The sequence below is a fragment of the Bufo bufo genome, chromosome 1 (assembly GCF_905171765.1).
Source record: "Bufo bufo chromosome 1, aBufBuf1.1, whole genome shotgun sequence".
Taxonomy (NCBI): domain Eukaryota; kingdom Metazoa; phylum Chordata; class Amphibia; order Anura; family Bufonidae; genus Bufo; species Bufo bufo.
In genome coordinates this window covers 318801496-319069966 of record NC_053389.1, presented here as the reverse complement: position 1 = coordinate 319069966, position 268471 = coordinate 318801496, and the positions used below count along the sequence as shown (strand labels likewise).

General features: G+C 43.6%; 2 protein-coding genes across 3 annotated transcripts; one reads left to right on the top strand and one right to left on the bottom strand.

The window, feature by feature from the left end:
* Positions 1-57789: 57789 nt before the first annotated feature.
* LOC121008936 (histidine--tRNA ligase, cytoplasmic-like) lies at positions 57790-173001 on the bottom strand. 2 transcript variants are annotated; one of them, XM_040441765.1, is made up of 14 exons: positions 172882-173001; positions 171840-172046; positions 163333-163422; positions 163096-163215; positions 123851-123946; positions 122064-122183; positions 119550-119657; positions 111190-111288; positions 82225-82318; positions 65025-65152; positions 64723-64950; positions 63854-63970; positions 63108-63254; positions 57790-58000 (listed from the first exon to the last, which is right to left on the bottom strand). In XM_040441765.1, exons 2-14 carry the CDS (start codon positions 171948-171950, stop codon positions 57947-57949), a joined length of 1512 nt encoding a protein of 503 aa, XP_040297699.1. In that variant the 5' UTR covers positions 171951-172046; positions 172882-173001; the 3' UTR covers positions 57790-57946. The 2 variants fall into 2 exon arrangements, with proteins under 2 accessions (XP_040297699.1, XP_040297709.1); XM_040441775.1 differs by lacking the exon at positions 119550-119657.
* Positions 173002-173427: 426 nt separating this feature from the next.
* ZMAT2 (zinc finger matrin-type 2) lies at positions 173428-225524 on the top strand. The gene is made up of 7 exons (XM_040441753.1): positions 173428-173475; positions 177662-177755; positions 180740-180866; positions 199074-199147; positions 217799-217944; positions 223888-225321; positions 225358-225524. The coding sequence occupies exons 1-6, from the start codon at positions 173458-173460 to the stop codon at positions 224029-224031; spliced, it is 603 nt and encodes a 200-aa protein (XP_040297687.1). The 5' UTR covers positions 173428-173457; the 3' UTR covers positions 224032-225321; positions 225358-225524.
* Positions 225525-268471: the final 42947 nt, after the last annotated feature.

The following is a 268471-nucleotide window of genomic DNA, read 5'->3' as shown; positions in this document are numbered from 1 at the left end:
AGGAAATATCTTCTATTCCATAATATGCTAGACATTCTGTTAATCAACATTGGTATAAATCGAGTATTTCTTCTTATTAGGGTAAAATATTCACTCTCTATTTATCTATACCACATACCCCTCTTATACAATATTCAATTCTTTTCCCATGTATACTCTAAAAAAATCAAAAGGTGTTCTTTTTTCTACTTTTTTTATTTTATTTTTTTGTTATTTATTTTTTAATTTTTTAATTTTCATTTTTATTATTTTAATAGTTTTTAATGTGTTTTTTATAATGTTTTATTTTATAATCTATTATCAATCAAAAACGTATTTTATTTATTTATTACTTTATTAACTGTACTAGTGCTCGTTTCTGTGTTATTTCCACTTACTTATTTCTATCTAATCATGATATGGACGAACTCCACCTCTGAATGGTGATACTCGATTTATATTTTAGTTGATTAGTTTATTATTTTAATTTTACACTCTTTTGCATCTGATCTTTTTTTACTAAATGCTTTAAAAAAAATTTTGGAAAAATATATTCATTATTAATTATTTTTATATCCCAGGAGGTTAGAATTTTTTATTATATTTTTCTTCTAAAAAACTAATCTCTGTTTATTTTCTATTTTTTTGTTTTTTATATTCTTTTTTCATATTGATTTACTCTCTATTTATTTTTATCATCTACTTGTATCTATTTTATTCCTGAAAGTGTGTTTTATTCTACCATTTTCTGGTTATTTATGGTGCTATGTTTTTTTATTTTTTCTCACCGATATTATATTTCCCTCTTTGCCTATCCTGGTCCAGAAGGATTCTCCCTGAATGTGTTTATAAGTTCTTCTGATTTTAGATGTTGTTTATTTTATTTTATTTCTTCTGATATCCGACTTCTTATTCATTTTATCCTATTCCTCTTTGGATTTTGGTAGATTTCGCTGCTAGTCCATGATTTATATATTTATTTTATCTATTCATCCTAATAAATTTATTTTTTATTTTTTATTTTATTTCTTATTTATTTTGTATTTTATTTTTCAGCTTTTTTGGACTAGCTAGTTCCCCTTCTTGTATTATTCATTTTATTTTATTTTATTTTATATTTCTATTTTATTTTTATTTCCTGAAATTACTTCATGCATTTTTTTCTTCTTCTTTTTTCAGGTATCTTCACTTCTGTGCCCGCTCTATACGGTAAGTCGTATTTTCTTCAAAGGGATCCCTCCTAAGATTTTTTTCTTTTAGAGTATTACTATTCATCCTTATTTTTTATTTTTCTTTTTCATTTAATTATTCACTTCTTCTATGCCTTTTATTTTCTTGATTATAAGAAGGACGCGAACGTGAATCCTTCATTGAGACCATTCGGTGCTAATGACTTTAGACGGTGTATCCACCTGGTCTCTTCTTGCTGTAACTTTTTATCAATACTTCCTTGTCTAGGATTACCTTTCAATTTTTGTATTCCCCAAATTTTGAGGCCAGTTGTTTGTCCCCTGTGAAATCTTTTTAGATGTCTCGAAAGGGGTGTTTCTTCGTCTGTATTTAGGACGCTAAAGTGCTTCGATATTCGTCTCCTAAATTCCTGAATCGTTTTCCCAATGTATAGCAGGTCACATTCACATTGTATTGCATATATGAGACCCATACTTTTGCAATTGATGTATTCCCTGATTTTGTATTTTTTGCCATCCACTGGGTTAATGAACTCTTTTTTAACCGGCATATATTTGCAGAAACTGCATGCACCACAGGGGTACGATCCTTTAGTTTTTAGCCAAGTTTCCTTTTTCTGTATGTTCTTTTGAAAGTGGCTTCTCACTACCATCTCCTTTAGGTTCGTACCACGCCTGTATGTGATGCTCGGGTTCCTAGGGAGTATCAATCCCAGATCCCTGTCTGCTCTCAAAATATGGCAATATTTTTTCAGGATATTGTACACTTGTTTGTTTTGGATGTTGAATGTCCCTATGCACCTAATCGTTTTTTCATTTCCTCTCTGTTTTTCAACAAGGAGATCTTCTCTGTTCGTGCTTTTAGCCCTATTATAGGCTTGATGTAATACCTTTTTCGGATATCCCCTCTTCCGGAATCTAGAATATAGTGTTTGGCACTCTCTGTTAAATGCATCGAGGTTGGTGCAATTCCGTCTAGCCCTCAAATACTGTCCAATGGGGATTCCTTTCTTTAAAGGCTGAGGGTGATAGCTTTGCCAATGTAGAAAGCTATTGCTAGATGTCGGTTTTCTATATATTTCTGTTAGAACCCTCCCACTACCATCCAGGATGATTCTCAAATCCAGGAAGTGGAAGTGACGCATGTAAATGGGAGTGTCTGAGAATACGTCACCAGGTGACGTGGGAAAATGATAACGGAAGTAAATACGATTGGCGTATAGTTACGCCATTCATTGAAAGTATAGCCCGGATTGGCCGCATCCACCCGACCCCCATAAAACCGAACTCTTAAAATCTAGGGACCGCCCCCTCCATTGCAAACCTGCATATCCCCTGAGGACGCCGAAGGTTCGGCGAAACATGTAGGGAAGCAGGAGCACTTTACATTTTAGAGTCAGATGAGCGTAAAGAGTCTCCATAGCAGAGACACACATGCAACTAAACATAAAGTTGCTGTAAAGGTTTAGGAATCTGGGCAAGCCCTGAGAGGCTATCAGGAGCTATCCCATCCAGTGATGTATACTGAGTAGAGGTATACATAATTTATACACCAGCTCTCACCGCTCATCTTGAGGATTTTTAAATATCAATTTAGAGTGTTAACTTTTAAATAGAAATAATAAAAGTATAAGTTTTATGTATTAAAAATAAAAAGTCAGTCAGTAGGTGATTCAAGCCACTCTTTGGTCGCATGACCCTTGAAAAATTCTACTACGTGTGTGTGGGCACTGCTTAAAAGCACTTTTTGTCTTAAACAATTGTATTGTGCGGTATTGTATGACTTTGTATTAATGTATCTGCAAAATCCCTGTTACCAGGCAGATTAGGTGTAATTTATACATCCCACCACTAGATGGGGATAAAACTTAGGTTCTATATATACCTAGGTCAGGCTTAGTTAGTCAGTTGAGATTAGGAGTTGAGGAGGAGAGGAGTTTAGTGGAGTTCAGGGTTGAGAATGGATGCAGATCTGAGGAGATCAGATTAGATTAGTGGAAGAAAATGTAAAGTGAAGACTCCATGACACAGATTAGTGAGTGGAGCCAACTTCGCTATGAGGTGATATTAAGATGTGAGGCGCAGAAGAGCGTTTTCCTTCTGTGGCCGGACTATATACTTGCATCCCTGACCAGTAGGAGAGAGTTTGCCTCCCTGGAATAGAAACAAGCTTCCTAAGGAATCATCGGTGATAAGAGCCATTATTGAGGGCCACAGACACCTTTGCGCATGGTGGAGGACTTATAGCTTCTGGCAGCCACACCATACTTCTGAGAGACAGATGAGTTTTCCTGTCCAAATGTTCAGCTTGTAGGGAAAAGACAAGGAATAGGACTGATCACATCAATAGGAACAAGGTACACCTTACCCACAGCTCCAAGTCAAGCCTAAAAAGCCTAGAAACAGTGGATTTGCAGAATCAACTCTGTAACATCAAGAGACTGCATTTTTGTACTGCTGCAACCAAAGTCATCAACAGTAAAAGTTGTGAGTTGTATCTTACCACTGTCTACCTCATTATTACTACTAATGGTTGTACCACCATTAACGGTACTGGCGTCACGACAAAAACCATCAAGGGAGTCAGCCGCAACAAGCACCCTAAGCACCCCTAACATCAAGGGCACCTCAACCACCATCTTGGCTGATGCTTCCCTACCACAGAGCGTGCCCCGGAGGATTTCGTGCTGTCCACCTCAACACTGTGCTGCCAGCCCAGGGAGGCTTTCTGCTAACCGTGAGTAAACTGATGAACTGTGTGTTATAATTTGGCCCCTCATCGGTCCACCGTGCACCTCACGTGTTGCCCCTGCGCTACTGGCTGGCTGCATCAACAACAACACAATCCTCACCCTGATCATCCTTCCTCCCACCATGTAGAGTCTGGCCAAACAAGCGATCCGGTACTCGGATGTTCCGAGGAGCTATTTTCACCCCCATCACTTAATTTGGCCCTCTCCCCAAGCACTCTTGAAGAGGGACATGAGATCTTGTGCCCTGATTCTCAACCTCTAGAGCCTTTACACTCACAAGATGATGTGTTTAAGGAGGTTGATGATGACGAGACACAGTTGCCATCAAGTCAACCACAATTACTGTCCGCAGAGGTTGATGAAGAGGATGATATACCGTTATCAATCACTGAAATTGTGTTGGGGTCAGCAAATGAGGAGGATGATCGGAGCGGGGAAGTTGAAGAGGACTTGGTGGACGATGAGATCACTGACCCAACATGGGAAGGCAGAAACGCGAGCGAGGACAGCAGTCCCGAGGGGGAGCAATCTGCAGCACCGCAACAGGCTGGAAGAGGCATTGGGGTGGCAACAGGGAGAAGGCAGGCCACGCCAAACAGGCGCGCAAATGTTCCACGGAGCACCCCCTTGCGGAAATCTCCCTTGCCAAGGGGTAGGTGTTCCGTGGTATGGCGCTTTTTTGTGGAAAGTGCAGGCGACAAAAGAATAGTAGTTTGAAACATAGAAACATAGAATGTGTCGGCAGATAAGAACCATTTGGCCCATCTAGTCTGCCCAATATACTAAATACTATGGATAGCCCCTGGCCCTATCTTATATGAAGGATGGCCTTATGCCTATCCCATGCATGCTTAAACTCCTCCACTGTATTTGCAGCTACCACTTCTGCAGGAAGGCTATTCCATGCATCCACTACTCTCTCAGTAAAGTAATACTTCCTGATATTACTTCTAAACCTTTGCCCCTCTAATTTAAAACTATGTCCTCTTGTAGCAGTTTTTCTTCTTTTAAATATTCTCTCCTCTTTTACCTTGTTGATTCCCTTTATGTATTTAAAAGTTTCTATCATATCCCCTCTGTCTCGTCTTTCTTCCAAGCTATACATGTTAAGGTCCTTTAATCTTTCCTGGTAAGTTTTATCCTGCAATCCATGTACCAGTTTAGTAGCTCTTCTCTGAACTCTCTCCAAAGTACTCCAAATGAGGTCTCACTAGTGCTCTGTAGAGCGGCATGAGCACCTCCCTCTTTCTACTGGTAATTCCTCTCCCTATACACCCAAGCATTCTGCTAGCATTTCCTGCTGCTCTATGACATTGTCTGCCTACCTTTTAAGTCTTCTGAAATAATGACCCCTAAATCCCTTTCCTCAGATACTGAGGTTCGGACTGTATCACTGATTTTATAATTTGCTCTTGGGTTTTTACGTCCCAGGTGCATTATCTTGCACTTATCAACATTAAATTTTAGTTGCCATATTTTTGACCATTCCTCTAGTTTTCCTAAGTCCTTTTCCATTTGGTGTATCCCTCCAGGAATATCAACCCTGTTACAAATCTTTGTGTCATCAGCAAAAAGACACACCTTACCATCGAGGCCTTCTGCAATTTCGCTGATAAAGATATTAAACAATATGGGTCCCAGAACAGATCCCTGAGGTACCCCACTGATAACAAGACCTTGGTCTGAATATACTCCATTGACTACAACCCTCTGTTGCCTGTCCCTCAGCCACTGCCTAATCCATTCAACAATATGGGAGTCCAAGCCCAAAGACTGCACTTTATTGATAAGCTTTCTATGTGGGACAGTATCAAAAGCCTTACTAAAGTCTAGATAAGCAACGTCTACTGCACCTCCTCCATCTATTATTTTAGTCACCCAATCAAAAAAATCAATAAGATTAGTTTGACATGATCTCCCTGAAGTAAACCCATGCTGTTTTTCATCTTTCAATCCATGGGATTTTAGATGTTCCACAATCCTCTCCTTAAGTATGGTTTCCATTAATTTCCCCACTATTGATGTCAGGCTTACTGGCCTATAGTTGCCCGATTCCTCCCTACTACCTTTCTTGTGAATGGGCACAACATTTGCTAATTTCCAATCTTCTGGGACGACTCCTGTTGCCAGTGATTGGTTAAATAAATCTGTTAATGGTTTTGCTAGTTCACCGCTGAGCTCTTTTTATAGCTTTGGGTGTATCCCATCAGGCCCCTGTGACTTATTTGTATTAATTTTAGACAGCTGACTTAGAACCTCTCCCTCTGTAAAGACACATGCATCAAAAGATTCATTAGTCTTCTTTCCTAACTGAGGTCCTTCTCCTTCATTTTCCTTTGTAAAAACGGAACAGAAATATTCATTGAGGCAGTCAGCTAGTTCTTTATCTTCTTCCATATACCTTCCTTCTTTTGTTTTTAATTTGGTAATTCCTTGTTTTAGTTTCCTTTTTTCATTTATGTATCTGAAGAATGCCTTCTCGCCTTTTTTCCCTGACTGAGCTAATTTCTCTTCTGCCTGTGCTTTGGAAGCTCTTATAACTTGTTTGGCCTCTCTGCCTAATCTTATAAATTTGTCTGTCATCCTCGTTTTTTTTTTTTTTTAATAATTCCTAAATGCTATCTTTTTGTTTTTAATGATTTTGGCCACTTCTGCTGAATACCACAGTGGTCTCTTCCTTTTTTTTGCTTTTACTGACAAGCCTAATGCAATTTTCTGTTGCCTTCAATAGTGCCACTTTTAAGTAGTCCCATTTCTCCTGGACTCCAATGAAACTGTTCCAGTCTGATAGGGACTTGTATACCACTAATCTAATTTTAGAAAAGTCTGTTTTTCTAAAATCTAAAACTTTTGTTTTTGTGTGGTGTGACTCAGTCACTGTACTTATAGTAAACCACACTGACTGGTGATAACTAGATCCCAAGCTTTCCCCTACAGATTGACAACCTGTGTCACACCAAAATGAGCCGAGATGTGAACAGTAGCAACCTCACCACCACCAGCATGATCCGCCACATGGCAGCCAAGCACCGCAATAAGTGGGAGGAACGCCTGGGTCCACAATCTGTGTCCGCGGGTCACACCACTGCCTCCTCTTCCCCTATGTTGGGTGACGACCAATCGCCTGTCAAAGGCGCAGGCCCGGATGCCTCCCGCACTGCACCTGTACCGTTGCAAGCACCATCAGCGACCACATCCACTTCCCTGTCCCAGCGCAACATCCAAATGTCTTTACCCCAGGCATTTGAACGCAAGCGCAAATACCCAGCCACCCACCCACAGGCCATGGCACTAACCGCCCAACTTTCAAAGTTACTGGCGGTTGAAATGTTGCCATTTAGGCTTGTGGACACAGAGTCCTTTCGCGGCCTGATTTCGGCGGCCATCCCTCGGTACTCAGTCCCCAGCCGCCACTATTTTTCCCGGTGTGCCGTCCCCGCCTTACACCAGCATGTGTCTGCTAACATCACCCGTGCCCTGACCAACGCAGTTACTGCTAAGGTCCACCTAACGACTGACACATGGACAAGTGCTTGTGGCCAGGGACGCTACATTTCCCTGACGGAACACTGGGTGAACGTAGTGGAGGCTGGGAGCGACTTGTACCCTGGGATGGCACAGGTGCTACCAACGCCCAGGATTGCGGGCCCTACTTCTATCAGGGTTACCGCCAGCACCTATTTAAGTGGCTCCTCCTCCTCCACCACTTCCACCTCCGAATTCTCAGCGTGCAGCACCAGTCAGCCATCAGCTGGTAGCTGGAAGCAGTGTAGCACTGCTGTGGGGATGCTTAGGAGATAAACAGCACACCGCCGCAGAGCTGTGGCAGGGTATAAGAGATCAGACTGAGCTGTGGTTCTCCCCACTCAACCTGCAACCAGGCATGGTTGTGTGTGATAATGGGCGTAACTTGGTGGAGGCTTTGGAGCTCGGCAAGCTCACACACATCCCATGCCTAGCCACGTCTTTAACTTAGTGGTTCAGCGGTTTCTGAAAACCTACCCCAATTTGCCCGAGCTACTGGCGAAGGTGCGCCGCAAGTCATCAACAGCTGCAGCACGGTCGTCGCCTTTCCAGTCAGCTTCCGCTCTTCACAAGCGAGGAATGGGCATGGATGTCTGACCTCTATGAGGTGTTAAGAAACTTTGAGGAATTGACACAGATGGTGAGCGGTGATAACGCTATTGTCAGTGTAACCATCCCACTTCTGTGTCTACTCAAACGCTCGCTGCTCACAATTAAGGCCAACGCTGTTCGTGGGGAAGAGTTGGAAATGGGGGAAGAAGACATGACTCTGGGTGATAGCCAGAACACCCTCAGTTTGTCTTCTCAGCGAGTATTAGAGGAGGAGGAGGAGCAGGGGACGGTTGCCTCCGCTACACAGGGTAGTAGCCATGGAATTTTAATTCCATCTGTTCATGATGGGTGGACAGATGAGGAGGAAGAGGATGAGGAGATAGACAGTCATCCTCCTGATGACGACAGCGAAGTCATGCCCACTGGTACTCTGGCACACATGGCTGACTTCATGTTAGGCTGCCTTTCCCATGACCCCCGTGTTATACGCATTTTAGATAACAGGGATTACTGGGCGTTCACCCTTCTGGACCCCCGCTACAAAGAGAACTTCTCATCTCTCATTCCTCCGGTGGAGAGGACGAGCAAAATGGTGCTATACCAGAAGTTCCTTGTTGACAGATTACTGCAAAAATTTCCATCTGACACCGCTGGCAGCAGAGTCCGTACTTCCTTGGGCAACCGAGTGCTGCTGGTGGCATTATAACAGATAACCGTATCCGGCTGTCAACTGAAAATGCTGGCAGGTTGACTCTTATAAAAATGAACAAGGCCTGGATTGCCCCTGACTTCTCCACTCCACCAGAGGAAAGCCACGACTGAACATAAAGGCACTTTAAATGTGTTATTTAGAATGTACTGAATACTCTGTATTCCCATGCACCCCTTCCGCCACAAAAAAGGGTATATGGTTGAATCTTCCTTTTCTCATTCTCCTCCTCGTCCATCACGTATATGCCTTCTCATATAATTTTTCGGATGGTCAGCTCACCAGCCGGCCCTCACCCATAATGTTTTAGATGGTCAGCTCACCAGCAGGCCCTCGCCCATAATGTTTTAGATGGTCAGCTCACCAGCAGGCCCTCACCCATAATGTTTTAGATGGTCAGCTCACCAGCAGGCCCTCACCCATAATGTTTTAGATAGTCAGCTCAGCTGAAGACCCTTACCCCTAATGTTTTAGTGGGTCAGCTCACCAGCAGGCCCTCACCCATAATGTTTTAGATGGTCAGCTCAGCTGAAGACCACCACCCCTAATGTTTTAGTGGGTCACCAGCAGGCCAATCATACTTTACCTCTCCTGTATAACGTTTCCTCATCCTAAATACCTATGACATTCCCTGTAATTTTTTTGTACTCGTTCCAATGACAGGCTCTCTTAAGAGTCCTGTATTGTTATTTATCGTCACTACCTCCCTGAGTCGGTACTGGGAAATTTGCGTGCCCCCGGCTGCCTTTCTTGGAAGTGGTAGCCGTGGCCATCCCTCAGGCTCCCTCTCCGGAAGCGAACCCTAATTCCCCATTACCCGTGGTCACCATGGTAGGCGCAAAAAAGAACATTGAAAGTTGATAGAGCAGACATCCGAATAGATTGTCAACATCACGGGGACGTGCGATCAGCTTAGAAGTTATCTAGAGTTAACAAAGCGGCAGCAGGCCCTCACCTACAATTTTTTACACGGTCAGCTCAACGTCCGTTCCTCTTCCAAGTTCATTATCATCAGATGATAGTCTGGTCAACACAATCGTAATCACCGGGGGTCACGTAACTAATTAGCACGGAGGAGTGTCTTTGGTTATCGGAATGAACCACACAAATCGACTCGATCCACACGCTCAAAACGGCCATGCACCACCACCCACAGAATCGCGAAATAGGTATCAATCTGTCAATCCCTTCTGTGTCCGGGCCGGGTGAGGCTTCCTGTGCGTAGTCAAATTAAGCCGCAGGCTCCACTCCTGGTGGTGCCCTTCCATCAATTAGTTTAAGTTTCAGCTTTGCAACCATACTCCCCCCGGAACCCAAAGACTTTAGTTTCCCAGAAAATGCTCTGCGGGAAATCGGAATAACACTGCCGGGGATCGTCTTCGAACCTCCAACTTAAGTTGTTGATTAATGAAAACGTTTGTGGCAACAAAGGTTTCTGCTGTGGTTCGGCTTTGCGCCGGTACAATAATTTCACCTCTACAGGTACAATACGGATGCCACCGGCCGTTCCTCTTCCAATTAGTTTAGTTTGATCGTCCAAGAGTCCGGTCAACACAATCAAAACCACCGGCCGTCCCTCTTAGTCATGGCCCCAGTTCCGAAAATCACAAACATTTTTGTCTGAACTTGCTCTTTATATAAAAGTAAATATACAGGAAAGAATGTTTCCTAACAATTTTTCATCTAAAATCGCTTTTATCTTCGGCTTTGTGAGTTTTATGGTCAGTCTGTAAAAGTGGCGTACAACTCGGGCAACATCATTACCAGCAGCGACATTGTAGTCCAAGATGCATCCAGACATCCTCCCCATGCTGTCCCCGACCCATTTTGGTGGTGTTTCCATCAATTTCTGACCTTTTCGTATGAACCAGGCACCCTCCCCTCTTCAGAGCAGGGGGTGCCTGGTTTAACCACCTCAGCCCCCAGTGCTTAAACACCCTGAAAGACCAGGCCACTTTTTACACTTCTGACCTACACTACTTTCACCGTTTATTGCTCGGTCATGCAACTTACCACCCAAATGAATTTTACCTCCTTTTCTTCTCACTAATAGAGCTTTCATTTGGTGGTATTTCATTGCTGCTGACATTTTTACTTTTTTTGTTATTAATCGAAATTTAACGATTTTTTTGCAAAAAAATGACATTTTTCACTTTCAGTTGTAAAATTTTGCAAAAAAAACGAGATCCATATAGAAATTTTGCTCTAAATTTATTGTTCTACATGTCTTTGATAAAAAAAAAATGTTTGGGTAAAAAAAAAATGGTTTGGGTAAAAGTTATAGCGTTTACAAACTATGGTACAAAAATGTGAATTTCCGCTTTTTGAAGCAGCTCTGACTTTCTGAGCACCTGTCATGTTTCCTGAGGTTCTACAATGCCCAGACAGTACAAACACCCCACAAATGACCCCATTTTGGAAAGTACACACCCTAAGGTATTCGCTGATGGGCATAGTGAGTTCATAGAACTTTTTATTTTTTGTCACAAGTTAGCGGAAAATGATGATTTTTTTATTTTATTTTTTTCTTACAAAGTCTCATATTCCACTAACTTGTGACAAAAAATAAAAAGTTCTATGAACTCACTATGCCCATCACGAAATACCTTGGGGTCTCTTCTTTCCAAAATGGGGTCACTTGTGGGGTAGTTATACTGCCCTGGCATTCTAGGGGCCCAAATGTGTGGTAAGGAGTTTGAAATCAAATTCTGTAAAAAATGACCTGTGAAATCCGAAAGGTGCTCTTTGGAATATGGGCCCCTTTGCCCACCTAGGCTGCAAAAAAGTGTCACACATCTGGTATCTCCGTACTCAGGAGAAGTTGGGGAATGTGTTTTGGGGTGTCATTTTACATATACCCATGCTGGGTGAGAGAAATATCTTGGCAAAAGACAACTTTTCCCATTTTTTTTATACAAAGTTGGCTTTTGACCAAGATATTTATCTCACCCAGCATGGGTATATGTAAAATGACACCCCAAAACACATTCCCCACCTTCTCCTGAGTACGGAGATACCAGATGTGTGACACTTTTTTGCAGCCTAGGTGGGCAAAGGGGCCCATATTCCAAAGAGCACCTTTAGGATTTCACAGGTCATTTTTTACAGAATTTGATTTCAAACTCCTTACCACACATTTGGGCCCCTAGAATGCCAGGGCAGTATAACTACCCCACAAGTGACCCCATTTTGGAAAGAAGACACCCCAAGGTATTCCGTGAGGGGCATGGTGAGTTCCTAGAATTTTTTATTTTTTGTCACAAGTTAGTGGAAAATGATGATTTTTTTTTTTATTTTTTTTTTCATACAAAGTCTCATATTCCACTAACTTGTGACAAAAAATAAAAACTTCCATGAACTCACTATGCCCATCAGCGAATACCTTGGGGTCTCTTCTTTCCAAAATGGGGTCACTTGTGGGGTAGTTATACTGCCCTGGCATTCTAGGGGCCCAAATGTGTGGTAAGGAGTTTGAAATCAAATTCTGTAAAAAATGACCTGTGAAATCCGAAAGGTACTCTTTGGAATATGGGCCCCTTTGCCCACCTAGGCTGCAAAAAAGTGTCACACATCTGGTATTGCCGTACTCAGGAGAAGGTGGGGAATGTGTTTTGGGGTGTCTTTTTACATATACCCATGCTGGGTGAGAGAAATATCTTGGCAAAAGACAACTTTTCCCATTTTTTTATACAAAGTTGGCATTTGACCAAGATATTTATCTCACCCAGCATGGGTATATGTAAAAAGACACCCCAAAACACATTCCTCAACTTCTCCTGAATACAGAGATACCAGATGTGTGACACTGTTTTGCAGCCTAGGTGGGCAAAGGGGCCCATATTCCAAAGAGCACCTTTCGGATTTCACTCGTCATTTTTTACAGAATTTGATTTCAAACTCCTTACCACACATTTGGGCCCCTAGAATGCCAGGGCAGTATAACTACCCCACAAGTGACCCCATTTTGGAAAGAAGAGACCCCAAGGTATTTCGTGATGGGCATAGTGAGTTCATAGAAGTTTTTATTTTTTGTCACAAGTTAGTGGAATATGAGACTTTGTAAGAAAAAAAAAAAAAATATATAATTTTCCGCTAACTTGTGACAAAAAATAAAAAATTCTAGGAACTCGCCATGCCCCTCACGGAATACCTTGGGGTGTCTTCTTTCCAAAATGGGGTCACTTGTGGGGTAGTTATACTGCCCTGGCATTTTCCAGGGGCCCTAATGTGTGGTAAGTAGGTACAGTCATGTGAAAAAATTAGGACACCCTTTGAAAGCATGTGGTTTTTTGTAACATTTTTAATAAATGGTTATTTCATCTCCGTTTCAACAATACAGAGAGATTAAAGTAATCCAACTAAACAAAGAAAACTGAAGAAAAGTCTTTTCAAGATCTTCTGTAAATGTCATTCTACAAAAATGCCTATTCTAACTGAGGAAAAAGATAGGACACCCTCACATGTATTCCCTCTTAAATTGGCTCAGATCTCACACCAGGTGCACATAATTAGTAGATCGTTACTCTGCATGTTGAATGAGGCTTGCCCTATTTAAACCTCAGACATTTAGTTTGGTGTGCTCCTGACTGTTGAAGTGAGAGTGAGCACCATGGTGAGAGCAAAAGAGCTGTCAGAGGACTTCAGAAAAAAGATTGTAGCAGCCTATGAGTCTGGGAAGGGATTTAAAAAGATCTCAAAAGATTTTGAAATCAGCCATTCCACTGTCCGGAAGATAGTCTACAAGTGGAGGGCTTTCAAAACAACTGCCAACATGCCCAGGACTGGTCGCCCCAGCAAGTTCACCCCAAGAGCAGACCGCAAGATGCTAAAAGAGGTCTCCAAAAACCCTAAAGTGTCATCTCGAGAACTACAGCAGGCTCTGGCTACTGTTGATGTAGAAGTACATGCCCCTACAATCAGAAAGAGACTGTACAAGTTTAACTTGCATGGGAGGTGTGCAAGGAGGAAACCTTTGCTTTCCAAGAGAAACATCGAGGCCAGACTGACATTTGCCAGAGATAAAGTTGACAAAGACCAGGACTTCTGGAATAATGTTCTTTGGACAGATGAGTCCAAAATTGAATTATTTGGACACAACAGCAGAGGACATGTTTGGCGTAAACCAAACACAGCATTCCAAGAAAAGAACCTCATACCAACTGTGAAGCATGGAGGTGGAAGTGTCATGGTTTGGGGCTGCTTTGCTGCAGCAGGACCTGGTCAGCTCACCATCATAGAATCCACGATGAATTCTACTGTGTATCAGAAGGTGCTTGAAGAACATGTGAGACCATTAGTTAGAAAATTAAAGCTGAAGCGGAACTGGACCATGCAACATGACAATGACCCAAAACATACTAGTAAATCAACCAAAGATTGGCTGAAAAAGAAGAAATGGAGAGTCCTGGAATGGCCAAGTCAAAGTCCAGATTTGAATCCCATTGAGATGCTGTGGGGTGACTTGAAAAGGGCTGTACGTGCAAGAAACCCCTCAAACATCTCACAGCTGAAAAAGTTCTGCATTGAGGAGTGGGGTAAAATTTCCTCAGACCGATGTCGAAGACTGGTAGATGGCTACAAGAACCGTCTCACTGCAGTTATTTCAGCCAAAGGAGGTAACACTCGCTATTAGGGGCAAGGGTGTCCTATCTTTTTCCTCAGTTAGAATAGGCATTTTTGTAGAATGACATTTACAGAAGATCTTGAAAAGACTTTTCTTCAGTTTTCTTTGTTTAGTCGGATTACTTTAATCTCTCTGTATTGTTGAAACGGAGATGAAATAACCATTTATTAAAAATGTTACAAAAAACCACATGCTTTCAAAGGGTGTCCTAATTTTTTCACATGACTGTAAATGACCTGTGAAATCCTAAAGGTGCTCTTTGGAATGTGGGCCCCTTTGCCCACCTAGGCTGCAAAAAAGTGTCACACATGTGGTATCGCCGTACTCAGGAGAAGTTGGGCAATGTGTTTTGGGGTGTATTTTTACATATACCCATGCTGGGTGAAAGAAATATCTCGGCAAAAGACAACTTTTCCCATTTTTTTATACAAAGTTGGCATTTGACCAAGATATTTATCTCACCCAGCATGGGTATATGTAAAATGACACCCCAAAACACATTCCCCACCTTCTCCTGAGTACGGCAATACCAGATGTGTGACACTTTTTTGCAGCCTAGGTGGGCAAAGGGGCCCATATTCCAAAGAGCACCTTTCGGATTTCACAGGTCATTTTTTACAGAATTTGATTTCAAACTCCTTACCACACATTTGGGCCCCTAGAATGCCAGGGCAGTATAACTACCCCACAAGTGACCCCATTTTGGAAAGAAGAGAACCCAAGGTATTCGCTGATGGGCATAGTGAGTTCATGGAAGTTTTTATTTTTTGTCACAAGTTAGTGGAATATGAGACTTTGTATGAAAAAAAAAATAAAAAATCATCATTTTCCACTAACTTGTGACAAAAAATAAAAAATTCTAGGAACTCGCCATGCCCCTCACGGAATACCTTGGGGTGTCTTCTTTCCAAAATGGGGTCACTTGTGGGGTAGTTATACTGCCCTGGCATTTTCCAGGGGCCCTAATGTGTGGTAAGTAGGTAAATGACCTGTGAAATCCTAAAGGTGCTCTTTGGAATGTGGGCCCCTTTGCCCACCTAGGCTGCAAAAAAGTGTCACACATGTGGTATCGCCGTACTCGGGAGAAGTTGGGCAATGTGTTTTGGGGTGTCTTTTTACATATACCCATGCTGGGTGAAAGAAATATCTCGGCAAAAGACAACTTTTCCCATTTTTTTTATACAAAGTTGGCATTTGACCAAGATATTTATCTCACCCAGCATGGGTATATGTAAAATGACACCCCAAAACACATTCCCCAACTTCTCCTGAGTACGGCGATACCACATGTGTGACACTTTTTTGCAGCCTAGATGCGCAAAGGGGCCCACATTCATTTTATGAGGGCATTTTTAGACATTTGGATCCCAGACTTCTTCTCACGCTTTAGGACCCCTAGAATGCCAGGGCAGTATAAATACCCCACATGTGACCCCATTTTGGAAAGAAGACACCCCAAGGTATTCAATGAGGGGCATGACGAGTTTATAGAATTTTTTTTTTTTTGGCACAAGTTAGCAGAAATTGATATTTTTTTTTTTTTTCTCACAAAGTCTCCCGTTCCGCTAACTTGGGACAAAAATTTCAATCTTTCATAGACTCAATATGCCCCTCACGGAATACCTTGGGGTGTCTTCTTTCCGAAATGGGGTCACATGTGGGGTATTTATACTGCCCTGGCATTCTAGGGGCCCTAAAGCGTGAGAAGAAGTCTGGAATATAAATGTCTAAAAAAATTTACGCATTTGGATTCCGTGAGGGGTATGGTGAGTTCATGTGAGATTTTGTTTTTTGACACAAGTTAGTGGAATATGAGACTTTGTAAGAAAAAAATATATAATTTCCGCTAACTTGGGCCAAAAAAATGTCTGAATGGAGCCTTACAGAGGGGTGATCAATGACAGGGGGGTGATCAGAGAGTCTATATGGGGTGATCACCCCCCTGTCATTGATCACGCCCCTGTAAGGCTCCATTCAGATGTCCGTATGTGTTTTGCGGATCCGATCCATGTATCCGTGGATCCGTAAAAATCATACGGACATCTGAATGCAGCATGACAGGGGGGGGCGATCAATGACAGGGGGATGATCAGGGAGTCTATATGGGGTGATCACCCCCCCTGGAAGGCTCCAGGGAGACGCCTGTATGTGTTTTGCGGATCCGATCCATCTATCAGTGGATCTGTAAAAATCATGCGGACATCTGAATGGAGCTTTACAGGGGGTTGATCAATGACAGGGGTGTAATCAATGACAGGGGGGTGATCAGGGAGTCTATATGGGGTGATAACCACAGTCATTGATCACGCCCCTGTAAGGCTTCATTCAGACGTCCGTATGCGTTTTGCGGATCCGATCCATTTATCAGTGGATCCGTAAAAATCATGCGGACATCTGAATGGAGCTTTACAGGGGGTTGATCAATGACAGGGGTGTAATCAATGACAGGGGGGTGATCAGGGAGTCTATATGGGGTGATAACCACAGTCATTGATCACGCCCCTGTAAGGCTTCATTCAGACGTCCATATGCGTTTTGCGGATCCGATCCATTTATCAGTGGATCCGTAAAAATCATGCGGACATCTGAATGGAGCTTTACAGGGGGTTGATCAATGACAGGGGTGTAATCAATGACAGGGGGGTGATCAGGGAGTCTATATGGGGTGATCACCACAGTCATTGATCACGTCCCTGTAAGGCTTCATTCAGACGTCCGTATGCGTTTTGCGGATCCGATCCATCTATCAGTGGATCCGTAAAAATCATGCGGACATCTGAATGGAGCTTTACAGGGGGTTGATCAATGACAGGGGTGTAATCAATGACAGGGGGGTGATCAGGGAGTCTATATGGGGTGATAACCACAGTCATTGATCACGCCCCTGTAAGGCTTCATTCAGACGTCCGTATGCGTTTTGCGGATCCGATCCATCTATCAGTGGATCCGTAAAAATCATGCGGACATCTGAATGGAGCTTTACAGGGGGTTGATCAATGACAGGGGGGTAATCAATGACAGGGGGGTGATCAGGGAGTCTATATGGGGTGATCAGGGGTGATCAAGGGTGAATAAGGGGTTAATAAGTGACAGGGGGGGGGTGTAGTGGTGCTTGGTGCAACATATTTACTGAGCTACCTGTGTCCTCTGGTGGTCGATCCAAACAAAGGGGACCACCAGAGGACCAGGTAGCAGGTATATTAGACGCTGTTATCAAAACAGCGTCTAATATACCTGTTAGGGGTTAAAAAAAACACATCTCCAGCCTGCCAGCGAACGATCGCCGCTGGCAGGCTGGAGATCAACTCTCTTACCTTCCGTTCCTGTGAGCGCGCGCGCCTGTGTGCGCGCGTTCACAGGAAATCTCGCGTCTCGCGAGAGGACGCGCCGGCGCGTCCACCCAGAAGAGCGGGGCCGCCGCAAAGACGCAATCCTGCGTACGGCGGTCCTGAGGAGGTTAATGCTCGGGTCCTCCCATTGACTTCTATAGGGCTCAGGTGCTCGGTAGAGCACCCGAGCTTCCCGGTGTGCTCGGACAGAGCACCCGAGCATCGGGGTGCTCAATCATCACTATCTATTACATTATCTGTATTCAGAGAGTTATTACTGTTATCTGTGGTGTTACATAAGACTGTAGGTGACATCTACTACATTATCTGTACTCAGAGCGTTATCACTGTTATCTGTGGTGTTACATAGGACTGTAGGTGACATCTACTACATTATCTGTACTCAGAGTGGTATCACTGTGTTATCTGAGGTGTTACATAGGACTGCAGGGAACATCTATTACATTATCTGTATTCAGAGAGTTAGTACTGTTATATGTGGTGTTACATAGGACTGCGTGTTATCTGAGGCGTTACATAGGACTGCAGGGAACATTTACTACATTATCTGTACTCAGAGAGTTATCACTGTGTTATCTGTGGTGTTACATAGGACTGCAGGGCACATCTACTACATTATCTGTACTCGGAGAGGTATCACTGTGTTATCTGTGGTGTTACATAGGACTGCAGGTAACATCTACTACATTATCTGTACACAGAGAGGTATCACTGTGTTATCTGTGGTGTTACATAGGACTGTAGGTGACATCTACTACATTATCTGTACACGGAGAGTTATCACTGTTATCTGTGGTGTTACATAGGACTGCTAGTGATCTACTACAGTATCTGTTAAAAGGGGCGTGCCCGGGGTAGGGGCGCAATTTTTGGCTTGCCCCGGGTGCTGGCAACCCACGCTACGCCACTGCGGACAAGAATAGGCATTTCTATAATAGGCATCCTGTTCTGTAAATTGCGGAAGGCACACGGGCATTATCTGTTTTTTGCGGATCCGCAATTTGCGTTCCGTATACGGGCCGTATTTTGATTCCGTATACGGAACCATTCATTTCAATGGGTCCGCAAAATATGCGGACAGCACTCTGTGTGCTATCCGCATCCGTTGCTCCGTTCCATGGCCCCGCAAAAATTATGAGGGATGTCCTATTCTTGTCTGTTTTGGGGACAAGAATAGGCATTTCTATAATGGGCCTCCTTTTCCATTTCACAAATTGCGGAAGGCACACGGACGGCATTCGTTTTTTGCGGATCCGCAATTTGCGGATCCCAAAAAAAGGCACGGTCGTGTGCATGATCCCTTATTAGAAGGCCCATAGCGGTTAATAGATAGCTAGCCTACAAATGTGGCCGCCTCTCTGCTCTAGGACTGGCAGAAATAGCCAAACTGTCTCTCGGCTATTTTGGAACTCCTATAGCGGTGAATGGAGGGTGACAACCCATTAGCGGTGGCTTTCACTTCAAGTGCCCTGCTCTGGACTCCCACCCATCTGACATTTGTGGCATATCCTAACGATTTGCCCCAAATGTTGAGATAGGAATACCAGTTTCAGATGAGCGTGAATTCCCATAGTGAATTCTGCTCCTTTGACCAGACCGCATGGCATTATAATGATTTATAAAGGTGTATGTCTCTGCCCGACTTCCACTGTAACGATTTGTACTGACAGCATTATAAACCATTATTAGGGTGCATTAACACAACTGAAAGTATTTTGGAGTCCGCAAAACACAGATCCACACAATATGGATTATATCCATGTTACGACCATGTTGCATTTTTTTTGCCAAGCCATTGACTTCCGTGGGTCTGTGGTCCACATATGCAGTCAAGAATAGGGTATGTTCTACCCTTTGCGGAATGGGCATACAGATGCGGACAATCTGCCTCAAAACCTTCTCCAAAAACCTCTATTTGAACATACTCTTAGGGCTTGTTCACACGACCATGGGCTGCCCGTGCTGTGGATCGCAAATTGCGGTCCACAATGCACAGGCCTCGGCCGTGGGGCTGCCGCATGTGGATCGCGACCCCACTCACTTTAATGGGATCCGCGATCCGTCCGTTCTGCAAAAAGATAGAGCAAGTTCTATCTTTTTGCGGTGCGGAGGCACGGAACGGAACCACGGAAGCACTCTGTAGTGCTTCCGTAGGGTTCCGTTCCGTTCCACACTGCATCTCTGCATTTGCATACCCGTGTATTGCAGACCCGCCATATGCGGGCCGCAATACGGCAACGGAGGGGCAACGGCCGTGTGAATGAGCCCTGAGTAGGATTTCAGATTAGAACACTGTTAACTCATTTATGATGTGCGACTTTTTAGAAAGTCGCAAAAAAAATAAAATAAATTGCCACATCTCTACATCAGGCAATCCTCTGGTGTACTTTAGCAGAAATAGACATACTGTAGAGGATTTTTTTCTCCGCTAAAAAAATGTTCTACTGAACGTAAACCTAACAGATTGCATTATCGTCAATGGGTTCCGTTAGGCTCCATTTGCTTCAGAGCACAACAGAGATACACAGCGCATGCTGCTGCCAATAGCAATAATTCTCTCCCACAGTGCCCTTATTAGTAATAGAGACCCCAACAATGCTCCCAATAATGATACTGCTCCCAAAGAATGCCCCTGTTAGTGATAGTGCCCTCTATTTTGTGCCCAATAATAATGGCCACCATGGTGCACCCAGCATTGATTAGGCTCTCTATAGTATTAATTAGGCCCCCCTGTAGTGCCTCCAGTAGTATGTATTCATCTTTATAGTGCCCCCAGTAGTTTGATAGGACTCCCAGTGGTTACTGTCTAATGCCCCCCCTATTGTGCCCCTGTAGTTATAATGCCCCTTAGGGTATCTTTCACATGAGCGTGACGGATTGGCTCCGGATGCGTTCAGTGAAACTCGCACCATTTTGCAAGTCAGTTCAGTCAGTTTTGTCTGCGATTGCGTTCAGTTGTTCAGTTATTTCTGCGCGAGTGCAATGCGTTTTTCGCACGAGTGATAAAAACCTGAAGGTTTACAAACAACATCTCTTAGCAACCATCAGTGAAAAACACATCGCACCCGCACTGCGTGAAAAATATAGAACATGCTGCTATTTTCAGGCAACGCAGAAGTGATGCTTGAAAAACAACGCTCATGTAGACAGACCCTTTGAAATTAATGGGTCAGGATTCAGTGTGGGTGCAAGGCGTTCACGTCACGCATTGCACCCGCGCTGAAAACTCGCTAGTGTGAAAAGGGCCTAATAATGTCCTAGTTAACGGTCCTCTTATAGTGGTCCCAGTAGTTAAAATATCCTCTATAGTGCCCCACCAGATTTATTGACCCATTATAGTGCCTCAGTAGTTTAATGCCCCCAATAGTGACCAATAGTTATAATGCTCCCCTGTAGTGCCCCAAGTAGTTTAATGCCCTCCTGTGGTTCCCCAATAGGTATAATGCCCTTGTGTAGTGCCCTAGTAGTAATAAGGCCCTGCTGTGGTACCTGCAATATATAATGCCTTCCTGTAGTGCCCCAGTTGGTATAATGCACATGTAGTTCCACCAGTTCTTATAGTGCCCCCTATACATTATAATAGCCCCCACATACTGCCCCTAGTAGCTAGCCAGTGGCTGTAACATCCGGGGCTCAAGCCCCTTGTTTGGTCAAAGGAGCAGTGTTCACTATAGCAACTGGCTAAAGAGAAGATCTCCAGATCATCTGAGAAAAAAGGTGAAAGTGACACCAGGCAGGAGTGTTTTTTTATGTGTGTGCATTGATGTAGTTAAAATAACAGTGTCCACTACTGTCATTCCTGGGCACACGATCTCAGGACCGCCTGAGCCTTCTGGCCATGCCGGGCACAGAAAGGCCCAGATTTACTAATTCTATAGATGGTGTCTAGATCTGCATTAGTTTATCACTGGGGCTCAGGCTGGAGGATAAATGTGGTGCATGGATGGACACTTTTCTCTGACTCTATACCAAGTATTCTATACCAGAATTGCCCTAAATTTTTTGTTTCAGAATGGGGCATATTACCTCTGCTCCGTCCTTCATAGTCCCCTCTACCTTGTGTAGAAACCCTAGATACACCAATTTTCTCCATTTTTTGCCACTTTTGTAGGCAGATTTTTGGGGCAGACAAATTAGTAAATCTAGGCCAATATCTGATAGCGTCTGGAAGAAAAAGGACTGTGGAGAACAGCAGACAGCTATAATGAAGTGTGTTGGAGTGGCCCAGTGTGCCATCCAACCCATCTGGTGGATCCACCCTTTGTGGATTGTCTACAGTGATCCAGAGCTTCATAGGTAAAAAGCCTTGCTTATCATCTTGGACTGTTTGGAGAGCAGGATGGCTACTTTTAAATATAGGCAGGGCTCTGTAGTTGGCACACCGCAAAAGCACGCACACTGTGTTTTCATACTAAACCCCATCCCTAAGTCCACCCAAAGGCTGCCTATGCATGCCCAATCCCACCCAGCCTCCCTTGTGCCCCCTTAAAAATAGTTATGACCCTTTAGTGCCCACACAGTAGTTATTTCACCTTTGTGCCCCTTCACAGTAGAATGCTTTAGAGGGAAGTGGTAAATGTATGCATACATATGTATATATGTCTCCAGTAAGATATATATACATATATATTTGCCCTTGAATGGCCAGGGGGGTAATATATATATATATATATATATATATATATATCCCCTTTAATATAATTATATGGGCCCAGTATGCAGGTATGTGTATGTATTGTAAGCATGCAGTGGGTGACATCATAGATGGTAGGTATGTGTCACTGAGGCTGCTACGCTCAGTGATGTAAATCCCGGAGGTAAGTAGTGACCAGTGGTGGTAGATCACTGAGTTGGTGGTAGCTGGAATTTGGGTCCGGGATTTAGGAGTGACTGAAGAGCTTGGGTGGGAAGGTCACTCCCATACTCCATCTCGGGTGTTACCGCCACACACACAGGTGCGAGGGTGATTTAAAAAAGACACTCTGCCAGAGAGCAGTGTGTGTGGATGGTGGTCTGAGAGGAAGACTACTGAACCAAACCCCTTGGCAGTGAGGATTTGCTGGGAGAAAACTGCAGCTGGGGAGAAGCCTGTATCACTGTGTTTTGTTATTTCATTTGGACTGTTCTGTTATTTGAAGAAAGCAAGCCTGTACTGTACTGTGTCCCTAATAAACCCTGAAAAGAGACTGTTTGAGTGGTCCCGTCTCACATATGGTGGAGGATGCGGGCAATTGGTTGCTAGGAGCAACGACATGAAAACCTGTCAGTGGTGAATGTCGTGGGTTAAGGCAGCAGCAGGATTGCAACAAGAATCTGTTGAAATGGAGGAGCTCCTCAAGCAGATGGTGCAGAGCAATCTGCAGCAGCGGCAGGCACTGGAGCAGCAGCAAAGAGCCCATGCAGAGGCTTTACAGGCTCAACGGCAGGCTAATGCGCAGCAACACAAAACTAACCGTCTATTGACTGAGCAAATTGCGGCCCTCAGAGATGCTGTGACAGCACCACAAGTGGTGCATATGGCTGGACAAGCTTCAGGTGGTGTGCGGAAAACTGTGCAGTCTGCTTTACAGAGAATGACAAATGAGGACGACGTGGAGGCTTATTTAACTGTCTTTGAACGTATTGCAGACAGAGAGAAACTGCCTGTAGATCAGTGGGCTGAGGTGCTGGCTCCATATTTGACTGGGGAGCCGCAGAAAGCATACTATGACCTGACCTTGCAGGATTCGAGAGACTACCGCAAATTAAAAGCGGAAATACTGGCTCGCATGGGAGTCAGTCCTGCACTCCAGGCCCAGCGGGTACAACAGTGGATCTTTTTCCAAGACAAACCACCGAGGTCACAGATGTTTGATCTGTTCCACTTGGTACGGAAGTGGTTGCAACCAGAGTCGTCGTCCCCAGAGCAGATGGTGGAAAAAGTGGTAATGGATCGTTACCTGCACTCTCTTCCCGGGCCAGTACAACGCTGGGTTGCCCAGGGAGATCCCCAGAATGCTGACCAGCTGATAAACCTGGTTGAGAGGTACACTGCAGCGGAGAACCTCCTTGCAGGAGCTGAGAAAATAAAAATAACTCCCGGTAACCCCAAGGTTTATGCGGAACCCAGTAAGAGGGGGTTTAAACCCAGGGGAGAACGGGGACAAGTGCCCGTGGAAACGAAAAAAGAATCACCAGAAACTGGTTCTAGACCTCCACCCCGCCGTCTTGTTTGTTGGAGGTGTCATAACCTGGGGCACATTGCAGCTCACTGTCCCATGACAAATGAACATATGGATTGTGATATGGCACGACGGTGCTCCCTGTTTGCCCATCCCGCCTGCAGTGCCATCCAGTACCAGGCAACCGGGCCTCATATGTGCCAGGTGACTGTCAATGCTAGCCCTGTGACTGCACTACTAGACTCAGGAAGCCTGGTTACACTTGTTAGAGAAAATCTTGTTCCCGTATTGCCGGCACCTGGACAGGGCATGGGGGTGATGTGTGTGCATGGGGATGTTAAGAACTATCCAGTTGCTCAGGTCACCATAGCCACTGAATGTGGGACTGTATTGCATACGGTGGGCATGGTGAAGAACTTATTGCATACCATGATAATAGGGCGGGATCTTCCGTTGTTTTGGGAACTGTGTGGTAAAATGTCACCCAAACAAGTAAAATTTGCACCTGCTTATGATGTGTCTCATGTTGAGGAAATCACAAACCAGGCTATGCCTAGTGAACCAGCTGAGATAGTTGAGGGATTTCCGCTATCTGTCTTGGTGGGAGACGAGAGTGAGACCGTAGAATCTGAGCAGACCATACCCGTTCTGGATATCCCGCAAGGGAATTTTGGGACGGCCCAGGCGCAAGACCCCACTCTAAAAGGGGCTTTAGCAAATGTGACTGTTCTAAATGGTGTTCCCCAAGAGCCGGGTGCTGACCACAGGTATCCGTATTTTGAAATGCACAATGACCTCTTATATCGGGTTACCAAAGCTCACAATGAGGTGATAGAACAGTTAGTGGTTCCCGGGCCCTATAGAATAATGGTCCTAGAAATGGCTCATACTCATGTGTTAGGGGGTCACCTAGGTACAGATAAAACCCGCGAACGAATATTTCAGAGGTTCTATTGGCTGGGGTGTTATAAAGAAATAGACGAATACTGCAAATCCTGCCCTACATGCCAATTAAAGGCCCCGCTGTCTCATTTTAAAAGTCCGTTGGTGCAACTTCCTATTATTGAGATACTGTTTGAAAGGATCGCCATGGACTTAGTGGGACCATTAGACAGATCAGCTAGGGGACACCAGTATATTCTAGTAGTGCTGGATTATGCTACCCGGTATCCAGAGGCCGTGCCGTTACGAAACTCCTCCGCTAAAACTATTGCTCGGGAGTTGTTTCATATCTGCACGAGAGTGGGACTCCCCAAAGAAATCTTGACTGACCAAGGGACCCCATTTATGTCCAGGGTCATGGTCGAGCTGTGTAAACTACTGAAAATTAAACAGTTAAAAACTTCAGTGTACCATCCCCAAACTGATGGCCTTGTAGAAAGGTTCAATAAAACCTTGAAAGCCATGTTGAAAAAGGCCATTGAGAAAAATGGCAAGGATTGGGATTGTTTATTGCCATATCTGTTGTTTTCAATCCGGGAAGTTCCTCAAGCTTCTACAGGGTTCTCACCTTTTGAATTGCTTTATGGTAGACACCCTCGGGGTTTGCTTGATATAGCTAAGGAGACATGGGAGACTGAAGTTACTCCATACAGAAGTGTCATTGATCATGTGGTACAAATGCAAGAGAGAATTGCCAAGGTGATGCCCATAGTGAAGGAACATCTCCAGAGGGCTCAAGAAGCTCAGAGAAGTGTGTACAACCGTTCTGCCAGAATTAGAGAGTTCAAGCCAGGGGATCGGGTATTAATTCTGGTACCTACGGTTGAGAGCAAGTTATTAGCTAAATGGCAGGGACCTTTTGAGGTGATGGAAAAAGTTGGGGAAGTAAATTATAGAGTCCATCAGCCAGGGAAAAGGAAACCAGTGCAGGTCTATCATGTAAACTTAATGAAACTTTGGAGAGAACGGGAGTCCTTGTCAGCTACGCTCTTATCTCCCACTGTTTCCGGTCCTGAGTTTGGAAAGGTGACAATTGCTAGTTCCTTATCAAGTCCCCAAAGACAGGAAACTAAAGAGTTGTTGCAACGTAATACGGACATATTCTCTAGCTTACCAGGTTGCATTAATGTGGTGGAACATGATGTCATCACTGAACCCCACATAAGGGTTAAAGTAAAACCTTATCGCATCCCAGAAGCCCGTAGACAAGCAGTCTCAGAAGAGGTTCAGAGGATGTTACAATTAGGGGTAATTGAAAGGTCCAAAAGTGAATGGTCCAGCCCAATTGTGTTGGTCCCAAAACCAAATGGAAGCTGGCGCTTTTGTAATGACTTTCGGAAACTTAATGAGGTTTCCAAGATGGATGCTTACCCTATGCCTAGGGTGGATGAACTGGTTGAAAGGTTGGGTCCCGCCAGGTATATAACCACATTAGACCTCACCAAAGGGTATTGGCAAATACCCTTAGCAAAAGAGGCCCGAGAGAAAACAGCCTTTTCTACGTCAGAGGGATGTTTCCACTATGTGAGGATGCCATTTGGGTTGAAAGGGGCCCCTGCTACATTTCAAAGGGCAATGGATGACATTTTGCTTCCCCACAGGGAATATGCAGCAGCCTACTTAGATGACATTGTTATCTACAGCCTGGATTGGAAAAGCCATTTAAGTAAAGTCCAGGCCGTTCTAGACTCACTCAGAGAAGCAGGATTTACAGCCAACCCAGAGAAGTGTGCCATAGGTATGGAGCAGGCCAAATACTTGGGTTATGTTGTGGGAAAAGGCATGATTAAACCCCAGGCCAACAAGGTAGAAGCCATACAGAGTTGGCCCCGGCCTCTTACAAAAAAACAAGTGCAGGCGTTCTTAGGGATAGTCGGGTATTACCGACGATTTGTCCCCAACTTTGCCAGTATTGCTGCTCCTTTGTCTGACCTCACGAAAGGGAAAAAGTCAGTTATGGTTCAGTGGTCCCCGGAGGCAGAAAAGGCATTTGTAGAACTAAAGTCCGTTCTTTGTAGGCAACTAGTGCTAATAGCACCAGATTTCTCCAAGGAATTTATAATACAGACAGATGCATCAGAGGTGGGTCTAGGGGCTGTTATGTCCCAGGAGGTTAACAGAGAAGAGCATCCTGTCATGTATCTAAGTAGGAAATCGAACCCCTGTGAGAGGAATTACTCGATTGTGGAACGGGAATGTCTGGCAATAAAATGGGCCCTAGAGTCCCTAAGGTATTACCTGCTAGGCAGAAAGTTCAGACTCGTCTCAGACCATGCCCCACTGAAGTGGATGAGTCAAAACAAGGGAAATAATGCTAGGGTAACAAGGTGGTTCCTGGCATTACAGGATTTTGACTATGTGGTGGAACACAGGCCAGGTAAATTGCACATCAATGCAGATGCCCTGTCAAGAGTCCATTGTTTGGTTATGGAAGGTGCCAAGCCCCCCGGCTTTAGGCAGAGGGGGGGGGGGGATATGTAAGCATGCAGTGGGTGACATCATAGATGGTAGGTATGTGTCACTGAGGCTGCTACACTCAGTGATGTAAATCCCGGAGGTAAGTAGTGACCAGTGGTGGTAGATCACTGAGTTGGTGGTAGCTGGAATTTGGGTCCGGGATTTAGGAGTGACTGAAGAGCTTGGGTGGGAAGGTCACTCCCATACTCCATCTCGGGTGTTACCGCCACACACACAGGTGCGAGGGTGATTTAAAAAAGACACTCTGCCAGAGAGCAGTGTGTGTGGATGGTGGTCTGAGAGGAAGACTACTGAACCAAACCCCTTGGCAGTGAGGATTTGCTGGGAGAAAACTGCAGCTGGTGAGAAGCCTGTATCACTGTGTTTTGTTATTTCATTTGGACTGTTCTGTTATTTGAAGAAAGCAAGCCTGTACTGTACTGTGTCCCTAATAAACCCTGAAAAGAGACTGTTTGAGTGGTCCCGTCTCACAGTATATATATATAGATATGCATATATGCCCTTGTAATTTATATGCATATCTATATATGCTATATCGGGAGCGAGTGCCACCGGATTTAAATAGTCCGGCAGCGGACCGCTTATGAGTTGAGCCGTGCAGCCCCATCCACCAGCAGGAATCATTCCCTGGGAAAACGAACCAAGCAAGTGAGAATTAACCCCTGGAGCGAACCAAGCAAGTGAGCATTAACCGCTGGAAACAAGCATCTGGCTGAGTAACCCTTTCCCTACCCCCCTAGACCAACGAGCATTATTATTAACCCTATTATTCCCTAAATCCCACTGCCACCAATATTGTTAACACCTAACTTGCACACCCCTAATCCCTTTAATACACCCTAAGCCCTGCATTATATAATTTACCCGTACCTTGCCATATCCCTGTATTACCCTATACCACCAACGCAGTTGCCCTTTCCTTATATCCCATTTATCCCTGCAGTGCCTTGATCACTGCATTTAACCCCTGCTTTGCCTCCATAAGCCTATACCCCTGTATCCCACCTTAACCCCTGTATTGCCATATTATTGTAATTAACCCCCTTTACCCTGTAGGGATCGTTTATAGCCAGGTGGGAGGGTGCTGCTGTGTTTACGTGTGTGTGTGTGAGTGTATGTATAGATAGATTTTGGGGTGGAATTATAGTTGGGATTGTATAGTGTCAGTGTAGTTAGGTTTATTATCGTGCTGTTAGTGTATTACCGCATGCGTATAAATGCATATATATTTATATAACCATTGATATAAATATATATAGATATAGCAGAAATAACCGACTGTAGACTTGTAATTGTTTAATAAATACTTTATTGTTCAAATACAGCATATAGTCCTTTATAGCCGCCATAATTTAACGCACGCAGTTCAGGAAAAGTTAGAGCAACAGGGAGAAGAAGGAAATAGACGGAGCTAGCAATTGATGGTTACACCTATTTATTAATACTAATTATTGATATTCATCCAAAATATTAATAATTAATATTCCCTTTAACAAATGCCTACTTAGTCCCACCTTACCGTGGTATTGCCCCCTTCACAATAGTTATTCCCCCCTTACTGTCCACACAGTAGTTTTGCCCTTACACAGTAGAATGCCCCCTTAGTCCCCCTGCAGTAGTGCTGCCTCTGTAGTGTTAATAAAGTAAAAAAGAACTACTCACCTAGCCCATTTTCCCGATGAACGGAGCATGTTCTGCACAGCAGCAGGTGCAATGATGTCACTGAGCTAAGTAGTAGAGTGCACAAGTCGATTTCCCAGCAGGGGATAAGCTCTCCTCCACAGCCCAGCATGATGTCACATGGCATTGTGCCTGCTGTTATGTACAGAGCAGGCCAGTAAATGGTGAAGAAAAGAAGCTGACGGCTCCCTGCTTAACCATTGAAATTAAAATGTATCTGTGCCTTCAGATACAGATGAAATCGAAACATAACACACATTCTGGGATTTCGGGACAGCCGCAGAAATCCAAGACTGTCTCACTGGATGTGGGAAGGTTGGATGGTATTGTAGTCGGAGTTCACAGGAAAGGGAGTGGGGAGAGTGACAATGCAAGACAATACAGGAGGAAGATAACAGAGTCTTCTGATTGTTCTCAGCCACTCCCCCCCCCCTCAGCTGCCCACCTTTATTCTGCTCTCCCATCTAGCTTCTGATTTACTGAATGACCCCCACACACACCTGTCACAGATCTCCTGGCACCCTGACTGGGTACCTCTGTCGACTGGGTACCTCTGTTGAACGATGCTCCTAGTGCTTCCCGAGGACTCCAAGCACTCCACTTGACACCGTAAGCACTGCTGTTGTAGAAATTTGCTTGCATCAAGCACATGTATCAAGCTCTTTTGTGTGAGAAAAGGTAAACCTCCTCAAGAGTCAGACAAGGTGCTTCATTGTAGACTTCTGCTGAGCACTGCCTCCCTCCTGCCCAGTCTCTTCACTTTTATTTCTTAGCCCCAAGTGGGTGTAACAATAGAAAGGGGCAGGCCCATCACCCGACCACTTCCTTCATGTAACAAACATACAGGAAGTGATGATATACTGAAAGTGATGAAACAGGAAGATGAGAAACCACCATCATTTAAAATAACATAGCCAGCTAACAAAACACTTGTATACAATAATCTCCCATTACCACTGGAGTGAACTATATCCAGCCTTGCTCAGTGATCAATGCCCAATAAAGTTACTATGATCCTCATGCATGTTTATTTACAGGACAACGTCATTATCTCCAGCGGTTGATCAGGCGCACTAGAGACAACAAACACACGTTCCTTTCATATGAGCTGTTCTCTTAACAAATGCATCCACCCCAAACCAATTAATCTGCGTCTTGCGTGGGGACCTAGCCGGCGTCCATACATTCACCAAGAAAACACTGTTCCGCTGAACACATCAATCTCCCCCGGCCCACAGCCCAGCGCATAGCACATGGACCGTTCGCCAACGGAGACCTCTGCCTCCGGCAGCTGTGTCTTCACATCCACAGGAAGATATCCACTCCAATGGTTTACCCTGACACTGAGAGACATGATGACAATACACAATATATTAAAAACACAGCCTAATAAAATGTCCACAACACTGCCGACCCCACGAACCGCCGCAGCTTGGTTGGGATCTCTCCATCTTCTACCCACCCTGGACCTACAACAAGGCTTCCAGGTTCCAGTATGTGACCCTCTCTTCCTTCAGAGAGCGATGCAGGAACAAGCTCTTACAAGAGCTAGGGATTATACTCTGGAGAGTATAATGATTATAGCAATCCCCAGAGTGTAGTTCTCCAATACCCCAAACATGAGCCCAGACTTCATGAAGGGTAGAACAGGACACTGTTTGTCAGAGGTCTAGACATTAGCTATCTGCAGAAAAGGTAAGTGGCTGTGTTTACACATGTACATGTATACATGTGTAGTGTGTATATATTTGTGTAATGCATACATATGTGTATTAGTGTACAGTGCATTCAGAAAGTCTTCAGACCCTTTAACTTTTTCACATTTTGCTAAAAGGGTTATCCGGGAAATAATATTGATGACCTATCATAGGATGGGTCATCAATAACGCATTGGCAGGGATCTGAGTCCCGGTAGCTCGACGATCAGATATTTCAGGGAGCTGTGGCGCATTTGATTTGAATGGGGTGTAGCTGCAACTAGGAAAAAGTAAAATTTTGCATAGATATAAGTATTCAGATCCTTTGCTATGACACTTGAAATTTGATTGGAGTCCACCCTGTCTATATAAGTTTTCACAGAGAAATAAACTGCCTAATCTAAGCATCATGTCTGGAGGAAACCAGGCACTGCTCATTACCTGCCCAATAGCATTGCTACAGTGAAGCATGGTTGTGGCAACATCATGTTGTGGGGATGTTTTTCAGTGGATGTGACAGGGAGACTGGTCAGGGTTGAATGACAGCTGAATGGGGCAAAGTACAGAGATATTCTTAATAAAAACCTAATCCAGTGTGCTCTGGAACTCAGATTGAGTTGAAGGTTTGCCTTCCAACAAGACAATGATCCTAAGCACACAGCCAAGACAACATAGGAGTGGCTTAGGGACACTGAGTGCCCTTGCCAGTGCCCCGACCTGAACATCTCTGGAAAGACCTGAAAATTGACGTCCACCGATGGTTCCATCCAATAGGACAAAGCTTCATTGGATCTGCAGAGAAGAATGGCAGAAAATCTACAAGTTCAGGTGTGCAAACCTTGTAGTATCATACCCAAGAAGACTGGAGGCTGTATTTACTGCCAAAAGTGCTCCAACTAAGCAATGAGTAAAGGGTCTGAATACTTGCAATGTAATATTTTAGTTGTCCCTTTTCAATAAATTAGCAAAAATGTCAAGCATTCTGTTTTCATTTTTCATTATTTTCATTCTGTTTTCCAAATTTTTTATTATGGGCTATTGCGTGCAGATTGATGGGGAACATATGAACTTTATTTTATTTTAGCAGAACACTACAATGTAAAATGTGAAAAAGTCTGAAAACTGTCTGAATGCACCGTATGTAATGAGTGTATATATATGTGTGTATGTGTGAGGCTGGGTACACATATTGTGGAGCTGGAGGCAACTGATAGATGTGTATGTGCACTTAGTGTACAGGTCCAGTGCCTATAGTAAAAGCACTGAACAGAAAAACGTACAGCGATATTCTGTCCGACGTTATTTAATATTCGGCATCATTAACCCCTTCTACCCCAGCCCAGTTTTCACCTTTCTGCCCAGTTTTCACCTTCCGCCCATTTTTTGCAAATCTGACATGTGTTACTGTGGCAACAACTTTGGAACACTTTTACTCATCCAAACCATTCTGAGATTGTTTGCTCATGACTAGAGATGAGCTAATTTCATATTTTGAAATTCGTTCACACTTTGTTTGGTGGTAAAAGGTGAATTGCGTTATGGATTCTGTTACCACGGACTCCTCTGCTGCATAGCGGAAATAGGAACGGATCCGTTTTGCAGCCAATAGACTTCTATTATGCCGTTATGCATTCAGTCATAGAATTGCGTTATGGTCTGTGGTAAGGAAATCCATAACGCAATTCACCTTTTACCACCAAACGAAGTGTTAACGGATTTCATAAGCGGAAATTCGCTCATCTCATGACACATTGTACTTCATGACAGTGGTAAATTTGAATCAATATAATTCACCTTTATTTATAAAAAAAAAATCCCAAATTTCTAAATTTGAATTAGTCTACTTTTAAGACAGATAGTAATGCCTCATGAAATAGTTATCATTCCCCATATGTATATTTTATGATGGAATAATTTTGTAAAGGTCATTTTATTTTTTTAGGAAGTTAGAAGGTTTAGAATTTTAGAAGCAATTTTTCAAATTTTCAAGAAAATTTCCCAAACCATTTTTTTAAAGCACCAATTCAGTTATAAAGTGATTTTGAGGACCTTACGTAATGGAAACCAACCATAAATTACCCAATTTTAGAAACTACACTCCTCAAATTATTCAAAACTGATGTTACAAACTTTGTCAACCCTTTAGGTTCATTGTTTTTGCAGATTTTTCATGTTAATCAATTTTCTCTTGCAACACAGCAAGGGTTAACAGCAGAATAAACCTCAATATGGATTACTCTGTTTCTGCAGTTTACAGAAATACCCGATAAGTGGTGGTAAACTGCTGTAGGGGCACAAGGCAGTGGTCAGAATGAAAGGAGCGCCATATGATTTTTGGAGGCAGATTCTGCTAGAATGTTTTTTGGGGCACCATTCTGTATTTAAAGAGACGCTCTAAAGTGACCCTATTTTGGAAACTACACCCCTCAAAGAATATATTAAGCGGTGTATTGAGCACTTTTACCCCATAAGTATTTAATGGAATTCAGAAACACTTGGCTGTGGAAATGAAAAGTTTCATTTCTTCCAATAAAATGTTGCTTTAGCCCCAAATTTTCACAAGGGGTAACAGGAGAATACTTTGATACCCATTTTCTCCTGAATATGGCAACACCCCATTGTAACAGATCTCCTAGCACCCCGACCGGGTACCTCCATCGAATGATGCTCCTAGTGCTTCCCGAGGACTCCAAGCACTCCACTTGACACCGTAAGCGCTGCAGACCCCACGAACCGCCGAAGCTTGGTTTAGGTCTCATCGTCTCCTACCCACCCTGGACCTACGACAAGGCTCCAGGCTCCAGTGGGTGAACCTCTCCTAAATCCAGAGAGCAGGAACAGCTCTTAAAAGAGCTAGTAGTTATGCCAGGGGAGTATAGCAAATCTTCAGCATATAGCAATCCCCCAGTGTCGATCAGTTACCCAAACACCAGCCTCAACTTGGTAAAGGGTAAAAACAGGAACTCTTTATTTGGACACACAAGCATTGATTTATACACATTTTCCAACAAGGTTACCACCCACAGGGTTTTGTAAAAACAGCCAATAACCACGTACAATACACTCAGACACTCCCACACAAAATCCTCCCCTCTGCCTGTGATACAATTACCTCACACTGGGTTGATGTAATCATCACAGGCAGGAGAATACACAATGTCTTCTGTCCTGGAGACAACCGAGAAGTAATTCAATTATCTCTCAGGACAAAGGAAATACACACAGAGACAATGGAACAGACCTCACTACTCAACGTATACAATGTCCCACCCTTTACAATACACATAGACATTTAACATCCCAAAATGGCACGAATTAGACCAGGGGTTCAAGTTAGTACAAGTCCTTTGTGAACAAAGGAAGCCTGGCTGATGAGAGGGCCCATAATCCTGGGGCAAGAGGCTGGTATCCAGGCCCCTCCAAAACCCAGTCGCGAGGTTGGTAAACCGCTGTAGGGGCACATGGCAGGAAAGGAAGCAGGGTCATATGGCTTTTGCAGCGCAGATTTTGATAGATTGGTTTACGGGCACCATTGTTTTTTATTTTTTGAGCGATTGTCTTATGTTGGGGTTAATTTTTTGCGGGATGAGGTAATGTTTTTATTGGTATCATTTTGGGGTATGTATGACTTTGATAACTCGATATTACCCATTTTGTAAGGTAAGGTGACAAAAAAATTACTGTTCTGGCACAGTTTTAATATTTTTTTATTTTACAACGTTCACCTTAAAGGTTAGATCATGTGATTTTTTATAGAGCAGGTTTTTACGGACGTTGCGATACCTAACGTGTATTATTTACACAGTAACAGCATTTTTGACAAGAAAAATATCTTGTTTTTGTCTTGCCATTTTTTGAGCGATTGTCTTAAGTAGGGTCTCATTTTTTGCAGGATGAGATGAGAATTTTATTGGTACCATTTTGGGGTACATACAACTTTTTGATTGCTTGGTATTAAACTTTTTGTGAGGCAAGGCGACCAGAAAATGGCTGTTTTGGCACAGTTTTTATTTTTATTTTCTTACAGCATCAACCTGACAGGGTATATCATGTGATATTTTTATAAAGACGGTCGATATCCTTGTGGGACTTCCACTTTTGGGGGTCTGATCTCCTGTACAATGCATTACAATACATCTGTATTGTAATGCATTGGCTGTAAGTGCATTACACAGTGTAATACACTTATGGCCTGCTTGCCTGTGAGACCCAGGGTTCTGGTTCTCACAGGCTTCCATGGGAGGCATCGGGCTGCTGTCCTAGCCATCGGGTCCCCGAAACTGCAGCGGTGGGACCCTCTACACACATCGAACATGCCGTGGTCAGTGCAAACCGTGGCACATCTAGGGTTAATGCGTCGGTATCTGTGTTTTCATCGATGCTGGCACATACAGCAGTGGCATGGCTAACAGGAACAGCCAGAATCCTGCTGCTGATCGGGCAGGCACAGCTCCTGCACCTACCCGATCAGCTGTATGGCGCTGGGCGGCAGGTCACTTCCCGCAGCACAGTACTACAATATTGTGGCGCTGGTCGGGAAGGGGTTAAGGAGGACCTGTCACCACTCTTTACATGTCTGTTTTACTAAGTAATTGTATTGCATATGAAATTACAATGCTGTAACAATTCTTCTACTATTCTTGCTAGAAGTTTATGGATAGGTACAGGTGGAAGTTACCAATTGAGGTTGTTTCTAGGCGCAGTGTAGCAAGTGTTGCCAGACACAAGTAACTATTAGCCTTTATATTTTTTGTGGTTTGTTTTTTTGTGTGTGCGCCAAATTTGGGGGGCAGAGAAGGACATATTACTACAGGGACAATGGGGGCAAATTACTAAAGTGGGGGCAAATTACTTAACCACCTCAGCCCCCAGTGCTTAAACACCCTGAAAGACCAGGCCACTTTTTACACTTCTGACCTACACTACTTTCACCGTTTATTGCTCGGTCATGCAACTTACCACCCAAATGAATTTTACCTCCTTTTCTTCTCACTAATAGAGCTTTCATTTGGTGGTATTTCATTGCTGCTGACATTTTTACTTTTTTTGTTATTAATCGAAATTTAACGATTTTTTTGCAAAAAAATGACATTTTTCACTTTCAGTTGTAAAATTTTGCAAAAAAAAACGACATCCATATAGAAATTTTGCTCTAAATTTATAGTTCTACATGTCTTTGATAAAAAAAAAATGTTTGGGTAGAAAAAAAATGGTTTGGGTAAAAGTTATAGCGTTTACAAACTATGGTACAAAAATGTGAATTTCCGCTTTTTGAAGCAGCTCTGACTTTCTGAGCACCTGTCATGTTTCCTGAGGTTCTACAATGGCCAGACAGTACAAACACCCCACAAATGACCCCATTTCGGAAAGTACACACCCTAAGGTATTCGCTGATGGGCATAGTGAGTTCATAGAACTTTTTATTTTTTGTCACAAGTTAGCGGAAAATGATGATTTTTTTTTTTTTTTTTTTTTTTCTTACAAAGTCTCATATTCCACTAACTTGTGACAAAAAATAAAAAATTCTAGGAACTCGCCATGCCCCTCACGGAATACCTTTGGGTCTCTTCTTTCCAAAATGGGGTCACTTGTGGGGTAGTTATACTGCCCTGGCATTCTAGGGGCCCAAATGTGTGGTAAGGAGTTTGAAATCAAATTCTGAAAAAAATGACCTGTCAAATCCGAAAGGTGCTCTTTGGAATATGGGCCCCTTTGCCCACCTAGGCTGCAAAAAAGTGTCACACATCTGGTATCTCCGTACTCAGGAGAAGGTGGGGAATGTGTTTTGGGGTGTCATTTTACATATACCCTTGCTGGGTGAGAGAAATATCTTGGCAAAAGACAACTTTTCCCATTTTTTTATACAAAGTTGGCATTTGACCAAGATATTTATCTCACCCAGCATGGGTATATAAAAAATGACACCCCAAAACACATTCCCCACCTTCTCCTGAGTACGGAGATACCAGATGTGTGACACTTTTTTGCAGCCTAGGTGGGCAAAGGGGCCCATATTCCAAAGAGCACCTTTCGGATTTGACAGGTCATTTTTTTCAGAATTTGATTTCAAACTCCTTACCACACATTTGGGCCCCTAGAATGCCAGGGCAGTATAACTACCCCACAAGTGACCCCATTTTGGAAAGAAGAGACCCAAAGGTATTCCGTGAGGGGCATGGCGAGTTCCTAGAATTTTTTATTTTTTGTCACAAGTTAGTGGAAAATGATGATTTTTTTTTTTTTTTTTTTTTTCATACAAAGTCTCATATTCCACTAACTTGTGACAAAAAATAAAAACTTCCATGAACTCACTATGCCCATCAGCGAATACCTTGGGGTCTCTTCTTTCCAAAATGGGGTCACTTGTGGGGTAGTTATACTGCCCTGGCATTCTAGGGGCCCAAATGTGTGGTAAGGAGTTTGAAATCAAATTCTGTAAAAAATGACGAGTGAAATCCGAAAGGTGCTCTTTGGAATGTGGGCCCCTTTGCCCACCTAGGCTGCAAAAAAGTGTCACACATCTGGTATCCCCGTACTCAGGAGAAGTTGAGGAATGTGTTTTGGGGTGTCTTTTTACATATACCCATGCTGGGTGAGATAAATATCTTGGTCAAATGCCAACTTTGTATAAAAAAATGGGAAAAGTTGTCTTTTGCCAAGATATTTCTCTCACCCAGCATGGGTATATGTAAAATGACACCCCAAAACACATTCCCCAACTTCTCCCGATTACGGAGATACCAGATGTGTGACACTTTTTTGCAGCCTAGGTGGGCAAAGGGGCCCATATTCCAAAGAGCACCTTTCGGATTTCACTCGTCATTTTTTACAGAATTTGATTTCAAACTCCTTACCACACATTTGGGCCCCTAGAATGCCAGGGCAGTATAACTACCCCACAAGTGACCCCATTTTGGAAAGAAGAGACCCCAAGGTATTCGCTGATGGGCATAGTGAGTTCATGAAAATTTTTATTTTTTGTCACAAGTTAGTGGAATATGAGACTTTGTATGAAAAAAAAAAAAAAAAAAAAAATCATCATTTTCCACTAACTTGTGACAAAAAATAAAAAATTCTAGGAACTTGCCATGCCCCTCACGGAATACCTTGGGGTGTCTTCTTTCCAAAATGGGGTCACTTGTGGGGTAGTTATACTGCCCTGGCATTTTCCAGGGGCCCTAATGTGTGGTAAGTAGGTAAATGACCTGTGAAATCCTAAAGGTACTCTTTGGAATATGGGCCCCTTTGCCCACCTAGGCTGCAAAAAAGTGTCACACATCTGGTATCCCCGTACTCAGGAGAAGTTGAGGAATGTGTTTTGGGGTGTCTTTTTACATATACCCATGCTGGGTGAGATAAATATCTTGGTCAAATGCCAACTTTGTATAAAAAAATGGGAAAAGTTGTCTTTTGCCAAGATATTTCTCTCACCCAGCATGGGTATATGTAAAATGACACCCCAAAACACATTCCCCAACTTCTCCCGATTACGGAGATACCAGATGTGTGACACTTTTTTGCAGCCTAGGTGGGCAAAGGGGCCCATATTCCAAAGAGCACCTTTCGGATTTCACTCGTCATTTTTTACAGAATTTGATTTCAAACTCCTTACCACACATTTGGGCCCCTAGAATGCCAGGGCAGTATAACTACCCCACAAGTGACCCCATTTTGGAAAGAAGAGACCCCAAGGTATTCGCTGATGGGCATAGTGAGTTCATGAAAATTTTTATTTTTTGTCACAAGTTAGTGGAATATGAGACTTTGTATGAAAAAAAAAAAAAAAAAAAAATCATCATTTTCCACTAACTTGTGACAAAAAATAAAAAATTCTAGGAACTTGCCATGCCCCTCACGGAATACCTTGGGGTGTCTTCTTTCCAAAATGGGGTCACTTGTGGGGTAGTTATACTGCCCTGGCATTTTCCAGGGGCCCTAATGTGTGGTAAGTAGGTAAATGACCTGTGAAATCCTAAAGGTACTCTTTGGAATATGGGCCCCTTTGCCCACCTAGGCTGCAAAAAAGTGTCACACATGTGGTATCGCCGTACTCAGGAGAAGGTGGGGAATGTGTTTTGGGGTGTCATTTTACATATACCCTTGCTGGGTGAGAGAAATATCTTGGCAAAAGACAACTTTTCCCATTTTTTTATACAAAGTTGGCATTTGACCAAGATATTTCTCTCACCCAGCATGGGTATATGTAAAATGACACCCCAAAACACATTCCCCACCTTCTCCTGAGTACGGCGATACCAGATGTGTGACACTTTTTTGCAGCCTAGATGCGCAAAGGTGCCCAAATTCCTTTTAGGAGGGCATTTTTAGACATTTGGATACCAGACTTCTTCTCACGCTTTGGGGCCCCTAGAATGCCAGGGCAGTATAAATACCCCACATGTGACCCCATTTTGGAAAGAAGACACCCCAAGGTATTCAATGAGGGGCATGGCGAGTTCATAGAAATTTTTTTTTTTTGGCACAAGTTAGCGGAAATTGATATTTTTAATTTTTTTCTCACAAAGTCTCCCGTTCCGCTAACTTGGGACAAAAATTTCAATCTTTCATGGACTCAATATGCCCCTCACGGAATACCTGGGGGTGTCTTCTTTCCGAAATGGGGTCACATGTGGGGTATTTATACTGCCCTGGCATTCTAGGGGCCCTAAAGCGTGAGAAGAAGTCTGGAATATAAATGTCTAAAAAATTTTACGCATTTGGTTTCCGTGAGGGGTATGGTGAGTTCATGTGAGATTTTATTTTTTGACACAAGTTAGTGGAATATGAGACTTTGTAAGAAAAAAATAAAAAAATTCCGCTAACTTGGGCCAAAAAAATGTCTGAATGGAGCCTTACAGAGGGGTGATCAATGACAGGGGGGGTGATCAATGACAGGGGTGTGATCAATGACAGGGGTGTGATCAATGACAGGGGTGTGATCAATGACAGGGGTGTGATCAATGACAGGGGGGTGATCAGGGAGTCTATATGGGGTGATAACCACAGTCATTGATCACGCCCGTGTAAGGCTTCATTCAGACGTCCGTATGCGTTTTGCGGATCCGATCCATCTATCAGTGGATCCGTAAAAATCATGCGGACGTCTGAATGGAGCTTTACAGGGGGGTAATCAATGACAGGGGGGTAATCAATGACAGGGGGGTGATCAGGGAGTCTACATGCGGTGATCACCACAGTCATTGATCATGCCCCTGTAAGGCTTCATTCAGACGTCCGTATGCGTTTTGCGGATCCGATCCATCTATCAGTGCATCCGTAAAAATCATGCGGACATCTGAATGGAGCTTTACAGGGGGGTAATCAATGACAGGGGGGTAATCAATGACAGGGGGGTGATCAGGGAGTCTATATGGGTTGATCACCACAGTCATTGATCACACCCCTGTAAGGCTTCATTCAGACGTCCGGATGCGTTTTGCGGATCCGATCCATCTATCAGTGCATCCGTAAAAATCATGCGGACATCTGAATGGAGCTTTACAGGGGGGTGATCAGGGAGTCTATATGGGGTGATCACCACAGTCATTGATCATGCCCCTGTAAGGCTTCATTCAGACGTCCGGATGCGTTTTGCGGATCGGATCCATCTATCAGTGCATCCGTACAAATCATGCGGACATCTGAATGGAGCTTTACAGGGGGGTAATCAATGACAGGGGGGTAATCAATGACAGGGGGGTGATCAGGGAGTCTATATGGGTTGATCACCACAGTCATTGATCACGCCCCTGTAAGGCTTCATTCAGACGTCCGGATGCGTTTTGCGGATCCGATCCATCTATCAGTGCATCTGTAAAAATCATGCGGACATCTGAATGGAGCTTTACAGGGGGGTGATCAGGGAGTCTATATGGGGTGATCACCACAGTCATTGATCATGCCCCTGTAAGGCTTCATTCAGACGTCCGGATGCGTTTTGCGGATCGGATCCATCTATCAGTGCATCCGTACAAATCATGCGGACATCTGAATGGAGCTTTACAGGGGGGTGATCAGGGAGTCTATATGGGGTGATCACCACAGTCATTGATCATGCCCCTGTAAGGCTTCATTCAGACGTCCCGGATGCGTTTTGCGGATCGGATCCATCTATCAGTGCATCCGTAAAAATCATGCGGACATCTGAATGGAGCTTTACAGGGGGGTGATCAGGGAGTCTATATGGGGTGATCACCACAGTCATTGATCATGCCCCTGTAAGGCTTCATTCAGACGTCCGGATGCGTTTTGCGGATCCGATCCATCTATCAGTGGATCCGTAAAAATCATGCGGACGTCTGAATGGAGCTTTACAGGGGGGTAATCAATGACAGGGGGGTAATCAATGACAGGGGGGTGATCAGGGAGTCTATATGGGGTGATAACCACAGTCATTGATCATGCCCCTGTAAGGCTTCATTCAGACGTCCGTATGCGTTTTGCGGATCCGATCCATCTATCAGTGGATCCGTAAAAATCATGCGGACATCTGAATGGAGCTTTACAGGGGGGTGATCAATGACAGGGGGGTAATCAATGACAGGGGGGTGATCAGGGAGTCTATATGGGGTGATCAGGGGCTAATAAGGGGTTAATAAGTGACGGGGGGGGGGGTGTAGTGTAGTGTAGTGGTGCTTGGTGGTACTTTACTGAGCTACCTGTGTCCTCTGGTGGTCGATCCAAACAAAGGGGACCACCAGAGGAGCAGGTAGCAGGTATATTAGACGCTGTTATCAAAACAGCGTCTAATATACCTGTTAGGGGTTAAAAAAAACACATCTCCAGCCTGCCAGCGAACGATCGCCGCTGGCAGGCTGGAGATCAACTCTCTTACCTTCCGTTCCTGTGAGCGCGCGCGCCTGTGTGCGCGCGTTCACAGGAAATCTCGGCCATCGCGAGATGACGCATATATGCGTGACTCTGCGCAGGGCTGCCACCTCCGGAACGCGATCCTGCGTTAGGCGGTCCGGAGGTGGTTAATGAAGGGCAGTGTGGGGGCAAATTACTTAATGAAGGGCAGTGTGGGGGCAAATTACTTAATGGGGGCAAATTACTTAATGGATGGCAGTGTTGGGGCAAATTACTTAATGGATGGCAGTGTCGGGGCAAATTACTTAATGGGGGGCAGTTATTACTTGATGGGGCAGTGTGGGGGGCAAACTACTACATGGGGAACAGTGTGGGGGTAATTACTACATGGGAGGCAGCATGGAAGAAATTACTGTATGGAGCAGTGGGGGGAAATTACTGTATGGAGCAGTGTGGGGGAAATGACTATATGGGGCAGTGCGGGGGAAATTACTATATGGGGTAGTGTGGGGGAAATTACTATATGGGGGTAGTGTGGGGGCATTGCTATTAGGGGACATTATTTTTGGGGACACTATATAGGCAATATTACCTATAGCACAATATAGGGTGTTATTATTACTGGGGGCACTCTAGGGGAGATTATAATTGCTGTAGACACTATCGGGACCTTTGGAGTAATTTATTAAACTGGTATAAAGTAGAACTGGGTTAGTTACCCATAGCAACAGATTCCACCTTTCATTTTTGACAGCTCCTTTGGAAAATGAAAGGTGGGATCTGATTGGTTGCTATGGGCACCTAAGCCAGTTCTACTTTACACCAGTTTAATAAATGACCCCAATTATGAGAAATCTAACGTGTCTGTGCAACAAACTCTGTAGAGACGAGATGTGGCTGAAAGAATTTGTCATGGCGTTCTGGGTCAAACGGAGGAGAAGAGGAAAGAGAAGATCTACATGACAGGAGATGTCACTGGATGTATGTGGTGCTGTATTCCCCTATATGGAGAGCTGGCTCACTACTGTGGCCTGCGTCTCATCTTCTCCAAGTCTTTTTTTATAACAGCCCAGATAACAGTGATAACTTTCTGTGTGCAGATAATGCAGTAGATGTTCCATGCAGTCCTATGTAACACCCCACATAACACAATTGTTCACTGTGTTATGTGGGGTGTTACATAGGACTGCAGGTAACATCTATGACATCTGTATTCAGAGAGTTATGAGATGGTGGGGGTCAGACTCCTGGCACCCCCACCAATCAGCTGTTTGAGGAGAGCGCGATGTCCCAGTGAGCGCCGCAGCCTCTTTGCACCTTACCAAGCACAGCGCTGTCCATTTGATAGCACTGTGCTTGGTATTGCAGATCAGCCCCAATCACTCATATGGGACAGAGCTGCACCTAGACCATGTGAACGATGTCATACGGCCTAGGAAGAGACTGTGGCGCTTACAAAGCACGCAGCCTCTTCATATAGAAAAAAAACTAAAACTAAAATGGAGGGGGGTGGGGGCCCGAGTTGGGTAGACAGCCCCGGGCCTATCATGCACTTAATCCGCCCCTGACTGGTAACACCAATCTGTGCCTTTATCCATAAACTACAGGGGGGGCCATTTATATGGATACACCTTAATAAAATGGGAATGGTTGGTGATATTAACTTCCTGTTTGTGGCACATTAGTATATGTGAGGGGGGAAACTTTTCAAGATGGGTGGTGACCATGGCGGCCATTTTGAAGTCGGCCATTTTGAATCCAACTTTTGTTTTTTCAATAGGAAGAGGGTCATGTGACACATCAAACTTATTAGGAATTTCACAAGAAAAACAATGGTGTGCTTGGTTTTAACGTAACTTTATTATTTCATGAGTTATTTACAAGTTTCTGACCACTTATAAAATGTGTTCAATGTGCTGCCCATTGTGTTGGATTGTCAATGCAACCCTCTTCTCCCACTCTTCACACACTGATAGCAACACCGCAGGAGAAATGCTAGCACAGGCTTCCAGTATCCGTAGTTTCAGGTGCTTCACATCTCGTATCTTCACAGCATAGACGATTGCCTTCAGATGATACAAGATGTGCAGCACCTGAAACTACGGATACTGGAAGCCTGTGCTAGCATTTCTCCTGCGGTGTTGTTATCAGTGTGTGAAGAGTGGGAGAAGAGGGTTGCATTGACAATCCAACACAATGGGCAGCACATTGAACACATTTTATAAGTGGTCAGAAACTTGTAAATAACTCATGAAAGAATAAGGTTACGTTAAAACCAAGCACACCATTGTTTTTCTTGTGAAATTCCCAATAAGTTTGATGTGTCACATGACCCTCTTCCTATTGAAAAAACAAAAGTTGGATTCAAAATGGCCGCCATGGTCACCACCCATCTTGAAAAGTTTCCCCCCTCACATATACTAATGTTCCACAAACAGGAAGTTAATATCACCAACCATTCCCATTTTATTAAGGTGTATCCATATAAGTGGCCCACCCTGTAGTAATAAAATAGTCATAGAAGACAATTCTCCAGAATTGTTATTGCATGGAGAATGCAAGTCAGGAGAGGTGACAGGTCAACTTTAAGTGCTGCACTGGATCATGATGATCCCATCTATGATGTATAAATATCATATAGATGTCAATATCATATCACATCGATAGAAAACTATTGGATCAGTTGTCATTGAGCAGGATCACCTCATATGTACTGTTTATGTGTGTACTGTACAGACAATATTTACATGTATGTGAATGTGCATATGTATATATACATTGTGGTAATGTGGACAGTGCGGGAAGGCGTGTTTATCCCACCTAGATAACTCAGCTGGGTGAGATAACTAAAATCTGGAAAGCTACTTGGATACTTTACTTGGATTGGCGGATAGGTTTGGTAGTGGGATCTGCCCGTCCACAACCTTCCGGCACAGGCATTCCCTTTCACCTGAGGTGATCGCAGGTGAGGCCTTCTCTAATCAAGGAGGCATCAAACCAACCCTCTGTGTGTTACTCAGGGGGAAAGAAAGGCTGAGGAGGCCCGAGAGTGAGAAAGGCTAAGGAAGCCTGAGTTTGGGGGACCTATCGACGCCTGCGGAGAGAGGGTCGCACGGCCAGTCAGGCGAACTTCTGGGCCACAATCCCCCAAAGGTACTGATGTTTTTGTAGTCACAGCCTGGAGGCTGATGGACTGCTTGGGCTGAGAAAGCCGCATCTGATCAAGTGTGTGAACTGTGTTCTTTAGAGGTGTCAGGGAATGAATTATGTATTAGGTAGTGCCTAGACGGGGAGGAGCTATTTTGGCTGCTGTATTGTGCTAAAGTGCTAGAAAATAAAGCATCGTTTGGAATTCAATTTGGTTGTCTGCGAGAAATCTGTGATTGAGACCCCCTGAGAGAGAGCGATCCCTTACAACATACATACAAACACATGGTGCATGACACTTTTAGTTTTCATTTCATTGTGGTAATGTGGACAGTGCGGGAAGGCGTGTGTATCCCACCCAGATACCTCAGCTGGGTGAGATAACTAAAATCTGGAAAGCTACAGTGGTCTCAGCAAAGTATAGTATATTGAGACCATTTTGTATAAATTTTCTTCTGCGCTGGATTTTACTTGGATTGGCGGATAGGTTTGGTAGTGGGATCTGCCAGTCCACACACTTCCGGCACAGGTATTCCCTTTCACCTGAGATGATCGCAGGTGAGACCTGCTCTAATCAAGGAGACATAAAACCAACCCTCTGTGTGTTACTCAGGGGGAAGGAAACGCTCAGGAGGCCAGAGAGTGAGAAAGGCTAAGGAAGCCTGAGTTTGGGGGACCTAGAGACGCCTGCGGAGAGAGGGTCGCACGGCCAGAGTCAGGTGGACTTCTGGGCCACAATCCCCCAAAAGTACTAATGTTGCTGTAGTCAGAGCCTGGAGGCTGATGGACTGCTTGGGCTGAGAAAGCCACATCTGATCAGGTGTGTGAACTGTGTTCTTTAGAGGTGAGTCAGGGAATTAATTATGTATTAGGTAGTGCCTAGACAGGCAGGAGTTATTTTGGTTGCTGTATTGTGATAAAGTACTAGAAAATAAAGCATTGTTTGGACTTCAATTTGGTTGTCTGCGAGAAATCTGTGATTGAGACCCCCTGAGAGAGAGCGATCCCTTACAACATGCATACAAACACATGCTGCAGGACACTTTTAGTTTTCATTTTTACAGTGTATGGCTCTACTAGTTTTGCACCATGTCAATTTCTCTTTCACCATGGGTATTTACCAATTGTGGTGCATGGAGATGATAAATCTCCCCCATTGTTTCTGGGCAGCAGAGTGCCATTCACACAGCACAATCAGCTGCCCAGAAACGATTACATAATTTCCTCAGATGAAAGAGCGTATTGCTTGTTTATAGGGTGATCTGTGAAACTTTTACATAGGGAATTTATTGGGAATGAATACTCGTTCCCGATGATCTGCCCAACAAATGGACAGCTTCAAGACTGAAAAACAGCCTTGGTACTTTACAAAAGTCGCCCCATTCCCTCTTCTCTTTTTTGTCACCATGGTGACCCCTCCCTTTCCTAGTTCATCCCTTTCCTAGTTCATGCAGGCCCCATATTTTTTTTTTTACCATAACATGCTGGCTACCTATAGCCACCACTAGGTGGAGCCTTCTAGTACACTTCCTAGCAGGTTATTATTGAGTTCAATATATATATATATATATATATATATATATACATACAGTACAGACCAAAAGTTTGGACACACCTTCTCATTCAAAGAGTTTTCTTTCTTTTCATGACTATGAAGGCATCAAAACTATGAATTAACACATGTGGAATTATATACATAACAAACAAGTGTGAAACAACTGAAAATATGTCATATTCTAGGTTCTTCAAAGTAGCCACCTTTTGCTTTGATTACTGCTTTGCACACTCTTGATGAGCTTCAAGAGGTAGTCCCCTGAAATGGTCTTCCAACAGTCTTGAAGGAGTTCCCAGAGATGCTTAGCACTTGTTGGCCCTTTTGCCTTCACTCTGTGGTCCAGCTCACCCCAAACCATCTCGATTGGGTTCAGGTCCGGTGACTGTGGAGGCAAGGTCATCTGGCGCAGCACCCCATCACTCTCCTTCATGGTCAAATAGCCCTTACTTTCAAAGTTTTCCCAATTTTTCGGCTGACTGACTTTGATTTCTTAAAGTAATGATGGCCACTCGTTTTTCTTTACTTAGCTGCTTTTTTCTTGCCATAATACAAATTCTAACAGTCTATTCAGTAGGACTATCAGCTGTGTATCCACCTGACTTCTCCTCAACGCCACTGATGGTCCCAACCCCATTTATAAGGCAAGAAATCCCACTTATTAAACCTGACAGGGCACACCTGTGAAGTGAAAACCATTTCAGGGGACTACCTCTTGAAGCTCATCAAGAGAATGCCAAGAGTGTGCAAAGCAGTAATCAAAGCAAAAGGTGGCTACTTTGAAGAACCTAGAATATGACATATTTTCAGTTGTTTCACACTTGTTTGTTATGTATATAATTCCACATGTGTTAATTCATAGTTTTGATGCCTTCAGTGTGAATCTACAATTTTCATAGTCATGAAAATAAAGAAAACTCTTTGAATGAGAAGGTGCGTCCAAACTTTTGGTCTGTACTGTATATATATATATACACATACACACATTACTGTATATCAGTATGAAGTATGCTCCTTCTGGCTTCCAACATGTTTTTCTTAATCTATTTAGGTATTTAGAGCTCTCTGACCACTATAAAAATATCTTAAGAAATTAAAGGGGTTGTCCAAGTGTTTAATACTGATGACCTTGGTCATCAGTGTTGAAAAATGGAAGTCACAGCAGCATATCCAGTGCGTCTTTTATTGGAAGCCTTGAGTGTGCACGCAGTAGCCGAAACGTCGTACTTTGTTTGTGTGTGCACTCAAGGCTTCCAATAAAAGACGCACTGGATATGCTACTGTGACTTCCATTTTTCATCGTTGTTCCTGGACTGCTGTGGATCTGCGGTCCCATCGCGGCTGTTGCATTCCGGTTTTGGGTCTAAAGGTCCTGTTGTGCTGCTCTTCCACTTTTGTTTGTGCTTGGTCATCAGTGTGTGATCAGTCGAGGTCCAACGCCTGCCAACCCAGCAATCAGCTGTTTGAATAAGGTTGGGGCACTCTGGTGAGCTCTGCGGTATTCTTCCAACTTACCAAGCACAGTGCTGTCCTTTAGATAGCAACGTTGTTTGGTATTACATCTCTGGCCTATTTACTTGAGTGGGACTGAGCTGCACCCAGGTCATGTGATGGAAGAACGTGACATCACTGGCCTAGGAAGAGGCTGTGGCTCTGACGTAGTACCGTGGTCTCTTGACGGGGGCGCTGGGACCGATGACCTATCCTGAGGATAAGGCATCAGTATTAAACGCTCGAACAACCCTTTTAATCAGTACAGAATATGACATTTATTTAAAACATAATGGTTTCTAGGATATGCACTGGAAGCTGGTCTTCCCTATCTCTATGGAAATTGAGGCTGAATATGTAAGTTGTTGGGATGGGTTTTTAGCTTGGTGGCACATTTTGAACACAATGAATTCCCTTTTTTTTTATTCTTATGAGTGTGGAAGCTGTAATAACTGAAATATGCCAGCACTTTAAATAGGACATTTGCTAGTTCAATCGGTTTACCAATTCTGCTTCTGAGAGTCAATCAGATGAACGGTTGCCTTTTATGAGGATGAGACAAAACCATTCATTACTCTGTGGTGTCTCTCATCTGAAGCCATTTGTTACAATAAGTCAGGGTGACTTTTACGGCAAGCTCTGACATTTGTTGCGCTGGTTATTTATGCTTTATAACAACAGAGACATTTTGCAAGATAAAAGAATCTGTTATTTTAAGAATAAAAGTTCTTTTAGTCAATAATTCATGAACGGAGTCCCTCCATCAAATGGGATGTATTTTTCAATGTGTAATTCTTGACTTGGAGTAATTCCACTCGAACGAAAACCACAAGTGTGAGGATCAGAGGGGAGAAATAAGGATATAGGTGGCAGATATCACGCAGAAATTTTGGAGACTGAAAATCTGTCCCATTCATTGTTTTGGTGGCAAGAATGCTTAAAAATCTAATAGATCATATAACTGGTACCAATCCCCATAGTTTCATAGAACAGGAACCATTTGAACAAGTCTGCGCTTCATGGGTTCTCGTTGAAACAACATTGCACATATACCTTAAGGGATTGACCAACACTGACAAAAAATAAGGGGTGTTAGCAGTGTGTAAAGGGAAAAAAAAATCCCATTTGTCTTGTTTCCAGCACCACGGCTCACATCGACCAGAAGTAGTGACTTGCTGTATAATGCGTATGACTGCTGCCGGCCAATCTATGGCCTCAGCAGGCCTGAAAATTTCATTGATGCAGGAGGACTTCACTTACATGTCTCAGGCAGCCATTATAATTACAAATCTGTAAATCTGTACAGGACATAACTGACGTTGCATTAAGAGGATTGCTTTTTGTGTTAACATGTGGTGTTCAGGCTCCAGGACAGGATATGACCACACTAATAGGCTGCAGGATCATCAGCGAGAAGACACCCCAATGGTTTGGCAGGGCCAAGGTTATTGAAACACACTCATTTTAAATGGGCATTCTCATCTTATAATACTGATGGTATATTCCTAGGACATGATCACTGGGGTTCTAACCTCCAAACCCCCACCAATCCTGAAAATTATTGGCCCGCAACTATAATTTACCCACCTCAGCCCCCCTAGCTTAAACCCCCTTTAATGTCCAGACCACTTTTTACAATTCTGCACTACACTACTTTCACGGTTTATTGCTCGGTCATACAACTTACCACCCAAATGAATTTTACCTCATTTTCTTCTCACTAATAGAGCTTTCATTTGGTGGTATTTCATTGCTGCTGACATTTTTACTTTTTTTGATATTAATCAAAAATGTCCGAAATTTTTGCAAAAAAAATGAAATTTTTCACTTTCTGTTGTAAAATTTTTCAAATAAGGCTACTTTCACACTTGCGTTCGGGGTTCCGCTTGTGAGTTCCGTTTGAAGCTTCTCACAAGCGGCCCCGAACGGATCCGTACAGCCCCAATGCATTCTGAGTGGATGCGGATCCGCTGAGAATGCATCAGTATGGCTCCGTTTCGCCTCCGTTCCGCTCAGCAGGCGGACACCCGAACGCAGCTAGCAGCGTTTTGGTGTCCGCCTGGCCGTGCGGAGCCAAACGGATCCGTCCAGACTTACAATGCAAGTCAATAGGGACGGATCTGTTTGACGTTGACACAATATGGTGCAATTGCAAACGGATCCGTCCCCCAATGATTTTCAATGTAAAGTCAGGAGTCCCTATTAATATACCATCGGATCAGAGTTTTCTCCAATTCGATGGTATATTTTAACTTGAAGCGTCCCCATCACCATGGGAACGCCTCTATGTTAGAATATACCATCGGATTTGAGTTAGATCGTGAAAACTCAGATCCGACAGTATATTCTAACACAGAGGCGTTCCCATAGTAATGGGGACGCTTCAAGTTAGAATATACTAAGAACTGTGTACATAACTGCCCCCTGCTGCCTGGCAGCACCCGATCTCTTACAGGGGGCTGTGATCCGTACAATTAACCCCTCAGGTGCCGCACCTGAGGGGTTAATTGTGCGGATCTCAGCCCCCTGATCGGGTGCTGCCAGGAAGCAGGGGCCAGACGCCCCTCCCTCCCCAGTTTTAAATTAATTGGTGGCCAGTGCGGCCCCCCTCCCTCCCCAGTATTAAATTCATTGGTGGCTAGTGCGGCCCCCCCTCCCTCCCCAGTATTAAATTCATTGGTGGCCAGTGCGGCCCCCCCTCCCTCCCAGTATTAAATTCATTGGTGGCCAGTGCGGCCCCCCCTCCCCAGTATTAAATTCATTGGTGGCCAGTGCGGCCCCCCCCTCCCTCCCCAGTATTAAATTAATTGGTGGCCAGTGCGGCCCCCCCCTCCCCAGTATTAAATTCATTGGTGGCCAGTGCGGGCCCCCCCTCCCCAGTATTAAATTCATTGGTTGCCAGTGCGGCCCCCCCTCCCTCCCCAATATTAAATTCATTGGTTGCCAGTGCGGCCCCCCCTCCCTCCCCAGTATTAAATTCATTGGTGGCCAGTGCGGCCCCCCTCCCACCCCAGCATTAAATTCATTGGTGGCCAGTGCGGCCCCCCCTCCCTCCCCAGTATTAAATTCATTGGTGGCCAGTGCGGCCCCCCCCCTCCGTCCCCAGTATTAAATTCATTGGTGGCCAGCATGGGTATATGTAAAAATACACCCCAAAACACATTGCCCTACTTCTCCTGAGTACGGCGATACCACATGAGTGACACTTTTTTGCAGCCAAGATGCGCAAAGGGGCCCAAATTCCAATGAGTACCTTTAGGATTTCACAGGGCATTTTTACGCATTTGGATTCCAAACTACTTCTCACGCTTTAGGGCCCCTAAAATGCCAGGGCAGTATAAATACCTCACAAGTGACCCATTTTAGAAAGAAGACACCCCAAGGTATTACGTGAGGGGTATGGTGAGTTCATGTAAAAAAAAAAAATTTTGTCACAAGTTAGTGGAATATGAGACTTTGTAAAAAAAAAAAACGAAAAAAAAAAAATGTCCGCTAACTTGTGCCAAAAAAAATATATCTTCTATGAGCTCGCCATGCCGCTCACGGAATACCTTGGGGTGTCTTATTTCTAAAATGTGGTCACTTGTGGGGTATTTATACTGCCCTGGCCCAAATTCCAATGAGTACCTTTTAGGAGGGCATTTTTAGGCATTTGGATTCCAGACTTCTTCTCACGCTTTAGGGCCCCTAAAATGCCAGGGCAGTATAAATACCCCACATGTGACCCCATTTTGGAAAGAAGACACCCCAAGGTATTCCGTGAGGGGCATGGCGAGTTCATAGAAGTTTTTTTTTTTTTGGCACAAGTTAGCGGAAATTGATTTTAATTTTTTCTCACAAAGTCTCCCTTTCCGCTAACTTGTGACAAAAAGTTCAATCTTTCATGGACTCAATATGCCCCTCAGCGAATACCTTGGGGTGTCTTCTTTCCAAAATGGGGTAATTTGTGGGGTGTTTGTACTGCCCTGGCATTTGAGGGTCTCCGCAATCATTACATGTATGGCCAGAATTAGGAGTTTCTGCTATTCTCCTTATATTGAGCATACGGGTAATGAGATTTTTTTTCCCGTTCAGCCTCTAGGCTGAAAGAAAAAATGAAAGGCACAGATTTCTTCATTCGCATCGATCAGTGTGGATGAAAAAAATCTCTGCCAAAAAAAGAGGGGAAAGGCGTCTGCCAGGACATAAGAGCTCCACCCAACATCCAATCCCACTCAGCCCATATGCCCTGGCAAACCCGATTTCTCCATTCACAACAATCCGACAGCGCCATCCCCACTCTGCTGCCCTTGAAGCGGATCCTGTGCAACCTGTAGTCTAGCAACACGGGGCCGGGTACGCCTGGTGGTATCAGGGACCTCAACCACATCGTCCGAACTTTGGGTCAGACTGCCACTGCTTTCTACAGGTTCATATTCTGACCTGCTGGATTCGTCAGATGAGGGTTCCCATTCCTCATCCGACTGGGTCAAAAGCCTGTAGGCCTCTTCAGAAGAATACCCCTTATTTGCCATTTGGTCAACTAAATTTAGAGAGTATTCCCTGAGACTACCCAAGAAAAAAAGCAAGCCTGTCTTACAAATGGGAGGCTAGCGAAGTACAGGAAGCCGCTGCGATTGATAAAAAAATATCAAAACTGATTTTTTTTATCGCCGCAGTGCTTGTGTAGTGATTGTGCAGTGATAAATAAAAATACAAATTTTTGTCACTGCGGCGGGGCGGGCGTGGGTGAACGCACGTGTGGGCAACGGATCAGGCCTGATCGGGCAAACACTGCGTTTTGGGTGGAGGGCGAGCTAAGGTGACACTAATACTATTATAGATCTGACTGTGATCAGTTCTGATCACTTACAGATACTATAAAGTACCAATGCTGATTAGCGATACGCTAATCAGCGAATCAGTGACTGCGGTGCGGTGGGCTGGGCGCTAACTGAAGCTAACTACCTACCAAAGGGGCCTAAACTAACCTAAACCTAAGAGTCAATACTGGTGGAAAAAAAAAAGTGACAGTTTACACTGATCACTTTTTTCCCTCTTACTAGTGATTGACAGGGGTTAATTGGGGTGATGGGGGGGGTGATCTGGGGCTAAACGTGTAGTGCTTGGTGTACTCACTGTGATCTGTGCTCTCTGCTGGGACCAACCGACGAAAAGGACCCAGCAGAGAGCACAGAAGCCATTTAACACATTATATTTATAAATATAATGTGTTATATGGCTGGTGGTTCGTTATTTTAAAAGTCACCAACCTGCCAGCGCTGATCATTGGCTGGCAGGCTGGTGACCAACTCCTTGTGCGCCTTTTGCCGACTCGCACTGCGCATGTGTCCAGGAGGAATAACCCGGCCGCCCGCAGGACGCATCCCTGCGTTAGGGGGTCGGGAGGTGGTTAAATAGCGTCTGTCAGCAGATTTGTACCTATGAAACTGGCTGACCTGTTACATGTGCACTTGGCAGATGAAGACATCTGTGTTGGTCCCATGTTCATAGGTGCCCGCATTGCTGAGAAACATTGGGGGAAATGTATCAAAACTGGTGTAAAAGAAAACTGGCTTAGTTGCCCATAGCAACCAATTAGATTACACCTTTCATTTTTCAAAGCTCTTTTGGAAAATGAAATATGATTGGTTGCCAGGGGCAACTAAGCCAGTTTTCCTTTACACCAATTTTTATATATCTTCCGCATTATGTTTTAATATATGCAAATGAGCCTCTAGGAGCAATGGGTAACTGCTGCGCCCCTGCACTTTGATTGACGTGGCCAGACAGCATAAGCATCATTGCGCCTGGCCTTGTCAATCAAAGTGGAGAGGGCGTGGCAGTGGCAGAGCATCTAGGGGTAATGGCAACGCCCCCATTGCTCCTAGAGGCTCATTTACATATATTAAAACATAATTTTTCTCAGCAATGTGGAGACATGAACATGGGGCCAACACAAATGCCTTTAGCTGCCGTGCCCCTTACACTTTGATTGACAGGGCCAGGTATGATCATGTTTACACTGCCTGACCCTGTCAATCAAAGTGAAGGGGGCACAGCAGTAGCATGGAGAAGGGAGCCTTTAGGAGTAACGGCAATGCCCCCATTGCTCCTAGAAACTCATTTGCATATATTGAAAGTTCAGTTTTCTCAGATATAAAGTCACAGATGGGGATGGGACCGAACTGCTAGCTTCTGCTGACCTGCGTAAATGTGGCAAGTCAACCTGTTTCATAACAATGATTCTGGTGACAGAATTTAACCCTGGCAAGCATCAGGGCTGTACTGCGCACATGCGAGAACACAGCGCCAGGCAATATCACATCTCTCCTGCCTGAACCTGTCACTCAAAGCTAGGGGGTGGGGCTGGACACAATAAGAAGTGGAGCTTTTGGTGCAACAATGATAACATCCTAGATCTGAGTTAATTAAATATTCTTCTGAAATACTTTGTTCTTTACATAGTTGAATGTGCTGACAACAAAATCACACAAAAAAAAAAAAATGGAAATCAAATTTTTCAACCCATGGAGGTCTGGATTTGGAGTCACACTCAAAATTAAAGTGGAAAAACACACTACAGGCTGATCCAACTTTGATGTAATGTCCTTAAAACAAGTCAAAATGAGGCTCAGTAGTGTGTGTGGCCTCCACGTGCCTGTATGACCTCCCTACAACGCCTGTGCATGCTCCTGATGAGGTGGCGGACGGTCTCCTGAGGGATCTCCTCCCAGACCTGGACTAAAGCATCTCCCAACTCCTGGACAGTCTGTGGTGCAACGTGACATTGGTGGATAGAGCGAGACATGATGTCCCAGATGTGCTCAATTGGATTCAGGTCTGGGGAACGGGCGGGCCTGTCCATAGCATCAATGCCTTCGTCTTGCAGGAACTGCTGACACACTCCAGCCACATGAGGTCTAGCATTGTCTTGCATTAGGAGGAACCCAGGGCCAACCGCACCAGCATATGGTCTCACAAGGGGTCTGAGGATCTCATCTCGGTACCTAATGGCAGTCAGTCTACCTCTGGCGAGCACATGGAGGGCTGTGCGGCCCTCCAAAGAAATGCCACCCCACACCATTACTGACCCAATGCCAAACCGGTCATGCTGGAGGATGTTGCAGGCAGCAGAACGTTCTCCACGGCGTCTCCAGACTCTGTCACATGTGCTCAGTGTGAACCTGCTTTCATCTGTGAAGAGCACAGGGCGCCAGTGGCGAATTTGCCAATCTTGGTGTTCTCTGGCAAATGCCAAACGTCCTGCACGGTGTTGGGCTGTGGATGTCGGGCCCTCATATCACCCTCATGGAGTCTGTTTCTGACCGTTTGAGCAGACACATGCACATTTGTGGCCTGCTGGAGGTCATTTTGCAGGGCTCTGGCAGTGCTCCTTCTGTTCCTCCTTGCACAAAGGCGGAGGTAGCGGTCCTGCTGCTGGGTTGTTGCCCTCCTACGGCCTCCTCCACATCTCCTGATGTACTGGCCTGTCTCCTGGTAGCGCCTCCATGCTCTGGACACTACGCTGACAGACACAGCAAACCTTCTTGCCACAGCTCGCACTGATGTGCCATCCTGGATAAGCTGCACTACCTGAGCCACTTGTGTGGGTTGTAGACTCAGTCTCATGCTACCACTAGAGTGAAAGCACCGCCAGCATTCAAAAGTGACCAAAACCTCAGCCAGGAAGCATAGGAACTGAGAAGTGGTCTGTGGTCACCACCTGCAGAACCACTCCTTTATTGGGGGTGTCTTGCTAATTGCCTATAATTTCCACCTGTTGTCTATCCCATTTGCACAACAGCATGTGAAATTGATTGTCACTCAGTGTTGCTTCCTAAGTGGACAGTTTGATTTCACAGAAGTGTGATTGACTTGGAGTTACATTGTGTTGTTTAAGTATTCCCTTTATTTTTTTGAGCAGTGTATATATAATATATATATATATATATATATATATATATATATATATATATATATAAAATAAAATTCTCAGGAATTAAAGCACCGATCGGAATAGGGGAAAAGCATAGGAATCAGGAGACCAGAGCACATCTGAAACTTGACTTGGATTACTATGGAGATATGTGGTGACAGATTCCCTTTAAGTAATAGTTATGTATGCTCAGGAGATGTTAAAAGTGTCCTCCAGTTCCTTGTCTGCCGTCACCAACATGGACAAAGTGAAACCACTTGCTCTCTATGTCACTACCATGTTCCTATATTTTGCGGTGCTAGTATGGAGATATCAGAATCCACACATATATTAGGGACACCAGGTGGTTTAGGTTCTATCATGGAGCTGGAAGCATCCAAGTAATTCACTTCTAATGTCTGAAAGGAGGTGAAGTTCTTTAGGCAGACAGGGTCCATTTCTGCCCCATGGTACACTGATGATGATGTCCTGGGGAGAGTAATTATCAACCTTACGGCAGTTGCTCCTTTTTTCAGATGGCACTTTCAGTATGCACTTGCCATACATCACCTAGTCAGGTCAAGAAGGGACTATATGAATGAAAAAGAAAAGCTGAGGAAATAAGCAGAGAAGGAGACAAAAGAACCACCGTTTCTAATCTAGAATTTCAGTATGAGGCAGAGTAGGACACCCTGACAGCAAAACTTCAAGTGCCCAGGAGGCAGTCCCTTCTTGTTTATTACCTGGGCTCTTTGTACTAAATGCTTCCCACCCCATCCCCTCATCTCTTAGTGATAGCCTCAGGCTATTTTCACACTCGCGTTTGGTGCGGACCCGTACAGATGGATCAGTTCTGATAACACAAACGTCTGCATCCGTTCAAAACAGATCCATTTGTATTATCTTTAACATAGCCAAGACGGATCTGTCTTGAACACCATTGAAAGTCAGTTTTCTATTGTGCCAGATTGAGTGATAGAAAACGGATCCGTCCCCATTGACTTACATTGTGTGTCAAAACGGATCCGTTTGGCTCAGTTTCGTCAGACGGACACCAAAACACTGCAAGCAACGTTTTGGTGTCCGCCTCCAAAGCGGAATGGAGGTGGAACAGAGCCAAACTGATGCATTTTGAGTGGATCCTTTTCCATTCAGAACGCATTAGGGCCAAACTGATCCGTTTTGGACCGCTTGTGAGAGCCCTGAACGGATCTCACAAACGGAAAGTCAAAACGCCAGTGTAAAAGTAGCCTTAGCTCCAATCAGGAGACTGCTAGAGCTGTCACTCAAAAAAGAGAGGGGGACCAGGAGGCATTCAATGCTGAGAGTCCAGGCCACTGAACACGTAGGGACCATTTCCTGAGCACTTGCAGTTGTGGCGCCGGAGTCTAGAAACTCGTCTCCCTAGGTATGTGTGCAGCTATCCCTGTTAGCCTATGGGCTCAATACTGCTGACAGATTGCCTTAAAAACTGGATGCAGCAGGATGCCTCTCAGGTTATCTGGGTACAGTTCTCCAACAGGACAGAAAACCGTGTCATTCTTCTAACCAGTGGTGTCTTTTTTTTAATAACATTGTTATCAGGTTAATAGAAAATTATGCGAATAACGCAAATTATATTCCTAAATTACAATATAAGAAAAATAGAAAATTCCAGCATAGACAAGTTCAGATAAAGAACCTTTATAAAAAAAAAAGGGGAAGTTACATCCTGTTTTAACAATACATTCAACCAAAAGGAGAAATAGCATCTTACTTCCTCCATGCTGAGAGGATTATTAACAGACACATAGAATATGTGTAAATATGACTGTAATATCGTAACCAAAAGATCACGTTCACAAGGCAGATTTTGACGCATATCAAATTCAAATGGGGCCAATCAGTGTGAAGATCAGCAGTACTTGTTAAATCTAAATTTGTGTCAGAAGTCCGTGGTCAAATATGCTGCATGCAATACCTTTGTGGACACCTTTACAATTGTGGTTGTAATTATAAAAGCTCAAAAAGAGGATAAGAAGAATAAAAAAAAGAACACTCATGACACATAACCCTATAAACAGTGTCAAAAAACTTTAGACGCCAGTCTTAATACTCCTTTGTGCTGGCGGTGGCTGCACCGGCCTCTACATAACTTTGTATATCCACCGCCTGTCTAAATGTACGCCAGCTCCCTTGCTGGTGTAGATTTAGACCATTCTCCCCTTTTTTTTTTAGACCTGGCGTGAGCAGGGAAAAAAAATCACAGACTGCGCCGCAATTAACCTTTGCGCCACAATGTGCGCCAGATATACGCCAAAAATTGGGGTATATCTGATAATAAATGACCCCCTCTGTTTGAGCGTACATGTTGACTTTTTTATTTTATGACTAGTAAATCCTGTGGATGAGAATCTTTCAGTGAACTGCTGTTAACTTGTCCGTTTCTGGATTTCTTCTACTAAATACTCCCTGGGAATGTTGACCTGTTATAAAAGAAAAGGACATTGTAAGATTCTGGTTCTCTGTTGGGTTAAAGGGAACCTATCACATTGAACAAGCATTTTACCAGCAGTATGCTATAGAGCAGGAGAAGCTGAACAGGTAGATATACAGTTTTATGGGGAAAATGCAATGTAATTTGTCATTTATTTCCACTCTGGAGCTGAAGATGATATGCCGGTCGGTACTTACATGGGATGATTACCAGCTATTTATTTCACTGGTTTTTACCTTAGCTCCATTAGAACAGGAATCTGTGACTACAGTGCCTACAAGGAGTATGAAGTACTGTAGTCAGAGAGACGCACCCTGTCCCGTCATTGGTCTCTCCCTCCTCCGATTGGCTGCTGTGTATTACAGACTCACCAGGAAGTCAGGGCAGCAAGGGGAGACTATGTCTGAATCAGTAATGGGGGACAACCCGCAGAGATCATTTAATTCTCTGATTATTCTGGGCTTAGGAGTCCAGTGGGTGGTCCTACTTACTGACTTACCCTTATCGCTGTATATATGCTGGACTCGTAAGCATAAAAAGAGCAGGGATTTCAATCAATACACAAACTTGTATATCATTCTGCTCAGCTCTTGTTCTGTAGCATGATGCTAGTAGATTAGACATTCTTATTATGTTAACAGCAGTGATGGCCAGTTCGCAGTGTTCGCCAACGAGGGCGAAGGGTAAGGGCTTACCTGTGCATCGCAGGACTTGTGAGTTAAGATGGCAGCCCGCATGTGTTCGTTGGCGAACACTGTGAACTGGCCATCACTGGTTAACAGGTTCCCTTTCATATAGGGTTCCAATTCCTCTTTCCCTGAGTACTCTAAGCAATTAATCAGTCAAGAAAATAAATGATGGGAGTGATGGTACAACACATGGTGCACATCGGCTGTCCACCTTATAAAATTAAACAGCGTCTGTCACCATAATCAACCCTATTAAAGCAGGCATCGTGCCTGGTAAGGTTGGTCATGATGACAATTTCTGAAATATATTTTATTTTTAATCTTTAGTCATATTAGGTGCTCAGAGCACAGAGGGGTTGGTGTAGCCCCTAGGAGCACCACTTCAACTCCACCTCTCCCCATTGCCAATCCCTTCTAATGCAGTCATCCTAGCTCTGAGATCTTAACTGCACATGCACTGATAGTATTGCTGCCTGCACATGCATGCGATTTTAGAGCCAAGCATTGGTGCATTGAGGATGCCTGGCTCGGTCAAAGTCACTGGTAGGGGGACAACGGGGAGAGATGGAGGTGAAGAAGTACTCTGAGGGGCTAGGCCAGTGCCTCAGTGCTCCAAGCACCTCATTTGCATATAACTAACAATAAGAATTTGAATCCAACTGTAATAACAATCGCAGAGAGACAGGGCTCATTTTAGTCACCATGATCAACCCAACTCCAGGCAGTACTGTACGCCTGGCTTAATGGGTTGACTATGGAGACAGATGCCATTTAACATATAATCTCCAGGCTAGCGAGTTGCAGGGTGCTCACCACTGAATGCATGGTCATGCGTTTCATACGTAAAGAGAATCAGTCACCTTAAAAATGCAGTGCAATCTGTAGGCAGCATGGATCAGGAGTAGCTGAGCAAACTGATATTTGTGGGAAAAAGATTCAGTATATCTTTAAATATATACATTTAAACCTCTGTTCTTTCACCGCTGAGGAGTCATGTGGGCATTCCTACTTGCTGATTGACAGCTAACTCCCTATGCTTTGTCATGGAGAGTTACCGTAGCTGTCAATCACTAAGTAGGACAGTCCACATATCTCTAAGCATAGAAAAGGGCAGAGGTTTAAAGGGAACCTGTCACCTCAAAGATGCATCTGCACCCACCAGCAGTAGTTCATAGTAGCCTGTTAATAATCATATGTTTCATCCTGTTGTCCGATGCTGCGTAAGTTAAAAAAACCGCAGTTTTATTCTCCATCAGCGCTATAGTGCCGGCCAGCTTGAAGTCAAGGGGGCAGCGGCCTCCTTGCTTCAAGTAAAGATAACCACGCACCCTAACCGTCCCCTCTTGCCTGAAAGTGACAGCCTGCAGTGCGGCCACAATTCCCCAAGTCTCGTGCATGCGCATTGCGCCACAGAAACCCAGCTAACAGCGGCCGCAGGAGATGGGATAGCGCATTAATACAGAGCGCACAGCGCATGCGCGAGACTTGGGGAATCGTGGCCGCACTGCAGGCTATCACTCTCAAGTAAGAGGGGACAGTTACGGGGCGTGGTTGCCTTGACTTGAAGCAAGGAGGCCGCTGCCCCCTTGACTTCAAGCTGGCCGGCACTATAGCGCTGATGGAGAATAAATCTGTGTTTTTTGAACTTACGCAGCATTGGACAACAGGATGAAACATATGATTATTAACATTCTGCGGGCTACTATGAGCTAGTGCTGGCAGGTGTAGATGCATTTTTGAGGTGACAGGTTCCCTTTAAATGTATACAGCAAATTGCATGTTTTGATTAATCTTTTCCCACAACACTACATATCAATCAGCTTAGATCCTCCTACTCTATAACATGGTGCCGGCAGAATGCACTAAATTATAGGGGCTCACCCCCAGAACTTCTTTGTCAGCAATCAAGTAGTGGAGAACTGTCTCATGTGTCCTACAAAGGAAGTGAAGGGGGAAACAAAAAGAAAAAAAGCCCTTCGGTCCTAGGTGGCCCACAGTGATCTTAGCTATGCGGTCTTCTCTTTTCTGTGTACACCACTGTTAATGAAGAAATAAGTAAGTGAATGTACAAAGAAGCAGCTGCTGGAAAGGCCTAATGCATCTGCCTATTTACTTCAAACCACGGCAATGGAATAAATGTGCTGTTAAGTGGGAAACCTGTTGTTCACACAGCATCTGTTCTGGAATTTTGGCTGTGGAATCCAGACTTCTACAGGGCGGCCCACGAAAATGTAGCCCACCTCCAGCAATAGTATGACAAGATGAATGAGCAAGTGGATAATTTTTTTTTTAATATTATTTTTTTTTTATTATTACCCACAAGTCAGAAAAGATGCTAAATGTGGTCCCCATTCACTCCTCTGCATCTTTGGGCACGTGGGATTATGTTGTCTGATACTGCTTGTGATGCTGCGGATGGTGTTTGTCATGTTTTCCTTGAGTTCATGGATTGTTAGCGGACACTTTCTGTTTTAAATTTCCCCACAGATAAAAATCACATGTTGACAAGTCTGGGGAACGTGGTGGCCATAACCCCTTGCTCATAATTCGCTCCTCTGTAAAAAGTTCATGAACCCGTGCATGTTGCCCCATTTTGTTGGAAAAAGCAGGACATTTTTTCTTCTGATGTTGATTGTAAAACTGTTCAAAGATGTCCAGGTAAATTGCGGCATTCACAGTTGATTTGAAGAACATTGGGCCCACTATTTTTGTTCGGGCACTGCACACCAAACGCCAATTTTCTGGTTGTGAAGTGTCGTTTCATGAGTCAAATGGAGATTTTCAGCGGACCAGTACCTCGTATTCTGGGAATTTACGTGACCTGATAAATGTAACCAAGCTTCGTCAATCATGCAGTACAGCAGTGGGTCCAAATGTCTGTCAGTAATCATAGTAAGTAAGCAACCAAGTCCAGTAATTTATGCGTTGAGCTTTGTCAGACTTTCAGTTCCTGCACACGTTATTCGGTACAGTTTCAGGTTGAGAGATTTCAGCACTCGCTGACATGTCGTCCGTGATACACCAACTTGCTGACTTGATTGTTGGGGGCTTCTTGCTCTCCGCTGCTGAACTTCATGCGCAACTTCAGCCGTCCTGATCGATGGAGGTCTTGGTTTCTTCATGTTTGCAACAGAGCCAGTTTGATGCCAGTTCCCAAGCAGATTCTGAATACAATGTTTACCTGGCGGTTTTGTTCCTGGGTACTTGTCGGCAAAGGTCTCTTGCGTTTCCTTAATCGATCTTCTTTGTATATAGCCTCCACAATCACTATTCACTGTTCGAGGGTGAACACCATCTTTCTGACACAATAGGCCTCTTTTATCTAACTGAATAATCAGTCTTAATTAACAATAGAATAGAGGATGCTCAACAGTTAAACTGGAGCCCAGGCAACTGACCACCACTCTGATATACTGATACTGAGATAAGTAGACATAAAAAATTCTGAAAGATGGCTGGCTTACAGTAATTTGCATATAACTTTTCTAATTCATATAAATATATAATACAACACACTAAAAAATAGTACATAAGTATAAATAAAAACAAACAAAATTCATACACCCTATCATATGATCACGGTCCCTTTAGATGCGGAGCTCTCGCATATATAATTTCCTTGTAGTGCAGTTTGTAGTGTAAGTTAATATTTGACGATAGTATCTCTCTTCAGTGTCAACTAAATTGCAAGGTTTTCTTAATTGGTAACAAACTTATAGATCATCATAACAGTCTGCTCCAATGTTCCCTTGTGATTGAGTGGCTTATTATAATGCTTGCCAGTCAACTCGTAGGTAATGCGCATATATTATATAATATATTTATAAAGTGCTTTCTTTGATCCGTAGTTCTTTTCAGTAACACTTCGTAGGTTTGTTACTCACGGATCCTAATACAATGAGCTCTCGTCTCCCATAGACAGACCTCCGTTACATGCCGGCTTGAATATGTCGCGTCTCCTCTCGCGCTTCCCCGCGCATGCGTACTGGGATCTTCAAGACGGCAAGAGCCGGCTGGGGCTCTGCTGTACCGCAACACTGGTAGATATCAATGCACACCTTCAACTTGGAAACCACCACCAGACGTGTTTGGGAACTTACTGTTCCTTCCTTAGTGGTAAAAGAATAATCAGTCTTAGTTGCCCATAGCAACCAGAGATCAGCTTTCAGTTTGTACAGGGCTCTGAAAAAAATGGTTGCTATAGACAGCTAAGACAGATTTACTATGAGGCAGTTTCATTTGGAGATATTGGAGGTGGGTGACTTTTTCATGGGCCACCCTGTATATTGTAGAACAGGATTTTTAACAAACTCCATTTACTCACAGTGTATAAAATCTGCTGCAGTCTTCATTCACACCAGTTCCAATTGACTATATATGAAATTACAAGTTAACATAGATGTGTACCTCCTCTCGTGTTGCAACATCTCTCAACTTTACTACTCCGTCTTTAAGCTCTTGCTCACCAATAATGGCCACCAGTGGAATGCCTGTCCTCTCACAGTATTGCAGCTGGGACAGTAGTTTAGGGTTTTTCTTGTGAAGCATCTCTGCCTAAATTGAAGACAACAAAAACATCAAATTTAGTAAATAAAAGTCACAAAAATGTACTGCAGCCAATCACTATCCTCAGCGGTCTCGTGCTGCATACCACTGAGGACAGAAACTGGCTGCAGTAGTCATGTGCCATATACCTCTACGTCACTGTTGCAGCCTTCTATACAGCGGAAGGAGGATGCAGCCTGTTGCAGCCTTCTATACAGTTGAGAATGGCAAAGGAGAAACGGGAGAATACAGGATTTTTTAAAATATTTTAAAGGTATTAAGTGGCACTGGGGTTGTTTTAAGTACATAGCTTTCAGCTTTGCGCACAGTCTGCTTTGATCACACCCCTCACGGATTATGTGCACACCTAGCTCAACATGGTGGTCTTTTTTAGTGGTTCTTCAGGGTTCTTTTTTGTGTATATATGAATTAATACCCGATAACTTCATCTATGGAGAATGAGAAACAATTCCCCACTCTCCTCCAAATGAAAATGTCAATAAATATCATTGTGATTGCTAAGGAAACACGTGAAGGCCATCAATAATGCGTACTGCAGACATATTACATGTATAGTACACAGCAAACACGGCACAGTGTAAACTCACTTTGATACCACAGTTCCAGAGCATAGTAATAAGTTTCATCCTCTCCTCTACGTAATGTGGCTGTGCTGAAGCCACCAGAACTTGAGTTTCTGTGGTTCGCATATTCTTAAAAGATTCCTACAAAAAAAGTTGTAGTAACAGTTTTATAACTTCGTTTCACAGCGTTTTTTCTTTTGTGGCTTTGGACAGTGGAATTTTTAAGAAGATTCCACAGCAAAATAGCCGCTGACGGACACTCGGAATCCGCCTCCCATTATTTTCAATGGGAGGTCGCGCTGCCGTTCACGTGGCCGTAATGGGCCTGCACCAAGAAAGGTTGTCCATTCTTGGCACAATAGCAACTGTAAACCATGGTCTCTAATTGAGAACAATAGGTGACCGATTTTGCCTTACTGCCATTGGCTTTTTTTGGTGCAGAATCCACACTAAATTCCGCTGTCAAAAGCTCCCGTGCAAACATCCACTTAAACCTTCTTAGAATAATCTGACAAGTTACCAATGACATATGGAAAGTCAGTGTTTGCAGGCTCAGACCACCAGTAATTTTGAAATAAATAGCTAGCACAAACCCCTTCTGGTAAGCGATCTCACACAGTGTTTGCCCTGCTTTACCATTATTTGCACTGAAATACATTAAGAATTAGATAAATATGGCTGATTCTTAAAAAAATAGTCCTCAGGTACGGTACTGAAGCTTAGCCCCATTAACCTAACACAAACTATAGACAGGTGTGGTGCTTCTTACACAGTAAAATGCTCCTCCATATGTTGTCTGTGTAGCAAGCTAAAGATGACTGAGGTTCTTCAGCAAATCTACAAGTTATTTTAACGTTCAAACAATAAAAAATTTGTTTCTGCTTTACTCTTACCTCGGCTTTCTTCTCTGCCATAGATAGTATTCTCTCAATTCCAATGCTGATCCCCACACATGGTACTTTTCTGCCCTTGGCATCAAACATCCCCACCAGGTCATCATAACGCCCCCCTGCAGCTATGCTGCCAAATTCAGTTATCCTGTCAGTATCAACCAGCACAGCTTCATAGATCACTCCGGTGTAGTAATCCAAACCACGGGCCAGGCCTAGGTCAAAAGAGACCTGACAGAGAAATGACACTGGAGGCTAGACTGTTATCTTGAGTCACAGAAATGTAATACATTTTATGTTCATACCTTATCTGCCACTCCAAAGATTTCCAAGTAGTTGTGAAGTAATTTAAGATCCTTCAGTGCTTCCATTGCCACTGAGTTTTGAGAAACTACTGAATCGTCCCATAGGTGTTCTAGCAGTGCCAAGCCACCTAAGAAGAAAGCATTTCATATTACACTGTACAATTCACTGTCTATGCAGTAGGGTTCATGTAGATCATGACAAAGGGACAACTATAGGGTATGCACTGGTGCCCGAGAGAGCCAAAAGTACCCTCTGCCACATAACAAGACCAGTATTATCAATTAATGGTAGGCAGGGTCCCTGTTACAGATGTTATGGTGCCACCCAGGAGCTTCTAGTTGTACCTCTAACCATGATTGTATATGAAAAGGTATGTTTTGTTTGACTGACAGACTATCCTTCCTACCAGAATGACGGACATCATGATGAAGCAAAATGGCCTCCATTACATGGCAATAATGTTCATTAGGAGCTCTTGGGTAACGGATCAAGCAATGTGTTGTGGTTTCCATTATGAACAAAAACTACAAAGTAGACATGAACAAAGTCTACCAGGCCTAAATACTGAGACATATAAACATTATCTGTATTGAATGACATTAAAAGATGTATTTATTGCTAAAAACCCAAGCAAGAAAGAACAACAAAAATCACTTGGGAGCCTTTGGTGCCTAAATGTAAAAGTTTAATGACAAGTTTTGGTCGCATTGTTGACCATTTTCGTTGCCATCTAGAGCCCGCACTCATAGGGTGCTCTCTCTTGTGGAAGATTTTACCTTTTACTGTACAATGTGTACATATGTTTTTCTGCTGTACAATATGCATTTACTAACCGTTTTTCTTTCACTGATTGTATTTTTTTTTTGCATATACTGAATAATCCTTTGGATATTGGTGTGGTCTCAACAATACAGAACTGCATAAAATGTACTGTAAAATAATGTACAGTGCAATAACTTGTCTATACACAGGGCCATATAGCATCCCGCTAAATAGTTTTAAAAAGAATCCAAGTCTAGCAGAGTGAAAAATACTGTCTACACCCCTGGTGGTTTATGACAGTGAATGGGTTTATGTTAATATTTATGGAGGAAGTGAATGAAGCGTTTAACCCCTTCACTACCAAGCCACTTTTCACCTTAAATCCCAGGCAAATTTTTTCAAATCGGACATGCGTCACTTTATGTGCTAATAACTTTTTAAGGCTACTTTCACACTTGCGGCAGTGTGATCCGGCAAGCAGTTCTGTATGCCAACTGATGGCATTTGTAAGACTGATCAGGATCCTGATCAGTCTTAAAAATGCCTGATCAGTCAGAAAAATGCATTGAAATGCCGGATCAGTCTTTCGGGGGTCATCCGGCAAAAAAGGATCAGGCATTTATTTTTTTCACCTTTTTTTCGGTCTAAGCATGCGCACACCGGAAGATCGGATCAGGCATGCCGGTATTTTGAATGCTGGATCCGGCACTAATACATTCCTATGGAAAAAAATGCCGGATCCGGCATTCGGGCAAGTCTTCAGCTTTTTTGGTCGGAGATAAAACCGTAGCATGCTGCAGTTTTTTATCTTTTGCCTGATCAGTCAAAAAGACTGAACTGAAGACATCCTGAACGGATTGCTCTCCATTCAGAATGCATGGGGATATACCTGATCAGTTCTTTTCCGGTATAGAGCCCCTAGTACGGAAAAATTCACAATTTTCTATATTCGAATTTCTCTACTTGTAAGGGCTCATGCACACAAACATATTTTCTTTCTATGTCCGTTCCGTTTTTTTTTGCGGACCTTATGCGGAACCATTCATTGTGGTTTCACAAAACGGAACCATTCATTGTGGTTTCACAAAAACCCGAGGGTACTCCGTGTGTATTCCGTTTCCGTATGTATGTATGTAATTCCGTTCCGCAAAAAAAATAAAAAAATACTATTATTGTTCGCATTACGGACAAGGATAGTACTGTTCTATTAGGGGCCAGCTGTTCCGTTCCGCAAAATACGGAATGCACACGGACATCATTCCTATTTTTTTTTGCGGACCGCAAAATACATACAGTCGTGTGCATGAGGCCTAAGACAGATAGTAATACCTCATAAAATAGTTATCAATATTCCACATATGTCTGCCTTATGTTGGCATAATTTTATAAATGTCATTTTATTTTTTTAGGACATTAGAAGGTTTAGAATTTTAGAAGCAATTTTTTAACTACATTTTCCAAACCATTTTTAAGCACCAATTCAGTTATAAAGTGATTTTGAGGGGCTTACGTAATGGAAACCACCCATAAATTACCCCATTTTAGAAACTACACCCCTCAAAACTGATGTTACAAACTTTGTTAACCCTTGAGGTGTTCCACAAGAATTAAAGGAAAATGGAGGTGAAATTTCAAAATGTTATTTTTTGGTATATTTTTTATGTTAATCAATTTTTTTTGCAACACAGCAAGGGTTAATAGCAAAATAAACCTTAATATGCATTAGTCTGATTTCGCAGTTTACAGAAATACCCCATATGTGGTGATAAACTGCTCTATGGGCACGTGGCAGTGGTCAGAAGGAAAGGAGCGCCATATGGATTTAGGTAGAATGGTTTTTAGGCACCATTTTGTATTTGAACAGACCCTGATGTACCCCTGCAGTGGAAACCCTCAAAAAGTGACCCCATTTTGAAAACTACTGAGGTACTGAGCACTTTGACCCCCTAAGCGTTTTACGGAATTTGGAAATACTTGGCAGTAAAAAAAAGTTTCATTTCTTCCAATAAAATGTTGCTTTAGCCCCAAATCTGTCATTTTCACAAGGGTTAACAGGAGAAAAAGCACCGCATAATTTGTTACCCATTTTCTCCTGAATGCGGCAACACCCCATATGTAGTGGTAAACTGCTGTGGGGGCACATGGCAGGACTCAGAAGGGAAGGAGCTCCATATGACTTTTGCAGCGCAGATTTTGATGGATTGGTTTAAAGGTGCCATTGGTTTTTATTTTTTGAGTGATTGTCTTATGTGGGGGTTCATTTTTTGCAGGATGAGGTGACGTTTTCATTGGTACCATTTTGGGGTACATAAGACTTTTTGATCGCTTGGTATTACACTTTTTGTGAGGCAAGGTGATAAAAAATGGCTGTTTTTTTTTTGACAGCATTCACCTGAGGGGGCATATCATGTGATATTTTTATAGAGCAGGTTGTTACGGATGCGGCAATACAGGATATGTCTAATTTTTATTTGTTACGTTTTACACAGTGAAAGCATTTTTGAACAGAATAAAATCTTGTTTTTGTGTTGCCATTTTCATCACTTTAAAAAAGGATAAATATGGACAGAGTACTCAAAGAAATCCGGGACCATGTGTTTACACAAAGAATATAGGTTTTATTTAATTATGCTATTGGGTCCGCAAACAATAAAATCAATAAATGAATGGCAGCCTAAGATGTAGATAAATATTGGCTCTATATATAATAGATAACAGTGGCATACGAATATCGACAATACTATATACTGCAGCTAAACAGAAATAAAGTTGTTAAGTGGAGACAGTACATATGCTCAAAATTACAGATACAATAATCGATAAAATATTCGATAAATTATTCGACCCAATGTCTATAGAAGGGATATATTTCCCCTAAAAAATCGATGGTAAATAAAAATCGATTCTATACATGAACACACACGACTTCAAGATATGTAATAAACATAATGTGATGATTATGACATAATAGACTGCGTGCAGAATTATTAGGCAAATGAGTATTTTGACCACATCATCCTCTTTATGCATGTTGTCTTACTCCAAGCTGTATAGGCTCGAAAGCCTACTACTAATTAAGCATATTAGGTGATGTGCATCTCTGTAATGAGAAGGGGTGTGGTCTAATGACATCAACACCCTATATTAGGTGTGCATAATTATTAGGCAACTTCCTTTCCTTTGGCAAAATGGGTCAAAAGAAGGACTTGACAGGCTCAGAAAAGTCAAAAATAGTGAGATATCTTGCAGAGGGATGCAGCACTCTTAAAATTGCAAAGCTTCTGAAGCGTGATCATCGAACAATCAAGCGTTTCATTCAAAATAGTCAACAGGGTCGCAAGAAGTGTGTGGAAAAACCAAGGCGCAAAAAAACTGCTCATGAACTGAGAAAAGTCAAGCGTGCAGCTGCCAAGATGCCACTTGCCACCAGTTTGGCCATATTTCAGAGCTGCAACATCACTGGAGTGCCCAAAAGCACAAGGTGTGCAATACTCAGAGACATGGCCAAGGTAAGAAAGGCTGAAAGACGACCACCACTGAACAAGACACACAAGCTGAAACGTCAAGACTGGGCCAAGAAATATCTCAAGACTGATTTTTCTAAGGTTTTATGGACTGATGAAATGAGAGTGAGTCTTGATGGGCCAGATGGATGGGCCCGTGGCTGGATTGGTAAAGGGCAGAGAGCTCCAGTCCGACTCAGACGCCAGCAAGGTGGAGGTGGAGTACTGGTTTGGGCTGGTATCATCAAAGATGAGCTTGTGGGGCCTTTTCGGGTTGAGGATGGAGTCAAGCTCAACTCCCAGTCCTACTGCCAGTTTCTGGAAGACACCTTCTTCAAGCAGTGGTACAGGAAGAAGTCTGCATCCTTCAAGAAAAACATGATTTTCATGCAGGACAATGCTCCATCACACGCGTCCAAGTACTCCACAGCGTGGCTGGCAAGAAAGGGTATAAAAGAAAAAAATCTAATGACATGGCCTCCTTGTTCACCTGATCTGAACCCCATTGAGAACCTGTGGTCCATCATCAAGTGTGAGATTTACAAGGAGGGAAAACAGTACACCTCTCTGAACAGTGTCTGGGAGGCTGTGGTTGCTGCTGCACGCAATGTTGATGGTGAACAGATCAAAACACTGACAGAATCCATGGATGGCAGGCTTTTGAGTGTCCTTGCAAAGAAAGGTGGCTATATTGGTCACTGATTTGTTTTGTTTTGTTTTTGAATGTCAGAAATGTATATTTGTGAATGTTGAGATGTTATATTGGTTTCACTGGTAAAAATAAATAATTGAAATGGGTATATATTTGTTTTTTGTTAAGTTGCCTAATAATTATGCACAGTAATAGTCACCTGCACACACAGATATCCCCCTAAAATAGCTAAAACTAAAAACAAACTAAAAACTACTTCCAAAAATATTCAGCTTTGATATTAATGAGTTTTTTGGGTTCATTGAGAACATGGTTGTTGTTCAATAATAAAATTAATCCTCAAAAATACAACTTGCCTAATAATTCTGCACTCCCTGTATGTATAATGCTGCACTGATGTCGCTGTAACCGTGTATATGATATGATATCATAAGGATGTAATTGGATATGACTTATCTATCTCAATAAAAATGATATTCGAAAAAAAAAAAAATCGATTCTATGCAATGTCCTGCAGAAAGACGATCGATAGTATCCAATGAATTTTCGAGACCAAGCAACAATGTTCATAACTTTACTTCCCCCAAAAAATTGAATAAAAAGTGATCAAAAAGTCATACATACTTCCAAATGATATTAGCAAAAACTACAGATCGTCTCGCAAAAAAATTGCCCTCACATAGCTCCGTAGACTTAACTATAAAAAAGTTATGGGGGTCAGAATAGGCAAACACTTCCCATTTCCTTCCTGCAGTGATCATAGAGATGTGGGCAGAAAGGTTATGAAAAGAGCTGTGCATGTGGCTACTTTCACACCTGCGTTTGGAATTCCGTTTGTGAGATCCGTTTCAGGGATCTCACAAACAGTTCAAAACGGATCAGTTCAGCCCCAATGCATTCTGAATGGATAAGGATCCGTTCAGAATGCATCAGTTTGGCTGCGCTTGGTCTCCATTCCGCTTTTGAGGTGGACACCAAAATGCTGCTTGCAGCGTTTTGGTGTCCACCTGACGATGCAGAGCCAAACGGATCTGTCCGGAATCACAATTGAAGTCAATGGGGGACGGATCAGTTTGTCCTGGCTCCGCTTTGACACGGATCCGTTAGAAACCGCACATCTCTGCGCATGCCCAGTAACTTCCTGTCCCTCCCCTCATCGTCGGCCATTTTGGATTATCGACTTGATGAAGACTGGTAAGTATATGAAGTTTTTTTTCTATCTATCTATCTATCTATCTCTGGGGGGGGGGGCTGCTGGCACTTGGGAAGGGGTGTGTGTGTCTGGAACAGTGGGGGCTGCCTTTATGGGGGGCTATTGGCTCTGGGGATGGCTGCTGGCACTGGGTTGGGGGGCTGCTGGCACTGGGGTGTGGAGGCTGCTGGCACGGGTGGGGGGTGGCTGTAACTGTGGGAGCTCCTGGCACTGCGGGGATGTGTGTGGCTGGAATTGGGGGGTCTGCTGGCACTGCGGGGGTGTTTGTGGCTGGAACTGTGTGGTGCTTCTGGCACTGCAGGAGTTTTTGTAGCTGTAACTGTGGTTGCTGCTGGCACTGCGGGGGTGTTTGTGGCTGGAACTGTGCGGTGCTTCTGGCACTGCAGGGTTTTTTGTGGCTGGAACTGTGGGGTCTGCTGGCATTGGGGGGGGCTGAGGGCACTGTGGGAAGGTTGTTTGGAACTGGGGGGCTGATGTCACTGTGGGGGACTGCTGGCACTATGGGGGGCTGCAGGCACTATGCGGGGCTGCTGTCTCTGGGGGGGATTATGGCTCCTGTTGGGTTAATTTTTTTAATCATTTTATTATTAGGGTCGTCCCCCAAAAAAAAAAAAAGAATTTCTAGAAAGTTCTGCGGTGGGCAAGCACCAATCTATATTTTAAAAAGTAAGTATTAAAAATTAAAAAAAATGTTGTGGATATATGAGGAAATAGTGCTCTAAACAAGTTCCTTTAAAGGGTTTCTACCACCACATTTTGACCTAATTAGCTGTCTGACACTAGCGATCTGCTGTACCTAACCATGCTATTGTAATACTTTTCTCTGCAACGGTTACCCTAAAAAACGAACTTTTATTGCTATGCAAATGAGCCTCTAGGTGCTATGGGGGAGTCTTTTCAGCACCTAGAGGCTCCGTCTACTCACCATGTCTGCCGCCCAGCTCGTCCCTCCAGCCTGCCCATCTCCTCTAGATTGACAGCCTCCATTGCATCCATATTCTCGCGCCTGCGCCGTGTGCATCTGTATTCGGCGCAGGCGCAGTGACTGTTGGACCGCACCCTGGGCCGGCATCTCCACTGCGCCTGCGCCGATGACGTCAGAGTGCTCCCAGGAACAGACGACGCCCGGCCTCAAGCAGTGGAGATGCGCAGGCACAGTAGAGATGCCGGCGCAGGGAGCGGTCTGACAGTCACTGCGCCTGCGCCGAATACAGACGCACATGGCGCAGGCGCGAGAATTCGGCCGCAATGGAGGCTGTCAATCTAGAGGAGATGGGCGGGCTGGAGGGTAACCGTTGCAGAGAAAAGTATTACAATAGCATGGTTAGGTACAGCAGACACTAGCAGATCGCTAGTGTCAGACAGCTAATTAGGTCAAAATGTGGTGGTAGAAACCCTTTAACGTTATCTGCATTTTGTCTGGTATTCTGTTGCGTACAGATGTCATCAAAGAAGACAAGCATCGATTGGAAAAACCCACCCAGAAGGTGCAGGCGTATTCAGTGGCCAGTAAGTATAAAATCAACACTTGGAGTTTGTACTGTTTGATTTGTTGCATTACTCAGTATGTGCTCTTATTATAGATTTTATCATCATCATCAGCCGAGGGCTCTCCAGCTGTGGCCGGCTCACCTGCCGGAGCTCCAGTGCTGGAATCGCCAGCGTCCAGGGGAGGTGGACCAAGCCTGGACCGGGGCTGTCAAGAAGTAAATCTATATACACAGTTGCAAGAAAAAGTATGTGAACCCTTTGGAATTATATGGATTTCTGCACAAATTGGTCATAAAATGTGATCTGATCTTCATCTAAGTCACAACAATAGACAATCACAGTCTGCTTAAACTAATAACACACAAAAAATTAAATGATACCATGTTTTTATTGAACACAGCATGTAAACATTCACAGTGCAGGTGGAAAAAGTATGTGAACCCCTAGACTAATGACATCTCCAAGAGTTAATTGGAGTGAGGTATCAGCCAACTGGAGTCCAATCAGATGAGATTGGAGGTGTTGGTTACAGCTGCCCTGCCCTATAAAAAACACACACCAGTTCTGAGTTTGCTTTTCACAAAAAGCATTGCCTGATGTGAATGATGCCTCGCACAAAAGAGCTCTCAGAAGACCTACGATTAAGAATTGTTGACTTGCATAAAGCTGGAAAGGGTTATAAAAATATCTCCAAAAGCCTTGCTGTGTATCAGTCCATGGTAAGACAAATTGTCTATAAATCGAGAAAGTTCAGCACTGCTGCTACTCTCCCTAGGAGTGGGCATACTTTAAAGATGACTGCAAGAGCACAGCGCAGACTGCTCAATGAGGTGAAGAAGAATCCTAGAGTGTCAGCTAAAGACTCACAAAAGTCTCTGGCATATGCTAACATCCCTGTTAGCGAATCTACGATACATAAAACACTAAACAAGAATGGATTTCATGGGAGGATACCACAGAAGAAGCCACTGCTGTCCAAAAAAAACATTGTTGCACGTGTACAGTTTGCACAAGAGCACCTGGATGTTCCACAGCAGTACTGGCAAAATATTCTGTGGACAGATGAAACCAAAGTTGAGTTGTTTGGAAGAAACACACAACACTGTGTGGAGAAAAAGAGGCACAGCACACCAACATCAAAACCTCATCCCAACTGTGAAGTATGGTGGTGGGGGCATCATGGTTTGAGGCTGCTTTGCTGCGTCAGGGCCTGGACGGATTGCTATCATCGAAGGAAAAATGAATTCCCATGTTTATCAAGACATTTTGCAGGAGAACTTAAGGCCATCTGTCCACCAGCTGAAGCTCAATAGAAGATGAGTGTTGCAACAGGACAACAGCCCAAAGCATAGAAGTAAATAAACAACAGAATGGCTTAAACAGAAGAAAATACGACTTCTGGAGTGGCCCAGTCAGAGTCCTAACCTCAACCCGATTGAGATGCTGTGGCATGACCTCAAGAAAGCGACATCACACCAGACATCCCAAGAATATTGCTGAACTGAAACAATTCTGTAAAGAGGAATGGTCAAGAATTACTCCTGACCATTCTACACGTCTGATCTGCAACTACAGGAAAAGTTTGGTTGAAGTTATTGCTGCCAAAAGAGGTTCAACCAGTTATTAAATCCAAGGGTTCACATACTTTTTCCACCTGCACTGTGAATATTCACGTGGTGTGTTCAATAAAAACATGGTAACATTTAATTATTTGTGTGTTATTAGTTTAAGCAGACTGTGATTGTCTATTGTTGTGACTTAGATGAAGATCAGATCACATTTTATGACCAATTTGTGTAAAAATCCATATAATTACAAAGGGTTCACATACTTTTTCTTGCAACTGTATATATATAATTTTTTTTATTTAAATACATTCTGTTTAAAACATTTTTTGTTTTTGTTTCAGCAATCTGCACCTAGAGCCGCCAGCGAGCATCCCCCAGTCGCCTCCAGAGTCTACGGGAATAAGCGTGGCGGTCGTAGACGTGCAAGTCTTGATTAAGTAGTCTTAATTTGCATTTTGTATTAGGATTTACATTTAATTTTGTATTTCCTTTTTTTCAGGGTTCCAGAGCTAAAACCGGATGATCTTTAAATTTCAACAAGATAGCCCTGGAGAAATTTTAGGAGCATGACAACCTTGGGGATCTGAATACATGAAGAGGGGGGAACCTAATTGCTACTCATTCCAAAATGGATCCGCTAAACAGATGCAAAAACGGAAACGAACGTGACAAACGGATCCGCAATACAGACGGATCCGTTTGAACGGATCCGTCTGAATGGCGTCCGTTTGTCTCCGTTTAGACATTTTATTGACGGATCCGTTTCCATTGAGTTTCACACGGATCTGTGAAAACACCAGTGTGAAAGTAGCCTAACAGTACAGCTGCACAGTTCTCTCTATAATCGCGCACAGAAATTCAGAGCACTGTGTAGAAACATTAAAGGTGGAGCTCAGGGAGTGTGTGCAGGAGCACATTTTCCATGGGCAAGAGTATATGAGCTGTTGGGCTGTGGAGCTTAGATGGAGCAGTATTGAGAATCAGCATTCTCTCCTGTATACCATATTTTTCTTTAATTTGGAACTTGGAGCTGTGGGCTATAATGAACTACTTTAAAGGGTTTCTATCACTTCCTATCACATATTTAGGTGTCAGACACTAGCGATCCGCTAGTGTCTGCTCTAACAAACCATCCTAATATGATAGGCTTTGGGGCAGCCGTTTTGCTAAAATAACAACTTATATCTATATGCTTATGAGCCTCTAGGTGCTATGGGGGAGTCATTAGCACCTAGAGGCTCCGTCTACCTTCATAAACTGTCGCCGCCCAGCGCGTCCCTCCAGCCCGCCCATCTCCTGCTGAATGCGATCCTCTCCGTGCGCGTCTCTGTTCTGCGCATGCGCAGTGAATGTCTGACCGCTTCCCTGCTCAGACATCTCCACTGCGCCTGCGCCGATGACATCATAGTGCTCCGAGGAACAGGCGCAGTGGAGATGTCTGAGCAGGGAAGCGGTCAGACATTCACTGCGCATGCGCAGAACAGAGACGCGCACGGAGAGGATCGCATTCAGCAGGAGATGGGCGGGCTGGAGGGACGCGCTGGGCGGCGACAGTTTATGAAGGTAGACGGAGCCTCTAGGTGCTAATGACGCCCCCATAGCACCTAGAGGCTCATTAGCATATAGATATAAGTTGTTATTTTAGCAAAACGGCTGCCCCAAAGCCTATCATATTAGGATGGTTTGTTAGAGCAGACACTAGCGGATCGCTAGTGTCTGACACCTAAATATGTCATACGAAGTGATAGAAACCCTTTAACAGCCGTGAATATGCTTTAAGGCAGTGATGGCTAACCTCTGGCACTCCAACTGTGGTAACACTACGACTCCCAGCATGCTCCATTCATTTCTATGGAGTTCTGAGAACAGCCAAGCAAGTATGCATCTTGGGAGTTGTAGTTTTACGTCTGGAGTGCCGGAGGTTAGCCATCACTGCTTTAGGGTAACTGCACACAATGCGGATTACATGCGGTTTTTCCATGCAAATTTTTAAAAGGAAAAAACTGATCGTAATACAGTATCAGCAAAGTGAATGAGATTTGACAAAGCTTTTTTCTTCTGTGCAGAAATTGACTTGTTGAGAAGATTTTAAAATCAACAGCCTGTTTGTGTGATTCCACACGTTCTATATAGTGGTTTTTCCCATAGACTTCAATGGGGTTATTAATATAAACAAAAACTCCACAACAAAAACATAAAAACGTACCAAACCCATGACAAATAGTGAGGCTTTACTGTATGTGTGTTGTTTTATATGGTTTTGCTGTGGATTTCTTGAGGATTTTCTGCATACAAATCTGTACAGGTACCCTTAAAGGGCTTCTCTACAACTATCCTTCGGTCAGGCTACCAATGTTTGATTGTGTGGGTCCAACATGCAGGGCTCCTGCTGATCAGCACAATGAAGGGGCCACGGCGAACCTGTAAGGGAGGACTAAATGTGACTCTAATTAGCCAGCAAGTCTTTGGCCCCTTTCAGACGAGCGAGTTCCACGCATCAGACTCGCAGTGTGTGTATGCAGCAGCTCCCAACCTGACCTCCCAGCACTGCTGGGGTCACATAGCATTATATTGATTTATGGTGCTATGTAACCAGGGGCGGACTGACCGGTCGGTTACTTCGGACACGGTCCGAGGGCCCGGAAGGGATGGGGGCCCGCCGCAGAATAACATTATGTGTTAATGTTATGCCCCAGGGCTCTAGTCTTGTCGCCATTTGCGACTAGAGCCGCGCCGCAGCTCTGAATACAGCGGCGGGCACAGAAGCTGAACTATCATGTTCACTTCTTATCAGCAGCGCAGAGTGGAAGAGTCTCTCCCTCCCCTGTGCTGCTGCTGCCGCGGCCAATAAGAAGAGGGACAGGGGGAGGGGCTGTGGCTACTGCGCCACCAATGAAGATAACTGAGCTGTTAATACAAATACAGGAGGCGGGTGCTGGAATCAAATAGCGGCACCCGACCTCTATGACTGGGAGCGGCACCTAAGGGGTTAACTGCCGCTGATCGCAGCTCCCTGTCATAAAGGTCGGGTGCCGGCTATTTGATTCCAGCACCCGCCTCCTGTATTTGTATTAACAGCTCAGTTATCTTCATTGGTGGCGCCCCCCCCCCCCCCGTATAATAAACATTGAGTGCGCCCCCCCCAGTATAATAAACATTGAGTGCGCCCCCCCCAGTATAATAAACATTGAGTGCGGCCCCCCCCAGTATAATAAACATGGAGTGCGGGCCCCCCCCCAGTATAATAAAGATTGAGTGCGGCCCCCCCCAGTTTAATAAACATTGGTGGCGCAGTGGGCAGTGCCAATGAGGGTTAAAAAAATAATAATTAACTCACCTCCTCCAATTGATCGCGTAGCAGCCGGTCTCCTGTACTTTCTTCAGGACCTGTGGTGACGTCACTGAGCTCCATCACATGGTCCATTACCATGGTGATGGATCATGTGATGTATCATGTGATGAGCACAGTGATGTCACCACAGGTCCTGAAGAAAGTACAGGAGACTGGCTGCTACGTGATCAATTGGAGGAGATGAGTTAATTTTTATTTATTTTTTTAACCCTCATTGGCACTGCCCAACAATGTTTATATATTTATTATACTAGGGAGGGGGGGGAAGCACTGCCCACCGATGTTTATATATTTATTATACTAGGGAGGGGGGGGAAAGCACTGCCCACCAATGTTTAAATATTTATTATACTAGGGAGGGGGGGGGGGCGCACTGCCCACCAATGTTTATATATTTATTATACTAGGGAGGGGGGGCGCACTGCGCCACCAATGTTTATTATACTGGGGTGTTGGGGGGGCGCACTGCGCCACCAATGTTTATTATACTGGGGTGTTGGGGGGGGGGGCGCACTGCGCCACCAATGTTTATTATACTAGGGAGGGGGGGCGCACTGCGCCACCAATGTTTATTATACTGGGGTGTTGGGGGGGCGCACTGCGCCACCAATGTTTATATGTTTATTATACTAGGGAGGGGGGGCGCACTGCGCCACCAATGTTTATTATACTGGGGTGTTGGGGGGGGGGGCGCACTGCACCACCAATGTTTATATGTTTATTATACTAGGGAGGGGGGGCGCACTGCGCCACCAATGTTTATTATGTTGGGGGGGACGCACTGCGCCACCAATGTTTATTATGTTGGGGGGGACGCACTGCGCCACCAATGTTTATTATACTGGGGTGTTGGGGGGGGCGCACTGCGCCACCAATGTTTATTATATTGACCTTCTACTACGCATTCTGCATTAAAGAATGCTATTATTTTCCCTTATAACCATGTTGTTATAAGGGAAAGTAATACAGTGAATAGACTTTCATCCTAGCAACCATGCGTGAAAATCGCACGGTTCAACCGGAAGGATGGATCCGGCATTCCGGTATTTTGAATGCCGGATACGGCACTAATACATTCCTATGGGGAAAAATGCTGAATCCGGCATTCAGGCAAATCTTCAGTTTTTTTCGCCAGAGATAAAACCGTAGAATGCTGCTGTTTTATCTTTTGCCTGATCAGTCAAAAAGACTGACCTGAAGACATCTTTTCCGGTATAGAGCCCCTGTGCCGGAACTCTATGCCGGAAATGAAAAACGCTAGTGTGAAAGTACCCTAAAATATTAAGTTTAAATCCCCCCTTTCCCAATTTTACATATAAAATATATAAACAATAAATAAACATATTACATAGCGCTGTGTCCGAAAAGTCCAAACTATTAAATTATTAAAAAATATCTCCTATGCGGTGAGCATTCACCATTTTTAGTCACCTTGTCACCCCAAAAAATAGGATAGGACTGTTCTATTATGGGCCGAACGTTTTTATAAAATGCGAAATGTACGCGGCTTTTTTTGGTGTTTTTTTTTTTTTGCACGGTATTGAGTATCGCAATACTTTTTTATGGTGACGAAAGCGAATCAAAACTTTGGTATCGAAACAACCCTACGCCAATCTGATCGGCGTAGCGTTGTCACGATACCAAAATTTTGATTCAGTTTTGATTTGGCAACTAAAAATGTAATTTGGCTCCTAAATTTTTCAGTCCAGGAGCCAATGGCTACTAGGTATTTTTTTTAGTCTGGAGCACTGTGCCCAGCACCCCGATTCCGAATGTTATGCTGGCCTGGTAATGGCAGCGGGGCCCGGTGCAGTCACTGTATTCTATTACACCGGGCCCCGCTCACTGTAATACTAATATTCATATGTGAACAACTTGAAATCCTCTGCGATCCTCTCCCTCTCTGTACTCACAAACTCAGTAGCAGGCCGGGCGGCAGCGCAACTCACTGACGTCACGCGCCTGCTCCTCCCACTTTATGAATGAAGCAGGCGGAGCCAGTGGCGTTGCTAGGGCTGGTGTCACCCGGTGCGGTAGAAAATGGTGTCACCCCCCCACCACCCAAAGCAATAATTTTTTAGCCATATATGGGGGCTATGGTGGTGCTGCTGCCATAGGGGGCATCCGTTAGCTCAGCAGACCCCCCCTAGCAGTCAGAGCCTGGTCTCGGGAGGGGCACTTCCAGATTATTTTCTGTCCACCACCACAAAACAATGGTGCTAATAGAACAGACTACACAGTGTAGCGGTATACTGTATATTGTGTGACGTCAGTGAGTTGCGCTGCCGCCCGGCCTGCTACTGAATTTGTGAGTACAGAGAGGGAGAGGATCGCAGAGGATTTCAAGTTGTTCACATATGAATATTAGTATTACAGTGAGCGGGGCCCGGTGTAATAGAATACAGTGACTGCACCGGGCCCCGCTGCCATTACAACACCAGATGCCGGCCCCCAGACCCTGTATTGGGGATCATTCACTCACAGGGGCACTGTTATGGGGAGGATCTGTGGATGACACATATATAGCATATGGTGCTATATATGTGTCACCCACAGAAATCCCCCCCACAACAGTGCCACCCACAGAGCCTCCACAACAGTGCCATCCACAGAGCCCCCACAACAGTGCCATCCACAGAGCCCCCACAACAGTGCCATCCACAGAGCCCCCACAACAGTGCCATCCACAGAGCCCCCACAACAGTGCCATCCACAGAGCCCCCATAACAGTGCCATCCACAGAGCCCCCATAACAGTGCCATCCACAGAGCCCCCATAACACCTTTTGGTTCAAAATATTTTTTAATTTGGCTATTCCCCACCCCTCTTGTAATTGTTCCGCTACTTGTGGGCTGCACGGGAATGAGTTCAGTCACTTCGGTGCGCAATCCCGTCCTGCCACGCGTGATCCCGCAAGACCCGCCGCTGTAGGTCACGGGTCTCGCGGGATCACGCGCCGCAGGATGGGATTGCGCACCGAAGTGACTGAACTCATGCCCATGTAGCCCGCAAGTAGCGGATCAGTGGAACAAGTACAAGGTGGGTGGGGGGATGATCTGTGGGGTTGCCCAGACAGCTAGGCCCTTCACAGTAGTTATTAACCCCTTTCAGCAGTCCCCCATTCACTGAAGGGGGGACTGCTGAAAGGGATTAATAACTACTGTGAAGGGCCTCCCCCCCCTTTCACAGTAGTTATGCCCAGATATGTGCCCCCTTCACAGTAGTTATGCCCACACTGCTTCTAACAGAGGCTCACTAATATGCCGTGAGATTAGATCACCCCATATGAGTGCATTGAATCAATTCTTTCCTATGGGGAAAAATCTGACACTGGAGGTCATCATGCAGAGTGTGAGGACGTCCAGCGTCAGATACCGGACCAAGGGTCTGTTTTACGCCAGGAAGCCCTCAGCCACTAGAGGCTGACTTATTGCTGGAACTTAAACAATGCAGTTTCTCTAGAACATTGCAGCTCGATTTGCAAAAGGGACACTGTACCCAGACCACTTCAATGAGCTGAAGGGGTCTGGGTGCCTTTTGTGTCACTTTAACTTTGAAATCTTATTAAAGATTGTGTAGGGTGTGGCTGGAGGCGGGGCATGGAGGCGGGACAAGGGTGGGGCTTGCAGCAGAACATGGGTGGGGCCTGTAAGGGGGCCCTTGATTTATTTTGCCCGGGGGCCCTGAGGGTTCTCAGTCCGCCCCTGTATGTAACCCTTACAGTTCTGGAATGTATTGTATAACAGTGACATATAATGCTGTCAGTGTTATCCAATACATTCCAGAACTGTAAGGGTTACATGGCATCATAAATCAATATAATGCTTTACGACCATGGCAGTGCTGGGAGGTCAGGACGGGAACTGCCGCATACTCTCACTGCGAGTCCGATGCCTGGAACTCGCTAGTCCGAAAGGGGCCTTTCTGAAATATCCTAAAATGACCAATCTTGATAGGTCCTTTCTATCTTTGGCTAGAGAACAGAGAGGAGAGCCGGAGATAAACTTGCCTGTCATCCATATTCTATGGAGTAGTAGATTATATTTGCTACAACAAGATGCCTTTAGTCACATACAAATCAGCATAAGCCATGCTCCCCAAGAGGAGGATGTCCTTGTACTTGCCTTTTGTTCATTTTTTTTGTATCACTCAAAAGGCAGAAAAAAGGATGAAATGCATAAATAATAAGCCTATATTACATAAATTATAGGCCTATATTACAAATTAGTTGCATTATTTACAATGCATGGAAGGGGACACATATTTCAAGAGAAGCCCATCACACGGCAATTTTGCTAATTTTCTCAAATGAACTGGAACTTTTATATGCATTGTATTTTACAATCTATGTGATTGTGTTTTGCCAGTCTATAATATATTTCCCCCGACCAGGCTGAAGCTTTTCCTTATTGGATCTATAATTTATGTCTGCTTCAATATGCTGGGACTCTACATTTTTCTGATGTATTTCCACAGGCATAACTACACTTTAATTAGCTTCCACCAGATAAAATCTTTCTGCCAGCCCGAGACTCAATTATTCTGGGTTGCAACGTATGCAAAAAAAAAAAGCCACTGAAAATACACAAAATGCTCTTTGGTCTCCAAGCATACCATTTATCACGGGCATCTTTAAGAACAGCACCCATGCTTCATACCGTTAAGTCTGATGTATTCACCCACTCGGTCTACAGTCTCTGGACTTAAACCCTTGTCCTCGATCATCTCACTCTTGACCTTGTCCCAAGGAACCTGAAAGACATCTGAAATACATAAGTTACTTGTCCTGAACAGTCTCCATTATAGATACCACTGAAAATCCATTCTCTCATCATAAAACCAAGCAAGAAATGAATGAGAAAAATGTCACCCAAACTGTGTGACATCAGAACGTTATAAATAGACGATTACAGCTCCTGTATCCAGTCACGTGCTAATGTCTGGCTTTTTCTAAATCAACTTCAGACCTTAAGTGCCAGCACAAGGCCAGATTTAAATGATATTCCTGCTCGGTCACAGATACATTTATCAAAGTAGGGGGGAGCAGTTTTGAATCCTTGTATATGTCTTCCATGTCCTGAAATGCGTAATATTATTATACTGCAATGTTGCCTGATATTGACGTATAAGCCATTAGAGAACATTTACTCTCAATAAAATTACCAGTACTACCTGGAAACAGAAGTCCCTGAGTTGTCCTCTCGTGTGAAGGCTTTGCATATTCTATTCAGTCACTGTTCGGTTATCAAGGACTAACAGATTCAAGTAAGAAAAGACAGATAGAGGTTGTCTCCCAGGTAGGGCTGCAGTAAACGATTATTTTAGAAATTGAGTAATCTAATAAGAAAACATTAATTAATAGACTGTTTTCCTTTATAAAAACTCATCAGACCCCCTACCATCAGTCCCCAACACCCTTCGTTCCCCCCTGTGCGATCAGCCCAAGTGCATCAGTTCCCTCTGGTGCCATCAGCTCCACTATCCCCCAGTGCCATCAGTCCCCCCCGTGCCATCAGCTCTCCCCCACCCCAGTGCCATCAGCTCTCCCCCACTTCTGCCAGAAGTTCCCCCCCAACCCCGCTCCTCCTGACACCCGGGGTGCACAGCATCACTGGTTGCTATGACGCTGTGCACTCCGGGCGCCCGGCCTTAGTCGCACCAACTTACCTTTCCAGCAGGAGCGCCGCCGACACTCCATCGTTCCTAGCTGCTCTGTGCCTGACGTCACACAGCGCGTCAGGTCACGGCGTGCGTACGTCAGGAGGTCAGTGTAGCGCGGGACCATAGACGTGCTGTGGAGTGACTGGAGGCCCCCTGCTGGAAAGGTGAGTATTCCAAGCGCAGCGGGAGACCACGGAGCGGGAGTAATAGCTAGCGCTTCACTCCCGCTCCGTGGTCACGTGACACAAACGAACCCTCGATGCAAAAAATTTACATTGAGGATTTTTTTTGTGTCGAATTACTCGATTTAGTCGAGTATTCGTTGTAGCCCTACTCCCAGGTTTCCACACACTATGTGCAGCACAGAAATATGTTAGGGGTTCCACTCTGGTTTACTTTTACACTCCAAAAATCTTAACTGCTTGCCTACAGAGAGGTTGTGAGCCCTAGAGACTGATGTGACTTATTGTAATCTACGTACAATACTGCAGAAAGTTTAACCCTATAGAGCAGGCATCCTCAAACTGCGGCCCTCCAGCTGTTGCAAAACTACAACTCCCAGCATGCCCGAACAGCCTACAGGTATCAGCCTACAGCAGGTCATTGTGGGAGTTGTAGTTTTACAACAGCTGGAGGGCCGCAGTTTGAGGATGCCTGCTATAGAGGCCTCCTGCACATGACTGTGTCCGTATTGTGGTCTGCAAATCACGAATCTGCAAAATACAGAAACCTTCCATGTGCACTCTGCATTTTTCTCACTCCCATAGCAAGAAATGACTATTGTCATCTGCAATAAGGAAAAGAATAGAACATGTTCTATAATTTGCAAAACAAACATACAGATGCGGACAGGACATGGATGACATCTGTGTGCTGTCTGTTTATTTATTTTTTGTGGACCCATAAAGATGAATGGGTCCGTGTGCAATCCGCAAAAAATGGAGATTGGACACGGATGCAAGATAAGGTCGTGTGCATGATCCCTTAACTGGCGATAAGTTATATCCTCCTGACCCCATTGTGCTGCATGTGTTAAAGGTTTTTCCAGGTTCTTATTATTGATGGCATACCCTAAGGATAGGCCATTAATATCTATAACGAAAGACAAGTCAGCACACAAATATAAAAATGATGAAACTACACGGAACTCATCCATGTTTTCCGCATCCATATGTCTATAGAACATGTCCTATACTTGTCCACAAAATGCAGACTGCAGACCCATTGAAGTCAATGGGCCCGCAAAAACATGGGGACGGTACATGGACCACTTCCATATTTTGCAGATCCAAGGTTTGCGGAGCAGAAAATGGTTACGGTCATGTGCATAAGGCCTAACTTTTTTGTTTTGTTTTTGCAGGATGTATTTGGAGGTGTGGCTGCCTCCATCTTGGTCGTGCACTCCTAGGTAACCCTTCCTTTCCATAGGCTGGTTTTAATTAGTGCAGTGTATATAGCTGTAGTCTGCTCTCCCCGAATAAACTGGAGGCCTGCTGGCACAGAGGGAGGAAACAAATCGAGCAGACACAGTATACATGTGGAGCCTGCTCTCCCTAAATTAATTTGAGGCTGGCAGGCAGGGAGAGCTATCATATAGAGTAGGTTCCCATCCAGAGAGCGGTCACTTGGTCATGGTGGATTGGCACAAATGATTTTGATCAAAAATCATATATTTGCTAAGTACCTCATATTCATTTACATAGTGCATACAGTATTAGGGCTTATTCACATGACCGTTGCCATATTGTGGCCCGCATACGGCGGGTCCGCAATACACGGGGCACCGGCCGTTTGCATTCCGCATCACGGATGCAGACCCATTCACTTGAATGGGTCCGCAAATCCGGAGATGCGGTGCAGAACGGAAGCACGGAACGGAACCCCACGGAAGCACTACGGAGTGCTTCCTGGGGTTCCGTGCCTCCGCACCACAAAAAGATAGAGCAAGTTCTATCTTTTTGCGGAACGGACGGATCGCGTACCCATTCAAGTGAATGGGTCCGTGATCTACATGCGGACTGGCCACAGTCGGTGCCCATGCATTGCGGACCGCAATTTGCCATCCACAGCACGGGCACGGAGGGGCAATGGTCGTGTGAACAAGCCCTTAATCTGACATGTTTCACTTTATTGTGGTAATAACTCTGAAACGCTTTTACTTATATAAGCGATTCTCCGATTGTTTTCTCGTAACATATTGTACTTCATGTTGGTGGTAAATTTTAATCAATATGTTTCACCTTTATTTATAAAACAAAAAATTCAAATTTGAACGTCTCTGCTTTTAAGGCCTCATGCACACGACCGTTGTTGTGTTCCGTTCCGCAAAATGGGGTTCCGTTGTTCCGTGATCCGTGTGTCTTCCTTTATTTTTGGAGGATCACCAGATCCAGGAAAGTAAAAGAAAATCTAAGACAGGTTTGCCATGCAAATGATAGGAAAAAAACGGACGCGGATGACAATCTTGTGTGCCTCCGTGTTTTTTAGCAGTCCCATTGACTTGAATGGGTCCGCAAACCGTTTTCCATGAAAATAATAGGACAGGTTATATTTTTTTGACGGACTGGAACCACGGATCACGGACGCGGATGACAAACGGTGCATTAGCCGAGTTTTCCACGGACCCACTGAAAGTCAATGGGTCCGCAGAAAATCACGAAAAACGGCACAACGGACACGGAATAAAACAACGGCCGTGTGCATGAGGCCTAAAGCAGATTGTAATACCTCATAAAATAGTTATTACCGTATTTTTCGCCCTATAAGCTGCACCTAGGTTTTTGAGGAGGAAAATAAGAAGATTTTTTTTTTTTTTTTAACCAAAAGGTGTGCTTTTGGTGGGTTTTGAACTAATGGTGGTCTGTGGATGACACTATTATGGGGGATCTGTGGATGATGCACTGTTATGGGGGTCCGTGGATGGCACTGTTATGGGGGCATCTGTGGATGACACTGTTATAGGGGCATCTGTGGATGACACTGTTATAGGGGCTTCTGTGGATGACACTGTTATAGGGGCATCTGTGGATGACACTGTTATGGGGGCATCTGGGGATGGCACTGTTATGGAGGCATTTGGGGATGGCACTGTTATGGAGGCATTTGGGAATGGCACTGTTATGGAGGCATCTGGGGATAGCACTATTATGGGGGCATCTGGGGATGGCATGACACTGCTATGGGGGGGGGGATCTGTGGATGACACAGCAATATTATGCTATGTGTCATCCACAGATCCCCCCCATTACAGTGTCCCTGTGTAGTGAATGACCCCCAATACAGGGGGTGGGGGTCGGCATCTTGTTTTGTAATGGCAGCGGGGCCCAGGGCAGTCACTGTATTCTACTACACTGGGCCCCGCTCAATGTTGTAATCATATAGGCAATGTTAAACTGTAAATTCATTCATCCAGGCTGTAGTACGGTATTTACTACTAACTGCCATAGCAGGCAGGAGGCCGGGCGGGCGGCGGCAGCGTAACTCACTACGTCACGCGCCATTTTTATTGGTACCATTTTTGGGTACATATGATTTTTTGATGATTCATTATGGCACTTTTTTGGGGCAAGGTGACCAAAAAATTGCTATTTTGGCACAGGTTCTTTTTCATTACGGACGTAGCAATACCCAATATGTATTTTTTTATTTATTTTTTCAGTTTTATACAATAAAAGCATTTGTGAAAAAAAATGTTTCTTTTCTGAAAGCTATTTTTTTAAATTTTTCTGCTGATCGTCTTGTGTAGGGGCTAATTTTTTGCGGAAAGAGTTGACATTTTTATAGGTAGCATTTTTGAGTACATATGATTCTTTTGATCACTCAACTTATTAAATTTTTTATGGAATTCACCTTAGGGGTTAGATCATGTGATATTTTCATAGAGCAGGTTGTTACGGACGTGACGATACCCAATATGTCTACTTTTTTCATGTATTTTAGTTTTACACAATAAAAGCATTTAAAAAATAATAAAAATCATGTTTTAGCATCTCCATTTTCTGAAAGCCATATTTTTCATATATTTTTTGGGCAATTGTCTTATGTAGGGGCTCATTTTTTGAAGGAAGAGATGATGGTTTGATTGGTACTATTTTGGGTTGCATAAGACTTTTTGATCGCTTGGTATTACACTTTTTGTGATGAAAGGTGACAAAAAATTGAATTTTTTGCACAGTTTTTATTTTATTTTTACAGACCTGGAGATACTGAACATGTCTACTTTAAAAAAAATTATTGCAGTTTTACACTATAAAAGCATTTTTGAAGGAAAAAAAAAATCATGTTTTAGTGTCTCCATTTTCTGAAAGCCATATGTTTTTTACCTTTTGGGCGATTGTCTTATGTAGTGGCTCATTTTTTGTGGGAAGAGATGACGGTTTGATTGGTACCATTTTGGTGTGTGTATGACTTTTTGATCACTTGGAATTACATTTTTATAGAGCAGGTCATATCAGGTTTTATTTTAAATACAATTTTATGGTGAGGGGGCTTTTTTTTTCTTTACTTGAAACTTAAATTTTCCTTTTATTATTAAAAAAAAAAAAAAAACACAGTTTTTTTACTTTTTATTTTTGTCCCACTGTGGGACTTCACCTTTTCAGAGTTTGATCCCTGTTTCAATTCAGTACAATACATTCTATATTATACTGAATTGAACTGTCAGCATCTTACACAGTAAGATGGATCTCCTGAGCTTCCGTAGCTGGCAGGCTCTGATGCCTGTGTAAGGCATCGGAGCTGCCATGGCAACCATCGGCCCCCTGCCTCTGCAGCGCAGGGGGAGATGGAGTCAGAGGGAGCCTCCTCCCTCTGCAAACCCCACACGTGCCGCGGTCAGCGCTGACTGTGATATGTGAAAGGGTTAATCTGCTGGCATCACCGCATACAGCAGGGGCCCGGCTATCATTAACAGCTGGGCCCCTGCTGTTGATCGGGCAGATGCAGCTCCTGCACCCGCCCAATCACATCACGTACATGCACATGAGGATGTGGCAAGAAGCCGCATTCCCTCACGTACATGTACGTGAGAATGCGTAAAGGGGTTTTCTGGGATTTCAATCCTCAGGATAGATCATTAATATCGAATCAGTGGGGGTCCTAGACCCCACCGATCAGCTGTTTTGGCCCGCTGCTGGCATTGTAAATTATACAAAGGATGGATCCAGAGGCAGAAGGCTCTGCCCACTGTAGTGGCTCCAGGATACCGTGTAGTGTTCCAGGGTACTTCATCATTTAAGTGAATGGGAGCTGAGCTGCTGTATACCAACACTGGAAACTATAAAGTAGATGGAGCTTTCCATCGAATGTATAGTTTACAGCGCTGGTAGCTGGCCAAAACAGCTGATCAGATACCCACTAGATTTTGATGACCTATCCTGAGAACAGGTCATCAGTATATAAGTCCCGTAAACCCCCTTTAACAAACTACCCAGTTTATTATTATAGAGAGCATCGGGCGGCTGAAATGACTTCTAGGCACAGAGGCAGGCCAGCCAGTATCCTCTTTAACCTGTGACTCGCTTTCTTGATTTTGCTGCAGGAATCCCCATAATCAATCATCTTGCTGCTGCTGTATGACTGTGTTCCTGGCTCACAGTCCAAGAGAGCCCTAGTCCAAGGCCTGTGCCAGTCAGCAGGAAACTCAGTGTCTCCAGCAAAAACTGTCTGAGGCACACACTGGGCAACTGGCTACTACTGAAAAAAAGTCTGTTGCTGGAGTTTCAGGGATTTGCAAACAGGTGTCTGGTAATATTTTCATGTAGCTGTAAAATGAATTTTACTGGTGGGCTCAGACACTGTGCTGCCCTGTGGTATTTAGTTTTGCTGGAGCAGTATATTGTGCTGCACTGTGGTATTTAGTTATATTGGGGCACTATTTTGTCCTACACTGTGGTATTTGTTTCTGTTGGGGCAGTATATTGTGCAGCACTGTGGTGTTTGGTTCTGCTGGGGCAGTATATTGTGCAGCACTGTGGTGTTTGGTTCTGCTGGGGCAGTATATTGTACTGCACTGTGGTTCTTGGTTCTGCTGGGGAAGTATATTGTACTGCACTGTGGTTCTTGGTTCTTCTGGGGCCGTATATTGTACTGTACTGTGACGTTTGGTTCTGCTGGGGCAGTATATTGTGCTGTACTGTATCGCTGGTTTCTGCTGGGGCAGTACATTGTGCTGGACTGTGACGTTTGGTTCTACTGGGGCAGAATATTGTGCTGGACTGTGTCGTTTGGTTCTGCTGGGGCAGTATATTGTGCTGTAATGTAGTGCTGGTTTCTGCTGGGGCAGTATATTGTGCTGGACTGTGACGTTTGGTTCTACTGGGGCAGAATATTGTGCTGGACTGTGTCGTTTGGTTCTGCTGGGGCAGTATATTGTGCTGTACTGTAGCGCTGGTTTCTGCTGGGGCAGTATATTGTGCTGTACTGTAGCGCTGGTTTCTGCTGGGGCAGTATATTGTGCTGGACTGTGACGTTTGGTTCTACTGGGGCAGAATATTGTGCTGGACTGTGTCGTTTGGTTCTGCTGGGGAAGTATATTGTGGTGTACTGTGACGTTTGGTTCTGATGGGCAGTATATTGTGCTGGACTGTGTCGTTTGGTTCTGCTGGGGAAGTATATTGTGGTGTACTGTGACGTTTGGTTCTGATGGGCAGTATATTGTGCTGGACTGTGTCGTTTGGTTCTGCTGGGGCAGTATATTGTGCTGTACTGTAGAGCTGGTTTCTGCTGGGGCAGTATATTGTGCTGTACTGTAGCGCTGGTTTCTGCTGGGGCAGTATATTGTGCTGGACTGTGACGTTTGGTTCTACTGGGGCAGAATATTGTGCTGGACTGTGTCGTTTGGTTCTGCTGGGGCAGTATATTGTGCTGCACTGTGGTATTTGATTCTCCTAGGGTACTTTTTTGAGCTACATTGTGGTATTTGGTTTTGCTGGGACGGTATATTGTGTTGTACTGTAAAGTCTGGTACTGCAGGGAAAGTACATTGTGCTGCTCCTCTGGATAGATCATCAGTATCTGATCAGTGGGTGTCCGACACCCGGGACCCCTGGCGATAAGCTATTTGAGAAGGCAGCACCGCTTACAGTGGTGCCGCGGCCTTCTTGCAGCTTTTTCTAGGCTAGTGACAATATGTTCATGTGTCACGTGGTCTAGGACCAGCTGAGCCCCTTAGACATCCTACACCTTCATGGTCAGAGGCCTGAGAAAGTGAAGCTAGCGCGAAATGGCCATTTACTCGTTGTATACTGCATCCTTGTGATGACTTTAATTTTTAAGAGAACTATGAAAGTCGTGCAGTCACTGGTTGCTACGGGAAACACATACAGCTTTTCTTTTAGACAGTTTTATACTTTCTGACAGAGTAGAAAGACTGGATGCACAGGTGAAGCAGGTAAAAGCATGGAGATGTGGCCATCTCATGTAGGTGGTGTTTGACCTGCGTCAGTTGTTCTGTGTATTCTTCCACTTGTGTGTCAACTCATCTCAACTCAGACACACTATACCCCCCCCCAAAAAATGCGTCTTATAGTCTGAATGCTAATTACTTATTTTTAGAGTCTGATCTGAGGTGTGATGAAAAATATTTTTTCCTTATTTTCCTACTCTAATTTTTGGGTGCGTCTTATAGTCCGGTAATACGGTAATTCCATCACAGTTACTAGTATTTGTATGTACAAAACTAAATAAGTCACATCACATTTTAGACCTATTTAAGAAGTAAATGGACCAAAAAGAATAATTCACTGTGGCTAGCTGTGTCAGGATTCCAGCTCAACGAAGACGTGTGGCTTATGAAGTGGCCTAAGCAGCGACAACATTTTGGTACAAACAGTAGTTGGTGAAGGGCTAGATAAGTGTCTAGCCATGTACCAAATTTAATATACTTTACAGCGTGTACCACTATTGAAAATTTTGTGTTCTTTAGACTGTCTAGTTTATGCTGTCAGCATTTTAAATAAGAATACTAAACCTGCAGGAATGAATTCCTGTGTTGGAATGGCAAAATCATAATACCAGATATGACCACAAGATGGCAATCTAACTGCTTGTAAAATAAAAACAAATAGGATGGTTGTGATGAGATACAATTTTCTAATTAGTACACAGCAACTCTTTTATTTATTATGCATTATTTATCTAAGACTTCACATTCTAAAATCTGCCTCGTCCCATAATCTTACGTCCTTATGTACCATCACACAACTAAAGCAAATTTCAACAACAAGGCGACTAACGTTTTCAGTATGTTTCTTTGTTTCACATTCAGGCTATATTCTTATAGGCAAAAGTGGTCACAGATTTAACATGGAAAAATATGCTTTTTCTGCAGCATAATCCACATTGAATATGCAATGAACAGTTACATGTAAGAAACAGTGGACGTGGATCCACTGTTTTATCAACTAAACCAGGGATGCTCAACCTGTGGCCCTCCAGCTGTTGCAAAACTACAACTCCCAGCATTCCCAGACAGCCTACAGCTATCAGCATACGGCAGGGCATGATGGGAGTTATAGTTTTACAACAGCTGGAGGGCCGTAGGTTGAGCATGCCTGAACTAAACGATTTGGCTTTGGGCTTGACTTAGAGAGTGTTATCCTGCCACTCCCCTGGTTTCCACACTTTAACACCTGTACAGGAATCTGGCCGTTACTGCAGGGGAGACACTAGGCAGCTACCTCTTGAAATAGTCCCAGTGCAGTTTGACCCATGGGGGTTAGAGACTCTGGCACAAAGCACCAAGGGATCAGACAATACTCATAGTCAGGAAACAGTGCAAGGTCAAAGCAGGCAGAGTTCATGCGAATATGTAAAACAAGTCCAAGGTCAAGGCTGGCAATGGAGGGTCAATACAGTAAACAGGTAGAAATCAGGACAGGTAGCAGAAGGTCACAGTAGGTAAAAAGAAAGTTCAATACATGAGCAAGCAGACTGAAAAGCACAACTTCACAAGGACTAGCAAGCTAGAATACCTAATTGCTTAGGCAAGGAAGTGAGGTCAGAACCACAGAGTTATATCAGAAACTGATAAGCAGTTAGAGGCAGCCGTGCAGCAGCACACAGAGAAAGGAAATATTACAGGCTATAGCTACTAGGGATCTAACGATTATCAGTTTTACCGATATTATCGGCCGATATTCAGGATTTTGACAGTTATCGGTATCGGCATCTATTTTGCAGATATAGCGATAACGTATTGGGAACACAGTTCGCGCTGCTCTCAGCGCTCTCCGTGTTCCCTCAGCAGCACAGGGGAGAAGGAAGCAGTGTCTCCCTCCCCCTGTGCTGCTGCTGCCGCCAATTAGAGGAGAGAGGACAAAAGAAGGGGAGGGGCTGTGGCCACCGCTCCACCAATGAAGATAAGTCTTTCATTAATTCATATACAGGAGGCGGGAGCTGGCTGCAGAATCATATGGCCGGCTCCCGACCTCTATGAGCTGTAGCTGCGATCTGCGGTAGTTAACCCCTTAGGTGCCGCGGATCGCAGCTACCGCTCATAGAGGTCGGGAGACGGCTATGTGATTCTGCAGCCAGCTCCCGCCTCCTGTATATGAATTAATGAAAGACTTCTCTTCATTGGTGGCGCAGTGCGCCCCCCCAAGCCCCCCAGTATTAATCATTGGTGGCGCAGTGCGCCCCCCACCCCCATCCCAGTATTAAAAACGTTGGTGGCGCAGTGCGCCCCCCCCACCCAAGCCCCCCCCCCCCCAGTATTAATCATTGGTGGCAGTGGTCACAGGATCCCCTCTCTCCTGCTCCTCCGATCGGAGCCCCAGCAGTGTAAGCCTGGGGCTCCGATCGGTTACCATGGCAGCCAGGACGCTATTGAAGCCCTGGCTGCCATGTTCAGCTCCATGCTGCTGTGTGCACAAAGCACAGAGCAGCAGGGACAGTGTGAGATCCTATTCACCCTGATAGATCTCTATCAGGGTGAATAGGACAAGGGCTCTAGTCCCTAAGGGGGCTAAAAGTTAGTAAAAAATAAAAATAAAAATATTAAGTATAAATGAAAAAGAAAGATTTACAAAAAAAAAAAAAAAAATACACGTTAACAATAAACATACATTTTCAACAGATTTGTGTAGGATTTTTTTTTTTCAAAAATGAAAATTCCCAGAATATCGGTATAAATTATCGCCTATCGGCCTGAAAGTTCACAAATTATCGGTATCGGCCCTAAAAAATCAATATCGGTCGATCCCTAATAGCTACTAGAGATGGGTTGTTGATCCAGGGAGTTATTCTGATTGCCTGATTGGAGTCGGGAAGGAATTTTTTTTCCCCTAAAGTATGGAAAATTGGCTTCTACCTCACAGGTTTTTTTTGTTGCCTTCCTCTGGATCAACTTGCAGGATATCAGGCTGAACTGGATGTATTTTTTCAGCCTTATAAACTATGTTACTATGGTAGTGAATGCAAAAATGGGAGTAGTAGTTTTACAATGAGCAAATTTCCTAATAATAAACATAACAGGGATGGAAATGGGAGGACGAAGTAACATTTCCATTGATTTCAATGAGAAAAAATATGCAACCTGTGTATACATGGCTGTGTCTTTTTCTGAAGCTTGAGAAGTAGCATGTTACTTCTTTCAAGGGTATTAGCAGCGTTCTCTATTGGTCAATAGGGAACGCACAAGGGTACAGCAACTGCAGCGAGAACAGAGCCTCTAAGCGTAACAACAACACCCCCATTGCTCCTAGATGCTTATTTGCATATATTAACCCCTTCTACCCCAGGCCAGTTTTCACCCTTCTGCCCAGGTCATTTTTTGCAAATCTGACATGTGTCACTTTATGTGGTAATAACTTTGGAACACTTTTATTTATCCAAGCCATTCTGAGAATGTTTTCTCGTGGCACATTGTACTTCATGATAGTCATAAATTTGAGTCAATATATATCACCTTTATTTATGAAAAAATCCAAATCCCAAAAATTTAGAAAAATTTGCAATTTTGTAAATTTCTATTTTTCTGCTTTTAAAACAGAAAGGGATACCTCATAAAATATTTATTACTTAACATTCCTCATATGTCTTCTTTATGTTGGCATCATTTTGGAAATGTCATTTTATTTTTTTAGGACGTTAGAAGGCTTAGAAGTTTAGAAGCAATTCTTAAAATTTTTTATCAAATTTCCAAAACCCACTTTTTAAGGACCATTTCAGGTCTGAAGTCACTTTGTGAGGCTTATATAGTAGAAACCCCCCATAAATGACCCCATTGTAGAAACTACACCCCTCAAGTTACTCAAAACTGATTTTATAAACTTTGTTAACCCTAGGTGTTCCACAAGAATTAAAGGAAAATGGAGATGTAATTTCAAAATTTTACTTTTTTAGCAGATTTTCTATTTTAATCCATTTTTTTCTTTAACACATCAAGGGTTAAAAGCCAAACAAAACTCAATATTTATTACCCTGATTCTGCGGTTTACAGAAACACCTCACATGTGGTCGTAAACTGATGTAAGGGCACACGGCAGGGTGCAGAAGAAAAGGAACGCCATATGGTTTTTGGAAGGCAGATTTTGCTGGACTGGTTTTTAGATGTCATGTCCCATTTGAAGCCCTCCTGATGCACCCTTACAGTAAAAACTCCCAAAAAGTGACCCCATTTTGGAAACTAGGGGATAAGGTGCCAGTTTTATCGGTACCATTTTTGGGTACATATGATTTTTTTGATCATTCAATAATTTTTGCACAGTTTTTATTTATTTATTTTTACAGCGTTCACCTGAGGGGTTAGGTCATGTGCTATGTTTATAGAGCAGATCGCTACGGACGTGGCAACACCTAATATGTATACTTTTTCTTATTTATTTAAGTTTTACACAATAATAGCATTTTTGAAACCAAAAAAATATGTTTTAGTATCTCCATAGTGTGAGACCCATAGCTTTTTTACATTTTTGACTGATTGTCTTAGGTAGGATCAAATTTTTTTGCGGGGTGAGGTGATGGTTTTATTGGTACCATTTTGTGGGACATACGCCTTTTTGATCGCTTGGTGTTGCACTTTTTGTGATGTAAGGTGACAAAAATTGCTTTTTTTGACAGTTTTTATGATTTTTTTTTATGTTGTTCATCTGAGGGGTTAGGTCAAGTGATATTTTTATAGAGCTGGTTATTACGGATGCGGAGATACATAATATGTATACTTTTTATTTGTTTCACATTAACACAATTAATTTGAAAGAAAAAAATGATGTTTTAGTGTCTCCATGTTCTGAGAGCTATTTTTTTTGAGCAATTTTCTTATGTAGGGTCAAATTTTTTGCAGGATAAGGCGACGGTTTTATTGGTACCATTTTGTTCGTCATGCGCCTTTTTGATCGCTTGGTGTTGCATTTTTTGTGATGTAAGGTGACAAAAATGGCCTTTTTTTGACACAGTTTTTATTTTTTTATGCTGCTTATCAGAAGGGGTGGATCATGTGATATATTTATATAGCCGGTCGTTACGGACGCGGCGATACCTCATGTGTGTTTTTCCTTTTTTTTTCTATTTTTTATTATGAAATCTGGGGAAAGTGGTGTTTTTTTTTTTTTTTTTTACTTGAAACTTTATTTTATTTTTTATTAAAAACACTTTTTTTTTTTAAACTTTATTCCTGTCCCACTCTGGGACGTCAACATTTGGGGGTCTGATCCCCTCTGCAATGGATTACAATACATCTGTATTGCAATGCATTGCCTGTTAGTGTATTACACAGAGTAATACACTAACAGGTTGCCTAGGAGACCCAGCCTGAGGCTGGATCTCCTCGGCTCCCGTAGAAGGCAGGTCCTGATGCCGTGCAAGGCATTGGGAAGCCTCTGCTTGGCATTGGGCTGCCTTGCCACCCATCGGGTCCCTGCCACAGCAGTGCGGGGACTCGATGGGCTCCCTCAACTGCAGCAAACCCCTTTTATGTCGCGGTCAGCGATGACCGCAGCATAGAAGGGGTTAATCCGCTGGCATCGCTGTAAACAGCGATGCCGGAGGATACAGCAGGGGCCCGGCTATCAGGGACTGCCGGACCCCTGCAGTGATCGGTGCTCACCACTCTGGTGCCCGCCCGATCACCATGATGTACTATTATGTCAAAATGCGGGAAGTCACTGACTTCCATGACGTAATAGTACGTCACATGTCGGGAAGGGGGTTAAACTTAATTTTCTCAATAATGTGGCATGGGACCAACACAGATGCCTTCAGCTGCCAAGTGCACATGCAACAGGTCAGCCAGTTTCATAGGTACAAATCTGCTGACAGATGTCCTTTAACAAGTCTACTCCACACACTGCTGAAAAACTGATCACAGATTTGTTGAAGATATCCTCCACCGAGTTCAATGGGGAAGTCAGAATCTGCAACAAGACCGAGGGGTTCATTTGTTAAGACCGCATTTCAGACGCCATCTCCTACATAACGTTGGTGTATTCATTTAGGCCATTTTCTATGCCTAAAACAGGCATCAATCCTTTGATGCTCCCATTGTGAAATTTTTCCACCAATTTTTGTCTTTAGGTGTCCAACAATTATGTGTCAAGATATGATCTTAGCAGTCACAATAGTCACATCATTAACATGTCATGGCTGAAGACCAGGAAACAGAAGCAGAGACCATGGGAACATTACAATAAGAGGTAAGTGAGCAGTTTTTTTTTCTTCTGATTTTACACATGAGAAAAATCCACATGATTAGACAATGAATAGAGCAGTAGGGCACACTGTAGTTCATGGAAAGTTGGGCAAGGACTATGCACACTGCCACTAGTGGTTCTCCTCTTTTTTTTAACAAAGCATGTGTAAAGCCCCTATCACACAAGCCAGTTTTTCATACAGGTGCAATTCGTGAATTGAATGCATTGTACTCGCACTGAATCCTGACCCATTCATTTCTATGGGTCTGTGTACATAAGCATTGTTTTTCATCCATCTCTGCGTGACGCGAAAATGGCAGCATGTTATAAATATACATATGGGAAGTTATCGCTGGAGCTGGCAGGGCAAGATGGTCTCTAGACTCCAGCAGCCATGGCAGCAATGAAGCAGGAGGTCACAAGGTAACAAGAGCTTGCAGGTTCTTGCCCCCTCCTACTTCTGCTGCTACAGACTCACAGGCACCTCCACCACCATGAGCAACAGTAATAGGGTGTTTTGTGTTAGCTTATGCCAAGATAGGGGACGGAGACTGAAAAGGTGACATATCTCACTGTGTCCCTATGCAGTGGGATAAGTTGTAGCCTTCTTTGGGAAAACTCATGACATATACCTCCAATGGAAGGCTCCAAACTTGATGTGACTCGAGCAGTGATGGCTAATCTCCGGCACTCCAGCTGTGGTCAAACTACGACTCCCAGCATGCTCCATTCATTTCTATGGAGTTCTGAGAACAGCCAAGCAAGTGTACATCTGGGGAGTTGAAGTTTTACCACAGCTAGAGTGCCGGATATTAGCCATCACAGGACTAGAGCCTAAGTTCATTAACTTTTCTGAGTGGATAATTATATTTTTAACAGGCAGATAAATTACCTGAAACTAAATGTCATGAATAGGTGACGTGGCTGTATGTCACTGGTGATAAAAAAGGGCTAATTTCTGTAGGAAAGGCCACTTTTATAGATAACACACCTAGATGTGGGTTCTGGACTACGTGGCCGGAGCAATAGGGGTACATCTCTTGGCCAGTGCAAAGTGTGAGATTTAACACCCAAGCCTGGATTTGTATTGCCTTCAAAGAACATCTTAGGCAGGTTGCTGGCTCTTATAGAGACCAGCTATGTATGGAGATATATTTTTATCCCATGGAGCATTGCCAATTAATCTCCATACACAGCTGGTCTCTATAAGGAGAGCCAGTATCTTGCCTAAGCTAAATCCAAGGCATCAAACTCAGCAAACCAGAATCCTGGTCTGTACTGGTGAGGAGCAACACCCCAAAACAGCTGTCTATGGATGGATATTTGGCTTGGTTATTTACCTTGTCATGTGCCGAGGTTTGTTAAAAAGTCTTTAGCTCATTGGAAGCGACTTCCAAAAGTTGGCGCTAGTGAGATGGTTCTCTTTCCCTGGGAGATACAAAAAGTGAATGTCCTCCATGCACTAGAGTGGGGGAGTTGCAGGACGATCAGCTATTTAATGTTCCTCGCCCCCTCCCATTACCTACTGTCCGGTAGTAACACACACTTGGATTTGCAGACTGAATTGGCAGGTGCGTTTAAAATGGAGTAAATGGAGATAGATCATCCCCTTGCAGATTGTCACGGCTGTATGTGAGCAACAAGAGCATACACTGTAAATAGAGCTACTGACCGGACCCAAACTAGGGAGGATAAAGGGTGACCCCTGTCAGACGCTCAAAGCTCTCCCTATGCTGCTAAAGCACATGCCCGGATCCGAATGGTGGAGCGAGGCATGCCCGCGTACCTAAGACTGATGACCACTGTAACCCCTACACTAGTGGAAGGGGCACGGCCACCGGTGCCCTGCTCAGTATATGGAGGGAACCGTGGTCGCCTCAGATCCAGTCAGGAAATAAACAGATACACAATAATGTCTGCACACTTAGCTGAAGGAGCTGCAGCAGCAGAGAAGACGGATCCAAGGACAGCTGGCAATATCCGGAGTACTTGCTGCAGCAGAACACAGGTCCAGTGAAGTGATAGCTTACAAGTGAAGATACTCAAGCAAGAGCTACAACTCAAATGAGAAATATAATCCACACCCTACAATAGGAGGAGGGGTGATTTAAAGGTAGGGAAATCAAACGCAGGAGGAACAGCTGGGAGGAAGGAAACAGAAAGTAAAGACCTAATCACAGGGGCGGAGAAACAGAGCAGTGAGAACTCCTCCCAGCTCTAGTAGTGACATCATCACAGGGGTGGGGAAACAGAGCTGTGAGAACGTCCCAAAGCTCTGGTAGTGACACAGATGTACGTACCCATGTCATGATCTAGGACAGCGTGTACATGACACTGGCGCCGATCAGCTCTGTAGTAAACCAATCAAGGCTTGTTTAAAAGGTCTTTTACAGTAGGTGAATGAACATCCATACGAACAATCATTCACAACTTGCCGTATTCGACATTATGTCAAGTTCATACGTTTCCATTACATCCCCTTCACATGATGGAATGTGCCGCCCACAAACGATAAATTTTAATTATCGTTCCACTGCTCGAAATGCTTACACTGGACTATTACTGGATCATTTGACCATAATCACCCAGTGCCAAATCCCCTAATACCCAGAGCATGATGGAAACTGTCGTTTTTAACAGCAGCAAGAGAGGTACAGCCTGCAGACCTCTGGTTCACATGCATGGAGGAGCAGAAAGTTGGGTGACGTGCTGAATGATATCATTCATATCCCTGGGTTGATGGGTTATTCATATAACACCAGATTCTTATCCCTCACAAGCTAATATCACTTTCTGCTGTGCTAGTCTGTGGGGTTGGTTCAGCAACCAGAAAAGCTTCTCGTGACACTTGATGTATCAGCTCTCACAAAAAGCGAGCAGCGGGTGTTATCTCATGGGAGACGATATCAAGAGATTGATGAATACACCGCTTGGATTAAGAAAAAAAATAAGGTAGAGACTTTGTAGCACAGATCAATGTGTACTTTATCACAATGCAGCTGATGGAATATTATGCATCTCTTGCATCATTACAAGTGCGCTCAATCATTACACACTTCAGCCGGCCCGCGCCGAAGATTAATACCTGCCCTGCACAACTTAATCTATAGCAGGCAGATCTGACATTAATTTGTGGCATGCCCACGTTGTACTGAGTAATAGTTATACCTTATAATGATGAATTTCTGATGGCTGCCTTGTTATCAGAAAAGGTCTCTGCATTCACCGGAGGTGATTTATTCCCCTACTCGGAGATACACTGCAGGGTACTGTGAATGCAGCCGAAGAGAAATATGAAGAGATTATAATGCATGCACGTAGTGCTATTGGCTGGTCTCATGCATATTCTGATGGCCTCCTTCACCTAAACCATCAAAGTCTTCCTGCATCAGTGACAGATATATTGTGTATACATGAAAAACACAATAGCTGTGGTCATCTGCAGACATCCATTGAATCACAATGAGCTACCAGTGAAACTAACATGATGTAAAAAGGTGGAGCCCTGTTACCGTGCACAGGTACTAAGAATAGAAAATGACCCTCATTCAAGAGTCAGCAATCCCGACTAGTCAATTTAACCCCCCCCCCATTAACACAGCTATTCTGGAGCATCTCTTCTTAACTCCTTAAGGACACAGCCTTATTTCACCTTAACCGCCTCCGGACCGCCTAACGCAGGATTGCGTTCCGGAGGCAGTCGATTCATTCCTCCTAGACGCGCCGGCGCGTCATCTCGCGAGACGCGAGATTTCCTGTGAACGCGCGCACACAGGAGCGCGCGTTCACAGGAACTGCAGGTAAACAAGCTCATCTACAGCCTGCCAGCGGTGATCATTGTAGACTGTAGATCCGATTTTTTTTAACCCCTGAAAGGTATATTAGACGCTGTTTTGTTAACAGCGTCTAATATACCTGCTACCTGGTCCTCTGGTGGTCCCTTTTGCTTGGATCGACCACCAGAGGACACAGGCAGCTCTGTAAAGTAGCACCAAACACCACTACACTACACCCCCCTCCTGGTCACTTATTAACCCCTGATCACCCCATATTAGACTCCCTGATCACCCCCCTGTCATTGATCACCCCCCTGTAAGGCTCCATTCAGACGTCCGTATGTGTTTTGCGGATCCACGGATCGGATCCGCAAAACACATACGGACGTCTGAATGGAGCCTTACAGGGGGGTGATCAATGACAGTGGGGTGATCACCCCATATAGACTCCCTGATCACCCCCCTGTCATTGATCACCCCCCTGTAAGGCTCCATTCAGAAGTCCGTATGTGTTTTGCGGATCCACGGATCGGATCCGCAAAACACATACGGACGTCTGAATGGAGCCTTACAGGGGGGTGATCAATGACAGTGGGGTGATCACCCCATATAGACTCCCTGATCACCCCCCTGTCATTGATCACCCCCTGTCAGGCTCCATTCAGACGCCCGTATGTGTTTTGCGGATTCACGGATCCGCAAAACACGGACACCGCCAATGTGCTTTCCGCATTTTGCGGATCCGCACATTGCCAGAACTATATAGAAAATGCCTTTTCTTGTCCGCAATTGCGGACAAGAATAGGACATGTTCTATAGGCTCTACAAAAAACGCAGTGTTTGCCCGATCAGGCCTGATCTTGTGCGCACACTTGAGTTCAGTCCGCCCCACCGCAGTGACAGAAATTTTCTTTTTCTGATCACTGCAAAAACACCGTAAAATCGCTGCGGCGCTATAAAAAGATCACTTTTGAGGGGCATGGCGAGTTCATAGAAGATTTTAATTTTTTTTGTCACAAGTTAGCGGAAATAGATTTTTTTTTTTATTGTTTTTTATTACAAAGTCTCATATTCCACTAACTTGTGACAAAAAATTAAATCTCACATGAACTCACCATACCGCTCACGAAATCCAAATGCATAAAATATTTTAGACATTTATATTCCAGACTTCTTCTCACGGTTTAAGGCCCCTAAAATGCCAGGGCAGTATAAATACCCCACATGTGACCCCATTTTGGAAAGAAGACACCCCAAGGTATTTCGTGAGGGGCATGGCGAGTTCATGTAAAATTGTATTTTTTGTCACAAGTTAGTGGAATATGAGACTTTGTAAGAGAAAAAAAAAACAATTTAAAAAAAAAAAAAAAACATTTTCCGCTAACTTGCGCCAAAAAAATAATATTCTAGGAACTCGCCATGCCCCTCACGGAATACCTTAGGGTGTCTTCTTTCCAAAATGGGGTCACTTGTGGGGTATTTATACTGCCCTGGCACTTTAGGGGACCTAAAGCGTGAGAAGTAGTTTGGAATCCAAATGCGTAAAAAATGCCCTGTGAAATCGTAAAGATTCTCATTGGAATTTGGGCCCCTTTGCGCACCTAGGCTGCAAAAAAGTGTCACACATGTGGTATCGCCGTACTCAGGAGTAGGGCAATGTGTTTTGGGGTGTATTTTTACATATACCCATGCTGGGTGAAAGAAATATTTCTGTAAATGACAACTTTTTAAAAATCTTTATACAAGTTGTCAATTTACAGAGATATTTCTCTCACCCAGCATGGGTATATGTAAAAATACACCCCAAAACACATTGCCCTACTTCACCTGAGTACGGCGATACCACATGTGACACTTTTTTGCATCCTAGGTGCGTAAAGGGGCCGAAAGTCCAACGAGTACCTTTAGGCTTTACAGGGTTGCTCACAATTTAGCCCCGCCCAAAATGCCAGAACAGTAAACACGCCCCACAAATGACCCCATTTCGGAAAGTAGACACCCCAAGGTATTAGCTGAGGGGCATATTGAGTCCATGAAAGATTTAACTTTTTGTCACAAGTTAGCGGAAAGGGAGACTTTGTGAGAGAAAAAAATAAAAAAAAAATTTCCGCTAACTTGTGCCAAAAAAAAAAAAACTTCTATGAACTCGCCATGCCCCTCACGGAATACCTTGGGGTGTCTTCTTTCCAAAATGTGGTCACTTGTGGGGTATTTATACTGCCCTGGCATTTTAGGGGCCCTAAAGCGTGAGAAGAAGTCTGGAATCCAAATGCCTAAAAATGCCCTCCTAAAAGGTACTCATTGGAATTTGGGCCCCTTTGCGCACCTAGGCTGCAAAAAAGTGTCACACATGTGGTATCGCCGTACTCAGGAGAAGTTGGGCAATGGGTTTTGGGGTGTCTTTTTACATATACCCATGCTGGGTGAGAGAAATATCTCTCTAAAATGACAACTTTGCATAAAAAAAAATGGGAAAAGTTGACTTTTACAGAGATATTTCTCTCACCCAGCATGGGTATATGTAAAAATACACCCCAAAACACATTGCCCTACTTTTCCTGAGTACGGTGATACCACATGTGTGACACTTTTTTGTAGCCTAGGTGCACAAAGGAGCCCAAATTCCAAAGAGTATCTTTACGATTTCACAGGGCATTTTTTACGCATTTGGATTCCAGACTTCTCACGCTTTAGGGCCCCTAAAATGCCAGGGCAGTATAAATACCCCACAAGTGACCCCATTTTGGAAAGAAGACACCCCAAGGTATTCCGTGAGGGGTATGGTGAGTTCATGTAAAAAAAAAATTTTTGTCACAAGTTAGTGGAATATAAGACTTTGTAAGAAAAAAAAGAAAAAAAAAGAAAAAAATCATCATTATCCGCTAACTTGTGCCAAAAAAAATAATAATTCTAGGAACTCGCCATGCCCCTCACGGAATATCTTGGGGTGTCTTCTTTCCAAAATGGGGTCACTTGTGGGGCATTTTTACTGCCCTGGCATTTTAGGGGACCTAAAGCGTGAGAAGAAGTCTGGAATCCAAATGCCTAAAAAATGCCCTGTGAAATCCTAAGGCCCCTTTCACACGGGCGAGTATTCCGCGCGGATGCGATGCGTGAGGTGAACGCCTTGCACCCGCACTGAATACCAACCCATTCATTTCTATGGGGCTGTTCACATGAGCGGTGATTTTCATGCATCGCTTGTGCGTTGCATGAAAATCGCAGCATGCTCTATATTCTGCGTTTTTCACGCAACGCAGGCCCCATAGAAGTGTATGGGGCTGCTTGAAAATCACAAGCATCCGCAAGCAAGTGCGGATGCGTTGCGATTTTCACGCACGGTTGCTAGGAGACCCGATCATTATTATTTTCCCCTATAACATGGTTATAAGGGAAAATAATAGCATTCTGAATACAGAATGCATAGTAAAACAACGCTGGAGGGGTTAAAAAAAAATTAAAAAAATATTTAACTCACCTTAGTCCACTTGATCGTGATGCCGGCATCTCCTTCTGTCTCCTTTACTGAACAGGACCTGTGGTGAGCATTCATTATAGGTCAAGGACCTTTGGTGACGTCACTCCGGTCATCACATGGTACGTCACATGATCTTTTACCATGGTGATGGATCATGTGATGACCGGAGTGACATCATCAAAGGTCCTTTACCCAGGTCCTGAAGAAAGAATACAGAAGGAGATGCCGGCTGCGCTATCAAGTGGACTAAGGTGAGTTAAATTATTTTTTATTTTTATTTAACCCCTCCAGCGCTATTTTACTTGCATTCTGTATTCAGAATGCTATTATTTTCCCTTATAACCATGTTATAAGGGAAAATAATACAATCTACAGAACACCGATCCCAAGCCCGAACTTCTGTGAAGAAGTTCGGGTACCAAACATGCGTGATTTTTCTCACGCGAGTGCAAAACGCATTACAATGTTTTACACTCGCGCGGAAAAATCGCGGGTGTTACCGCAACGCACCCGCACATTTTTCCGCAACGCCCGTGTGAAAGAGGCCTAAAGGTGCTCTTTAGAATTTGGGCCCCTTTGCGAACCTAGGCTGCAAAAAAGTGTCACACATGTGGTGTCGCCGTACTCAGGAGAAGTTGGGCAATGTGTTTTGGGGTGTCTTTTTACATATACCCATGCTGGGTGAGAGAAATATCTCTCTAAAATGACAACTTTGTATAAAAAAAAATGGGAAAAGTTGACTTTTAGAGAGATATTTCTCTCACCCAGCATGGGTATATGTAAAAATACACCCCAAAACACATTGCCCAACTTCTTCTGAGTACGGCGATATCACATGTGTGACACTTTTTTGCAGCCTAGGTGCTCAAAGGGGCCCAAATTCTAAAGAGCACCTTTAGGATTTCACAGGGCATTTTTTAGGCATTTGGATTCCAGACTTCTTCTCACGCTTTAGGTCCCCTAAAATGCCAGGGCAGTATAAATACCCCACAAATGACCCCATTTTGGAAAGAAGACACCCCAAGGTATTTCGTGATGGGCATAGTGAGTTCATGGAAGTTTTTATTTTTTGTCACAAGTCAGTGGAATATGAGACTTTGTAAAAAAAAAAAAAAAAAAAAAAAAAAAAAAATTATCATTTTCCGCTAACTTGTGACAAAAAATAAAAACTTCTATGAACTCACTATGCCCATCATCGAATACCTTAGGGTGTCTACTTTCCGAAATGGGGTCATTTGTGGGGTGTTTTTACTGTCTGGGCATTGTAGAACCTCAGGAAACATGACAGGTGCTCAGAAAGTCAGAGTTGGTTCAAAATGCGGAAATTCACATTTTTGTACCATAGTTTGTGAACGCTATAACTTTTGCGCAAACCAATAAATATACACTTATTGCATTTTTTTTTATCAAAGACATGTAGAACAATAAATTTAGAGAAAATTTTATATAGAAATGTAGTTTTAAAAAAAAAAAATTTACAACAGAAATTTCGATTAATAACAAAAAAAAGTAAAAATGTCAGCAGCAATGAAATACCACCAAATGAAAGCTCTATTAGTGAGAAGAAAAGGAGGTAAAATTCATTTGGGTGGTAAGATGTATGACCGCGCAATAAACCGTGAAAGTAGTGTAGTGCAGAATTGTAAAAAGTGGTCTGCTCATTAAGGGGGTTTAGGCTAGGGGAGCTTTGGTGGTTAAGGACCAGGCCATTTTTTGCTAATCTGACCAGTGTCACTTTAAGTGGTGATAACTTTAAACCGCTTTGACTTATCCAGGCCATTCTGAAATAGTTTTTTTGTCACATATTTTACTTCATGACAGTAGTAAAATGGAGTAAAAAATAATAATTTTTATTTATAAAAAAATACAAAATTTGCCCAAAATGTAGAAAAATTTGCAAATTTCCAAGTTTCAATTTCTCTACTTCTATAATACATAGTAATACCTACAAAATTGTTATTACTTTACATTCCCCATATGTCTACTTTATGTTAGGATAATTTTGGGAATGACATTTTATTTTTGGGGGACGTTACAAGGCTTAGAAGTTTAGAAGTAAATCTTGAAATTTCTCAGAAATTTTCAAAAACCAACTTTTTAAGGATCAGTTCAGATCTGAAGTCACTTTGTGAGGCTTACACCCAAAAATGACCCCATTCTAGAAACTACACCCCTCAAGGTATTCAAAACTGATTTTACAAACGTTGTTAACCCTTTAGGTGTTCCACAAGAATTAATGGAAAATAGAGATACAATTTCAAAATTTCACTTTCTTGGCAGATTTTCCATTTTAATATTTTTTTTCCAGTTACAAAGCAAGGGTTAACAGCCAAACAAAACTCATTATTTATGGCCCTGATTCTGTAGCTTACAGAAACACCCCATATGTGGTCGTAAACTGCTGTAAGGGCACACGGCAGGGCGCAGAAGGAAAGGAATGCCATACAGTTTTTGGAAGGCAGATTTTGCTGGACTGGTTTTTTTGACACCATGTCCCATTTGAATCCCCCCGATGCACCCCTAGAGTAGAAACTCCATAAAAGTGACCCCATCTAAGAAACTACACCCCTCAAGGTATTCAAAACTGATTTTAAATGTCGTTAACCCTTTAGGTTTTCCCACAAGAATTAATGGAAAATAGAGATCCAATTTCACTTTCTTGGCAGATTTTCCATTTTAATATTTTTTTTCCAGTTACAAAGCAAGGGTTAACAGCCAAACAAAACTCATTATTTATGGCCCTGATTCTGTAGCTTACAGAAACACCCCATATGTGGTTGTAAACTGCTGTACGGGCACACGGCAGGGCGCAGAAGGAAGGGAATGCCATACAGTTTTTGGAAGGCAGATTTTGCTGGACTGTTTTTTTTGATACCATGTCCCATTTGAAGCCCCCCTGATGCACCCCTAGAGTATAAACTCCAAAAAAGTGACCCCTGTTTAGAAACTACGGGATAGGGTGGAAGTTTTGTTGGTACTAGTTTAGGGTACATATGATTTTTGGTTGCTCTATATTACACTTTTTGTGAGGCAAGGTAACAAGAAATAGCTGTTTTGGCACCGTTTTTTTTTTTTGTTATTTACAACATTCATCTGACAGGTTAGATCATGTGGTATTTTTATAGAGCAGGTTGTCACGGACACGGCGATACCTAATATGTATACAATTTTTTTTTATTTATGTACGTTTTACACAATGATTTCATTTTTGAAACAAAAAAAAACATGTTTTAGTGTCTCCATAGCCTGAGAGCCATAGTTTTTTCAGTTTTTGGGCGATTATCTTTAGGTAGGGTCTCATTTTTTACGGGTTGAGATGACGGTTTGATTGGCACTATTTTGGGGTGCATATGACTTTTTGATCGCTTGCTATTACACTTTTTGTGATGTAAGGTGACAAAAAATGGTTTATTTAGCACAGTTTTTATTTTTTATGGTGTTCATCTGAGGGGTTAGGTCATGTGATATTTTTATAGAGCCGGTCGATACGGACGCGGCGATACCTAATATGTATACTTTTTTTTTATTTATGTAAGTTTTACACAATAACAGCTTTTTTAAAACAAAAAAAAAATTATGTTTTAGTGTCTCTATATTCTGAGCCATAGTTTTTTTTTATTTTTTGGGTGATTGTCTCAGGTAGGGGCTCATTTTTTGTGGGATGAGGTGACTGTTAGATTGGTACTATTTTGGTGGGCATACGCCTTTTTGATCGCTTGCTATTTTACTTTTTGTGATGTAAGGTGACAAAAAAATGGTTTATTTAGCACAGTTTTTATTTTTTACGGTTTTCATCTGAGGGGTTAGGTCATGTGATATGTTTATAGAGTCGGTCGATACGCACATGGCGATACCTAATATGTCTATTTTTTCCCTTTTTTTACTTTATTCGGGGAAAATGACGTTTTTGTTTATTTTTACTTGAAACTTTTAATTTTTGGGGGGGGGGGACTTTATTTTTTCAACTTTTTTTTTCACTTTATTTTTTGTCCTACTTTGGGACTTGAACTTTTGGGGGTCTGATCCTTTACAATACATTCCAATACTTCTGTATTGGAATGCATTGGCTGTATGAGTAATACTGTGTGTATTACTTATACAGCTTCCGGCCTGTGAGATCCAGGGGGATGGATCTCACAGGCTCGTCACCGGAAGGCAGCGCAGATGCCTCAGGAAGGCATCGCGCTGCCTTCCATGCCATCGGGTCCCCCCTACAGCCCCACGGGGACCCGATGGCACCACCGCCGCCCGCACAATAAAAAGCCGCAAACCGCAGGTCTGAATAGACCTGCGGTTTGCGGCGATCGCCGACATGGGTGGGGTCACGGGACCCCTCCGCGCATTTAGCCAAGGTGCCTGCTCAATGATTTGAGCAGGCACCGGCTTCCGATCATCGCCCGCCGCGCGGCGGTGATCGGAAATACACAGGGCGTTCAGGAACGCTCTGTGTCCCTAAACCCTCTATGCCTTTTGCAGTTCCTCTGTTATTCTTCCTACACATTTATGAATAAATTGACAACTGGGTCAGAGGAATGTGTCTCTACATATAATGAGTTTGTCAGCACTGAATGGACAGTGCCAGACTGTGCAGAGATACAACTCATAATAACCAGCTGTTAGTTTCTTAATGCATTTCTAAGAGGAATAAGTGAGGAACCCCAGAGTTCTAAGAAAACATATTCCAGAATAGTTATATTCTAAGGCAGGGATGGGCAAACTGCTGCTCTCCAGCTGTTGCAAAACTACAAATCCCATCATGCCCTGCTGTAGGCTAATAGCTGTTGGCAGACTGGTAATACTGGGAGTTGTAGTCTTACAACAGCTGTAGAGCCGCAGTTTGCCCATCCCTGTTCTAAGGAATACAATTATATAGCAGGGCTAGCTTTAGGTGGAGTCAGAGTTAGTAGAAATGTACCGATGCTAGCATTTAAAAATATGCACCATTAGTTATATGTAATTCATTTATTAACTTTCAGATAAATTTAGAAAAGTTTTGAAATGTTAATCGGAAATATATTTTATGTTCTATCAATCTAAGGCTCTTATTTATCAAAAAGTGATAAGAAGTGTTCTAGTGGGGATAGATACACAATTCTCACCTCTCCTGTATTCTCTCCTGTCCTTATACTATAAACAGTGATAAACAGGGTGTTCTAGTGGTGATAGAGAATCAGTTCTCACCTCTCCTGTGTTTTCTCCTTTCCTTATACTATAAACAGTGATAAACAGGGTGTTCTAGTGGTGATAGAGAATCAGTTCTCACCTCTCCTGTGTTCTCTCCTTTCCTTATACTATAAACAGTGATAAACAGGGTGTTCTAGTGGTGATAGAAAATCAGTTCTCACCTCTCCAGTATTCTCCCCCTGGCCCTTATACCAAGTATATTCATGCTGGTCCAAGGCACTTAGTTACAATGCCTGAAACTGTGCTGTACATGCTCAGTAGTAAGCTCCTCCTCTAAAGACCAGAGAAGGAAATTCACTATTGGGCCTGTTGTCAACTCAGAACTGCCAGACAGAATGGGAAGACAGCGTTAAAGGTACTGTACGGGAATAAGTAACTTTTCACAGGTGCTCACCATAGCAGAGGCAGGCTGAGGGCATGTGTGAAAAAGATACTTATTCCCAGACAACCCTTTCATGGCAAGCAGTTAATATAGTACTTTTCACATGTTTCTTTTATTCTTACTTAGACTTGTACACAATTCACTGCATTTCCAGGACATATAGTACAGACCAAAAGTTTGGACACACCTTCTCATTCAAAGAGTTTTCTTTATTTTCATGACTATGAAAAGTGTAGATTCACACTGAAGGCATCAAAACTATGAATTGACACATGTGGAATTATATACATAACAAACAAGTGTGAAACAACTGAAAATATGTCATATTCTAGGTTCTTCAAAGTAGCCACCTTTTGCTTTGATTACTGCTTTGCACACTCTTGGCATTCTCTTGATGAGCTTCAAGAGGTAGTCCCCTGAAATGGTTTTCACTTCACAGGTGTGCCCTGTCAGGTTTAATAAGTGGGATTTCTTGCCTTATAAATGGGGTTGGGACCATCAGTGGCGTTGAGGAGAAGTCAGGTGGATACACAGCTGATAGTCCTACTGAATAGACTGTTAGAATTTGTATTATGGCAAGAAAAAAGCAGCTAAGTAAAGAAAAACGAGTGGCCCACATTACTTTAAGAAATTAAGGTCAGTCAGTCAGCCGAAAAATTGGGAAAACTTTGAAAGTAAGGGCTATTTGACCATGAAGTTGAGTGACGAGGTGCTGCGCCACATGACCTGGCCTCTACAGTCACCGGACCTGAACCCAATCGAGATGGTTTGGGGTGAGCTGGACCGCAGAGTGAAGGCAAAAGGGCCAACAAGTGCTAAGCATCTCTGGGAACTCCTTCAAGACTGTTGGAAGACCATTTCAGGGGACTACCTCTTGAAGCTCATCAAGAGAATGCCAAGAGTGTGCAAAGCAGTAATCAAAGCAAAAGGTGGCTACTTTGAAGAACCTAGAATATGACATATTTTCAGTTGTTTCACACTTGTTTGTTATGTATATAATTCCACATGTGTTAATTCATAGTTTTGATGCCTTCATAGTCATGAAAAGAAAGAAAACTCTTTGAATGAGAAGGTGTGTCCAAACTTTTGGTCTGTACTGTACATATAGAGCTTTTCTAACTTTTTCTTTTTTGGAGGACAAATTCATAGATTTCTTACAATTATTTAGTGTATGGCAATGTTTCCCAGTTATTAAGTGCATAGTGCATTGCAAATTTACTTACATGAATTTAGAAAATGTCAGGAGTTTCAGAAATTCCAATAAACATGGTTTAAGTTCCATCTAAGTATCCTGATTACATGATAGTAAGGAAAAGTCTGATGTTTTCATTTTACTACAATAAATTTGTTACAACTAAATTATTGGCCATTTATGATGGAGTCGGAACTTTGGCTTACCGACTCTACATCCCTGTTATTTAGAATAGAGATGACTCGGGAGAGTTGACAAGTACTCTTCAAGTAGTATCATCCTTTAAAGTAGATAAATGTCACGATCATGAGTATACATTTACCTTGCCCAGCTTGTCAATGGAGGTGCACACCGTTCTGAATTTGGCATCTGGAACACCACATGTTAGGAGAATTCCATAGAGAAGTCTTCTGTCATTTACCTTTTGGAATCCAGAACATCTATTATAAGTACGGCAGAGTAAATCATGTATATGTGCAATAAATCATAGCAACAAATCAGCAAATAGAATTCCATCAACCTATTTCCTGAGGTTTGCCACTAAATATAATACTTCCCCCACATCAAGCAGTGGTGATATGTCCCTTGATTTTCTATCTAAGCTTTTTGGATGTTGAAGTCTGTTTGTGGACATTTCAATTAATTGCAAAAAGACCGTAATGAAAAGCAAAAAGTTTCTTCATTTTTTCGGCATGCTTTTGTAATCTCTCCGAACCTAAGTAGTTTGACAACGTTACTATTGTTTTTAACTAACACAGTAACACAACTGTTCACAGGTTGTTTATGGTATTGCAGCTCAGCCCAATTCAATTGAACAGAGCTGGACTCCAATACCTGACAACCCATGGACAGGTGTGGCATACTTGTGAAAGAAAGCAGCCATGTTTTTCTTATGCTGTACAACCCTGTTTAACCTGTTACCGACCGCCCATTGACTATACATGTCTGGGTGGTCAGCACGTCTGCACATATGTTTTAAAAATGTCTGTGCTGCAGATGCGTCCTAATTATAAAAATGACATAAAAATAAAACCCCATGTATAACTGAAAAAAGGCGCCAAAACTATTTACATAACCAAATGAAAAAAAAGTTATGGCTACTACAACTGTCCCTATATACAGTAGAACAGCTTCCCCTGCCTCCCTGCATTGCCAATAGCGAGCGCTTACTGCTCGCTCAGACATCTCTCCCGGCGGCTGGAATACAACAGAAGCAATCCCTGACTGTGCTGGCCGCGCTGATCAGTGAGAAAGGAATATAAATATATATTTGATCTACAGATATTAATGCTACTGTCCCCGCTAGATGAAGGAGCAGTGAGGGCAGCAGCCCAGCACGTCTTCCTGGTCAGTACAGCACTGCACTGTATTAGAAAGACGGATGTGCCTTAGCAACGCTTATTTAGAGAACTGCTAAGGGACATTTGTCGGCAAGTGTTCTAGTATAAATATACGATTTCTCTAAATAAACTAAATCACAAAGATGTTCCCTATCTCTGTTCCTACACATTAGCAAAAAACAAACAAAAACACTGGAAGAAAAGGAGAACAGTTTAAGATGAGCTGGAAGAAATATGACAGAATCACTATAGTGTGAAGATGGAGTCTCTGATCATTTGGAGTTGGACTGCATTGAGTCTAATACAATTATCCTGATATGTTTGTGCGAGACCTTGTCCATTTTTGTCTGATGGAATGAACAAAGAAACTTGTCTGAAATGTTTGTGGAAGACTTTGTACATGTTAACTGATAAACTGAAGAAAGAAGACTTGTCTGAAATTTGTTGTACAAGGTAATGTCACACTTATTTCAGAGAATCCTTAGGACTTGAAAATGAACAAAGAGACTTGCTTGAAATGTTTGGGCAAGAGAGTTAGGGCTCATTCAGACGGCCGTATGCTGTCCGCAAAAATACTGAATGCTATCCGTTTTTTTGCGGATCCGCAAAAAAACGGATCTGCAAAAAAACGGATAGCATTCAGTATTTTTGCGGACCCATAGACTTCAATGGGGCCATGTCCTGATTTTCACGGACAAGTATAGGACATGTTTCATTTTTTTTGCGGATCCGCAAAAAAACGGATAGCATTCAGTATTTTTGCGGACAGCATACGGCCGTCTGAATGAGCCCTTAAAGGGGTTTTCTCATCACAAAAATCTATGGTAAATCATATCAACATCTTCAACTTTGCAAATACTTTGTTTTGTAGATTTTATTTCTCTGTCTAGTTCTTTTGAAAATCCTGACCCCCTTATTTATTCCCGTTGCTACTCTCACACTAACTGCGGTGGCTGCGCAGGCGCGGTGCCCCCTCTTCTTGCTGCTTATACCTTCAGTCGAGCTGTTGGAAGCAAGCACGCATTGCTACCTGCACATGCGCCCTAGCTCCCGGCCGCAGAGCAAGTGAAATTAAGGAGGGCGAGGCGCGCATGCGCGGCCGCCCTCCATTCATTCATTCATATGAGAGTGCACTCCCCATTCATTCTTATGGATCACCAGCGCTCCCTCGCCATCATCATTCTATGGTTCTTCAGCTTGGATGCAGCGCTGGCAGGAGATGCTGTAACAACGCCTGCAGCGCTAGTCACAGATAGAACAGTGAAGAGCAGATCTTCACTGTGTGCAGGGCTATCGGTGTCTAGCGCAGCAGGTGTAATTACAGCATCAAATCTCGTCTGCCAGCGCAGAATTAGCAGAAAGAGCACAGCAAACTTAGTTTTTATATTTGTGAGGGTGATGATGAGTGGAGAGAACAAACAGATTGTGACAAACCACTTCCATGGCTTCTCCCAATCTGTGGCAGGGACACTCCAAGACTCCCTTAATATACAGTCTGACAATGATTTCTTGTTGGGAGCATGCACGTACAGAGGAAGGGGGGTCAGAGGGCCGCCTCTCATTGGGTTAAATACACTGTGATGAAATTGCCCACATCAAGCCTGAAAATGCACACTATACTGACTGAGAAATGCTGCAAATGGCTTGGTGAGGAAACCCCTTTAACTATTGTCTGTCAAGGTTATCTTGGGTTTCTAATTTATTGCAGATTTGGGAATTGGCTACTGCAAGGTTCGAAATAATAAAAAGATAAACAAGATATACTAAGTGACCCTTATTGATTGTATAAGCTGGCTACATTCCACCAGGGGGTGAAGCTCTTTGGTTAAGGCTCCATTCACACGTCCGCAATTTCGTTCTGCATTTTGCGGAACGGAATTGCGGACCCATTCATTCCTATGGGATGTGCTGCCCGGACACGGAATTGCGGATCCGCACTTCCGGGTCCGCACTTCCGTTCCACAAAAAAATTGAAAATGTCCTATTCTTGTCCGGACAAGAACAGGCATATTCTATTAGTGAGGTAAAGGGAGGAAAAAAAAGGGTTAATCCTGTACTCCTGTGAAGGGAGATATGGGATAAACACACAGGGCGCCAGAGGTGAGGACCAAAGTGGAGGAGAGGGTAAAATATGAAGATATTTTGAGTTCAGGAAATACTGAACAGTGAGGTGATAGACCCAAAGCAGGGCAGCCTAGGTGATGGACTATAAGCAAGAATGCAATATAGTAGTACTGGGGTGAATCAAAAGGGAAAAAAATCACCAAGTGGCGCCTGACTGCTAATACAATATTGTGTATAATTCGATAAAATGTACACCAATAGTAGGAGTTATAGATGAATAAATATATAACGCGTTTCGGGGATAGACAAACCCCTTCCTGGGCCAAATGGTTCTTATCTGCTGACACATTCTATGTTTCTATGTTTCCTCAGGAGCAGAGCAAGTAATAGGCTTATACCCGTTGAGCCCACCAGACCTATTTACCTATTAAAGGATTATACCAGAAGTTCCTAGTTGTGGACTGCCGTATCTTCCAGCCACTCTACAAGCGAGCCAGGCGAGGGAGGTGGTTTATCCCTTTACACCCCTCTCTGGTGAAGTGAGTTTCGGTGTTTATCACCTTTTATATGTTTTTACGTGTTTCATCTGATATTATACACCAGCTGTTTATGGTTTTATCATATGATCACTGAACACTGCAGCGCCCCCCTCCTTTTTATTGGTAAGGGGCTCCTATTTATATTTCTATTTATTTTTATATCTAATTTTACATATATATTTATTCATCTATAACTTCTACTATTGGTGTACATTTTATCAAATTATACACAATATTCTATTAGCAGTCAGGCGCCACTTGGTGATTTTTTTCCCTTTTGATTCACCCCATATTCTATGCATGCCGGCAATGTGCGGTCCGCAAAATCCGGAACGCACATTGCCGCTTTCCGTGTTTTGCGGATCCGCGGCTCCGTGTATCCGCAAAACACGTTGCGGACGTGTGAATGGAGCCTAAATAGTATAAAAGTTTGAACTTTTCAGCTAGTCTTTGAGGTTCATTTACGGAAGGACGTAGAAATGTTTTCCCGATTGAGACTCTGACTACTTTTTGCTGAAACTTACTTCCCAGCTGATGTGTCCTAGTCAGATAATGTTAACCCAATTGGTGATGTGAGTTTTCTATTCTTTATATATACTTAACTTGCAAAAAGAAGGACATCATATCTTTATATCTATATATTTAGGGTTGATTCAGATGACCATATATTTGTTACCGCATTGTTCCGCAATTTTGTGGAAAGGATGCGGACCCATTCATTTCAATGGGGCTGCAAAAGATGCGGACAGCACACTGTGTTGAAATGAACATGGCGTATAGTCTGTATGTGAATTAAGCCACTATTGCAATATTTATTGAGGGTCTGGACAAGCATAAAACCTTTTTCTTCCTGTTTCTGTGTGTAAGGGAAGAGTGAAATGACATGGGGACAGTGACTGAGGGGGTGATACGGTAACATTTCTTCAAATTATCACCACCTTCATCAGAGAGGATATGTGCTCTCTGACACATATGTGGGGTCATTTATTAAGACTTAATATTTTTTTTATTTTTATTAAGTCTTAATATCCCTTGCGCTGGCGCATGATGCACCTAAGTTATGCCAGCTCCCTTGCTGACGTCGATTTAGATCATGTACTACGCCTAAAACAGGAGTAGAACATTATAAATGAGATGGGCCCCCATGTCCGCCCAGGCCATGCTCCTTTTTTAGACCTGGAGTGAGCGGGAAAATTTTTTAAATTAGTCGACTGAATCTGTGACAGATATATGCCAAAAACTGGCGTATATCTAATAATAAATGACCCCCATAGTTTTTTTGTTTTAAATAAAGGAGTAAAAAGAGGAGCAGTTGCATATGTAATCACCCCCTGCCCTAATTAACTCCGTAATGGCTTATTCACACAGTCTATGTTTGCTCAGTGATTTTCATCAGTGATTTTGAGCCAAAACCAGGTGCAGCTCTAAACACAGAACAGGAGCAGATCTTTCCCTTATATCTGTGTAGCCGCCACTCAGAATCACCAATGGAAATCACTGACCACACACTGAATTAAGTGAAATAAAGGCTTACTTGGTAGTTTGCTGGCATATGGATCACAGACACCCTTAGTCTATTCAGCATTGGTGGGGATATGTGCATGTAGACACATGGCATAAGTGACACATATGAACTTTTATTTTAAGGAAGTGTTGTCCATCCAATGCTCTGCTTGAGTCACACTTTTGGCTAAAAACATGTTTTTTAGATGCTTATTTTAGTAGTCAGAGACTTGACTGCTGCAGGGATGACACCTCTGAGTATCCCTTGTGACCGTGAAGACTAGTAATTGGCTATTGCAATGTGAACAAGCCAGTCCCTGCAGATAGTAGGAATCTATAATCGCCCTTTTTACCCATCTGGCCAATGTTGTTTTGGAAGCTTTCCTGCCTTCATTTCAGCCAGCAAACTGTATGAACAGATTTGTATCCTTCCTAAATCTGCTAGTAACCTCCAAATATTCCACAAGAGTCCGCCTGACATCTAGCATGTGGAAGCACTTTTCCGTGTCATTTTTCGGATCTGCACAAAAGGAAGGTAATACTATTTCCTGATTTAGATGAAACGTAGGGACTACTTCTGGTAAAAAGATAGGATCCAGCTTTAGAATGACCCTGTCATCTAGAATCTGAGGGTAAGGTTCCCGGGTGGTTAAGGCTTGTATCTCACCTATCCTTCGAGCCGATGTTATTGCCACTAGAAAAACAGTCTTCAGAGAGAGAGGTTTTAAAGAGCAATTCTGTATTGGTTCAAAGGGTTCTTTAATTAAGCCATTGAGAACTGTTGATAAATCCCAAGGAGGAACAGTTGATTTCAGAGTTGGTCTAATTCTTGTTGCTGCTTTTATGAATCTGCTTACCCATCTATTCTCTGCCATGGAATAATCTAAGAACCAGCTCAAGGCTGCAATATGATCCGTTACCTTCAGGGTGCTGTGTTTAAGACCCTTATCAAACCCTTTCTGTACAAAATCCAATATTTCCAATATTTTTTTTTTACCACCCAGGAGTAAAATTTCTTCCATATTTTGTTGTAGATAGCTGAGGTTACCTGTTTATGGCTCTTTTAAAGAGTTGATATAACCCTGTCTGATAAACCTTGTAATCTTTTGTTCACTCCGTCCTGATTATCCTGAGGACTGCCGGTATTAGGGGAAATGGAGGGAACACATATGCCAGCTTCGTATCCCATTTTTGAGATAGGGCATTTACCCCATCTGGATCATTTCTCGGATTTAGTAAGAAAAAGGAATCTACTTGCGCATTACCTTTTGTAGCGAAAAGGTCTATTTCAGGATATCCCCATACCTTCGTTAACTCCTTGAACACTTATTTGTTCAGAGAGCATTCGCTCGGGCCCAGGTAGTGTCTGCTAAGACAATCTGCTGATTTTGTGATCCTTTGAGATAGACTGCCGAGATTGATAAGACATTCTTTTCCGCCCAGGAAAAGATCTCGTGGGAAAGAGCTTGAAGAAGAAGGAATCTCGCTCCCCCTTGATGCCTGAGGAAAGCTACTGTTGTCATGCTGTCGGATAAAATTCTTATGTGGTGAACACACAAAATATCCTGGCTCTGCCTTAGCGTTTCCCAAACAGCTTGGAGCTCCCGAAAGTTTGAGGATTTTTCTTTCGTTTCTTGATTCCAAATCCCTTGGAAGTAATGTTGTCCTATTTTGGCTCCTCTTCCATGCTGACTGGCATCTGTTGTTTCCACGATATAGGGACTTAGGTTCCAGGGAGTCCCTCTTGAGAGATTCTCCATATTTTCCCACCATTTCAGAGATTCTTGAGTTTTGTCTTTAATGTGAATTTTTTGATTCAGTGATTGTTGGCTTCCATTCCAGACCAAGAGAATCATCTTTTGTAACGTTCTCGAGTGGAACTGACTCCATGGGACTGTCATGATACAGGCTGTCATCAAACCAAGGATGCTCATCTCTTCCCTTATTGTACATACAGATTTGTTTTAAAAGGCCTCAACTTTTTCTAATACGCTCATCCGTCTGTTTCCTGGAAGGAAGGATTTCTGCAGCCTGGAATCTAGTACGTTTCCTAAAAAGATCTTCCTGGTGTCTGGATCTAGGTTTGATTTTTCTAGGTTAAGGATCCAACCTAAACTCTGTAGGAGGGAAATAGCACTCCGGGTCTGGTCGACCAGAGTTTGAATTGAATCTGCAATCAGAAGAAAGTCGTCCAGATATGGCACAATTTATCTCTCTTTCCTCCTTAAGAAGGCAACAATTTCTATTATCAACTTTGTGAATACCCGTGGGACTGAGGATATCCCAAACGGAAGGCATTGGAACTGATAATGACTTACTCCCCTATTCTCCCTGATTGCAAATCTTAAATATTTTTGGTAGTCTAGGTCAGTGTTTCCCAACCAGCGCGCCTCCAGCTGTTGCAAAACTACAACTCCCAGCATGCCCGGACTGCATTTGGCTGTGCGGGCATGCTGGGAGGTGTAGTTTTGCAACAGCTGGAGGCACACTGGTTGGGAAACACTGGTCTAGGTGGATCGGCACATGATAATATGCATCCTTCAGGACCAGGGTGTATATTACCTCTCCTGGAGAAATTAGGGGTATAGTAGATCTGAGCGATTCCATCTTGATGTGTCTGTATTTTATTGATTTGTTCAAGAGTTTCAAATTTATTATTTGAATTCATAACAGCACTTATTTAAGATATATTCTTATCAGTAAGACAAGAAATGAGCTATAATGAGTGTTTATGAGCTGTCGGAAGATCAGAAATGAGCTGCCTGATACAGAGCCTGGTACTAGAAAATCTCAGGGCTGTAGAGAGAATGGGGATGAAGCTTTTTAATAAAGTACAACTGAAAAAAATATTTGTAGGTAAAAATTTAGGTCAAAAGTGTCCATCCCAAGCCGCCAGCAGTACCTGCGTGTAGCCAGCAGTGTGTTTCTGATGATGCCTTTCTTCCTGAATGTCCCAATATGTTTATCAGCCCGTGCCCATAAAAAGAGTTTGTCACATGTATAGAAGTTGGGAGCATTATCACAGTTGCCTATAATAACTCTCGCAGTGCACAGCAAAAGAAGGTGCTGTGTCAGAACGCTGCAAGAAAATTCCATCTATTATCAATTACACAATCTCCAGAAACAGCAGAAGCGGAAGAAAACTACCAGAATGCATTGTACAAAAAAAAAACAACATATGTATTTAGCTTCATTCCATTAAGTGTGATTTTTATTTGTTTCAGATCAGCACTTACCTTAATGAGAAACCCTCCCAGTTCCAGCTCACTGAGTATCTCATACATAATCTTCAGACACTCGGCGTCCGGGAGCAGAGGGTCGTAGTGCCCAGCAATGTCAAAATCCTGGCATGAATATGCATGGTGGGATCAATAGAGACAGGCCAAGCGATACATGATAGATGGGGTCAGATTATAAAACTCATACATTTTAAAGTAGGTAAAGAGTATTACAAACATTGTTTTTATAATGCCAACTGGTTATAAAGCACATTATCTGCAATATATTTTCTTCTAAAGTGACTCCGTATGCAGTCTAAAGGGGAATATCATCCCGTCCAATACATGCAGTCAACATGTTCTATAACTGTACAGGTGAAACTCGAAAAATTAGAATATCGCGCAAAGTTCATTTATTTCAGTAATGCAACTTAAAAGGTGAAACTAACATATGAGATAGACTCATTACATGCAAAGCGAGATATTTCAAGCCTTTATTTGTTATAATTTGGATGAAAACTCCAAAGTCACAATTTTGAGGTAACCTTTGCTCAGGGGGTATGGATTAATTTGCTGACTAGAGTGTGACACTTTGAGCCTAGAATATTGAACCTTTTCACAAAATTCTAATTTTAAGCTGCATTAATACAATTCCTTTTAATTTGCGGTACTGAAATAAATGAACTTTTGCAGGATATTAAAATTTTTCGAGTTTCACCTGTAACATGTACGTTTGACACAGTATTTCATGTTTTATGATAATTAAATTATATTACGGAAAGGGCTCCCCTTTACTTCAAATGGGTTTTATTAACAAAAAAGTTTCAAACAAATGTGATATATTTGGCTGTAAGAGCTTGACATGGTTTAGTTTTCGCTCTGCCAAGTCTCCTTGCCCTTTCTTTGCCATCAGATCATTGCCAATTTGGCCCTGAGCTGAAGACATCAAACGCGAGCGACGTTTATCAGATTGGTTGCTAGTTATGTGCAGCACAATAACCCTTTTTAAATGGATGTAGTTAGTTATCACCTGCAACCAGGCAACCTCAAATGACGCATTCAAGGGATTGTCCCAGAAGACAACTTATTACTAGGGATGAACGAACTTCTGTTTTCAAGTTCGGCGTACAAGGTTCGGGTTTGTGTCATAAGTTAAGTTATGGTCCGTGGTAGCGGAATCCATAATGGAATTCTTAGATATCCCGAACCTTGTACGCCGAACTTGAAAACAGAAGTTTGCTCAACACTACTTATCACCTATACACAGTATAAATGATGTGTCCGATATGTAGGTGCTAGACAAATGGGAATGCCACAGATAAAAAGAATGGGGGTCTAGTGACCTGAGTAATGGAGTGGCGGTGAGCATGCACACTGACAATCCATTCAGTCTACGGAACTGCCGAAGATAGGCTAGTACAGCATTCTACTATATCTGGTAATCCCATAGAAGTTGAGTGGGAAGGCAGCGGGATTCCTTAACTGTACATTCAATTGGAGGACTGTGGATCAGATATAACACCTATCCTGCGGATAGAACATAATTTGTTATTCTGGGACTAGATGACTCCAAAACCTGTTTTCATGTGGTCAGACCCCAGCAATAAGACACTTCTCTCCCCATTACTATTTAGGCTCTCAGTACTTTCTCGGGCAGTCTATTAGAAGTAAATGGGTGGTGGTCATGAATGTGCACTACCGCTCCATTTTCGGATGGGATTCTGAAACTTCCATTTTCATGATAGCTGGGTGTCCCAGTGGTCAGACCCTCCCCATCAATAATCAGACACATCTCTAATCCTGTGGGTGGGGATAAGTGCTCCTAGTGAGAAAACCCCTTAAAAGGCATCTGTCAGCCAATTTGTACCTATGAAACTGGCTGACCTGTTACATGTGCACTTGGCAGCTGAAGACATCTGGGTTGGTCCCATATTCATATGTGCTCACATTGTTGAAGAAAATGATGTTTTAATATATGCAAATGAGCCTCTAGAAGCAATGGTGGAGTTCCAGTTACACTTAGAGCCTCAGCTCTCTCTGCAAATGCCGTGCCCTCTGCACTTTGAATGACGGGGCCAGGTAGTGAAAACATCTCATCTCCGAGCCCTGTCAATCAGAGTGGAGAGAGCGCAGAAGTTGCAGAGAAAGCTGCATCTGTAGGTGTAATGGCAAAGCCTCCATTGCTCCTAAAAATTAATTTGCATATATTAAAACTAAATTTTTCTCAGCAATGCGGGCACATATGAACATGGGGCCAACACAGATTTCTTCAGCTGCCAAGTGCACCTGTAACATGTCAGCCAGTTTCATAGCTACAAATCTGCTGCTGACAGATGCCCTTTAAGTGCTAACACCGATAAATATTAATAATCACAAGAATACCTCTGGTAGTGCAGTGTGGCTTAGTAGTTAATACATTTTGTATTCAGGGGGTCTATATGGCCAGAGTTAATGGCAATAACCATGGTGAACTCAAGGTAGAAAATCAAAGGTTAATACATATTATAAATGACTAGTTATGTAAATACTCACGCATTGATAAAATTCTCTGTAGCGCCCACTGCCTGGATTGTCTCGTCTGTAAACTTTAGAAATCTGGTAACGTTTTATGTGGCTGATTTTATTCATGGCCAAATATCGTGCAAAAGGGACCTTGTTTAACGGAGTCAAGGAAAGGACATGCATATATTTCTAGAAGCACTTATGCTCGCGGGACAATCATCACTGCTGTGATTAACTGTGCCCATACAGAATCACTTTCTGGGAGGTAGAATACCGTTTACACAGCATGATCTGCTGCCCAGAAACTATGATTTTGGTGTCCTTGAGTCCTAATCATCGTCCTATATAGGTCCTTTAAATCCAGCAGTGCACCTGGAGAGCTCGTTCAACAGGTAATAGGATCATGTGTTTGTACACCTAAATAATCATTTGCTGGCAGATCATGCTGTCTAATCAAGCTCTGCTGCCAGCAAACAATGATTCTGTATGGGGATAAGTGATAGCATTAGTGATCGTTCCTCCCCATATCGAGAGCAGATTGCTGTGTGTAAATGCAGCTTTCTTCTCCACTGACAAGCAGGTAATTCATGACAATCAATTGCTACATCAGGCCATGTAAATGGGCCTGGAGTAAGATGAGAGCCTGGAGAACTTCTTTAAAGGACTGGGATTCCATTTGCACATAGGGTTTGCTTTATTAAACATCTCCGACACAATTGACACTTAGGGTGGTGCCACATACAGCTTTTGGCTGCGTTTTTTTGGTGTATTTTTTTAGCCAAAGCAAGAAGTGGACCCAGCAGAAAGAGACATAAGCTCTTTCTTTATATGCCTCATTCACACCCAACCCACTTCTGGATTTGTTCAAAAAACTGCCACTAAAAATTGTGTATGACACCACCCTTAAGGTGCATATTTAATGGATATAACTAAACTCTCTAGGTTAACTATTTACTTTTTCTCCTAAAACAGTTTGTTAATGGGACACTACCATCTGGATACCATTTTCTGAAGTCACTCCATGTGCTGTATTTCCTGTCCTGGCTCTTTAACTTCCTCTTTTGTTTAGACTTTTAGCACAGCAGGAAACCTCACTTGACTTTCTCCGTCAGACCATCGACGGTGACCAGAGAAGGAAGGGGGTCGAATGACTCAAAGATTCACATATTACACTGTGAGCATCTTTATCTAGGCCTATCAGGAGAACAATAAAGATGTCACAGTTATCAAAATTCTACGATCCACTGACAGATAATTTATTCCCTTCACTGCAACAGTAAACTAATTAATGGATTACATACATGTGTAGGAATTATCTCCCTGCGCTGACTGCTACACAAGAACAACGTCTTGTATTTAATTTTCAATGGTACAGTATCTCACAAGGGAATGAGGCTTAATGGAAAAGGGGTGTAGGTTAGCTGCAGAGGGGACATGGCCTAAGTAGGACAAGTCATCAACATACCAGCACTGCACAAACCCCTTTAACCAATTGTGTTACAAAATGTCTAATCTTACACCATATGTCCCTTTTCCAGCTAATGCACACCCCTTTTCCATTAAGCAATACCACCTTGAGAGATTAACACTATTGATTGTTCGAAAACCAGAAGTGTCAAACTGCATCAATTTGCAACAAATTTTGGTACAATTATCTCAAGTTCTAGGGCCACTCACATTAGTACATGTGGCCGCTATTTTTAATGAACTTCTAGTGAGAAACCTTTAACTTATTAAATAAAACAGTAAATTCTTCTCTTTTTAGTTGACTTAACCACAACCTATTGACAAAGGTTCATATAAATCTAAAAGGATACAGTCAGATCATAGCGCAAGGACAGCTGCTCCCCTCCTTGATCCTTCAGGTCATAGATAAGTTTGGAATCTTCTCCATATTTTCCAATAAGAGTTTCCTGCAACAGTATAGTCAAGTAGTGACAGCAACAAGCTAAACAAACCATAATCATATTACTGGAAAAACAAAGTAAGGGCCCCATTCACAGTTGCGTTTGAATTCTGGTAGCCTGATTCGGCAGAGGATGAGGCTACTAGAGCATACCGTATCAGGCACTGGCATATACAAACGTGTACCGCCGGGTTCCCATTGACTATGGGATCCGGCGGAGATCCAACCATACCCCAGCAAATATACCAGGATTCGGCCTGACAAAAAAATGCTGCACGCAAAGCAATGCCAGATACAGTGTGCCCAGGATCAGGCTACTGGATTCCAAATGCAACTGTGAACGAGGCCTCAGAAATATAAAACAAAGTAAAAAAATAATAGCTTGAAGCACAGAAGTTTGACAACTCTTTATTTTGAAACAAATTACAAAGCTCTTGGCAGAAGACTACAATTTACTGGATACAAGTGATTTGTAAGAAAACCTTCATTACCTTGCACTTCTAACATATATTAGATATAGGATAATCATCCAGACAGCGACACACAGACAGGACAAGTGACCTGTGCCTTGTATACAAAGGAGAGCTAAAAGTATTGCAAGATATGAATACACTATAAAGCTGCTGCACTAATCTATTGTCTATTCAATAAGAAGCGGTCACTGATAATGCTCCAAACAAAGAGAGAACGTCCTTTGGGTCATTTTTATGGGTCCGCAAAAATGCAGACAGCCCACAGATGTCATCCACGTGCTGTCCACATCCGAATAACCATTCCACGAATTATAGAACATGTCCTATGCTTGTCTGTTTTGCGGACAAGTAGGGTTGGGCGATTATGGCAAAAAAATAATAATCCTGATTATGTCAAATTTATGGACAATTATGTGTTATAATTAGGGATGAGCGAATCGACTTTGGATGAAACATCCGAAGTCGATTCGCATCCAATACTGTACGGAGCTTCGCGTAATACCTTTATAGATCAATTTTTACTGTAAAAAAAACGTTTCCCGAACTAAAGGTACCACTTGAGCCAATACATTCTAATACTGTACGGAGCGATTGCTCCGTACAGTATTGGACTGAAGTTTTATGCAAATCGACTTCGGATGTGTCATCTGAAGTCGATTCGCTCATCCCTAGTTATAATCTTGATTTTGTTTCTGGAAAAAACTTTATTTTTCTATTGAGGTGCACTGTATATAGAAGGGGTGCCCATTCACATTAGAGGGAGGACTGGAGAAGGGTATATAATGTAGATAGAGGGAAGACTGGAGGAGGGTATATAAAAGGGAGGAGTGTATATAATGTATATAGAGGGAGGACTGGAGAAGGGTATATAAAATGTATATAGAGGGAGGACTGGAGGAGGATATATAATGTAGATAGAGGGAGGACTGGAAGAAGGTATATAATGTATATAGAGGGAGGACTGGTGGAGGGTATATAGTGTATATAGAGGGAGGAGTGGAGGAGGATATATAGTGTATATAGAGTGAGGACTGGTGGAGGGTATATAATGTATATAGAGGGAGGACTGGTGAAGGGTATATAGAGGGAGGAGGAAATATAATGTATATAGAGGGAGGACTGGAGAAGGGTATATAGAGGGAGGAGTGGAGGAGGAAATATAATGTATATAGAGGGAGGACTGGAGAAGGGTATATAATGTATATAGAGGGAGGACTGGAGAACAATATATAATGTATATAGAGGGAGGACTGGAAGAAGGTATATAATGTATATAGATAGAGGACTGGTGGAGGGTATATAGTGTATATAGAGGGAGGAGTGGAGGAGGATATATAGTGTCCTCCAGTCCTACCTACAGGTCAGTAGAGCAAGTTGCAGCTAAACAGACCTGGTGTCACTATTACAGGTAAATAGACCGGGTATCAGTATGGCAGGTAAGTACACACCTACAGGTGCCCTCACGATCTGCGTTTACAGCCTAGCAGTGATGCAATACATGACGGAGAGGTGGGACAGCTTTCACCAATGCAGTGCTGGGGCTCAGCCGATACATCTCAGCGTAGTTATGCCGGCTGCAGTCCTAACAGTCTTTGAGCTACATCTAGGCACTGCACTTCGCCTCCTTGATCTGCTTTTCACTCTTGTGGTTCATCCCAAAGTCTCCACCAATGTCTCCTGCTGCTCCAACCACCAATATTCCCTCAACTCTCACTCCCAGCCCACTTCTCCCAAACCTGATACCTATTGGTTGACAAGGAAGCATCACGCGCCAGCGCACGTTCTGTCTGCGCAGCATGTGCGGTTCTCTGCATCTGGATTCTTAGCGTGGTCAGCAGGAACTGCTCTGATTCAGCACTCCAAAAACTACCCAGAAAAATGAAATAATGAAATTGCTGCATGCACACGCATGGTATCCATATTTTGTGGATACAACACACATCTAGTCCTGATGCTGCTACGACACTGCATTCACCAGGCCTGCAGGGAGGCTATAATAGAAACCCTCTTGAAAAGACATACAAATTGATGAGCAGTCCATAAAAATAAGGGTTTAATAAAGGAAAATATACATGTGTGTAATGAAGCAGGAGGAGCTTGTGCAGGATACTGTGATAGTTTTACAGTTCACAGAAAACTCGTACATAAGTTTGGATTGTACAAAAGCAAAAAACAAAAAAAACAAAAAAAAACACAGTATAGGTAGCTAGACCTATTACTTCTTCCCACTGCACTTTAGACAGGCAGAAGGGGATATTATCCTATCTATCACCATTGAAAAATGGAGTCTTTTACAGAATGGTGTTTACAAATCACAAAGCTGTCATTTGATTCTTCAGCGTGATGTCTAGACCCCAGGAAGACTGTCACCAGCACCCTCTTATAATCCTTATTACACTTTACAGCCCAGTTTCCCCCTAGTGCTATATATCACATTAGCCGGGCCCAAGTTGTCTTCTGCTTGAGAGTTATCAAGGCTCTTGCTTTGGGCATATTTGGGAAATAAATTATATAAAGAAGTCATCTAAGGCATAATAAATCTAGAGACTATAATTCATTATTTATCAAGATATCACATTAGGTAAGTTGTGATCCTGCAGAGCCCTTGGACTCTTTCTGGATAATTATGTGTGTAATTTACTGTACTCAATCTCTGGGGGATGTGCCTGGTACTTTAGCTTGTAATACATTATTCATTCTTGCTTTTTTTCTGTTGACTACATGCTGACTTGTTGGCCTGTGCCAGATATTTATGCCTATCATTTTAAGGTTGGCCCAGTAACCCTCCAAAAGTAATTACACAGAAAAATGTAATTACACTGTAAACATGTATTCTGCTGTTCTGGCGGTTTGCTATAGAAGAAGTGAACCTCATTCTACTTCGTTTGCCAGACCAAGAGAAAGCATTTCTAAGGAGCCATCTTATCTCTGCTCGACTATGTAATGTGAATGGGAAGCTCCCAACTCTCCACTGACAGAAGAAGTTGGGGAGAGAAAGATCAAGTATGGGCTGTAATCGCGAGGTGCCAAGAGCATGTTGTAAAAGCTGGGCCTGATGAAGGCCCCCTGGCCTGTCTTGTTACTGGTCCTATTACACCATGCTTGAGGGTTATTATTAAAAGGTTATTTCTCGCTCAGTTTTCCATGGCTGAGATGGGAATAATCTGAGTAAGGAGGAAATACGCAAGTGGCTAAGTTAGTTGCGCTCAGCTGTTTCAATAACCTTCATAGCAGTAAATGGGAGCTATGAAAACAGCATAGCACCGAGTTACGTCGTCTCCGTTACTCCGGAGGTACAGGGTATCTTGATGTGCTACCATGTTTGGATGGCTGCCATCCACTGCAATTCTGGAAAACCCAGGCCAGCGCATACTCCGGATATTCCCGTTTCGGCCATGAAAAGGCTGAGATGAGAATAACCCGCTAGTGTATAAAATCCAGCCCCTAGCCGTGCAGACTGCCTTTACAAATATATGCTAAAGAATGAGTTTCTCTAAAGATCATACTAAACTCCAGCGTGGTACTGTAATAGGATGCCACCATTGCAACAAGTCAGTTTGCTTGCATGTAAAGTCGCTAAGTGCTCAGGCGCATACGGGTGTTTTATGCTGGTCTTTGATACCCACTGCGGTGCTGAAAGATGTGCCTAATTTATGAGCCTCATCATAAATTAGGCACAGCCTACGCCAGTCCATGCGGCTGCTTTGAAATCTACATGAGCATTAAAGAAAGTCACAAAATGGGGTCTTGCAATTCAATGCAAAACTGGCTTAAGGAGCTTAATAAATGAACCCAATTGTGCATAAAAATCATGAACACTCTAGACTCAGAAAATGCAGAGTATTAAACCCCCAATGGAATTAAAGGCGTTGTGCAGTGGGTATAGGTCATCAATGTCAGATCAGCAGATTGAAGCAGTAGTGGTGCTCACGCGAGCATTGATTCTGCTTCAAAACTACACTGCACATTGCCTCGCTTGGCGCAGTGTAATTACAACTGCCTCTCCCATTCACTTAAATGGGACAAGAAGTTGTAATTACACTGCGGCACCTCTGCAAGCGAGGCGACACGCAGTGTAATTTGGAAGCTCCAATCTGATATTGATGACCTATCCTCAGGAGAAGTCATCAGTAGGGATGAGTGAACTTGTGTTTTCCAGCAAGGTTTGGGTTATCTAGTACGTGGTTGCGGAATCCATAACGGAATTCTTACATAACCCGAACGTTGCACGCCGAACTTGAAATCACAAGTTTGCTCAACACTAGTCATCAGTATTTATGTACTGCACAACCCCTTTAACATCAACACAAAAACTATGCACCAGGAGCTTCATGGCATGGGTTTCCTTGGCCAAGCACCTGCATGTGGGCTTTACATCACCAAGCACAATGCAAAGAGTAAGGGCTCAACTTGAATGGGTCCGTGATCTGTCCACACCGTAAAAAAATAGAACACTATTTTTTTGCGGTGCGGAGGCACGGACAGAAACACCACAGAAGTAGTGCTTCCCATCTGTGCTTCCGTTCTGCACCGCATCTCCCGGATTGTGGATCCATTCAAGTGAAAGGGTCTGCATCCGTGATGTAGGGTGCACACGGACGGTGCCCGTGTACCGCGGACCTGCTGTATGTGGGCCGCAATATGGCCACGGCCAGGCAACAGCCGTGTGCATGAGCCCTAAGATGGAGTGGTGTAAAGCACGCTACCATTGGACTCTGGAGCAGTGGAAATGTGGTCTGTGAAGTATCGAATCAGGCTTCTCTATCTGGCAGTCTAATGGACAAGTCTGGGTTCGGGGAATATCAGGAAAACGTTACCTGCCTGACCGCATTGTGCCGGCTGAAAAGTTTGGTGGAGGAGGGATAATATATATATATATACATATACACTCACCTAAAGAATTATTAGGAACACCTGTTCTATTTCTCATTAATGCAATTATCTAGTCAACCAATCACATGGCAGTTGCTTCAATGCATTTAGGGGGGTGGTCCTGGTCAAGACAATCTCCTGAACTCCAAACTGAATGTCAGAATGGAAAAGAAAGGCGATTTAAGCAATTTTGAGCGTGGCATGGATGTTGGTGCCAGACGGGCCGGTCTGAGTATTTCACAATCTGCTCAGTTACTGGGATTTTCACGCACAACCATTTCTAGGGTTTACAAAGAATGGTGTGAAAAGGGAAAAACATCCAGTATGCGGCAGTCCTGTGGGGAAAAATGCCTTGTGGATGCTAGAGGTCAGAGGAGAATGGGCCGACTAATTCAAGCTGATAGAAGAGCAACGTTGACTGAAATAACCACTCGTTACAACCGAGGTATGCAGCAAAGCATTTGTGAAGCCACAACACGCACAACCTTGAGGCGGATGGGCTACAACAGCAGAAGACCCCACCGGGTACCACTTATCTCCACTACAAATAGGAAAACAACATTGCTTACCGGTAATTGTTTTTCTCGATACCCATGACGGCACCCCATGCGACCAGGGACCTCCCATCCGGGACAGGAAACCTGAGAAGATAAAAGGTTCACACCCCCACCAAGCACCAGTGATAGTAATAAACAGTACTCAGGAGGTGAATACACGTAAGAAAAAGAGAGAGAGAGATCCAATACGGTACATTATATCTCTTCAATACTCAAGAGAGAAACTCTCAGAAACCTATAAGGAAGTAGCGGGCTACTCCGCATATAACCTAATAAAGGACAACTAAAAGCTTTTTAGTTTTTTTTGTTTTTTTTTTATATTAGGGAAGGAAAAATTTCGGGGGTGCCGTCATGGGTATCGAGAAAAACAATTACCGGTAAGCAATGTTGTTTTCCCCTCACCCATTACGACACCCCATGCGAGATAGACTATTAATGAGAAACTAGGGGACAACAACCGCCTGAAGCACCTTCCTACCAAAGGCGGAATCCGTGTGAAGTTGGAGCCTGTAATGCTTTAAAAAGGTATGTTGAGAGCTCCAAGTTGCTGCTCTACAAATTTGGGCCAGGGAGGCATCCGCCTTCTCGGCCCAGGACGTAGCTACCGCTCGGGCGGAGTGGGCTCCAAACCCCGAAGGGGGCGAGAGACCCTGCGCTAAATAGGCTTCGGAAATGGCCCTTTTAACCCATCTAGCAAAAACTGCCGTGGACACTTTCCGCCCCTTATTCCTACCCCAAAACTGAATAAGGAGGTTTTCTTCCAACCTCCAGGCCGAGGTAGACTCTAAATAAGCAAGCAGACATCTTTTGACGTCCAGGCAATGATACTCTTTTTCTAAACTATTAGAGGGATTAGGGCAAAAGGATGGAAGGACAACATCCTGACTTCTATGGAAGTCCGAAACCACCTTTGGCTGGAAGGACGGGAGAGGCCTAATAATAACTTTGTCGTCCAAGACCTGGGTATAAGGAGGAAAAGCCGAAAAAGCTTGAATCTCTGAGATCCTCCTAGCTGAAGTAATGGCCAGTAAAAAGGACATCTTAAAGGAGAGCATATCTATGGGCATGTCTGACAAGGGCTCAAAAGGTTTCTGTGACAGGGCCGTCAAGACCGTGTTTAGGTCCCAAGGAGGGGACAAGGGTCTTATCGAAGGGCGGATCCTGGAGGCTGCTGACAGAAACCTTTTAACCCAAGGATGCAGGGCCAGCTGGGAATCGAAGAAGTAACTCAAGGCTGCCACATGTACTCTTAGGGTGGAAGCCCTAAGCCCCTTATCCAAGCCAGCTTGTAAAAAATCTAGGACCCTAGAGACATTTGGAGGAGAGAAGGGGTCAGGATTGATCCCTAAAAAGGAGGAAAAGACTTCCCAGATTTTATTATATTTTCTGGCTGTGGTGGCTTTCCTACTTCCCAAAATGGTGGATACTACAGATTGGGACAGACCCCGACCTAACCAAATCTCCCTCTCAGCCTCCATGCTGCCAGATGCAAAATTCCTGGATTGGGATGCAGGATCGGGCCTTGATATAATAGATCCTCCCGAGGGGGCAGAATCCAAGGGGGGGCTATTGCTAGGTCTAGGAGGCAGGAGTACCAGGACCTTTTCGGCCACACTGGGGCCACTAGGGTAACTGTCGCTTTCTCCCTCTGGACTTTTTTCAGGACCTGCGGAATTAGGGAAAAAGGAGGGAAGGCGTAACCCTCCTCCTGAGCCCAGTTCTGTGCTAATCCGTCTAAAGCTGTTGGATCGTCTAGACGATTTATGGAGAAGAACCTTTCCACTTTCCTGTTCTTTCTGGAGGCAAATAGGTCGACCGTGCAGAAGGATATGTCTGGAGCTATCGCTTTTAAGGCCATTTCTACTGCTTTTAGTTCTTTGAAGTTCGAGGTGGCTTTCCTGGTATTCAAATCCCACCTCCCTTGCCAACCCTTGTTCTCCGAGTGGGCCCCCCAACCCCACGGGCTGGCGTCCGTTGTTATTACTATCGGATCCCGAAAGGACCATGGTACTCCTGCTGAGAGATTCTCTGTCACAGTCCACCAAAGAAGAGACACTATCGCCTCTGCGGATAAGTGGAAAAACCAGTCCAACGACTGCTTGCAGCCGTCCCATTGGCGCAGGATGCATGACTGTAGCTTCCTTGTGTGGGCCTGCGCATATAGGAACGCTGGAAAGGTTGCTGTCAGGAGAATATCTTGGCGGACGGGAGGAAGGACCTTTCTACTCGGGAGTCTAAAAGGATGCCTAAAAATACACAATTCTGAGATGGTGTTAGGCAAGACTTTTCCCAATTTATTTTCCAGCCCAGGCTCTTTAACAGGGCGCAGGAAACTTCGATGTTTTGAATCAAGCCTTCCTTGGTCTGGGAAATAAACAGGAAGTCGTCCAAGTATGGCAGCAACGGAACCCCTGACAACCGTAGGAAGGAGGCTACTTCCGCAATCACTTTTGTGAAGATTCTGGGGGCTTGAGAAACCCCAAAAGGCAGGGCTCTGTATTGCAGGTGTAGACATTCCCCCTGAACCCAGACTGCTGTCCTCAAATATTTTTGGGAGGACACATGAATTGGCACGTGGTAGTACGCGTCCTCTAAGTCCAGAGTCGCCATCCAGCAATTCTTTGATAGGAGATCTATGGCCGACCTTATGGTCTCCAATGCGAAATTTCTTGTAGCTGAGGAATCTGTTTAATTTCTTCAGGTTTAGGATTACCCGGAAGGAGCCATTGGGTTTTTTTACAAAAAAAAAAAGAGGAGAGTAAAAACCCCTGCCCCTCTCTGCCTGCGGAACCGGGACAACCACCCCTTTTCGCAGAAGCAGCAGGACCTCTGACTCTAAGGCCTGTCTCTTGACTAGATCCTTGGGGTAATCTGTCAGCCTGAACGAATCCTGGGGACGGGTCAGAAGCTCCAGCCGGAACCCCTCTCCAATCCCCCCCAGGATCCAGCCGTTCTTGGTTATGTTTTTCCAGGCTGGGAGAAAGAGAGATAATCTTCCCCCTACCTGGGGTTCGGCGTCATTGCTTATCTTTGGGTCTTTGATCTTGGGGTTTAAAAAGGAAACCTCCGGATTTCTTAGGAAATTTATCCTTTTCCCTTCTATCATACTGCCTACCCTTTTGCCTTGGTATTTACGAAAAAAGGGAGGGCGTTGAGGAGCTGGAAAACCCTTCTTCTTGTCTGAGGCTTTTTCAAGTATATCATCGAGGGAAGATCCAAAGAGCCTGTCACCCTCACAGGGGATAGAGCATAACCTAGCCTTAGAACCCTGATCAGCCTTCCAGGACTTCAGCCAAATAGCTCTTCTAGCCGCATTGGACATGGCGGATGATCTGGCTGAGAACCTAACTATATCTGTGGAGGCATCGGCTAAAAAAATCAACAGCCTTAAAAAAGGTGGGAAGGGAGGCCAAAACTTCTTCTCTTGGCTTCTTCTCACTGAGATGCTGTTCTAACTGTTCCAGCCAGATATGTAGTGACCTAGAGACCCATGACGCTGCAACCGCCGGTCTCAAGCAGGTAGAGGATGATTCCCAGGCCTTCTTTAAATAAAAATCCGCTTTTTTATCCAGAGGATCAGACAGTCTACCCAGGTCATCAAACGGTAGAGCAGACTTCTTGGCAATCTTCGCCACCGGAGCGTCAACAGTAGGGGCCTTGTCCCAACAGGCTGCTACTTTCTCATCAAAGGGATATTTCCTTTTAACGGAGCTTGGAATAAAAAACTTCCTATCAGGATTCTTCCACTCCTTTTTAATTAATCCCTGAACATTCTCATGAATGGTGAAAACCCTCTGCTTTCTGGGACCTAACCCCTGAAAGGCAACATCTGCTGTCGACTTAGCCTGTTTCACCTCTTCTAACTGCATAGTTGCTCTGACCGCTTTAAGGAGGTTTTGGGTATCTTCGGGCGAGAAGTAGGAACCCCCTGTCTCTTCTTCTGCTGACGAAGTAGCGTCATTAGAGAGTAACTGCCCTGCTTCTCTTTCCTCCACGTCAGAATGGTCTATATCCGATTCCCTAATATCCGGAGATTTTTCCGGAGACCGCGGGCGATTCGTACTCAAGGATTTTAAGGAGGCTTTCACTTCAGATCTTATTAAAGATCGCATATTCTTGGAAAGGCTCTGGGACTCCTCCGCCACCATCTTATCGATACATGGGGTGCATAACGGCTTAGAATAGGAGGAAGCTAGGAGGGACTTACATACTGCACACTCCTTATGCTTCGTTTTAGAGGCCGCTTTTTTGGGGGGCTTTGCCACCTACACAAATCAAGCAGATAACACCCCATTAATAAAAAAGATACATCTCACCACCTTTTTTAGCCCCCACTCCTCAGGACTGGTACCGGACTCGCGGGCCTTGAGGGTTCCATGGGTTCGGCGCGTCCGTCTGCCGGCTCTGACATCTTTGCTGGAAACCAAGAGCCTCTTCAGCACCACACTGTGTGCCACATCAGCCGGCTGGGTTCCCCCCCTCTGCCCCATTTATATTTTAAAGGACGCGCCAGGGCACACATCGGCGCTTAACCCGACTTCCGGGTCAAGCCCCCCCCCCCCCCCCCCCGCGTTGGGGCGCGCGCATGCGCAGACGCCCCCTCCGACGCCGACAGGAAGACGGGCAACCCGGGAGCAAGGAGGGAAGCCGCCTGAACACGGCCACAGCGGCTCCCTCAGGCCAGCGCCGGGATGTGGGGGAAGAACCCAGACTATAGGCAGTAGCCCCGGAGAGCATAACGCCACCTGGGGGAGGCCACCCACCGGATAAGAACCTGGGCCTCCCCCCGGCTGCAGGTGAGAACCAACGTGAAGCTTCCCAGGGACTTCCTATCCGGAGGACAGGAAACCTGAACTGGTGCTTGGTGGGGGTGTGAACCTTTTATCTTCTCAGGTTTCCTGTCCCGGATGGGAGGTCCCTGGTCGCATGGGGTGCAGTCATGGGTGAGGGGAAAAAGAGGCTACAATTTGCACGAGCTCACCAAAATTGGACTGTTGAAGACTGGAAAAATGTTGCCTGGTCTGATGAGTCTCGATTTCTGTTGAGACATTCAAATGGTAGAGCCTGAATTTGGCGTAAACAGAATGAGAACATGTATCCATCCTCTGATGGCTACTTCTAGCAGGATAATGCACCATGTCACAAAGCTCGAATTATTTCAAATTGGTTTCTAGAACATGACAATGAGTTCACTGTACTAAAATGGCCCCCACAGTCACCAGATCTCAACCCAATAGAGCATCTTTGGGATGTGGTGGAACGGGAGCTTCGTGCCCTGGATGTGCATCCCTCAAATCTCCATCAACTGCAAGATGCTATCCTATCAATATGGGCCAACATTTCTAAAGAATGCTATCAGCACCTTGTTGAATCAATGCCACGTAGAATTAAGGCAGTTCTGAAGGCAAAAGGGGGTCCAACACCGTATTAGTATGGTGTTCCTAATAATTCTTTAGGCGAGTGTATATATACACAGCAGCACTTCCAGTAGGTGAAAATAGTGGGATCCTTTTATTCACCCGTGCAACGTTTCGGTCCACTTGCTGGGACCAGCTTGAAAATGGTCCCAGCAAGTGGACCGAAACGTTGCACGGGTGAATAAAAGGATCCCACTATTTTCACCTACTGGAAGTGCTGCGGTGTATTTATTTTTATCGATTATCACCTGGCTGGCACTCCTTGCTACTGGTTGTTTCATCAGGTGTGCTGCCCTGAATTTTTGTATCTTATATATATATATATATATATACACATACATACACACACACACTCTTACCTAAAGAATTATTAGGAACACCATACTAATACGGTGTTGGACCCCCTTTTGCCTTCAGAACTGGCTTAATTCTACATGGCATTGATTCAACGAGGTGCTGATAGCATTCTTTAGAAATGTTGGCCCATATTGATAGGATAGCATCTTGCAGTTGATGGAGATTTGAGGGATGCACATCCAGGGCACGAAGCTCCCATTCCACCACATCCCAAAGATGCTCTATTGCAGGGGTGGCCAACCTTACAGACCCAAAGAACCAAAAAGAAAAAACGTATGACTACCAGGAGCCACAAGCTATACATTTACACACAAGTCACTGTATTTTTCGCCCTACAAGATGCACCTAGGTTTTAACAAAGAAATATAAGAGAAAAAAAAGATTATTTTCATCTGATCTGAAGTCTGATTTAGCAGAAAAAAAAAGAAAAAATATATTTTTCATCAGACCTCAGATCAGACTCCTAAATCAGATCCCCAAACGTCATCAGACCCCCAAAATAAGACTTGACATTGAATCAGTGTCGATGCCGTTGCCTCACCACACGGCATTCTATATGTTTGTATGTCCTGAACTCCGGTTACCTAGCTCCTGATGAGCCTACAGGGCGAAACGTAGAGCATAGAATAGGGTACAAGTTCAGCGCTACCCCTTGATGAGGACATAGGGTCGATAGCCGCTATGTTCTATTAGCCAGACAATCCTACTGCACAACAATAGAGACAGTGAGGGGACCTGACAGCAAAGGTGGGGAGGCTAGCATAGCGTTACCCACTGATTTCAAGTAGATCCCGGCCTTGGAGTTTTTAGGTGTCTCGTTACTTTCTACTCTTGAACTGACAGTGGCTGGTAACATGCTGAAGACACACTGCATCACAGCAGCTTCAGAAATAGATACCAGTTTGCATACACTGTAGAGTGTAGTGCGCTATTCAGCTGCATACACTCTGGGTCATATCCCTTTAGACAGCCAATACTCCCACTGCTGGTACATAGGGGAACTCTGAGGGGAGAGTTGGTTGTCTATCTGTACAGTTCAGAGTCTCGACCAGTATAGTGTCGTTTGTTTGTACACCTGAGGTAGGGCTTTTATACCCTCCCCCTTTATTTTAACGTATACCCAATAAACTTAGTAGTTTTATTCCATTACAACGTTTCCACCCACTGTGAATATGAATAAAACCCCAAAATAAGAACCCAAATGCTCGGATCAGACAACACAAATCAGACTCCAAATGTCAGACCCTCAGTGCTTAGATCTCCCCCCAATGCTCAGACCTGACCAACCCATGCTCAAACAAGACCCCCCATGCTCAAATCTGAACCCCCATGCTCAGATCTGACCACCATGCTCAGATCAGACCCCCATGCTCAGATCAGACCCCCATGCTCAGATCAGACTCCTATTGCTCAGATCAGGATCCCACCATGCTCAGATCAGACCACACAATGCTCAGATCAGACCACACAATGCTCAGATCAGACCACACCATGCTCAGATCAGACCACACCATGCTCAGATCGACCACACCATGCTCAGATCAGACCCCTATTGCTCAGATCAGGATCCCACCATGCTCAGATCAGACCACACCATGCTCAGATCAGACCACACCATGCTCAGATCAGACCCCCATTGCCCAGATCAGGACAATTCCCCCCCCCCCCCATGCTCAGATCAGAACCCCCTATGCTCAGATCATAACCCCCCATGCTCAGTTCTATAATAAAAATATCGTCCCTCTCCTGATCAGGCACTGGGCTCCTGATCGGGCACCTACTGCTCTGCAGGTCTGACACGCTCTCCACTGTGACCTGATGAGCACAACGTCAGGTCATAGTGCAGCACGCCAGACCTGCAGGGTATTGCGATAGTGAGGTCACGGTTATGGGCAATCGAGGGTTACTCACTTTTTGGAGGACCCTGGGCAGGCATGCAGCAGTGAAGGAGAGGTAGACACAAGTTCCTCTGGGGCACACTCTGTATGTAGGGACCAGGCCTGATGGTGGATGAGGTGCCCTGGATGTTACAGGTATTTTGAGTGCCTGGGGCAAGGTCCCTTTAAGGATCGTGACGCCAGTGCCTGTAACGGTGGCACACCGGTTTCTAGTAGCAGTAAGTGAGGTACACAGGTGATGAACCAAACGTTGCTTTACTTGAGAAACAGTCCAAACTTTATACAGACAGTTGCTTATGCAGTCCCTTGAATCATATCATTCACAAGCAGGTTTACTTCTTAATATGGCAGGTAACAATCTTGCAAGATACTTGGAGGGTAAACAGTTAATGCTTCACAGTCAAGGCTGCTCTATCCCCTCAGCTATTCTAGCTGGCTGGATCCCAAGGCCCGGATGCCTAAATGCTGGCTTTAATCCTTGGTAATAAATCTTGCTCCCGTATTGACCCTTGCTTTTATCTTATAGTACCTCTGCCCATCAGCTTACTTATCTGAGCTGGTTGTATTGTTCCTGTTGTGAGGGATACTGCAGGTTTTTCCCAGGAGGTTCATTCCTACTACTGGGGTGTCTTCTGAGCTAACTGCGGCTCACTTTATCAACAGGAAGGCTAGAGTTCTTCACTAGCCTCCTGGTAGCAACTAGCAGCCTGGACTATCCAGCTGCATGTCAGGAGGAGGCCCTCAGCATATCTCTGGCTGAGATGCCTTCTCACTTCTGTGTCCACAGACTCCTGACTACAGACGGACTCCTCCCTGTCTGGGCCTGAACATTTATACTAGGGGCTCCCTATCTCCCTCTAGTGTCTAGGATGCCTAACTACACCCTCATAGGCCTGCTATGCATATCACAGGGGAAACAACACATGTAATAACACATAGAAAAATACATTAAATGCATAGTTAAATATAATATCGCCGTCCCTTGTGAGCAGAAGTAACACGTGACCCAATTGACCCTCGTGTAGTGCCCACTCCTACCTAGTGGGACACTACATACCCCCATGCTACAACGTTGCCCGTCCTCGGCGCAACATGAAGGGGCCCTGCTCAGCTGGATACTGCACCTGAAAGAGAAAAATAGTGCAAGCAGGAAAATACATCTACATTTGCAAATACACACATATATATATACACTGCTCAAAAAAATAAAGGGAACACAAAAATAACACATCCTAGATCTGAATTAATTAAATATTTTTCTGAAATACTTTGTTCTTTACATAGTTGAATGTGCTGACAACAAAATCACACAAAAATAGAAAAATGGAAATCACATTTTTTAACCCATGGAGGTCTGGATTTGGAGTCACACTCAAAATTAAAGTGGAAAAACACACTACAGGCTGATCCAATTTTGATGTAATGTCCTTAAAACAAGTCAAAATGAGGCTCAGTAGTGTGTGTGGCCTCCACGTGCCTGTATGACCTCCCTACAACGCCTGTGCATGCTCCTGATGAGGTGGCGGACGGTCTCCTGAGGGATCTCCTCCTAGACCTGGACTAAAGCATCTGCCAACTCCTGGACAGTCTGTGGTGCAACGTGACGTTGGTGGATAGAGCGAGACATGATGTCCCAGATGTACTCAATTGGATTCAGGTCTGGGGAACGGGTTGGCCAGTCCATAGCATCAATGCCTTCGTCTTGCAGGAACTGCTCACACACTCCAGCCACATGAGGTCTAGCATTGTCTTGCATTAGGAGGAACCCAGGGCCAACCGCACCAGCATATGGTCTCACAAGGGGTCTGAGGATCTCATCTCGGTACCTAATGGCAGTCAGGCTACCTCTGGCGAGCACATGGAGGGCTGTGCGGCCCTCCAAAGAAATGCCACCCCACACCATTACTGACCCAATGCCAAACCGGTCATGCTGGAGGATGTTGCAGGCAGCAGAACGTTCTCCACGGCGTCTCCAGACTCTGTCACATCTGCTCAGTGTGAACCTGCTTTCATCTGTGAAGAGCACAGGGCACCAGTGGCGAATTTGCCAATCTTGGTGTTCTCTGGCAAATGCCAAACGTCCTGCACGGTGTTGGGCTGTAAGCACAACCCCCACCTGTGGACGTCGGGCCCTCATGGAGTCTGTTTCTGACCGTTTGAGCAGACACATGCACATTTGTGGCCTGCTGGAGGTAATTTTGCAGGGCTCTGGCAGTGCTCCTCCTGTTCCTCCTTGCACAAAGGCGGAGGTAGCGGTCCTGCTGCTGGGTTGTTGCCCTCCTACGGCCTCCTCCACAACTCCTGATGTACTGGCCTGTCTTCTGGTAGCGCCTCCATGCTCTGGACACTACGCTGACAGACACAGCAAACCTTCTTGCCACAGCTCGCATTGATGTGCCATCCTGGATAAGCTGCACTACCTGAGCCACTTGTGTGGGTTGTAGACTCCGTCTCATGCTACCACTAGAGTGAAAGCACCGCCAGCATTAAAAAGTGACCAAAACATCAGCCAGGAAGCATAGGAACTGAGAAGTGGTCTGTGGTTACCACCTGCAGAACCACTTCTTTATTGGGGGTGTCTTGCTAATTGCCTATAATTTCCACCTGTTGTCTATCCCATTTGCACAACAGCATGTGAAATTGATTGTCACTCAGTGTTGCTTCCTAAGTGGACAGTTTGACTTCACAGAAGTGTGATTGACTTGGAGTTACATTGTGTTGTTTAAGTGTTCCCTTTATTTTTTTGAGCAGTGTATATATATCAGGCAGTTCCACCGGCTAAGGAGCAAGTTCGGTGAAAAGGGGCGTCGTTCTCTTCTCTCAGGATAATGTGAGGGAACAGGGGCGCTGACCTGGTGCAGCGTATCAGTGATACCAGGATAGTCCATATTAATATTTTAAGTGCAAATTGTCCATAATAAAACAGTAGTAGTCCATAGAAAAATATAAAACAATTATAAGTTCTTGGAGGCTCAAAGAACAAAATGAGTCCGTTCCCAGGTTTCCTTCTTGTAATTTGTTCAGTGAAAGTGTTAAGTATAGCCGCATATGAAGCAAGGGCGGAGGAATAAGATCACAGAGGCTCACATACAATGGAGTCCATCTCTGGGCACATTTCCTTAAAGTAGCAAGATCTCAGAGTCTCATGTGCATTAGAGTCTATCCCTGGGCGCATTTCCTTGGAATTTAAATGGCATAATAAAAGTCACAGCACATAAAAGCAATCCACATTTTTTAAAATGGCATATAAAAAGAAGTGCTGCAAGATCCCTTAATCAACCTGAAAAGGGGGTTAAAGGGTTAATAGTGCAAAACAACAAAGATAGGCACAACTGGGTTTTTAACTCTGAGAAAAAGCAGGCAGGAGGTCCTGTAAACAATATGGCCTTGCTACATTTGGTATTTCAGTGGTGTACCGCCTCCACTGAGCCGTGGGTAACTGGCAGCAGCAACAGAGGACCAAAACAAAGGACTCCTGTCCTGGAAGGGTTAAATCCTCTTTAATGGGGTCCCTTAGCAAAAAGGTAATCAAATAGATGGCCTAGCAGGCCAATTCACAGGGGCGTATCAAATCCACTTGGCATCACAGTGGTGCTCCCTGGCTCCATTTGTAGATTAGGCCTGTAGTGAGCGTCAACAGGCGGATGTGCCCACAACACAGTATTAGGGGGCAACTGCAACATGAAAGGACCCCTAATTGGTATTGGCCCCATAGGCCTAGGGGTAATCACGGTGGCTGACCGCACCGGTCCAGGCATAACAATTGTGGGCTGCTGCACTGGCCTGGGTACCGCTGCTGCAAGCGGTCCGGTGGGTTCCTGGACAACTGGCTCTGCACGACGGTGCACAGAATTGGAGGGCCTCACCGCAGGTGCTGACACTAAAGGTGGCCGGCTGGTAGGGACAGGTACCCTTACCTCTGACCCAGCGATGTCCGAGTATTGAATTCGAACCTTTTCCTCTCTAGGTGGAGTCCGGATCCTAGCGGCAGCAATCTGGCGCAGTCCACGCAGTTGTTCCTCCAGACGGACAATCTGGTCATCCAGGCTCTCGGATTCGGGATCGTAGTCTTCTGGGGTTACCGCTGGTGCAGGTAGGGAAGTTGGCGCATCCTGCGCAGCCGCTGCAGGTTCAGGTGGCGCGTCTGGTCTTCTCCCTTTACGAATGTTGTCCAGGGTGACATGGAATCGCTCTAAGTTTTCTAATTCTTTTATGGTCTTTTCCCGGCGGGGCAGCTCAGGGGACGGATACGGGCTCACCCACTTTTCCACCACAGTTGGTTGCCAAAAGACGTTCGGGCCAATGAAAGAGCCCTGCTCTTGAAAGGCATGATGGGCTGGTTCTGGAGAGCGCGCTGGCAGGCTAGAGTCCTTCACTAGCCTCCTGGTAGCAACTAGCAGCCTGGACTATCTAGCTGCATGTCAGGAGGAGGCCCTCAGCATATCTCTGGCTGAGATCACTTCTGTGTCCACAGACTCCTGACTACAGACGGACTCCTCCCTGTCTGGGCCTGAACATTTATACTAGGGGCTCCCTATCTTCCTCTAGTGTCTAGGATGCCTAACTACACCCTCATAGGCCTGCTATGCATATCACAGGGGAAACAACACATGTAATTACACATAGAAAAATACATTAAATGCATAGTTAAATATAATATCGCCGTCCCTTGTGAGCAGAAGTAACACGTGACCCAATTGACCCTCGTGTAGTGCCTACTCCTACCTAGTGGGACACTACAATAGTCCGTGTCTCCATGTACTACGTTCTCACACTGTGTCCATCAGGACGTAGAGGAGAGTGAACTGAGCTGGAGCTGCAAAGTAGCAACAGTGCCCGATCAGGAAAAAAGATCTGAGCATGGAGTGGAGAGTGAGCCGGCCTGACTGCTTCCTGGCTCCATAGCTAGAGCCGCACTTGAAGAAGCAAAGAGCCGCATGCGGCTCAAGAGCCACAGGTTTGCCACCCCTGCTCTATTGGGTTGAGATCTGGTGACTGTGGGGGCCATTTTAGTACAGTGAACTCATTGTCATGTTCAAGAAACCAATGTGAAATGATTCGAGCTTTGTGACATGGTGCATTATCCTGCTGGAAGTAGCCATCAGAGGATGGATACATGTTCTCATTCTGTTTACGCCAAATTCGGACTCTACCATTTGAATGTCTCAACAGAAATCGAGACTCATCAGACCAGGCAACATTTTTCCAGTCTTCAACAGTCCAATTTTGGTGAGCTCGTGCAAATTGTAGCCTCTTTTTCCTATTTGTAGTGGAGATGAGTGGTACCCGGTGGGGTCTTCTGCTGTTGTAGCCCATCCGCCTCAAGGTTGTGCGTGTTGTGGCTTCACAAATGCTTTGCTGCATACCTCGGTTGTAACGAGTGATTATTTCAGTCAACGTTGCTCTTCTATCAGCTTGAATCAGTTGGCCCATTCTCCTCTGACCTCTAGCATCCACAAGGCATTTTTGCCCACAGGACTGCCGCATACTGGATGTTTTTCCCTTTTCACACCATTCTTTGTAAACCCTAGAAATGGTTGTGCGTGAAAATCCCAGTAACTGAGCATATTGTGAAATACTCAGACCGGCCCGTCTGGCACCAACAACCATGCCACACTCAAAATTGCTTAAATCACCTTTCTTTTCATTCTGACATTCAGTTTGGAGTTCAGGAGATTGTCTTGACCAGGACCACCCCCCTAAATGCATTGAAGCAACTGCCATGTGATTGGTTGACTAGATAATTGAATTAATGAGAAATAGAACAGGTGTTCCTAATAATTCTTTAGGTGAGAGTGTGTATATATATATATATATATATATATATATATATATATATACACACACACATATACATATATACATAGATCCATGGAAAAAGGTCTGGCAGCACTCCCTTTGCGGTATAGGGTGCCCGCGGTAATCCCTCGATTCAGGACGGAAGACAGACAATGAAAGTCCGCAGCACTCCTTGAAAAATAAAATGTGCTCTTTATTCACACATATCAAGTGACAACGTTTCGGTTCTCTCACAGAACCTTTCTGACTTGAGAAAGGTTCTGTGAGAGAACCGAAACGTTGTCACTTGATATGTGTGAATAAAGAGCACATTTTATTTTTCAAGGAGTGCTGCGGACTTTCATTGTCTATATATACATATATATATATCATTGGTATCGCTGCATCTATAAATTTACAAAATATTAAACTAATTAAATAAAAAATATCAAAAGACATACACACCCCAAGATGGTACTGATAAAAACAAACCTGCAAAAAAAGCCAAGCCCTTACACAGCAACATTGATAAAAAATAAATAAAGAAATAACATAGCAAAAACAACACAAAAACAAAAATCTAGTATCTCCATAATTGTACCGACGTAAAGATTAAAATTAACATTTTTATAGCACAAAACCCCCAAATCTATGGTAGAATTTCATTTTTTCCCATTTCCAGCCCACAAATAATTTTTTATCTGTGTCTAAAAGGGAACCCGTCACCTCCAACAAACATCCCAAGCCGGCAGCAGTACCTGAGAGTAGCCAGCAGCGTGTTTGTAACAATCATTTTCTTCCTGCAGGCAGATGAAAATTATCTTTAATCCCCTGCCGATGCGCTTCTCTAGTCAGGCTTAAAGTCACGGAGGCAGCGCCTCCTTGCTTCTAGTCACGGTAACCCCCTTTTCTGTGACTGACAGCCGGCTGTTAGGCAAAGCCAGCCGAACTGTAGTGCATAAGCGGAGTCAGTCACAGCGAAGGGGCAGGGAAGGGGGTTACCGTGACTTGAAGCAAGGAGGCCGCTGCCTCTGTGACTTTAAGCCCGACTAGAGAAGCGCGCCGGCAGGGGATTAAAGAACGTTTTTACAGCTTTTGCTTCATCTGCCTGCAGGAAGAAAATGATTGTTACAAACACGCTGCTGGCTACTCTGAGGTACTGCTGCCGGCTTGGGATGTTTGTTGGAGGCGACATGTTCCCTTTAATACATTATATGGAGTGTTAAATGGTACCATTAAAAAATACCACTTGTCCTGCAAGAATAAGGCCGCTTTCACACAAGCGTGACGGGTTGGCTCCGGATGCGTTCAGTGAAACTCGCACCATTTTGCAAGCAAGCTCAGTCAGTTTTGTCTGCAATTGCGTTCAGTTTTTTCCACGCGGTGCAATGCGTTTTCATGTGTTTTTCACGCGCGTTGTTGAGGGAAGTGTTAGATTTAAATATATATGTATATATGCCCTTACATATATGCATATATATTGGCCCTTTTGCATGGGTTGATCCAGGTGGTGTAGGTGTATACATAGAGATGAATGTATGCTCCCTTACATTCATGTACCAGGCAGCCATGTACCAGGCTGACCTGCTCTAGAGGAGTGACCCCCAACCTGCCCCAACCCTAACCCACCTGTGAGGAAGCGCAGGCAGCGCTCAGATCACCGGCAGCCCCAGGAGAAAGAGAGAGAGCAGGAAGAGGCATCGCTGACCGAGTCATGGATTGGCTGAGTATGCCTGCCTCCTATCCCTGTGTTAACCCCTACAGCAGTAACCCCTTCACTGCTGCTTCTGCCCCACAGACCCCTGTACCCCTGCAGCCCCAGCCTTCCCCATTAACCCCTGCCATCCATGAATCCCTAAACCCTGCCTGCTGCTGAATCCTTGCAGCATCAACCCCTCAGACCCTGTGTGCAGCCACAGCATTAACCCCGATACCCCTGCAGTGTATTAACCCCTTCACTGCTGCTCTCCTGCTGAACCCCTCCATCCAGGAATCCTTGAATTTTTAACCATTTCCTGTGTTACCCCTGCCTAATTAACCCTTGACACTAACCTGTAACACACTGCTACATCCCTGTCTATCTCCAGGACCTGCAAGTATTAACCCTTGCAGTGCCACCATTTGTGTTTAACCCCTTGTACCTAGTTAGTTTTTCCTTTTATTTAAGGTATAACAACAGATGACTCACGCCAATTTATGAATATTAATTATTGGTATTATCCAAAATATCAATAATTAATATTTCCCTTAACATGTGTGATAAAAAAAACTGAAGGTTTACAAACAACATCTTCTAGCAACCATCAGTGAAAAACGCATTGCATCCGCACTTGCTTGCGGATGCAATGCGTTTTTCACTGAAGCCCCATTCACTTCTATGCGGCCAGGGCTGCAAGAAAAAAAGCAGAATATAGAACATGCTGTGTTTTTCACGTAACGCAGAACTGATGAGTGAAAAAAAAAAAAAAAAAACGCTCATGTACACAGACCCATTGAAATGAATGGGTCAGGATTCAGTGCGGGTGCTATGCATTCACGTCATGCATTGCACCCGCGTGGAAAACTCGCTCGTGTGAAAGGGGCCTTAAGCTCTCATATAGCTATGTTGAAAAAATATAAAGTTATGTCTGTTCGAAGGTGCAGACAAAGAAAAAAAACTAAAAATGCCTGTGATGTCAAGGGGTTAAATGAAACTGTGTGACATCACCATCAGCGACAAATGGAAAAATATAGGGGTCATTTATCAAACTGGTGTAAAATAGAATTGGCTTAGTTGCCCGTAGCAACCAGTCAGATTCCACCTTTCGTTTTCCAAAGGAGCTGTCCAAAATGAAAGGCGGAATCTGATTGGTTGCTATGGGCAACTAAGCCAGTTGTACTTTACACCAATTTGATAAATGACCCCCATAGATTCTATCTTGATATTTCTTAAGATGAATCAGTTGCAGTTGTTTAGTAGAACCTATGATTAAAACACGACAGCCTGATTACAGTCTCATTCAGTGAATATGGCTGTTCCCAAGCCTGGGCCGAAAATAAAAAAGCCAATCAAACTTGGCCATAAAAACACTTTACATTCCTTGCTAGGGATGCCGCAAGGAGTATTTCAGTTATGTCCAGTGCGTGCCGACTGCCGCTCACAGCAGTAGGACCCCCACCGATCTAATAGAATATGACTTCACATAACTGGAATACCCCTTTAAGAACAGAACACTTTAAAGTGGTGAGGGCATGGAAACCACGCAACCAATCCTCCTCACTGCTATTAAAACTGTCACTGTATGGTAATGGCCAATCACTGCAATCCCCAAGCTCGCAAGGCTCACGCTATCCATGCTGAATAATAAGTGAATTCATTGCTAGCTGAGTCTTTAACTCACTCAGCAGGTGCTCGGTCATGGTTAGAAGATAAAATATTTATAAGTCCGTTTAAATAAGCAGAATGAGAACGCGGGCATTCATTTACTCTGTCAAATAACTACAAAATAATAAAAATGAAAAAGCATTCAGATGAATTACCATTCTATGCCATGGAATCCTAATTACTTATGTCTCTACTGCTGCTACCTAAAGCAGCGGACTTTCTAACTAACTCACTGCAGGTTCTGGTGTAAATTAGATGAAATCTGTCTGTGGTTAACCCTGTCCCTCCTGCTAAGCCTCGTCTATTTTTTTATTTTTATTTTTAAGTGCCAATAGTGGCTTTGCAAGTCGCCTTAAAGAGGACCTTTCATCTGTTTTACTTATAGGAGCTAAATACCTGTACTTGCGGGGTACCCCCCACTGATGCTGCCACCCAGTTTTTTTTTTTTTTAAACATCGCCCCTACGCCCTCCTGAAGTTCTCGTGCTCAGTATGCGAATACTGAGCATCGGAACAGGTAGGAGGAGACGCCAGTGTTTCTCAATGGGCGTCTCCTTCTCCCTGGCTGTGACACTCTCCTTTGTGATTGGATCGCGGACTAGCCAGGGAGAAGGAGACGCCCATTGAAAAACCCTGGCGTTTCCTCCTCCCTGTTCCGATGCTCAGTATTAGCATACTGAGCTCAAAAACTTCAGGAGGGTGCAGTGGGGCGATGTTTAAAAAAAAAAAAAAAAACGAGTGGCAGCATCAGCAATACAGTACCCCGCAAGTACAGGTATTTAGCTCCTATAAGTAAAAAAGATGAAAGGTCCTCTTTAACGCTGGAAAAATCTAACATGAATTTGCCTTGGAATCCGCAGCAAAAGGATGTATTCACACGGCCGGATAGGCTTCAGTCTCTGTGCGACCACGCCCCAAAAAATAAAGGACATGTCCTATCTTTGGCTACAACATCCAGATCCCGGACCCATTGAGGTCAAGGGGTCCACACCACGATGTGGGGTGCACATGGACCCATGGTTTGCAGACTGCAGCTGTAGATGCTATTCAATGGGGCTAATCCATGTGTGGTCCCCCTGCAACTTTTTTCCTCCTGAAACGAAAATTTCCAATTCACACATGGAGAAATCTAGGGCAACAATTCCCGTTTAAAATCGACGAGACACTTATTTTGAGCATTTTTGCACACAAAAAATCACTGTAAAAATACTGTAACTCATTTCTTTCAACTTTTCTTGTACTTCTTCGCAATATAATTTGAAGCATGTGCGATATAACGATATATAGCAATATATTATTTTCTTCTGTATGTATACAAAATTGCCATTTGCCATCATCATGTCCCCCAGCAAGCGCCATCAGCCTCATGTGCATTGCCACCATCATCATGTCCCCCAACCAGCGCCATCAGCCCCATGCCATTGCCACCATCATCATGTCCCCATTCAGCGCCATCAGCCCCATGTACCATTGCCCCCATCATGTCCCCCAACCAGTGCCATCAGCCCCATGCCATTATCATCATGTCCCCCAGCCAGTGCCATCAGCCCCATGCCATTGCCACCATCATCATGTCCCCCAGCCAGCACCATCAGCCCCATGCTATTGCCACCATCGTCATGTCCCCCAGCCAGCGCCATCAGCCCCATGCCATTATTTGCCACCATCATCATGTCCCCCCTCCAGCGCCATCATCAGCCCCATGCCATAGCCATCCACCCCCCAATAGATTCGGGCCCCTGTTGCTACTTGCCTTTCCTGCACGGCTGGCTGATTGAGTCCGCAGGAGACGAAACGGGCCGCGTCTTCTTCCCAGCATGCACCGAGGGACCTGACGTCACACACAGCATCAGCCAGCGCGCTGTTGATGTGTGAACGCAAGGCCCTGCAGCCCGGTACAGAGTCGGGAGGCCACGTAGCGGTGAGTGAGAACTTAGCTTCTTCAATTCACTACCGCTCCATGATCATCTATCGCCATATAACTAAAATCTATATTGTCGGCCGAATTAATGACGATATTATCATATATCGTTTATATCGCCCACCCCTACTAGAAAGTGCTGAACGTAACTGAAAATATCTAAGCCAAGATACGGTAAATTGGATATATTTTCTCTTTGTGGTAACTCCAAAAATGAAAAAATATGCCCATTCACAACCACCTGTGCGAGATAATAAATATTATTCTTTTGCCGATAAATCTAAGGCCTGTAGATAACGATTATGCCAAAGGGGCGTACAACAAAGAGATTCTTTTATTCCCAACCAGTCTCTGAAAGTACTCCAGGACTTAATAAGTAGCTTCACAGCAACTCTATAGTCCTGTTGGAGATTAATTAACTGATCAGACTCCAATAAAGTAAAGATATTATCATGTGAAGATATATTCACCAAGGTTCTGCAAAGTGGGCTTCTCTCCCATTCATAATATAGCCATAGCTGTGATGCTATAAAATAGCCCTTGAACCAGGGAAGATTTAATCCTCCTTGTTCCATCGGCTTATAAAAATACTCTAATTTAAGCCTTACTTGCTTTCTCCCCCAAAGCAGATCATTAATAATTCTCTCAATCAGTTTTTAAAAAAATGGTCTTAAATCCATACTTGGGAGTTCCTGAGGATATACAATAATTGGGACAAAATCACCATCTTTACCAAAGATATTCTATCGGCTTTAGATAGCAGGAGTCGAAGCCATATCTTCATTTTAGATATCAATTTAGTTATCAATGGGATCAAATTACGCTGAAGGAAATCTTCAATCTTAGAAGAAATAGTGATACCCAAATATTCAAATGAATCAGAGATCCTCAAATTACTAGAAAACTCCTCGGTGAAAGGATCTAATCTGTCTTAGGCTACTTTCACACTTGCAATGTGATGCGGCGGGCAGTTCCGCCGATTTGGATGTGACTGAAAGCATTTGTGAGACGGATCCGGATGCGGATCCATCTCACAAATGCATTGCAAGAACGGATCCGGCTCTCCACTTGTCATGCGGAGAGACGGATCCGTCTTGTATTTTTTTCCACATTTTTACTGGTCTGCGCATGCGCAGGCCATAAGGACGGATCCGGCATTTTGAATGCCGGATCCAGCACTAATACATTCCTATGGGGAAAAATTAATTCAGGCAAGTCTTTCGCCGGAGATAAAACCGTGGCATGCTGCGGTTTTTTCTTTTGCCTGATCAGTCAAAACTGAAGACATCCTGATGCATCCTGAACGGCTTACTCTCCATTCAGAATGCATGGGGATTTGACTGATCAGTTCTTTTCCGGTATAGAGCCCCTTTGACGGAACTGAGTTAACAACTCGAATAACCCTCAAAAGTGTGGTATTAGTATGTTGTATATAAAATAAGACATCATCAGCATATAAGGATATAAGGATATACGATCTTCTGTTCCCAATATCCCAAACCCTTCAATCCTGGGATCCTGCCTAACCCTAACAGCGAGAGGCTCAATATAAATATCAAATAATAGTTGAGAAAGTGGACATTGTTGACTAGTACCTCTCCCTAAAGAAATACAAAAATAAAGAAATAGAGAAACAAAGCCCTGCTTGTCCAATCACTACCTAACTATATATTCCCTCTCTGTCTTAGGCCTCATGCACACGACCGTATTTTTTTGCGGTCCGCAAAAACGGGTTCCGTTTTTCCGTGATCCGTGACCGTTTTTTCGTCCGTGGGTCTTCCTTGATTTTTGGAGGATCCACGGACATGAAAAAAAGTCGTTTTGGTGTCCGCCTGGCCGTGCGGAGCCAAACGGATCCGTCCTGAATTACAATGCAAGTCAATGGGGACGGATCCGTTTGACGTTGACACAATATGGTGCAATTTCAAACGGATCCGTCCCCTATTGACTTTCAATGTAAAGTCAGGAGTTAATATACCATAGGATCGTAGTTTTCTCCAATCCGATGGTATATTTTAACTTGAAGCGTCCCCATCACCATGGGAACGCCTCTATGTTAGAATATACCGTCGGATTTGAGTTAGATCGTGAAACTCAAATCCGACAGTATATTCTAACACAGAGGCGTTCCCATGGTGATGGGGACGCTTCAGGTTAGAATATACGAAAAGAACTGTGTACATGGCAGCCCCCCCCCTCCCTCCCCTGTAGTTAACTCATTGGTGGCCAGTGCGGCCCCCCCCCCCCTCCCCTGTAGTTAACTCGTTGGTGGCCAGTGGGCCCCCCTCCCTCCCCTGTAGTTAACTCGTTGGTGGCCAGTGCGGCCGGCCCCCCTCCCTCCCCTGTAGTTAACTCGTTGGTGGCCAGTGGGCCCTCTCCCCTCCCTCCCCCTCCTAATTAAAATCTCCCCCCCTATCATTGGTGGCAGCGGAGAGTACCGATCGGAGTCCCAGTTTAATCGCTGGGGCTCCGATCGGTAACCATGGCAACCAGGACGCTACTGCAGTCCCGGTTGCCATGGTTACTTAGCAATTTGTAGAAGCATTATACTTACCTGCGAGCTGCGATGTCTGCGTCTGGTCGGGAGCTCCTCCTACTGGTAAGTGACAGGTCTGTGCGGCGCATTGCTTAATGACCTGTCACTTACCAGTAGGAGGAGCTCCCGGCCGGACGCAGACATCGCAGCTCGCAGGTAAGTATAATGCTTCTACAAATTGCCAAGTAACCATGGCAACCGGGACTGCAGTAGCGTCCTGGTTGCCATGGTTACCAATCGGAGCCCCAGCGATTAAACTGGGACTCCGATCGGTACTCGCTGCCACCAATGATAGGGGGGGAGATTTTAATTAGGAGGGGGAGGGAGGGGAGAGGGCCCACTGGCCACCAACGAGTTAACTACAGGGGAGGGAGGGGGGCCAACCGCACTGGCCACCAACGAGTTAACTACAGGGGAGGGAGGGAGGGGGCCCACTGGCCACCAATGAGTTAACTACAGGGGAGGGAGGGGGGGGGGGCGGGCGCACTAGCCACCAATGTGTTAACTACAGGGGGGGGGGGCTGCCCCCTGCTGCCTGGCAGCACCTGCCAGGCAGCAGGGGGCAGTCATGTACACAGTTCTTTTAGTATAGTCTAACCTGAACCTGAAGCGTCCCCATCACCATGGGAACGCCTCTGTGTTAGAATATACTGTCGGATCTGAGTTTTCACAAAGTGAAAACTCAGCTCTGAAAAAGCTTTTATGCAGACGGATCTTCGGATCCGTCTGTATTAAAGTAAACTACGGCCACGGATCACGGACACGGATGCCAATCTTGTGTGCATCCGTGTTCTTTCACGGACCCATTGACTTGAATGGGTCCGTGAACCGTTGTCCGTCCAAAAAATAGGACAGGTCATATTTTTTGGACGGACAGGATACACGGATCACGGTCTCAGCTGCAAAACTGTGCATTTTCCGATTTTTTCACGGACCCATTGAAAGTCAATGGGTCCGCGAAAAAAAACGTAAAACGGCACAACGGCCACGGATGCACACAACGGTCGTGTGCATGAGGCCTTAGGCTACTTTCACACTCGCGTTTTGTGCGGATCCGCCATGGACGGATCTGTTCAGATAATACAACCGTCTGCATCCGTTCAGAACGGATACGTTTGTATTATCTTTAAACATAGCCAAGACGGATCCGTCTTGAACACCATTGAAAGTCAATGGAGGACGGATCAGTTTTCTATTGTGCCAGATTGCGTCAGTGAAAACGGATCCGTCCCCATTTACGTACATTCGGTGTCAGAACGGATGTTCTGTGTCATCAGACGGACACCAAAACGCTGCAAGCAGCATTTTGGTGTCCGTCTCCAAAGCGGAATGGAGAGTGAACTGATGCAAACTGATGCATTCTGAGTGGATCCTTTTCCATTCAGAATGCATTAGAATGCAAACTGATCCGTTTTGGACCGCTTGTGAGAGCCCTGAACGGATCTCACAAACAGAAAGCCAAAACGCGAGTGTGAAAGTAACCTTAAAGACAATAAAACAGCTACCTTCAGTTTGTATTCAGCTTGTGAACAGTCACAATGCTTTGTCCAGAGGTTTCCCCTGTGTAAGGGTGAGCTCACATCACTATTTACTTTTCCGTTTTTCTGATCAGGGAAAACAGCTGAATAATTTTTATTTTGAGCGTCAGTTGTGCTCTGTTTGCATCAGTTTTTATCAGTTCCGTCAGGCATCAGTTAGTTCTGACAGGTGAAAGTCCTGCATGCAAGACTTTCTCCCTTCAAAAATAACGGAAAACTAAATGGTAATGTGAACTTGGCCTATCTAGATTTTTAAATAGGCTGCATTTGCTAAAACTTGACGCCCCTGACCATGTATAGGTGAGAATCCTACATGGAATATATATATAATTTACCTCATTTCCAGTCACTACATTTGTGTGTGTGTACAGTGTATACACTCACCTAAAGAATTATTAGGAACACCTCTTCTATTTCTCATTAATGCAATTATCTAGTCAACCAATCACATGGCAGTTGCTTCAATGCATTTAGGGGGGTGGTCCTGGTCAAGACAATCTCCTGAACTCCAAACTGAATGTCAGAACGGGAAAGAAAGATGATATAAGCAATTTTGAGCGTTGCATGGTTGTTGGTGCCAGACGGGCTGGTCTGAGTATTTCACAATCTGCTCAGTTACTGGGATTTTCACGCACAACCATTTCTAGGGTTTACAAAGAATGGTGTGAAAAGGGAAAAACATCCAGTATGCGGCAGTCCTGTGGGCAAAAATGCCTTGTGGATGCTAGAGGTCAGAGGAGAATGGGCCGACTGATTCAAGCTGATAGAAGAGCAACGTTGACTGAAATAACCACTCGTTACAACCGAGGTAGGCAGCAAAGCATTTGTGAAGCCACAACACGCACAACCTTGAGGCGGATGGGCTACAACAGCAGAAGACCCCAACGGGTACCACTCATCTCCACTACAAATAGGAAAAAGAGGCTACAATTTGCACGAGCTCACCAAAATTGGACTGTTGAAGACTGGAAAAATGTTACCTGGTCTGAGGAGTCTCGATTTCAATTGAGACATTCAAATGGTAGAGTCCGAATTTGGCGTAAACAGAATGAGAACATGTATCCATCCTCTGATGGCTACTTCCAGCAGGATAATGCACCATGTCACAAAGCTCGAATCATTTCAAATTGGTTTCTTGAACATGACAATGAGTTCACTGTACTAAAATGGCCCCCACAGTCACATAGAGCATCTTTGGGATGTGGTGGAATGGGAGCTTCGTGCCCTGGATGTGCATCCCTCAAATCTCCATCAACTGCAAGATGCTATCCTATCAATATGGGCCAAAATTTCTAAAGAATGCTATCAGCACCTTGTTGAATCAATGCCACGTAGAATTAAGGCAGTTCTGAAGGCAAAAGGGGGTCCAACACCATATTAGTATGGTGTTCCTAATAATTCTTTAGGTGAGTGTATAATATATATATATATATATATATATATATATATATATATACACACACACATTAGTCCAGAAAATGAACGGCACTCCAGTAGGTCAAGAACAAATAACTCCTTTATTCACCTGTGCGGTAAAACATTTCGGCTCAATACTAGAGCCTTTTTAAAGGCTCTAGTATTGAGCCGAGACGTTGTACCGCACGGGTGAATAAAGGAGTTATTTGTTCTTGACCTACTGGAGTGCCGTTCATTTTCTGGACTATTCATTGGGGTAAGAAGCCTATTCCCTGAAGAACGTGCACCCAAATTTTCACTTTTTACCAGTGCCGCCATTTTTCTCTGCCGCTGCCTATATACACTACTCACAAAAAGGGATATTTGGCTTTCGGGTGAAATTTATGGAAAATGAAGAGAAGATCGAAAAACGAAAAGATCACGCTACAGTGATAGTAGAAGCATGCAATGGTGATTTCATCATGTCAAACAATTTATTAAAACAAAAGCCAACCCCTTACAAAAAATGTCAGTCTCAATAACATGTCATGTGGCCTTGAGCATCAATTACAGCTTCACTATGATGTCTCATGCTGTTCACAAGTCAACTTATTGTCTGCTGAGGCATGGCATCCCACTTTTCTTGAAGGGCGACCCTCAGGTCATTGAGGTTCTAGGGTACATAGTTTTGAGTCTCTACACAGTGATCTCATAGGTTTTCAATGGGATTCAGGATTGTAGAAAGTGCAGACCACTTCATTTGAGGTACCCCAGTCTCCAGCCATTCCCTAATGATGCAACCGCGATGAGCTGGCGCATTATCGTCCATGAAGATGAAATTAGGCCTGTGTTGTTCATGCAAAGGCACTGGATTAATGATGTTATTCAAGTAGTATAGGCTTATCACTGTACCATTCACAAAGTGTAGGGCAGTTCTGTATTGACTAGACACCCCTGCTCACACTGTAACACCACCACCAAAGGCTTGTCTGGTGACACAGGTCTCTCCTTGACACCTCCAACATCATTGGCAGCTATTATTTCTGCTCAGCGTGAATTCAATTTTATCAGTGAACAGCACTGAGGCCCACTGGTCCCTTGTCCAGTGTAGATGCTCCCTGACCCATGCAAGATGATGACGCCTGTGGTCAGGTACCCTTGCAGGTCGTCTAGCACGCAGACCACGCTGATGTAAACTGTTTTGAATGGTCTGACTTGACATTTGGGTGCCTCTTACCTCCTTTAAATGTGCCTGTATTTGTGTGGCATTCAACTTCCAGTTCCTCAGGGCATTGTTCACAATGAAACGGACATCAGTGTGGGATGTGGCCAAAGGACGTCCACTTCTATGCCTTTCTGTGACCCTTCCAGTCTCTCTGTAGAAACCCGATGATGACACTATGACACGTTAAGCTCAGTGGCCACTTCCATCTGAGAACATCCTGCTTGAAGCCTCGCAATAGCGAGGTACTGTTGATCAATTGTTAGGTGTCGTCTTGGTCTCATGATGTCAAAATGTGAACAGCATGATGAGGAGGACTGTTTAAATACCAATTCTAATTGAACCAGGAAATGTTTAGGGCGATTCATGGATCAAACACATGTTGTTAATTGTGCAGTTAACCTCCTTGTAAGAGAACATCAAGTTGTGCAAAAAGTACTGAAACACTGAACATGTGTATTCAAATGTTTAGAGAAGGTCACATTAAGTTCACCTGTAAAAGTTATAGCACATTTTAGGTTTATGCTGAAATTTCACCCACAAGCCAAATATCCCTAACTTTTTGTCAGTAGGGTATATATCTGTACACACACCCCATATTCTTCGCAGAGTACTAGTCAAAAGTTGGGACACACCTTTTTTATTCCATGGTTTTTCTATGTTTTTTTTTCTACATTGTAGATTCATATTGAAGACATAAAGATGATGAAGGAACACATATGGAAGTAAGTAGAAATAAAAAAAAGTGTTAAACCAGAAAAAAAAATTAAATTCTTCAAAGTAGCTGCTTTTTGCTTTAATGGCAGCTTTGCACACTGTTGGCATTCTCTCAATATGCTACATAAAATTGTCACCTGAAATGTTGTTGAGCACTTGTTGGCTGCATTTCCTTTAATCCAACTCATCCCAAACAATTTAATGTGAGTTAAGATCGGGTGATTGTGGAGGACATGTTATCTGATGGAGTACTATATTACCCTCCTTCCTGGTCAAATAGTCCTTACACAGCCTGGAGGTGTGGTTGGGGTCATTGTCCTGTTGCAAATAAAATTATGGTCCCACTAAGTGCAAACCAAATTGGATGGCATGCCACTGAAGAAATCTGTGGTAGCCCAGCTGGTTAAAGGGGTTATCTGGGAATTTGATATTGATGGCATATCCTCTTTTCCTTAATGTTTCACGGTGGGAACCAAACATGTAGAAACCATCCACTCACGTTTTCTGAGTCTCACAAAGACATGGTGGTTGGAACTAAAAATCTCAAATTTGACTGATCAGACCAAAGAACTGATTTTCACTGGTTTAAAGGGCTTCTGTCACCCCACTAAACTCTTTTTTTTTTTTTTTGTGTACTTATAATCCCAATCCTGCGATATATCTATACATTGTGTTATTAATCATTTTCGTTCAGTAGATATGTCAAAAAACGTACTTTTATAATATGCTAATTACCTGTCTACCAGCAAGTAGGGCGTCTACTTGCTGGTAGCAGCCGCAAAAAACCGCCCCCTCCTCCTGTTGATTGACAGGGCCAGCCGCGATCTCCTCCTCTGACTGGCCCTGTCAGCATTTCAAAAATCGCGTGCCTGTGTTAATTCGGCGCAGGCGCTCTGAGATAAGGAGGCTCGCCTCCCCAGCACTCCCTCAGTGCGCCTGCGCCGATGATGTCACCGAAAGAGAAGACGTCATCGGCGCAGGCGCACTGAGGGAGTGCTGAGGAGGCGAGCCTCCTTATCTCAGAGCGCCTGCGCCGAATCAACACAGGCGCGCGATTTTTGAAATGCTGACAGGGCCAGTCGGAGGAGGAGATCGCGGCTGGCCCTGTCAATCAACAGGAGGAGGGGGCGGTTTTTTGCGGCTGCTACCAGCAAGTAGACGCCCTACTTGCTGGTAGACAGGTAATTAGCATATTATAAAAGTACGTTTTTTGACATATCTACTGAACGAAAATGATTAATAACATAATGTATAGATATATCGCAAGATAGGGATTATAAGTACACAAAAAAAAAAAAAATTAGTTTAGTGGGGTGACAGAAGCCCTTTAATCCCCATTGCTTGCGTTTCTTTGCCCCAGTATATTTTATTCTTATTGTTGCTCCTCACTAGTGGCTTCTTTGCAGCAATATGAATATAAAGGCCTCTCAGTCTTTATTTAACAATTGATGCTGAGATGTGTCCGGTACTTGATCTCTGTAAAGCATTGATGGTTTTCATGACTGCACTCGTGGGTATCGTCAAAGTTCTGGAGATTTTCCAGATTGACTGACCTTCAAGTATTAAAGTAATGATGGGCTGTCGTTTCTCTTTACTTAGCTGAGTAGTTCTTGCCATAAGGTGGATTAGAACAGTAGTAGAATAGGGCTAAACACTGTAAAGAACCGTGTACCAATCCAATCTCTGCAAGCATAGTCTCAATCATATTAGGAAATCTCAAATAAATTATGAAAGCAAGAAGTTCTACAAATTAACTCCTGACGAAGCATGCCTGTTAACTGTAAACTACTGTGTGCAAAAATGTGAAAGCAAAAGGGGGCTATTTAGAAGAAGCTAAAGAACATAACATATACTATTTTTGTTAAACTTTTTTTGATTGTTTTCATGTCCAATATGAATCTACAATGTAGAAAAAAAAAAAAAATGAATAAGAAAAACAATTGAATGAAAAGTTGTATCCAAACTTTTGACTTGTACTGTAATACAGTCCTGATCAAAAGTTTAAGACCACTTGAAAAATGGCAAAAAATCATATTTAGCATGGCTGGATCTTAACAAGGTTCCAAGTAGAGCTTCAACATGCAACAAGAAGAAATGGGAGTGAGACATATGACCATGCTTATGCAAATAAGTTTTTACATGACAAAACTGTATAGAAAGGTTTAATAATAATATAATAATAATATTATGTTATGACAATCAGAAATCTTTTGGTCACCCTAATGATAATGATCTAGGTGCGCAGGTACACCCAAGCCATCCAACAGATGTGAAGCAACTTTGAGGCTTACTGGCTCTCAGTCAGATGAGAGCTGGTTTGGAATGTCTCATAGTGCACAAGGCTGCCATTGTAAGGTATGCTAACTATTATCTGTCTCATGGATAGATTGTTGGATTCCACATACCTGGCTATTGGCTTATAGCCTTTGTGTGGTTGTCTATTGTATGTCATAGATAATAGGAGTCCAAGACGCATCCAGCCATCCTCTTAATGCTGTTTCCAAACCATTTTGATGGGGTTTTCATCAATTTCTAACCTTTTTCTGTGAACCAGACACCCTCTCTTCTTCAGAGCAGGGGGTGCCTGGTTTGATGCTCGGGTCTTCCATTGACTTTCATTGTATTCAATTGTACTTGAGCACCCGCAGTATTCGGCCGAGTACTGCAATGTGCCGAGCATAGCGATGCTCGAGCCGAGCAGCAGTTCAGCCGAGCATGCTCGCTCAACACTATTTATAATGCCTTGGATATAACCACTGTGTCAACCATCAGACTTGGCTTTAGATTTTCCAATCGGTGTTATCCTGGAAGTCTCCTGGTTTTCATCTTTTAAAGACTGTACAGGGAACTGGACTTAGTTGCAGGAGAACCACAAGGCCGCTAACACCTGAAGATTGACAGTTGACCCATCGTATTTGAAAAACACTGGTGCAAAACACAGGGGGATCAGGCAAAACCATAGTCAAGGACAGACAGAGGTAAGGTCAGGCAGAGTATGAGTAAACCAATAAACAGTCCAAGGTCAGCGCAGGCAACAAAGGTCAATATGGTTGTCAGACAGCAGAGGACTAATATCCAGAAAACAGGCAGAAGTCGGTACACAGGCAGACAAACAAATGCAGAACACCTTGAAAGGAACTAGCATGCCTTAAGTGTCTAAAGGTGTCCAGTTTTATTGTTTGTATGAGTAATGTTGTGCTGACATACCTTTTTTTTTTGTTTGCATTCTGCGTGCTAGCTTTATGGATGTACACCTGCGACTATGAATGTGCTTGTCTAAATGTTTTTGTAGTGCTGGGAAGAACAGACAGCAGACTGGTTGGGCCCACTGCAAGTGAGCAGAGGAAGACGTGGGTCCAGACTGCCGGAGTGGATGAGGAAAGGTAAGCATAGCGCCCCTTGTGACCTTCTCAGGAGAGAGGGGGGCAGCAGCAGGCAAGGGCCCCCAATAAAACATGATCATTAAGGGAACATTGAATTGCAAAGTATAACAAAAACTAAGGGCAGCAGTCTGTGACCTAAAGCTCAAGAGAAGATGTGTGATACAACAAAACAATGACCCAAAGCACCCAAGTAGATCAACTAAGAATAGTTGGGGGAAAAAAATCTGTGTTTTGAAATAGTCAGAGTCCTAATCTTAAGATGCTGTGGCATGACCTGAAGAGAGCTGTTTATACAAGGCATATTAGAAATACTGACCGAAACATTTGCTGGGAGGAATGGTCCGAAATTCCTCCTAAAGTGACCCTCCAGTTCATAAAAAAAATAATAAAATTCACATCATCTTGGAAAAGAACAGGACACTTACATAGTGTCCTCCTTTTCATTTTTTTTAGGTGCAGATCTGCCAATTCCTTGGCTCCTCTTCTGACATCAAAGATGGCTGCACCACTTCTTAGGGCTTATACACACAACCAGATCTGTTTTTGTGGTCCGCAAATTGCGGATCCGCAAAACACAGATACCAGCCATGTGTCTTCCATATTTTGCAGAACATCCTTCTCATCCTTAATGACAGAAATGCCTATTCGTGTCCGCAAATACAGGCAAGAACAGAACATATTCTATCTTTTTTGCAAGGCCAAGGAACGGACATACGGATGCGGACAGCATACTGTGTGCTGTCCGCATCGTTTGCGGCCCCATTGAAATGAATAGGCCCCCATTCAATCCGCAAAATTGCGGAACGGATGCACACAGAAATATACTGTCGTGTGAATAGGCCCTTATACTGCCTGATGCATACTGTGCACTTAGTAGCTCTAGCAGACATTGTCTTGGGCTGGCAATAAACAGTGTGCATCAGATCTAACTGAGAAGTAGGGCAGCCATCTTGAATAGCAGAAGAGAAGACCAATAATTAGTGGATCTGCAACTAAAAAAATTTAAAGGAATGAACCATGTAAGAATTCTGTTAGTTTCCCAGTTAATCTGAATGTTTTTTCTTGAACTGGAGGGTCTCTTTAACAGGTTGCCGACCTAGGAGGAGAATGCTTGTCCTAACTGTCTGGTACTTAATGCCTTAGGACGAGCATTCTCGTCCTAGGGTTAACCGGCTGTCAGTGTAAGGCACTGACAGTTCAATACAGCACAATACAGATTATGCTGTATTGAAACAGGGATCAGACACTGAAATGTTGAATTCCCATAGTGGGACAAAAATAAAAAATAATAAAAGTGAAATAATTGTTTTTAACAATAAAAAAAAATATTAAAGTTTCAGTTAAAAAAAAAAGCCCCTTCCCCATAAAAAGAGACATATAAAATTGCAAAAAATAGAAAAAAAAAAAAAAAAAACACACATACTAGGTATCACGCGTCCGTAACAACCTGCTCTAAAAAAATGTCCCATGATCCACCCCTTCCGGTCAACACTGTAAAAAAAAAAAAAAAAAACTGTGCTAAAAAGAGCAATTTTTTTGTCAACTTTTATCACAAAAAGTGTAATACCAAGCGATCAAAAAGTCATATGTACCCAAAAATAATACCAAACAGTCATCTCATCCCGCAAAAAATGAGTTCCTACATAAGACAATCGGCCAAAAAATAAAAAAAGATATGGCTTTCAGAAAATGGAGACATAAAAACATTTTTTGGTTTCAAAAATGCTTTTATTGTTTAAAACCAAAATATATAAAAAAAAAAAACATATTAGGTATCGCCACATCAGTAACAACCTGCTCTATGAAAAATATCACATGAGCTAACCAGTCTGGTGAACACCATAAAAATAAATAAATAAAAACGGTGCCAAAAAATAAATTATTTTGTCACCATACATCACAAAAAGTGTAATACCAAACGATCAAAAAGTAGTATATACCCCAAAATAGTACCAATCAAACCGTCATCTCATCTCGCAAAAAATGAGACACTAACTAAGACAATCACCCAAAAAATAAAAAAGATTTGGCTTTCTGAAAATGGAAACATAAAACATGATTGTTTCTCTTTCAAAAATTGTGCGCTCTGCCGTGTTCCCGTACAGCAGTTTACGACCAGATATGGGGTGTTTCTGTAAACTGCAGAATCAGGGTAATAACTATTGAGTTTTATTTGGCTGTTAACCCTTGATGTGTTACAGCAAAAAATGAAATAAAATGGAGAATCTGCCAAAAAGGTGAAATTTTAAAATGTCATCTCCTTTTCCTTTAATTCTTGTGGAACACCTAAGGGGTTAAAAAGTTTGTAAAATCAGTTTTGAATAACTTGAGGGGTGTAGTTTCTACAGTGGGGTCATTTATGCGTGTTTTCCACTATGTAAGCCCCACAAAGCGACTTTACAATTAAAGTGGTCCTTAAAAAAGTGGGTTTTGTTAATTTTCTTAAAAATTTGCTTCTAAAATTCTAAGCCTTATAATATCCTAAAAAATTTAATTACATTTACAAAATGATGCAAACATGAAAGTAGACATATGGGGAATGTAAGGTAATAACTATCTTATGATGTATCACTATCTGCCTTAGAAGCAGAGAAATAAAAATTTTGAAAATTGCTAATTTTTCCAAATTTCCTGTGAATTATATCGACTAAAATGTTTCACTATCATGAAGAACAACGAGTTGCGAGAAAACAATCTCAGAATGGCTTGGAAAAGTAAAAGCATTCCGAAGTTATCACCACATAAAGTGACACATGTCAAGTTTTCTAAAAACAGCCTGGTCCTTAAGGTGAAAAATGGCAGGGTCCTGAAGGAGTTAACATTGTGCAAGTGCTTGAAGGCTCCATAGGGCATTAAAGAGGCTTTCCAGTCCTTTTACATTGATAGCCTACCTACAGGATAGAACACCGATTTCTGATTGTATATCTGTAAAGAATAAATCAAGGCAACTGGACTTACTGTAGATTTCTTGAAAACGGTTCACTCGTTCTTCCAACGAGCTTTCTCAATTCTGATTTATTCTTTACAGATATACCATGACCTGGATAAATGAGAACCTTCACAGACAATTTCTGATTGGTGAGAGTCTGCCACGTCACACCCCTGATGATCAGCTCCATATACAGATCAATCCATTGTGTGTAGTGGAAGACGCTGGTTCAGTGGGAGCAGTGCAGCAGTAACCAGTCTCATCCACTACAAACAATGGATGGGGCAGTAGTTCCAGCACTAGAGCACCTTCAGAACAGATAATCGGCAGGGGTACAGGGTGTTACAGATAAGATACTGATGGCTTATCCTGAGGATAGGCCATCAATATAAAAAAGACCAGAAAATCCCTTTAAATTCAAGGGTTCAATTACTGTCCCTGTGCTGTGGACGTGCTCAATAAAAGACTTGAAAAGTACAACTGCTTGCTAGTTACTAGTTTAGTTAAATTAACTGTCTATAGTTGTTAGTTATAGCAGTGAATGCCGCTTAGCGAGTCAATGGCTACAGCGATTACCCACCTGAACCAGTGACTGGTTGAGCAGAATTCACAGCTATTTTCTGGGGACAGGATCAGGACGTGCAGCGCAGCAGGGACATAGTCACAGTGGAAATAACAGTAGCAGGGAATGGGCAAAGTGAGTGAAAGCTATGTTATTTTGCAAACCTTTATTTCTGCTGGAATACTTCTTTAACATAACATAGCATCATATGCCTTCTTTATTATAACATAAAACTAACCTTAAGCTCAAAGACAGGCGTGTCAATGCCCTCTGCTCCATGGCGTTTGAAGCAATTCAATACTATGCTGAACACCTTCTCTCGAAGGGCCATTTGCTTGGGGTCAGCATCATGTGTGCCCTGTAATTTCAATGCAGATTAAACATAAAGAAAAGGTACAAACCTAGAAATATGAATACTGTATATAGATACTGTACACACTTCATACTTCAAAAGACATCTTAAAAACAGAATTACTTTTGGAGTCTTCAGTACAAAGTTTTTCCTGTGCTCCACATCACATGTTGGTGCTGCCACATCATGATGTAGAAATGCCTTTGTGGTGACCTGTAAATATACACAGTGATATACACAGATTACATACTGTAATCGGCATCATTTAATATAAAAAAAGTACATACGTGATGTGAAAAGAGAGAGTCTCAGTTGGGAACCAATCACATTACTGCTTTTATACTCTAAGGATACTTTCACACTACCGTTTTATTTTTCCGGCATTGAGTTCCGTCCTAGGAGCTCAATACCGGAGAAAAAAACGGATCAGTTTTATCCTAATGCATTCTGAATGGAGAGCAATCCGTTCAGGATGAGTCAGTTCAGTCCCTTTTACGTTTTTTGGACGGAGAAAATACCGCAGCATGCACACTCACCGGAATGATTGAAGTGTATTAGTGCCGGATCCGGCATTAAGTGTTCCAGCAAAACGGATACAGCTTTTTGGTCTGCGCATGCGCAAACCTTTAAAAATGCAAAAGTAAATTAATTACTGGATCCGTTTTTCCAGGTGACACCGGAGAGACGGATCTGGTATTGCAATGCATTTGTCAGACGGATCCGCATCCAGATCCATCTGGCAAATGCTATCAGTTTGCGTCCGGATTGCCAGATCCGGCAGGCAGTTCCGGTGATGGAACTGCCTGCCGGAATCCTCTGCCGCAAGTGTGAAAGTACCCTAACCTGCACTGGAAAAAAACAGTGATGTGAGTGGTTGCCTCTTCTGATCTGCACTAGTTTTTATTTGGATGCAGAAGTCTACTGTCACGGCCATGGCTATGACCGTGACTCCTGAACCGCATGCGGTTGTCAGCGGTTTTCTTTGGTGTTCAATCACAGGTGAGGGCTGTGGTATTTGCCTCACCTGTGGTTGCCGCTGGCAACAGTATGTATGTGGCAGCGTAGCAGGCTGAGCTGTGCCATCGCAGCTCGCTACGTTGTGCATGCGGTTTTGTGTGATGTGTGTATGTGTGCACTTCCTTTTTATGTTTTTGTGTGCACGTCCCCTTTAAGTGGTGTTTTCCCTTCCCTGGTGTTGGAAGGGTTAATCTCCTTCCTAGTGTGTGTGCACTGGGTGTGTCCGTTTGTGGGTGTGGCTGCCTGGGCTATAAAGCCTCAGTTTACACAGACTTCTGGGGGGTACTCCAGCCTTGTAAGCTGGAGGAACTCTCCTGGTCATTTCCATCTGCCAGTGTGGGCCACCCTTGTGATCATAAATTGTGATACATTATGTTATGTTATGATCAGTTGATTTGGTTCCTGTTATATATTTGTGCAGCTATGGATCTGGGTTCCTGTGTGTGGTTGTGTGTTTGCTGGGTTCATTGGATCTTGTCTGGACTTCAGCTTGCCTGCACAGGGATCCAGTCAGCAAGGCTGTGGCAGGTAAGTGGAACTAGTTCACATTACCTGCCATATCCATAGGACTGTTTGTGTTCCCCCATTTTCCCAACAGCTTGGCCGTTGAGACTCCTGCTCCTCCGTGCCTAGGAGGAGTGGGGCGTCTTACTCTGACTCCTAGCGCAGGGACCGGACGGAGGGTGAGTTAGGGATCCGAGGTTCCTGCGCATGGGTCCTCCTACCTTTAAGGTCGGCCCATGCAGTTAGGAGTTAGGGTCAGGGTAGGGACGCTGTTAGGAGGTGACCTGCTCCCTATCCTGTTCTCCTGGTCGAGTAGGCCATAACATCTTCAGGACTTACACGGCTGAGGATTTTCCCCATCCTCAGCCGTGACATCTACTCCCTGACCTAACGATCGGTTTTAAAGTTTTAGGATAAATATGGTCAGACGGGCTGAAGAATTCCATCTGATCTCCAAAATCCTCTCCACCATACACCAAATAACGAGTAAGGCCTCTTTCACACGGACGAGATCTCCGCGCGGGTGCAATGCGTGAGGTGAACGCATTGCACCCGCACTGAATCCGGACCCATTCACTTCTATGGGGCTGTGCACACGAGCATGCTCTACTTTGTGCGTTTTTCACACAACGCAGGCCCCATAGAAATGAATGGTGCTGCGTGAAAATCGCAAGCATCCGCAAGAAAGTGCGGATGTGGTGCGATTTTCACGCATGGCTGCTAGGAGATGATCGGGATGGGGACCCGATCATTATATTATTTTCCCGTATAACATGGTTATAAGGGAAAATAATAGCATTCATACAGAATGCTTACTAAAATAGGGCTGGAGGGGTTAAAAAAAAAATTATTATAATTTAACTCACCTTAATCCACTTGTTCGCGCAGCCCGGCTTCTCTTCTGTCTTCTTCGTTGCTGTGCAGGAGGAAAATGACCTGTGGTGATGTCACTGCGCTCATCACATGGTCCGTCACATGATCCATCACCATGGTGATGGATCATGTGACGGACCACGTGGTGAGCGCAGCGACGTCACCACAGGTCCATTACCCAGGTCTTGAAGAAAGAAGACAGAAGAGAAGCCGGGCTGCGCGAACAAGTGGATTAAGGCGAGTTACATTTTTTATTTATTTTTTAACCCCTCCAGCCCTATTTTAGTAAGCATTCTGTATTAAGAATGCTATTATTTTCCCTTATAACCATGTTATAAGGGAAAATAATACAATCTACACAACACCGATCCCAAAAATGCCGATTTTTCTCACGTGCGTGCAAAACGCATTAAAATGTTTTGCACTCGCGCTGAAAAATCGCGGATTTTCCCGCGACGCATCCGCATATTATCCGGCCCAAAAACATGACGCACGTGTGAAAGAGGCCTAAATGAATGGAGTCTACCAGAAAGCGTGCAGCCCAATGACACCAATAATCCACAGCACTCTTTAGGGTACATTTCAATGGAGGATTTTTGGTACCAGTTATAGCGCAGATTCTGAGCCGAAATATGGGCCGAATCTGCGCTAGACCACCACCCACTGTTTTCAATGGAAGGCCACTTCGCAGTTCATATCACCATGTGGTGTCCAAGACCGTGCCAAGAATGTGAAGGTCCGTTCTTTGTGCCATTACGAGCGGACCACTCACAAAGCCACAGCAGGGGCCTGCTCGCTGTTTATCGACATTCAGTGGAGTTAAAACTAGAGCGGGTCCACATGGAAACCCACAGCAGAAACTGCAGCACAGCAGACAAAATCCGCCATCTGAACATACCCTTACATGGATATTATTTTTCAAACCAAATTTGTTACATGTAATATATAAAAGTGTAACTTCACTTTTGATATTTCATAGTATAAAGTTACTTAACTTTTAAAATACTAATTTACTATTGTTAATAATATTTGCAGTCATCCTTAGCATTCGTATACACAGATAGTATCAAAATTCTAGTTGTATTTAGAAGCAGGTAGCCTGGCAGAGCCCATCAATGCAGCGTAACCGGCACCAATGTGCTAGGCAGGAGTAGCGATGTGTGCTCCTGCCAGTACATATTACTACGCTCACAGATCCATACACATGACTGCAGTGTACAGATTCTGTATGTGCTGCAGTGAAGAGTGCTTCAGGAAGGCCCAAGCTTTACGGACACGTTTTGCTGGAAAAACAATATAAGCAATTTATAAAATGTATTACAAAAATTATTATTAGGGAATATGTAAGAGTTAAACTACTGAAGGTTTGAAGTGGTTGTTCCACGACAGATATCGGATTGCAGGGTGGTCCGACTGCTAGGCCCTCTGCAATCCCAAGACGAGACAGCACTCCATCAATTCCACAGAAGAAGTGAATGGAGCAGTGGACCGACTTGTGCACTACCGATCCAGTTAAAACGTAACATTTAATAACCAATATATTAAGAAAATAGGCCCATAGACAAAAATTACACAATGTCTAAAATGACTTCACAAGAGTTGCACCAAACACGTGCAACCATTAACTTGCACGCCAGTGTCATCAGGCATCCAAGAATAGAGGAGGAGATAGTAATACTCAAAAGTTTAAAAGGACCCAAATGCTGGGTCTCTTACCCTACATGTCCCAATCTCTACCTCCTATCGTCTTCCTCTCTCTGTGTCCCTTGTTGTCCCTTTTAAACCGGCGATGACTGCCCAGCTTCGTGAAAAGGACTGAAGAAAAAAGGGAGGAGCTGTAAAGAGGTACACATAGATATCAGTTCACACAAATATGCCAAGCGTCCTGACGTGTTTCATTGGCACCTGCCAAATCCTCAGGGGACCAATCACATAGTGCAATTTCCAATAGGCCCCAGCAAATGCTTGGCCAAACACATCACAGCTAATTATGGCGGAAATTACTCCAATTTGAGATTTTTGGGTATAGAGGCCGTCCCCCCCCACTGAAGAGAGGGGGAGACTGGGATAGGACAATACTACAGAGGGAGACCTGGTGGATCTTTGAGCTTAAAACTGTCTACCCAAAGGGTCCAAATGAACAACTACTATTTAGTTGTTATATATAGTTCTTGTGCGAGTGCCATCCCAAAGGAACATATGATCTCCTAATATATATATATATATATATATATATATATATATATACATACATTTTATACTATTTGTCATCCTAAAATGTAGACTATATACACATCTGTATGTCATTTGTGTATATCAAAAAACTTTTATGCGCATACTATAAATATCTCATTTATGTATACTGGAATAGCCACTTTGCATAAGGCCTGGTCTTTATACTACACCATTCTCATATCCTTCTGTTGCATTGTTATTGCCCCTGTGTCTCTTCATCACACTTTGAATTAGAAGTTGCCATTATATAAACCCTACCGCCTGTAGCGGACAGCTATCTGTCTGTCACGCTTACCTTGGCTGTGTACAGGGGTATGGGGAGGGGTGACTAGCCCATTCAGTCCCTCCACACCCCCGTTTTTGAACCGCCCACTTATTGACATCATTGAGTGAGGCACTCTGATATATTTTCCGATCATGTGATGAATCCGGTCAGATGATCATGTGGCTGGTCACATGACAAATACGAGGGCGCACTTTAAAAAGAAGCGCACATGGACATTTTAGCTGCCGCTGCCATACGCAGGATGCCATGCTACACTGCTGACCCATCCCTTTTGAACACATGGACAGCTAAGTACCTGTTGTTAGCGCCTGATCACCACTATACGTGTCTTTAAAAACTGTTGATTGTGGCCTTAGCATTGCTAGGGCCTATCGGAAATTGTACTATATGATTGGTCCCCTGAGGATATGGCAGGTGCCAATGAAACGCGTCAGAACGCTTGGGATATTTGTGTGAACTGATATCTATGTGTACCTCTTTTTTCTTCAGTCCTTTTGACGAAGCTGGGCAGTCATCTCCGGTTAAAAAGGGACAACAAGGGACACAGAGAGAGGAAGACGATAGGAGGTAGAGATTGGGACATGTAGGGTAAAAGACCCAGCATTTGTGTCCTTCTAAACTTTTGAGTAATACTATCTCCTCCTCTATTCTTGGATGCCTGATGACACTGGCGTGCAAGTTAATGGTTGCACGTGTTTGGTGCAACTCTTGTGAAGTCATTTCGGACATTGTGTAATTTTTGTTTTATGGACCTATTTTCTTAATATATTGGTTATTAAAGGTTAAGTTTTAACTGGGTCGCCTACTCTTGTGAATTAGTATTTGAATTTTCTGGTTGCCCATGCTGACATCAGTAAATGACCGAAGTCATCTGGTCATGTGAGAATTCTTTCACTACCGATACATTAAAAGAAGGGACAGGAACCAATCAATCTTGGGATGACAGGGGTCCCAGCGGTTGGAACCCCATGGTGCCGTAGTTATCACCTATTCTGTGTATGTAGGTGATGAATCCTTTTACGTGGGATAATTCTTTTAAAGAGGTTGCCCAGTTTCAGCAGGAAACCGGACAAGCCTTGGACATCCGCCCGAGGCCAGTGATTGGCTGCAGCAGTCGTGTTGTCGATGTGATGTCACCGTTGCAGCCAGGTAAATAGAGCTGGTTGGGGAACAGGGGTGGTGACGCAGGATCTGTCAGGTAAGTACTTACCAGTTCTTTACTGCAGGCAAATCTCAAGGGTTGTCCAGTTTCCTACTGTCAACCGAACGGTCTGAGATATATTTATGTGTGAACATTCATGTAGATGGTGATCTGACACTACAGGCATCTCCATGATAACACTAAACCTCAGAAGGGAACATATATACCATGTAGATTGTAAGCCCTCACGGGCAGGGCCCTCTCTCCTTCTGTACCAGTCTGTCACTTGTTTATACTTAGTGCAATTGTCTGTATTACGTATGTGCACCCCTTTTTATATGTACAGCGCTATGGAATGAATGGCGGTTTAATAATAAATAATAATATTATAATAACTGGACTGTCTAAGGAGAACCAGTCAGCTCTCCCAACATGCCTATGTACATACTTGTATTTTCATGAAGTAACAATTCTGGAGTATCTTTTCTTACCACTTCACGTTATTCCTCCTACAAATGTATGACACTGACAACTGGGTGTTAGCAGTGTGGCTCTACAAAGACTGCCATTATCCAATCAGTACTGTCAGATTGTGTATGCACAGGGGAAAAACAAGAGGAACAGTAACACGCACTTGTCCATTTATTTATACACTGCTCAAAAAAATAAAGGGAACACTTAAACAACACAATGTAACTCCAAGTCAATCCCACTTCTGTGAAATCAAACTGTCCACTTAGGAAGCAACACTGAGTGACAATCAATTTCACATGCTGTTGTGCAAATGGGATAGACAACAGGTGGAAATTATAGGCAATTAGCAAGACACCCCCAATAAAGGAGTGGTTCTGCAGGTGGTGATCACAGATCACTTCTCAGTTCCTATGCTTCCTGGCTGATGTTTTGGTCACTTTTGAATGCTGGCGGTGCTTTCACTCTAGTGGTAGCATGAGACGGAGTCTACAACCCACACAAGTGGCTCAGGTAGTGCAGCTTATCCAGGATGGCACATCAATGCGAGCTGTGGCAAGAAGGTTTGCTGTGTCTGTCAGCGTAGTGTCGAGAGCATGGAGGCGCTACCAGGAGACAGGCCAGTACATCAGGAGACGTGGAGGAGGCCGTAGGAGGGCAACAGCCCAGCAGCAGGACCGCTACCTCTGCCTTTGTGCAAGGAGGAACACTGCCAGAGCCCTGCAAAATGACCTCCAGCAGGCCACAAATGTGCATGTGTCCGCTCAAACGGTCAGAAACAGACTCCATGTGGGTGATATGAGGGCCCGACGTCCACAGGTGGGGGTTGTGCTTACAGCCCAACACCGTGCAGGACGTTTGGCATTTGCCAGAGAACACCAAGATTGGAAAATTCGCCACTGGTGCCCTGTGCTCTTCACAGATGAAAGCAGGTTCACACTGAGCACATGTGACAGACGTGACAGAGTCTGGAGACACCGTGGAGAACGTTCTGCTGCCTGCAACATCCTCCAGCATGACCGGTTTGGCATTGGGTCAGTAATAGTGTGGGGTGGCATTTCTTTGGAGGGCCGCACAGCCCTCCATGTGCTTGCCAGAGGTAGCCTGACTGCCATTAGGTACCGAGATGAGATCCTCAGACCCCTTGTGAGACCATATGCTGGTGCGTTGGCCCTGGGTTCCTCCTAATGCAAGACAATGCTAGAGCTCATGTGGCTGGAGTGTGTCGGCAGTTCCTGCAAGACGAAGGCATTGATGCTATGGACTGGCCCGCCCGTTCCCCAGACCTGAATCCAATTGAGCACATCTGGGACATCATGTCTCGCTCTATCCACCAACGACACGTTGCACCACAGACTGTCCAGGAGTTGGCAGATGCTTTAGTCCAGGTCTGGTAGAGATCCCTCAGGAGACCGTCCGCCACCTCATCAGGAGCATGCACAGGCGTTGTAGGGAGGTCATACAGGCACGTGGAGGCCACACACACTACTGAGCCTCATTTTGACTTGTTTTAAGGACATTACATCAAAGTTGGATCAGCCTGTAGTGTGTTTTTCCACTTTAATTTTGAGTGTGACTCCAAATCCAGACCTCCATGGGTTGAAAAATTTGATTTCCATTTTTAATTTTTGTGTGATTTTGTTGTCAGCACATTCAACTATGTAAAGAACAAAGTATTTCAGAAGAATATTTAATTAATTCAGATCTAGGATGTGTTATTTTTGTGTTCCCTTTATTTTTTTGAGCAGTGTATATTTTTTTTCAAGAGAAATAACAGAGGATCAGCAAAATGCAGAGTTATAAGAAAGGATGCCCCAGAACCGTTGTTTCATGGGTAACAAATCCCCTTTGAGCCTATAATTTAAGTGACCATACCTCAGCACAGGGGTAAGATGTTACATTTTGTATGTAGTCTAAAGGGCTTCTTCATATAGTGCCACCTCTATTAGCAAGACAGCGCTACTCCCTCAGGAGGAACTGGAGGTGGAACTTTCCTTGCAATCACCACACAAAAGACTTCATTAGATAGGCAGAGATTGTAGAAACCGAAAACTGCTTTAACCACAACCTGTTACAGTATTCCTACTAGAATGAAAAGCTTACCTGGCAATTAGGAAAACTTCCCAATGAAGAGGATGTATATGCACAAAGTGAAATCCTACGGGCAACCAGGATTCTCCAGCATGATGCCGATAAACATGTTAGAGATGCCATGATGTATGTTGCTGAGAAGACTACAATTTCTAAAAGTCATTTGTCAGCTCAGGGTAGGTTACCCTTTAATCCACTTATGACGACTTGAGCACAGATCTGCAAAGAAAAAAAAAGAAAAGTCACAGGATAAAGTGACCCAAGGACTGGCATGATGTGACAGCAGCCCTCCCTCAGGCTTGCTGTTTTATCCCACCCTGGGCTTGCAGTCTGCAGAAACAGGTGGCCTGTATACTGCTGACCGATCCGGTGTATCGATGAGGATACAGCCCTCCGATCTTATCATCAGCTTTTGGATTGGTGTATTCACTCAGTGTGGGCACACAATATGACTGTGCCATGCGACTAACCCCCTATTAGAGTTGGTACACCAGGTATAGACCTGTGCTTTAGAGGTGGCCTGATTTAACCCCTTGGAGACCAGCCTGTTATGGGCCTTAAGGCGTTATCCGGTAATTAATATTGATGGCGTCATCGGGGGTTGGACACTCGGGAATCCCGCTGATCAGCTGTTAGAAGAGGCCAGCACCAGTCAATTACTGCAGACGATTGGATCCTTTACCCAATGAGGTGTAAATCTCCCTCTTTGTCCAAAAAGTTAGGTTGTATGCAAATAATACCTGCCTGATATACTGATATAATGCCATGTGGCCTCGGGTATCTCCTAATAAAGCCTCATTCACCTGTCAGTGATTCTGTGTTCAGGCTCACAATAACTGATGGAAATAACTGACCGAACACTGACGTGTAAATGAGGCATAACACTCATACACATGATACATTTCTAAAATTCCAAATGTAAGTAAAATAATGGGAAATAAATTGATATGCACACTCTTCACTAACTTATCCACACTGGTATATACTACATGTGGAAATGAATCAGTACGTTAGGGCAAGCAAAGGGTTAACACTGTAACCTGCGACTGCTGACCTTGTTCCCATTCATAATAGCACTGCAGTGGTCCTCAGCTCGTCTCTGCTCCTCCAATACACATCCCACGTGACTCTGTCACCTCCAGCGGTACGGAGGACTTGTCTAGTCACTCGTTACACTCTATGGTGTGTGTGCTAGTGACGTCACGGACAACGCTGAGTACACAGTACACTTCTTGTAATGACATAATATTCACAGCACAGCTGCTTGACTATACAATACTCTAGAAATGAAGGCGCGCGGTTACCTTTAATTTTAGAAGTAATTCGGTCTACTGGTTTTGGAAGGTACACATGCCCACAATAAATATGGCGCATGGTGTTTATAGGGATATCAGGAAATGCACTTCTGTTTTTTATTCCCTATTATACGTTATGTCAGTATTTTATCACATTAGAAACCTACTGGCTGTCTGTTTTACGTCTTTTGGAGAAGTATAGCAATGTGTACAGACCCCGCCCCCTGATGACTCTCTGGCTGGAGTGGGCGGGGCTGGAGCCGTGGTCATGGTGACTGTAGGAGCTATCGTTCCGCTGACGTCATTCAGCGCGACAGGCGGCTTCAGGGTGCAAGATGGCGTCAGGAAGTGGGGTGAGTGACTTGAGAAGCAGCTGCCCAGTACTTGTTCTGGTGGCGGTATTCCTTGGAACCTGGTTCCTTGTGGATAAACGCACCATTACTACGAGGATACTTCCGTTACTGCAGGGGGTCTGCTCATTCCCTAGTGCATTTATTAGTTGTCCTGCCACTCTCTGGCTGTTGTGGAACTCACAGGTGATCAGGAAGGATCTGGTCATTAACCAATGACATGTGAACGAGATATCTCCAAGTAACTTCCTTATCCCACAAGTTATGGGCCACGTAGGTAATAAGTCTATTAGCCCCCAAGCCTATTAAAGGGGCATTACTCCTCTGTAAGGCCGGCCATGGACCTGAAGATACCCCCACCCCTTTATCAGCGTGTTTAAAGGGACATAGGCAGTGCTTCTCCCCCAATCTGACAATCGTTGGAATAATCTTTATTGGGAAAGGACGTGACTAGATTTTCCATGGAAATCAAAGAAAATATATCTTTCATTGATGCTCTTGTTGCTGCAGTCACACACATCACATTGGCAGCACTAATTGGATAGTGTCAGACTGTGCAGCGACACACCCCAAACTGGTAACACCCGGCTGGACAGGGGGGATAACTATTAGATCAGCGGGGGTCCTAACACTGGGACGAGAACGGGGACCCCATACCTCTCAAAGCCCCCCGAAAACAAACGGATCAGCAGACCAAGCACTGTGGCTCCATTCGTCTTTACAGGCAGTCCGGAGACAGCCGAGTACAGTGTTTAGCTACTTCTACAACTCCCATAGAGATGAATGGAGCAGCTGCTTTGTTCGTTTCAGGGGGCTCCAAGGGGTATGGGTTCCTTGTTCTTGTGACTGGTGGGGGGCCCAACGGAAGGACCCCCACTGATCTTTACTGGATAGGGGATAACTTGCAACAACCAGAATCTCCCTTACACGCACCACGACATACAGTTATGCCAAAATAAAGTGTATGGAGTGAGTTTACACGCCGAGTCTGCGATCTCATTCATTTAACCCCTCAGATGCTGTGGTCAGTAGCGACCACAACATCTGAGCAGTTGGAGCCTCTGTGGCAAAAAAAGTAAAAAAAAAAAAAAAATTCCAGTTTTGCATATAAAAGTAAATAATAAAAAATAAACATGTCCAAACTACCATGTTTTTTGCTTTATAAGATGCGCAAAAGTGGGAGGAAAATGGCAGTGCATCTTATAAAGCGAATACTAGTGAGCGCTTCCAGTATTCAGTAGGTGTGGGGAGCAGAGGTTTTCTCCGGACCTGCGCTGCACTGTTCTGACTGCGTACAGTGTCAGTGTGGGCCCGGAGAAGACTAGGGAGTGGTGAGTGCAGGAAGAGCGGCCGCACCGTCCAGAGAGGTAAGTTCATTTACCGTAGTTATTTCTGGTCAGATGAAGATTGGCAGTCTGATTTTCGTACTCTAAAACCTAGTTATGTCTTATGAAGTGAAAAATACGATTTGCCATTTATTTGGTTATCTTGTTACCCCTCCCCCCGCCTAAAAATTTAAAGGGGTTATCTGAATTTTTGTAACTGACTTATCCTGTCATTGTATAATGGGGCTGAGCTGCACCTAGGCCACATGACCGATAGTCATGACTTCACTAGTCAGGGGTAGGCAGCAAGCCCCAGGGGGCCCGAGTGTCAGACAAGATACAAAATGTTGGATAACCCCTTTAGTGAAAAGTGATCAAAAAGTTGTACATACCCCAACATTGTACCATTGGAAAACTACATACAGCTCTGTAGACGCAAATAGTTCTGGCTGTCAGGATATGGTTGATGCAAAAAGATTTTTTCAAGGATTTTTATTCTTTTAAGGGCTCATGCACACGAATGTATTTTCTTTCCGTGTCCGTTTTTCTTTTTTTCATTTAAAAGGAATGATTCTGCATACGGTCCGAAAAAAAAATAGAGGTTACTCTGTGTGCATTCCGTTTCTGTTAGCCTGTTCCCAAAAGAATAGAACATGTCCTATTGTCCGCATTACGGACAAGGATAGGACTGTTCTATTAAGGGCCAGCTGTTCTGATCCGCAAAATACAGAATGTACACTGACCTCATCTGTATTTTTTGCGGACCACAAACTACATACGGTCGTGTGCAGAAGACCTAACATAGTAAAACTTAATAAAAACAATATCAATTTGGTATCACTGTACTGACCCACAGAATTAGGTTGTCGTGTCATTTTTAGCACACAGTGAACGTCGTTGAAAACAAAACCTGAAAAAACCTTGCCAGAATTTTTCCAATTTCACAGCTCAATGATTTATTTATTTTTCCCCTGTTTTCCAGTACAAGCTATGGTAAAATTAACAGGTATTGAAAAAAAAAAAAAAACTTGCGCTGCAAAGAAACAAGTCCTTATACAGCTACGTGAACAGAAAGCAAAAAAAAAAAATATGGTTCTTGGAAGGCGGGATAGGAATAACGTAAATGAGAAAATAAGAATAGGCTTGAAAGGGGTTAAGTTTTCAGTGAGAGGCCGCAAATCTCATAGAATAGTAATGGGAGCTTTCCACAAGGTTACCTTTAGACAGGCTCGATACAGGAACTATATATCCGTAAATAGTAGAGAAGCCATTGCCAAACCAGCGGTTTGGGGTGGATTTCCCTGCTTTCTCACACAGAGCCACGTTACGCCCATCTGATCCCCCGCTAGATTTTCAGGTGTAGTGCTGGACTGATGATTCTTTGGTTCCCACGGCATTCTTCCTTGTCAAGAACTGCTACATAGAGCGGTCCCTTGTGATCTGAGAAAGCTGCATTTGGATATGGGGTTGTCCAGAAGGGAACATCTCCCTTGAAAAGGTTCTCCAGGAATTTATTTAAAATGGCTGCCAGCAACCTGTCCTAGTATGTGAGCAAGATTGGTTGCCACTACTTTCCGAGCTGCCTAGGAGAGTGAGAAGGTGCAGCCTTACTCCACTGCTCTACATTAGATTTTAATGATGTGATCCTGCCTAGGATATGTCATCATGGCTGATCAGCCTGACAGGAACACTCATTAATATGTAGTATATGCAGGCGCCAAATCATAGTGTGTAGTGAGGCCTCCCCCTCCAAGGTGGCTCTGCAAGAGGAGGCTACCAGTCCTCACATTCTAGGACAGGTTGCTGGCGGCCATTTTAAATCATTCCCGAAGAACTCCGGGAATTGGTGTTGGTTCAATGCCTGTATTTGTGCCTCTTGCGTACATTTGGAGTTTGTACATACCTGCAGGAAGGTCCTCATGCACATTATAGATACCAATCAAAACAGCTGGTTTTGACCAGTCTGATCGAAGGTTGTGTGGAAATATGAGAGTGATCCCTTAGACATGCATGTGTTTTTTTTTTTTATAATGGGTAGTAGTTCTTGTAATGGTCCTTTAGTAAAAATGCAACGGCCTATCTCGTCTGCCATTTTTTTTGAGGGGGAACTAACATGGTGGGAGCCAAAATAGGTTAACATAGTACATAAGGCCGAAAAAATACATTTATCCACCCAGTTCGGCCTGTTATCCTGCAAGTTGATCCAGAGGAAGGCAAAAAAAAAAAAACTGAGGTAGAAGCCAATTTTCCCCACTTTAGGGGAATAAAAAATTCCTTCCCGACTCCAATCAAGCAATCAGAATAACTCCCTGGATCAACGACCCCTCTCTAGTAGCTATAGCCTGTAATATTATTACACTCCAGAAATACATCCAGGCCCCTCTTGAACTCCTTTATTGTACTCGCCATCACCACAAGGTGCAAAAATAAACTATAATGTAACCTTAGTCTGCAGTGGGTTACAGGGGTGTCCCTTAAGGTGTTGCCACACGTTGCAGTGTGCTGTGTTTTGGATGTGGCGAAAAACTGTTTGCGTTTTTCAAAGGAAAAACTCTGGATCTCTTTTAGGCCTCATGCACAAGACCGTATGTATTTTGCGGTCTGCAAAAACGGATCCGCAAAAAATACGGATGATGTCCGTGTGCAGTCCGTATTTTGTGGAACGGAACAGCTGGCCCCCTAATAGAACAGTACTATGCTTGTCCTTAATGCGAACAATAAACGTCATTTTTTTTTATTTATTTTTTTGTCGACTCATTAAAATGAATGGTTCCGTTTACGGTCCGCCAAAAAATTGGAACGGACACGGAAAGAAAATAGGTTTGTGTGCATGAGGCCTTAAATATGTTTTTGCCTCTTTTCAGTCGAAGAACGCAGATTTCCGTCGAAAGTGGGATAAAGATGAATATGAGAAACTTGCACAGAGACGAATCACGGAAGAGAGAGAAAAGAAAGATGGTTTGTATTATTTTTCTGTCTAATATTTATGCTGTCATGATGCTTTAACCTGTGTTTGTTTTTTGGTGGTGGTGGAGTTTGCATGATTCAGGTACGCACAGTAACATGATTTATAGACAGATGTAGTGGATCTACTTCTGATCGCGATACCCGAGAGTTACAGGGCACAGGCACCCAGTTGACCTCACCTGACATGTCTCAGTGACATAGAAGATGTTTTTAAGGATCCATTCAGACGTCTGTAGTGTTTTGTGGTCAGCATATTGCGGACCGCAAACACTGACGCCGCACATCGCCGGCACTTAATAGAGGATTCCTTTTCTTGTCCGCAGCTGCGGACAAGAATAGGACATGCTCTATTTTTTTCCGGATCTGCGGACCAGAAATGTGCTGTCCGCATCTTTTCCAGCCCCATTGAAAAGGAATGGGTCCGCACCTGTTCCGCATATTTGCAGAACGGATCCGGACCCATTCTACGGACGTCTGAATGTGCTTAGATACTGAGGGCTGTCCTCAGGATAGGTCATCAATATCAGATCCGTGGAGGTCCAGTTCCCTACCGATCTGCTGTTTCAGGCCGCCCTGGCACCAGATGCTATACAGCGGATAGAGCCTTCTGCTTATATATAGTTTCCAGCACTGGCAAACAGATGATCAGTGTGGTGTTGGACCCCCCTTCTGATCTCATATTGATGATCTATTCTGATGATATAGCTCATCACTGTCTAATTTCTGGAAAACCCCTTTAACAGTCAGTGCTATTATTTATTATGCCTTTATTCATTGATCACAGTGCAGCATATCAAAATGTGTTAAATGGTGAACCTTCTCTTTAAGGCCTCATGCACACGACCGTATGTATTTTGCGGTCCGCAAAAAACGAATCCGCAAAAATACGGATGGCCTTCGTCTGCATTCCGTATTTTACGGAACAGCTTGCCTCTAATAGAACAGTCCCTTCCTTGTCCGTAATACGGACAATAATAGGACATGTTCTATTATTTTGCAGAACGGAAATACGGACATACAGAAACAGAATGCACGCGGAGTAACTTCCGTTTTTTTGCGGACCTATTAAAATGAATGGTTCCGCACACGGTCCGCAAAAAACCCTGAATGGACACGGAAAGAAAATACGTTTGTGTGCATGAGCCCTAAGGAGGACCTGTCACTCCTGACATGTCAGTTTTAGTAACTACCTCATGTAAGGGTTTATTCACATGCTACGTGTGTACGGGCACTTCTAACATTTCTAGAGCATCTATTCTTATGACTCTATGTTGAGCCTTTTCTCTATTGTTCCTGCTAGAAGTTATGAATGAATTGCCTTCATATAGGTGCAATAAAGGTCCAACTGGGTGTTGCCGGTTGGGGGTGTGTCCCTGCAGCTGGCAGCGATTGGACAGTGTGACCTTGTGAAGAGACACTGGTAACACCCTGTTAAGCCATTACACAGACAGCTGGCAATTCATTCATTAAATTCTGATAGGAATAACAGAAGAATGGCACAACATTGTCATAAGACTACGTGGAGAATGCAAGTAATTACTGAAACAGACATGTCAGGGGGGACAGGTCCTCTTTAAAGGTGTTGTTCACCCCTGGGGACCTTTTCTACAGAAACCACAGCATGGCCGGACCTGTGGTAGTAATTATACATAACTGATCCCCACCGCTGGGTTCCGGCTGTCCCACCAATACTGCAGGTCCCGCGTTAACACGTGGCTTGACGCCGGGTCACGTGACTGCAGCAGACAATGACTTTTCACAGCGGTGACAATTTACCCATGCCTCATGTGACCCAGTGACATGACTCATATGTTGCTATTGTGTGTGGTAGCTCATGTAGGATTCCTTACAGGGGTTGTCTTTATATATATATATATATATAATATATATATATATATAGGAGTTGGTGCTCCATGTTCATTACACTGCACTTTACACTTTGTCGTTGCAGTGTAATGACAAGTACGCATTCCGTTTACTTGAATGGAACGAGTACTTGTATTTAAATGACGCCACCTCTCCACAGCAGACGACGTGTAGTGTAATGACCGGGAACCAGCACTCACATGGAGCGATGTCTGCTCTTTAAAGACCTGACCGGTGGTGGTGTCGGACTCCCGCCGATTAGGTATTGATGACATATCCTGACTCTAGGTCATCAGTATGTGTATGTGTGTATATATAATAGATATATAATCAGGAAAACCCATATAGCTCCTCCTTATTTTAGTGTGCAGCTCATGTAGGGTTTCTTACCGTCTATTAATTTTAATAAATGTCTGTGCCTAGTTTAATTTTTAACTGTCCACTGTTGTGCTCAAAAATATGTAAGTCAGCACCTCAAGGGGATGCTTACTGGTTTTATATTTTCTTTGGTACTTGCTTCTTTGCTCCTTTTCACCTCCATAAGAGCAGCACCCTATTTTGTGACTACACCACAGTTATAATGCCTACAGGGAGTCATTGATAGTCTGGGACACACCTCCTGTCACATGACTGGCTCTCCCCACAGCAGCTCTGCTTCCTCAGATTGAGGCGTCATGCACACGACTGTTGTTTTGGTCGTATTTTTTGCGGCTCGGATGTGTACCCATTCTCTTCAATTGGGCCACAAAAGATGCGGACAAGAATAATCATTTCTATTATGGGTGGTCTTTTCCGTTCTGCAAATTGCGGAACGCACACGGCTGCCATTTATTTTATTTTTTTTCGCATCTGCAATTTTCTGACCGTGAAACACCGCGCGGTCGTGTGCATGAGTTCTGACTGTTGTGTTTAAACACAAATCTGAATTACATATTGTAGACTGGATTTCTGAGTGTCTTCTGCAGCTATAGAGTATCACTAAAATGAATATAAAAATTACTTGAAAATATGGAAAAGTAAATAAAATGTCAGAATTTCTGTTCTTTTATAGGGATTTGTATTTATATTTTTGTATTGGTAATGTTTCATAAAAATGTGTTTTTTTGTAGGCAAACCACTACAGCCCCCTGTCAAAAGGGAGCTGCTCAGGCACCGAGACTACAAAGTGGATTTGGAGTCCAAGTTGGGGAAAACCATTGTCATTACAAAGACCACACCTCAGTCTGAGATGGGCGGGTAAGTTCCCTGGAAGAAATTGTGCAAAATATTCAGTGTAAGAGGATTTTGTCTTCTCCTTAAAGGGAACCTGTCACCTCCAAAAACCATCCCAAGCCGGCAGCAGTACCTGATAGCCAGAAGCGTGTTTCCGACGATCGTTTTCTTCCTGCAGGCAGATGAAGCAAAAGCTCAGAAAACGTTCTTTATTCCCCTGCCTGGCGTGCTTCTCTAGTCATGCTTAAAGTCAAGGGGGCAGGGAAGGGGTCGCAGTTACCTTGACTTGAAGCAAGGAGGCCGTTGCCCCCTTGACTTCAAGCATGTTTAGAGAAGCGCGCCGGCAGGGGATTAAAGAACGTTTTCTGAGCTTTTGCTTCATCTGCCTGCAGGAAGAAAATTATCGTCAGAAACACACTGCTGGCTACTATCAGGTAGTGCTGGCGGCTTGGGATGGTTTTTGGAGGTGACAGGTTCCCTTTAATGTTAGCTCATATCCACCTACCATAAGCTGATCATAGGATGTCCTGCTGTAATCTCTGGGGGACCATGTGGCAATTGTGCAGTTCACCTGCTGCGTCACCTCAGGGAAAATGAGGCATAAAACAGTACGCATCAATGGGATGTCTGTGTAATGCCCCGAGGTGCCAGGTTCTTCAGAGTTTGCAGATCTTGGTTCTAGCTAATAGGGGAGTGTCCGGGGACCACACACTCAAGTAATTCGAATTGGGTATGTTAAACCCATAAGAACCCCTTTATGGTGTACTGTTCAAGTAGGTACAGATCATGGAGAATTACCTGCACCCACACTTAGGCCTACTTCACACTCATGTATTTTCGTTAAAAACAAAAAAGGCATTCTTTACTAATGTGTTTTTTTTTTTTTTAAAGCCATTTTTGTTATTTTTTGTATTATGTTACATTTATATCATGGTTGTCAAGTCCTAAGTTCATATCACCAATAGAGAATGACTCACAGGAAATGTGAGTACACGTGCTAAGCCTGCACGTACGATGTAACACCAAAAAAGAGAGACAAGGCTAGCACAAATAGTAATGAATGTAAACTTTATTATAGTCTCAACAAGAGACAAGAATGTATTAAAATGCACATAAAAGACAATACAATGGTAAGTGGGGAGCACTCAAGATAATGGAGCACCACTGGATAACAGAACATATCAAGGCTGGAGGAATGATACAAATATCCTACAATGTGTACGTATGGCACAAAGCCAAATATCAAATATATAAAACCTAACCAAGGCTAACAGGCCTAGATCAGAATGAAATACAATACATGCCAAGATATAAAGTGCAGGCTGTGAGCTGTGCGCTGCGATTGGCCAGCGCTGCAGCCTAGGAGAAGGAGACGCCCACAGGACAAGGGCAGACACCGCCTACTATAACTTAATGAGTAAAGATACCGGAGGGGATAACGGGAGAACGGAGCGGCGCCCAGGGATATTAGTAAGTGCAGTGAGATGCCCGGGCGCCGCTCTCCATGGCAGCATACTTAGTTCACAATGTTTTTCAAGGTGAAAGGTCCTCTTTAACAAACTGTGCATGTTGTTTTTTGAAGGGAATCGGTCATCAGAAAATGACCTATTGTTTAAATCACGTTTTTATGTTTCACATAATTTTTAAGCATTTTTGATTATTTTAAATTTTCCATGTCAATATTTTATATATAAACAAAAAACATAAAATCCTGAAGTTTTCTCACTGGCCACTAAGCCTAATAGGCATCACTACTTGGTCTGTACAGATCACCTTACTGCAGTTACCTGCTTATCTATCATTCTAATCCTGCCTGTAATGATATCACCTCTGTGTATAGGTAAGACAGGATCCACCATTCACAATAGGTGATATTACAGCTTATCTACTCCATCCTGGCCTCTGCACAGGTCACAGAGCATGCCTAGAGAACTCTCGTATAGAAGTCAGTAGAGTACGCTCCAGACCATTGTGTCTATGGACCATGCGGCTGCCATAAAGCAACTTTCTTAATGCTTTCTAAATGCTGTTAAGAGCAGCTCAGGCAGGATGGCCCCCATAATCATGTTCAGGAAATACATAAATCTGCAATCAGTAAATACTAGAAAAAGGATATGTGTGTGGCTATCTGGTTTTAACCGGCAGATAACATTTTTGGTGACACATTTCGTTGAAATTTGTCTCATCTTTAAACCTAATGCCTTTGTCTAGAAAAACTACTCCAGTTTTTTACATCACCCCTCTACTGGAGTGTGGGACTTTTTTGCAACTATTTAAAGTCCTAGTGGAAGACATTAACATAGCTATCCGTGCCCACTTTTCCGCCTACTTTTCAAAACTGGCGTGAGTGGTATAAAAAGTCAAAAGTAAAACTTTTGGGAAAGTAAGGCTACTTTCACACTAGAGGCACGGACCTCTGGCAGGCTGTTCCGTCGGGTGAACAGCCTGTCGGATCCTTCCTGCCGCTAGTTAACATGTGCCCCCGGACTGCTGCTCCGTCCCCATTGACTATAATGGGGGCGGGGGCGGAATTTCGTCAGAGGCACGGCAGCGTACGGCGAGAGGCTGCCAGAATAAAACTACGACATTTCCGACATTTATTCCGGAAGCCTCTCGCCGTGCCTCCGCCGGAACTCTGCCCCGCCCCCATTATAGTCCATGGGGACGGAGCGGCACTCCGGGGGCACACTGTCACTAGCGGCAGGACGGATCCGACAGGCTGTTCACCCGATGGATCAGCCTGCCGGTGGTCTGTGCCGTTAATGTGAAACTAGCCTAATACCAAAAAGTAGCAAAAGCCCTATTTTGCAACTTTTTGAACACAGACTTCTGGAGTGCAAGGCTTGATAAATCCCCCCACGGTTTGTAGTGTGTTCATTTTCCCATGTTCATGACCAGACACATGTAAAAAAAAAATACAAAGTGCAACTAAAATACTGTTTTAATTTGTGTGCTCTTTACATTGTGGTCATATTTTAGGAGCTATCTGAATTCAAACTTTTAGCATTTATGGACCTTTTATGGTCTACCTGCCGGTGATTTCTGCTGCTCTGTGAGAAGCATATGATAGAGAGAAGCTGAGCTCTGTGATATTTCGGCTTATATGATTTCTAGGGACATCCAAATGGGGAGGCAGTTGGTGACGGCAGAATCGCCACGAGTTACATGTGGATTTCATAGCAGATTTGCTGTGGATGTCTCCCTGTACAAGGGTGAAATCCGCCTCTCAGATCAGATTTTTTTGGTAACTGGCCTCCGCTTAGCTGCTACTGTACTACGTACTGCATTTACCAGCGTATCCTTCCTGTGTGGACATACCGTAAAAAGCTGAGAAAATCCTGCCAGTGTTCCTAGGACATTGAGAGTCCTGGAGACCCCCTAGACCAGGGCTGGCCAACCTGCGGCTCTCCAGCTGTTGCAAAACTACAACTCCCAGCATGCCTAGTCTGCCTACAGCTATCAGCCTACAGCAGGGAATGGTGGTAGTTGTAGTTTTACAACAGCTGGAGAGCCGCAGGTTGGCCAGCCCTGCCCTAGACTCTCTGTAATCGCACTGACACAGGCAGAGCTATCAATCGCTATGTGTGTGTGGTGGTAATCGGCATTCTCACTGCTTCTCCTAGGAGTCCTGTCTTTTTTTACTCAGACATTCTGCTCCAGATGATATAAACCTGTGTATCACAGAGCTCTTCAGTGCTCTAAGATAGGGCAGCATGCATCACTTGTCAGGTTTGGGTTACAGAAAGTTTCCAAATGTCATTTATTAGGGACTATTTTTTAAGTTGCTGATTATCTAATTTATTTTGATTTTATTTTAATGTGTCTTTAACCCCTTCCCGACCACCTCACATAAACTTACAAATGGCGCTCACAAGCAGAGCAGGCTTCCTAGTTGCCGGGTTCCTGCTGTTTTAAACAGCAGGAAACAGGGGCTAATGTATGCGATTGACGATAACGTAGATCGTACACATTTAAACATGACATGACAATTCGAATATGACCACGGCATCTGGGAGGTCGAAAACCGGGAGCCATGCACCAGCTCCCCCTAGGGACACTTTGCAGGGCAAAAAGATGAGGTGAACAGATTGTATAAAATTGCATTCTAGTACTCAGAGCACACAATACCTGGTACCTGTTCCTCCATGGTATACTTAAAGTCAAACTTCAGAATTTGGACTTCGATTCCGATGCCAAGTGTCGTATCATGATTCTTGATATCAAAATAATACAAAAAGATAAATACAAAAATATAAGGTCCTTCCATTGAGGGACTTGATGGGGTTACTTGGGACCTGCCTACATTGCAGTTACCTCTTTTCTGAAAAAAAAAAAAAAAAGTGTGTGTGTGGAGAGTGGGTGGTGTTTCTGTGCCTTTGTTCCAAATGTATACCCTACACATGTAGAGGCACTTATAACTCTATTTTCATATAGTACAAAACTACTGGTTGCCTACTCTTGACATGTGTATACTGAACAATGACATTAAAATATAACTTTTATTGATCACTTGTTAAAGCTTGGATATAACTAATAGATCCTCTAGTGTGCTGTGTTGCTTCCTTGCTATGCTATTATTATAGTAACCTGGTAGCGGCGCGCTTGCTCCAGTCACTACTTATTTGTTTAGAGCGGTGTCTATATTTGTCACATGCAGAGGTCTATACAGTCTAAAACCTTATACACTGCCCCCCGACATGTTTCGCCATATACATGGCGTCTTCAGGGGCACGGGCAGTCTACGATAGCAACACAGCACACTAGAGAATCTATTAGATAGTCTTAATAGTAGGTTAGATAGTTATATCCAAGCTTTAACAAGTGATCAATAAAAGTTATATTTTAATGTCATTGTTCAGTATACACATGTCAAGAGTAGGCAACCAGTAGTTTTGTACTATATGAAAATGGTGTTTCTGTGCCTGGCACATTGATCATCATTACAAACCAATGTAAATTACCATATATCTGAAATCTACGCCAGTCCATAACTCTAAAATATATATATATATATATATATATATATATATATTTTAATTATATATATATATAGGAAAAAAAGCCAGCAGAACTCCAGATGATTGAAGAAAACGTGTGGTTTATTGACCCAAAAATGAAGCTGCTTCATTTTTGGGTCAATAAACCACACGTTTTCTTCAATCATCTGGAGTGCTGCTGGCTTTTTTTCCTTTCCATTTTACTGGACCCAGGTGCTGGTCCACATTGGCCGGTCGTGCACCCCCATTATCTACAGTGTGCTGCTTCCTCATTTTCTAAAGATATATATATGCGATACACTGTACAGATCCAGCATTGTGCCTCAGATAGGAAAGGAGTGTTCACACACAGTGACGTCCAGGTAGGGGAAGATGGCTCTCAGGACACAACGCTGTATGTTGTGTATATTGTAAGGTTGGCGGATTCTACACTTTTCCATCTGTCTGAATACAGTAAATGATGGTCCAACATGCATTCATGTTAGGAATTTACTGAGAAATTTTTTGCTCTGTTTGTTAACCTTGCCTACAAGCAGAGCGTGTGCTACAAATAGACAAACCTTTAGGCCTCTTTCACACGGGCGTTGCGGGAAAAAGTCCGGGTGCGTTGCGGGAACATGCATGATTTTTCCGCGCGAGTGCAAAACATTGTAATGCGTTTTGCACTCGCGTGAGAAAAATCGCGCATGTTTGGTACCCGAACTTCTTCACAGAAGTTCGGGCTTGGGATCGGTGTTCTGTAGATTGTATTATTTTCCCTTATAACATGGTTATAAGGGAAAATAATACATTGTCAATACAGAATGCATAGTAAAATAGGGCTGGAGGGGTTAAAAAAATAAATAATTAAACTTACCTGAGTCCACTTGATCGCGCAGCCCGGCTTCTCTTCTGTCTCCTTTGCTGATTGCAGGAAAAGGACCTGTGGTGACGTCACTCCGGTCATCACATGATCCATCATCATGGTAAAAGATCATGTGATGACCGGAGTGACGTCACCACGGGTCCTTTTCCTGCACACAGCTAAGATGAAGACAGAAGAGATGCCGGCTGCGCAAGCAAGTGGATTAAGGGGAGTTAAATTATTTATTTATTTTAACCCCTCCAGCCCTATTTTACTATGCATTCTGTATTCAGAATGCTATTATTTTCCCTTATAACCATGTTCTAAGGGAAAATAATAATGATCGGGTCTCCATCCCGATCGTCACCTAGCAACCGTGCGTGAAAATCTCACCGCATCCGCACTTGTTTGCGGATGCTTGCGATTTTCACGCAGCCCCATTCACTTCTATGGGGCCTGCGTTGCGTGAAAAACGCACAAAATAGAGCTTGCTGCGATTTTCACGCAACGCACAAGTGATGCGTGAAAATCACCGCTCATGTGAACAGCCCCATAGAAATGAATGGGTCCTGATTCAGTGCGGGTGCAATGCGTTCAAATCACGCAGTGCACCCGTGCGGAATACTCGCCCGTGTGAAAGGGGCCTTACATGGTGAGGTCAAGGAGGATGAAACCCACATAAGAAAACGGACAATGGAAATGCCTTTATAGTTATCACGTTTATTATGGAGACATTGAACAACGGGGATGTTTATAATGCATGCTAATGCGGGAGATCATGGCCTTGTAGCATTTTCTTCTCTTAGATCAATTAGGAGACCTCTGGTGGCCAATGAGTATTTTTACATTGGTGGACAGAATCAGTGAGAGAACATGCCATGGACATATGACTTGCTTTCCAAAAAAATCCTGCTGCACTTGGTTGGCTTCCTCCATACATTGCTGTTAGTCAAAATCTCTAACGTAAGGCATACAAGCAAGTTTATTCTCCTTACCGTAGTACACCAAAATTAAAGGGGAATCACATTTTAATTTATTAGGAGATGTCAGTGTGGCATTAGAGGACCCATCACCTTTCCTGACATGTCTGTTTTATTACTCCCCATGAAATAATCGGAGAATCATTGCTAAATAAAGTGAAAGTTACGGTTCCTCTTGTCCTAGGGGTGTGTCCCTACATAGTCAGCACTGATTAGATAGTATCATAGTGTGTAGGAACACTCTCTAACTGGTATGAACAGCAAAACAAAAAGATAATGCACCTCACCATATATAAAACAATTCTTTACATTATTGGAACCACTGCATATATTAAAGGGGTTGTCCGACCACATCAAACAAATGTAATGATGGCCAAGAGAGTGTTTAAATGAAATGACAAAAAAAAAGCTACTCTCCTACTGAATGCCGCAGTTCTCTCGTGGCAAGGCTACAGTCTCTGCTTCTTCCAGTCCCGGCACATCAGAAGTGTGACCCCCTGGTCCGTGGTTACATGCCACTGTGGAGCCTCTATGGTCATGTGCCACTTAGAGGCCCCTGAAATGTCAAGCTCTGGTACGTTTGTGCGCATTACCACCTAGCATCACTAGGATTTGGCATAAATGTCAGGTCTGGATCCCACCGGTAGGACCCACTCCTGTCTCTAGAACAGGGCCCTAATCGGAATGGAAGAGCAAGCCACGCATATGCGCTGGCTTGGCTGTTTTTCATAAATCCCATGGCAATAAATGGAGATGTGGCCACACTTGCGCAGCTTGCTCTTCTTTCACTACTTTGGACTTCTGAAAATAAGCAAGCATACTTACTGAGCTATGTTCGGCTGTCCCATAGCAGTGAATGTACAGTATGCTGCACATGCAAGGTGTGCTCTCCCAGGTTTGAATAACAATAAAATATATATATAATATGTTTATTACCTTTCTGAGCAGGCCTCAGTGTGGTGAAGCTATATTACATAGTGTATATGATATGTAGGACACAGCTCTGCCCTCAGAACGTCTAGCCCTGTCAATCAAGGGGAGGGTGGAGTGTTTAGAGTACAGGGGGTGGTACAAGGCAGTGCTGAAAGGATGCAGCCCCACTTCCTGGTGCTTCAACCTCTCATTTTGCATATGAATAAAAACAGATATCTCTGCAGCTATTTATCATACAGATAAAAGAAAGGTATTGTTTTAATCAGCATGATGAGCCCTACCAGGCAGTATGTCTGGTGTGATAGGGTTGATCCTGGTGACAGAGCCGCTTTAACGGTCTATATTCAAGATGTAACATCTAGTTTTACTGAACTGAACTTAATAGTTCCCTTGGTGTTAGGGTCCGGTTACTGCAGGCATCCTCAAACTGCGGCCCTCCAGCTGTTGTAAAACTACAACTCCCACAATGCCCTGCTGTAGGCTGTTCGGGCATGCTGGGAGTTGTAGTTTTGCAACAGCTGGAGGGCCACAGTTTGAGGATGCCTGGGTTACTGGATGTTACATGGGGGACAGTTAAACATGCGTATTACATGTTCTTCTGAAACCTCTCAGTATGTATTTCTAGGTAGGGGGACATATTTCTGCTATATTCACACATTTTGTATTGATTTGCAGTTTATACATTCACCGTCTATCATCGGTGTGGGTTTTACAGACTCAGAAGTAACATTTCATATGTATGATTTAAGCTTATTTTCGTCTGATACAAACACCAGGTCACAGATGCTGCACATACTAGAATATGGGAGGCTTACTGGGCAGTGACGGTTCTATAGGACCATCCGAAATACATGCGACCAATAACTTCATTTAATTAAATCGAATTTTGTAGAAGATTAAGGAAGAGCCCAATTTAGTGTCCTAGCCTAGAAATGTCTTAATACGATGGAGCTGCCTTAGTGATGGCATTAGTACCTTATTAAAATTAAAGCTTTTTGAAATGGTTTTAATTAAAGAAGAGGAAAAATGTTTTTACTACAGGGTGCTGCCAGTCAGCTGAAGGACATAGAATAGAAAATACGGTCATTTGAAACTTTTTAGCTGCGGATGTCTTAAAGGGGTTGTCTACTTTTTGATTACAGGATTTCATGAATATAAGCAGATCGCCTAGCCTCCAGTGGTCAGCTGTACTTTGGGAGGATGCGCGTCAGTTCAGTTTCCTTGCAGCACCACCTCAGGGAAAATGAAGTATTGCACAGTTTTCATTAAGACCAATAGACTGTCGATGTAGTGCGTGGATAGCCATAGTCCTCCAGAGCTCTTTGTAGCCCCTTTTCACTTTAGCTAATAAACAAGTGCCCTAATTGGTGCACCTACCTCCGTTTAAAAGGGCTTTTCCCGTAAACCTATTATTACCTATCACATGATATAGCCGAGCGCTACTTACCTTAGTCTCATATACAGTCAATGGAGCAGTTTTCTCACGTGCATTACTGCTTAAATCACATAGGGGACTTGGGGACCCTGGTGCTTGTGATTGTTGCGGGTCAAAGTCCAACAAATAAGAAAGTACTCACTAGGGATGAGCGAATCGAGTTCGGATGCTTCATCCGTAGTCGATTCGCATAAAACTTGGTTGTAATACTGTACAGAGCAGGAGCTCCGTACAGTATTAGAATGTATTGGCGCCGATGAGCTGAAGTTATTACTTCCCGAAGTCTCGCGAGACTTTGTGTAATAACTTCGGGAATTAATTATTACTGTAAAAAAAAATCTTGGTACCGAACTCGGGTTTGGTTCCAAGTGGTACGTTGGAACCAAATCCGAGTTCGGTAACAAGATTTTTCTTACAGTAATAATTAATTCCCGAAGTTATTACACAAAGTCTCGCGAGACTTCGGGAAGTAATAACTTTGGCTCATCGGAGCCAATACGTTCTAATTTATTTATTCCATGCCGAGGACTAGTTAAGCAGACACTAGTGTCGCATCCTCAGACACTTTCTTTTGTTGTGGGTCCCAGAGGTCAGACCCCCAGTGATTATATACTTATAACCTATCCAGTAGATTGGATATACCTGGTAAAACTGCTTTAAATTGTACCTAAACCTTCAGCTACGCATTAGGAAAAGCTATTATAAATTTGCTAAAAAGAACATTTCAATTTTTTTAAAAGCAAGTGCGGATGCAATGTGTTTTTCACGGATGGTTGCTAAGAGATATTGTTTGTAAACCTTTTATTTTTATCATGCGCGTGCAAAACTCTTTAAATCGCATTACACCCGTGCGATGAAAACTGAACGCAATCACAGACAAAACTGAATGACTTTCACAGAATTTTTCACTGACATTTTTCACTGAATGCATTCACAACGAATCCGGACACGCTCGTCTGCAAGGGGTCTTAGGCTCCCTTAGCAGGGTCTTTAAACATGATTTCTGCTGTTTCAAACAACATTGGCCTGCGGCTCATGTCTGTGACTGGCAATGATGCCTAGGTAAGCCCAGCACCTTGGTGCGACAATTGGGGAAGCCGGTCATTAATTCTAATACGCTGTGTCTCTTTGAAGAGACACCGCATATTAGAGCTGCAGTTCCTATGTTGACCAGCAGATGGCAGGCCAACATAAGATAAAAGCAATTGGAGCTTATACTGTAGTTCTGTGGAAATACGGTATAAGCCATAAAAAACTAATTAGTGGATATTATAGCCTCCTAGAGGGGCTCCAAAAATGTTTAAAAAAAACCTCTCCCGCTTCCCACTAAATTGTATGCCATATTAAGTGGTGGCGTTAAAAAATGCAACATTATAAAGTACATCAAACCCTCATACGGCTATGTGAACGGAAAAATAAAAAAGTTAGGACTCCAGGAAGACGGGGAAGAAAAATGAAAATGCAAAAACTAAAAACCTCCGGTATCCAAGGGGGTTAAACAATATTTTATTTATTTATTTTTTTGTTTAGTGCCATTTATGGTAACCTGTCAATCTCACTGAAGGTACCTGCCCTCTCTGCTTGTTAAACCCTTAGATGCTCTGTGTATGAATCCAGATTCTCTCCATATTTCACTTGCAATTGCCTTATGAACAAGAAGCCATCCCTTCAAAATATTACCGAAAATCTCTGCATTGTGGTAATCCTGTTCCCACCCCTTGAATAGGCAGATACGACAAATTCTCTCCAAGAAGAAGTCTATTTTCCCATATAGTAGGATTCCCAGGAATTAGATGAACTCTCTTGAGAGATCCTCAAATCTGGGGCAAAAAAATCCTTGCAATTGACAGTATGCCGGAAAAAGGGCTTGTCTGAAAGGATATTTGTCACATGATTCAGTAAAGGTGTAGTACCTCTTTTCTCACTGGTGCCAGACGTTGTGTACGGTGTGTATGCCCTGTTCAAGAGATTGGGGAAAAAGTTTATTAAGCGGTCCTGCCGTAAACTCTGGATGTTTCCAGGGGGAAAGATGCTTCGACTTTAGAAAGGGTAGATGGAAGGTGCGCCTGACCGCGTTCCTCGCTCCAGAAGGCTCCTCCTGAGGTGTAAATTTACAGCGGAATATCTGGTATGTAATAGAGCAGGAATGCCCAATGTGCGCCCCTCCAGCTGTTGCAACACTACAAGTTCCATCATGCCTGTGCAGCCTACAGGTATCAGGGCATGCTGGGAGTTGTAGTTTTGCCACAGGTTGGACATCCCTGTAAAAGAGCATTCGAACTCCATGGGGGGTGCCAAACCCTTTATGCAGGTCGTGATTAGATCCCTTTATTCAGTCCAGTCTGTGTCTTAATAAACTCACTAAGGGCTCATGCACACAAACCTTTTTCTGTGTCAGTATTTTTTTTTTTGCAATTCACTTCAATGGGGCCACAAAAGAAAAATGGCAATCCGTATCCATTCTGTGTCCATGTGTCCGCATGGCTGTCCCGCTAAAAAAATCTGTCTTAATATTGGCCGCATTAGGGGGCGGCTGTTCTATGCCGCAAAATGCAGAATGCACACGGCTGGTATCAGTGTTTGGTGGATCCGCATAACATCCAACGGTTGCATCCATGAGACCTAAGTTGTAGCTTCTGATAAGTGGAAATCCTACACCTCCCTCCTCGTTATGTAGCATCAGTTCAACCAGAGATATTCTACGATGACAATTAGCCCAAGAATGGTTTATTAGTCTCTTTAGGGCCACAATCATTGTATGCCCTTATGTTATTATGCCCGTAAATTCTGAGGCATGAGACACAACCGACTAGGGCAGGTTTTTATGAAGCCCCATCACCCCACCTTTCACCCTCACTGAAGCTGCTCTTAACACCCTCCCAGCCCATAATCTCTGCATGCAAAAATAATCAGATTTTGATAGGCGAGCCTCTTGGAGCAACGCTATGTCTGCTTTTAACCATTTAAGGCTACTTTCACACTTGCGTTGTAAATTCCGGTATTGAGATCCGGCAGAGGATCCCAATACTGGAATGAAACACATCCATTTTGATTTTGCACATCAGGATGCATCCGTTCCGTTTCGGATGCGGTTGTGTGAAATCAAAACGGAAAAAAACTGATCCGTCACTAAATACTTTGAAAGTCAATGGGTGACAAATCAGTTTTTTGTGTTTTTTTTTTTTTTTTTTTTTTAGGCTCCTATATTCAATATAGCGATCGCTCCTCCTCTCGGACCAAAATGAGCTATCTGACCAAAAACGCTCGTTCACCGTCTGTGAAATTGTTGATGCGAACAAGTACAATCATTGATTGACATAACGCAATTCATTAACAACAATCTGTATCGTATGCGTCAAGAATGCATACGATACAGATTCACATAATGCAATTCATTAACAACAATCAATGATTGTACTTGTTCGCATCAACAATTTCACAGACGGTGAACGAGCGTTTTTGGTCAGATAGCTTTTTTTTTTTAAAACATCTTCCATCACTTGCGTTCTAATCGTAATGATTATCCACTTGTCTTTAGTAAAATAGTAGGTTAGTAGAATTAGGATGTGTGACAGTACCATTGTTCTTATGAGAATCATAGATAAGGATTCACACGGAAGAACATTGCACTGATCAGTGTACTGTGTAAGGCCTCGTTCACATTTCCGTTTTTCACTGACGTCAGCTGTCCGCCCACGTTTGATGTTTGTTCGCACATCGGTATTCTTTTTACTGACCATGGATCAGGTGACGGATGGCATTTGTTTTGTGTCCGTGTTTGGTCCATTTTTCATTGATAGGAGATGCTCTGGAAATTACTTTTCAGCTGAGCAGTGTCCGTGGAAAAACGGACACAAACCAAAGCGTAAATTTTCACAGATGAAACATGGACTGATTGTTTTTCTTTTTACATACCTCAAACGGACAGGGAAATCTATGATGTAATGGGGACACTCCTCCCTCTCCCCTCTATAGCCGCAGTAAATGGCCCGAGAAAGAAACTCGAGCAAGGCTCTTTCATGTGTTTAGAGTCCAAACAAAGGAGGAAGTTAAAGAGCCAGGACAGTGAGTACGGTACATGGAGTGACTTCAAAAATTATTTCCAGAAAGCCATCCACCCAATAAAAAAATAAAATAAATATGTGGAGAATTTGCATATAGCCTGCTAATATGTGATAAATGTGATAGTAGTGTCCCTTTAGGGGTTATCCAAGCTCTATAATGACCCCAGAATGCCCGGGCCCCTCGTATACATTATACTTACCTGCTCCCCGGCATCGGCATAACTCCGCATCCCTGCACAGCCTCTCCTTAATGGTAATAATAGTTCTGGAGTCATGTGATGTGCCATTCCTTTATTACTCCTGATAGATGTTATGAATGAATTACAATTTGCAGTGAAGGTCCATTTTGGGGTTAGTCCCTGCACAGTCTGACATTATCCATTCAGTGCTGCCCATGTTAGGGCTCATGCACACACCCGTTGCCCGGCCATGCCTGTATTGCGGCCAGCAAACAGTGGGTCCGTAATACACGGGCACCGTCCGTGTGCACCCAGCATCACGAATGTGGACCCATTCACTTGAATGGGTCCGGGATCCGGAAAGGTCAGGTGAGGAACGGAGTGCTTCCGTAGGGTTTCTCTCCGTGCCTCCACACCGCAAAAAAATAGAACATGGACCCATCTGGATCTGTCTGCAGGGATTACCCCCCCCCCCCAACTAGTAACACCCTTCTGGACTTCATTGCAAACTTTTAGCAATAGCTTCATAACTAATGGCAGGAGTAATAAAGGAATTATACAGTACAGATCACAGGGTAGGCAACCTCTGGCACTCCAGGTGTTGTGAAACTACAACTCCCAGCATGCACACTTGCTCTGTTCTTCTCATAACTCTCATAGAAATGAATGGAGCATGCTGGGAATTGTAGTTTCACAACAGCTGGAGTTACTAAAATGGGCATGTCAGATACAGATCCTCTTTAAACCTTTCTGGTGCAGGGGAGCCTAAAACAAATGCACCGTGGCCATGTAATAAAGCCTCTTTCTGCCCTTCATTCTGTGCATAGATCGAATGTCATGAACGGTGCACTTTAACAAGGTATTCCAGTGAACCTAGGGGCTGCATTTCTCATTTTAAGGGTGCAGTAGGTAAAAGACTAGTCACTAAGATATTCCAGCAGCTCTTATTATATTACAGTCATATTTTGACTTTGCTTTTTATTGCTCCAGACTGAGCAGCGTACCCAGACGGCATTGTATTTCCTCTCTGGAATAAAGGACCGCTCTTTAGCAGTGGCTGTTGACCCACAACTAATAAAATCTATTGATTCACTTGAGAAGACGCGGTTGTCCAAATATCAAACAAAAAGTAAATAGCACATGCGGAGTGTGTGAGCCGTGTGTCTGGTATTTGCCGCGTTGGAAAACATCATTTTGAATGTTTCCTGGTTATGGGCTTTACTGAGTGAAATATCAGGTTGCGACCCCTTCACTCTCTACAAAGGATTTTGGAATGCGGCAGTTGGTAACAGAGCCAGCACATTTTGTGTACCTTTTTCATATCGCTGCGGGACAGGACGGACAGACGAAGAAGAAGGCTATTTGGTAGTCTACATGAGTGTCTGAATATCAGCCCTTGCTCGGGGCCACATGAAGAACATTATGCATGGATCCTCTTCAAGGGCTCCCAAATCGTACTGAAATGAGCCATATGACTGCAACATCAGACCACCAAGGGGTTTGTTTGTTGGCTGTAACTATGGAGACACACAAGTCTGCATATGAGCTGTATATCCTAAATCATAGAATGTTTTTAAGAAAGACCATTTGCAAACTATTTTCGGTGAATTGGAGTAATGCAAAAAATGTTTATTTTTATTTTTATACCATGGATTTTTGGCCTCATGCTCTCAGCCATATCGGTATTGCGGTTTGCATTTTTCGCACTCCCATTACTAGTTCTATAATTTACAGAAGAGACACATGGATGTGGACAGCATACAAATTGTGTGTTTTCTTTTTTTTTTTTTTTTTTTTTTGTGGACCCGTAGAAATGAATGGGTCCGTGTGCAAACAGAAAAAAAGGCTCAGAGACAGATACAAAATAAGGTCGTGTGCATGAGGCCTTACACTTGCGCATCATATTGATTCCTGGTACAGTATATTGTACCAGCCAGTAAAAAAAAAAAAAATCTTTTCTGCTTGTCAGTTGACTGCTCTGCTACTACGCTCACTTGCTTCTTCTCTGACAAGGAGAGAAGAAGCTATTTCTTATTGGATGTATGACCACCAGCACTGAACACAGTATACATTTTAAGAAGGGCTCAAAAGAACAGCAGTGGGGTGCCATAGCAAGTATGTAAGCTCATGATCTAGCTACAGGAGCATTTTGTTAAAGAATGGTCAGGCAGCTCTTTTAAAGGTCATCTGTCCACAGATTTGTACCTATGACACTGGCTGACCTGTAGCATGTGAACTTGGCAGCTGAACACATCTGTGTTGGTCCCATGATCATATGTGTCCGTATTGCTGAGAAAAATGAAGTTTTAAAATATATACACTGCTCAAAAAAATAAAGGGAACACTTAAACAACACAATGTAACTCCAAGTCAATCACACTTCTGTGAAATCAAACTGTCCACTTAGGAAGCAACACTGAGTGACAATCAATTTCACATGCTGTTGTGCAAATGGGTTAGACAACAGGTGGAAATTATAGGCAATTAGCAAGACACCCCCAATAAAGGAGTGGTTCTGCAGGTGGTTACCACAGACCACTTCTCAGTTCCTATGCTTCCTGGCTGATGTTTTGGTCACTTTTGAATGCTGGCCGTGCTTTCACTCTAGTGGTAGCATGAGACGGAGTCTACAACCCACACAAGTGGCTCAGGTAGTGCAGCTTATCCAGGATGGCACATCAATGCGAGCTGTGCCAAGAAGGTTTGCTGTGTCTGTCAGCGTAGTGTCCAGAGCATGGAGGCGCTACCAGGCGACAGGCCAGTACGTCAGGAGATGTGGAGGAGGCCATAGGAGGGCAACAACCCAGCAGCAGGACCGCTACCTCCGCCTTTGTGCAAAGAGGAACAGGAGGAGCACTGCCAGAGCCCTGCAAAATGACCTCCAGCAGGCCACAAATGTGCATGTGTCTGCTCAAACGGTCAGAAACAGACTCCATGAGGGTGATATGAGGGCCCAACGTCCACAGGTGGGGGTTGTGCGTACAGCCCAACACCGTGCAGGACATTTGGCATTTGCCAGAGAACACCAAGATTGGCAAATTCGCCACTGGCGCCCTGTGCTCTTCACAGATGAAAGCAGGTTCACACTGAGCACATGTGACAGATGTGACATAGTCTGGAAACGCCGTGGAGAACGTTCTGCTGCCTGCAACATCCTCCAGCATGACCGGTTTGGCATTGGGTCAGTAATGGTGTGGGGTGGCATTTCTTTGGAGGGCCGAACAGCCCTCCATGTGCTCGCCAGAGGTAGCCTGACTGCCATTAGGTACCGAGATGAGATCCTCAGACCCCTTGTGAGACCATATGCTGGTGCGGTTGGCCCTGGGTTCCTCCTAATGCAAGACAATGCTAGACCTCATGTGGCTGGAGTGTGTCAGCTGTTCCTGCAAGACGAAGGCATTGATGCTATGGACTGGCCCGCCCGTTCCCCAGACCTGAATCCAATTGAGCACATCTGGGACATCATGTCTCGCTCTATCCACCAACGTCACGTTGCACCACAGACTGTCCAGGAGTTGGCAGATGCTTTAGTCCAGGTCTGGGAGGAGATCCCTCAGGAAACCGTCCGCCACCTCATCAGGAGCATGCACAGGTGTTGTAGGGAGGTCATACAGGCACGTGGAAGCCACACACACTACTGAGTCTCATTTTGACTTGTTTTAAGGACATTACATCAAAGTTGGATCAGCCTGTAGTGTGTTTTTCCACTTTAATTTTGAGTGTGACTCCAAATCCAGACGTCCATGGGTTGAAAAATTTGATTTCCATTTTTTAATTTTTGTGTGATTTTGTTGTCAGCTCATTCAACTATGTAAAGAACAAAGTATTTCAGAAAAATATTTAACTCAGATCTAGGATGTGTTATTTTTGTGTTCCCTTTATTTTTTGGAGCAGTGTACTAATAAGTCTCTAGGAGCAACAGGGGCGCTGCCGTTACACTTAGCTGCTCTGCTCTCTGCAACTGCTGCATCCTCTCCACTTTGACAAGGCCAGGTGTGCATGATCACATTTACGTTGCCTGGTCCTGAGAGCTCGGCAGTTGCACAGAGAGCTGAGCCTTTAGGAATAATGGCAACGCCCCTGTTGCTCCTAGAGGCTCATTTACATATATGAAAACATCATAATTTTTCTCAGCAATGCGGGCACATATGGACATGGGACGACCACAGATGCCTTCAGCTGCCAAGTGCACATGTAACAGGTCAGCCAGTTTCATAGGTACAAATCTGCTGCTGACAGATGCCCTTTAATACATGTATAAATTGACTTGTGGTGCAGTTTTTGCTTATTTTTACTGCAACTTCAAGAGCTTGATTTTATTATTATTATTATTTTTTTTTTGTATGATGCATCTGTTTGTTACCTCTATATTTACTTCTATATAAGGCTAAAGAAGGTGAATTCCTGTTTTGGTATTATTTAAGAGCTATGGCTAGGTGGGCGTGATGTAGACAAGAATAGGACATGTTCTAGAATTTGTGGAGCATCCGCGTGGATCTACAAAAAATAGATGTATATGCATGGCCCTATAGAAATGAATGAGTCAGTGACAGTGTGCTATCCACAAAAAATGTCAAATATGGTCTTGTGCATGAAGCCTAAGGCACTTTTGGCTCTTTGAAGATAGTAAAAGAATATTGGCCTCTGAATCTTATTAAAGGCAATGGATCTGTCAGGGTTAACCAGTACCTGTTGTAAACTGAAGGCATGACGCTAGCGTGAACAGATTGTATACATATGCATAAGGTTTTTTTCTTTGTCTTGCAGCATATAAAATATCATTTATTTTTGCTTTTCAGTTATTACTGCAATGTCTGTGACTGCGTAGTGAAAGATTCAATAAACTTTTTGGACCACATCAATGGCAAAAAACGTAAGTCGGCTGAACAGTTTCTTTTGTTTGGGACATGTTATCTGCTTGTAGTTATCTCTCTTGTCCTGCAGGTGGCAGTAGTGCTTTCTGGCATCTATAAATGACCAGTAGTCAGGTGGAGAACTGTATTCTTTCTTGAATTTCACAGTGAACTGAATGCCTTGGAAAATTACTAATGTGCGTTCCCTGCACATGATTAAGCCCTGGTTACAGTCACGATGCATTAAATATGAAGTGTCATATAGTATACATAAAGTACAAATAATGCCTCTCCACTGTGCACAATGACTGTAGGAGAATGCCTCTTACAATAGTGCCATCAGAGGGTGGCTGAATGATGGAAGTTGGGGTTGAGTACCTTCCAAAATCCTGTGATCCTGTTTAATTGTATAATATATGTTTATAAGTCTTATTTGTCCCTCATATTCTGTGTCATAAGATAATATTGTGTCTCCTTACTGCTGCCCCTAGAGAGAGCACTTCATGTGGATTTATAATGCATCAGTGGTTTCATCTACTTCTTTTAGGGGTTAGAAGTATGCATATGCGGTCACCTGCTTGTTTAGGGAGCTCAATGTATACACATGCTTTTATCTACCTGTTCGGAACTTTCTGTATATGTTTTCTCAGATCTCTCCAGTGGGAGCTAAATGTATAGCTAAATGTTTTCAGCTCCTTGTAGTGCGCGCTCTCTATGTACAGATACTTTCAGCTCCTTGTAGTGGGCGCTCTCTATGTACAGATACTTTCAGCTTCTTCTAGTGGGCGCTCTCTCTGTACAGATACTTTCAGCTCCTTGTAGTGGGCGCTCTCTCTGTACAGATACTTTCAGCTCCTTGTAGTGGGTGCTCTAGATGTACAGATACTTTCAGCTCCTTATAGTGGGCGCACTCTATGTACAGATACTTTCAGCTTCTTCTAGTGGGCGCTCTCTCTGTACAGATACTTTCAGCTCCTTGTATTGGCGCTCTAGATGTACAGATACTTTCAGCTCCTTATAGTGGGCGCACTCTATGTACAGATACTCTCAGCTCCTTGTAGTGGGCGCTCTAGATGTACAGATACTTTCAGCTCCTTATAGTGGGCGCGCTCTAGATGTACAGATACTTTCAGCTTCTTCTAGTGCCAGGGCCGTCTTTAATGTTGATTGGACCCTGGGCAAGAATTTACTTGGGCCCCCTGGATCCCCCCTTCCCCCACTTTGCTGTACTTGCTATACAGCAGCACTTACCTGTCACATCCAGGGCCTCCAGGTGACGTCTCCTCTCTGTCATCATCTTCTCTGTAGATCTCTCTCATCATCTTCTCCACTCGGTCTGGACAACTTCTCTCAGCCGCCTCGTCTCTGCAGAGTGTGACACACAGACATCTTAGCTTCCTCACATTCTATCATTATCCCCCAACTGGAGTCCCCACAGTGTTATCCTGCTGCTTGCTGTGCCCCCCCAGGGGTGTAGCTATAGGGGGTGCAGAGGTAGCAGCCGCTACCGGGCCCAGGAGCATGAAGGGGCCCAAAGACACTTGTGCCGCATAAGAAGACACACAAAGCACTGAGCGAAGCTGAACTCTTGCCCCGGAGCCCATGAGCCTTTAGTTACGCCCCTGCCCCCCCCCAATACCCCCAAATACTATCCTGAAGAAACATTACTGCCCCCCATAGTAATAGTGCTCCTCATAGTTCCACCAATAGTAATTCCCTTCTAGAATGCCCTCATTAGTAACACTGCCCCAATTGTGATAATGCTCCTCAACAATGCCCCCATTATTAGAAAAGCCCTCCCATATTAATAATACCCTCACAGAGCCCCCCAGTAGAAATAAGGCCCCCTATTGTTCCCCCAGTGGTAATAAAGCTCCCTACAGACCCCTCAGTAGTAATAAGGCCCCCATAGTGCGCTTAGTAGAAATAAGGCGGATCTATAAGACCCTCCTATAGAGCCCCCAGTAGTAATAAGACCGCCTATAATGTCCCCTGGATCTGAAGTGCCCCCTGCAGTTATAATCCTCCCTCCACCATACAGTCCCATGTAAATAACATCACCTCCTCCCCAGCCGCCTCCAACGCACAATCCCATGTAAACATCACCCCCTAAGGCTACTTTCACACTTGCGTTCGTGCGGATATGTCCTGTACTTGTACAGGACGGATCCTCACCGATAATACAAACGAATGCATCCGTTCTGGACCGATTCGTTTGTATTAGATTTGAATTTCTAAGTCCCAATACGGATCCGTCCTGACTTACATTGAAAGTCAATGGGGGACGGATCCGTTTACAATTGCACCATTTTGTGTCAATGCAAAGGGATCCGTCCCCATTTACTTACATTGTAAGTCAGGACGGATCCGTTTGGCTCCGCAAGGCCATGCGGACACAAAAACGCTGCTTGCAGCATTTTGGGGTCCGCCTCCAAAACGGAACGGGGGGCCGCACAGAGCCGAACGAATGTATTCTGAATGGATCCGCATCCATTCAGAATGCATTGGGGTTAAACTGATGCATTTGGGGCTGCTTGTGAGAGCCTTGAAACGGATCTCACAAGCGGATCCCCAAACGGAAGTGTGAACGTAGCGTAAACATTAAGTCCCGTGTACATAAACATCATTCCCCCCCCACCATCCACTTTCAACATACAGTCCCATGTAAATAACATCACTCCCTCCCCCAGCCACCTCAAGCACACAGTTCCATGTCAATAACATCCCTCCCTTCAGCCCTAACATACATCCCAGTTAAATAACTACAACTCCCAGCATTGCTCTGCCTCTCCCTGTCCCTACACTTACCTCTCCAGTCCTCATATACAGACATCAGCATTAGGCTCCTTCTCCTCTTCACTCCGGTCCAATCCTGCACTGGTCACATGATGGTGACATCATCCAGGTCATCCTATCACAGCCTGTTTGGCTGATCACATGACCTGTGATGTCACCACAGGTCCTTCACCTCTACACCCAGGGTATTAGATTCAATTGTATTGCCGTTCTGTGTATGGCAATACAGTTGTATCTAGCAGGCAGGCAGGACATTCGGGACCTGGGACAAAACATCAGGGGCCCAGGCCCCGAATGTTTTATCTAGTGATGCAGTCACTAGTGAATGGGAGTCGGGAAACGGAGCTCCCTTGGGCCCCCAGGAGCAACTGGGCCCGGGGCAGCTGCCCCTTTTGCCCTGCGGCAAAGACGGCCCTGTCTAGTGCGTGCTCTAGATGTACAGATACTTTCAGCTCCTTGTAGTGGGCGCTCTAGATGTACAGATACTTTCAGCTCCTTATAGTGGGCGCACTCTATGTACAGATACTCTCAGCTCCTTGTAGTGGGCGCTCTAGATGTACAGATACTTTCAGCTCCTTGTAGTGGGCGCTCTAGATGTACAGATACTTTCAGCTCCTTGTAGTGGGCGCTCTAGATGTACAGATACTTTCAGCTCCTTGTAGTGGGCGCTCTAGATGTACAGATACTTTCAGCTCCTTGTAGTGGGCGCTCTAGATGTACAGATACTTTCAGCTCCTTGTAGTGGGCGCTCTATATGTACAGATACTTTCAGCTCCTTGTAGTGGGCGCTCTAGATGTACAGATACTTTCAGCTCCTTATAGTGGGAGCCCTAGATGTACAGATACTTTCAGCTCCTTGTAGTGGGCGCTCTAGATGTACAGATACTTTCAGCTCCTTGTAGTGGGCGCTCTTGATGTACAGATACTTTCAGCTCCTTCTAGAGGGAGCTCTATGTATACATGCTCTCGGCTCCCTCTAGTGGGAGCTCTCTATATACAGATACTTTCAGCTCCTTCTAGTGGGAGCTCTAGATGTACAGATACTTTCAGCTCCCCCTAGTGGGAGCTATATGTATACACGCTCTCAGCTCCCCCTAGTGGGAGCTATATGTATACACGCTCTCAGCTCCCCCTAGTGGGAGCTCTGGGTATACACGCTCTCGGCTCCCTCTAGTGGGAGCTCTGGGTATACACGCTCTCGGCTCCCTCTAGTGGGAGCTCTGGGTATACACGCTCTCGGCTCCCTCTAGTGGGAGCTCTGTGTATACATGCTCTCGGCTCCCTCTATTGGGAGCTCTGTGTATACAATTTTTTTTTTCATCTACCTCTGTTGATAGCTATGTCTTTACGTATGCTTTCATCTACTTCTAGTAGGAGCGCTATGTATATATGTTTTCAGTATCCTCCAGTTTTGCTACTGGCGGTATACATACTGTATAGTATTCTGCAAACGCTGGAGTGAGAACGGGAGGGGAGTAACAGTCTAAACACATCTGTTGTGTAAATTGTTGCAAATCTATTTCTGGGTCCTCTGATGTGACCCACTTCATATAATCGTATTCAAAGAGTTCATATGTAAAAACAATGCCTACAACATTGATGCCAGCATACAAAAACCATATTATGGGGGCTGGTGACTGGGCTGCAGGAAAGCAAAAGGTGAGGTTAACGCCACAAACCAGATGACTAAATATGCCCATGTGGACCAGTTCTATTAGGATCACATAAAAATCTCATTTGGGGGCCACCTGACACTCCCCCTAAGATATGTAATGGTCAAGTGTTGTCCCCATCCTACAATCAGAACGATCTGCCTCTGGGAAACACATTTCCATGGCTAGAATTACGTGTAGCATCCACATAAAGATAATTGTCGATGTTTGTCATCTTCAGTCGAGTGGTTATGTGGACAACGGTGAGAGTGATGTCCCTGTCAGCAGCCTCAGGGGAAGGCGACCAGACTTTCTCTAATCTTCCGCTGTTTAAACAAAGGCGCTTTATAGCCATTTCTGTTTTTTTTAAAGACCGACTCCAGAATAAACGGACCTCGTACATCAATGGTTTTTTTGTATCGTCCTTTCATTTTGCATTTTCTATGAAAGCCTGGAAAACATCACATTTAAATTTTCCTTTCCAATTCATGTATGCTAAATATAATTACGCCGTTACTAAGTTTGTATCGTGCCACCCACTGCTACAGCTAAGAAATTTCTGGGTTTTTTTTGATGTCGAAATGCTAGAATGTAATCTTTTGACTCTCTCAAGCTGCAGTCAGTGCCGGTAATAACAACAAATGAATTGCTTCCATCAAATGTGTTGAATTTTATTATAGTATTTTGGCTGCGGGTTTAAATTCCGCTGAATAGGTGGCTATAAACGCAGACTCGCTGATCTATCGGGTCAATACCATTTTTATTTTATAGGGGGTTGTTGATGAAATCGAGCCATACTAAATGCTTTATGGGCTAACATTGATGAGATTCGAGAAGAAAAAATGAGAGTCCCCTGTTTATAGCTGTATATTTAACCCCTTAACATCCAGACTTTAAATTCTCAGGATAGACCATCACTGTCTGATTGTTGGAGGTCCAACACCCATGCCCATTAGCTGCTCAGCAGCACCTCTGGCACCGGAACCACACTGCTCTCTACATTATGCTACTGCAGTGCTGCTCCCATTCACTTCAATGAGAGCAGCACTGCCATTGCTGCTTCATTTTTCAACGTGGAAAAAAAACAAGTGCCGATTCCCATTGAAAGCTGATTTTGAGATGCCAAAAACTCTGCTTCACCTGGCTTCGATGTTCAGGGTTTTTGATACAGTTTTTGAAGCTAAAAGCAGTAATGGCTTTAAAGGCTATGTACACCTTTTTGGAGACAGTTTTATTTTGTTATTGATTTGTACTCCTTTTAAGGTAAAAAAAAAATCATTTTTTAAATTGGTCATTATTAAAAACATGGACCTGTTTTTTTTTCTGTGCAGCTTTGCGTCCCTCTAGTAGCCGTCTCTGAATTTTCTCTCTTCCGTCAGCCAGCTCTCCTGACGGGCTCCTTATCTCTGCTTTCTGACATTATAATAAACTTCTTATCGCTCCGTTCTTATGTTACTGATAAGAATGTGGATTAAGGCAGTATTACGCTGGCCGATATTTCGGCCGATAATCGCTAACGAGTGTTCACTTGAACACTTGTTAGTGATCATCTTGCAGTGTAAGGCTACTTTCACACTAGCGTTCGTAGCGGGTCCGTCTGATGTTTCATCAGACGGATCCGCTCCTATAATGCAGACGTTTGCATCCGTTCAGAACGGATCCGTCTGCATTAGAACTTAGAAAAATTTCTAAGTGTGAAAGTAGCCTGAGCGGATCCGTCCAGACTTTACATTGAAAGTCAATGGGGGACGGATCCGCTTGAAGATTGAGCCATATTGTGTCATCTTCAAGCGGATCCGTCCCCATTGACTTCCATTATAAGTCTGGACGGATCCGCTTGCCTCCGCACGGCCAGGCGGACACCCAAACGCTGCAAACAGCGTTCAGGTGTCCGCTCACTGAGCGGAGCGGAGGCTGAACGCTGGCAGACTGATGCATTCTCAGTGGATCCGCCTCCACTGAGAATGCATTCGGGCCGGACGGCTGCGTTCAGGGACGCTTGTGAGCCCCTTCAAACGGAGCTCACGAGCGGACACCTGAACGCAGGTGTGAAAGTAGCCTAGTACTGCCGCCGATTGCCCGATGAACGAGCGCATGCTTAAAAATCAGTGCTTGCCGGCGGCAAGCAGATGACAGTCTAGAAAACTACTAGACAGTATGGGGACGAGCTATGGCATAGCGATTGCTCCTCCCCATGCTGTGGAGGAAATCGCTGCATGTAATAGCAGCAGTCTCCTCCACTAGCTAGCAAGTGATGCTTGCCTCCCGACAATCGCTTGCTTATCTGACTGTCTGAAGGTCCCTTTACACAGGACAATATTAGAGCAGAATCTGCTGCTCACTGGTAGAGGAGACTGCTGCAAATACATGCACCGATCTCCTCCAGAATATGGAGAGGAGCGATTACTAATGCCATCTCTCTTCTCCATACTGTCTCCTTGATTCCCCACAGTAGATCGTGGATACATGCCAGTATCTGCTGTCGGGATACGAGCATTAAAGTGTTCGTACAAATGGTCCAATTACCCAATGAAGGAGCGTTTTGCTTGTTCATCGGGTAATCGGCAGTACATTCACACTGCCAGATCATCGCTAACTAGCGTTACTATGAACACTCGTTAGCGATTTTCGATGCGATTATCAGCCTGTGTAGAGGGCCCTTAATACAAGCTTAAATAAGTGTTTATGACCTCTTAGTAATTTAGAGATAAGGTTTATTAGATGACCAGCACAAAGTGGAAGTGAAAAGTACCAGTCGCAGAGCTCGACAAACAGTTAACCCTTTGCGACAGAACGGTTCAGTATTTTTAATAAAGACCAATTGAAAAAAAGATTTTTAGCCCAAGATGAGAGTGCAATTATACAAAAAATTGCCTCTGAAGGTGTACATAGCTTTTTAACCTCTTAAGGACATAGGGCGTACAGGTACGCCCTTGTGCCCTGGTACTTAAGGACACAGGGCGTACATGTACGCCCTGTGTATTTTCGATCACTGCCGTGCGGCTGGCAGTGATCGGAGCCCGGTGCCTGCTCAAATCATTGAGCAGGCACCTAGGCTAAATTAGCGGGGGGGTCCCGTGACCCCCCCATGTCGGCGATCGCGGCAAACCGCAGGTCAATTCAGACCTGCGGTTTGCTGCGATTTCTGCAGTTTCAGAAACTTTATATGCCTAAAAAAAGTTTTATTCACCCCCCCCTGCACCCCCGAATGATTTTATGGTGGCGGGAGGTGCAGGGGGAGGGTTGCGGGCGGTGCGGCAGGCGGGATCGCGATCCCCCGCCCGCCTCCCCTTGTATAATCGTTGGTTTCTAGTGGGTATACCAGGGTGCCAGCACATTGCTGGCACCCTGGTATAAACGGCTGACATCTGCGATGCGATGTCAGCCGTTTAACTCTTTCCATACAGCGGTCCGTACGGACCGCTGTATGGAAAAGGTTAACAGCGCAGGGAGCTCCCTCCCTCTCCCATCGGGGGGCTGCTGTGCCTTTGCAGCCCCCCGATGGAGAGGGCGAGAGCCCCCAGACAGCCCCCCGAGAGATTCCCTCCTTACCCTTCCCCGTCTGCGAAGTTCTGAGCAGTACTGAGCAGACGGGGAAGGTTCCCATGGCAACAGGACGCCTCTCAGGCGTCCTGCTGTCCATGGTGCTGAACAGATCTGTGCTGAAAGGCATAGATCTGTTCAGTGTAAGTAAAATACAGTGCAGTACAATATACAGACATCAGACCCACTGGATCTTCAAGAACCAAGTGGGTCTGGGTAAAAAAAAAGTGAATAAAAGTGAAAAAAAAGTAAAAATCAAAAAACACATTTATCACTGATAAAAAATGAAAAAAATAAAATTCCCTACACATGTTTGGTATCGCCGCGTCCGTAACGACCTGATCTATAAAACGGTCATGTTACTTTACCCGAACGGTGAACACCATAAAAATAAAAAACTATGATGAAATTGAAATTTTGCCCACCTTACTTCCCAAAAAAGGTAATAAAAGTGATCAAAAAAGTCGCATGTACGCCAAAATTGTAACAATCAAACCGTCATCTCATCCCGCAAAAATCATACCCTACCCAAGATAATCGCCCAAAAACTGAAAAAACTATGGCTCTTAGACTATGGAAACACTAAAACATGATTTTTTTTGTTTCAAAAATGAAATCATTGTGTAAAACTTACATAAATAAAAAAAAAGTATACATATTAGGTATCGCCGCGTCTGTATCGCCCGGCTCTATAAAAATATCACATGATCTAACCCTTCAGATGACCACCGTAAAAAATAAAAACGATGTAAAAAAAGCCATTTTTTGTCATCTTGCGTCACAAAAAGTGTAATAGCAAGCAATCAAAAAGTCATATGCACCCCAAAATAGATGCCAATCAAACCGTCATCTCATCCCGCAAAAAATGAGACCCTACTTAAGATAATCGCCCAAAAACTGAAAAAACTATGGCTCTTAGACTATGGAGACACTAAAACATTTTTTTGGTTTTAAAAATGAAATCATTGTGTAAAACTTACATAAATAAAAAAATTGTATACATATTAGGTATCTCCGCGTCCGTGACAACCTGCTCTATAAAATTACCACATGATCTAACCTGTCAGATGAATGTTGTAAATAACAAAAAAAAAAAACGGTGCCAAAAAAGCTATTTCTTGTTACCTTGCCGCACAAAAAGTGTAATATAGAGCAACCAAAAATCATATGTACCCTAAACTAGTACCAACAAAACTGCCACCCTATCCCGTAGTTTCTAAAATGAGGTCACTTTTTTGGAGTTTCTACTCTAGGGGTGCATCAGGGGGGCTTTAAATGGGACATGGTGTAAAAAAAACCAGTCCAGCAAAACCTGCCTTCCAAAAACCATATGGTGTTCCTTTCATTCTGCGCTCTGCCGTGTGCCCGTACAGCGGTTTACGACCACATATGGGGTGTTTCTGTAAACTACAGAATTAGGGCCATAAATAATGAGTTTTGTTTGGCTGTTAACCCTTGCTTTGTAACTGGAAAAAAAATATTAAAATGGAAAATCTGCCAAAAAAGTGAAATTTTGAAATTGTATCTCTATTTTCCATTAAATCTTGTGCAACACCTAAAGGGTTAACAAAGTTTGTAAAATCAATTTTGAATACCTTGAGGGGTGTAGTTTCTTAGATGGGGTCACTTTTATGGAGTTTATAATCTAGGGGTGCATCAGGGGGGCTTCAAATGGGACATGGTGCCAAAAAAAACAGTCCAGCAAAATCAGCCCTCCAAAAACCATAAGGCGCACTTTTCACTCTACGCCCCGCTGTGTGCCCGTACAGTAGTTTACGGCCACATATGGGGTGTTTCTGTAAACAGCAGAGTCAGGGCAATAAAGATACAGTCTTGTTTGGCTGTTAACCCTTGCTTTGTTAGTGGAAAAAATGGGTTAAAATGAAAAATTAGACAAAAAAATGAAATTCTCAAATTTCCTCCCCATTTGCCAATAACTCTTGTGCAACACCTAAAGGGTTAACAACGTATGCAAAATCAGTTTTGAATACCTTGAGGGGTGTAGTTTCTTAGATGGGGTCATTTTTGGGTGGTTTCTATAATGTAAGCCTCGCAAAGTGACTTGAGACCTGAACTGGTCCCTAAAAATTTAGTTTTTGTAAATTTCAGAAAAATTTCAAGATTTGCTTCTAAACTTCTAAGCCTTATAACATCCCCAAAAAATAAAATATCATTCCCAAAACAATTCAAACATGAAGTAGACATATGGGGAATGTAAAGTCATCACAATTTTTGGGGGTATTACTATGTATTACAGAAGTAGAGAAACTAAAACTTTGAAATTTGCAAATTTTTCCAAATTTTTGTTAAATTAGGTATTTTTTGGTGCAAAAAAAAAATTTTTTTTTTTTACTCCATTTTACCAGTGTCATGAAGTACAATATGTGACGAAAAAACAATCTCAGAACGGCCTGGATAAGTCAAAGCGTTTTAAAGTTATCAGCACTTAAAGGGACTCTGGTCAGATTTTCAAAAAATGGCCTGGTCCTAAGGTGTAAAAAGGCTGTGTCCTTAAGGGGTTAAAAAGAGGAAAGGACATAGGGAAAAATTACCAAAACAGTAAAACCAAAGTGTGCTGGAGTAAAAAGACGCAACAAATTTATTAAGAAGCATAGTTCAAAAGCATAGAGAGCTTCTTGAAAATTAAAGTGAAGTTGCAGATTTTTGTGCAAATGCTGTTTGCTTAAATATTTGAGACTTTTGCATGCCAGAAAACTGGCGTGCTGGGTTTGAGAAGTCTTTCAGTTGCGTCAAAAAATAAAAGTGGAAACCCAGCCTTAGGCCTCATGCACACGACCGTTGTGTGTATTGCGGTCCGCAAAACACGGATGGCGTCCGTGTGCATTCCGCAATTTGTTGAACGGCGCGGACAGCCATTAATATAACTGCCTATTCTTGTCCGTGAAACGGACAAGAATAGGACAGATTATATTTTTTTGCGGACCACGGAACGGAGCAACGGATGTGGAAAGCACACCGAGTGCTGTCCGCATCTTTTGCGGCCCCATTGAAGTGAATGGGTCCGCATCCGAGCCGCAAATACTGCGTATGCCTGAGGCCTTGGGCTAGGGTTACACAGTGAAACTTGGTTGTAATTGTTGCAGTCATTACACCTCACCCTGCAACTTTTTGCTTAATAGGGAAATGCTTTAGATGATTTATCAAGCGGTTTGTTACATATCTTATGACATAGTAGATTACACTGTAGTCCGTTTCAACGGAAAACCAACAGAATTGGTAAAATTATATTATTTTGCGCTCAACTAGAACTCCAGGTACAGCGAAGAGGCCTGAAGTCTATGCCCCAGAAGAGAGTGGCTGATGGCCAAACTTTATTTGAGGTTTCCAGGTGTTTGTGAGTATAAATAGACACACTTCAAGTGGTTGTCCACTCCTGAGTGCACCGATTGGCTGCAGTAATGTCAGCGCTGCAGCCGCGAAAACAGAGCCCTGTCTTGACAACCGCAGAGGCAGTGCGGGATCTTCTAGGTATATTCTTTATTACAGGTCCATCCTCTAAGTTGTCTGGTTTCTTCTTGAAACTGGACAACCTGTTTGAATCCATTTTCTGGCGGCCCTAAGCATCCCTTGCATTATGACTCTTTTTATTTTCTATTAAACAGCAGAGGTAAGAACTGTGTTGAAATCACTGAATAACTGACGATCCAGCTCTGCTATCTGTGAGACAAAGCGCCTAGCTTGCGTGAAATCCCATGGTGGGGACTGACCGCGTAGGCCTTTTCATTAATTCTGTACCTGGAAATGACAAAGAAAATTGAACACTTTCTCCGCTATTCCTGCACCTAGCATTCTTTTGATCTTTTGTGTGTGGATTCTTTGAAGCCTTTTTTATAGAATTTTATAGAAAGCAGCTTTGTCTGTGAATTGAGAAATTTGTGCAAAAACAGTAAAGCAAAGTATTTTATAACTTTTTTTTTTTTTTTTTTGTTTTGTTTGATGTAGATCTTCACATTTCTTGCACTATAGTTGTCACCAAGCCCCCTATTTAATTATCGCAACGTAATGCAGCAAATTAGAAACCCGTCACCTGTGAAGAGTGTCTTGATCACATTGTCTGTACTGCCCTATCTAATGAGGGTCTGTGTGGCTGGTCACTAGTCATGTCTTGGCAGCAGAAAATGGACATTTTGACATTTTCCTTGGACGGCTGTACATTATTATAAATGTGCTGCTCTTTATCTGGAGGAACAGGCATTGGTCGTTCTCTGCAATCAATCTGGCGTTCTTTAAGAATGTGTTTCTTCTCTAGTGTCTGCAGTCAATGTGTCAATCATTTCAATGATGTTTAAAGGTTTAGTCATAGTGAGGTTCTTCTGAAATGTTCTCTTGTGCAGCGTTCCTCTGAGCCTCAGAAGGACTACATTTTTTAAAAAGGTTTTTTTATCCAACTTTTTTATAGCAAAGGATAAAAGTAAACTTAGAAGTTTTTTTTCCTTCAGCATTTAGACACAATTTAACTAAAAGGAAACTGGTACACCAGAGATAAAGGAGCCCATTTTACTGGTGTAAGGGGGTTCTAAACATGGTAGATACTGTACAGATTAATGAGCCAAAATTTTTACGTTTTGCCCCAAAGCTCGGGGTATTCACATCTGGACATTTATGCCATATTGACAGGATACACATATTCCTATCTCAAAAACAAGGTCTTTCTGTGACTGAAGAGCAGGACGCTCTGGCTAGGATATTTCCACATTGACTGCTATGGAACTTCCAAGGATAGTCAAACAAGCACAGTCCCATAGCAGTAAATGGAGAGGACACTGCAATATTCTGTAAATGTATGGGACATTACATTTAAATATACCCATATAAGTGTTTCTTATTAATTTGGTTTTACTGTTTTGTGGAATTTATTCAGGCTACTTTCACACCTCCGGTAAAGATACCTGGCAGACTGTTTCGGCAGAGGAATAGCCTGAGTTCAGTGTCCAGATAGGTGCCGGATAGGGCCGTGCACCTTCGGAGCCCACTGACTATAATAGGATATGGCTGGGATTTCACCAGTTTCCAGCATGAGCGTGGGGTTTTGGCCAGAGAAAAACCCATGCATGCATTGGGCTCTGGCGGTGTCTGGCTAGCCAGATCTGTGAACTCTGGTGGGTTGTACCTCTGCTGGATAGCTTTACCATAGGTGTGAAACTAGACTTGGGGTACTTTCACACTTGCGTCAAAGTTTTGTCCTAGGGCCTAATACCGGAAAAAAACTGATCAGTTTTATCCTAATGCATTCTGAATGGAAAGCAATCCGTTCAGGATGCATCAGGATGTCTTCAGTTCAGTCCTTTTACAGAATTTTGACGGAGAAAAAACCGCAGCATGCTGCATTTTTCTCTCCGGCCAAAAATCCTGAACACTTGCTGGAATGCCAGATCCGAGAGAGACGGATCCGGTATTGCAATGCATTTGTGAGACGGATCCGCATTCGGATCCGTCTACAAATGGTTTCCGTTTTCATACAGATTGCCGGATCCAGCAGGCAGTTCCAGCAACGCAAGTGTGAAAGTACCCTAAGACTAGTGTTATTTATACCAGTCTTAATAAAGAAATACACTGGTGTAAAATGCACCAGGTCCTTCCCCCAGAAAATGAAACCTATGGCAGGAAGTAGCCTGTGTAGATTGCTGGTGTTTTACATTGGTAAATGTGCCGCTCGGTTCCAGTCCTGCCTGTGGCCTATCCCCTCCAGCCATTCCTACAGGTGTAACCAGCCTCTGCCTTTAACTCTCTCCTAGCCTGTTAACTTGTGTCGACATAAGGCTCTGTTCACATTTCTGTCAGAGGCTCCTCTGCTGGCCATTCTGTTATATTTGTCAGGAAAATGAGCACAGCGTTGCTACACTATTCTTCCCTTTGAAAAACGGACACCATGACGGAAACCCAACAGACTCATTAAGTCAATGGGATCCACTGGGTGCCATTGGTGTCAATCATAAGATGCATTCAGAACTCCTATGTGCAGCAGAGAAATGGAGGTTTCACAGAACCTAAAGGTATCCTACACTGTAGAAATCCCACAGAAAAACCCTTCATGTGTAGTGGTGCGGCTTTAGGCTCCATGCACACGGTGTGTATTATGTACTGATTTTTGTGTGGAAAATGCCCAGCATAATATGGTCCTGCTGTTTGGATTTTGAAATCGGCAGCACGTCGTCTGTTTGTGCAGATTTCACCCTTTTACAACGCAAAGGGGGGATCTCGGGCAAATCCGTGTCAAAATTCGCAAGTAACACATGCGGATTTTGATGTGGATTTTATCAGAGGTTGTATGCAGCCATAATGCTGTAATGTTCATGAGGCCTATGTAAGATGCATCCGCCTAGAACCCATGCTGCTTAGCGTTTAGAGGATTTTCTAGCCTGGGTGCAACTCCAGCACTTCTTGGGTGCATTGAGCTGAAGAAGTTACCGTTCATAGACAGCAAGAAGAGATCTTGAAATGAGTAACCAGTTGAAGCCCCAATCTTAATAGAACAAGGCAAAACCAGTGAATAATTCCTGCTGTTAGTTTTCTTGCTTGGATGTTTTTAGCAGATAAAATCTAAGGGTGTCTTCACATGTGGCCGATTTTGTGGTAGAAAGTTCCACAACTGAAAATCAGTTCCATGGGGGATTGCAGAAATCCATGTGCTGCCCTATTCAAATGAAAAAAAAAAAATAATTATTGAAATTAGCAGGGAGAAGCACCATTGGGACAAAGGACATTGGCACACACTGCATCAGTGAGGGGCAGCCCTTTAATAGATTAGTGGTAGATATACTGTATAGATTATTATTTTTTTTTAGCTGTAAGGCTCCATGTAATCATAGGGTAAAAATGCTAAAAAGTTACGTGAGTGGACAAAGAGCAATGGTGACACCCTCATTGCACCAAAGGCCTAATTGGCATATTAAGAAAAAGTATCATAACTCAGGAACGGAGCCTCAGATCTACAGAAGAAAAACACCCTTTTAATCAGGTGAACCACAGCTGGATGGGGAGATCGCCGGTGACAGATTCCCTTTAAATGCCTCTGTCACTGCAAATAGAAGTAATTAATACCAAATAATAAATGTCTTTAGAATGTTATACAATGCGTTAAATCTAATACAAATGGACTAGCATACATGAACAGCGCTGTATTGAATGGATTATTAGTGTCACATTGATTATGTATGAGCGAGGGAGCTGCCATCGCACCCCGCTGTATTTTAATTCTGCATTACCTCCTAGGGGTCCATTGCAGCTTGTTCTTCACAATTACTTTTAATGAAATTGCACATATGATTAATAGTATCTTAAATGCCTGTTCTAGGAGCCCCTATAGATTGCTGCCATACTGATGATGATCTTGTTGTATTAATAATGTATTTATCTTGCTGGTTAAATTCCCTTCCACAAATCCATGGACTACCATTTTAACCACTTCTCCACCTGCGACACTGTTTTCAATGATCTTCTTAGTTCATGAATAAAATGTCAGAACCGCAGTGAAGACTGAAGTTTACACAGGCAGAGCAGTAGCAGGGAGGTTATAATTCTGGTAGCAATGCAGATTAATATAATTGAAAGTCAGCGTGAAGGTCCCTGACAACCAGTATTAAGGGAGTTGTCTGGTTTTACAAGGAAACTGGACAACACTCAGGGAGTGTCTGAAATAAAGAATAGACCATTACTTATCTAGCAGATCCCATGCTGCCACTTCAATTCTCCTGGCTGCAGCGCAAACATCATGTCAACAGCACATGCCAGTCTCTGGCCGCAGCGTTGCACTGCTTGAGGCCAATGATTGGCCACAGCGGTCAAGTGCCAGGTCAGCAACGCCCAGCCAGGAGAAGCAGTGCGGCAACGCAGGATCGGCTAGGAAAGTTTTGATCTATTCTTTATTTTAGGCACGCCTGGGGCTGGGCGATTCTGACAAAAATGGGGCGTGACTTATTGCTAAAAGCAAACACGGATGAGCTGTTTGAGGTTATATACAGAGCAGTGTAGAGGGGTATATGCAGGACTCCTGTATATACCCATGTGTATTGCTGTATACTCCTGTGTATACATCTCTATATTGCTGTACACTGGTGTGTATATACTCCCTTATATTGCTGTATACTCCTGTATATACTCCACTATATTGCTGTGTACTCCTGTATATACTGCCCTATATTGCTGTATACCCGTGTACTCCTGTAATGAGTATATGGGTATACAGCAATAAAGGGAAGTATATACAGGACAGGAGTACACAGCAATATAGGGGAGTATATACAGGAGTACACAGCAATATAGGGGAGTATATACAGGAGTACACAGCAATATAGGGGAGTATATACAGGACAGGAGTACACAGCAATATAGGGGAGTATATACAGGAGTACACAGCAATATAGGGGAGTATATACAGGACAGGAGTAAACGGCAATATAGGGCAGTATATACAGGAAAGGAGTACACAGCAATATAGGGGAGTATATACAGGAGTACACAGCAATATAGGGGAGTATATACAGGAGTACACAGCAATATAGGGGAGTATATGCAGGAGTACACAGCAATATAGGGGAGTATATACAGGAGTACACAGCAATATAGGGGAGTATATACAGGAGTACACAGCAATATTCAGGCGTCATGAAACAGAACAGAATACACCGGCATAGGGAAAGTGCGGTTGGTTAATCAGGTTGATAATTGGTTTTGGTATTTTTCGATTATCGGCCCAGCCCTTGGCACGCCCCTAGTGTTGTCCAGTTTCCTCCTAAAACCAGAAACCATTTTAAGGCTACATGCACATGGCAGTAGATTTTGCTTCCTCCATTCCGTTTTTTTTTTTGGGCGGATCGGATGGTTTGCCATTCATTTCTATGGATCCGTTAAAAATGCGGTGGACTCATCCATTTCTTGTCCGCTGTCCGTGTTTTACGTCCGCCAAAAAAATATGGCATGTCCTATTCTTGTCCGCAAAAAAACGGTTTGCGGACCCATAGAAGTCAATGGGTCCGCAAAAATGAGGATGACCAACGGAAGCCATCCGTATGTCACCCGCATCCGTTTTTTTTTGCAGATGGTTGCTGGGAAACCTGTATATATTAAATTTCAAGTATTACAGCCTTCCTGGACCGCAAAAAAAAAACGGAAGACACACGGAAACACAACCTACAAAATTTGCAGACACATGGAACGGATGTGGATGTGAAGACGTATCCGCTATTTGCGGTCCGCAAAAAACAACTGTCGTGTGCATGTAGCCTAACCCTGCAGTTACAACACTGTGCATATTACACATGGATTTCCATGCATAAAATCCACCGCGAAGTAGATAAGATTTTCAAAATCTCGTGGACACGGTGTGGAAATTGGGCGAAAAGTCCCCTGCAGTGCAGACTTAGAAATCTGCAGGATGTCAGTTGTTTGTGCGGATTGTCCGAGCAGTTCTCTTCTCTTGTGGACACATCCCTGCTGAAGAGGATCAGGTGCATATCGAGGAGAAAGCAAGACCTGGTCCTGAAGATGAAAACATGGGAGCCAAGGGCGTAGGACCGGAGCAGGGAAGTATGATCCTCTCACTAGGAGAGGCAGGCTGAAGGCACCGGTTTTAGAAATGATGCATTCCCGGATAACCCCTTTTAGCAAGCTTTACACTAAAACTCAGATGGCCGTTGTCATGTGATCATTCCATTGCTTGACAGCAAAAATGGAGGAGAGCCCAGACAAACCCCATTATGAGTCAGGCGTCCATCAGTTTGGATCTGTTGCACGATAGTTTTGTCACAAGGCAATGACTTAAATTGGAACCAATTAGCAATTGTTCTCTGCCGTGAACTGTAACCTGAGCTTCCATTGATGGGCTGACAATGACAAATAAACAGAAATCTAGACTATATGACGTTCAGATGGGAGAGCTTGTCTGCTTTGAGAGCAATTCCTGGGATTTATGTCATCCTAGTGCACATGACAGGGAGCTGTCAGATGATAAAGGATCGCATGGACTCCTCAACTGAGACGCTGAGCGGCCACCACCACGGCTTGCCCGTTGCCCACCTTGGTCCTAAATAATATAGCTTTTGAAAAGAGAGAATGAAAAGTTCATTGCAGACATATGGTCACATAGCACCTGAGCAGTTTCCACTTTAATCATGTTGTGACTTCAGAGGTCTCAGCGGCGTTTTTATATTTTAAGTACGAAGCACATTTACTTAGGGATTTTACAGGGCATGTCATGAAGTTCTTTCAGCAGACATCTTTAATTGGTTTTCTGACGTTCGATGTTGCTTTTCACCGCATCAGGTCATATAAAATGTATTTTAATTATAGAGTCCTAATTTGTTCATGTGACAGAAAATAAATTGCATTGTCCATGATTCACTGTCTAATGATAGGCCATGGCTGTAGTGTAGCTGTAAAGTGTCACTCCGGCCCCATTCCTTCTGATTCATTTTCCATTGTGGTGCCGGCCAAAGGGACTTGCAAAAAGCTGCGAGAAGAAAGTACAACTCTCGAGCAAGTTCTTCTGTAAATCAGATGTGTCCCTGCTATTAATTCTCTGGACAAGAGATGAATGGAGTGCCCTTCAGCAAAACCGTGCAGTAGAATGTTGTACTGCTGTGCTGGGCAGACGCTTTCAGGATTTAAAGACCCTTAGACACCTAAACTGCTATTGATTTTACAATGACTTGTGCATTTCAGATCAGCGGAACTTGGGGATGTCCATGCGAGTAGAACGCTCCACGCTGGATCAAGTTAAAAAACGATTTGAAGTAAATAAGAAGAAAATGGAAGAAAAACAAAAGGATTATGACTTTGAAGAGAGAATGAAAGAACTGCGGGAAGAGGTGAGTATGTGTGTGTGTGTGTGTGTGTGTATATACACTGCTCAAAAAAATAAAGGGAACACAAAAATAACACATCCTAGATCTGAATTAATTAAATATTCTTCTGAAATACTTTGTTCTTTACATAGTTGAATGTGCTGACAACAAAATCACACCAAAATAAAAAAATGGAAATCAAATTTTTTAACCCATGGAGGTCTGGATTTGGAGTCACCCTCAAAATTAAAGTGGAAAAACACACTACAGGCTGATCCAACTTTGATATAATGTCCTTAAAACAAGTCAAAATGAGACTCAGTAGTGTGTGTGGCCTCCACGTGCCTGTATGACTTCCATACAACGCCTGTGCATGCTCCTGATGAGGTGGTGGACGGTCTCCTGAGTGATCTCTTCCCAGACCTGGACTAAAGCATCTGCCAACTCCTGGACAGTCTGTGGTGCAACGTGTCGTTGGTGGATAGAGCGAGACATGATGTCCCAGATGTGCTCAATTGGATTCAGGTCTGGGGAACGGGCGGGCCAGTCCATAGCATCAATGCCTTCGTCTTGCAGGAACTGCTGACACACTCCAGCCACCTGAGGTCTAGCATTGTCTTGCATTAGGAGGAACCCAGGGCCAACCGCACCAGCATATGGTCTCACAAGGGGTCTGAGGATCTAATCTCGGTATCTAATGGCAGTCAGGCTACCTCTGGCGAGCACATGGAGGGCTGTGCGGCCCTCCAAAGAAATGCCACCCCACACCATTACTGACCCAATGCCAAATTGGTCATGCTGGAGGATGTTGCAGGCAGCAGAACGTTCTCCACGGCGTCTCCAGACTCTGTCACGTCTGTCACATGTGCTCAGAGTAAACCTGCTTTCATCTGTGAATAGTACAGGGCGCCAGTGGCGAATTTGCCAATCTTGGTGTTCTCTGGCAAATGCCAAACGTCCTGCACGGTGTTGGGCTGTAAGCACAACCCCCACCTGTGGACGTCGGGCCCTCATATCACCCTCATGGAGTCTGTTTCTCACCGTTTGAGCAGACACATGCACATTTGTGGCCTGCTGGAGGTCATTTTGCAGGGCTCTGGCAGTGCTCCTCCTGTTCCTCCTTGCACAAAGGCGGAGATAGCGGTCCTGCTGCTGGGTTGTTGCCCTCCTACGGCCTCCTCCACGTCTCCTGATGTACTGGCCTGTCTCCTGGTAGTGCCTCCATGCTCTGGACACTACGCTGACAGACACAGCAAACCTTCTTGCCACAGCTCGCATTGATGTGCCATCCTAGATAAGCTGCACTACCTGAGCCACTTGTGTGGGTTGTAGACTCCGTCTCATGCTACCACTAGAGTGAAAGCACCGCCAGCATTCAAAAGTGACCAAAACATCAGCCAGGAAGCATAGGAACTGAGAAGTTGTCTGTGGTCACCACCTGCAGAACCACTTCTTTATTGGGGGTGTCTTGCTAATTGCCTATAATTTCCACCTGTTGTCTATCCCATTTGCACAACAGCATGTGAAATTGATTGTCACTCAGTGTTGCTTCCTAAGTGGACAGTTTGATTTCACAGAAGTGTGATTGACTTGGAGTTACATTGTGTTGTTTAAGTGTTCCCTTTATTTTTTTGAGCAGTGTATATATATATATATATATATATATATATATATATATATTATACATACAAATTTGACTGCCTTAAAGGAATCGTGAAGTGTCCTGAAAGGAGTTATACAATGGCATAATGTTGATGACCTATCCTCAGGGAAGATTATTAATATCAGATTGGAGAGGGTCCGAGTTCCAGAACCCCCAACAATCAGCTGTTTGAAGGGAGTGCTGCCTCCTTTTCAGTGTTTAACTTTAGACTATGTCCCTTATGGCAGTGCAGTGTAATTACAACTACTCTTCCCATGCACTGAACCTACAAGGGAGACGGTTAAACGCTGAACACAATGCAGCGCTCACATGAGCTCTGCAACCCCTTCAAACAGTTGATTGGCGGGGGTGTCATGAGTTAGACCCCCACCGATCTGATGTTGATTACCTGGAACCAACCATTCAAATGGTTCTTCCTGCTCCTACTTTTTTTTAAAAACATTTCCATTCCCCATACATTAACTATAGCATCTCTTTTTGTGCAGTATGCAGCTTCTCTTTTATTCCTCCTGGAAATATGAGTACATTTTGTTATCATTCCTTTTGTCAACAAAGCGTGTTCCCTCTCTAGTTTGATGCAATGTGTACTGACACCTCCCATTGACAAGAGGAGTGGTAAGACCCAGTCATCAATTTTAAACATTTTACAAGGGGAAGAATATTGGGACAGGCAGTTAAAAAAAAAAAAAGTGCCCAGGTTGCTGTTTTACAGGGAATATACAATGCATTGGAAAGTCTTCTAACCCTTTCACTTTTTATGCTGCAGGCTTGTGCTAAAATAAGAATAAAGTTCTTTTTTTTCCCTCATCATTCTGCACTCAGTACCCCATAATGAGGAAGTAAAAACAGAATATTAGAATACTTGCTAATTTATTGAAGAGGAAGAACTAGAATATTGCAGTCATAAGTGTTCAGTTTAGCTTGGGTATGATGCCACAAGGTTTTCATGCCTGGATTTGGGGATTTTCTGTCATATTTCTCTGCAGATCTTCTTAAGCTCTGTCAGGTTGGATAGGGAGCCAATATCGTCTCTGATATTCAATTGGTTGTAGTTGGGCCATTCAAAGACATTCATGGAGTTGTCCCTCGACCACTCCTTGTTGTCTTGGCTGTGTGGTTAGGATTACTGTCTTGCTAGAAGGTAAACCTACAGTCCAGAGCACTCTAGATCAGGTTTTTATTAAGAATATATGTGTTCTTTGCCCTATTCAGCTTTCCCTCAACCTTGACCAGTCTCCCTGTTCCAGCCACAAAAAAACACCCCCACAACGCAATGCTGCTACAACTGTGCTTTACTGCTGGGATGGTTTTGGGCAGGTGATGGGCAGTGTATGGTTTACTTCTGACATGACGCTTAGAATTGAGGCCTAAAAATCTTGTTCCTCTGAGTCCTTTAGGCAACTCCAGGCAGACCTTAATGTGTCTTTTACTGAGGAGAGGATTCTTTCTGGCCACTCTGCCATAAAGCCCAGATTGGAGTGCTGCAGTGATGCTTGACCTTCTGGAAGTTTCTCCTATCTGAACACAGGATCTTTGGAGCTCATCCAGAGTGACCATTAGACTTTTGGTCTCCTCTCTTACCAAGTCCCTTCTCCCCTATTGCTTAGTTTGGTGGGAAGGCCAGCTCTAGGAAGAGTTCTGGTTGTTCCAAACTTATGGAGGCCACTGTGCTCTTGGGAACTTTCAGTGCAGCAGAAATTGTACCCTTCTCCAGGTCTGTGCCGCCACACAATCCTGTCTCTGACCTCTACAGACAGGGTTTTTTCCTCCTCATGGCCTTGTTTTTGCTATTGTCAGCTGTCACATGTTTTATAGACAGGGGTGTGTCCTCCCAAATTTTGTCTATAATCAATTGAATTTACCACAGATGGACTCCAATCCAATCAAGGTCTCAATACTTATGTCAATGTGGAATTTTTGATTTTCCATTTTAATACATTTGCAAACATTTCAATAATTTTGTTTTCACTTTATCATATGAGGTATAGAGTGAAGAATCATAGGGAAAACTTGCATTTTTTTAAAATTTAAGTACAAGGTATCAACATAACAAAATGTGAAAAAGTCAAAGGGTCTGAAGAGTCTTTGAATGCATTGTAATTATTTTGACTTAGATGTGTCCAGAGAGGTTACAGGACCTGTAACAGTGTTTGTCACATGCTTTCACAGAGGAAACATTTTAATTACACTTATATTTCATAGTAGCCAAAATAACCCGTGGGACTGCCATAGATTAAAGGGGTTGTCTGGGGTTTCCATTTAAAAAAGAAAGGATCAGAGTGTTGTTGACTGATAAAATAGTCATTTTGTTAATTCCTTGGATCTCCAGTTCCAGTTCTACCAAGTCCCTCTCCGGTCTTTTTCTGGTCCCTTTTGACACTCAGCAAATCAGTTGTTGCAGTGGTGACAAGCCTTAGCCATTGAATGTCTGAGTGGTCACTTCCCAGCTTATCCTGCAAAAACACAAGACATTAAACATATATGACAAGAAAGAAAAAGTTATGGTTATCTTAAAAATATTTTTTCGTTTTCGTCTTTTACTCCCAGCCCTCCAAAAGCCATAACTTTTTTTTTTTTTATAGCTGTATGGGGCTTGTTTTTTAATATTGCACTTTTTAATGGCAATATTTATGGTTGCATACAATGTGGTGGGAAGTAGGAAAGAAATGACAAATGGGATGAAATTTTAACGGCATTACCTACACGGTAAAATTGACCAGTTATATTCATTCTCCAGGTCAGTACGAATCCGGCGATACCACATATGTATTTTTTTTTTCTTGCATTTTTATACAAAAAATATAAAAACCTTGATTTTTTTTTTTTTTTTTTACTTTTACTCGTCATATTCTGACCCCTATAACTTTTTTTTGTAGTTATATGTACAGAGCTGTGTGAGTGCTCATTTTTTTGCGGGCCAATCACTCTTCAGTGATACCATTTTGGGTGCGTTTCATTTTTTGATAATTTTTTATGGGAGGAGAAGCGACCCAAAAAAACGGTGAACTGGCCATTTAGACTTTTTTTTTTCCCCCCCGTTTTGCCATTTTCCATATTGGGATAAATATTTTTATATGTTAATAGTATGGGCGTTTTTGCATGCGTCAATACCAATGATGTGGTTTTTTTTTTGGTTTTTTTTTCTCTTTCATTTTTGGGAATTTTTTTATTTAATTTTTTTTAATTTATTAAAACATTTTTTTTTACACTTTTTTTTAGTTTTTTTTTATAGCTCCTTTAGGGAACTATAACACAAGAAATGGTTGGATTGCTATTCTAGTAGACTGTAATGCATTAGCATTGTACTGTTTCTATGGAGCCCTGCTGCAGGCAGGGGCTCCATGGAAATTACTATGCAGTATCCTCCTGTCCTATCCTCAGGATAGGTCATCAATATCAGATCTGTGGGGGCCTGGCATCTGGCACCCACAGCAAATAGCAGGTTGAAGAGAAGGCTTGTTTGTTTACCTGCTCACTGTCTACATCGTAGCGATGAGAAAATATAATTACAAGCCATCCCATAGAAGTGAAAACACTTTTATTGCGAAAGCTGTACTTTAGGGGTTAATGTTATCCACAGGATAAAGCCTCATTCACACGTCAGTGATTTTCATCAGTGATTGTGAGCCAAAACCAGGTGCGGCTCTAAACACAGAACAGGTGCAGATCTTTCCCTTGTACCTTATGTCTGTGGAGGCTCCATCAGTGATTGTGAGCCAAAACCAAAATTGAAGCCTCCACAGACATAAGGTATAAGGGTCCATTCACACGTGCTGTCCGCATCCATTCCGTCCCCATAGAAAATGAATGGCTCCACACCCGTTCCGCAAAATTGCGGAATGGATGCGGACCCATTTGCAGATGTGTGAATGGAGCCTAAGGGAAAGATCGCCACCTCTTCTGTGTTTAGAGCCGCTCCTGGTATTGGCTCAGAATCACTGACCGAACACTGACGTGTGAATGAGGCATAAGGGATAAATAACTGATCCATGGGGGTCTGATCACTGGTTCCAGTCCCTCGTCTCAATGGATCAGTAGGTCAAAGATTTGCCCTGTCGCTCCATTCATTCTCTGTGGGATGGCTGGAGAGCAGAAAAAAGCCAATCTTCTCATCAATGGCTTGGACGTTTTTTGGGAAACCCAATTTTGCTCATGACCATACTGCTGTATCCTGGTACGTTCACCCACATTTGATACTAGATTGACTAAAATCAATGCAGACAGAAACCACTTCTATTGCTGCACTGGCTTATAATGATTGCTTATAATGCTGTCTGAACTGTGTCATGTTCTTTCAAATCCAGGAGGAAAAAGCACGAGCCTATAAAAAAGAAAAGCAGAGGGAGAAAAAGAGGAAGGCAGAGGAAGATTTGGGGTTTGAAGAAGATGATGAAATGGCAGCTGTCATGGGTTTCTCAGGGTTTGGTTCCTCAAAAAAGAGTCACTGATTGAACTTGAAAGCAGCAGTCTAACCACCGAGCAGATATTTTCTCTCCCCCACGTCTTATTTAACCAGAGCTTTTTGTGAATAACCATAATCTATTATGCCTCAAGTAGTTTTTCTGCTTGACGCAGAGGATTATGGGAGAACCCAGAGATCTAGCAAACAGTTGTGCAGACCAAAACTGTGAATCGGTAATGCGCTAACCCTGATTTTCTTACAAGCCACGTAATCGCTTCTTAGTCGTATGAGCTGATAATCCCACATCTAAACGGCTATTTATATCTGGCTGCCTCCGTGTGGTGCCAGGGTTTAAGAGATAAAAGCCTTAACAATGTTTTTTAAAGAAGTCCGATTTTGGATAGGTGCTGTCATTCTTCCCTCACCTCTGCCTAGAGTCAATAAGCTGTTTCGTAGTGAATCCTGGAGCCATCTATGTCTACTGCCAATGCATTATAGGGGTTGTACTGAGATGGTCTTGACAAGTCAATCAGGCATGTGATCTTAGACCAGGGATGGGCAAACAGGCTCTCCAGCTGTTGTAAAACTACAACTCCCAGTATGCCGTCTGCCTACAGCAGGGCATGATAGGATTTGTAGTTTACAACAGCTGGAGAGCAGCAGTTTGCCCATCACTGTCTTGGACCCCTAGACAGTTGATACTAGGCCCTCCACCCAATCCCAAAAATGAAGGAGTTCCAAATTGACTGGTGGCCCGCATGTATGGTCATTCTCCAATGCAGTGAATGGATGGTACAAAATACTTGAGTTTGCTCAGAGGTCACTCTTTTTCCTATGGATTTAAATCAAATGTTGCAGTCTGTGACTGGCTTATTTTTGACTTGGTGATTTTCCTAAATGCTGGGCTCTTCTTCTAAGGACCTCTGTGACAACCCTTTTTAATGCTCTTCCTGGCAAACTAACATGCTCAAATGAGCAGAAGTCAAGGACCTTTACAGCGGAAATAAAATGTCGGACTTGCTACCAGTCAGATATAAAGTTGTATGGCTGTTTTTTGACAACTTGCATGGATTGAAGACTGGCATATACCCGTCAGAGAGGGGAAGCGATTTTGATTATTTGTGGTTTACTGAAAGCCTTCTATAGTTTACATTTTAGCATTGTTTCACAAATGTTGAGTTTTTCTAATTGCAGAAAATTGGTGGTATGAGATTACAAAATATGGCTTCTTTCTTCCAGAAACCGTGCCACCTTTGTCAGTGGGTTTTGTATGGTATTGCAGTCTAGCCCTTTTCACATGATCAGCAGCGAGACTAGAACCAGCCCGTGGACAAGAGTGGTGCCGTTCATGGGGGGAAAAAAAGGTTTTTAGTTTTTTTTTCTAATCTCAGACAACGTCTTCACCCAATCATAAAAATCTAAATGAATGCTAAATCGTAAACTTGTATATAAGGCACTCCCAGTAGATTGACTTCAGGTATTACAAAAATCAAAAGCTCTGATTAATATAAAAAGACTCTTGTGTCATTGGTTACAACATGCCACAGAACACCCTGCCTAGAACCCCCCCCCCCCCCTCCCCCCACCGTATTTGGGGTAAGTGGACAATGCTGGTGATATGGGCTGCTGTTCTTCAAGGCAGCACATTTTTCAGATACCAGCTGGTTTATGGTTTTGCAGGCATTAGGAGGTTGGGTAACTTCAAAACCATTGAAGGGCTTATTAAGTGTATTTAAACTTTTTTTTTAAATAAAACTTTATCATAAACCTGTTTTTGTTCTGAGTACCTTAAGCAAGTAGCTGCTGCTATTCTTTTTTGTTTTGCAGCCTTTTGATATGTATAAATATGTTTTTTACTCTTGTATTCTGGTGATTTTAAAATGAAAAGAAAGGCAAAAACAACCTTAAATTAGTTGTAAATGACCCGTATCTTCAGCATCTATGCTCCCACAAACACAATTTAAAATAAATTCATTGCCACTGTCACGCCTGCTGAATTTCATTATTGCCATGTATTGTGAGGAGTCCAGAGCTGAGCTTTTTTTTTTTTTTTATGGGAAACAATTTTACCTTCCCCCTGCCATGTAAATCTCCACAGCGGTCCATAATATTTGTCAGTGTTTGCTTCAATGGCCTTGCTCCGGGTACATTCTCTCTTGATAAACACTAATAAAATTGAGTCCCGACTATTTTGCTAATGAGCTATGATAGCAATTCGCCTATAACATAGGACAATAATTCTTTCCCTTCTGTAGAGTATGTCAGCATGAAGCACCTAGGCGGAAAATTAATTTTTTTCCCTCCATTCTTTCTTTGCTAGCGTTTCTGGTTTCTATGGTTTGAAACATTGTTAGGCATGTAAATTGACCAAGTTGTTCAGTAGTGATAGGTGGATAATAGATAGATAGATAGATATACCTAGACTTTAGAGGAGGAAAATAAGTAAAAAAAACAAAACATATTTTTCATCAGACCTCGTATCAGAACCACAATCCAGATCAGATACCCAATTTTTTTATTAGACCTTTGAACAGACCCCCAATGTTTATCTGACCTCAGAACGGCATTTGTAGCTCTGCTGCCTCTGGACGGAGGCTGGCAGCTTTCTTGTTGTTTGTCTACCCCCACATCTGATCTGCTCCTGATGAGCCCAAAATGGCGAAACGCGTAGAGCTGTTAGTGGGGGCAAACGTATGACACATACAGCCAGGTTCAGTCTGTTTGATTCGTGTTCACACTGTAGTAGTGGTCTGCAAGTTCAGCCATCTGATGAGTGTGGGCAGATGTTTATCAAACAGTGTGCTGTGCTCACATCCAGGCATCTCTAGTGTCATAGGGCTGCCTAGCAATACTTCCCTTGATTCGTGCTCATGCGGCAGTGGAGGACAGCTCTTGAACCACACGTCATAGTGGGCATGTGCATTGCATCACAGGTTGCAACTGCTTAGCATGGGCAGATGTTTATCAAGGGGTTAATACAGTTCTAGGGCCAGTAATGTAGTGGCACAGCCAGACAAATGAGCATTGGCATTTATTAGCACCTACACCACGGTGAATACACCCGCCCTGTATGCACAAGAGTGGTTCAACACCGCCCAGGATTATAGAGCAGTGTTTACTGCCTAGTGTCATACTGTTGTGGAATATATTCGTGGATCAACACACGGTTGTAGTTGGTTCCACTCACGTGGTTTCCCAAATTGACTTGTGTTCACACCTGAGCGACAGGGCAGGCTGGCTCGTGTGCAACTGCATTAGACCAGCTGGTGCCATGTTATCTGCCGCTTGTATTGGTGTAGATATAGGTTTGTCAATTGGGAGGTTTCTATATTTGGTAAGAGTTTTCCCTCCCTTGGTCAGTGAATAATAATAATTAAAAAGGATGGAACGTAAACCACTAATTATTTGTCATTGAATTGACCTCAGAACGGACCACCAATCATCATTAGAACCTCAAGCCAGATCAGACCCCCAATCTTCATGAGACCTCAGCTCAGACATAAATAAAAGAGCTTGCCTCTTCTGCTCTGGATGGCGTCACCACTCCGGAGATTCAGTGTGCTCTTCCTGCAGCACTGCACTGTGACCTAACGTTGCACAGCATCAGGTCATAGTCAAGACTTGCGCGCTCAATGTCCTAGCACTGTATGCAGTCAGAACATGGTGCTGGCAGAAGACCAGGCAGTAGGAATTAAAGCCAGCACCAGAAGCACTATATTCACAGCTCCCTGGTCCTACTGTGTACTAATAAGCAGTTCCATAATGGAAGCTGTCAGTAGTATTCACTTCATAAGACATACAGTATTGCCATTTTCCCCCATATTGGAGGGAAAGAGTACGTCTTATGGAGCAAAAATTTGGTAGATGGATGAGGTTTTTAATGTACTTTTTGCAAATAAAATTGCATTTAAAAAAATCTGGAATTCAGGTATAGTCATAATAATAACAATGTGCCACTGTTTTTATCTAACTGCTCTCCACTATGACTTAGGGTACTTTCACACTTGCGGCAGGACGGATCCGACATGCTGTTCACCATGTCGGATCCGTCCTGTGGCTATTTCGCCGTGCCCCCGGGCCGCCGCTCCGTCCCCATTGACTATAATGGGGACGGGGCGGAGCTACGGCGGTGCACGGCGAAAGGCCGCCGGACTAAAATTACTGCATGTCAGTTTTTTTTAGTCTGGCGGCTTTCGCCGTGTTGCTCCGGAGCTCCGCCCCCGTCCCCATTATAGTCAATGGGGACGGCCCGGGGGCACGGCGAAATAGCCGCAGGACGGATCCGACATGGTGAACAGCATGTCGGATCCGTCCTGCCGCAAGTGTGAAACTAGCCTAATAAATAAGGATCCTGAATAGGGGACATCAGTCAGGTAACTCAGAATTCCCTTATAAGGTACTATCTTTTACTTAAGACCGCTCCTTAAAGGGGCTTTCCAAGACTTTTCTACTGATGTTCTACCCTCTGGATAGGTCATCAGTATCCGATCGGTGGGGGTCTGACACTTGGGAACCCCGCTGATCCCCCTGTTCGAGAAGGCATCGACACTCGCAGTAGCACCGTGTGTTTTTTGCAGCTTTCCTTAGGCCATGTGATGCCACGTTCATTGGTCACATGGCCTGCGCACATTAAGCCCCATTGAAGTGAATGGGGCTGAGCTGTGATACCAAGCACAGCCACTATGCAATGTTCAGTGCAGTGCTTTGTAAGCATGGAGAAGGCCACGGCACTCACAGCAGCACCAGTGCCTTATCAAACAGCCGATCAGCAGGGGAGATACTGATGATCTATTCTTAGGATAAGTCGTCAGTAATAAAGCTTCGGAAAACCCTTTTAAAATTGAGCATTTGACATCCCCTGCATTTTTGTGAACGAGACACCATTCAAAATACTGGTCCCAGCTGAAGAGCAGGATGTCTTCATTTTTGCAGTGCAAACAGGATGAAAATATCTCATGAAACCAAAAATATAAACTGAGAATATTCACCCAACAAGCAACCCACAGATGCTCAGCATCTCCTCATAACCCGCCATATGGATAAAGAGATTGGTCTTTGACATAAATAGAAAATAATTCAGCTGTAACTTCCAGCTCAGTCCATCAAGACAAAATTGTATCAAATCTAAATCGACATTTCCAGTTATAAACAAGCCTTTTTTTTTTTTTTTTTTTTTTTTTTTTTTTTTTTTACAAGCGAATATACGAGTATTTATAGTAAGCTAAGCAAAGGAATCGGCAGATTTCCAACACATAATTATAAATTTTCCTGCATGGAAGAGTAGAAGGTGCAAGAAAATGTTATCGTAAAAGCACTGAACATCTTCATCAATGATACCCGTAAGTATACTGGCGAAGTTGAGAATGGGTGTTAAGAAATTGAAGGACATCAGACCAGAAAAAGCAGTATTTTCCCTTCACCCATGACCGCACCATAGAGAGATGATTCCCTCTCACAGTTGGACAGGAAGCCCCAGAGCAATTAAAAAGGGAACACCCACTTCCTCCTTCAGTGTGGTTTCCTGTTCTTCAGACAAAGGAGCCAGGCGCGTACAGCCTCTGTGCTGTGAAACAAGGAACGCCTTAAAGAGGTTTAAATGTATTGATTGAAATTCCTGTGGAAAACATTTATACTTGCCTGCTCCATGCCACTCAGGTCCTCCACTGGGCCTCAGCTCTCTCCATCTTCTGGTCCCATCACTGTTTACATTCTGCTGGCTATGGGCATGGTCACATGCACCACTCCAGCCAATAAAAAAATGATAGCGCGGATGTAAACATTAGCCTTAAAGTCATTTTTACTGGAAAATCCCTTTAACCCCTTGGTGACCTCCGTCGTACATGTACAGCGGAAGTCGTGACTTTAAAGATGGCGCCTGCTCGTGTATGCAGCATGCGCCATAGCCGCCGGGTTTTCGCAGCGGACTGCATCACAGCCAGGGAGAAGGAGACACCCACGGAGAAAGACTCAGTCTCCTCCTCATTGCTCCGGTGCTAAAATTAGCATACCAGGCGGGAGAATACAACGGGGGCCACAGCAGGCGAACGGAGTGGCGCCCAGAAAAAATAGTAAGTGCAGTTAGATCCCTGCACTATGCCCTACGTATCCTGATAGTTTATAATGTCTGGACCCATGAAAGGTCCTCTTTAAGTTCATTTTGTGATTATATGGTCTACTAGAAGAAGCCATGATGTTACGTGATAAGTATCAAACGTGGAAGACTCAGAAGCCAAGCTTCCTTTGATGTATTGGAAATGGGAGAACAAATTTAGAAGTAGTATTCAATCTGGCAAAACAAAAAAGACGATAAAAGTACAAAGGATCAATTTCTATCGCTACATATAGGTTCATCATTTGCACTGAAATACAAAAATTAACTTTTGACAATCTATTTCAAACCACACAATAATAGCAAATGTCCCATTATCACAGTGTTAGTTAAAGATTCCTTTTATTACAAATCTGAAACTCACAGCCAATATATTTTGATCAAAGCACATCTGTGCCCGCCTACCAGCGCCATATCTCTTATATATATAAAAATGAGTTTGTCTGTCTGTTCTTTATGTTCGACCAAACGACAGGACCAATCCTCACCAAATTTGGCACACAGGTACATCAGGTGTTGAGATGAGAGAATTTTATATTTTGAAATTCGTTCACTCTTCGTTTACGGGTAAAAGGTGAATTGCGTTATGGATTCCGTTACCACGGACCATAACGCAATTCTATGACGGAATGCATAAGTGAATGCCTTTTAGAGGCATTCCATTATTCATTCAGTCATAAAAGCAGGCTATGGGCTGCATAACGGATCCGTCCCGTTTCCATTATGCAGTGGAGTCCTTTTCTGCATAACGGAAACGGGACAGATCCGTTATGCAGCCCATAGACTTCTATTATGACAGAATGAATAACGGAACGCCTCTAAAGGCATTCAGTTATGCATTCTGTCATAGAATTGCGTTATGGTCCGTGGTAACGGAATCCATAACGCAATTCACCTTTTGCCAGTAAAGAAGCGTGAACGAATTTCATAACCGAAAATTCACTGATCTCGACTCAGGTGTCCGGGAAGGTTTTAGACCGGGTCTCAGCTCTCTAGGACGTATCGTTCCTAAAATATTCCAAAAAACCTGCATTAGCCAATACAAGCCTCCAAGTCTTTCTCTTCAAATCCCAACTGCCATACACACGGTCACATGTCCCTTATCAGCCAATAGAAGCTTGCAGGCCCTTAGTCTCCACATGCACACAGTTTTACTCCAGGTTTTCGATTTTTATTCACTGCTGTAGGTCCGCTTTAGGCTAGGGCTACACGACGACATGTATCGCGTGACAATAAGTCTCACAACACACAGGGCACAACTACACTGCAACAGTGATGTCGCCCGACAATTTTTATAATGATAGTCTATGGTGTTGCACTGCGACTCACTGTTAAAGAGGGCGGGCTGCTGTGAAAGTCAAAGTTAAGGGGATGTGCTGCTGTGGAGATCCCATTTTAAGGAGGCAGGGCACGGTGGGGGGTCAGTGTTAAGGGGTCGGGGGCTGTGGAGTTAACTGTTAACGGGCGGGGTGCTGTAGAGGTCACTGTTATGGGGGATACTGTCTATCTTTTAACAACACACACAAACATTAAATAAAATAGATGAAATATACCCGTGCTAAGCCGGGTCCTTCTGCTAGTGTGTGTGTGTGTGTGTATATATATATATATATATATATATATATATATATATATATATACGAAAAGCGGACAGCACTCCAAGTAAAAAAGCAATTGGTGTTTAATCACCCATGTGGAAGGCAACGTTTCAGCTCATACAAGAGCCTTTCTCAAGGCTTGAGAAAGGCTCTTGTATGAGCTGAAACGTTGCCTTCAACATGGGTGATTAAACACCAATTGCTTTTTTTACTTGGAGTGCTGTCCGCTTTTCGTCTTTATCTACATGGGGTAAGCAGCTATATCCCTGGACGTAGCACCCACCAGCATTTGTTTTTCCAGTGCCGCCATCATTTTCCTTTTGAGATATATTTATATATAAATATATATATATATATATACACACTCACCTAAAGAATTATTAGGAACACCTGTTCTATTTCTCATTAATGCAATTATCTAGTCAACCAATCACATATCAGTTGCTTCAATGCATTTAAGGGGGTGGTCCTGGTCAAGACAATCTCCTGAACTCCAAGCTGAATGTCAGAATGGGAAAGAAAGGTGATTTAAGCAATTTTGAGCGTTGTTGGTGCCAGATGGGCCGGTCTGAGTATTTCACAATCTGCTCAGTTACTGGGATTTTCACGTACAACCATTTCTAGGGTTTACAAAGAATGGTGTGAAAAGGGAAAAACATCCAGTATGCGGCAGTCCTGTGGGCAAAAATGCCTTGTGGATGCTAGAGGTCAGAGGAGAATGGGCCAACTGATTCAAGCTGATAGAAGAGCAACGTTGACTGAAATAACCACTCGTTACAACCGAGGTATGCAGCAAAGCATTTGTGAAGCCACAACACGCACAACCTTGAGGCGGATGGGCTACAACAGCAGAAGACCCCACCGGGTACCACTCATCTCCACTACAAATAGGAAAAAGAGGCTACAATTTGCACGAGCTCACCAAAATTGGACTGTTGAAGACTGGAAAAATGTTGCCTGATCTGATGAGTCTCGATTTCTGTTGAGACATTCAAATGGTACAGTCCGAATTTGGCGTAAACAGAATGAGAACATGTATCCATCCTCTGATGGCTACTTCCAGCAGGATAATGCACCATGTCACAAAGCTCGAATCATTTCAAATTGGTTTCTTGAACATGACAATGAGTTCACTGTACTAAAATGGCCCCCACAGTCACCAGATCTCAACCCAATAGAGCATCTATGGGATGTGGTGGAACGGGAGCTTCGTGCCCTGGATGTGCATCCCTCAAATCTCCATCAACTGCAAGATGCTATCCTATCAATATGGGCCAACATTTCTAAAGAATGCTATCAGCACCTTGTTGAATCAATGCCACGTAGAATTAAGGCAGTTCTTAAGGCAAAAGGGGATCCAACACCGTATTAGTATGGTGTACCTAATAATTCTTTAGGTGAGTGTATATGTGTGTGTGTATATATATATATATATATATATATATATATATATACACACTGCTCAAAAAAATAAAGGGAACACTTAAACAACACAATGTAACTCCAAGTCAATCACACTTCTGTGAAATCAAACTGTCCACTTAGGAAGCAACACTGAGTGACAATCAATTTCACATGCTGTTGTGCAAATGGGATAGACAACAGGGGGAAATTATAGGCAATTAGCAAGACACCCCCAATAAAGGAGTGGTTCTACAGGTGGTGACCACAGATCACTTCTCAGTTCCTATGCTTCCTGGCTGATGTTTTGGTCACTTTTGAATGCTGGCGGTGCTTTCACTCTAGTGGTAGCATGAGACGGAGTCTACAACCCACACAAGTGGCTCAGGTAGTGCAGCTTATCCAGGATGGCACATCAATGCGAGCTGTGGCAAGAAGGTTTGCTGTGTCTGTCAGCGTAGTGTCCAGAGCATGGAGGCGCTACCAGGAGACAGGCCAGTACATCAGGAGACGTGGAGGAGGCCGTAGGAGGGCAACAACCCAGCAGCAGGACCGCTACCTCCGCCTTTGTGCAAGGAGGAACAGGAGGAGCACTGCCAGAGCCCTGCAAAATGACCTCCAGTAGGCCACAAATGTTCATGTGTCTGCTCAAACGGTGAGAAACAGACTCCATGAGGGTGATATGAGGGCCCGACGTCCACAGGTGGGGGTTGGGCTTACAGCCCAACACCATGCAGGACGTTTGGCATTTGCCAGAGAACACCAAGATTGGCAAATTCGCCACTGGCGCCCTGTGCTCTTCACAGATGAAAGCAGGTTCACACTGAGCACATGTGACAGACGTGACAGAGTCTTGAGACGCCGTGGAGAACGTTCTGCTGCCTGCAACATCTCCAGAATGACCAGTTTGGCATTGGGTCAGTAATGGTGTGGGGTGGCATTTCTTTGGAGGGCTGCACAGCCCTCCATGTGCTCGCCAGAGGTAGCCTGACTGCCATTAGGTACCGAGATGAGATCCTCAGACCCCTTGTGAGACCATATGCTGGTGCGGTTGGCCCTGGGTTCCTCCTAATGCAAGACAATGCTAGACCTCATGTGGCTGGAGTGTGTCAGCAGTTCCTGCAAGACGAAGGCATTGATGCTATGGACTGGCCCGCCCGTTCCCCAGACCTGAATCCAATTGAGCACATCTGGGACATCATGTCTCGCTCTATCCACCAACGTCACGTTGCACCACAGACGGTCCAGGAGTTGGCAGATGCTTTAGTCCAGGTCTGGGAGGAGATCCCTCAGGAGACCTTCCGCCACCTCATCAGGAGCATGCACAGGCGTTGTAGGGAGGTCATACAGGCACGTGGAGGCCACACACACTACTGAGCCTCATTTTGACTTGTTTTAAGGACATTACATCAAAGTTGGATCAGCCTGTAGTGTGTTTTTCCACTTTCATTTTGAGTGTGACTCCAAATCCAGACCTCCATGGGTTGAAAAATTTGATTTCCACTTTAAATTTTTGTGTGATTTTGTTGTCAGCACATTCAACTATGTAAAGAACAAAGTATTTCAGAAGAATATTTAATTAATTCAGATCTAGGATGTTATTTTTGTGTTCCCTTTATTTTTTTGAGCAGTGTGTGTGTGTGTGTGTATGTATGTATGTGTATATATATATATATATATATATATATATATATATATAGTACAGACCAAAAGTTTGGACACACCTTCTCATTCAAAGAGTTTTCTTTATTTTCCTGACTATGAAAATTGTAGATTCACACTGAAGGCATCAAAACTATGAATTAACACATGTGGAATTATATACATAACAAACAAGTGTGAAACAACTGAAAATATGTCATATTCTAGGTTCTTCAAAGTAGCCACCTTTTGCTTTGATTACTGCTTTGCACACTCCTGGCATTCTCTTGATGAGCTTCAAGAGGTAGTCCCCGGAAATGGTTTTCACTTCACAGGTGTTCCCTGTCAGGTTTAATAAGTGGGATTTCTTGCCTTATAAATGGGGTTGGGACCATCAGTTGCATTGAGGAGAAGTCAGGTGGATACACAGCTGATAGTCCTACTGAATAGACTGTTAGAATTTGTATTATGGCAAGAAAAAAGCAGCTAAGTAAAGAAAAACGAGTGGCCATCATTACTTTAAGAAATGAAGGTCAGTCAGTCAGCCCGAAAAATTGGGAAAACTTTGAAAGTAAGGGCTATTTGACCATGAAGGAGAGTGATGGGGTGCTGCGCCAGATGACCTGGCCTCCACAGTCACCGGACCTGAACCCAATCGAGATGGTTTGGGGTGAGCTGGACCGCAGAGTGAAGGCAAAAGGGCCAACAAGTGCTAAGCATCTCTGGGAACTCCTTCAAGACTGTTGGAAGACCATTTCAGGGGACTACCTCTTGAGGCTCATCAAGAGAATGCCAAGAGTGTGCAGAGCAGTAATCAAAGCAAAAGGTGGCTACTTTGAAGAACCTAGAATATGACATATTTTCAGTTGTTTCACACTTGTTTGTTATGTATATAATTTCACATGTGTTAATTCATAGTTTTGATGCCTTCATAGTCATGAAAATAAAGAAAACTCTTTGAATGAGGTGTGTCCAAACTTTTGGTCTGTACTGTATGTATGTGTGTGTGTGTGTGTGTATGTATGTATATATATATATATATATATATATATATATATACACACACACCTATAGTCATATCGCCAATTTTCAGTAAGAAAAAAGAGGGACAATTACTTGCAGCAAAATTGTATGCCCTGCTTTTCTGGGTGCTTCAACAATTCCTCTAGTAGTGACAGCTGGGCTGTTACAGTTAAACATAATTTTTTTTGCCAAAAGATACTACAGTCTTAACCTGTTGGGGACACATGACCTACCGGTATGTCATGATGTCCTGGTACTGAAGGACACATGACGTACCGCTACGTCATGTGTAGTTCCGATCACCGGCGGGCGGTGATTGGAACTGGGTGCCTGCTCAAATCATTAAGCAGGCACCCTGGGACAATGTGCGGGGGGGCTCAATTCAGACCTGCGGTTTGCGGCGTTTGCGGGATTTGCGTCGGTCGGTCGGAGGTGCCATCGGGTCCCCGTGCGGCTGTAATGGGGACCTGATGGCATGGATCTCACAGGCAGGATGCAGTATGAGTAATACACACTGTATTACTCATACAGCCAATGCATTCCAATAGAGAAGTATTGGAATGCATTGTAAAGGGGATCAGACCCCCAAAAGTTGAAGTCCCAAAGTGGGGCAAAAAATAAAGTGAAAAAAAAAAGTTGAAAAAATTACGTTTTCCCCCCAAAAATTAAGTTTCAAGTAAATAAAAAAAAAAAATGTCATTTCCCCCAAATAAAGTAAAAAAAATTGGTAAAAAATAGGGGGGGGGGGAAAGACATATTAGGTATCGCTGCATCCGTATCGACCGGCTCTATAAACATATCACATGACCTTACCGCTCAGATGAACACCGTAAAAAATAAAAACTGTGCTAAATAAACCATTTTTTTGTCAGCAAGCGATCAAAAAGGCGTATGCCCACTAAAACAGCAAGCGATCAAAAAGGCGTATGCCCACTAAAATAGTACCAATCTGTCACCTCATCCCGCAAAAATGAGCCCCTACCTAAGACAATCGTTCAAAAAAAATAAAAAACTATGGCTCAGAATATGGAGACTCTAAAACATCATTTTTTTGGTTTTAAAAAAGCTGTTATTGTGTAAAACTTACCTAATATGTATACTTTTTTTTATTTATGTATCGCCGCGTCCGTAATAACCTGCTTTATAAAAATATCACATGACCTAACCCCTCAGGTGAACACCGTAAAAATTAAAAAATTAAAACTGTGTAAAAAAAAAAGGCATTTTTTGTCACCTTACATCACAAAAAGTGTAATAGCAAGCGATCAAAAAGTCATATGCACCCCAAAATAGTGCCAATCAAACCGTCATCTTATCCTGCAAAAATCATACCGTACCAAAGATAATCGCCCAAAAACTGAAAAAACTATGGCTCTCAGACTATGGAGACACTAAAACATGATTTATTTATTTTTAATGAAATCATTGTGTAAAACTTACATAAATAAAAAAAAGTATACATATTATGTATCGCCGCGTCCGTGACAACCTGCTTCATACAAATACCACATGATCTAACCTGTCAGATGAATGTTGTAAATAAAAAAAGGTGCCAAGACAGCTATTTCTTGTTACCTTGCCTCACAAATAGTGTAATATAGAGCAACCAAAAATCATATGTACCCTAAACTAGTACCAACAAAACTGCCACCCTATCCCGTGGTTTCTAAAATGGGGTCATTTCTTTGGATTTTTTACTCCAGGGGGGCTTCAAATGAGACATGGTGTCAAAAAACCAGTCCAGCAAAATCTGCCTTCCAAAACCGTATGGCATTCCTTTCATTCTGTGCCCTGTCGTGTGCCTGTACAGCAGTTTACGACCACATATGGGGTGTTTCTGTAAACTACAGAATCAGGGCCATAAATATTGAGTTTTATTTGGCTGTTAACCCTTGATGTGTTACAGCAAAAAAATGACATAAAATGGAGAATCTGCCAAAAAGGTGAAATTTTAAAAATGTCATCTCCTTTTCCTTTAATTCTTGTGGAACATCTAAAGGGTTAACAAAGTTTGTAAAATCAGTTTTGAATACCTTGAGGGGTGTAGTTTCTAGAATGGGGTCATTTTTGGGTGGTTTCTATTATGTAAGCCTCACAAAGTGACTTCAGACCTGAACTGGTCCCTAAAAAGTGGGTTTTTGAAGATTTGCTTCTAAACTTCTAAGCCTTGTAACATCCCCAAAAAATAAAAGGTCATTCCCAAAATGATCCAAACATGAAGTAAACATATGGGGAATGTAAAGTAATAACTATTTTTGTAGGTATTACTATGTATTATAGAAGTAGAGAAATTGAAACTTAAAAATTTGGTATTTTTTTATGAATAAAAATGATTTTTTTTTTTACTCCATATTGTCATGAAGTACAATATGTGACGAAAAAACAATCTCAGAATGGCCTGGATAAGTCAAAGTGACACTGGTCAGATTTGCAAAAAATGGCCTGGTCCTTAAGGTGAAAATGAGCCCGTTCCCTAAGGGGTTAAAGGGGTTTTGTCACTTCAGCAAGTAGAGAAAGTTAATACAAGGCACTTACTAATGGATTGTGATTGTCCATATTGCCTCATTTGCTGGCTGAATTCATTTTCCATCACATTATACACTGCTCGTTTCCATGGTTATGACCACCCTGTAATCCATCAATGGTGCTTGTACACTATAGGAAAAAATGTCGGCCTCTCTAGTGACCGGGACGTGGAAGCCCACATAGGCTGGTGCTTTTTTAAAGTATGCAAGCATGGTCACTGCTGATGGATTGCAGGATGGTCATAACCATGGAAATAAGCAGTGTATAATGTGATGGAACATGAATTCAGCCAGCAAAGGAAACAATATGGACAATCACAATACATTAGTAAGTGCTTTGTATTAACTTTCTCTACATGATAAATGTTATTTGCTGAAATGACAAAACCCATTTAATGCAAGGATTTAGCAGCGTAATGTGCAAGAAATGTGGATCCTTTAGCGAACACAGTAGTGATAAAACAAAGTGAACATAGACCATTAGTGAGGTAATAAGGCAGTCCAGGGACACCCAGGAAAGGCTTAGCAGAACCAAGTAAGCAAATTGAAGTAGCAGAGTCCAGAACACAGTGGCAGAGAGCCCAGGAGATACCAGTCACAGCAACCAGTTGCTGACCTTGGGTGGTACCAATTGATACCAGGAGAAGGAACCCAGAATAGACCTTGGATATAACGGGGAGCAGTTACCATTAGTAGGCCTTGGACAGAACCAGGAGACACTGGCAACATCGACCAATAGCTCACTGGGATTGGAACCAGGAGTAGCATCCAGAGCAGGCCAGGATCAGAACCAATACTTGGAGCAGCGCCCACAGTATTCTGTGTAACATTCCGGATGGACACAGGAACTGGAGCAGAGACACAAGAGTTGGAATTTAAAGTAGGGTCATAACCAGGAGAGCAGTTCAGGAGCCAAACACAGGTCATGGCAGAACACAGCAATACATAGTCACGAACATAGCCAAGGATCATCAACAGAAATGCAGATCAAGAACCAAAAGTAGGTACCAAAGGACAAGGCAAAACAAGGTAAAGGATAACCAGTAATACCAAAAATGCCAGTAATAACTTGGAAGTAGAAACACACTCAGAACAAAGCAGCTTGATGCAAAATCCACAAGAGTAAAGGACTGGACAGATCTCGCCAAGAATACAATTTTGAAATTTCTATAGATTCTCAGTGCACTTGAATGAGGCAACTAACTGAATATATAGCAGATTTTGATTAACAGGTTAGAACTTGAATTGCATAAACATTCAGAACTAGGGAAGAGTTTATCCATTGCTTTCCTGTGACAGCAGACCATGACTGAGTAATGAAGACTGAAAATAGCAGAGGGATATACTGTATGTAAGCTCAATAGCAGAGTATGTGCACATTTGACTCACATGAGTCCAATGGCACCCTGCCAGCAGCAGCCCCAACAGTGCAGTTCGTGACATAGGTCTTTATAGCCAGAAGTACTATTAACCAGTCACCTCCTATGCAGTTCTCAACAAGCAGAGACAACATCTATGTTGTCCCAGCTATGGCTTTCCAACTACTGTAGAAGTTATTTAATTGTATTAAGTGTTATAGCTGTTAACCACTATACTTGGTGTGCTTTGCTGCCATCTTCTGGCCATTGTTAAATTTGGTTTATGTAAGTTATCTATGCTGTAATTTCCATGTCATTCATCTTGTAACTTCTTCTCTCATTTGAGCTCACATCCTGTGTCCTTTAGTCTTTTCCTGTTTGTCAGACGTGCATCACAGAACTGGGGAGAGCATTTCCCTTTGACCTCTATCATCATTTATCAAGGAACAGTCTATAAATTATCTAAAGGCATATCCATTGCATCTCCTTCACTGTAATTCTACACTCACCTAAAGAATTATTAGGAACACCTGTTCTATTTCTCATTAATGCAATTATCTAGTCAACCAATCACATGGCAGTTGCTTCAATTCATTTAGGGGTGTGGTCCTGGTCAAGACAATCTCCTGAACTCCAAACTGAATGTCAGAATGGGAAAGAAAGGTGATTTAAGCAATTTTGAGCGTGGCATGGTTGTTGGTGCCAGACGGGCCGGTCTGAGTATTTCACAATCTGCTCAGTTACTGGGATTTTCACGCACAACCATTTCTAGGGTTTACAAAGAATGGTGTGAAAAGGGAAAAACATCCAGTATGCGGCAGTCCTGTGGGCAAAAATGCCTTGTGGATGCTAGAGGTCAGAGGAGAATGGGCCAACTGATTCAAGCTGATAGAAGAGCAACGTTGACTGAAATAACCACTCGTTACAACCGAGGTATGCAGCAAAGCATTTGTGAAGCCACAACACGCACAACCTTGAGGCGGATGGGCTACAACAGCAGAAGACCCCACCGGGTACCACTCATCTCCACTACAAATAGGAAAAAGAGGCTACAATTTGCACGAGCTCACCAAAATTGGACTGTTGAAGACTGGAAAAATGTTGCCTGGTCTGATGAGTCTCGATTTCTGTTGAGACATTCAAATGGTAGAGTCCGAATTTGGCGTAAACAGAATGAGAACATGTATCCATCCTCTGATGGCTACTTCCAGCAGGATAATGCACCATGTTACAAAGCTCGAATCATTTCAAATTGGTTTCTTGAACATGACAATGAGTTCACTGTACTAAAATGGCCCCCACAGTCACCAGATCGCAACCCAATAGAGCATCTTTGGGATGTGGTGGAACGGGAGCTTCATGCCCTGGATGTGCATCCCTCAAATCTCCATCAACTGCAAGATGCTATCCTATCAATATGGGCCAACATTTCTAAAGAATGCTATCAGCACCTTGTTGAATCAATGCCACGTAGAATTCAGGCAGTTCTGAAGGCAAAAGGGGGTCCAACACCGTATTAGTATGGTGTTCCTAATAATTCTTTAGGTGAGTGTATATGCAACTAGTGTCGCTAGGGGCATGAGTATAGTGAGTTTACTATCTTCCTTTGCTTGCACAATAGATTGCCACTGAGACTTCAGAGACTTCTCTCATGGAGACTTCTCTCTCGGAATAACTTCTCTCTCAGAATCACATCAGTTTATTTTATTTACATAGCACAAACATATTCCGCAGCAATTTACAGACATTATCACCACTTGCTGCCCCAAGTAGTCCTCACAATCTAAATTCCCTATCAGTGTGTCTTTGAAGTATGAGAGGACCCTAGAGTAACTAGAGGTAACCCACACAAACACGGGGAGAACATACAAACTCCATGCAGATGTTGTTCTTGGTTTTAAACCTAGTAAGCACTATATCCTAGCACTGACCACTGAGCCACCATGCTAAAGACAATTAATATGGAATACTGATGCTACAGTACCTAGGATTGCTGAGCTTTTCAGGAATATTCAAAAAAACATTGGCCAATAGAGACATTGCCTTGAACTAGTTGTTGCTGAAACCACGGCACTTTTGAGATAGGCTTTTCAACTAGCTTTAGTAAATGTTTACTTACTTGCCTCTGTGGTCAGATGAAGGTCCAGGCTGATCATGACATGACAAGATGTCATGTTTACATTTTGTAAAATTATTTACGGTAATATCTGCTTTTGGGAAAACTAGACCCTTGAATTCAGACACCAGAATAAAACCCTAAAATAATCAATCAGTCTCGAGACCAAACTAGCCTCTAAAATTAATTCAGGCTCTATACCATACAAAAAAAATATTATAAATATATACTTTCTGCACATAGGTCCTGTATACTTCCACATAAGCTCCTGATGCTGGCTAGCATCAAGATACTGCAATTCTCAACTGTATTTATGGGCTTAAGTTCTTCAGTGACCCCCTGATGACTCCTATCTGTTACATGTCACCTCTTAATCCTGTCTTCGGAGGGGCACCCCACTTCCATAGGCCCTCACTTATATGCAGACTCCCCAGTATGCTAATATCTTGCTCATGGTGCAGGCTCAGTAACTATAACTGGGGGAACATCTGATGCCAGGAGGGCTGCTTGGTGCAAGGCAATGAACTGAGAGTATGGCCTCATGCACATGTATATTCTAACCTGAAGTGTCCCCATCACCATGGGAACGCCTCTGTGTTAGAATATACTGTCGGTTCTGAGTTTTCACGAAGTGAAAACTCATCTCTGAAAAAGCTTTTATGCAGACGGATCTTCGGATCCGTCTGTATAAAAGTAACCTACGGATCACGGACACGGATGCCAATCTTGTGTGCATCCGTGTTCTTTCACGGACCCATTGACAGGTCATATTTTTTTGACGGACAGGATACACGGATCACGGTCTTGGCTGCAAAACGGTGCATCTTCCGATTTTTCCACGGGCCCATTGAAAGTCAATGAGTCAGCGAAAAAAAACGGAAAATGGCACAACGGCCACGGATGCACACAACGGTCGTGTGCATGAAGCCTATCTCTCATGCTGTATCTCTGCTGCTGTTGAAAGCAAGACTTAATCATGCTTTCTCTAACTGGATCTCTGAACATGAGGTAGGGGAAGCACCTTACTGGAGGCGGGCGGCGCCAGGCTCCTCTATGTTAAAGCAACACTGTCTACACAACTGCCCAGATGGAGCCCACCGTCACCAGAAAACATTCCCACAACAGATACAATATGTTTGTGCTATATATTCATAAATGTATAAGACACATAAATTACATACTATAACTAATTGTCACCAGGCTATGTATATGGCTCATGCAGATAATTTTTTATGTGGAATCCAAATAAAAACAAAACAAAAAGCAACATGATTCAAGAGATGAACTGAAACAGAACCAGACAAACAGAACAAAAAGGCGCAAAACATGGTTCTGTTCTGCGTGCTGAGCTTGTGCAGAGTTCACATAGCATATAGATGGAGCCAGCAAGATCTCTGCTTACTGCCCTTCAGCAGGAAGCATTAACTCTGATAACTGTACTATAATGAGCTGTGCACCAGTGTGTCCATCATTTGACCAGAACAGATTTTTATAAATTGGGAGGAAACAAGGTTCCTGTTGAATGGCAGCAAAATGGAAAAAATGTATATCTTTCCATTACATAAAGAATAACCTTACTTTTTGGAAAGCCCTCGCTTCTTTGAATGATAGGGCCAGGCAGTGACAAAACTCTGAGGGAGGGACTGGCCACAGAAAGGAGTTGAGCTTGAGTGCAACAAGAGCAAAGGTAGCGCTCCCATTGCACCAAAGGACTAATTTACATATTTAGAAAAAGTATCATAATTCAGGAAAGGAGTCGCGGATCAAGAAAGGAAAAACAACATTTTAATCAGTTGAACCACAGCTATTCGTGTTGATCAAGCATGCTCGGCCGAACACTAGTTCAGCTCGAGCATCGCGATGCTCGGCACATCGCGGTGTTCGGCCGAATACCGCTTGTGCTCGAGCGCGATGCTTGAGTCTCCTCCCTGCACGTTTGTTGGCTGCTTTTATTGTCTGCACTTTTATCGTCAGCCAATAAACGTGCAGGTAAGTACTGCCACTCACTGTAAGGCCGTAGCCATGTTGGTTACTGGCATTACAGTGATTGACTGGCCGGAACACGTCATCAGGTGCTATAAAGCACCCGATGACACGTGGTTCGGCTCAGTGTTAGTTAGGGAGAGCTGTGCTGTAGAAGGGACAGATAGTGTAGGGAATTGATTCAATTGAATTTTATCTTTTTGTTAGGCAGGGTTGGTGTTAGAGACCCAAAAGTCCTTTTAAGGACTATTGTTGTGTCTGGCAGCAATATATATTTTTAGCGCAACCTGCGCTAAATTACATGCTATTGTAGAGACCCAAAAGTCCTTTTAAGGACTATTGTTGTATCTGGCAGCAATATATATTTTTAGCGCAACCTGCACTAAATTGTGTGCAATGGTTTTGCTGCATTACCACCGCAACATTACCTGCACTACATCTTCAGTTTAACGTTAGCGCATCCGAAATATCAGTGACATTCAGTGTAATTTTTTCGCCGCTGGTGACAGTGACATTACTTGTGCTACATCTTTAGTATAGCGTTAGCGCATCCGAAATATCAGTGACATTCAGTGTAATTTTTTTTGCCGCTGGTGAAAGCGACATTACCTGCGCTACATCTCCAGTTTAACGTTAGCGCATCCGAAATATCAGTGACATTCAGTGCAATTTTTTCGCCGCTGCTGACAGTGACATTACCTGTGCTACATCTTTAGTATAACGTTAGCGCATACGAAATATCAGTGACATTCAGTGTAATTTTGTTGCCGCTGGTGAAAGCTACATTACCTGCGCTACATCTCCTGTATAATGTTAGCGCATCCAAAATAGTGACATTCAGTCTAGTTTTTTCAATGCTGGTTGCAGCAACATTACCTGCGCTACATCTCCAGTATAACGTTAGTGCATCCGAAATATCAGTGACATTCAGTGTAATTTTTTCACCGCTGGTGGCAGTGACATTACCTGCACTACATCTTTAGTATAACGTTAGTGCATCTTAAATATCAGTAACATTCAGTCTAATTTTTTCATTGCTGGTTGCAGCGACATTACCTGCGCTACATCTCCAGTATAACGTTAGTGCATCCGAAATATCAGTGACATTCAGTGTAATTTTTTCACCGCTGGTGGCAGCAACATTACCTGCGCTACATTTCCAATATAACGTTAGCGCATCCGAAATATCAGTGACATTCAATGTAATTTTTTCACCGCTGGTGGCAGTGACATTACCTGCGCTACATCTCCAGTATAACGTTAGTGCATCTGAAATATCAGTGACATTCAGTGTAATTTTTTCACCGCTGGTGGCAGCAACATTACCTGCGCTACATTTCCAAATATAACGTTAGCTCATCCGAAATATCAGTGACATTCAGTGTAATTTTTTCACTGCTGGTGGCAGTGACATTATCTGCGCTACATCTCCTGTATAACATTTGCCCATTCTAAATATCAGTGACATTCAGTCTAATTTTTTCGCTGCTGGTGGCAGCGACATTACCTGTGCTACATCTCCAGTATAACATTAGCGCATCCGAAATATCAGTGACATGCAGTCAAATTTTTTCGCTGCTCGTGGCAGCGACATTACCTCTGCTACATCTCCTGTATAACGTTTGCCCATCCTAAATATCAGTGACATGCAGTCAAATTTATTTGCGCATACACTTACAAAACCTGCGCTACTGTACTTGTGACATACTTGCAAGTATATATACCATTTAATATGTGGAAGGCGAGCAGTAAGGGACGGGGAAGTGGTCGTGCTGCCCAGAGGCCATGGCCCAGTGCATGGTGAAACTGTGCCTGCTGCCAGAGCACAAGAAACATGCTCATCCACGATACCTAGCTTCATGTCCCAGTTTGCAGGGCGGCGCAGGACACCACTCTCGACGTCACACCAGTGCGACCAAGTGGTCGGTTGGATTGCAGCAGATAATGCTTTCAGTCGGTTAAGCACCACCCTGTCTTCCACAAAGTCCAGTCTCAGTAGCCAAGAGTCTGGTCAACAGAATCCTCGCCCTGATCCTCCTTCCTCCCACCATGGAGAGTCTTTGCAAACAAGTGATCCTACACTCGGATATTCCAAAGAAGCTCTTTTCATCGCCATTCCTTCATTTGAAGAGGGACATGATGAGATCTTGTGCCCTGATTCCCAAACTCTTGAGCATTCACAGTCAGAAGAAGATGGCGGTGGGAACGGCAATTAGTGTTTCACGAGGTGGATGATGATGATGATGATGAGGAGGAGACGACACAGTTGCCAATAAGTCAACCGCAATTAGTGTCTCAAGAGGTTGAGGATGAAACACAGTTGTCAATAAGTGAGGTTGTTGTTAGGTTAACAAGTCAGGAGGATGACCAGAATGAAGAAGTGGAAGAGGAGGTGGTGGACAATGAAATCATACCCAACCTGGGAAGGTGGCATGCCAAGCAAGTACGGGGGTAGGTGTTCCGCAGTCTGGCGCTTTTTTTTTTTTTTTTTTTTATAAAAGTGCGGACGATAAAAGAATTGTCATTTGCAACCTGCGCTGTACCAAAATGAGCAGGGGCGTGAACAATAGCAACCGCACCACCACCAGCATTATCCGCCACAAGGCATCAAAGCACCGTAATAGGTGGGCTGAACACCTGGGTCCGCAATCAGTGTCTGCCGGTCACACCACTGCCTCCACTTCCCCTGTGTTACGTGCTGGCCAAGACACAGGCCCAGATGCCTCCCGCTCTTCACCTGGACTTTTGTCAGCACCATCAGCTAGCACATCCACTTCTGTCTCGCAGCGTACAGATGTCCATTCCCCAGGCTTACGAACGAAAGCGCAAATACCCAGCCACCCACCCACCCACAGGCCATAGCACTAAATGCACACCTTTCCAAATTGCTGGCCCTGGAAATGTTGCCATTCAGGCTTGTGGACACTAAGGCTTTCCGCAGCTTATGGCGGCAGCCGTCCCTCGTTACTCAGTCCCCAGCCGCCACTATTTTGCCCGGTGTGCCGTCCCTGCCTTACACCAGCATGTGTCCCATAACATCACCCGTGCCCTGACCAACTCAGTTATTGGGAAGGTCCACTTAACGACTGACACATGGACAAGTGATTTTGGCCAGGGACACTACATTTCCATGACGGCACATTGGGTGAACGTTGTGGAGGCTGGGAGCGGGTCGTACCCTGGGATAACACAGGTGCTACTGACGCCAAGGATTGCGGGCTCTACTTCTAGGATTTCCGCCACCTCCTACATTAGTGGCTGCAACCCCTCCCCTTCTCCTCCTCCACCTCCTCCTCCACTTCCACCTCTGATTTATCATCTTGCAGCACTTGTCAGCCATCAGTCAGTAGCTGGAAGCAGTGTAGCACTGCAGTGGGGATGCGGCAGCAGGCAGTTCTGAAACATATTTGCTTAGGTGACAAACAGCACACCACCGCAGAGCTGTGCAAGAAAACGAAAAACGTCCCATGGCGCGAATTACCGTCTACCAGTCACCAGGGTCAAGAAGGAATCTTTTATTGCAGCAATACAACGCGTTTATTGCTGCAATAAAAGATTCCTTCTTGACCCTGGTGACTGGTAGACGGTAATTCGCGCCGTGGGACGTTTTTCGTTTTCTTGCACTACTATCTTCTTGGGGGCTCCAGGCTTCTCCTTTTGAAGATCCCTCGTGGTCCCGAGGCTGCAGACCGCCATATCCAGACATCCAGGCTTGTTTCAAAATACCTACAATAGTGTTGTGCCTATATCCGCACAACCACACAAGGTGAGCCTTGCCAATTCTTTTTGTTCACCATTATACACCCACAGAATTACCCTATGGTGCGCCCATCTGTTTCCCTACAGATTTAAAACCAGCCTGTTACATTACCGCAGAGCTGTGGCAGGGTATAAGTGTCCAGCCTGAGCTGTGGCTCTTGCCACTCAACCTACAACCAGGCATGGTTGTGTCTTATAATGGCCGTAACTTGGTGGCGGCTTTGGAGCTCGGCAAGCTCACACACATACCATGCCTAGCCCACGTGTTAAACTTAGTGGTTCAGCGGTTTCTCAAAACCTGCCCCAATTTGCCTGAGCTACTGGTAAAGGTGCGCCGCATGTGTGCCCATTTCCAAAAGTCATCTACAGCAGCCGCCGGTCTGGCAGCGCTGCAGCAGCGCTTGCAATTGCCAGCTCACCGACTGTTGTGCGACGTGAGCATGGCGGACGCTTTGCATGTGGTAGAGGTGGAAATAGGGAAAGACAGTACACAGGGTGATAGCCAGACCACCTTCATTTTGTCTTCTCAGCGCAAACTGGATGAGGAGGAGCAGGAGACGGTTGCCTCCGCTACAGAGGGTAGTACCCATAGCAGGTTTATTCCATCAGTTCAGCGTGGATGGGCAGAAGAAGAGGAGGAGGAGATTGAGAGTCATCCTCCTGATGAGGACAGAGAAATCTTTACTGTTGGGACTCTGGCACACATGGCTGACTTTATGTTATGCTGCCTTTCCCATGACACTCGCGTTGTACGCATTTTGGCCAACACCGATTGCTGGTTGTTCATCCTTATCGTCCCCCACTACAAAAAGAACCTCTCATCTCTTATTCCTTTGGTGGAGAGGACTAGAAAAATGGTGCAATACCTGAAGGTCCAAAAATTGCTCCAAAAATTTCCAGCTGACAACGCTGGCGGCAAAGTACGTACAGTGAGGAACAGAAGTATTTGAACACCCTGCAATTTTGCAAGTTCTCCCACTTAGAAATCATGGAGGGGGCTGAAATTAACATTGTAGGTGCATTCCCACTCAGAGACAGAATAAAAAAAAAATAATTCAGGAAATCACATTGTATGATTTTTAAAGAATTTATTTGTCTTGCACTGCTGAACATAAGTATTTGAACACCTGAGAAAATCAGTGTTAATATTTGGTACAGAAGCCTTTGCTTGCAATTACAAACGTTTCCTGTAGTTCTTGACCAGGTTTGCACACACTGCAACAAGGATTTTGGCCCACTCCTCTACACAAATCTTCTCTAGATCTGTCAGGTTTCGAGGCTGTCGCTGAGCAACATGGAGTTTCAGCTCCCGCCAAAGACGTTCTATTGGATTTAGGTCTGGAGACTGGCTAGGCCACTCCAAAACCTTGATATGGTTCTTACAGAGCCACTCCTTGGTTATATTGGCTGTGTGCTTCGGGTCGTTGTCATGTTGGAAGACCCAGCCACGACCCATCTTCAATGCTCTGACTGAGGGAAGGAGGTTGTTGCTCAAAATCTCACAATAAATGGCCCCATTTATGCTCTCCTTAATACAGTGTAGTCGTTCTGTCCCCTTCGCAGAAAAGCACCCCAAAGCATGATGTTACCACTCCCATGCTTCACAGTAGGGATGGTGTTCTTGGTATGCAACTTATCCTTCTTTTTCTTCCAAACACGACGAGTGAAGTTTAGACCAAAAAGTTCTACTTTGGTCTCATCTGACCACATGACTTTCTCCCATGCCTCCTCTGGATCACCCAGATGGTCATTGGCAAACTTCACACGGGCCTGGACATGTGATGACTTGAGAAGGGGAACTTTCCGTGCAATGCACGATTTGAAACCATGACGGCGTAGTGTTCTACCGACAGTGACCTTTGAAACTGTGGTCCCAGCTCTCTTCATGTTATTGACCAGCTCCGCCCTTGAAGTTCTGGGCTGATTCCTCACCTTTCTTATCATCAGTGATACCCTACAAGGTGAGATCTTGTATGTAACCCCAGTCCGAGGGAGACTGACAGTCGTCTTTAGCCTCTTCCCTTTTCTAACAATTGCTCCAACAGTTGATCTATTTTGACCAAGTTGCTTGGCAATTGCCCTGTAGCCCTTCCCAGCCTTGTGGAGGTCCACAATTTTGTCTCTGGTGTCTTTTGACAGCTCTTTGGTCTTGCCCATGGTAGTAGTTGGCATCTGACGGACTGTGTAGTGGACAGGGGTCTGTAAAAGCTCAGACAGGTGCTACAAAGGTAGATTAATGAGTGGAGTAGAAGTGGACTTTTTAAAGGCACAGTAACAGGTCTTTGAGAGTCAGAATTCTTGCTGTTTCTCAGGTGTTCAAATACTTATGTTCAGCAGTGCAAAACAGATAAATTCTTTAAAAATCTACAATGTGATTTCCTGATTTTTATTTTTTTTATTCTGTCTCTGAGTGGAAATGCACCTACAATGTTAATTTCAGACCCCTCCATGATTTCTAAGTGGGAGAACTTGCAAAATCGCAGGGTGTTCAAATACTTCTGTTCCTCACTGTAGTTCCTTGGGCAACCGAGGAGGGGAACATGCAGCAGTACCAACAGAGGTAGGGCAACACTCTCCAAGGCCTGGGACAGTTTCATGACACCCTCGCCAGCACCCTCACCCTGATGCGCGGCCTACTGTCACAAAGAGGGAAAAATTTGAAAGATGGTGAAGGAGTACGTAGCAGACCGTGTCTGCGTCCTCAATGATCCCTCTGTGCCTTACAACTATTGGGTGTCCAAGCTGGACACGTGACCCTACGCCTTGGAGGTGCTGCTGGGGGCATAATAACTGATAAGCGCATCTGCCTGTCAACTGAAAATGCTGACCGGTTGACTCTTATAAAAATGAACAAGGGCTGGATTGCCCCTGACTTCTCTACTCCACCAGAGGAAAGCGGCTGAACATAAAGGCACTTTAAATGTGGCTTTTATGGTATTGAATACACTGTATTCCCATGCACACCTTCCACCACAAAAAAAAGGGTATATGGTTCAGTCTTCCTTTTCTCGTCCTCCTCCTCCATTATATCAACATGCTTATTAGGCTGCCCCGCTCCTAATGTTTTAGAGGGTCAGCTGAGCAGCAGGCCCTCAACCATAATTTTTTCGATGGTCAGCTCAGCATCAGGCCTTCGCCCATAATTTTTTCCATGGTCAGATCAGCAGCAGGCACTCGCCCCTAATGTTTTAGAGAGTCAGCTCAGCAGCAGACCCTCAACCATAATTTTTTCTATGGTCTGCTCAGCAGCAGGCACTCGCCCCTAATGTTTTAGAGAGTCAGCTCAGCAACAGACCCTCACCCCTAATGTTTTAGATGGTAATCTCAGCAGCAGGCCCTCGCCCTTAATTTTTTCCATGGTCAGACCAGCAGCATGCCCTGGCCCTTAATGTTTTGGAGTCAGCTCACCAGCAGACCCTCAACCACAATTTTTTCGATGGTCAGCTCAGCAGCAGGCACTCGCCCCTTATGTTTTAGAGAGTCAGCTCAGCAGCAGACCCTCACCCCTAATGTTTTAGATGGTCAGCTCAGCAGCAGGCGCTCGCCCATAATTTTTTCCATGGTCAGATCAGCAGCAGGCACTCGCCCCTAATGTTTTAGAGAGTCAGCTCAGCAGCAGACCCTCGCCCCTAATGTTTTAGAGAGTCAGCTCAGCAGCAGACCCTCACCCCTAATGTTTTAGAAAGTCAGATCAGGAGCAAATCCTCACCCCTAATGTTTTAGAAGGTCAGATCAGCAGCAGACCCTCACCCCTAATTTTTTAGATGGTCAGCTCAGCAGCAGACCCTCACCCCTAATGGTTTAGAAGGTCTTATCAGCAGTAGACCCTCACCCCTAATGTTTTAGATGTCAGATCAGCAGCAGACCCTTACCTCTAATGTTTTAGAAGGTCAGATCAGCAGCAGACCCTCACCCCTAATGTTTTAGAAGGTCAGATCAGCAGCAGACCCTCACCCCTAATTTTTTAGATGGTCAGATCAGCAGCAGACGCTCACCCCTAATGTTTTAGATGGTCAGATCAGCAGCATGCCCTCGCCCCTAATGTTTTAAAGGGTCATCAGCAGGCCCTTGCTCCTAATATTTTTGAGGGTCACCAGCAGGCCATCAATCATAATTTTTCAAGGGTGTTTATGATGCCCCCCTTTATGTGTAATAAAGGGTGTATTGGAGTGTCGGTTCCCTGTAATTTTTGGCAGCCCTTTCACTTAGTGCATAGGCTTTATGAGTGTAGGAGTCCCACTACCTGAACAATTGTACCACAATGTAAATGAGGCCCTCCTTTATGTGATATACAGGTTGTATCAGAGTGCCTCTTCCTTGTAATTTTTGGCAGCACTTGCACTTTGTATACAAGTAAATATACAGGAATGTTTCCTAACAATTTTTCCTCTAAAATCGATTTTATCTTCGGTTTTGTGCGTATTATTGTCAGTCTGTAAAATTGATGTACTACTCTGACAACATCGTTTCCAGCAGCGACCTGGGAGTCCAAGATGCATCCAGACATCCTCCCCATGCTGTTCCCGAACTATTTCAGTGGTGTTTCCATCAATTTCTGACGTTTTTATGTGAAGCAGGCACCCTCCACTCTTCAGAGCAAGGGGGGCCTGGTTTAATGCTCGGGTTCTCCCATTGACTTAGATTGTGCTCGGTAAAGCACCCGAGCATCCCGAGGTGTTCTACTCGAGCACCCGAGCACTTTGGTGCTTGATCAACACTAACAGCTATGTGTCTATGCAAACAGTGTGATAGGGAGGTAACTGGTGGCTTATTCCCTTTAACAGGGTTTTCTGGTAAAAATGATATTTTTTTTAACAAAGTCCTGCAGCATGGCTCCTGAAACAGAAGATTCATACGTACCTGCTTCATGTCGCTCCAGTGTTCCACTCTGCTTCTGCTGTCTCCATCTTCCGATCTCAGCACTGTTTACGTCCGGCAAGCTACAGACATGGTCACACTGCAGCCAATGACTGGGTTCAGCAGTGATGTCCTACTTGTGGCAGTCATTGGCTAGAGCCGTGCACGTGACCGTGCCCATAGCCAACCGGATGTAAATTGTGCTGGGACTGGAAGATGGAGAGAGCGGTATCAGCATGGAGGACTGCAGCAGCGTGAAGCAGGTAAGTATGAATCTTCTGTTTCAGGGGCCTTGCTGCGAGAACTTATTAAAAAATAATTTTGACTGAAAGACCCCTTTAAAGGCTTGTTTACCGTATTGTATACATGCCACACATGCTGTTGCTGTGCTTTTATTCTGTAAAATGCATCCACATTTTGGACTGAATAGCACAACTATTAAAAGTCCTTTTTGTTTTTTTGCTTTATTTAAATAAAAGTCTTTTTTACTGGCTTCAATTGATATTCTTTAATGTGCCTTGGTCATCTTTACAAGCATTGGTAAAGAACTGGTGCAGTTTTTACCACTTCCAGACCGGACCATTTACCCCCTTCCTGAGCAGGCCTAATTTTGCAAATCTGACAAGTGTCACTTTATGTGGTAATAACTTTGGAACGCTTTTACTTATCCAAGCCATTCAGAATATGTTTTCTCATGACACATTGCACTTCATGTTAATGGTAAATTTGAGTCAATATGTTTTACCTTTTATTTATTTAAAAAAATCCAAAAGTTAATGAAAATCTGAAAAAATTCACTGTTTTCAAAATCGGAATCTCTCTGCTTTTAAGACAAATAATGATGCCTCATAAAATATTCATGAATTAACATTCTCCATATGTCTAGTTTATGTTTGCATCATTTTACTAATGTAATTTTATTTTGTTATTAGAAGGTTTAGAATTTTAAAAGCAATCTTTAAAATTTTTAAGAAAATTTCCAGTCAACTTTTTTAAGGACCAGTTCAGTTCTGAAGTCACTTTGTGGGGCTTACATAATAACTAACCCATAAATTACCCTATTTTAGAAACAACACCCCTCAAGCTATTAAAAACTGGTTTTAGAAATGTTGTTAACCCTTTATGTATTCCACAGGAATTAAAGCAAAATAGAGGTGAAATTTAAATATTTCACTTTTTTCGCAGATTTTCCATTTAAAAAAAAAAAAAACTTGGAACACATCAAGGGTTAACAACAAAACAAACCTCAATATTTATTACCTTTATTCTGCAGTTTGCAGAAACACCCCATACGTGTTCATATACCGCTGTTTGGGCACACGACAAGGCACAGAAGGTAAGGAGCGCCATATGGTTTATGGAGGGCAGATTTTTGCTGGAATGGTCTTTGGGCACCATCTTGCATTTGAAGAGACCCTGAGGTACCCCCACAGTGAAAACCTCCAAAAAGTGACCACATTTTGTAAACTACACCACCTAAGGAATTTTTAAGGGGTGTAGCAAGCACTTCACTCAACAGGTGTTTCATAGACTTTTTAATACTTGGGTGTGAAAATGAAAAATGTAAAAAAAAAATTACCAAACTGTTGGTATGTGCATTGGGTGTCTCATCACTTACTGACTAGTAACACTTCCACACAAATTAAATGTTATTATCAAGTTTCCTGCAAGGCCAGTTGATGCCTACAGATTCTTCTAGAAGTAATGTTGCAATGAGATTTGAAGATAACATCTCTGAAGATAACATCTCTTGGTTTAGGAGTGTGCCTATGAGCAACAGGTCATGCATATCGAGCTTTTTCTTTTGCTGGTAGAGAAAATGAATCTAAGGATGTAAGAAGGAAAAAAAATCTATTTCAGTTCATCTAGGAAGAAGCATTTGGAATAGTAAGACTAGGGGCTAGCAATAAAATCTACAGTACAACGAAAAAGTATTTGCCCCTTCCTAATGTCTTCTATTTTTGCATGTTTTTCACATTTGAGTGTGTCAGAACATCAAACTACTTTTAATATTAGACAAAGATAACCCAAGTACCTATGGAATGTTATTTATAAATTATGATTTACGGTAATTTATTGAATTACTAATTAAATCAACTAGTTAACAAAATTTATTTGACAACTAAGATGAATATAAACATAACTTGAATAGAACGTGTCTGGTAATGTGATGCGAACTAGAAAGTCTCAAAAGCCAGCACCTTATGCCACATTCTAAAGAGTTTCAAATACAGATGTGAAACAAAGTAATTGAAACTTACCAGTCTGGAAAGGGTTACGTAGTCATTGCTAAGCCTCTGGGACTCCAGAGAACAACAGTAAGAGCCAATATCTACAAATGGATAAACTTGAAACAGTGGTGAACCTTCTCATTAATGGCTGGCTATCACTAACAGCACATGGAGGTAACTAAAGAACCTAGATGAACATCTAAACTACTGCAGACCTCAGATGGCTTAGTTAAGATCAAAGTACATAATTATACAATAAGAAAGACAGTAGAGATAATTTGCAACTAGTTTTAGCCATTACAACGACTGCTGACCAAAAAGAACACAAAGGCTCATCTTGCATTTGCCAGAAGACATCTAGATGACCCCAAGACTTTTGAGATAATATAGTGAGGACTGATAAGTCAAAGGCCTCTTACACACAAACGATTTTTTTCCCGTTTGCGTTCCGTATACGGAATCATTCATTTCAATGGTACTCCGTTATGCCTTCCGTTTCCGTTTTTCCGTTCTGTTCAAAGATAGAACATGTCCTATTATTGTCCGCATAACAGACAAGGATAGTACTGTTCTATCAGGGGCCAGCTTTTCTGTTCCGCAAAAAACGGAATGCACACGGACGTCATCCGTATTTTTTGCGGATCCTTTTTTTGTGGACCGCAAAATACTGAAAAAATCATACAGTCGTGTGCAAGAGGCCAAAGGTGGAATGTTTTGGAAGATGTGGGTCCCATTACATCAGGGTCAAGCTAACACCATATCCCACAGTAAGAACATGATACCAACAGTCAAACATGGTGATGGTAGTATGCTTGTCGGGGGCTGTTTTACTTCTTTTGGACCTGGGCACCTTGTCATAATTGATAGAACCAAGAATTCTGCACTCAAAATTAAGAATCAAAACTAAAGAGGTTATGTCATGCTTAATGTGAAAAAATGAACCCCAGTCCTCATATAGTAAATAACAATTTCTTTCTTAACAAAGGCATGTACCTCACATGGATCCATAGATCTCTCTAAATTCTCTTTAGGCTGATAGCTCAGAGGGCATGTCTTTTTTTTGCTGTAGCTCATGTAACTGACACAGTTTGTAATAGAACATATGGCTGGTGGCAGTTGAAGATTTAAACTGTGTGCATGCATCCATCTCAGTAAGGTGGACAAGAAATAAGCAAAAGAACAAACAGCAGGTGGCGCTATACAAATACATTTTATTGAATAGCTCAGTGACTATGCAACATTTTTAATTACATGCAATCACAAAAGTATTCAGATCCAGGTGCTGGTTTGAAAAATGTACAATATGTTTTGTGGCACAACCCCTGTAAGGTTTTGGAGTGTCCTGACTTGACTCTTATTGAGATGCTGTGGCAAGATCCATCAATGTAGCCAAATGAAACCAATTCTGCAAAGGAGAGTGGGTCAAATTTCCTCCACAGCAATGTAAAAGACTCATTGCAAGTTAATACTAATGGTTGATTGCAGTTGTTACAGCCAATGTTGGCACAGCCGAGTTATTAGGTGTAGGGAGGTGATTACAGGGTCACAACTATACTGAGTGCAAAAAGGGTGGCTACATCTTATCATAGGGGTCTAAGGGGGCCATACCATCCCTCCTCCCCATATGTGGTGATCAGTACTGTAAATTAAGCATTATAGATGGGGGGTCCTGCTAATAATTTTCTACTGGGGCCAAGATCTACAACTTACACTTCTAGTCAATTACAGTACTTTTTTCACATAGGTGATATACGTTTTAAATAAGTCTTTATCGTCAAGATATGGAATGATCAATTTTTAAAGTTGCCTTTTGTGTTTACGTCTGTTGTCTTTATCATATATTAAAATTAACCCCTTTGCTACCAGCGCAGTATATGTAGCTTCCAGGCTTCTTACCGGCATCCTCTGTGGCCAATGGGGATGCCGGTAATTGATTTTAATGCGCTGGGTCTCTTTTAAGAAATGAGCAATTTTGCACAAATAATGGATCTAAAAAATCCATGATTGTTCAGAATAAAAAAAATGGATTTTGTAGGCTCAAATACAAGCTTCAAAATCATAAAAAAAGTTTTAAAAAAAGAAAAAAAAGGTTAAAACACCCCCCTTTCCTTAGAATAAAAAAATAAATACATACATAACAAAAAATATAAACATTATGTGTGTCCCCACGACTGAAAATGCCCGTACTATTAAAATATACAATTATTTTTCCCATACGGCGAATGGCGTAACGGAAAAAGTGGTCAAAATGGGTAAGTTGCCATTTTTTCATTGTTTCTCTTACCCAAAAAACAAAAGCTGTAAAATGGTGGAGGAATTGTGTTTTTTTTTTTTCAATTCCACTCCATTAGGATTTTTCCCACTTCCCACTACATTGTATGCCATATTAAATGGTGGCATTATAAAGAACAACTTATCCCTCAAAAAATAAGCCATCCTAGAGCTATGCCAACGGAAAAATAGAAAAGTTGTGGCAAAAGGAAAAAGGGGAAGAAAAATGAAAACGCAAAAACAAAAAAAAACTCTGGTATCCTAAGGGTTAATTGGATGATCTGAAACAACAAAGTTGACAAAGTAGCAATAGTTTTTCACAGTACTGTATATATTGGTCACTAAAAATAAGGAGACACCTATTTTCCAATTTGCTTGAAAAGGGGGGCGGTACGTATTTGAAATTTGGCAGAACTTCACTTGAAAGGGAAATGGCCTAAGATGTGTTGTTTAGCTTCAAAATTACGTCACAATTCTGGCATAAAATTCTGTCTCAAAGTAAGCCAACAAGTAGTTGGTATAGAGTAGGAGAAGTGTACCTATCTCTGCACCAGATTAATCATCCAGCCTTAGCCCTGTGATAAATCTGGTGTGGGTCCAGAAAGCCAGTGTAAGTTTACACCATTTATAAGCTTATACATCTGGGTTAATATGAATGAAAAAAGGGGGGGTTGTCCAGCCTTTCTTTGAGAAGTTCCAATAGCACTTTATTTCGTATCAAAATTAAAAAATATCCAGGTAAAGATAACATTGGTCTACGCGTTTCAGGCAACAAAACAGTTACAGCCCTTACTCATGACGACTGTAACTGATGGCTGTAACTGTTTTGTTGCCTGAAATGTTATCTGTACCTGGATGTTTTTTAATTTTGATACGAAATAAAGTGCTATTGGAACTTCTCAAAGAAAGGCTGGACAACCCCCCCTTTTTTCATTCATTCAAATCCTGCTCCCAGTCCGGGTGAGGAAGCGGTCCGTGCCTCCATGATTGAAGTCTCCAGACAGGTGAGAGCTGCTCTGACTACCTTTGAATAGATCTGGGTTAATATGTTTTCCAGGATGAATTTAAAAAATTGGGACAGAATATGTTAATGAAAAAAAAAAAATATCAACATTACTCACCAACACCGATCTCCCACCGCTGTTCTGCTGCTACTCCAATCCCACTGCTCTCCACCTCCTCTTCTGGCTCTACATGTTTGGAATACCAGGATACCAGTCATTGGCCTGGTGTCCTTTTATATCGCAGAGGGGCCTTTGAGCCTCAACACACTTTTTGGTCCTGGTGCGACATGATAACAAGATGTCCCCTTCTGATTTCTGTAGGTTCAGTGTTGTCATAGAGAACAATTACAATATCTATATTCTATGTATAGTGGTAATTATGTGTAGACATCTACTTAAGGCCTCATGCACACGGCCTTTGTGCGGCGGCCAGGACAGATCAAGACCCATTCAACTTGGGTCTCCGTAAAAAAATAGAGCATGGGAATGGGTACGCATCTGTGATGCGGGGTGCACACGGCCGATGCCCGTGTATTGCGGACCCGATGTATGCCGGCTGCAATACGGCCACGGCCGTGTGCATGAGCCCCAAGGGCGCAATGTCACCATGACAACACTTCACGACTCAGAACAGGAAGGTTATCAATTCTACTATGCAGACTTTGGGCTTGGAATTTAAAAAAATTATATCTCAGCAAAGCAAGAACTAAGACATTTCAAAACATTCAGAACATTTAAATATACAATAAGGGAGTTATCCAATATCTAAAATATCTCCGGCACCTTCGTAACTCTGGACCCCTGAATGGCCGCCACTGGATCTCCCCGTGGCTCAGATCAAAACATCCAGTGATGGGGGGAGCAGCTAATAGCAGGCTGCGACGGTGACCAGCCTCAAGGGGACTCGTCCCTGTCACAGCCTGCTATTGGGTGCTCCCGCCTGTTTCCAGATGTTTTGATCCGAGCGATGGGGAGATGCAGCGGCGGCCATGCAGAGACTCAGCGGGATAATCCATACGAGGGGCCTGGGTATTGGTGGGATATTTTAGATATCCGATAACCCCTTTAAAGTAGTAGTCAAAGGCAGGCATAAAAAATTGAAAACTAAAATGACATAAAAAAAAGCACCATGTATCACTGAAAAAATGGTGCTAAAATGAGTTACTTAATTGAACAGGAAAAAAGTTTCAACAACACACAAAAAAAAAAATGGAAAATGCATCTGGTCAGGAAGTGAAGTGAATGGTCCGGTCTTGAACTAATTAAAGGACCTTTCTTCTTGTATTTTTTTCTTTAAAATGTAAAATATCCCCTAAGTAGATGATATTTTTTATCACTTTTAATATTTTTGTTATTAGTGGACACTGATATTTAGGAAAACAGTCCAGCTCATCCAAGCTCATGCCAAGGTCATGCACATTGAATGTGGTCACTAGAATTCAGCATCCAAAAAAGCTCAGGCTTTACTTATAATCAGTTATGCTGCCTTCAAATGGTTAGGTGCGTTTTTTTTTAGCTGAACATGGATTTTAACTAATTATGAATAAAGCCTGGAAGTTTTTAACTTATTCTGGATACTGGAATTTAGGCCCCACTCACAAGACCATATCAGTTTTACGGATTTTACAATATACGAATGCAGTTCATGTGCCAAATGCAGTTTATTTGAGAACCATTGTTTTCAATGCGTCTGTGGTCCACATTTTGCAGACATAGGGGGAGAATTGTCAAAACTGGTGTAAAGGAAAATTATCTTAGTTGCCCATAGGAACCAATCAGATTCCACCTTAAATTTTTCAGAGCTACCTTGGAAAATGAAAGGTGGAATGTGATTGGTTGCTATGGGCAACTAAGACAGTTTTCCTTTCCACCAGTTTTGAGAAATCTTTCCCATGGTCTTTTTCTGGAACGGACATGCAGATGCAGATAGGACACTGAAAAAAAAAAAAGTGTAAAACTGACTCACTCAAGTCAATGAGTCCGCAAAAAATGCGGATGCAACATGGACCACATGCATATTTTGCGGATCTGTGATTTCTGGACCACAAAATGGATACGGTTGTGTGCATGGGACCTTAGTGACTAGTGGTCATTGATGCATATTTTGGAATGTTGGTGAATATTTTTTTTACTAATTTCAGAAGGATTTTTGTACTGTAGATAATTTTTATTTCCTGAATTGAACCCCCCGAGTAAGTGTATTCTCTCAAATATCTTAAGTAACCATTACAGCTCGCTAAGGTCCCTATTATGGTTTTAATGCCTTGCTCACACAGCATACATGCGGCTTCTGTACGTGTAAAAAACGCAGGAATTATTTGTTGCAAATATGCAGATCTTACATTTTGCATGATATGGACATTATTGTATAAGCACGTGGCATTGTGTACAATAGAAAAGGATAAGTGGGTTTCTTCTTAATTTTTGGGGGATATGTTCTGTTACACATGCCACGGGTTTCTCCTCTACCACTCCGTACCCATATTTTATTGGTGCTACGTAGAGATGTCGCGAACATAAAATATTCCGTTCGCGAACGGCGAACGGGAATTTACACAAATGTTCGCAAACCGGGCGAACCGCCATAGACTTCAATAGGCAGGCAAATTTTAAAACCCACAGTGACTCTTTCTGGCCACAATAGTGATGGAAAAGTTGTTTCAAGGGGACTAACACCTGGACTGTGGCATGCCAGAGGGGGATCCATGGCAAAACTCCAATGGAAAATTACGTAGTTGACACAGAGTCGGGTTTTAATCCATAAAGGGCATAAATGACCTAACATTCCTAAATTGTTTGCAATAACGTGCTTTAAAACATCCAGTGTGTGTATACGATCAGGTAGTGTAAGAGTTACGCCCGCTTCACAGTGACAGACCAAACTCTGACAGACCAAACTCCCCGTTTAACGCACCGCAAGCAACCGCAAAGAGTTGTCAATACTTGACACACTCATGACATAAATTTTGCGTCAATCTTGGTGTAGTGATGACTGTGCTCGTGCGCACGTTCGGGAGATTGCAGGCGATGGCGGTTTTTCAAAGCCTATGGTCGTGCTGAGGTAGTTCAGTGACAGTTAAGTGACCCAGAAAACAATGATTCTGCAGTGTGGGCCCATTGTTTAATTCATGTTTTTTCTATGAAAAATTATCCAGCCGATCGCTTTTGGTCTGTTCACAATGAAGCAACGACCTTATCATCTGGGGTGTGCCAACATTGCCATTGCCAACACACTCCTAGAGGTGATCGCTTCATTGTGATACGCAAGCCCCTTCACCACAACAAGGTAACGATCACGAAGGGGAATTGACACATGTATGTGCCTTTTTTTTTGTTTTGTTTTTGCAGCCACAGTGCAGCACCAGAGGCCAGAAAAATTAGGTATTGTTGCAAAAATTGACGTTTTCCAAGCAGAAAGTGTACTAAAACATTGCGCTTGAACCCTAGTTGGTGGCGGAGAAGTCACGCAAGTCATCCGGCATGCAGAGATTAAATAAGGCAGCGTGGGGACCATATTTAGCCCAAGGCATCTCATCAGGCCTTTTTTAGTCAAATGCATCCCCCACTGTCAGTCCTTTCGGGATCCATGCCTCATTCATCTTAATAAAGGTGAGGTAATCTAGACTTTTTTGACCTAGGCGACTTCCTAGGCGCTGAAGGTCCTTTCTGACAGGACACTGAAGCGGGGCAGGCCAGAAGTTCTATCGCAAATTGGGATAGCTCAGGCCACAGGTCAAGCCTGCACACCCAGTAATCAAGGGGTTCATCGCTCCTCAGAGTGTCGATATCTGCAGTTAAGGCGAGGTAATCTGCTACCTGTTGGTCGAGTCGTTCACTGAGGGTGGACCCCGAAGGGCTGTGGCGATGCGTAGGACTTAAAAAGCTCTGCATGTCCTCCATCAACAACACGTCTGTAAAGCGTCCTGTCCTTGCCGGCGTGGTCGTGGTAGGAGGAGGATTACTTTCACCTCTTCCCCTGTTAGATTCCCATTGTGCTGTCACATCACCCTTATACGCTGTGTAAAGCATACTTTTTAACTTGTTTTGGAACTGCTGCATCCTTTCCGACTTCCGGTAATTCGGTAACATTTCAGCCACTTTCTGCTTATACCGGGGGTCTAGTAGCGTGGCCACCCAGTACAGGTCGTTCTCCTTCAGCCTTTTTATACGAAGGTCCCTCAACAGGCATGACAGCATGAAAGACCCCATTTGCACAAGGTTGGATGCCGAGCTACTCATGTCCCGTTCCTCGTCCTCACTGATCTCATTGAATGTCTGTTCTTCCCCCCAGCCACGTACAACACCACGGGTCCCAGATAGGTGACAACGAGCACCCTGGGATGCCTGCTGTGGTTGGTCTTCCTCCTCCTCAAAGCCACATTCCTCCTCTGACTCCTCTGACTCCTCTTCCAGCATTGCCGCGGGTCCAGCAAGCGATGATGATAAGGCTGTTTCTGGTGGTGATGGTGACCACAACTCTTCCTCTTTCTCTTCACGCTCATCTACGGCCTGATCCAGCACTCTTCGCAGGGCACGCTCCAGGAAGAAAACAAATGGGATGAGGTCGCTGATGGTGCCTTCGGTGCGACTGACTAGGTTTGTCACCTCCTCAAAAGGACGCATGACCCTACAGGCATTGCGCATGAGCGTCCAGTAACGTGGCAAAAAAATACCCAGCTCCGCAGAGGCTGTCCTAGCACCCCGGTCATACAAATACTGGTTGACGGCTTTTTCTTGTTGGAGCAGGTAGTCGAACATTAGGAGTGTTGAATTCCAACGTGTTGGGCTGTCGCAAATCAAGCGCCTCACTGGCATGTTGTTTCGCCGCTGAATATCGGAAAAGTGCGCCATGGACGTGTAGGAATGCCTGAAATGGCCACACACCTTCCTGGCCTGCTTGAGGACGTCCTGTAAGCCTGGGTACTTATACACAAAGCGTTGTACGATCAGATTCAACACGTGCCATGCACGGCACATGTGTCAACTTGCCCAAATTCAATGCCGCCAACAGATTTCTTCTGTTGTCACACACCACTTTGCCGATCTCCAGTTGGTGCGGGGTCAGCCACTGATCCACCTGTGCGTTCAGGGCGGACAGGAGTGCTGGTCCGGTGTGACTCTCTGCTTTCAGGCAAGTCAACCCCAAGACGGCGTGACACTGTCATATCTGGGCTGTGGAATAGCCCCTGGGGAGCTGGGGGGGGGGTGTAGTTGATGTGGAGCAAGACGCAGCAGAAGAAGAGGATCAGCCGAGGAGGTTAGCGAAGAGGATGGAGTAGGAGGAGTAGAGGAGGTGGCAGCAGGCCTGTATGCAAGTCGTGGCAGTGTCACCAACTCCGCTGCAGAGCCACGCATTCCATGCTTGGCAGCCGTCAGCAGGTTTACCCAATGCGCAGTGTACGTGATATACCTGCCCTGACCGTGCTTTGCAGACCAGGTATCAGTGGTCAGATGGACCCTTGCCCCAACACTGTGTGCCAGACATGCCATGACTTCCTTTTCCACAATAGAGTACAGGTTGGGGATTCCCTTTTGTGAAAAAAAAATTCGGTCGGGTACCTTCCACTGCGGTGTCCCAATAGCTACAAATTTTTTGAAGGCCTCAGACTCCACCAGCTTGTATGGTAAAAGTTGGCGGGCTAAGAGTTCCGACAAGCCAGCTGTCAGACGCCGGGCAAGGAGGTGACTCTGTGACATTGGCTTCTTACATTGGCTTCTTCTGACAGACACCTGACTGTAGGCAGATGAGCAGGAACTGCTGAAGGTGAGAGGCGGAGTGGCGGGTGGTTGAGAGGGGGGAAGGAGGACAGCAGTGGTTGACGTGGCTGAAGATGCTGGACCAGGAGGAGGATGGTGGCTTTGAGTTTGTGTGCTGCTTGTACTCATGTGTTGATCCCATAGGCGTTTGTGATGTGAGATCATGTGCCTTCGCAAAGCAGTTGTACCTAGGTGGGTGTTGGACTTCCCACGACTCAGTTTCTTTTGGCACAGGTTGCAAATAGCATCGCTGTTATCAGAGGCAGACACACAAAAAAAAATGCCACACTGCTGAGCTTTGCAATGACGGCATTCTGGTGGTGGCAACAGCATGCGTTGATTGGCATGCTGTCTGGCTGACCCTGGGTGCCGATACATGCTGTCTGACTGTGCCACTAGCTCCTTGCGACGACCTCCCCCTGCTTCCAACTCGTCTCCTCCTCCTCTCTGTCTCCCCATCTGAACTTTCCCCCTGTTCTTCTTCTCTTCGAGCGGGCACCCACGTGACATCCACGGACACATCGTCATCATCAACCGCTTCACTTGTATCTGACAACTCAGCAAAGGAAGCAGCAGCAGGTACAACATCATCATCACACCGTACGCCCATGTGTGTAATGCTGCCTGACTGAGACATATCCCTGTTATCTACATCCTCTGGCAATAATAGTTGCGCATCACTTATTTCTTCCAACTGATGTGTAAATAACTCCTCTGACAGATCAAGTGAAGCGGCTGTGGTGTTAGTGGTGGCGGCAGGCGGGCGAGTGGTAACTTGAGAGGTGCCCGAAGCTGAGCTAGAGGAGGATGGTGCGTCAAGGTTCCGAGCAGAAGCAAAAGAATATTGGGTGTCCTGTGTAAGCCAGTCAACTATGTCCTCAGAATTTTTCAAGTTCAGGGTACGTGGCCTCTGAACACTGGGCATTATTCTAGGGCCAAAGGAAATCACAGCACCACAACCACGACGGCCCCTGCGGAGTGGCCTGCCTCTGCCTGTCATTTTTTTTTAGATTAGTGGTACTATGCGTGCAAGGTACTGTGCCACCCTATATAAGTGGTGGGCACAGTACAGTCTGTGGGCCTGACACACACTGGCAAGCAACTGCAATTATATTACAGAGGAAAAATTAAATGACTTTTTTATCTGCAAGGTACTGTGCCACCCTATATGAGTGGTGGGCAGTGGGCACAGTACAGTCTGTGGGCCTGACACACACTGGCAGGCAACTGCAATTATATTACAGAGAAAAAATGTAATTACTTTTTTATCTGCAAGGTACTGTGCCACCCTATATGAGTGGTGGGCAGTGGGCACAGTACAGTCTGTGGGCCTGACACATACTGGCAGGCAACTGCAATTATATAACAGAGGAAAAATGAAATAACTTTTTTGTCTGCAAGGTACTGTGCCATCCTATATGAGTGGTGGGCAGTGGGCACAGTACAGTCTGTGGGCCTGACACACACTGGCAGGCAACTGCAATTATATTACAGAGAAAAAATGTAATTACTTTTTTATCTGCAAGGTACTGTGCCACCCTATATGAGTGGTGGGCAGTGGGCACAGTACAGTCTGTGGGCCTGACACTCAATGGCAGGCAACTGCAATTATATTACAGCGGAAAAATGTAATGACTTTTTTATCTGCAAGGTACTGTGCCACCCTATATGAGTGGTGGGCAGTGGGCACAGTACAGTCTGTGGGCCTGACACACACTGGCAGGCAACTGCAATTATATTACAGAGGGAAAATGAAATGACTTTTTTATCTGCAAGGTACTGTGCCACCCTATATGAGTGGTGGGCAGTGGGCACAGTACAGTCTGTGGGCCTGACACTCAATGGCAGGCAACTGCAATTATATTACAGAGGAAAAATGTAATGACTTTTTTATCTGCAAGGTACTGTGCCGCCCGATATGAGTGGTGGGCACTGGCAGTGGGCACAGTACAGTCAGTGGGCCTGACACTCACTGGCAGGCAACTGCAATTATATTACAGAGGAAAAATTAAATGACTTTTTTTTTTATCTGCAAGGTACTGTGCCACCCTATATGAGTGGTGTGCACACAGTACAGTCTGTGGGCCTGTTGTGGCCTCTCACACACGGGCAGGCAACTGCAAAATATATATAGAAAAAATAAATAAAAGCAGACTGATGTACAAGCCCTAAAAAGGGCTTTTTGGGGTGCTGTCAGGACGCTGTCCTTACAGCAGATGAGTCTTTGAGGACTAGAGTGGACACAGAACACTGGCCTAGCTAACGCTTTCCTTATTAATTCAGCAGCAGCAGCACTCTCCCTGCTCTAACTAACACTGCAGCTTCAGAATGAATCTAAGAGGGCTGCCGTCCTTGTTTTTTTTTAGGAGGTTGGAGGGTCTGGGAGGGAGGGTATGCTGATTGGCTGGAATGTGTCTGCTGACTGTGAGGTACAGGGTCAAAGTTTGCTCAATGATGACGTATAGGGGCGGACCAAACATCGCATATGTTCGCCCGCCGCGGCGAACGCGAACAAGCGATGTTCGCCGGGAACTGTTCGCCGGCGAATAGTTCGGGACATCTCTAGTGCTACGTGACAACTTTGTTTGCTTTTAGCACTGTTGTTCTGCATTAAACATGATTCCCTGATCAGTTTTTGACATGCAGATGTTGATGCAGTATTAGCCTATGACATTCTTCTTCATAAGCCGTCATACCTCTCCAACCCCTCTCTTCTGTTGTAATCCTTTATTTACTGACCTTCTTTGACAGCTGTCTTGCCGGAGACATCACTTTCTTCAAGTCGGATCTTAATCCCTGTAAGGGAAGGCATTGAATTTATTCAGCCATTGGCAGTGCCATCTGATACAATGTGTCCTTTACTGTATGACCTCTGCCTAGCTTCTGAACACCACTCTGTCTTAAGCCCCAGACATCTGTCATCCCTATTCTGCCTCATCTTAACTAGAAGTGTGCACATAATATATGGTATGAATCATATGTGTGTTGCTAATCGCTTTTTAATGCATTTTCTGTAACATCTCCAGCCGAGCCCCATTATCTCTTATAATGAGGTACAACTCATTAATAAAACAAGGGGTTGTGGGAGCTGTCATTTTATTAAACGTTATCCCTCAGCTGTTAGAATGATTTCCCTCTACAACCGCCTTGAAGAAAGCCTGGAATAGTCACATTCCCAGCCTTATTTAAAGTGCTCATTAATCCCGGTATTCAACACGGGTCTGTGCCACAGGCATAGAATGGTAGACATCCTTAAGTGAATGAGGTCCCATGTGATTAGTTACAGGCTGTACTAATTAAGATGAATTAGGCCTGCCTCTGCTTCTGATGTCACCACGTTCATACTATTAATCTTGTGCTCAGCTTCATCCTACAGCAAAACATTTTATAACTTTTAACTCATCTAGTTAACTCTTTTTGCTTCTGTGGTGAAACCTCTTTTCAAAACTATTGCGTGTAATGAATGGGATACAGATTGTATTTTATCTTCACCTAGGTCTATAGAAGTCAAATTTCATCAAGAAAATTTCCAAAACTGACTTTTTAACCCCTTAGGGACCGGGCTCATTTTCACCTTAAGGACCAGGCCATTTTTTGCAAATCTGACCAGTGTCACTTTAAGTGCTGATAACTTTAAAACGCTTTGACTTATCCAGGCCATTCTGAGATTGTTTTTTCATCACATATTGTACTTCATGACACTGGTAAAATGAAGTCCAAAAAATTCATTTTTATTTATAAAAAAATACCAAATTTACCAAAAATTTGTAAAAAATTGCAAATTTCCAAGTTTCAATTTCTCTACTTCTATAATACATAGTAATACCTCCACAAATAGTTACTACTTTACATTCCCCATATGTCTACTTCATGTTTGGATCATTTTGTGAATGATATTTTATTTTTTGGGGATGTTACAAGGCTTAGAAGTTTAGAAGCAAATCTTGAAATTTTTCAGAAATTTTGAAAAACCCAATTTATAGGGACCAGTTCAGGTCTCAAGTCACTTTGTGAAGCTTACATAGTAGAAACCACCCAAAAAAGACCCCATTATAGAAACTACACCCCTCAAGGTATTCAAAACAGATTTTACAAACGTGGTTAACCCTTTGAGTGTTCCACAAGAGTTATTGGCAAATGGGGATGAAATTTGAGAATTTCATTTTTTTGGCAAATGTTCCATTTTAATAAATTTTTTCCAGAAACAAAGCAAGGGTTAACAGCCAAACAAAATGCTATAGGGTGTTTCTGAAAACTACAGAATCAGGGCAATAAATATAGCATTTTGTTTGGCTGTTAACCCTTGCTTTGTTTCTGGAAAAAATGTATTAAAATGGAACATTTGCCCAAAAAAAAGAATTAAAATTTTTTGGCAAATTTTCCATTTTAGTAATTTTTTTACAGTAACAAAGCAAGGGTTAACAGCCAAACAAAATGCTATATTTATTGCCCTGATTCTGTAGTTTGCAGAAACACCCTATATGTGGCCCTACACTACTGTACGGGCACACAGTAGGGCGTAGAGGGAATGGTGCGCCGTATGGTTTTTGGAAGGCAGATTTTGCTGGACTGGTTTATTTACACCATGTCCCATTTGAAGCCCCTCTGATGCACCCCTAGAGTAGAAACTCTATAAAAGTGACCCCATTTTGGAAACTACGGGATAAGGTGGCAGTTTTGTTGGGACTATTTTTAGGGTACAAATGATTTTTGGTTTATCTATATTACATTTTTGTGAGGCAAGGTTACCAGAAATAGAAATTCTGAAATTTCATCTCCATTTGCCAATAACTCTTGTGGAACACCTAAAGGGTTAACGACGTTTGTAAAATCCGTTTTGGATACCTTGAGGG

Bases quoted from the DNA above. Each gene is read 5' to 3' on its own strand.
- LOC121008936 (XM_040441765.1), bottom strand. From the start codon at position 171,950: ATGGCATCTCTAACATGTTTATCGGCATCATGCTGGAGAATCCTGGTT. The intron at 111,289-119,549 runs GTAAGTGCTGAT...GGATTCCAAAAG, and splicing joins TGGGAGGGTTTCTCATTAAG to GTAAATGACAGAAGACTTCT. The intron at 63,971-64,722 runs GTAAGAGTAAAG...CTTTTTTTGTAG, and splicing joins TGGCAGAGAAGAAAGCCGAG to GAATCTTTTAAGAATATGCG.
- ZMAT2 (XM_040441753.1), top strand. The intron at 177,756-180,739 runs GTTTGTATTATT...GTTTTTTTGTAG, and splicing joins AGAGAGAGAAAAGAAAGATG to GCAAACCACTACAGCCCCCT. The intron at 199,148-217,798 runs GTAAGTCGGCTG...TGTGCATTTCAG, and splicing joins CCACATCAATGGCAAAAAAC to ATCAGCGGAACTTGGGGATG.